Source organism: Neopsephotus bourkii, unplaced genomic scaffold (genome assembly GCF_033783945.1).
Source record: "Neopsephotus bourkii isolate Nb327-2 ecotype Australia unplaced genomic scaffold, CSIRO-AGI_Nbou_v1 NB_1447, whole genome shotgun sequence".
NCBI lineage: Eukaryota > Metazoa > Chordata > Aves > Psittaciformes > Psittacidae > Neopsephotus > Neopsephotus bourkii.
This window is the reverse complement of record NW_026901924.1, coordinates 147,301-391,093: the sequence shown is the minus strand read 5'-3', so window position 1 is coordinate 391,093 and position 243,793 is coordinate 147,301. Positions and strand designations below refer to the sequence as shown.

General features: G+C 41.8%; 2 protein-coding genes across 4 annotated transcripts; one reads left to right on the top strand and one right to left on the bottom strand.

Moving 5' to 3' along the window:
• Positions 1 to 1,573: 1,573 nt before the first annotated feature.
• On the bottom strand, positions 1,574 to 130,066 carry SVEP1 (sushi, von Willebrand factor type A, EGF and pentraxin domain containing 1). 3 transcript variants are annotated; one of them, XM_061368812.1, is made up of 50 exons: positions 129,320 to 130,066; positions 112,602 to 112,857; positions 111,213 to 111,389; positions 84,176 to 84,334; positions 83,737 to 83,916; positions 78,876 to 79,055; positions 73,939 to 74,136; positions 71,150 to 71,268; positions 69,562 to 69,691; positions 68,892 to 68,999; positions 68,531 to 68,662; positions 66,984 to 67,178; positions 64,640 to 64,761; positions 62,517 to 62,625; positions 60,388 to 60,573; positions 59,843 to 60,076; positions 59,173 to 59,334; positions 58,407 to 58,568; positions 57,601 to 57,762; positions 56,901 to 56,995; positions 55,667 to 55,763; positions 54,904 to 55,017; positions 53,925 to 54,038; positions 52,827 to 53,028; positions 51,632 to 51,789; positions 50,283 to 50,484; positions 49,481 to 49,656; positions 48,045 to 48,169; positions 43,564 to 43,687; positions 42,870 to 43,040; positions 41,205 to 41,378; positions 38,136 to 38,255; positions 37,108 to 37,284; positions 36,248 to 36,332; positions 35,749 to 35,940; positions 34,641 to 34,808; positions 32,105 to 32,777; positions 27,941 to 30,720; positions 26,435 to 26,660; positions 25,185 to 25,340; positions 23,885 to 23,948; positions 22,993 to 23,166; positions 20,625 to 20,798; positions 18,581 to 18,754; positions 16,967 to 17,143; positions 15,894 to 16,064; positions 9,053 to 9,148; positions 8,429 to 8,524; positions 6,041 to 6,134; positions 1,574 to 4,156 (listed from the first exon to the last, which is right to left on the bottom strand). In XM_061368812.1, the coding sequence occupies exons 1-50, from the start codon at positions 129,842 to 129,844 to the stop codon at positions 4,126 to 4,128; spliced, it is 11,076 nt and encodes a 3,691-aa protein (XP_061224796.1). In that variant the 5' UTR covers positions 129,845 to 130,066; the 3' UTR covers positions 1,574 to 4,125. The 3 variants fall into 3 exon arrangements, with proteins under 3 accessions (XP_061224796.1, XP_061224793.1, XP_061224794.1); XM_061368809.1 differs by lacking the exons at positions 18,581 to 18,754; positions 71,150 to 71,268; positions 73,939 to 74,136; ... (4 more) ...; positions 112,602 to 112,857; positions 129,320 to 130,066 and having other exon boundaries at positions 69,562 to 70,271; XM_061368810.1 differs by lacking the exons at positions 20,625 to 20,798; positions 71,150 to 71,268; positions 73,939 to 74,136; ... (4 more) ...; positions 112,602 to 112,857; positions 129,320 to 130,066 and having other exon boundaries at positions 69,562 to 70,271.
• A 47,364-nt stretch (positions 130,067 to 177,430) lies between these two features.
• On the top strand, positions 177,431 to 233,643 carry MUSK (muscle associated receptor tyrosine kinase). Its single transcript, XM_061368808.1, has 17 exons — positions 177,431 to 177,521; positions 181,797 to 181,923; positions 185,070 to 185,221; positions 186,683 to 186,810; positions 187,325 to 187,466; positions 203,905 to 204,029; positions 207,157 to 207,316; positions 207,425 to 207,432; positions 211,659 to 211,921; positions 216,562 to 216,737; positions 217,158 to 217,181; positions 219,544 to 219,632; positions 219,975 to 220,134; positions 222,028 to 222,217; positions 222,547 to 222,738; positions 228,150 to 228,298; positions 230,252 to 233,643. Exons 1-17 carry the CDS (start codon positions 177,443 to 177,445, stop codon positions 230,926 to 230,928), a joined length of 2,841 nt encoding a protein of 946 aa, XP_061224792.1. The 5' UTR covers positions 177,431 to 177,442; the 3' UTR covers positions 230,929 to 233,643.
• The last annotated feature ends 10,150 nt before the right edge of the window (positions 233,644 to 243,793 follow it).

Below are 243,793 nucleotides of genomic sequence, written 5' to 3'. Positions count from 1 at the left end.
CAGTGCACCCTAAGATCAGAGCTGACAGACACTTGTAGCCTTCTCACTGTACATCGAAGAGCAGAGGTGTCAGCAGACTCCCTTTAACATTTCCCCTAGTTCAGTATTCATGGCAAAGAGGACAGGACCAGCGAAAGAGCCCCATTCTTGCCACTCTTAAATAAGGCTGTGCTCTGCAATTCTACAGTATGTATAAGATCCAAGCCCATGAGCAGAGGCAGCCCAGCTGTTCCCACTCAGGATTATTAGCAGTATTTGGAAAACTCTGAATTTGAGATGTCAATTTGCATCTTTTCTACCAGATGCACGTCAGATTTCAGTGCATCATGAACTGCACCATCTGTAACCTCACACCACCTTCTGGGATTGTGGCTGAGGGGGAAATTTGGGACATTGACTATTTCTTGCACTTCAAAGTCTCCACTTACACCTACCTATCAAAACATTGAAAGTCTTACTATCATTATCTTCAAAAACCTGACACCCTCCATCTTTTGACTGCTACGCCATATTGTAGGCTTAATTCATAGTTTTAAACTAACAACAGTGTGTGTGGCTTTAAACTAACAGAGTAAATTAGAGCAAACTGTTCTAACGTCCTAATACGCAGAGAGAAAGGAATGTTCGGTTGACAGGGGAAGGAACATTGTGGGACTGATAACAACTAAGGAGACAGTAAATAAGACCAAGGGTACCAGCCTTCAAGATAGCAGGGTGGCGCCCAACATGGAGCGAGACTGGAACAGAAGCAAGGACATACCACTGCTAATTCAGCACTAGAACCCTGTGAGGATGAACAAGCACTGAGGTCATTCGCTAAACAGTGAGGAAAACTACTGGTGATCACTAGAGACCCCCACTCAGCAAGAAAACACGTGTGTAATTGGAATGCAGATGTTATAATTAGTTCCTGGAAATACAATAAATGTAAATAATTCCCTGGAAAACCTGTAAATATGCATGAGCATGCTAAACGTATAGCTGCTGCCGGCAAGTAACGGGTGCAAAATGATTGGTGTGTGCACCCAGTGCTGCAATAAAGAATGCCTGCTTTCTAAAACTGCAGACCAAGTCTTAAGAGTTTCTGACTGACTTGTACGGTAACAACATATGCTCCTTGTTTGGAGGAGTGGTGTTGGGAGTTACAAAGTTATCTTTCTGCTATAGAGCATTTCTATCCTCAGCTGTCTTTGAATATGGGTGTCCAAAGATTTAAGATTTAAAGTACTGGTGCAGAAGAAAACAAACTTTATCTCCATCTGGTGTAAATAGTGAGTAATCAGGTTTTAATTCATCTGATTATGTTAGTGGTACATTTGGTCCATACAGGTTTTAAAATATGCTGTAGCAGCAGAAAGGATTTGAAAAAATAGGTGTTAACTGTATTTTTGTCTGAAGAGCAAACCGGGACTAATCCAGCACATCCTTTTAAGATTACTGGCAATTATTTTGCTTTTTCCCTTGAGTGGAGTTCTGCTTCTCTTTCCTTGGGCTTTGCCAGCAGGTCCTAAAGGGTAAGCTAGTATTTTTGTAGGGAGGCATTAAGGAAAGAGTGCAATGTTGCCTCTATACAGGTACTCAACAGGGTGCATCTTTATTTACAGTGTAAAGTGCATCACACAGAAGTTGTTTAAAACACACAACAAGCTGTGACATAAATGACAATACAGTACCGGGTAGGGAGGGGAAAGTGTTCCAGCAAGTATCAAAACATCATCAACAGCACTAATATAACAGCCTCTAGTTTCAGCTACTCTGTCCTACCACCACATTGCCTTACGAAACATGTTGACTGGGTTGATCCTGGGACTCCATGTACTAGTCACTAGTGTGAAGCTGGAGTGCAAAAAGCCATCCCACAGTCCTAAAATCTCCAGCAATGTTCTGCCAGCTTTAAGCACTGTTCTCATCACTGTCCTGCTCTGCAGATCAGCAGTGCAGAGTCAGGGCACACACCAGAGAAGAACATTGGAAAAAATACCAAAACATGAGAGTGACATTATTTATATAAATAAAGATCTGCTTTTCTCACCCATGCACTCTTTGCCTCAAGAAGTCCTGTGTTGCTCACTGCAGCTTCCATTCTTATGCTGTTAAGGCAGCAAGGAGGTCAAGGGTAAAGTGCCTACAAATGGTGGTGACTACGGGTTGAAATGCAGACATTATTTACTGAACACTAACTTCAGTGAAAGCTGTAAACGTCGATGGCTGTGGCGCTAGGAGACAGAAGACTGTTGCTATGTGCTAGCAGAATCCATTAGAAAAAGAAGGTTGTGAGAGCTGAAACGACAACTCTTCAGCTGGTTGCAGTTCCCACTGGGAAGGAATCTACATTCACATTAATCTGATCCCCTAATGACTCCTTTAACTATCTGGTTTTTTTTTTTTTTAGTTGGCTGAAAGCTCTTACTGGCTCAAAATTTTGCTTGTTTCTTTCTTCCCTGTTGTCTGGTCCTGGGCTAACAGCCATCAGTTATATGTCAGTATTTGCTTGTGCCCTGTAATTGTAACTGCGAGCTCATTTTGGTGTGATACCACTTTCCTGGGTCCATGTTCATGCATTCATAAAAGGAAGGTAAATCTATGAAGGGGGAGAGGGGTGGGGTAGGTTGTGCACACTTCTAATCTGGAGGGTAGCTAAGCAGGAATGCTACAGAAGGTAAAATTTATTTCTCCTTCCTCTTTCCCAGTGCTGACTGCAAGTCACGCTTTCTATTATTACTTGGAAAAATGGAGCTTCTGATCAACGACTTGCAGGTTCTTACTCTAACATCTTTTTACAGATCAGACTTTGTGCTAACTGACAATAACTACCAAACATCTGACCTCAAAAACTGCATGTGATTTCCACCTTGCAATTTCACCACCCTGCTTAACCACAGGTAAATCTTAGCATCTCAATTCATTAGAGCGTGACTTAACGATGGCATTCAGGTGTGTTTTACCCTCCGATGCAACACAATCGGCAGTGTGAGAAAGAAAAATCAGACAGCATGTGTGCTCTCAGTATTTCTCTCAGCCAAGCACTTCTGCCTGTGTGGTGCACTCAAAAGAGGCCTTCTCCAGTGCTCTGAGGGTTCTGCATAACGTAAATAAAACTTTTCTTCAAGCAAATAGCAAAGTTTCACCTGTATACGTAACTGCTGTCTTCTTTCTCCATCTGAGGGGCAGTCAAACTTTGGGACCCAAACCCCATGTATCAAAAGCATTCCCATAGATGACAGCTGCTAGACATGTATTTCATAATTTACACAGGAAAGGAACGGTGGTTACAGGGAGGTGGTAAGCCCCATGGCAAGTGGGCAGCACAAGTTTTAGTGGTCCACCTGCTTCCCACTGCTGGATCCTGGATTATCCAGCTTCAGAGCTAAACCTGAACTGCCTGTGAGCCAAAAAGCCTCAGAGGCTCTTTTAGCTAGGCTTGGTCCATCTTTCTCTGAATGACATGATGTTCTCTCATGTCTTTTTGTATTATTGACCATTTTACTAATAAAATCTTAGGTAAAATTAATGCTGATGCCATTAAGTCACTCTCCAATGACGTTAACATCACATAATATATATTACAGAATCTTCTTATGCCCATTAGAAAATGTGGTTACAACACGGGCTTTATCACGTGCTTCTAATTTACGCCAACATGAGTTCATTAATAGGCCCAATGCAAAATTGAGTGGCTTGATTAGCTTTGCATAACTGTTCTTTACTGTTGAGTTGCTGGACAGCAGTATGCTTTGGCAGATGGTGAGCAGAATTGCCATATTCCGTTTAATCATGGTTGGCAGTATAGTGTGGTTTAATTAGCTCACTGTATGTAAGAAATGGGAGGGACTTCACTTTACACAACCAATTCCTCAGTGGTCAGTAAGAATCTTTACATTTGTATGTGTGTGTATGTATGGTGTGTGTGTAGCAGCATATATTTGATAATACTTTTGTAAATGAAAAATACAGAGGAATTTCTTTAAAAATGGAAAGGTATAGTAAAAATGTATCACAAAATACAAAACAAGGGAGCTGGGGGCGGGGAGGGAAGCAATGGATTTGATTTACAATGCATTAGATTCCAAGCCCTGGTGCCTAAGCTGAAGAAAGGTATCTGAATGTAGAGCTGCTGCTCTGATGTTAAAAAGGATAGAAGCCAGCCTTCCGTTTCCTGCATCAAAAAAACAAGCAAAATAAAATCAGTGTTGTATCGAACATATCAAACAAGATCAACAGTGAGGCACAAGAGGATGGTGTCTGAAAGCATATCAGAGATTAGAGGGCCACAGCTTAAGATGGCGTATTGAGAGGGGAAGAATGTGGGTGTGGGGAATAGAGCTATGTGGCATTTAATGTAACTCACAACTCATCAGTGTTGTTTGGAGCTAATCTTGTTCTGGATGCTGGTAAAAGCTTTGTCCCTTTCAGCTTCACCTTCTAAATCACACCTAATTAACCTGCAACATCAAATCTTTGCTATCATGGCATTTACTCCTGTCTGTATTGTTTTTGAGTCCTCAAAAGAGTATTGTACCCCACAAAGAGCCACCAGGCAGCTGAGACTTAACAAAATACAAAGCAAATTTCAGTCTTTGCTTCTGTCCTCTCCCCTCCCCCAGCCCGTTTTGTGTGGGAAACTTCCAAAAAGCTCTTGAAGGGACCTTTGATTTGTCTCAGAGATAAACTTCATTTTTGGCTGCTAAATCCAGTGGATCTGGGCTTCTCTGCTTCGTGTCCTAAATGGAAATACAATCAGAATCCAGATGTGTAGCTTTCAATATAAAGCTGGATACTGTTTGCTGTCAGCACATTTAAGTTGTTTTACTTAGGCATATTTAATCACTGCTGAAAAATGAAAACTGTTCATTTTGGACAATGTATTTCACAAACAAGCATCTTTTAATTACAAACAGCTTTAAATTAAATAGTGTATCAGAGAGACAGGGGGGAATGTCTGTTACCATCTGTCCAGAAAAAATGTACAATGTCACAGGCTTCCTCAGTATCCCAGAGAAAAATATTAATATTTGGCTGTTATTTATTTAGCTCTCCAGGATAATGACCAATGTGTTCAGTAGGAGCCTGTGTGAACTGAAGTATAAATATTTTTCTAGCATATGTTTCATGGTCCTCAGTAATATTCCATACAGGGAGCAGAACTCATGCTGCATGTTTTGTTATCATATCTGATTCCTGACCGCAATAACATCATTACCATTTCACCTGCCTTCCCTCTTCAGGGTTGTAAATGGCTCATAATGGCAGCATGAAATAAAACTGCTTTCTAAAGAAAAACTGCATCCTGTTCAGACTGCTTTCAAAGCCAAACACTCAAATTTCACACTTTTAAAAAGCAAAGCCACAATCAAGATTTGTAAATGCTTCCTCACATGGCGATGGGGCTTACTGATTTGCGAACCTCATCTTCTATTTGCTCCATTAGACAGGAATCAGCAGTCTAAAATACAAACACTGGTAAAACTCTCTAAAAGACAGCACACATGAACCAGATCTAAGCCCAGTCCCTTGGGGATTTTGATACAGAGATTGCACTCCCACATTATTCGAACTGGGACTTGACTCAGAGGCACTGTGTTGTAACCTTTAAATGATTACAGCACTCAAAAGCCATTATTTATAACATCTGTTGTGTTGCCCTAACCTTGAACCTGGATCCAGATGAGGTACATAGAGTTCAAAATGAACACTTGCACAGGGTAGGCCACTCAAATTTCCTGAAGCACATTTTGCATTACATCACAAAAGCCATATCAATTTATACCACTAAAATTAAGCCAAAAACTTTCAGGTTTGCCTGTCTGCTTCCATATAAGTGTGTAATTTCCTGAGTTTTCTGGAAGTTTGGCAATCATTTTGCAGATTGCTCTTTAAGGCCTTTCCAGATGGCTCAAAAATCATGAGTGATCCAATGACTACTAATTTACTGAATCTAGAGATGCTCAAGATATGCAAAATTAATTGCACATTCTTCATATTTAGCGTTTAGTAGGGTGTGATTCAGCCTGACTATGGGACAGTGCTGCACAACACTTACCTAGAGCAGTCATGTCCAGTCCATGATGAGGGACAATAGCATCGATTCGGTCGTATACACTTCCCACCATTTAAGCAAGGCAATTGGCAAACAGCTGCATACAAATAAACACAGAGTTGCAGTAATGAGCACACCCATATCAAGCTGATTAAGGAACAGGACATTGAAAATCAACCTGCATTATTCTGTGAAGAATGGACTACTCTCAAAACTGTAACATCAAACATCATCTCTGAATCTGTCGTAAAACATGGTCTGCTGTGAAAGGGGAGCCTTACAAACACATCTCTCCTGAACGTATTTTGACTTTATTGCTTTTGCTATATGCTGCAGTGTATAAGTTGTATAATATAGCAAATGTATTATTTCACATTGCCTTAAAAATTTTGTTCTTGCTTCAAGTTGAGGAAAAAAAAAAAAAAAGAAAAAGAATGCAAGTGGAAGCAGCAGGAAGAGCCAGAAGAAAAGAGTCAGAAGAGCAACAGGAGAATAGGCCTTATTTCTGGGAAGAAACTGTGTGTGTTTGTTTGAAAGGCATATGACAGCCAGAACAAGAAGACACCAGATATGGTAAAAAACTATGGAAAGAGGCAGCATAAACAGAGAACATTAAAGGTGAGGAAGCCATTTACAGATCAAGAGCAGCAAGGAATAAGATGAAGACAAGGAAAGGGAGCAGAGAATGACAGTAGGTTCCTGAAAAATACACTGGATAGTCAGAAGAGGTGTGACATAAGAGGTACAGGTCATTTTAATAAGAAAACAAACACCAGCTGCCTGATAGGATCCTGTTGGGCCAGCTGCAAAATGGTTGCTTTTACGCAACAGCCTAACCAAAGGACATCAAGTAATGCAACAACAGTCAAACCTTCAAGCCTTCCAATCAATTTTGAGACTGGAAGGTAAAGTTCCATACAATGTACAGAACAGATTTAGAGATTCAATGAGGTCATTCAAACACAGGCATTTATACTGCAGGAAAGCTGAAATTGTGAGTCTTTTGAGCAGGTGATGCCATATGTAGAGAACAGACCTAAAAATATCAAGGACAAATGCTGGGTAATATTTTTGCAAAGAATATACAATTAAAAAACACTGATTAAAATGGAATTACAGGAAATGGAAATGAGTAATCACAGGAATGTGAAAGGAGATGGAAATATACTATTCAACATCCTCTGGGCCAAACACAAACAGAAAATAGCAGGAGGCTATACAGATGGACCATCCCTGTGCAATTAAGTGTACCAAGTTTGTCATGTCAAAAATGACTTCTGATTCTGGAATGAAGCACATAAATGAAACACATTTAGCTCTCACTTTATCCATATAATTATTCCAGTGAGACTGGCAGTTAATTCAAATATTTCTTATTTCACTTTGCTCTGTCATGGCAAAGGGTCAAGACTAGTAAGTAAAATGAGAAGTGGTTTAATAACTTTGTAAGCTGTGGTTATGAGCTTTTATGAATGGGCTTTGGCACAGATGCCGCTGCTTACTAGAATTTTTAGTTTAGCTACTGAAAAGCAAGTCAGCCTGAGTAGATTTGAATTACTGTTCCAGAAGTGAAGAAGCCATCTATCCTCCTTACCACCTATGTTGTTATAGCTGCAAAATTTGTGTAATATGACAGAAGAGGGCCATGAGGATGATCAGGGGACTGGAGTACCTCCCTTATGAAGACAGGCTGAGAAAGTTTGGGCTGTCAGCCTGGAGAAGAAAGGGCTGCGTGGAGACCTCACATCAGCCTTCCAGTGTCTGAAGGGGGCCTACAAGCGGGCCAGAGAGGGACTCTTCATCGGGGATTGTAGTGATAGGACAAGGGGTAACTTAGGTTAAACTTTGGCTTCTAACTTAAACAGGGGAAATTTAGATTGGATATAAGGAGGAAGTTCTTTACTGTGAGGGTGGTGAGGCACTTGGAATGGGTTGCCAAAGGAAGTTGTGAATGGTCCACCCCTGGCAGTGTTCAAGGCCAGGTTGGATGGAGTCTTGGGTGACATGGTTGAGTGTGAGGCACCCCTGCCCATGGCAGCGGCGGTTGGAACTTGATGATCTGAAGGTCCTTTCCAACCCAAACCATTCTATGAGTCTATGATTTTTAGTTTCTGGATATCCTTTCTCCTCTGCACTGCTTCCTGCAGAGAGCAGCCACGTGAGTGCTGTCTGTCCTTTCTGGAAGCAAACTTTCTGAGAATTTTATAGACTCATCAAGGACTACTGTGAAAATAGTTCGCAGCTGGGGACAGCAAATCCTCCAGGAATGTTACTGCAGGCCTGGGTTTTCCTGTGAGAAGTTTAGTAGTTCTAGACTTTTTAGTGAATGGTGTTAAGTATTTCTAGTAGTCATAAAAAGTGAGAAAATAATGAAGTTGAAAAGAGTTTTACCCATATGGCAGCGTGATCCAGTCCATCCTGGCGGGCAGTCACACTGGTAAGGGGCCACACAGCGACCTCCATTGAGACATGGCAAAATGCATATTGCTAAGGACAGGAGAAGAGATCCAGTGAAAACAATTATCTCCCATGAAAACAAAGAATAAAGTGAGCAAGAAATGAACTTATGTTTATGTATTATTTGAACATGAATTGATCAGGTTCATAATCACAGACTGATAAATGAAGGAAGCCAAGAAACAAATGCAGCAACCAGCAGAACACCCATATTTCTTCTGCTTTAACACCTGTTCTTTCCCCAAAACTATTAAGTATTCCTATTAGTATCAGACTTTGAAGAACTGAAGCAGGCTGTTCTTCAACACTAGTGAAAGAGCACCCAAAAGCAGAATCGCATCAATTGAAAAAGTGCTTATTTTGGTTTGGGGTGGCAAGGGATGGTCATTCATCCATTAAAAAAAAAAAGTTGGTCCTTTCTGTTCTAATTTGGCAAGCAGAAGAACCTAACGTTCTTAATGGGTTTTGCCTTTAATTTTCCCACCTGGTTCACTGCAGTAAATTCACTTGTCTTACCTACAACATCCTTAAAATTACAGTCAGGGATGATATACATACGCTCTTCACAGAGACGACCCATCCAGCCATCTGGACATGAGCAGGCATTTGGTCGCTCACAGACGCCACCATTCTGACATGGGAACCTGCAGACAGCTGGAAACAATGCAACTTCATGACAAACTTAAAAAGGTTAACTAGAAGCTTATTAATTCTGTATTTCACAGTTGTAAAGTTTAGAGTAGAACAAACAAAAATAGTTAAACATGATGACTTTGGTTTGAAAGGCTATATAGTTTTTGGCTTTGTGTGTTGGACCAGGTACTGTAAGCAGGAGTGTTAGAACCATTAAGACAATCAAAAATTGTCCATGGCATGAATGAAAACTTAGGAGTTTTTGTCAGTAAATTTTGGGTAAATTATTTGGGCAACGTTTAAAGGCTGACACTTGCTTCATTTGCTTTTCCTCACTCATTTTTGTAAAACAAACAAACAAAAAAAATGCATTCCAAACAAAAACTACTATACTGCCATCCCCTCCCCTCTTTTTCTGTTTTGATTTTCTCTTCCAAATTAACTCTGAAATAAAACCAAGCTTTCTTTTAACCCTCTTATGAAACACCAACATAGTGCTTTCTGGCATAACATAGGGCTTGTCAAAAGTAAGATTAAATGCTGTGGTAGAACAAGCAATTTTTATTGTACTATCATCCACCATAATGAGATAATGAGGAGTGACCCACAAGGGTGCAGCAGTGGCACAGTGAAGTGTTTACCTGTGGAACCCAAAGTGTGATTATAAACCTCATTTAGCATTCATGCTGAATGGTGCTCCTTGTCTTGCACACCTGTTAATGAGCACCTGACCACAGAAGTGAGGAATTCGAAGTGTACTTTATCATGCTAGCCCAATATGTTGTCTGTACAGGCTTTGGACTTCACCACGTCTCTATGACATTGCGCCGGATCTTGGAAACCAGGACTACTTCACAAAATAAGGTGGCAAGCTACGTACAAACTTGTCAGACTTCAAGATCATTGGAAGAAGTACAATCCTCGTTATGTTGGTTTGCATATTATACACAGAAGATCAAAAATTGTGGCTTTGAGATGATACTACGGAACAAATAAGTAATCAGATTAACTTCTAATTAGTGGTAGTAACCTCAGAAAACTCAGTCTGAACTGTTAATTGTGTTTTATCTTTAATTAGTTACTCTGTGAGCAAAATATGAATTTAGGCTTTGAGTGTTTCAGATCTTGTTCAATGTTAGTATTAAATACCAACAGTGGTTTAGCACATGGAAATATTTTTCAGACCTGAGCTCCACATTGGAAAGAATGCAAATCTTCCCCTGACAGAACCAAACTTGAACCACTCTTGCAGCTAAGCTATGCCCATCTGCAAGCTATAGCTTGGAGTCTCTTGAAATGAGACCAAAGCTTTTGCCATTTTGTTTCTCCATCTCAAGAGCCTTCCCATCAAATGTCAGCTGATAATGAGAATGGGAAGGGACCCAAGGCCCTGGCAGGTTTACAGAAGTTGCAGTATTTTAACAGGTATTTTGAACAGATTTTATTATAATGGTGGTTATGACTACATAGACAGCTTGTCTGGGTGTTGGCTAAAGCAGAACAGTGTGCCAACCAGAATTCTTCTGTGCAATGAAAAATTATGAAAGTTAAATCAAAAACCACTTAAAGCTTTGTGTGATCCACACCACTTAAACAATATCCCATGAATGTATAATAGGATGTGAGGTAAAAGGTTTGTGCATAAATAATATCCCATGTTAAATCAAAGCCCATGAAAAATGGCCTCTGAAATGTATTTTCTCTTTCTGTGTCGATGGAGAAGATGTGGATTATTCGTGAGTTACAGAAATCACTTTGGAATTCCAGCTCACTCAGTGATCCAGGATCTCAGGCAGAAATAGGCTTTTCCTGGATTTCTGCCCAGCCCCTGGTTGTGAAACTGAATGAGACAGTATCATCCCTAGGTGTGCACTTGTTATACACCAATTCAGGCAGACACAGACTCTGTGTCTGTAGCTGTGGGGATTATTCTTCACTTGACAGACAAGACTAGAGAAAGGCTTGGGGCGGGAAGTTAAGCTGGGATCTCATGCTCTTTTTCTGCTATTGTGAAAGCAGTCAGGGCAAATGCAGTCCTGCTGTGCTGGGGAGAGAATGGGAACCATTAATTATGAGCTCAGTTATTGGTAGTAGATCTCACATCCATGGTATCAATCCTATTCTTTGAGATCCCCTTGTTGAGATCCATGCCAGAGAATTATCTCCATGGACACAAAAAGCATTACACCTCTGCAAGACAAAATGTGTAAGAAGGGGAAAATATAATTTCTGTATCTGTTCTCATCTTTGCCAAAAAGCTTTCCTGTGGTTGCAAGCAAACAATTTCCTCCATGTCTCTGTTGCCCTCTCACAATGCTCTTCTACGCTGACAGGGTATGAACTTTTTGGTTGGCAGTTCCACTCTGACCACTCTCACCACTCTGACCACAGCAAGATGTGGGCAGAGGGCAAAGAGACAACACAGATTTTAGATCATTTCAGAGAGAAAAAAAAGGAGTCAGACAAACTGTGCGCATGTGTGCAGCCTGCTGAGTCCTGCAGGTGTTTGTGATTGGTGGACCCAGGATAATACTTCTCACCCTGAAACTCAGATCAGAACCTGGCCTGGAACCCCTAACCAGCAGTGATTCAGGCAAGTGCAGCAGTGGTGAGAGCTCTCCCAAAGAAGCTAACGACGTCTCCTTTTTAATTACAATATTTACATTAACAAACCTGTTCAACTGGGCCAGAACATTTCAAGAAGGTTTAGAACACATTAGCAACCAGCTCACAGAGCCAAAACCCAGAAATGCAGTGTGAGTCATTACACTGAGTGCTTTCATGCCGCTTCTGATGTAGCCCACAAAGGCTTGGATCCTGTACACCTTTTGTTAGGCAAATCCTCAAATGAATTATACAGCAGTTTTGAAAGATTACTTTGACATGTGTCATGAAAACACAGGCCACTCCTCTCAGAAACATTGTTAGTCCTTTTTAGTTCCTCTTTTAGTCCATTTCAGTTCCCCTTTCAGGTGAAAAGAGGGGGTGGATATTGTTCTTCCTCTCCCTTTGTACACCAAAGGGCAGGTTATTCTGCTTTGTTCTCCTGCGCTACACCCTGACAATCTGTCCACCTCATCTCTTAGTTTTTTAAGTAATTTTCCGTAAAACTTATTCCTCTGAACAGTCGCAAGTAGACTCAATAGTGTTGCAAATAGGAAACATGTTTTACAGTGCTTTGCAGATAGTTACTGCTTCCAGGCTGATAGTAACCAGTGGAAAGAACCTCTCTGCAGAAAAATACAGCCCTTGCATAAAATAGGGTTCTGTGTAACTAACAAATATTAAATAAGCATAAAAAGTAAAGCTGGTGATACTAAAGGGGCAGCTGAAGAATCAAAATCATGACAATCTGAAGAGATAATATGCAAATATTTTTTCTAATGAATTCAAGCTTAGGTGGGGTAGCTGTCATGCAGAGATCCCTTTAATTCTGTAGCCATCACAGTTTAGACAGAAATGACACAATACTCGGCAAACTTTTCAGAAAAGGCTCAGTGCTTTGGGAGTATAAATTCAGGACTTTTGATACCTCTTGACACATGAAGTAATTCAGGTGCTTTTACTGTGCATCTCTATTTGGCTACTTGACGGGTGATTCTTCAGGGCAGTGACAAACCATGGGCACATAATCAGGAGAAACCTGTTTTTTCAGGAGCATCTTCTTTTCCTGAAACTCCTGTTCAGGATTGACAAGCCTGGTTCTCTGGTTCTGAGTCTCCTTAAAATCACCTATAGATATGTGATTTTTAGGCAAGACAATTGCAACTATACAGAATTCTGAGTGCCTGCTTTCATACAGCAGGGCAACTAAGCTTGTTTAGGTCTTAGCACTCACAGTATCTTGAAGGCCAAAACTCATTAAAAAGAAAACAAAACAGTGAGGGGACCCTGATTGGTCAGGCTTAGCTCAGTGCAGAATTCTCCCTCTCCAGAGAGTTTCTGACCTAAACAAAAATCACAGAATCATAGCATCAGCTAGGTTGGAAAAGACTGTTAAGGCCATCAAGTCCAACCATAACCCCAGGACTGCCAAGACCACCACTAAACTATGGCACCATACCATGAGGGCCTCATCTTTAGAGTTTTTGAACACTTCCAGGGATGGTGATTCCACCACCGCTCTGGGCAGCCTGTTCCAATGCCTGAGAACCCTCCTTGTAAGGAAATTTTTCATAATATACAATCTAAACCTCTCCTGGAGCAGCTTGAAGCCATTTCCTCTTGTCCTATCACTTGTTACTTGGCAGGAGAGACTGACCCAACCTCACTCCATCCTCCTTTCAGGTAGTTTGTAGAGAGCAATGAGGTCCCCACTGAACCTTCTCCTCTCCAGACTAAACACCCCCAGTTCCCTCAGCCACTTCCCATCAGACTTGTGCTCCAGACCCTTCACCAGCTTCTTTATTGCTGTTCTCTGGACCTGCTCCAGCACCTCGAAGTCTTTCTTGCAGCGAGGGCCCAGAGCTGAATACAGGATTTGAGATGCGGCCTCACCAGTGCCCAGTACAGGGGGATGATCACTGCCCTGGCCCTGCTGGCCACACTATTGCTGATACAGGCCAAGATGCTGCTGGCCTTCTTGGCTGCCTGGTCAGAAGCTAGCTTATTTTCAGCAGCTGTCAGTTGGCAACCCCAGGTCCTTTTACATGAACAGCTTTCCAGCCACTCTTCCCCAAGCCTGGAGCAGTGCATGGGGTTGTTGTGGGCCAAGTGCCTTTTTGACCCTCATACCATTGGCCACAGCCCATCGATCCAGCTTGTCCTGATCCCTCTGCAGAGCCTTTCTACCCTTCAGCAGATCAGTACTCCCACCCAACTTGGTGTGGTCTGGAAATTTACTGAGCATGCACTCAGTCCCTTCATCCAGATCATCAATGAAGATATCAAACAACACTGGCCCAAACACTGAGTCCTGAAGGACACCATTAGGGATGGATCGTCAGCTAAATGTGACACCATTCACCACCACTTTTTGGACTCGGACATCTGGCCAGTTTCCAACCCAGTGAAGAAGACACCTATTCAGGCCATGAGCAGGCAATTTCTCCAGGAGAACACTGTGGGAGACAGTGTCAAATGCTTTACTTAAGTCCAAATAGACAATGTCTACAGCCCTTCCCTCATCAACCAGGCAGGTCACCTTAGCATAGAAGGAGATCAGGTTGGTCAAGCAGGACCTGCCCTTCATGAACCCATGCTGACCGAGCCAGATCCCTCCGCTTTCCCATATGTGCTTTATGGTCACACTCAGGATGATCTACTCCATGACCTTCACTGGCACCGAGATCACTGACGAGCCCGTAGTCTTCTGGGGTCTTCCTTCCTGCCCTTTTTTCAGAGAGGTGTCAAATTGGCAAACCTCAAACCCTCTGGGGCTTGCCCACTAGACAAGGACTGCTGATAAATGATGGAGAGTGGCTTAGCAAGCTCCTCTGCCAGCTCTTTCAGCACTCTTGGGTGGAATCTATTCAGCCCCATAGACTTGTATACATCTAAGTGGAGCAGGAGGTTGCTAACCATTTCTTCCTGAATTAAGGAGACTTCAATCAGCTCCCCATCTCTGGCATCCAGCTCAGGGAACTGAGTACCCTGAGGATGGCTGGTGTCACTATTAAAGACTGAAGCAAATAGCCAAGTAGGGAGGAAGCACTGTTGCTTCTATGGGGAGCTGAGACTTGCAGGAGAAGATGCAGACCTGACAACTTGGATGTGGGCTTTAATGTTCCCAGGTGAGCATTCTGGCACCTTTTCTCTTCTGTTGGAGTTCTTAAGCTAAGGGAATGAGGCTGATAGTGACTGGCTACTGATATGCCCTGAGGTTTTTTTGCTTTTAATACTCACTTTTCTAAGCAAAATACCTAACCATAGTATGGTTGCTGTTACACCACCTGTGATAAGAATTCAGGCTGCAGCTAACTCATTGCTCTATAGCTACCCAGCAGCAGCAAGCTAGTCAAGCTTCTGATGCAAAAATGGCATATGGGAAAGTATTTTTCCATCAAAGCTCTGTGATCCTGAAACCTTTTTGCTATGCCTCATCCTTGGTTTTAAGTTAGTGTTTGAAGAGATTATATTTAACTGTTTAGTTTATCATGTCATCTATGATTTGTATTTATTTCCCCCATTTTCTGTTAAAAATTTTTTATCTGAATCTTCTGCATGAAAGAATGAATTCCGTAATTTAAACAAACCAGAAAGTGACATTTTCCAGCTGGTACGGCAAGGGTGGAAAGGCTAGACTTTGTCTTTGCCATTTGTTAGAATCATGAATTTTTTGCAGTACTTGGTCTGTATTATTTAGTGGGCTGTATCAACCAATCCTTAAGTATTTTATTGCAAAACAATTTTCAGGAGTGGTCATGCTCTAAACACAGTGAGAGGCAAAGCAACCACTCAGTCTCTTTGTTTTTCTGAAGTGCTTCATCTTTGTGAAAACTTACTGGCAGCGCTTATCTGAAACAGCTCAATGTCAGAAAAATGACTGGTTCTGTCACTTTCTCATAGAAGATGTGAGGCGAGCGTATCTTAGGTGCGGGGTACAACATTGTATCAAAGTGAACTAAGATTAGCAAGGACTAAAGAGAATTGTGGACGCCTTGTCTTCCACTTGGAAATAAAGCAACATCCCGCACTTTAAAATGCACTGGGTGAAACTATGACTGTACTGAAACTACCAAAAAATTTCATTTTTGTCTTTATGGGAGCTAGGATGACACGTCTGTGCTTATGGCAAGATATACTGCTGTGCATAAAAAAGACTTACCTTTGCAGATAGGTGGTGTTGTCCATGTTCCATTTTCTAAACAAATGCTCCGCAGGGGCCCCTCCAGCATGTACCCACTGTAGCATGAATAGGTAACCATGTCTCCATACTGATAGAAGCTACCACGAATCAGAGCATTCTCTGTGTGAGCTGGGGGGCCGCAAGATATCTCTAAACAAAAGAAATCACCCAGAGGCTGGTGAGCTGCAATAGTTTTAAATATGATAGTTTCTAACCCTGGACACGGTGCTGTGGACAAAGGACCTGGGAGGTGCCAGAGAGACACCTCTGGTGAGAAACTGGTAAGCAGGACTTCATGGTACACTCACCTCAAGATTCTCAGTGAGAATCTGTATATAGACCCAGTGAGCAGGGAGATGACCAGGAATAGCAGTTTCAGGTAACGCAACAATAGCTATATCCACCATACAAACCAGAAACTTTCAGATGGTCCCAAGGATATATATGAGACTGGGTTTGTAGAGTGAGGTGATGTCATTGTCTGAACTAAACAAAATTGCCTGCAAGAAGCCAAAAAGCTTTCAGACATGCCTGCAAAAGGACACTATGTCTTCTGTCAGTGTCAATAAACACAGTAAAGGGCAGCACCTCTCCCTACAACAGCTGTCTCCACCACCCATAATCTCACAGAAGTAATTCTCAGAATATTTAGGGTATACAACAGCCTAATCCCAGCTCCGGTGCTTGCAAAAGGTAAACTGAGAAGAAAATTACAGTCGGGCCTAGTATATAGTGGGACAAATGCTCATGGGGCATCAACCCACACAGACATATTCTGAATCCTTTTAAAGAAATAGTACTGTTACAAAAAAAAGAGGAAACAGCTCTTCTGGGGAACTTCTTAGGTCACCTTTATATGCCTGAATCTCCTGAAGCAATCCATCTCTTCAAATGGCAGTAACAGACAAAAGTTCTCTTCTCCCAGAATGACTGCACCTAGGTGGAGAGCTCTGCTGACAGGTCCATGCTGTCGCTCTCCTGTGTGACGCAGTTGTGGTTACGAGCCCTCTGGAGAATACCAAGCCCTGTGGAACTGTACCTTATGCACTTACTTTCACACTTAGCTGTGGCTGCAGTCCAAGTCTCATCAGCATTACAGGTGATCACAGACTGTCCTTTCAGTTGGTAGCCTTCTCTGCACTTGATGGATATGTTCTGACCAACATAAAAATCCACTTCGGACAGAATGGCATTCTCAGGGATTATGAAAGGAACAGGACAAGGGTTTGCTGTTCAAAGAAACGGTGCGAGGGAAAAGGAGAAGGGAAGGAAAAGGATATTTTAGAATGGTTTCTGCAAATTTCAAAATCAAATCATATAAAAAGCAATAGAAACGGATTCTGGGCACAAGTCCAATTTGTAAAATAATAGATTTGCAACATAAAATAATAAAAATAGAAGGTTTGATGCTGTGTTGACAGATGGCTTGCTACCATACTCTACTCATGTCAGTAGAAGATATACTAAGGATTTAATAGGGGAATATCCTAATTGTTACAATCAAACCATTCTCCCTTGTTCTTCCTGTTTACCATAACTTTACTACAAAAAAAAGGAACCAGACCCATCCTACTTCTTGTTCTGAGGGGCTGGATCAATCAAGAGCAGCAAAAATACAGGTGTCTGAGCAGAGACTTACAACAACATTCATTAGGGTTTAGAATTTTTGATATTCTTATTTATTGCTGGCTGTAGGCTTGATGAGCTACTTTTGCATGGAATATTGATCTCATTATGAATATGGAAAAGGTTGGACTCTATATACAGCAGAGATTGATGCCAGTTTTCTGAAACTAAAATCCTATGAGTCCTTTGCAATACAAGAATTAAGTGTCTCAATTAACCACCTTAAGACTACAGTGGATCTTAAAATTAGTTACAGACACATACAGCCACAAGGAAAGGTGTGTGTGCACAATGCACATGTGCATAAGGTGCTCCTTCACAGAGTAATTTACACAGCCGTGAAGTCCAACCTCTGCAAAGCAGGGCCAACAAAGAGGTTTCTCTGGGACTTGACCAGGTGAATTTGAATATTGGCAAGGAAATATCAAGTCCTCTCTGGGTCCCTGCTCCTGTGTTTGAATGCTGTGATGGTGTAAAGTTTCTTCAAATACATAACTGGAATTTCTTTTGTTGCAACTTTGCATTCATAGCCTCTCAGCCTATCACTGTGCACCTCTGAGAAGAGTCTGGCTCTTTTTCCTCTGCATTCCCCCAGTAGACAATTGTAGACACAATAAGGTCTCCCTTTTGCCTTCTTCAAACTTCTTTTACTTGTTTCTCATACATTATGTGGTCAGCTACAACTGACTCCATTTTATATCAGCTTTCCAACTAAAGGGAACTACGCAGAACACAGCTTGTTCTTTTACTGTCACAAAAACCCACTCAGACAAGATTAACACGTCTCAGTAACTGCTTCCTTTGTTCCTCTGTAAAAATGTGTTGCATACCAAGAGATCTTCCAACGTAGGCCAAACCAATTATTTAAACTACAAGTGACAAATACTGGCCACTCCAGAAATTACAGAAGAAAATTACAGTACATTTCCACAAAGATCTGCAGAATTTGCTCTCATTTATTGTCGTTTTAAATGAAGAGCAGCCTAGCCTTTTGTGCTTACAAACTGAGAGCACTTTTTCAATATAAAGCAAACACACACGTTTGCAGAGAGGCAAGGGATTACTCCATCTTCCATCTCTTGTGCACTCTGCTGCAGGTTCCCCCTCCAAGCTGTATCCCCTCTCGCAGAAATATGTTATTGTACTTCCAAATGTATTGTTTTCATAAATTGCCTTCCCATTCAGCAAGGAAACTGGAACTTTGCATCTGGTCTCTGCAAAGTAAGAGCTCTTATTAATTCCACTTGATATTAGACCTAAACTTCAACAATTCCTGAATTACATAATATATTTAAAAGTAGAAGCCACAGACTAATAAATCATGAAGAGTATTGATGAGAGTTCAGTAGCCCTGGAAATGAAACGTAGCCAACCTAGGGAAGGAGCTCCACCAAGTGACAGAGAAAAGCCACAGCTGCATATTTTTAAAGTCAGCAAAAAGTGGCAGTGCTGGAGAGGACACATTTTTTAGTTCACACTGGATCAGAACATGGAAATGCTTCCTTTTTGACACTGAGAAATACCCCAGAAACTTTCAGCCCTTTGCACCTTCCTTTTCATCTTACAAGTAATACCAGTGAGATGCAGGATAGGTTTGGTGCAAGCTGCTGACACTGATATTAGTAGTGGCTCCCCTCAGCATTCTCAGCTGTGTTTATCAAGCCAGCAGGCAGAGAGTCCAAACTGAGTTATTACTGCTACACAAGAGACTCTGTTCCGTGTCCCATTTTCCATTCGATTTTCCTAGGTGGTCTGTGTAATGGGATGACTGAAGATTAAACTTTCAGAGAGAGACAAGGCCATCAGGGAAGAGGAAAAGGGGAGCTGGTGAAATAGCTATGCTCAGTGTTGTTCAAGATGGTCTTCTTGATATCTGTTCAGCACTGGTAGTGTGTGACTTTTCTTAGGTGCCTGACTAGGTACTAGAGACCTCCTCTGACATGGATGACCCCTAGCAGCTTTCCAGATTGCTGCTATAAGGAATCTGCAATGCATTAGGCACTGCTGGGCACAATGATCTCTGCATTTTGTGGTTTCCCAACACTGTATCTGATGGTCCCTAGCCCTCACACAGTCTTCATGGCTCTGGTGCCAGGACCCTAACCTTCTGTCTTGAATGGAAGATTGTCATCTTCCATTTGGTCTTACTTTGGTGAAGCTGTCACAGTATGCTAGTCCCCTCTGAATCTGTGTGTAGCTGGGTGTGGAGATATCAACATGTCAGCTCCATGAATGAATGCCAGGAGCAGCCAGAAAAGAAAGCAGGATGCTGGATCTAGCATCTAGTTTGGGAAATCTAAGGTACATGCAACAGGGATAACAGCCTGAAAGGAAGTGTGATGGGCAAGAATCAAACTAGCGTGTTTCTGTGAGGAAAGGAAAAGTGTGAAGCCCAAGCTTAGTATTTTCATGGCAAAGAGGCCAGGAATTGAGAACACTCATACTTAAAAGGTAATGATGCTACAATTTAATAAGCTTCTATATAATTTACATTTTGAACCGAGTCATCCAACAATAGTGGCTATCTGTTCAGACTTGGGATTGTGTTGATAACGTTGTTTCCACCCACTCCACATGACACATACAGGTCTCGCTTGGCACTCATTCTGCTGAGGGAGCACCTCAAAGCAGTCATTTGCAAAATCATACATTCATGGTGTTTATTCATGTGAGGATTGTGGAGATCAAAGGCTGAACTATTGAGACTGTCCTTGGTGCCCAAAGACCAGGAAAAGAATAACAACTTAATAATTGACTACAGAAGGCTGCTGGGAGAAAAGTTACTTGTCCTTGCAGCCTATCACCTTTTGTTAGGGGTTTGATTTTCGGAGATGGCAAGTAACCTCATCTCTCATTTAGCTAGTTAAGTTGCAGATGAAAACACTAGGAAAAATGTCCAAGCTCCTTCTGGCTTGGAAACAGTGTTCCCTGTGACACATTTTGTTTTTCAAGCAACTTTTATGATGCATATTGCAGAACTTTTTCCCCAAACCAGATTTATGATAATATGATATGTGTGCGCAAGAGAGGAGCTACTGCTTATCCCGGATCAGTGTGTACCAGGCCATGAAACTGAACAGTTACCTTCACATGATGGCAATGGCTTACTCCAGCTCCCATTGGCAAGACATGTGATATTCTGGGGCCCGACAAGATGGTATCCAGAGTTGCACACAAAGGTCACGTTACTCCTGTATGTGCTTCCTGTAGAAATGGCCTCTGCTTTTTCTACGGAGGGATGCAGTCCACAAGTAATTCCTATGAGGAAAGAAAACTTTCTGGCTTTATGTAGGCAAGGAAGGCCTTTCTGCCTTATCTGTTATACACTGACAGTTCTGCTCACACACTGAATCAATGGAAAGATGGGAAGAGAGCAGCTGTGAAGTATTATATGGAAAAGGGTTATACAATGCCTTGCCTTTCCTCTCTCCTGGGGTTCAGGCTGCAGGCACCTGAGAGAGAATGTGCCCAAATGTATCTGATGGTATTATAAGCTATGAGGTGTTGTAGGCTTAAATTATAGGTTTAAACTAACAATAGTGTGTGTAGCTTTAAACTAACATAGTAAAGTAGAGCAAACTGTTCTAACTTGCTAACATGTAGGGAGTAAGGAATATCTGTCTGACAGGGGAAGGAACATCAAGGGATAACAACTAAGGAGACAGTAAATATGACCATGGATGCCAGCCTTCAAGACGGCAGAGTGGTGGCCAGTGTGGAGCAAGACTGGAACAGAACAAAAGCAAGGACATACCACTGCTAATTCAGCACTAGGACCTTGTAAGCATGCACTAGCACTGAGGTCATGCAGTAAACACAGTGAGAAAGACTATAAGTGACCGTCAGAGACCCCTACTCAGCAAGAAAGTGCATGTGTAATTCGAATGCAAACATTACAATTAGTTCCCGGAAAATCTCATGTATATGTAAATAATTTCCTGGAAAGCTGTAAACATGCATGAGTGTCCTGGGTTTAGCAGCAGCAGTCATTTTTTCTCCTTCTTGGTAGCTGGTGCAGTGCTGTGTTTTGACTTTTGGGCTGGGAACAAAGCTGATAAAAATGATGTTTTGGTTTGGCCAAGGACTTTGTGAGCCTCATGCTCTGCCAGGGAGGAGGGGAAGCTGGGAGAAAGCAGAGACAGGACACCTGACCCAAACTGCCCAAAGAGGTATTCCATACCACAGCACGTCATGCCCAGGGGGGAACTGGGAGTTACCTGGAAGGACAGGGGGTCTGCCGGGTCGGACCTGTTGTTCTGCAGGTGGTATTGTACTCCTTTCCCTTGCTATTTTCTCTTATCATTGTCGTCGTTGGTGGTAGCGGTGGTGATTTGTATTGTACACTGGTTGCTGGACTGTTCTTATCTCAGCCCGTGGGAGTTGCATTCTTTCGATTCTCCTCCCCATCCCTCTGGGAGCAGGGAAGGGGGGGCAGCCCCTGGGGAGGGGGAGGCTAATGTGGGCCTCGATTGCTTCCAGCCTGGCACCACTCACTGGGAGTGAGTGCACAAGTTGTCTGGCTGGGGTTAAACCATGACAATGAGTATGCTAAATATATAGCTGGCAAGTGATGGGTGAGCTCACCTTTGCAAAACTATTCACATGTGTGCCCAGAGCTGCAATAAAGAATGCCTCCTTTCTAAAACTCCAAATCTAGTCCTAGAGAGTTTATCTGACTGACTTTTACAGTAACAGCATGTTCAGAGTGATCCAGAATATTTCTCCAGAGCAGGCCAGAAGGTGCATTTGAAGTCTCCTTTTTTGCTTTCTGTACAGTGGCAGGCAACCTTCAGATGTGCCCAAGAATAAATGACAGTAGTGAAGAAAGATCTTGCTCCCCTGTCCCACAATTACTGTGGAGACCAGGCAAACTTTTCAAAGGTGGGAGAGAAGAATGCAAGGGGTAGGACTACAACATCACCATGAGAAGGTGGAAAATGATTCATCAGTAGAGACTAAAATCTTGGCATTTCCTTTATAAGCTGTATGAAATAAGTCATAAATCCTTCTTTGCATGCTCCTGCAATTTTCACCTTCTGCATCACAGAGAACCAAGATTTGATCCTAGGGACCAGAGTCCTGACCTCCAGACATACAGAGCGGGCAGGACATATTAGCCTCGGCATAGCAGAGAAGACCCATCCCAGCACATAGTGTTGAAGGCCCTGCACACCACAATGGAGAGCACAACAAATACAGCAGACCACGCTCCTCCCTTACCTACCTGAGCATGACTCCATGCTTGTACCATTTTAATGGGCCAAAAGGAGCTCCCTTCAGATCAGAGAGGAACTGTCACTGAGAACTTCTCTGCTAGCTTTTCCCCTGGCTCCTCTTGTCATAGCCCTCCAGCTGGAGGGGGAGACTGGGAGGAAGCCAGAAAAAGCACTCTCTCGCTTTGTTCTCTGGCTCTCCTGAAAGCTACCACCATGTTGCTGTGCTTGCTACTTACGTATGCATGAAGGGGCAGAGGGGCTCCACTTTTTGTCAACGTGGCAAATCCTTCGGCTTGGTCCCTGTATCTCAAAGCCAGGGTCACAGCTGTAAAATACCTCGCTGCCAAGCAGGAACTCCTCTCCTTGAACAGATCCATTTTCTACCATGTCTGGGAGCCCACATGAAACCCCTGTAACATGAGAAATTTGTTCCAATAAGACATAATGCATATGTTGTATCCAGTTCACAGCTCCTCCACGGGTTTTACTCTGAGAAACAGGGAAAGAAGACAGTTTATCTGAGCATTCCCAGCTATTTGCGCCTGTGTAGAAGAACAATATCATGCTTGGTGCTTCTAGTTCCTGCTAAAAGGCAAAATCCATTGTGACTGTGATGGCAGGAAGCCTCATGAAATTCCACTGTAGCCACTTACAGCCAACAGCTGATGTCCATGTAAGTATTTATGTGGATATCTCCTCTTTTGGCACTGCAGTCACTGGGCATCAGACATCTCACAGAAGTGAAAAACCTTTGGGAGTGAGTATCCACAGAGTTACACTTGAGGACGCTAAATACCTGTGACTCCTGGCAACTAATATATTCAGAGGTCCTCAGTAATCCCAGAAATCATGACTCAAGCATCAGAACTATTCAAATTTGGAAACTGTCTGCACAGCTTACTTAGGGGTACAGGAGCAAGGCAGAAAGGTGTAGTGATTTCCTTCATATTATTGCCTGCACGCCCCAGCAATTCTGCGGCTCTTCCAGGATGTTATCGATGGCACTTACCAAAATTTTTAAGCAAATGCAGACAGTATGAGTAATAAGGGAAAATGAACATTAGTGTTTCCTGTTGTATAATTGTGTAACTTGACCAACAGTAATTTATAAACTTAGGTGAGGCATACTTCTGCAAACCGGCACTGTGCCACTCCAGAGCTTGTCTTCCCGGCAAGTCCGTTCTGTATCACCCTGTGAAACAAAAGAAAATGCTCAAAGAACAGCTTTACTTTGTCAGCTATTCTCTCCCATCAACTCTAGTATCCAGCAAGGCCAGGACGTTTTCCCTCCATGTGCAACCCATGTAAAGAGATAGTTAATTGCTACAGCTCATATCTAGTAACAGAGTTTAGGGTACGACTCCGTCCTGCTTATAAACCAAAAGTTTGTGGGACCTGTTAATCAGTTCTCTTTTACTTCTCCTGAAGCATCAATTTTCTTGTCAGTTTTACCATGCTTGTTCCTATGAATGTATTACAATGACAAACTTTCCCCTTCCATGACTCACAGAAAAATCTAACTAGTGTTTTTTTCAACACCAGTACAAGGTTGTGTTTTATAAATATACCATACTGATTTTGACCATAACCCAGACAACTCATTCTTTGAATTTGCTTATAAATAGTTATTTCTTTCTTAAATATAAGCTTTATAGCCAATCTAATAGCCAAAAATTGATTTCTTATTTTATTCCAAGACATGAAGAACAACATCTAAATTTGTCTCTTGAAGTAATGTGCTTTCATTACAAAGCAAATCCATTGATAAGGGCAGCTATTTGACATGTTGTTTGGCATCACACACAATGGAATTTGCTCCCCAAACGAAAAAAAACAGTACTTCTCTTCAACGGCGGGAAAACAGACTGACACTAGGTGGCGAAGCTGGAGTACAAAGCTCGGGAGGACTTTTGACTGTATGAAAGTACTGGCTTATTACCTCCAAAGATTACTTGCAACAGCAATTCTACCTATCTGACTATGAACCCACCCCTTCATCCCCAGTGGTATTACATACATGACAAATAAAATTCATTGTTATCTAAGCATTCTCTAAACTCTGCTCACTTTCATACTGTGAGACTGAGTGAATTCACTCCTGACTGGGTGAATTGAAGAGAGCACTACATGAGAAAGTAACTCTTCGGTTCTTTGTGGTAACAACTATATATAATGCTGCATCTGTAGAGGGCTGAAACAACCTTCAGCTAAAACAAACAAACAAGCGAACAAACCAAAGCACTGGACTATCCCAGACATACCAGGAGCCTTCCTACAGAACGTAACCACAACAGCAGATAGCCAACTTCTGCGGCAGTTAAGAGAATATATCAGTATGTACCACACACAGTACATTCTCACAGTCATCACGTAAGAACTGAAAATGACAACTAAAGGCTCAGAATGCTGGAGATTTGAGCTTGCTTACTTGTAACTCATAGCCAGAATCACACTTATAAAGAACCACATCTTTGTAATTGTATCTAGTGCCAACCACAAATCCATGGTCTGGAGACTCTGGGGCCCCACAGGACACAGGAATGCAGATATCATCAGAGAACAGTGGCACCCAAATGCCGCTCTCCTGAAAAATAAATGTAATTAGAAGTGAGAAGGCATCAATTTACATGCTTGATTCATATCTAACTCAAAAAGTTAAGAAATCGTAGTAAAAGAATTCAGTGGCGGTGGATATGCAGGCATGGTTGACACAATATTATCTGTACAATCCTTAATAAAACTCAGTAATTTAATTAACACTTTAGAGATGTCAACACAGACTGGAGCACAGCTTTGGTATGGATGTTCATCTTGGACTTAAAAGACAGAAGGAACAAAAAGTACATGGAGAAATACATGTTTGGAAAAACAAGTTCCCTTCTACAAGATCACAGAATAGCTCAGGAAACACATCAGGAGAAGAATGAAAACTCCAGCTGCCTGATTCCATGACTAAGGGCTTCAGCTGCCTTCCCAAGCTCTCCAAGGGAAGTCAGATACCTGAAGAGATACTTATCAAACGGATCTACTCCTACTTCCACAGATATTTGAAACAGCAAAATGAGGGGGAAATCCTTCCTTATGAAGTGCTGATTCTGTGAAAAAATGCATGCTTAGCTCTTCTCCTGTAAGCAGACTTACTGACTTAAAACAGTCGACTTACAAGCTCTAGCCAAGGTTGTCCATAGCTAATATGACAAGAGATTACAAGCAGAACCGATGAGGATGTTTGCTCTTTAACACACAGAGGATTCCAGTTTCTACAGCTGCACAGTGGATTAAAATGCATGCTGCCTGTTGTTATGGAGAAAAAGAGCTCTGCATGCAATCCTCAAAAGACATTAGAAATCTTAGATATATGAAATACATTTGAAATCTTGGACCTAATTTTTTACAGCCTTGGACATGATTTTTTCCCTGAAATTGTAAAAGGAATGCTTTTCTAAAGGACAGCATTAGTTTTTGATGGAAAAATAAATAATTTCTAGTTCTATATATCTACACATGGAAAACTAACAATTGCTCCTTCTGCACAACAAGGAATCGTATTTATTTTGCAGGACATGATCTAAATTTTTATGTCGTACGCAATTAAGGGCCAAAAGGTAACACGGGCAGGAGGCAGATTCTTGAATTCAACAAAGCCAGCAAAATAAAACAGTGCAAGTAACACTATACCTTGCATGTAGATGTGCTTGCTCCCACCAAAGTATAGCCTTCTACACATGACAAAGTGATGTTTGCGTTCAAAGTGAAGTTGTCCCCAAATACTATTACATGGGTGATATTTCCTGGGAGGGGACACTTTCTGGGGCCACAGGAAATACTTTGAGGAGACCACTGTCCATCTTCCTGGCAAATGCGTACATCCACCTCTGTCATCATTGTGTAGCCTTCCAGGCATCTGAAACACAGCATGAAGACCTGACCACAGAGACACAGCTTGGATGAGCTAATCTGTCATCATTGTGTAGCCTTCCAGGCATCTGAAACACAGCATGAAGACCTGACCACAGAGACACAGCTTGGATGAGCTAATCCGTAACTTACAAAGTCAGACTTTTCAGCATTGGTTGTTCATAAGCACACCTTGGGATTTCTCTGTTATAACCAGGTAACCCTGTAAGAAGCATGCCTGGACTGAGTTTATTCTGTTGCAAAAGCTGGAAGCTTCAGACTTCACCTCTGGCTGCTTCATGCTGCTGCAGCACCACAATGGAAAGTGAGTTCATGGCTCTAGTGCTGAACACTTTAGTGCAGTTCTGGCACTTCACCTCAGTTTTGTAAAGAGGGCTTTTGGTTAGGAAAACAGTCTGACAGTGCCAAGCAATTCTAAGAATGATCTCACTTTCTTCCAAGAACAAACCAAGCCTTAGGCTGACCACAGGCAATTTCCTTACACATTTAAGGCTGATTTGTTCTGTTTCAAATGGTGCTTCAGGAAGAGCAACTCAGTGGCTTGCACGGCTGGGTTCACTAGTAGAAAAGCATATGCAAGCACCCCTTTCACCTTGTTGAAGATGCATGGAAATGACTGATAGCGTTAATTCATCAACATGCCATCTCCCAGTTACGTCCCATACTATAATGTGCTTCTACTGCAAACAAGTACCTCCCCTTCTGCTGAAGAATTCCTCACTTTGGAGAAAGAGTTCTCCACTGTGCATACTTTTGCAAATTAAGAACTGCTTTCTCTCATGTCTGACAAAGGAGTAACTTTGCATCAGTAATACTTACTGACAGTGCAGTGTTCTAGTACACAAACTGGGACAAGAGGGAGATCAGCCCTTCTGTATTACAACAGACATCTGAAGCAAGAGGAAGTTGTAGAAGGGGTGTCAAAAGGGGATAAAAATTGCACATCTTGCTGTCTTCTGCTGCAACCTACCTACTAATAAAACCCGAATGTTCAGACCGTGTTCAAGAGAAAAGCAAAAGGGAAATCGGATGTCAGAGGTGGTGAAATGCAGCCCAACAGGCTGAAATACCTTGTCTGAATTTTGACAGTGGTCCAAATAATATTTTATATGTGCATGGGAACATGGGCTTTGTCTATTTCAGCATGTAATAGGGATTCATTTTTCCTTTGATAACTTGCATTAACTGAGAGTGGATAAACCTTCCATTTTCATTCCTTCAGAGATTTTATGGAAAAAGAATGGCAGCAGGCAGCAGCATTCTTACCTGTACTGGACCTTGCTCCCATAGGTGTAAGTGTTCCCAAGAACCTCTGCGTTTGGCACAGAAGGCGGTGGGCCACAGCTTAACAGCTCACAGCTTGGGTATGGCTTCTTCCAGACACCAGTCTCTGCACAAGTCAGTTCTGGACTCCCCTGCATGACAAAACCTGTCAAGCAGGTATAGATGATGGTGTTTTCATCTGTAGAGCTGCTTCCATTGATACATGTGTTAGGGATGATGGGTGGAGAGCCGCAGGAAATCTGCCCACAGCGAGGAAACCCAGAACTCCACTTGCCAGCTGCCTCGCAGGTGACTTCAGAAGGCCCTAGCAGTTTGAAGCCCTCCAGGCACTGAAACTGGGCACTCCTTCCACAGCTGAAATCTGTACCAAGAATGACCCCATTCTGAATCTGTGGTGAAGGACACAGGCAGGGTAGGCAAGATGGAAGCCTTCCACTCCAGGAGCCATTGGATAAACACTGACGTAATGGATTGCCATGTAGCTCATAACCAGCGAAGCACACATACTGGACAAATTCCCCATATGTAAAGCCTGAACCATTTAGAAAGCCGTGGGAGATGTCTTCAGGAGGTCCACAAATGACTGGCTCACAGTGTGGAGCTTCTGAGTCCCAGGTACCATCACTCTGACAGGTAAGTGTAGACACTCCTTGCAGGCTATAACCTTCATTGCAGTGATAGTGCACTTCTTTCTGAAAGCCAAAATCTGAGCCAGTGATTCTCCCATTGAGGAGAGGCAGCAGTGCAGGGCAGGTCACAGCTTTGCAAACTGGAGGGATTCCACTCCAACTTCCATTTGCAAGGCAGACCCTTCTCCTGTCCCCATCTAACAGGAAACCTTCATTGCAGCTGTATTCTGTATGCCTCTGGAACGTGTACTCCTCTCCAGTCACCTGACCGTTCTTCAAAACTGGTGGTGGGCTGCAGGAAACAGGAATGCAAATCGGTTCACTGCCACTCCATTTCTGGTTCTCTTGGCATCTTCTCTCTGTGGGGCCATTTAACTGGTATCCAGGATCACACTCATAGTATACAACACTCCCATATGTGAAGTTTTCCCCTGTTATATTCCCATTCATAAGCTGGGTAGGTGAGTTGCACATTACTGCTTTGCAGTATGGAGCAGCGTTGCTCCACTGCCGACTTGGCAAACACAGTCGTGTGTCGGAGCCAACAAGTGTGAACCCTGGCTTACAGGTGTACTGCACTGCACTGCCAAGTGTGTTCTCAGTGAAGTGTAAAAAACCATTCTCTGGGGGAGATAACAAGGTGCACTCTATTGAAACACAAGCGGGGGCACTGCCATTCCAAGCCCCATCCTCTTGGCAGGATAGAACAGGGTTTCCCAGAAGCTCGTAGCCAGAGTAACATGAGTATAAAATTATAGTTCCAAATAAGAAAGTGGTCAGCTGCATTGCACTGCCCGCCTTCAAAGAACTTTTGAAGTCTTTCAAACTGTCAGCCACTAATGTATGTGAAAGGGTGGGGCTCTCTGTAATGCTCTCCTGGTCAGAACGCCTTTCCCCATGCCTCACTTGCACGTACTCACCAAAGTCAATGTGGGGAGGCAGGCCACAATCTGTTGGGAGACAGGTTGGTGTGGAGCTAGACCAGCCTGATTCTTCACAGGTCTGCATGGCAAGGCCAGACAGCTGGAAGCCTGGCACACAGCTGTAAATGACCATGGCCCCATAGCTATAATCTGCACCCTCCACAAAGCCATTCTCAATGGGCTGAGGGGGCTGGCAATTTATGGCTTTGCAGGAGGGAACCTCTGTGCTCCACTCCCCTGTCTCTAGGCATCTCAGAGTTTCCTCCCCTTGGAGCTGGAAACCTCTGTCACAGGAATACCTTACAGTCTGCCCATAATGGAAGTTTGTGAATGAGTATTTGCCATTGAGGATCTTCTTAGGCCTTGGGCACTGAATAGGTTTGCAAGCTGGTCTTCCTCCAAGCCATTGGCCATCTTCTCCACAGAGGATAGTTGTGTTCCCTACCAGTTCAAAGCCTGGTTTACATGTATAGAGGGCTGTGCTAAGGAAGGTGAGGCCCTGAACATCAACAATTCCATTCTGAATTTCTTCTGGCTGGGGGCACTCCACAGGAATACATTCTGGCACAGGCAAGCTCCACGAGCCATCAGCCTGGCATCTGATGGTAGACTCTCCTTTCAGTAAAAACCCATCCACGCAGATATATTTCACAGTGCTACCAAAATGAAGGGATGAAGTCAAGGGGTCACCAAAGGGGATGTACGGAGGTGCAGAACACTGTACTACCTTGCAAAAGGGAAAGGAATCATTCCATTGTTGGGAGGGCAAGCATTTCAGCACAGAGGAGCCATGCAAAACATAACCCTCCTTGCAGGAGAACTGTACAACACCAACTTGGTAAGTCACTTCCCTCAAGACCAGCTGGTTTTCTGCCAAGGGTGGCTCTGGACATTTTGTTGGCACACACTTTGGGCTTTGAGTTTTGCTCCATTTCCCAGACTTCTGACATGTCCAAGAAACATCTCCAATCAGTTCATAGCCTTCATTACAGAAAAACTCAACTTTGGAGCCCATATCAAAAGTTTCTCCCTTGGAGTAGCCATGATGGATGGGTGGTGGTTTACCGCAGCTGAGAGGAACACAGGAAGGAGGTGATTCACTGTACCACTGCCGATTGGCTTGGCAGGTAAACACTGAGCTCCCAACCATCTGGTAGCCAGACTCACACTGGTAATTTGCCTTATTCTCAAAGAAGTGTCCAGTTGTTTCCTGCAAAACAGATAAGAAAGGGACACGTCTGAAGATGTGTGACTGGGGCAACAGGAAGCTGTTTTAATTTCTTATGTTCTCTTGGTCTAGCTTCTAGCTGAATCCCAGACAGCAGTAAAGGCTATCTGCAAAGGAATGAATGCAAGTAACTGACACAGAATGTCTTGCCTCAAATAATGCACTCTGCTGTCAGGAAATTTGACAGCAGTATCAAACCAGAAAATTCAAGGCTTAAAGGTAAAAGCTGTAGAACAGTTCTCTGCTTTCCCCCTTCCTAGCCCATGAGGTCAAAATATGTGTAGACACGAAGACAGGAAAGAAATGGGCCAGAAGAAGCTGCCATGAAATGGCCTATTGTTGGTATGATTCTTTAGCCTACCGGTGCTTTCAAGGCTGGAGTCCTCAGATGTACTACTACAAGGAGACGTTTATAAATGCCTAGATATGCATCTACAGTGTCTTGAGCAACCAGCTCAGAAGCCCCTCAAAGTTGCAGACTGAGCTGTGACTGTGGTATTAAAAATGTCTCTGACTGGAAGGAATATCTGGAGGGGTGGTCCTACTTAAGGAAGACACACAGAATGATACCTGTTAATTAGGGGATGTATCTGTGTGGCAGTCTCAACAGAAATTGCTGCTACTGCTGCTGGAAGCCCATGCAGGCAATGGGATGCAACATCCCCCAGTTTTTAGCAAATGCAGATTCCCTGGTAGCTAGACGTAAGGAAGGAAGGGGGGATGTTCAGGAAAAAAAAAAAAAAAAGGCACTTTAAAAATGCAAAGGTTTAATCTTTACAACACTGTTTTTGATCTTCCTTATCACAATATTACCCTTGTGCATCAAAGCACAACACGTTAAGTACTTGTTACAGGTCTGGGCTGCCACAAGGAGATTTTTAACTTTAGGCATTGTTGCAATGTAATCTCATAAGAAAAGAGAAGTTCTGACTTCAGTAAAAAAGTGTGCTTGCATCTAAGGTGATTTATCTATTGCAAATTGTATTCTTTTTATAGCAGTGTAAGAGTAAGTATAGAGTAAGGCTGTGTTGGCAACAGTACTTCAAATGTCTCCAGATGGCACTGGAAAGGCACCCATGGGCCAAACAAATGAAGAGTAAGACATTAAGGAAATCAATTAATTGTCACATTGCCTCTTGAGTCTCCTAACAGAAAACCCACTTTAAGACAGGAAATCCCATGGAAGTGTCCATGTTTTTCAGACATGATTCTGGCGCAAATCCACCTGTTTCTCCCTTTGCATATTAAATCCAGCGATGTCTTCAGTTTTAACAGAAGAGCAAAATAGAAAACCCCAGCAGAAGAAATTGTTAAGTCATACTCAGTTTGCTATAGCACCAGGCAGATGAGAAAACTCATTCTGTACCTCAATAAAGCCATTCTCAAGCTGTGGTGGTTCTCCACATGACACCGGGTGGCATGTGGGCAAACTGCCACTCCAGTTGCCAGTGGCCTCACAGGTCCGCTTCTTCTCTCCCTTGATGTAGAACCCTTTGTTGCAGCTGTAAGCCACCACTGCTCCGAAGCTGTAGTTGGCCCCACTGGCATAGCCATTGCTAATGTGGGGAGGCTCTCCACAGCGAACAGGGATGCACTGGATGCTCAAAGGAGAAGGATTCCACTGGCCCCCTCGAAGGCACTCAATCTTGGCTGAAGTGTTCAGAACAAAGCCTTCCATGCACTTGAAACTCACAATGGAGCCAGCTGCAAATCTAGCTTTACTAATGGACTCCAGGATGCTGTATGAGACGGTGGATGGCTTTTCACAGAAATCAGCTATGCAGTGGGGCATCTCTCTGCCCTCTGGAGGCACCCACTTCCCTTCTGCATTGCAAAGCAGCTGAGAGTTATCAGCCAGGCTGTAGCCATCTGAACAGAAGTAGTAAGCTATATCTCCAAAGAGGCGGTGGCCACTCTCTGGTGATGCATTTTCCACATGGGGTGGCTCATCACAGGATACTGCCAGGCACTGCTGGTGACTCACACTCCACTCGCCACTGGCTAAGCACTCGATGGTTGCTGGGCCAACTAGTGTGTAACTGTGGATAAGGAAACCACATAGGAAGTCAAAAAGACAAGCACTGCCAAATGCTACCTACAGCTTCCTGAAGCCCCTCCAGTACAAGCTTGCTTGCTAGTACCCCAGAAGAGTAAAATTCTTTACAAAAGCTATGATCGACTTCAAAAGGAAAATTGTAAGGCCTACTTGACCATGGGTGAGGTATCACAATGAGAGATATCCTAGCACAGCTTGTGTATATTGCTTCCGTCTTGTCTGTTCATCTGATTACCACTCCTCAACTTCCATTTTGGTTGAAACAACTACAACAAACCTAGTATCATACTGTGACAGTCCATAAGTCCTCAAATAAATGATCCCACCAATAAAATCTTCCCCTTGAGCAGAATTGAATGGAGAAGAGATGAAAAGGCCAAAAGGCCTTTGATGCTCTTGGCAGTAATGCACTGGAAATCTTGTAACAACTTTTCCTGAAAAAAAAACCCAAAATACCCCCCAAACCCAAAAAACTCACAGTAAAAATTCTTACAAAAGTCAAGAACTGTAATTAATGCTGAGTATCCACCTGGAGAAATCATTTTCTGCAATGAAATTCTATCACATAATTACTGTCAGTGTAGTTGCATTTCCCTCTGTCTCTGGGATGCAGTGACAAGCATTACTTCTTGCTGCTCATCACCCCACTCAAAACCCTGCTGCTTAAACATGCAACAGTACAGTCACAGTACCTGTGGCTATCTTCTTTTCCAGTTTCGAAATCTCTGTGGTGTGCTGTCACAGATAGCAAAGAAACAATAACTACTGCAAAGTTCCCAGTGACTCTTTCCAGCTGCAGCTGGAAACTGGTTGTTCAGATTTTGATGGCAACATCTGTGAAAGTACTTTGTCTTGTGTGCAGGATTTGTTTTCAAAGCCCCATGACTGGACTCCAGAAAAAGAGCCTATTATGTGCTAATGTTTAATATGACCCACTCTACTGTCACACACAGCTGTGACCCTCTTTAAATTCTGCTATCCTAATCGATTTACAACATTTGCACAGCTTTTAAAATCATAATACAGTCAAAGAAACTGAATAAGGATGCTTTCCTTCAATTATTTTTCAAATAATATTGCAAAGCCAGTTTATAATAAAAATCCTAGTTTATCAATCTTTCTTTTTACATCACAAGCAGAAAGTCCTCCAGTCAATTAGGGCCTGACCTGGCAAAAGCTCTGGATGCCTGCTCTGCCTTATGGATAGACCAGTTTCAAGAAATTCAAGGAGACTGATCTTGCGAGAACCTTTGCACATGCTTATCTTTACAGCCTGTGAGCAGAGTCCAGCATTACATTCATGCTTGATGTCATAAATACAGAGTCTCATCTTTGATGAAATATGGCTTGAAAAGGTCATTACAATGAGTAGATAGAAATCAAAGAAAAATAATGCATCTCAATGAACTAGGAGTCATAGTTTTAAGGAAGCAGAATTTAGAACACCAGAACAGACAGTTGTTAAAACACACCAAACAGCTTTCCTATAGCCTGATGAGACAGGGAATTCTTTATGATCAGGGCCTTGAGTTTACCACAGAAATACTAGCTCTGTAGTAACTTCGAGGCAGAGGGCTTCCTATTGATTTGGTTTATCATTCCCTGTAACTCCTCTCAATTCTCCTTTTTCAGAGTGTATTCAGGTGCTCTAAAACTACTGTAAGAAATGCTTATGTGTCCCATAGTAACGTGGTAGCCCACAAAAGCATCTTCATCACATTTAATTTCCAGAGAATTAAGATAGAAGCGGTAAAAATGAATTAGCGTGCAGCTACAAAAGACTGGTGAAGCAGTGAGTAAGTTTTACTCGTCCTGACTATTGGTCCACTTCTGCTAATCTACATACCCTTCCTTACACGTGTAAGAGACTCTGTTTCCAAAAGTATAGTTATTTCCATTGATGACTGCATCTTTGATGGCAGGAGGTGGTCCACAGGAGACAATGTTGCAAGCTGGAGGTGTACTGTTCCAGTTTCCTGAAGATGCACAGACAAGTATAGAGGGCCCCTGAAGGCTGAGACACAAAAGATCATTATTAAGGCTGCCATTTCAGTTCAGGTGAGGAATGAAGACCTCTGGCCCCAGTGACACCAAGGGGAGTCTCTCCTGACTTCAGTAGAGGCCAGAATCTCACACTCCTGTTCTTGAAAAAGTACTACTGATGCTGTCAAAAAAGCTGATCTTCAGCTATTTTGAAGAGAGAGCAGGTGGAATTCATATGGGGCCTCAATGCACTGTTCAGACACACACACCTAACTTCTGCTGTAGCTTTGCCCACCTCACCTACCTGCCTGCATCTGAACAAAGGGAATGCTTGCAGCAAGAAAATACAGAAAAAATATCAAACCTAAACAGTTCCATAGGAGACTGTTTATGTCAGGATAAATTTACTAGAGGTACAAGCAGATATCAGGACAGGCAGAAACCTGCACTTAAAACCACATCCTTGCATATAGCATTACAACCACATCCTTGCATGTAGCATTATTGTATTAATTTTTAATTGCAGCATGTTAAAAGTGAGTTTCCAATGTAATTGCAACAAACATAAACCAGAATAAAAGCTTAGAACAAACTACTTCCACAAAGATTTCAAAGAGTAAATTAGTAAATTCCAGAAAGTTCTTTCATCAAAGGCATTGTAAAACAATAGCAAAAATTATACTGGGTAGGCACTAAGCTGTAGGGGTACGATAATCTTTAAAGATAAACCAGAACTTTCAAAAATAATGACTATACACATATTTATCAAATCTTGAATGATGTTGATGAACTGGTCCAATTTAAGATGAAATACAGAAAGTACCTTCAAGATATGAAGAAGTATTTTTAAATTCTATTTTAGTATTTTTTCTTTCTTAGCAATGATCCCAGCTTTTGTCTCTTTGAGACATAAGTTAGACCTTCTAGCAACTATACTGCCTGCATTTGGCTCAGAACACTCCTGCATTTACCTGTATCCATTGTCACAGGAGTATGATACAGAGGAAAGGTAGGTTGTTCCAGTGAGTGTGTATTTTCCATTGCTGATATCCTGTGGGCTAGGACAAGTCACCATTTCACAGGAGGGGGGAGGATGATTCCACAAGCCACTAGCAAGGCACAGAATTTCCTTTTCACCCACTAAGTTGTATCCATCATTGCATCTGAGTTAGAAGAAAAGAAGTGCTATCAAACACAGACCCTTTTATACACAGTGCTCATATGCAGCCATCATTTTTTTCACCCACATCTACATACACCATCTTTTTCTGCAGGGCACAGAAAGGTAGTACTGGAGTAAATATTCAGCTCTGCTAGTGAATAGCCACAACTATAACCAAAAGTCTTTGCATTACTGTAGTACCATCTTGCTTCTCTCCTTCAGTTTAACCACTCTCTCAATTCAGCCATACTCTCCTTTGATTCTCAAGCAATTATTAATTTAGTACTTCAAAGATACTGGATTCCTACCTGTACACCACCTTATTCTGGTATGTAAAATTTGAGCCCAAAATGGCACTATTCTCTGGAATAACTGGACCACCACAGGATACAGCTTTAAAAAGACAGGATCACAGGAGAGGTTGATACAACACAAATAAAAAAGAACACACAATAAGAATTTGCTTTTTCTCTTAAAAGGTTTGAAGAGGTTTAAAGCCCTAGATAACACTGAGTTCTTGACTTAGCTATAACTGACATTTAGGGCTCTTTATCTGACTCCACCTTACTGAGAAATTGGACTAACTGGAAATAGGTATTTGGAATTTTTATACAAACCACACACTTGACTGTCAAGAGGACTCAATATTCATCCCTCCTTATGGACAAAATAATAGTGGTTTTGACATTGTCTTTGTCACTCCTTCATTTTACCCTATTGCTTCATCATGTTAGCTCTGGTTTTCTGAAGAAATTTCTTCAGTTATACCATGTACAGGTACATGCACCAGCCTGTCCTCTCTGGTTGCTCTTTATCTACTGAAACACTATTAGCTTTAAGACGTCAAGTTCCCACAAGTTCCTTGAAAATGGGAGGCTGGGTGGAGAAGAAAGACACTTTCAGTGTTTGCATTACAATGAAATAAATCTACACATTTGGCACTTCAGAGAATCTGAGTAGGAGAGAGCCACTATGAATACGGCAACTGCTGGAAAAGCTTAAACTGGTGCTTACATCTCTGAAGACAACAGGGACTTCAACACTGAGACAGAGGTCTGCTAAGACAGGGTTTCATTAGCTGCTGTGGTCTCCAAAGGCTCTAAACTACTACTTTTCCCTTCCATCTAACACCACACATGACAATATACATTCTTCCCAGGAACCACACCTTCACAATATGGTATTGGGTGGCTCCACTCTCCAGACTCCATGCACGTAAGTTTAGCCACTCCTGCCAGCTGAAACCCTTCTTCACAGGAAAATATTACTTCACTGCCAACACCATAAATGTCCCCATGAAAATGGCCATGGTCTGGATTTTTTGGGTTAGGGCACTTTACTGGTTCTGAGGATGAGAAGAGAAATAATTAATAACATAACGATCACATGTTATAAACAAGTTACATCAGATTATTCTTGGGAATTTTCCGAAAGCAGGAAGGCAGAGCACATGGAAACCACTCATTAGCAGTTTACAGCCTTACCAACTTTTCTCTGTTCTAGTATACAAGTGACAGGCACTGAAGACTTGCGCAAGTAAGCTAATCTTGGTATGGAACAGTCCTCTGCAAATGAGTTTGCATTCACTATCAGAAGCAAACACATCTTGCAGTCATTTTTCCTTCTGTGAGGGAAAGCCCATTCCAGCATGTACAGCCCCGAACAGGAAATCAACTAAGCTACCCTTTATCCCCACCTAACATAGAATCAGAGAATGGTTTGGGTTGAAAGGGACCTTACACTTCATCTAGTTCTAAACCCCTTACCTATGCCACTGTCTGGTCTTCTTCATGGAAAGTTACCTTGCTTAATGTTTTCACAGGCAACTCAAGCCCTTGTCAGGTGCCTGCATTCTATTATTTCTTCACTGAACAGCTTGCTCTGAGAAATGACACATTGTGGCCTTCCCAGCTATTCAGTGTATGTGCTCCACATGTAAGAGGATTTTGCATGTGTGTATGTCTCAAAGCAGAATCCCAAATCACAGCTGCGTTTCCAGGGAGAGGTGAGTTCTCAAGAAACAAAAGGAGACACTTCATCACAGCTTCATTCAGGTCAAAGTGACCTGCAGATGAGAGCATGCCTGTCCTGTCCTCCCCAGATACGAGTTATTGTCAACTGTCTTCTACAGTGGAAGGCAGGATACTGGCCTATACAGAACCTTGGAAAGGCCTGCCTCATGTTTCTTTCCCATACCTGCACATTTTTTACCATCTCCTGTGTAAGGAGGGATGCAAGTACAAATGTATGATCCATTTGTGTTGAGACAAGACGCATGCTCATCACAGTCTGATCCAACAGCACATTCATCAACATCTACCAAAAAGAAACACAAAGAAGATGTCTTTAGGGTGCTATTTACAACAAGCATCTGCTTAAAATTTGTCTCACTAACCGTCAAGAGGAATCCCTTTAATAAGTATAATTAAAACTCAATCTTACGTCAATCACATTTTTGATGCACTAGTAAAAATATTTACTATTTAAATGAATATTGATGCTTTCTAAATAATTTACTATATAGTATTGTGAAACATGAGAAAATCAGAGACCAATCCTATTAACCTTCAGTCAACAGTTCCACAGAAGGTATCTAGTTTCCAAGTAGTAAAAGAACAGACATTGTAACTCATGTGCTGCTGCTACCAGTTTGGACAGTCACTAGGAGGGAGGCCTTCTACATTGAACACCTGCTTTGGAAATCCTCTATAGGGCAAACTTTCCACCTGTAAGACAGGAAAACTTAGCCCAGGGAGGAAACACTCTGAACACAAAATATAATTACAGCCCCATCTTTGCTGAAGAGAATTACATTAGACTAGGAATGAGAAGTACCTGCAGTTGCCAGAAAAGTTAAAATGAGTTCAAAATACACTAGTTATTATCATTAGCTGCCTTATAAATGCTGACTGATGATCTATGATCCACGTAACTTGGTACTGCACAGCAAAAACAAACAAAAAAATATTCCTCACTCCAGAATACTTCCTATCAGGCTTTCAAATCCTGACTGTACAGAAGTGTCCTTGGTATGTAAACTATGAATCATAAATTGCAAAGGGTCAATTTCAAGTTATCTAATTGACAAATGCAGGCATCAGGGATTATTCTTCATATAAATCAGAGTGTTAGAGATAGAACAATTCTTCATTTAAAAGCCCGGCTACAGGACAGCTACTGAACTTGGTATAGCATGAAGATGTATACGTGGAGTTCTTTGCCAGGGAGAAAAAAAAAAAAAGGCAACTTGGTTAAAAAAGCTACAAAGTTTACTGAATTAATGTGTTTATTCTTCACTGCTGAGTGAGTCTGTCCAGCATGAAGGGAACCCAACAATGTTCTGAAAAGGAGCTACTTTCTGACACGCAGGATAAAAACTGCACATTAAAATTAAAACAGTTCTCAATTACAAAAGCATCAGGAGAATGCAAAGTGGTACCAGAGCAGAACTGGGATGACTGCTCCTCTCATAACGTCTTGTAAGGCAACAGAAGAGTGGAATGACACAGAGAATCAGATCCATAACAGAGTAAAAGGAATGTTCCAGGGCATAGGTGTACCAGGCTTTGTTAGCATGTGCCTGGAGTATGAATCAGAAAGGTAAAGGGTGGGTCAGGGAGCCAAAGCCACTCTTGTTTTCATTTTCCCCAAAATCTATTCTGCTTTGTGAGAGACAAGGCAAGCTGGAAAGTGGGGCACAGGGTTTTTCCTTCTCAACACCATGCTTCCTACTGCACAGACGTCAAACTATTTGGACAGCCCTGCAGCATCTGCTCTGAGCCTGGGTATAAAGTGCAAAGGGGTAAAGCAAAGAGAGGAACAACATACTGAGTCTGTTTGGAGGCTCTGGAGTCCAGGTAGAAACTGCTATGAAACCAGGTGGATTCTACGCCAAAGTGAATTTTGGCAGAACTAAAAAACTGTTGGCTTTCCTTTTGCTCATCTTGACTGAAAAAAATATATGCCATTCCTACACAAAATTAAGACTCAGATCAAACACAAATCTTGGCAGTTGTTACCCTACAAATCCCATGTTACATATGACTCAGACAGCACCAGTGCAAGTGCAACTAGCTAGTGGGTTCCAGCAGAGATCTGCTGAAAACATGGCCCTAAAAGAACAGCCACACTCAGTCCTCTGTACCCAGTACAATGATGCTCTGTCTGGTACATCTGGTACGTCAGACCCATCTGATCAGGAAGTTATGGTGTGGCAACTATGCCATCTGTGTTCACAGGTGCACTCCCTGCCCTCCAATACTGCTGGGTGACAGATGCATATGACTGAACAATGAACTCTCACAATGGAAGAGGGCTCAGAGGAGATGAGCAAAGGTGATCTGCCCCATGAAGCTCATGGAATAATGCACGATGTGACTGACCACCGCTGTTACAGAGAAGCTGACTCAACACAAGGGGATGGGAAGGTGGTCTTTGTTTTAAGTAAACCGCTATCAACCAGTGTATCAACTGGTGGTGTAAATGCCTCTCCTTGAGTACATTAAAAGAGTGCAAACACCTCCCTGAGTTAGCCACACCAGCACAGGGTGAGGGGGAATTGAATACGTGGCTCAGGTCAGCACAAGGTATAAAAACCAGATAACTAGGAATGGGCTTTCTCTGGCTTTAACCCATTTATTCATTCCTGGCTACTGAGGACACCTAGCGTCACGACAGAGATCATGTTAGGCTGATAATGGAAAACACATTGCTATTGTAACTGAACTGTATATTGCAATTGCTATATTGTGCTAAGTATAATTTGCATTTATTTGTATTGCATTATGCAGTACATGTTTTGTCCCTCTGATAACTCAGAAATCCTGTGTAGCATCAACTGTCTTCAAATAAATAAACTTGATATTAAATATTCCGCCCTCCATGCATGGAATATCTAAAAGTATCTGGTCAGGAAGTATGGGACACTGAGAGTGTGCTGAAGCACAGGGAAATGTACAGGTTAGAAACATAGAATGCAAGAACTCTAGGGCTAAATGAACCTGGGAGGAAAGAGACTGAGAGTCCAATGAAGGCTTATTAAGTACAGGATGTGGGGCACATGAGAGGACTGACACAGAAAGATGCCAGAATGTCGTTTTGATTTAATATAATGCTGAGCACAGTACTTCAGAAAAGTGAATATTTTGCAGTGTGATTTCTGAGACTCTGGTCAGTCTTCACAATTTCAAAATGAAATCCCACCCAAACCCAAGGGCACAGGAGAAGTGCACAGCCCATGGCACCCAAGCGTGTGGGACACCTCACCGAGGCAAGATCGTGAAATGCTGTTCCAGCTCCCATTGTCCAGGCACAGCATCCTGGAGTCACCCAACAAATAGTAGCCACTGTTGCAGTGATAGGTGACGGTACTGCCAGCAAAAAAGTCCTCAGCTGAATAATACCCGTTTTCTAAAGGTGGAGGCACTCCACAGCTGATTCCTGTGACACGAGTGAAAAGAAAGCACAGACATTAGCAGAGCAAGCACAGACCAACTTCAAAGTAATTCCACATGAGATCCATCACTGGAGATTCTCTTCTCTACAACTGTAGAATCCTGTCCACAAGAGGGCCCAGACCTTTCCTGATGCTCACTGATTCTGGATTTTGTGGAGGCACTTGTTTTGTAGTTACTTATCAATCATAGCCTGAGCAGGACTCGCCAGCTCCTACTCGCCTAGCTCTGGAGGAGCCATCCATCATTTGAGATCTGAGCAGATGCCCTTCAGTCACAGCACACTTCCCCTGATAACCACTGATTCTTGGTGAGTTTAAGGAAAAAGGAAAAGTAAGCTTGCCTCCATGGGGGTTCCCGTTATTTCCATTCACTGAAAAATAAGCTCAATGTTACTGTGTTTGAACATTGCAAAACTACCTAACAGATTACCCCTAAGAGGTTACAGTACTGGTCTGAGACCAGGGAGAAACGAACAATGAGAGAAATTGGAACTGACCTCACATACAACCTTGGGCATTACTTTGACTTCGACTGTAATAAATAAGTCCTTCTGATCCCAGCTGTGCCAGCAGAAGGCATCACTATACCTGCCTGCTGAAAGTTGATATTTATCCTATGAGAGCTGATTCTGTGCATCTTCATTTCAATCAAGATGACATGAACTTATTCCAACAGCTATAAAGCTCATCTGTCTAATTACATGGGTTGTAGCAAGTCCTTGCTCCTCAGCTATGTGCACGGATCACACGAAAATATACTGTGAAGTGTTTAGAGCCCATAGTAACTGAAGCCAAGTACTTGCTACAGAGGGATAGAGCTGAAGAACCTGTAACAGACAGGATGTCAGCAGATGGGGACCTGTGGTTTTGGGGATCTTTGGTACAGGAAAAGGATCCTGGTGGGTGAAGGCAATGATGACAATGAGCCTGATTCATCAGTAGAAAAACCTTTTCTGTACCACACCTTCCACTATAAGCCCTGTAGCTCTTTAGGCAGAAAATAGCTATCTTCAACTGCCTTTAATTCGTCAAGTTCTTGTGGAACAGGCTGAGCACTTCTAATTTCTGAACAGAAATACCTGCTGCCTTTAAAGAATTTACTCTGTAACATACTTAAAACCAGACGTTCTAAGTGATGCTTAAAAATCACAGAGATACTGTAGAATTTCCTGGGCATCTTCCACACTCTTGGTGCCACTGCAGAGGAGTGCCTGGAGTATCAGACTGTGAATCCAAATAGACTCATTTCTGCCATGGGCATTAGAAACTGGCTCAAAAAGGTGGCATCATCAGATCATGGTTCGATCATGGTGTAGTTCCTGCTCAGTAACTTTAGCTTTAAGCATGTATGCGTATGCTGTAACGTGGATGGATTCAAGTGTATCACAGCTGCAGGATTATCAGGCCATGAATAATGACAGGGTACAAATAAAACCAGGGTTTATTAACCCTGCCAGACCACTAAGACAACTCACTTTCACAACGGGGAAAAGGCCGTGTCCACTGTCCCAGGTTAAGGCAGTATTGAACAGAGTTTCCTACTATCTGGAAGCCTGGGTCACAGGAAAGGCTCACTTTTGACCCTGGCTTTATATCAGCAGAAGAGGCCCGCAGATGTGGTATGGATCCTTGCAAAGAGGGACAGTCTGTGGACAAAACACATGCACACAGTAAGAGATGTATCTATGTGCTGAAGTGAATAAATTTGTTTTCTAATTTCATCCTGTGTAAGTTTACTTATGAGAAAGCTTTGGGAAGTGTTAATGTATGCTACATTCTGCTCAGGTTCAAAAGGTTTTGAGAATCATCAACATATAACATCAGAAAAGGAGTCTGTAGGACAAGAGGTAAGGAGGCAGGAAGTACTTTAATACCTACTATATTTTTAGAATAATAGACAAGAAAAATTTCTTTCTGGCCCCACACCATCTTCACTCTTTCCCCATCTCAGTTCAGGAAGCAATAAATCTCTGTCAGAGATTCCAAAGAACTTCTGTTACAAAATCCTGGAATTCGAGGAATGAAGGACTGAATGTTCTAACAGTCAAATTATCAAAATGATTTATTTAAGGTTAGTAGGGCAAAGGCTGCAAGCTAGCATATTTGACATCATAAAAGTGTCTTTTAATATTGTTCAGAAAGAAAGGGTTCTGGAAATAAAGTTCTAACCAGCACAAAATATACTCTTGTAATCTATCTTCACTCTTCCAACAACTCCTGGCAGGAAATCTGGCCAGGCTAGTACATTCCCTTTTTGGAGTTCTTCTGGACAGGATGTAGCCAGAGATTTTACCTATGGATTTAAAACAGTTCATTAGGTGCTGTTTAAGGACCATGTGGGAAAAAATTGTAAAAAACATTCCTTCCCCATCTACATGCAATGCTAGAACAAACCACTGAATAAGCGATGTTCATTCCTCCTAGCACACGATGCTTCTGGCTTAACTGCTTGTTATTCTGTACTTACAAGCAGCTAGCTATGGACAGGCATGTGCCAAGGCAACACATGAAGGAATACTTCATACAAGTAATGTGTAACACACAGTTCTTGAAACACAATTGGGTTTGTTAGTGTGAAAGTAAACGTGTGTATTTATGTCACACAAAAGGCAGATATGAGAATGCAACCTGAAGACAAAACTTGAATTGCAGAAAAATGTCAAATAGGAGCCAAGAGGAATTTGACAGTGAAGATCTGCATTCTGCAAACTCTGCTAGGAACAGAAACACAAAAAGGAGCAGTTTAATATATCTGCTGTTTCCAGGATATGAGTTCTGTGAATTCAGTGTACTAGGCTCTTCAAAACACTGCAGGCAAGGCCTACCTACACCAATACTAAGAGCAGTATTGGCATTGCAGGACAGGGCCACAACTAACCATGTACTAAAACAGGAATTATATAGGCAAAATAAAGATAGGAAAAAAAAAAAAGGAACACACTGGAAGATCAACAGCAGATTACTATCTTGAGAGCAGATCTGGTCAGATTTCTTTGATGGAAAAGTTTTCTGTTTAAAACATGAGTTCTTTAATGGCACCACTACGGGTTTCTTTTGCATTCTTACTGCAAGAAACAGAAATACCAATGTGAATCCTCAAGCTATTTCAGTACAATGTTTTAATGTAAAAAAAAGAAAAGTTAATAAAGTGAAAATATTTGTGCTTCTCCATTGTGACTCTGAGTAACATCACTCATAGTAATGTCATCATATTTCTGTCTGGCCACCAACAGAAGGAACCTGGGGACTACAACACCAGATGCAACAATGCTTTTAAGCTATTCAGACACTTGTGTAAACTATGTGCAATGGTAAGAATATGCAGATAGATCCTTAATGATGGGACGCCACATAAATATTCCATAGTGGATCCTTGGAAGGAACTCAGATGTCCTGACACCAGTGTTTGTAAAAAAGAAGGCTGTCTAGTGCCATTGGCTGCTCAGGGAGATTTTGCTACATAACAGTGTTGTAAAACTGCAAATGAAAGACCAGAGCTTTGAATTCACTCAGCACTGCCTTTGTGCACTGTAACTCCAGGAACAGAAAGCAAATGTAGTCCCAGAAGGTGACTGGGATTACGGTGCATTATTGGAACAGTACTGCTCATTACATTTCTCCCTGTCAGAGCAGATGCCATTATATCTCAGCCATGGAACTGCTGAAAAAACCACATGTGCCCTGAGGAGGATAAATGTGCAGTAAAGCGGTAATTAAGGACTTCCTCTTCTTTTAAGATACCAGGGAGGGAAGTGGTTTATGGAAAAAAGATGGTTATTCAATTAAGAAAACACGTAGTAATTAGGCTACTGAGACTACTTCCTACTCTTTGGCTCTTCCATGCTGCAGGAACATTCCAGTAATTCCTTAGCAGGGAGAAAGGAATGTTACCTTTAGCAGTGTGAAAAAATAAATAAAGAGCAAAGATGGGCAGTCCAGTGGGCCGTGTACACCTCAGCACAACCAGCCTATCCATCAGTAGAAGCGGCATGGCTTCAGGGCACAGATAACTGGTTAGAAAGCACAAGAGTGCCCAGTTCATGTCAAACTTTGCAATAGGGTGTCTGGCTTCTGTCAACTCTCCAGTGGACTACCAAGAATGATGTGCTACACTGTCCTTTGTCAGAAAGGAAGGTACGCCATGACCCACGGACTGAATCATTCTCACATTTCCCCTACCCTGAATGCCAGTGAGGTGGATCAGACTGTTCTAGGGTCAGATTAGCTGGAGAAGAAAGCAATCTGCTCTGTTTATTCTGAATCTGTTCCAAAGATTTCACTTCAAAAGTATGTGCTGATGGAAACTGCTTAGGCCAAGGGCTGCGAACAAAATGCTAGGAATTTGCAGGGAAAGTGAGAGAAAGGCAGGTTTGGGAATCAGCCCTTCCAAGCCATATGATAGGGAATGGAGAGTCAGAAAGGACCTCAGAGTCCCACACAGACCACTCATTTTTTCTATTGTGTGCTCAGCAACCAAACAACCAGACTGTTGGACTGCCTATAGAAAATTAATGTGCAAGTGGATGAGCAACTGAAGTACACAAAGAAAAGTTTTAAGAGTAGACTTTGCCTTATGTTATTCTTACTGGACAATATATTCTGTCACCCTGCTTTCCTTCATGGCTGAGAAGAGGAAGGTAAGACTTACTGAACAGTTCCAGCTGGCCACAGCAATCCTGATAAGAGACAATGATAGTTATTTACTATCCTAAGCTCTGAAAAGAATGAGATAATAATTTTATAGGAAGCTTACTTGGCTCAGCTCCCTGTCTGGTCTCACATCTCTCTTTCCAGATGAGTAATAAGGATACCACAAATGAAGGGCAGGATTTTCTTCCTTGTCCTAATTGCACTGCACTTGAAGCAAACAGGAATTTAATCAAGTCTGTCACTTGATTAGACAGGTGACTATTGAGAAAGACTCAGAAAATTGATTGCACTTAATGTCTTCACCAGTGTGGTCTGTAAAACCACATGCATACTTACGAGCTTCAAAACTGCTAGTGAGCAAAACCCTTAAGATTTTGACTTGGCAATGCAACAATTGGTGACCCCCAAAGCCAGGAACAGTAGCAGATTGCTGGACAGTTCTGAACCTAACAGAAAGACAAAGCATCAAAGAAAAGGAGAAAGAGGGAGAGGAGATACTTGGATGCTGGAAGTATCTATTTTCTGTTCTTTATTTATTTGGATCATGGATAGCAAACCACCAAAGAGTGGTAAAACTTTAAAAAGGAGAAGAGCAAAACCTTTCAACCCAAGGACTTTTTCTCCAAGAAATGCCTCTAACTTTGAACATCAGTCCTTGTTATTCTAGTGTTACTAACAGTTTCACCATTTCTGACTTCAGGATTGAAATACTAGTGATCAGGAAGTGGTGATGGAGCACACTGTCATCAGATTTTCAGATAATACCAAACTGGAAAGCCCGGTCAGTATGCTCAAAGGAAGAACTGCATCTACAAGAACTTTGACAAGCCGGAGGAATTGGCCAGCACACACCTCATGAAATTCAACAGGAAAAACCTCTTATTGATACAGGGTGGGGAAAGCCTGGAGACAGAGGAGCTCTGTGGAAAAGGACCTAGGGGCTCTAGCAGGCAGAGATGAATATCAGTCAGCTGTGCACCCTGGCAATAATGAGGATTAACATAATTTTTGGCTTTGCGAATAGGGTCACAACCAGAAAATGCAGGGAGCTCTCTTCCCAGTGCTTATTAGACCATATCTGAAATATCACACTGCATTTTGGGCTCCTCAGACACGAAAGAGACTGACAGAGTGGAGCAAGTTCAGGGGACGGCACCAAAAAGGAGACAGAATGGAGCATTTTCCCTTTAAGGAAAGGCTATGGGACCAAGGCTCCATGTTCAGCCTGGAGCAAAGACATCTAACAGCAGCCCCCAGTACCTATGGGGAGGTAATCAAGTATACAGAGTCGGGCTCTTCGCAGCAGTGCATGGTGGGAGACAGAAACAATGCTCATGAACTAAAATGGGAGATCCCAAATACATGTTAAAAATTATAAAATCACTCTAAGGATAACCGAGAACTGAAGCTTGTCTCCAAGAGAAGCTGAGCAATCACCGCCCTTGCAGACATCTTTTGATCTACACTGATTTCTTAACTCTGTGGAAGTTTATTGACGAACCTTTATTTTTTGGCACCTAAATAAAAACAGTCTAATATTTAGTTATTCTGCCCATTCAGACTTTTCCTGGGGCTATATAGCTCAGATTTTTCACACTGTCTAATGCACTCATAAATTCTGATGCCTCCCCTCTGAAGTTTCACCAGTGCCTTCACACAGCAAGAGGAGGGAATTATAACCTGTAAAACAAGTCCTTTGTTAATTTCATTGGGTTTTCTCCCTATTCTAACAGGAGTGCTAGCTTTTGTGCATGCCTTCACTTCTCTTTCAAAGCTACGTAATACAGAAAGGCTCAGCCAAAATAGAAGATGGCTTAGTGTTGATTTCATCACACCTCTACTTACTGTGCTAAGATTATTACCCTAACCCAGAGCTTCATCTGGTCCCCACTGACTTCTGTGGGAATACAGGTCTATCCAATATGTTAACTTGGAATGCCTTTTCAAATGTTCATCCTAAGCTCAGAGCCCTGTGCTGAAACACTGCAGTAAGGACTTACCTGCTGTGGAGACAGGACATGGTCCCAAATGTTGAGCTGACTGATGGAGCCCACGAAAGATTCAGCTGGATTGAATCCTTCTCCTTTCTGATCTTGTTCTTGACCCAATACAAGTGCACCACCACCTAAGCTCACAGAAAATTAGAATAGGGACAGGAAACAAAGCCTTATGATAAGGATCCACACAGGAAGATTGAAAACTAGCAAACCAGAACTTTTGCTATCCTATCTTACTAAGATTTTGTAGTGCAGGAGATCAGCCACCTTCAATAAATTCTCAGTAAACCTCTGGGAAGCCTTATCATAGGCTGAAGCAGTTACCATAACAATCTGGAAGTAACTCTGAAGTACACATTAATACTAAACTCAGGCTGATGAGAGGCAGACACTTTACATGGGTGCTTCAGGAATGGTATTGGCTCTAAAAGACCATTTTTAGCTCAATTTTTGAAGTGTATTACAGAGAAATGAGCAGGGGGTGCATATTTTATATATTTATATATATATATATATATAATTATATATATTTGACAAAGCTCAGAAAGTCAGAACAAATTTGATCCCAAACCCTCAGAAGCACATTGGTCATTAGACAGTCAACATTCTGACATGCCATACAAGTTAAATTTCCTCTCCTTAACCAGTAGCATAGGTGATACGGACATGCATTTTCTAAGTCACAGGTTGTGAGGACAAGGGCAAAAAGTACTGGACACTGCACAATTCCTCAGGTTTTTTCTCTGGAGATAGCTCCAAAGTAACTGGGAAAGACAGGGGCAAGCATGAGGTATGCAGACTAAAATGGTTCGTACATCTGTATTTTTTATTTTAATATGGGTAATTTTTTAAATTCTCTGTAAATTCTGATGGTAGTAGTATGAAAACAAAATAAATCCCAAATCTCTTTGTAGCAATTTAATGTCAGGCTTTTCACAGCTCTTCAATGCTGAAGGTATTCCTTTTCATGGCTTCTGATCTTACCAGAAAGACCACTCGTCACAGGAAACAGTTGTTAGAAAACATGAAAACAGAACTTTAAAAAGATGTCTAAAAGTAACAGGAGAAGCCTAAGTCAATTACCTCTTAGCATATGTTTGTGAGAGAAACGCCAGTTAAACTTTAGTTTGTAGGGTACAAAACCTATTCTCAAAAAGCCGTTCCAAAATCAGCATAGCACAGGCTCCTTTGTGGACTAAACGATTACCCACAAAACAAGTTACCTAATACTTTGCCCTAGAAATCTGCACTTTGTCTTCAGTGAGGTCAAGAGAACTGTCCTCATAAATAAGAACAGCAAACGCGAGCCCTGAATAAATGCAGATAATGTGGAAACACAGTGAAAACACCAAAATGAGTATTTCCTTGCAGGCATACCAAATTCTGCAATAAAAACAGAAGGAAGGCAACAGGTCTGCTGTAATATAAGTAAAGCATACCAGGGATTTTTGAGCCAACTGAGAGCCCACTGCCTCCATCGGACAGCTTTCCATCGATGTACACTTTCCACGCCCCATCCGTGCATGTCCATGTGACTGCAATGTGATGCCAGTTACCATCATTCACTGAAGGACAGTCTGTAATCCTCTCTTTCCCATTTACATAAAGAACCCAGCTGCATGGAAAGAAGAGGAAGGCATACTCAGATGCATGCAGTAACTTTAAAAGCATAGCCTGTCCCACATGACTCAAATAAATGTTACTTGTCAAATGACATAACCATGTCTACATCATACAACAGATCTCTCTTGACAGATCATCACACAAGATAGCTCTCTCTCAGAGAACTTGGAAGTTATGGTTATTATATATAAAGGATGGTGAAATAAGTAATGAGCTTTTGTACTAAAACATGAAGAGTCAAGTCACAGCTGCAGAGTGGATTCTTAAACTTGACCTCTGGGACCATCTCTGTGTTTGGAATCATACTACAGGTACTCTGAGTGCTTCATTTCATCGAATCATTATATCAATGTGCCATTTAAATATGATGTAAATGTAGTCCAGACACAAAATACCCTGCGTTCTAAACTTGACTGCTTTCTTGCCATTACATTTATATTTGATAAAAAGAGAAGGAAAAAAAGCAAGGAGAAAAAACAAAAGAAAGAGACAACTCCAACTATGGAGTTTGCAAATTCTTCTATCCCAAAATAAGTAAAGCTGATATTCAGACTTCTAGTCTATGCTTTAACAATTCAAGACTTCCGTACACTACAGAAAAGCGGAATTGCAATTTACCCATTGTAATCAGTCAGAAGAAATGCATTATCACTTCCATTCTCCACTGCATAAGAAATGGGAGTCCCATAGTTTGTGGTGTCAGTGGATTTCATCCAGAATGTACAGGTGATGTCACCAAGAGATGGGAGAACACCATCAAGTATGACGTATCCATAGATACCAGAGACTTCAAAATCAAGATTGAAACCAGAGGACTGTTCTGTAACAAAGACAAAGAGTTTTTAGAGCTACATTCCTGGAAACCCAGAAAGAGAATCAAATGAATTCTAAGCAAATAAAATAAAATGGAATGCAACCCATCTACAAATATTACTCACTTTATATTGATCAGAGTTAGAAAGAATGTATAGCAGCCTAACATCAGCCAGTATACAGAGCTTTCCAAGGCAAGAAAACACATAATGTTTGAAGACAAATAACTGGAAAAGAAGCTCACTGTCTACCAAAAACTGAACATGAGCCTTCCTTTTCAGACCTCTATCAATGAAATGAAATATCCCATCTGCCATCCAACAACGTGTGATCAGCTGGTTCTGCTATATTCATGAGAGTTAAGATTAAAAACCAAAATAAAACACAACTCCTCCCCCCCCCCAAAAAAAAAAAACCCACAAGATTTTTCTGTTCTAGACTTATTGAAATACACTGCACTGGTATGGAACAGCACTTCTGTGCTGCTTTTCAATGAAGAATGACATGCTTTACAAGGATACTACATGCAAATATGTCGAGTGGAGCTTCCTTGAAAGCTGAGTGTTACTAAACTCTGGCATAGGGTGGCAGGTCTGAACGATCTGTATGTCCTCTACTGTCTCTTCAGCTTCCATTTAAAGATTCACCAGCTACTAGTATAACACTATAATTTTCATGGAGTTACTGAAAAACAAATGGGTTTGAGCCTCATGATTGTGTGTCCTAACTCCAGCATATTCCAGGAAGATTAAGCAAGTGTGACCCATTTTGCCTAGCCATAGGAAATTTTATGCCTTTAGGACTACCAAATACTAATCTCTAACCCTGAGATGCAAAGTCCTACATGAAATAAAAGAAACAGAAACAACTAATTAACCTAGATACATAGCACAAATACAAACTAAGCTTAATTGACCTATTAGGTAATAAAAAGATAGAACTGTGCCTTAAAAAAAGAGAAATGAAGACAGCAAAGCACACATGCTGTTACTTGTCTGCAATTACACTTATTAACACTGCAGTCACAGACAGCCTCTCAGAGTCCCATGACCCTAGTTGCTTTCTGTGAAGCTGTATGAAATCAGCCCAGCCAGTGCAAATCTTGCCCAGAGACTGAGTCAAGCCACCTTTTTCTGACACTTGGTCCTGTGTACCTGTTTCACACCTGCTGCCTGTAAAGCCAGGGGGACATTTACAAACGTACGAGTTCAAAGCATCCACGCAGGTGGCATGGTTTAAGCAGGGACTGGAGTCGCAGTCATTGATATTCACTTCACAGTTTTGTCCTGTGTACCCTGTCACACACACACACCTATGGAGGAAAAGAGAAGTACACTTCAAAGGTGGCTCCGTCATGACAAAGACTCCTGGCCATGAAGCCATACTCACCAGTGTGAATGGTGTATACTGAAAAAACCAAAATGAAAAAAAATCAGCAGAACAGACACTACAGAATTAATGGAGTTCTATTTTGGTTGTTCCTTTAAGTATGCTTGTACTGTGTTAGCTGCATCATATTTCTTCATAAGAAGGACAATACAGTATTTAAACATAGTGCCTTCATATGAATTTGGGAGAGGCAATCACTGCGTTCTGGTGAGTGAAGCATGCCTTCTAGGTCCACAGAATTACAGATCAGAAGTACTTGACTTTTCAGGCAGATTTGCTTATGTAGAGGGAAAACCAAGGCACTAGATAAGCACCAAAACCTCTGGTACTTGGAAAACCAAGGTGTTTGAAAGGCAGCGAAACTCCTGGGGCTATAGGGAGGGAAAGGCTTATTAAATCCAGACAGTAACAGCTGTTCCATCTCTCTGTCTCTAAAGTGATCTATGATATGACACTGCTATTGGTATTTGTAAATTCTGATCAGCTTAGATATTCTAAAGCATGCAGACACACAAATATTTGGAAGATTACAGTGGTGTATGTGTTTTAATCTTTGTATTCTCATTACATACACCTTTTCCCTGTTTTCTATAACACGTTTTCCGGGTTATAGAAATGTAATATTAACTGGCCATCACCTACTCTTCTAAGAGAAAGCAAGACAAGCCCTTGAAGCTTGAGAAAGTGGATTTTTTTTTTTTTTTAACAATCAGTACTAAAACCATGCTATGCTTATACTTTAAACTGTGCATATTTTCTTTGCTGCCTACCTTGGAATTTATTGAACATGAGGACACTAGAACTTATTTTCTTGACTTTTAAAATCTCCTTTAGCATCCATATGGATATCTTTGATATTAGATGAGGGTATGAAATACCTTGCTGAAATCTAAGAAGGCTAAAGCATCCCAACACATTTGAATTTCCACACTGTATTACTTTAATAACCTATTTTTTCACCTGAAGCTGTTGATACCATCTTTGCATGTGGCTCCATTTCTACAGGGTCTGCTGAGACACTCATCGATGTTTCTTTCACACAAGACACCAGCAAAACCCGGGAGGCATTTGCAGGAGAAACTGCCAACTCGATCTTCACAAATAGCCCTATTAAGACATGGGTTTGAAAGGCATTCATTGACCTCCATTTCACAGCGAGCACCTGAGAAGAAAGGAACAAAATCACAACTCTGCTTTGAATTAACCTAGGAAAAAAAATTACTAACTTATCTCTGTTTTTCAAGGACTGTTGCCAGTCTTCCGGGAAACAACAAACTCCAGGGTTGCCATGAAGGTTTAAGCTTTTATCTGTTAACTAAATTTAAGTGGTCATAGAAGAATTCCAGACACCATCTTTGCAGCTGTAGAAATTAAAACTCAGCACACTGTGGGTAATTCATATGGATACTGCCCATTATGTGAGTAATCTGGACTGAATCAGGAAATCACTTGAGAAACTACTCCAAGCAGCTAATGAAAAGCTGCTACAAAAGAGTTTAGTTGGAACTTTGGATCTAGAGAGAAACATGAAACCCAGGAATATGTAATTCTGGGACTTCTGTTATGAAAGTGGCTCCAATCTACAAGCACTTAAGAATGAAGAAACTACAGGTGATTTTACAGTGGAGCTCTTTGGCAACATGGTATTTGACAGATATGCTTAATTGTTACAGAAATCTATGAAAGCAGTAGGAACCTGAGTATGAGGATGGGAAGGAGTTTTATTATAGATCATCTTGTCTATTATACAATATTTTTCTTTTTAATATAGAATTAAAAGTAACAATTTGCACCCACGTAAATGTCATTATTTCCTCAACATCACACAGTAAGTTAGCCAAATCAGTAACAGACGACAGACCACTTAGTATATCCTGCTGAAGCCATGCTTACACTAAAGGGACACTGATTAGATGGACCTAAAGAATCTAGTACATCTACGTCAACGCATAACATATGCAATATATAGCAATGAGATGAAAATATTTTGGACAGGGTAGGAAGACATCTTTTTTGGTCAGAAAGAGTGAAGGCTGAATTCAACACAAAAAGGTGTACCTGTGAACCCTTTTGCACAAGTGCAGCGGTAACCGTTCTCGCCATCAACACAGTGACCTCCATTCAAACATGGACTGGAGCTACATTCATTTACATCTTCCTCACACAAGAGACCTTCAAACAGCAAGGGTTATAAGGCATGATCAAGACAAGGTCTGCATGCTGCAAGGACTGAATGCAAAGACAGAACAGCACCAAACTGCTTGCATAACGAAAGGCTACTGAGAGCAGCTGATAAAATGACGTTTGACTGCACTACTGCAAACTTCTACAGAGATCGTCTGTGTTATTTAGATATTGTGATCCGAAAGATAAGAAACCCAGTTTGTCTTCACAAAGTTTAATAAACATCCAGTTAAGTGCTACTGTTGATCAATGTATAACCATAAACATGAAGAGTGAGGGAAATAATTTCTGGTAGAAAACATGAGGCTTTTTTTTCATTTTAACCACAAAAAATTATCTCCTCAATAGTTTATTTCAATATTTAGAGATTAGGTGCTGTTGTGGTAACATACTCAAGCATGTCAGTTTCCCATAGATTTCAGTACCCTCAAGGTGAGTAAAGGTGAGAATAAAAAAAAAACGCTAAGAAAAAAGAAAAAGACCATTCACTTACTCATAGGGCTGCAGTAAAGCAACTGCACAAAAGCTTTGCCTAGTCAGGCCATATCCAGTCTCAGAAACATTTTCCCTGAGAGTATTTACTAATTCCCTAAACTTCATTCCTTTTATCTTTTTTCCCTTCAGACCAGAAATGTCACAAAACAGAAGTATGCATGCACATGCATGCACAAAGTGCTTATCCTTTTGTTTCAAAACCTATTTGCAGCAGAACATTTCTCTAACCTGTATTTCAGCTTGCTTTTGTGTTATAATTCCAAGGATGTGGAATTATACAGCCTTTGTGTTTTCTGTTATCTACTCGGCACAGAAACAATGCCAGTCTGAAGAAGAGCTATGAAGTGAAAAAAGCTACCTGAAAAGCCTGGTTGACAATGGCAAATAAAGGTCCCAACGGCATCTTTACACATCCCATTGTTGTGACAAGGAGATGACTTACATTCATCAACTTCTGTTTCACATTTCAAGCCTAGAATGCAAAATGAGGATTGAGAACAGGCAGAGAAAACCTGAAATTGCTCAGAAACGTGTAAGTCATGACTATTAATGTAGAAAAGCATGACTGCGTGCATTACCAGACATGCGGTTTTATTTAGATTCTCTTTAGATCGTGTTTTAACACACACCTGAGACAAAATGTTATTAGAAAGGTATCATGCACATTGGGCAACAGACTGATTAGTTCCAGACAGTGGCACTTAGTATCTACCACAAGTAACAGAGATCACTTCTTGACAGTAGTTGAATAATAAGTCATTTGCTTTGGAGCAACTGGGAAAATAACACTGAAGAGAAGTACAGGCAGATCTGGTGGTAGCTATTTAGACAGCAAATTTGCAGCTTTTGCTAATCATCAGTATTGCCAAGTGATAGGCTTTTCAAATTCACTTAACTCCACCAAAAGAAACACCATTCAAAATCCTTTTCTGCTAAACACTCTATAATTCAGTGACAGCGTGAGGGACAATTTGTTTTCTTAATACTAATGTATGTTAAATCTATGATGGATATTCCAGTTAGGACGTACTCTTGCACTGAGATGTTTTGCTTCTTTATGCTTGCCCATGTCAAGTGCACGGAGACATGTTAGCTCATTCATACGCTTCTCAGTTTATTACCTGTATATCCAAGTGGGCATATGCACATATATCCACTTCCCAATTGTTTGCATGTCCCATTGTTGTGGCAGGGTTCCAGGAAACACTCATGAAAGACCTGTTAAAGGCAAGAATCATACAATTACAGTAAAGGTGGAAATGCAGGTGGAAAAAAATACTCTGACACCCCCTAACAATCACACCCCCTAACAGTCACTTTGGAAAGCTAGAAAAAAAAGTCACTGGCATTAACTTCAATGTCTTCCTCTTTGACTTCCCTCACATCAACCCTTTTTTTTTTTCAGAGAAAAATAATAGAAATGTGAATTCTTATTTTAAAATGACCTTTTACTTAGTCAAATGTGATCACTGCAGTTCCCATATTATGCTATATTTTATATGAGAGTTCTCCATATCCTTTTACACCAGCTATTCCCTTCCTACTGGTCATCAGGCGAGCTAGTAGGGAACTTTACTGTATGATGTTATTTTTTCTAATGTAGCAAACCTGAATTCAGCAAACCCCTTGAATAAATGGGGTTTACTAAACCACAGGAGATCAGCTTGTGCCTGTCCATATGTGATATAATGGATCAAGCTAAATTTATTATCAGCCAACTTTGCTTCTCTTCACACAAGATCCTAACTTCAGATTCAACCAAAGTAGTCAAGAGTTACACACTGGGAGGGAGATGGTGGGTTTAAAGGAGCATCTCTGGCAAACACTGTCACTTGGGTAGTTTCACCTGAGGACCCACCTGTATTTCAAAGGGGGTACTCACAGCAGAAGAAAGCTCTGCTTGCCTCCTCTAACGAGTATCTATGTTTCACTAAGCAAAACAAAGATTTTACAACTGGGACCTGTTGTCTGGTAGCATTTCCTGAAATTCAGCATATGAAAACATCAGATGACTGAGTATGGTCCATCTATGTTTTTTAGAGTGGCTGAATCTCCTCTATGGAGTTTATACTTCTTTTCTAAGCGTGTTAAGTATTTCATACATCAGGTGAAGTTTCAAGTCCAGAACTGAAGATTGCCAATAGTTCATGCAGCCTGCTTTGCTGAGTGAAAGTGCTTCTTTTTTAACGATTACAGAAAGAGTTTGAGTGTTCCCCTCAAGACCATCAACATCATCTCTTCAGGAAATACAGAGAGCATAACAATTACATTTAAAAAGGCCTTAGTCATTTACTGCTGCATAAGGCACTCTTTCTCTCATTTGAGCTAACACTGGAAAATCTATCTTGTCCTTGCCTGACTGCTGACTTTGTACTGCTTGCTGATATTTTCTGGAGAGGCTGGTATCATCATTACACTTTCCTCAGCTGCTGAAAAAGTAGAGCCAAAACCTAAAGAGGAAAGATATGAACATGTTGTTAATAACAATGTAATAACAATGTATGACAAGAGGGCATAATAACTGCATGTTAGTAATGCATCTAAAAATCTGCAGAAACCCCCTGAATTTCTGGGGAAAAAAGCGCAAACTTTACAGTAGCCACATAGTATTTTAACTACGTTTTATACTAGTATGTATTTCTAAGTAGATATATTTGTAAACCTCATATATGTGTGTGTCCATATAAAACATATTTTATGCATACTTATATATGCATATTAATATTCGTGTATATATATATTTAGAGTGTATATATGTAGTATACCTATACAGTATGTGTGTGTGTATACATACACTCACTCTTTTTATATATCTACATATATATATATATATATATATATATATGTTACTGAGCCTTGGTGTGTATCACACAGTCACTTCCACATAACACGAAGGCCCACCAGTAGGCAAAACCACCTGTTAATCTCACTAGTTGAAATGGAAAGTCTTCATTTGTTAGGAGAGTAAGTGGGATGTTTCCTATTGAGACTACTGATGGCCATCCTTTTGATGTGCCCTGTATTCACTTTGTCCAGCAGAGGTAATTTGGCTTACTCGAACAATCTGTGATGGATCTGGCACCAATGACAGTTGTTGTTCCATAAAAGGGACAAGACAAGCAGTAGGACTTTCCTGGGTCTGGTTGATAGTAGTCTCTGGGACAAGGGTAGCATGGTGTCAAACCTGTTCGAGAGAACTCGCCTGCAACACATGGTACTGCAAGAAAAAAAGGATAATTTTCTGAGTGATCACTCGCCTTACCTCCCCCCACCTCTTTCTGACCATTTTCTCTCCTCCCCTCATAGTCCTTCCTCAGACTTAAAGGAATATGATGAAACCTGCCAAGAATTATTCATGACTTTAGGAGATGCTTGTTTAAACTGTGCTGCTAGGTGACATGTGGTTCCCAAGACTACGGAAATACCTGGGAAGTATTTCTGTCTATTCCTTTTGCTATTCTATGGGAAGCTTTCATATGCAACTTCCTTTCCTTAGCACACTGTGTTCAGTATTTTTGTACAGAAGATATGGAAGTTCTTTGGAGATAATAGTGACAAACATCCTATCATTCCTTTTCTCTTCTGTAAAGAAAAAGGTTTTATTTTCTTCTAGGTACCCATCACATATCTTATTTTATTAATCGTTAGATAAGAATCCATCTTAAAAATCAAAAGGAGGGCATTTGAAATAATCAGGGTATCAGGATATTTTGCTGGGAAATGCTGTTTGGTCCCCACTTAACCAAAAGCATAATTCAATCTCAGGCAGATGAACTGGATTACCTTAGCTGATCTTTAAAGAACATTTAGAAGTTTTTAGAATTTAATTAAAAAAAAAACATAGCCCTTCTTGTTACAAACCTCCGCAAGCTGAGACATCCACTGCACCTCTTTTTACTGTTGATGTATTTTCTGGGCAAGAGATACAACTCCTGGATCCAAATGCTGGCTGATACGTGCCAAGTGGACAAGTTTCACAGATCTCAAGGCCATTAGGTGAATATGTTCCCTGCTTGCACTGAGCTATAAGGCAGAATTGATAAAGATTAAGTAATGTCCAACAGGAAACATTGCTCTTGATCCCTAGAAGATGATTCAAAATCACAATACACACCACAGGGGCTTTTATTTCAAGAGTTTACTCTACTCTGAAGCATCTAATTGGTGCAAAGAGCAAAAAAAATTAATTGTGAATCATTGACCAGGTAGTTCTCTTCCAATCAGCTTTACAAATGATTTATTGCAATCCAGTTACTAATTTTTAATCAACAAAATTAATGACAAGACAATAAGCAGGAAACAAAAATAGGAAGTTCTTTTTCAGAACAAGTCACAAAGAGAGAGTGGTGCTGAAGTGCTCAGTGCCCCAGCACTGCAATGTGGGATGCAAGTATTTCATCTTTGATCATGATAGGATGGTGAGGCTTGCAAGGACAAAGTGTGTTAGTCCCTGCAGAATCTCACAGAAAGAAGACAGAAATGAAACAAAGCTTCAAAGGCCATGTTCTTAAAACATCTGCCCAGGCATCCTCTATGCTACAGCAGTGGTGAAAACCTGCTTTTTTTTAATTTATCTGTACAAGTGAGGCGTTCAGAAGTGGCTGCCTGAAGAAAACAAAGTTCTCACCTTTGCATTCAGAGATGCTCCTGGAATGTAGATATTCAGTATAGCTACCAGAGGGACAACTTTTGCATTCCAGCTGCCCTTCCTCATCTTGGTAGGATCCAGTCCAGCAGCTTTCACAGGTGTGATGCTCCAGTGAGTAATAGGTACCCAAAGGGCAGTTTACTGTAACGTTGGAAACATAAGGTTCCCCTCAGCGTGCACAATCACATTCTTGTCTTGCCTCAAGTTCCTATTTAGTCAAACCCTGTTTATCTGAAATGTGACTCTGTTCCTCAGCAAACGGGGTATCTCTGGAAACTGCAAAGATTTCATTATGCACAGGAAATGGAATCCAATTCCCTATCTTAGATACACATCACCCACAAGACTAATAGCACTAAAAGACTGCATACCAAGCACTATCTTCCTCTGTATCACCAAGTGTGGACATGCCTGATTTCCCTATGGGACTGGAATCACGAGTACAAAAGTGTCTTTTTTCCACAGACCTTGGTTACGAACAAAAATACCCTTTGGAAGTCAAACTGCACAAAACATTTTTGCAGTTTATTGTTCTGAGAGACCATAAGCACTGAACTGTGTCAAACCATAACCTTCTGCATACATCCTCTAAAACGTAGCTTTTCAAAATGATTCTGAATGCATGCAAGGAGCAATTCATCTGGCTTACCACACATTCTCCCCCTCAGCACAGAACCAGGCCTGCAGAAAAGAAAGGCTTTCTCAGTCTCCAGAGTGTTGCTGTCAGCTACAATGACTTCGGATGCAAACTGAAAAGAATACATGGGCTCCTTATTGAGAGTCCTATTCAGCCTGTTTGTGATTGTCTCCAGAGTTTTAAGGAGCCGTCGCTGGTTTTCCAGTTCCAATGTATCATTCCTTTCATCAGGCAGTGGCACGCTAGCTGGAATATAAACAGAAAACACAAAAAGCACACAGATTTTACAGTCAGCACTTTCAGTGCACGCTGGAGAATATCAAGAGTGTAACACTCAAGCTTGCCAGTAGCAAATGGAAAGCAGACCATGTGCAAATGCTCTCCATGAATATGAGGCTGCAATCTTTCCACCAAGCAAAAGGCCTACGATAAAATGGGGCTACCAAAACCTGACATCTCCAGCAGGCTTTGTGAACAGAAGGCTATTTTAAATGTATTAAAAACATGTTTTTTAAGGAGAAGGAATAAGAGAAGGACAATATTTTGACTTCTTTCACCTGTGATGTTAAATATTAACTTGATTTTGTGGTCGGTCATTGGAACATTCAGCTTATGCCTTTTGACTCGAGCAGGTGCTGCCTTTACAGAGGCAGAGAGATGCCTGGAGACGTCTTCTTGTGCTACATCAATAAAATCATCATAGGAATAATCCAGCTGGTTTGCTGCCCCCCAACCAGCAGGTCCTGTGAGACAAGAAAGAACAGAAAAGAAGAAACATCATGTGGAAAGTAAGTGCCTATACTTATTTCTAAAATATATCCACAACAGAACAAGGTCCTGAAGATCCAGACAATGTGGGCTGGCTTTGCTTCTGCACAAGTGCCTACTGTACTAGCATTCTGACTAAAGAAAATAGGAAAAAACAGTCCCACTCCTAACTGATATCCTAGAGATCCTGAACCTTGTACAGTTAGACAAAGCTTTAAAGAAATACTGCTATCAAAGTTACAGGTGACAATTCTTTCCCTTCCTGTCTTTCATGCACCTTCTCCTGCCAGCAGCATCTTAAACATTTCCCTATTGCTCTCCCTTCCTCTTCCTGCTCAATGACAGCCAGCATGGCCTATGCCATGTCTCCACTGCATCTTCTTGCAACTCCTGAGTAGTTCTACCATTTTCTGTCCTCTCAGAAAAGCCTGGTATCATCATCACCGTATATATTTATACTCTACATACAGGCATTTCCTATTATACATGGTGAGTCAAATTCACTCCTTCGAAAATGTCCCTCACCTATGACATGCTTTCAAACAGAAACACATTTCTGTACATAATCCACCTTTTCACAATGACTAAATATAAAGATGCATGGTCTATTTCATTGATCTAATTCTATTTTTAAAAACATGAAGATAGAAAAAAGTTCTGCCAATTACCTGTTAGCAGTCACCTAAATTACAGTAAATACAAGCAAATTATACTTAATTTACAGTGGAAACTGGGACAAGTTGACCCCACAGCTTTGTGGTTAATACTGTGCAAGTATTGCACAACTAGTTTTCTAAACTGCTGTCGCTTATGATCCGAGAAGAGTTCTCATCTCCTGCCTTCCCAGCCTATAATCATGTGAAACTCCAGAAAAACTGCAACAGTGTTATTGTAAGAGGTTTACATGAACAAGAAAAGAATAGGACCCTACATCCCACGTCCTCAACACTGTTTCCTCCAAGTGCCTTTACAAGTTAGTTCCAGCTGTCACCAGTATTCATCCCTAGTCTGATGACAGCTGCAAACTGGACACCCAGGCCCCCCATGTCTGATTACAAACAAATGTGCTCTCAAACTCAGTGAAGCATGTCTAGAAGGGGACAGGAAAAAGCAGAAAGATTTTAGTGAGTACCTCCACTATAAACACGTGAAAGAGCCACAGTCCTATGTATGTATTCTGATGTTGATATGCCAAAATGCTTTCTGCCAAGATAGGTAACATAAGTTATCTGTGTTTAGCCTTTCTGCTCTGAACACCCCCAAGGGACTCAGAAATGCCAAGGACAACAGCAGTACAACATGGACACTAACCTGTTTAAAGATGAACTGAAAATGACAAGTCACTTGGCATAAAGCAAAGTGGGAACAAACACTAGGACTGTCAAAGCTTTCACTCTGATACCACTACAGTCATCCTACAAAATCTGCCCTTGCATACCGGAAGTAATTTCACAGCTAATGAGCAAACTTAAGCTTGTATAGCTTTAAGCTGTAAGGCTTCTCTGTTGATTGGACCAAGCATCAAGGATGGTCCTCATTTTCTTAACAATCTCTAGAACCATCTATTTTACTTTTTCAGTATTTTGTTTTGAAACTGTGTGTTTCTAAAAAGTTGCTTTCCTCTAGGCTAACAAAGCAGGTTTGTTGGACAGTGTGTGTGTATGCTTCCCCCCCACTCTCCATCAGGAGGCATCTCAGTACATTTTCCCTCTATGCTATATAGGAAGCAGTACCAAAACTAGACAGCAAAGAGTTCCATAGTATTGTTATAAAACCTATTATGTAATTGCTTACTATCTTAAGAGCCCTATGCTTATTTTCAAAAAGTATCTCACACAACATGTTGCCTACTTCAGAACAAAAGGAACTATGCTGCATTAAACCTGAATGGCTAAGAGTCTATACGATCAATAATTACCAATGGCAAATCCATTTTCGTAATCATAATTATATTCCAAGCAATGTTTCTGTGTCTGATCTTCCAATCTGCAGTCAATATCATCAACATCATTACAGAATGACGGGACCTTCCAACATAAAAAAGAATAATATTAAAAATATAAACCCACAAATCCTCCTCCTGCGACTTATAGAAGCTTCTAGTTACAATGTAAAGCATTGGCTCAGCCAGTGACAGGGGATTTCCCCTTTAATGTCTCTTCTAGCCCTGGCAAGGTCTGCTGAAAGAAGTATGTTCTATTGAGACATCTGAGAAACAAGAGGGCAACCTGCAGGCATGTAAGCTCTTTGTTATACAAGATCTTTCTTATAAAAGAAGACATCCATTCAGTTAACCACTCTTGCATGTGAAATCCCAAAATACAGAACTAAGTTCAGGCTTGTTTCTCCCTGTTGAATGTGACAGATGAGCTCACACATTTGAAAACACCTGTGGTTTTTCCAGCTACATAACTTGTAATTCTGTCAGGTTTACGGCAATGCTGTCACTTTGTTTCTAGCTTTCAAACCATATTTCTTCATCACCATCTCTCCCTACTCATAGAAAGGGGCTAATGCATTCTATCAAGAAGCCTCAGGAGACAGGGCAAATTGTCTCAGAAGGACAGAAACCGTGGAACAGAAAATTCAAAAGAACCCTTCCGGAACTGCTGATTTTCTCTTGTACTACACAAAAGGAGTGGAGATTAAATCAGAACATGCAAATGCATGACTTTTGATAAGATCTGTATTTCTTGCTTTTTCCGGACAGCTTTCAAGTAAGTTGGGCTCTAGGTCATGTTTTGAAATTGCTCTTTTTTTTTTCTGTATCAGTTTTCATTGGAAAGATGGCTCTTTCTTATTCCATCCCCCTTTTCAGATCTCTATTAGAATTTAAAATTCTTGGGAATAGGCATAGGCATATTTAACACAGCCTTTCTGACTGTTCTCACAGATTTGTTGCATTATGATGGAATTGCTTGGTCAGCTCACTAAGCATTTTTCCCTTATTATCTTTTGCTTGCCAGTAGTCATAGTCCAAGCACTGGAACCTGGTGGTAGCTGGCTCTCAGGGGAAAGGAACAAAAATAAAACCAGCTAAGATTTCTCTGCTGGAAGGGAGGCAAGAAGCAAAGCAAAAGGGTAACAGATATTTAGGTCCAAGTGTCAGAGATTGCCTGAAGTAAGTTTTCAGCCATTTGACAAGGGCTACTGACATATATTTAGAAGTTGAAGGAGTTTGTCCATTGACTGTATGTGCTAATACTGCCTTTTAGTTAATAGACAAGCTTTTCCCATATGGGCTTTGTCCCGCGAAGAATCTGTAAATGCCCAGTGTTCTCTTCTGGCACAGTGCTATCACACTAGGCCTGGACATCCACTCCTGAGATCACAGCTCGAAGTCTAGCTGCTTCTACTCTGTAGCTGAGTATATACTCATGGATTAAGAGCGAAGATTGTAATACTGAAGTGGAAAACAAGGGACACGCTAGAGAAGGAACATGCTACCTCTTCAACTTCAGGGACATGCAGTTCTTAATGATAATAGTGAGCACTCAGAAACTCAAGAAACCTGAGCAAATTATTTAAGACACCACTACTGGTCTTCAAGTTCCTGGGCTTAGGCATCAAATGTGGAATTTATCTAGTTGTATAGATGTATATTCATTAAATTATATGGACATGTTATACATATTATATACAAAATACATGTATTTTATAATCACATCCAACTTCCAAACCCCACTGACTGGGGTTTTCAAAACTGCAAAGGTTCTCTTTGGAAGCTTAATAAAAATCTGTGAGTGCCAGGTCCTTAAGTTACTTGGGGATATATAGAATTCTATGAATTTTATTCTATATAACTCCACACTGAAGACTGAACTAAATTACATTAAAATGCCAGAGAACCATCTTTATTTTTAAAGGAGACTTGTCATCTTCTGAAGTAGCACAAATTTCATTACAGTTTTCTGCTGTATTTTCCTTCTATGAAATCAGTTAACTGGCAAAAGCACATTTTTTAAATGGTGTGTTCTTACAGGTACATTTAAAGGTACATGAAAGGAAGGTACGTGAAAGGAAGAGTATTTACTAACCTACCATTTTACCAAGTGCGCTCTGGAATGCATCAGTAAATCTATTTAGAAGACTGTTGTCATCACATCGTGTTGCTTTGTAGAGCATCTCAAAAGATTTGAATCCATGGTTTGCAAAACGATTTACTGAAAAACATTGGAAAAATAAATTTTTACTGCTCAGTGCAGAAGTTTCAGAGCTACAAGGAAAATCATTCAGGCTCAAAACTGGAATACACTAAACTAAGAAGCATTGTCTTTAAATTACTAAAATGAATGGATCACTCATTCCTCAGCCAATGCAGCTGAATATGGCCCTTTGGCAGGAATCAAATTTAATGGGAAAGCTGACAGACATTTCAAAAAAGTTCTGTCATATATCTACTTCAGCATTTTCTTAATGGAAGAAACTTGTGCACTGTTAACTAAACTCTGTACTTACATTTTTGCTGAAGGAGAAGCAATAAATATTAGAAGTCCTACTACTAGTGCTGCTAAATATGAAAAATTCTCATCCAGAATTTAAGCAAATCAAAGTTCCTAAGTGTCCAAGTTATGGACTTCAAGGTGATACATAGTTCTAACCTAAAACAAAACTCTCATTTGTTCACAGGAGGTGTTTGCTGAAACCAAGAAATCCACTCTGAAAGAACTGGATGCAAAGTGGTGCCAAGACTGGCTTCATATGTAGCTCTAATACAGTTATTATTAAAATCATAGAAACATAGAATAGTTAGGGTTGGAAAGGACCTTAAGATCATCAAGTTCCAACCCCCCTGCCACGGGCAGGGACACCTCGCTCTAAACCATATCACCCAAGGCCTCGTCCAACCTAGCCTTGAACACTGCCAGGGATGGAGCATTTACAACTTCCCTGGGCAACCCAGTCCAGTGCCGCACCACCCTAACAGGAAAGAATTTCCTCCTTATATCCAATGTAAACTTCCCCTGTTTAAGTTTTAACACATTACCCCTTGTCCTACCACTACAGTCCCTAATGAAGAGTTCCTCCTCAGCATCCCTATAGGCCCCCTTCAGATACTGGAAGGCTGCTATGAGGTCTCCACGCAGCCTTCTCTTCTCCAGGCTGAACAGCCCCAACTTTCTCAGCCGATCTTCATATGGGAGGTGCTCCAGTCCCCTGATCATCCTCGTGGCCCTCCTCTGGACTTGTTCCAACAGTTCCATGTCCTTTTATGTTGAGGACACCAGAACTGCACACAATACTCCAAGTGAGGTCTCACAAGAGCAGAATAAAGGGGCAGGATCACCTCCTTCGACCTGCTGGTCACACTCCTTTTGATGCAGCCCAGGATATGGTTGGCTTTCTGGCCTGCAAGTGCACACTGCTGGCTCATGTTCATTTTCTCATCGACCAACACCCCTAAGTCCTTCTGCGCAGGGCTGCTCTGAATCTCTTCTCTGCCAAGCCTGTAGCTGTGCCTGGGATTGCTCTGACCCAGGTATAGGACCTTGCACTTGGCATGGTTAAACTTCATGAGGTTGGTATCAGCCCACCTCACAAGCGTGTCAAGGTCCCTCTGGATGGCATTCCTTCCCTCCAGCATATCAACCGAACCACACAGCTTGGTGTCATCTGCAAACTTGCTGAGGGCACACTCAGTCCCACTGTCCATGTCACCAACAAAGATGTTAAACAAGACCGGTCCCAACACTGATCCCTGAGGGACACCACTCGTAACTGGTCTCCAGCCGGACATTGAGCCATTGACCATAACTCATTGTGTGCGGCCATCCAGCCAGTTCTTTGTCCACCGAGTGGTCCATTCATCAAATTGATGTCTCTCCAATTCAGAGACAAGAATGTCGTGTGGGACAGTATCGAACGCTTTACAAAAATCCAGGTAGATGACATCAACTGCTTTACTGCTGTCCATCAGTTCACCAAAATGTCACCAAGGCTGGAATAATTCCCCAGTTTTGCATGTGTCCACCTCAGACAAAATACAAAATTGCTTCTGATTTGGTGATAATTAGATATGTACGTACAGCATGCACTGTGCATTTGGATCAATGAATTGCAAACACTGTTGAAATTCCCTTTGAAAAGACACTGTTAGTGTTTATAAGCAACCTGTTTCAAATACCAATTCAAAATAATGACAAATCTTGCCTACTTCAGCAGTTTTGCTATTTTGTGATTTCCAGGATTCAAATTCACTGCTAATTTTGTGTTTAAAACAGCACATTTAGGGACTTCCAGGAATTCTTTCACAATAATTGTAACAATTTGGAGGCAGAGAATAGAGAAGATTAAACAGAAGTCATAATTTCTAAGATATTTTCATTTACTTCCTCATTAAACATAGCGCTTGACAAGTTGCAGATTTAGCAACAGTAAGACTTACAAGAGCAGCCAGGCCACTCTGGAGAGTAGGGTGGCTTCCAGACACCATCCTCATAGGCACAATAGTAGTTTGCGCTTGATCCTTCTGACAAGCTATAACCCTCTGCACAGTGCAATGTGCAATTAACTCCCACTTCATCTGATGTGCATATAAAATCACCATTCGCAGGCTCAAAGTAGATTTCACAGGGAGAACCTATGAAAAATACAAAGATTTACAAATTGATAAATGAAGTAAGTAAGCAAAGAGGAAAATAGCACTGATAGGATTTCCAGATGTACCTAGTATCAACCTGATCTTGCCTCTGTTGAGTCTGTGGAAGCATTATTTGTTACTTCCATTAAGGCAGGATCAGGCTACTGCTGAACTAATCTCAAACTCTGCCACTAGAATTTAAGATCTAGCATCACAAAGACTTAAAAAATTGGTATGTATCAGAAATGCAAGACCCGAACCTTTCAGTACTTCTTCTGCAAAGGTGCATGCTGAAGCACTTACTTACTAAAATAATACAAAACATTAAATTTTCACATGAACCTTCATACAATGAATTCTAGTGACCTATACTACATCTTGAATTCTGAAACAAAACATTCTGCACTACTGCAACAACACATGGACTTCTCCAAATCACTTTAGGAGGGACTGACTGCAAAATCTCAGTTACGATTCACTTTACAGGCCAGTTATGAAGGAGACTGTTAACGTCTGAAAACATGTCACAAACACTGAACCACAAAAAGCCTGAGGTGGTGTAGAAGATGAAATCATGCCAATTCCAAGCAAGAAGAACACTGGCTTGTTCTTACTAAGATTTACAGCAAATCAGAATTAGCACATCCATTTGCAACTTACCCTTTCTAAAAGCTACTACCAAAGTTCCAGTCTGCATGACTTTAAAATCTCGTTTCACTAAGATTTTTTTATACAGCTGTTCAACTGAGAGATAGGCACTACATGACAGAGATGAAGTAGAATTTTCATCCTTATTCATTCATCTGCCAAATTGTTGTTTGGCCTTTAAAGAAGAAAGTGAATTGTTGGGAAAAGGTGTCTATGCAATAAACACAAATGCACCAGCATATCTATAAGTATGGACAGCTTCTAAAATCTGAAGAATGTTCTAGTATCTGCTACAATATTTGTAGGTAAATACAGAAGAATTTTCATAAAATTTTCCTTTCTAGCTACAGATTTGAAGTAACACATCAGTAACACCTATTAATTAATTTCATACATCTGTCACTGAGAAAAAAAATGGATCGATTACTCTAAGTTTTACTGCTTAATGAATTACAATTCCAGCACTTTTATACCTAATTTGAATTTATAGGACCACATTCACTGCTGTGCTGCTTCAGTCTTCAGACAATTTATTTGCGAGTACTAACAAATATCTTGTCTGTCTTCATTACTCCAAACCAAAACTGGAATAACTAAATGAAAAAGTGGAGGCTAAATGAAAAAGTGAAGCAGCACTGCATCCTTTATGATGCTCAGTTAAAATAATGCTATATGTTCTTGACCAGAAGACTAAGATAACAAACCTTTGATGACAATGTGGATCTCACATGTCCTGTTATTACCAGAGGGATCCACAGCTGTATATTGAACTGTTGTTTCTCCTTTGGGAAAGAGACTTCCAGGTGCATGAGTCCTAGTGACAGTCAGTGGAGCACCTATGAGAGTTGAAAGACAAACCATCAGTAAGTAAAAGAGGATTCCTGACACCCAACCTTGACAATTGGAGAAGGAAATGATAGCTTGCCTTCCAAATTATGTGTTCTTAAACTAAGTGAGTGAAAAAAAGCTCAAAAAATCCTAAATTCCCATGGGATCCAAGGTAAACAGGTTGCAGTTTTCTAGCCTCCCACTGTTGCGTGCATGTTTTTGGGTGCACCACCTCACCTGAATTGTCTGAAAATTGTGGTTCTTCCCATGTTGCTGGGTACTCATCCTCTACTGTTTGCATGGGTGGTGGAGATCTGCATCTGTCAATTACAGGCGGTTCTGCATCTGCAGAATTTGAAGAGATGGTATGACATTAGCTTACTGAACTGTCACCTCACTCAAATGAAATCTACAATCAGAATAATTCAGGTAAACAGCAGTTTTAAGTTCACAACAGAAGATATAACAGTTAGATGCACATATACATATAACAGCTAGAAATGTAAGCTGCTGCTGTTAGTAGATGGTAAGGAAATGGACAAAACTAATTCTGCTGAAATCATGGTTTCTGCATTCTGTTTGCTTTCTACAGAGCAAACCTTGTTTTAAAAGGACTGCTGAACAGCACAGCTGTCTGACAGAAATACCTGAACAATGATTTGCATCAGCAGTGTGTGGGAACCTTGAAAACTTTATTGGAGTCTTTCAAGAAGAAAAGAAAAAAGTATGATGAAGGCAGTAAGTGACAACACAATAAAGATCAGCAAAGCACTTATGGAGATGGTATTACTCCTGGGCTTATGCCTGCACACATAAAGGCCACAGTGACTCACAGCCTCTTTCTGCACAAAGTTAGAGGGCTTCAACCACAGCAGATTCTTTTCCAGTGATTTTTACCAGCACTTACCCATAACCTTGACACTGAATGTACAGCTTGCTTCATTGCCTGACTTATCAGTCGCTGTGTAAGTAATGGCAACTTCACCAATTGGAAGAACAAATGGTGGTATGAAAGCTGGGGTAACATGAACTGAGACCTTTTATAAGAAAATGTTGTTATTTAGAAAAGACAAAGCTGGTTAGTAATCATGGAACTCATATTTCAAGAAATGGCAACAAAATAGTATCCTTTAACATAACACTTGCTCATTCTTAATGTAAATAGTCTCTTCAAGTAATGAGGGCTGACTTCATATCAGAGTGCCCTGCTCCCCTTCTCTAAACTGCCTTCATTATTTATTCGGGATTTACTCAGTAAGTATTTGGACCTGAACTACTGCAATTTACAGCACTGTGCATTCAGAAAACTCTTGTTTGCCTTACTGCACTGAACACACACTATGGCAGATCAGAACCCACTTTGTCAACCCGCTTTGCTCAACTCTCCAGCTGCAAGAGTAGCAGACCTGGAAGATGAGTAGAGCACACAGTTGTGGGCTGTAAGTATTTACATAGTTAGTTTTAATTTTTATATGCTTGTGCATCAATAGCCCACCGATACTTCAAAATATTCTGGCGCAGCAAAGGAACCCTACATTTGGAGTAAATGACACTTGCATGCTCTCTATGTCTCTTTCATATGCATTAAAACTGTCTTAAGGAAGTTCTCTTTGAAGGAACTAGTTTCATGAGAACAAAGCAGTTTATCTGTCAATTATGGCTTTGACAAACCAGCTACAACTAAGAGCTAAGGCACTTGATTTATAATCTGGTGAATAAACCTGTGCCAGCAGAGCTACAGTACATCACTATGGCTATGCTAGAGCAAAAAATGTGTGAACTTAAAACTCTTTTACTGGAATAGCGCACAGTTTCCAAGTGCAAAGAACTCTGATGTTTGCAGCAAATTAAAAGCACACACAGAGCCACTGTTCCTCTGCTGACTCATGATAAAGCACTCAGTTGCTGTAATTTGATCATGTCTGAGCCTGTAGTAGGGAATGTTACTCTCCATGAAACAGCTCTGGAGCAAGTTTTCCTTGTATAACTCCATTTCCGGACCTCTGATACCCATAGTAGCCAAAGGCCCATGTCTGAATCTTGCAGTGGATAGGAAAATAAGATTTTTTTTTCTCACTTAGTAAGCTGAAACAAAATTTTGCTATCACAGTATGTTCTTGTTAGCCTTTTGAATTAATGAACTGGTTTACTTCCTTCTGAGAAGAGTTTATTAAACTTCTTCACATTCTAAGAGCTCATTTTTAAAGCAGCTGTCTACATTTTATAAACAAGGGCACATTCTTTCTTTTGACCACATAAATTAACCATACACTATTTTATGTACTTAAATACCATGCACAATGTCCTGTGACTGCACAACCCTACCCAAGACAAAAAATGCTGAATTCTCAAGGCACAAACTTTTCAGCAGATTTTTCTTGTACTCCTGCTCATCAGAAGAAAGAAAATCTAGTGGAACATAAAATCAGCTTGAAATAGCTAACTAAAGCTATATAAAGACTAACTTCAGTACAAATGTATAGATTTTAGCTTGCCTCATTTCCAGAGTTATCCTCAGCTGTTGGAACCTGCCAGCTGACATTAGCAGAGTTATGATGCTCCAGAGTCTCAGTCTCAATATCTTCTGGACAGTGGATCCGAGGAGCTTCAATATCTGATCCAGAAAAAGACAAACTAGTTTTATATGTGGGATTATAGAAATAAAACATCTATGATAGCTAGACTGTAACTTGTTATAAACACTGTTTTTTGTGCTGCCTAGAATATAAGCCCAAATATTCTTTCAAACTTCCTGTCTCTGCCCCTTTTCAATTCTTGCCTACAGGCTCAATTCTTGCCTACAGGCTCACACGTAAACAATAACTTCTCCTGGGAAAGAGACTAGTTTTTGCTGTATTTTTTCTACATCAATGAGCACAATGAAACTCTGGTTTCTACATGCAACCATAAATCAAGGAATAAGTAAGACAGAATTAATTGGTTTCGTTATTCATCTCTTTATTACATACATATACTCATTAAAAAGGAGTGGCTTCTCTATCCTTTCACTGCCCACACAGCTGGCACGTTTCTGGAAATCTGTGTATTAAAAAGGTATTTGTGACATGATCTATATACTAGGAACTGGACAGTAATCATAGAATCACAGAATAGTTAGGGTTGGAAAGGACCTTCAGATCATCAAGTTCCAATCCCCTGCCACGGGCAGGGACACCTCGCACTAAACCATATCACCCAAGGCTCTGTCCAGCCTGGCCTTGAACACTGCCAGGGATGCAGCATTCACAACCTCCATGGGCAACCCATTCCAGTGCCTCACCACCCTCACAGGAAAGAATTTCCTCCTTATATCCAACCTAAACTTCCCCTGTTTAAGTTTTAACTCTCAATTTCCCTGGTGCACAGTGTGTAACTGGCTTCAAACACAGTGGCAAGATTTCTGTCAGCAGCTGCTGGAAACATTCCTTAATAAAGTGCTGCTACAAGGTGTTATGTAGGACAGAGTCCTCTTGTGACATATGTGACAATGCTTGATGGTTTCAAAGGACTGGTGGTACAATATGGGTAACATCACCATGAACATTTAAGCCTCAAGTCTCTTAGACAAACTTAAGAGTACTTCATTTCCCTGGCACAGGGCCTCCCAAAACATATGTGGTCAGGTTATTTTATTACTGTGGTGTTATTTGATAAATGGTTTCTAGACTCATGAGACAAAGATGCATTCAGCTCTGAACTCATCTATGCCCAGGAGACTTTAAAACAACTCAGAACTGGTATCGCTTATATTTTTATTACCACATAGTTCCAGTAAAGACATAACTCAGGCAATTAAACTCTGTAATTAAGAGTGCAAAGCAATAAATACAAGTGATTTTGCCTTCCTTTGAACTCATTCTGATGAAATTTTTATTAGAAATGCACTCTTTTAAATAACTACCAGTTATGGTTCACACTCCCGTGACCACAGTGCTCAGGCTGGGGCAAATTCCATTGAAAAGTGAAATTCCGTAGAAAGACTAATAAATAACTCAAAAAGAAAATGGTTATTTTGAACTGGCCAAATATGCTGGCAGCAAAATAAAGACAGACAATAACAAGAATGAAAGCAACTGAAATGCAACTATTAATTTTTTATAGAGTAGAATAACCTTCACTGTTTCTTGGTGCCTCTTATTTTAGGGTTTTATGCACTGGCAGTATCAAAAAATCTTGAACCTAAGCCATGATGCTTTATCTTGGTCCAAACACTTCAGCTTGTAGCCTTGTGCTGGGATCCCATTAAATATTAAACACTGTGGTCTGGCACAGGTTTACACAAAAGATTCAGAAAAACAATGTTATACATCACAGAGTAGGAAATAATACGTTTAAATAGAGGTATAAAATCTTCCTGGCCATTAGAGAGAAAAAAGTTCCCAACTTAGTTTCTGCAGTGACCTGGCATGATGACTGCTGTAACTGTTTTCTGTACTGTTCTTTCATTCAGTGGCTGGTAAGGGCCCCAGTTTGGGGTGGCAGCATTAGTTCTAGGAGCACAATAGTTCATGAAGAGGTGAACAGCATATCTGCAGGCAAAACGCACCTTTGCTTCTATCCTCCTATAATCCAAAGACAAACTCCTTCCAACTCAGTGTGTATGTAAGGGGATAAATAACTTTTCTAGAAGAGGTGGGTAAACATGGCAGAACCATACTCAAATGTACATCACCATCTTCTGCCCATCTTTATACCCTGTGCAATTGTGTTAGCCAATTTCGGCCTAAATGCTATTGTACTACTGCTCAGGGCATGTCAACAGCCATAGTCAGTTCAAAGACAACTGAAATGAACCACCCCTTTATAGTCTGTCAGCCAGGATTTACACAGCATTTACAAATTTGCTCCAGCAACAGGACTTATATAAACCTGTGCTAAACCAGTAGCAGTATTATTATAACTGCTGTTTTAGTAGGAGCATGGGTTCCACATTGACTGCCTTAACATAAGCTCTTTCACTTCTACTCTGAAATTTCAAATCTACCTGTACATCATGCCTTTTAGCAGGCAGTTTCCCAACAACAGATTTACGAGATGGATCCCAGGAGAGACAGTTAATGATGAGCACTATAAGACGGTACTTCAGCAACCTATGAATTCCACATTTTTACCCCAGATTACAGGTAAATCTGACAGCCAAGCTATAACAGTATAGGCAACCCTTCTTACAGCCTCTTTAAATCATGGTTTCCACAGTTCAGACCTTTTCTCACTATTATTTGCTGTGTGTTTCCCTTCAATCCTGCACACGTGTAAACAGAAATGATTTTGTGTTGGTCTCTACCTTTGCACAGAGCCTCCTGGATGTTTGCACTCCATCTCCCAAATGAAATGCACCTTAGCTCTTCTCTAGCTCCAGATAAGATGAATCCTTGGGGACAGCTCAGCTGGCACACAGTCCCAGAAATGGCAGGTTCCAGCCCACATCTGGGAGGGAAAACCATTACACCTGCTGGTTTCTGGAGGATAGGGCAACGCTTTTCTACAAGAGACCAATAGAACATGTCTTTTAACTGACATACACAGAGCATACAGTAGAAAAAATCAGCAAATAAAGTCATATGGCAACTCAGAGGGAACAGAAAATAAACAGAGTTTTAAGAGTTTGCAGGCACAATGAGTGTTTCAAAACAGTAAGAACTGTCAAAGCTTTCTACACCAGCACTGACTTAACTAAACAGCATGCAGGAGATCAGGTCTTCTGTATTCTTCCTTGTGCTTTTCACTGGGACAGAAACATGGTATTTTTCATGGACCTCCACTACATCTTACTATCTGTTTAGTTTTTACTAGTGGTTTTTTTTTTCTCTCTCTTTTTTACAGCTTCACCTCTTGTGGTTGCTTTGTAGCTGCATTTCCTTGCCTGCTATGGAAACCAGACCTCCATAGCAGTAAAGAGGTAGTAGTCGTATATCTGTTGCCTTCTACAGCTTTTACACTGTCTCTTGAAACAAGAAGAAGAGAAAAAAAAAACACACCCTGCCATGAGCTCACTGTAAGTTAGGAACACAGTGTGTGATTCTGCCTACCTCATTCCAAACAGAATGAAATTTGGTTTGTTCTTGACTGTGTTCAACCCAGATGCAAGGACTGAGGGTGGCTGAAAAGTGTTTCATTATTTATAACTAATGAGAAGACTTGTAACTCTATTTAGCTAGTCAGTGAAGAAAGCATACATGTAATTATACAAAGGGCAGATAAAAAACAACACAACCCAGCTGCAGAAGGGAAAACTATTTCTTAGCAATGGTTTGATGACACAGAAGTGGTTCACATTCAGAATCCTTCACTTCTCTTTCCTCTCCTTTCCCAAGATACCCAGTAAGTAACTGAAAACTGGTTTTTCTGCATCAAACAAAGTTTAAAGAGTTTAAGTGTTCTAAATATTTCCTGCCTTTAAACTCTCAATACTGGAATTGTGTATGAAATCCAACCAGTTAATAACTGCATTTCATTTCAACAGGATGCAAAGATCAAATATTAACACATTTGTTCACTTCAGGAATACACTGTTTGCTCCAATAGAAAAAAACCCACCCATCTTCAACAGAAAAAGCCTTCAAAACCTAGCTTTTGGTTGCTCACCACAGGAAGGAATTGACAAATAGCAGAAGAATCAGCAACTGGGAAAACAGTATTTGAAAAGATAATCTAAAAGCATTAAAGTGTATACTAGTCAGGGAAGATGTAGCAGAAAGGCTGTGAAAGGTGTAAACATGAAAACGAGAGAAAACTGCCGCTCTCTGGGAAGTAGTAACAGCCCTCCTGGTTGAGATGTTTCCAGCTATACTAGCAAAACACTAGTAGAGCATAATCCTGAAACGTCTGACGAACATTCAGGATAATCTTTGGTATAGCTAGCCTGAAGGAATATTTTAAGTGGGAGAGTTTTTTTGGCAGAAAAAAATAAATAGTGTTTTTAAGCATTTTTATATTCACTTAATTTCAGAGTTTGATTAAACTGACCCAGAAAGACTGGACTTCATGAGTATCAGAGTGATGTCTGTGATATTAGTCATATGGACAGGGAATGAAGAGAGAGGAAAAAAGTACTTCTAAGGAGAGACAACAATCTGCTTTCATCTGCAACTGCCTGTGATGAGCCACAACACTATTATAAGTCTTAACATCAAGAGGAACTTCAATATGGTAACAAATGAAAAGATTACCAAGAACCAGTACAAGCTGGGGGCTGACCTACTACAGAGCAGTTCAGCTGAGAAGGACCTGGCAATATTGGTGGACGATAAGTTGAGTATGAACTCGCAGTACGCTCTTGTGGCCAAGAGGGCCAATAGTATCCTGGAGTCCATTGGGAGGAGTGTGGCCAGCAGGCTGAGGGAGGTCATCGTCCCCCTCTGCTTGATGCTGGTGAGGCCACATCTGGAGTGCTGTGCCCAGTTTTGGGTTCCTCAGTACAAGAAAGACAAAAAGCTACTGCAGAGGGTCCAGTGGAGGCCCACAGGTATGATGAGAGGTCCGGAGCACCTCTTTTAAGAGAAGAGATTGTGGGAACTGGCCTTTTCAGTCTAGAGAAGACTGGGGGGGGGGGGGGGGGGGGGGGTTCATTAATGCATATAAATACCTCAAAAGCAGGCATCAAGAAGATGGTACCAGACTTCTTACAGTGATGTCCAGTGACAGGACAAGAAGCAATTGGCATAAACTAAAACACAAGAAGTTGTGCAACAACATGAGGAAGAACTTTACGTTGAGGGTAGCAGAGCACTGGAACAGGCTGCCCAGGTGAGGTGTAGGGTCTCCCTCTATGAAGACATTTGAAAACTGCCTGGGTTGGAATAGATGATCTCCAGAGGTCCCTTCCAGCCCTAATGTCTCTGTGAAATATGCTTTTTTCCTTCAAGAACCCTTTTGCAAGCACAGTGTTTCAGGCAAAGAATTGGTCACCTGTAATTGGAAGTGTGGAGTAGTAATTCTTTCAACACTAGGTGGCATCAACACTCTGGATGCCATCTGTATTTTCACCTCTCTTCGCTAAACGCTGAATAAAGCAAGAAGAATAGCATCTTGTAAAATTCATTCATTTTAACGTGCTGGATATTAATATTTTGCCAGCGGGGAAGAACATGACTGCAGATTTATTTTTCAAATTGAATAGATGGCAAAGCTTCCCTTTTTAGCAGGTATTTTGTTTGTAAGCCACCTTCAATATATGTAGGCTATTCAAAAGGAACTCGCTCCTAACAGCATCTTGCATGAAAAATATAAAAATTAAAAAAATTTATAACAGCCAAACTTGCATTAACTTCCAGCCCCTTGGAAAAAAAGATGCATATGACAATAGATCTCACAGAAGTGACTGTAAACAATCCAGGTTATGTATGTACAGTGTCAGTTACAGTTACAGCTGGTTGTAGCAGTTTTACTGGGCTAACTTTCAAACACAGTAAACTTCGCACTGATGGGCAGCTGAACTGAAAAGCATTCAGAAAAAGAGCTAGGAGAGTACCCCAAGGTACAAAAAAATCTGTTTCAAGGTAAGAAACTGAACCCAATTCCACTTGGTTTTTCTAACAGAAGGGTAGGAAATGAATAAATTATCAATTTTGAATGCCTAAATACAGCAGAATTTCTGTTCTCTTTTTTGTAGTAAATGATAAATAATAGCTAGCATATATTCAGACTAAAACTAAAGAAAGAATACTCCATGATAATGATGAACATTCAGAAAACTAGAACAAAGGTTAGTTTTTGATTATGACATGCTAGTCCTCTGTTTTGCATCCTTCCCTAAACAAAAGTAAACGCATCTATATTGAACAAGAATCTCAGCAAAATTGTTCTGAGTCACAACAAGAAGCAGCAGAGAGGTTTTCCAGTTAGCACTCTTCCTTCAGTGACAATGAACGGTAACTTTTATACTAGATTTTCAGACTCAGCAAAAATAAGCCATTGCCACGGGTAATCCAGGAATGAAGGTATTATTGCATGATGTGAAAAAAAAACTTCTGGTACAGATTAGAGCTGGATTTTACTAATCAAAATGCTAAGCTAGGAAGGATGACTTCAAATGATGAATACAGTTAATCTTCCAATTATAATCTTCCAACAGGATTTCAGGATCCCTTCCTTTTGAAGTTAATTGAACTTTTTCCACTGACTTCAACAGAATTAAGATTAGGATCTCTTAAGAAACTCTCCAGATAAATTAATATTTTTGGAATATTTCAATAATTTTGGAGAACATATCTACAGTTAGAAATTTATTCTTGTGTCACAAAGTCCACATTTTTAAGCCTGCAGTAAAACAGTAAAAAACAGCCAAAGGTTCAAGCCAAGCCACCCTGGTGGCATCAAATTTACTGGACCCATCTGACATACACTTTACCCTGATTTTAGTAAACACTGGATCAGCTTCTGAATTGCTGGGCTTTAAGCTTGCTTTTTGTTTTTGCAGTCTACATGTGGAAGTGTTTCAACTGTCCCTGGCAGTGTTCAAGGCCAGATTGGATGGGGCTTTGAGCAACCTGATCTAGTGGAAGCTGTCCCTGCCCACAGCAGGGGGTTAGAATTAGACTATCTCTAAGGTCCCTTCCTACCCAAACTATTCAATGATTCAACGATTCATTCCTCTTACTGTTTAAAGTTAATTTAATACCTGACACTAGTCTTAAATTGATACTTGTTAAATTTACAATCCTTTATTTCTGGAACAGCAACATATGCTTACCTATCCCTGCACAGCTGGTGTGACCTCTGAATCCTGACTTAGAAGTGCTGAGTGCCTAACTTGCCTTTTATTTCCTGCTGGGAGTTCAGCAAAAGTGACAACTGCCAGGTCCCTACTTAGCACTCACAGTGCCCGGCTAATGTAACTTAGACCTTGTCTAGAGGTCACCTGTAGCTTTAAGATAATAACTCAAACCCCTGATTGTTCATATTCACTCATTAGTATTCACTTACAACTTGCATGTTTCCTACAACACATTGTGTGACAGTGTCTTAACACCCACCAGATGCAACCACCTTTTAGCTATCAGCATTCTACGATGGACTTCAGTGATATCTGTCCACTTTCTCCATTAATAAATCCCTTTGCCCCTCCCCACCTTCTAAAACCTATGTAAAACATCCACAGACAAATTCTCGTTCCTATTTTAGCTTCACCAGATATTAAAATAGGGAGTTTCTCACTTGTGACAGCATGTCAGAGAAGGTGCCACCCTAATATAAACAGACGGAATGTGACCAGATACATACCCACACACTTTGGCTCCTTTGAGTCCCACTGTGAGGTTCCCTGGCAGATGAGTTTGGCATTTCCTTCTATTTCATAGCCCTCATTGCAGGTCACAAAACATACTGTTTTATAGGAGATGTCAGCTGTTGAACAATTAATGTGTGCATTTTCAGGAGTCCGAAGTCTGGGACACGTTCGAACTGCAAAGGAGAAAAAAAACCCAAACACCAGATCACTCTGAAGCGCCAAGAATCAGTAGAGTTACACTAGTCTGCCTGGATTTCAGGGGTGGGACAGGTAATCGCTTGTACACTGGCTGCAGTAGTTTGTACAGATTTAGGGAACTGGGCTGCAACAGGGCTGAATTTTTCAGTGGCTTGATGCCTTCCTCTTCCTGAAATGGTCTTACACAGCATGTATGAGGTTGGGCACACACCTCTAAGCTCACCTAAATTCTGATGCAAGCCCAGATTAAAAATCTAACTGTGCTTAGAAATGTTCCTAGCCACTGAAGGCATCTGGCACAGTGTGTGGCCTGCGTTAGTAATGTCTATCAGCCTTCAAAAGTGAGCAGCTGCAGGCGAATGGAATCCTGTGGAAAAGTGCATGTCTTTGGAAGTTTCTAATCCCCCAGCCATGCCTCAAAGTTCTTTGGGGGATTTCCAACTGGCTGAGTGCAAAGGGAGGGGAAGAGGCTAAGCACTTATTAACGAGGGAGGTGATTGTGTCCCAGCGCTCAAGAACTCAGGAGCTTTCAGGCACTCTGGAGTGTATTGATGTAGATATGGACATGTGTGTCTCCACAGATCAGAACAGCAGACATTCATCATGGTGGGAGGAAAAAGAGAGAGGAAGGAATACAAGGCATTCATAGACAACTGGACCATGAGAGATGACAAGGAACAAATAAGGCTGTTGCTGAGATAAAAGAGGCCCTTTCAGGTGACTGGCTCCCCATGGAGGCAGTCCTGGCGGCTGCTCAGCACAAAGGCCCTTCTGCCATGTTTCACAAACACTGAAAGCACTGTGATGCCAAGGACAAACCCAGTCCTGTGCATATATGTGCATACAGAAAGGGAAGTGGAGAGCATAGAGGGTGATCCACAGATTATGATTTCGTTACTGAATCCTGATGTTGCAATTTAACAGAAAGCTACACTGTAATTAAGATTGATCCCAAAACAGCTGAATGATAGAAGAAAAAATTAGTAGCACTGGTACGGCTTGGATTTATATTCTTTGTTTCAGTGTCATAGCTTCAGACTCTTCTACTAGGACCTTCCTCTGCACTGCCTCCATCTCTCCTACTCTTAAGTCAGTACCTCATACTTTTGCCTTTGTCCCTTCCCTCCAGACAAGACGTGAACTACATACACATTGCCTGGCCCTTGGCTTCCTAGAACATCTAAGCTGTACACAACTACTGTCTGGCCATGACTATGTGATGATGATAAATGTATAATAACCTGGTGACAGCAAGGCCAAATGTGTAGATGACTGCTGGGGTTGTAGTACACCTTTTCCTTCAATAATTCATGCCTCTCTTTGGTAACCAGCTACTGATTTTCCAAAACCAGTGGAAAAGTCATGTAGTTGAAACCAGTGCTAGCCGAATCCAGCAGATACCACTCAGTATGCTCAACAGGCATAAGGGGAAGCGAAACACACATAGTCAAATAGTGTGACTGCTCAAAAATGTAATCAAGAAGGCTGCAGTTTCCCAAACTCCATTCTCCCTGGACTGCTTTCCACAGCTTCTGTTGACCTCGCTAGCAAGAAGGAAAGCTCTGGTGAGGGTGGCTTTAGAGATCTGCATGACTCCTCCACTGTGGTTTCAGATGCCAATTTTACCAATTAAGCCATCCTGGCTGCTGCTGAGTAGGAGGCAAACCTCAAGCTCCTCTCCAGATGCACTCAAAAGTAAAGCAACTTGGCAACTTGCCTTTTCCCAGTAGTTGTTTACTCTGCACACTGGAGACAGGACATGCCTACAACGGGACACACAGACTGAACAGATCACTCTATGTCCTCAAACTAACAAATGGACAGAGATGCCCTGAGTGCTCCTTCAAATAAAGCCCAGCTGTATAAGTGCCAGTAACTGTGCACCCCTCAAAGCCACAAAAAACACAGGTTAAATAGCATCTCTTTTGAAAAAAGCTATAGTGGCACCAGAGTTGAAAGAACAGTCAATAGCAAACCCTATCTATATTGGATAGGAAAGAAAGAAAGAAAGCAAGCCATTCAGATGCACCCAATATATCTTTGCATTACCACTGCCTCACGTTTACTCTCTGAAAGTACTGTTCCTCTTGTTCTTGTACATACATAGGCATCTCCTGGGAAGTGCCTTTAAGAGTCTAAAAAAGATCCTGAAACTTCTAGAAAAGATCTTGAAAGATCTTGATACTTGAGGCATTCTGAGCTTCAGAGCCGCTTCCTAATATGCTTTATCTTAACTGCAGTAGAGTGAGTAAGAAAGACATTTTTTCCAGCTGAATCACACATGCTTTATACAGAAGATAATAGGATTTCTCTTTTAAGACTTCTATGGGAGCCTTTAATACTCAGTCTGTGGTAAACATTGTGGCATTTTGGAGGAAGTCTGAATGAATTAAGAACATCAAGGAGGCTCTCATCAATGTTAATGTACCTACAGAGGAGGCACTCCCTTCCACTACCTGGTAAGTCTAGCCACCTCTTCTGGAAGGCCTGCATACCTGTAGTGCTCCTGCCTTCACAGCGTTTCAATGTGCAGGCTCATTTAGTATCGCAGTATAGCCTTGGCAGAAGCCTGTAATTGAGCGCATATTATCTCCTGTTATGGTTCCATGCATTAAATGCAAAACCGTCCTTTTGTCAATAATGCATTTTTCATGACCAAGAAATATTTCCGTAAAGCCAGTGAAAACAACAACAGTATAATTCTGCTTGCTCTGGGTTTTCTCCTAATACATTTTTCTGGATTAAATACACTCTCTGTGGTTGTTTATTTCATGAGTCACTGTTAATTGCATGACATGACTTCATTAATCACTTTCCAATAGCACAGCAGATTTTAGCTAGCAGAACAGAGGAGTGTTTAATGTCAAAATCCTAAGCAGTGCAAAGGGTTTTCCTTCACTTTCCTTCCTAATTTAAGTGATAAAACACTCCTGAGATTAACAAGATGGCTATAAACTGTGCCTTTGATCTTGTTCCCTTTCACAGTCTAAGTAAATTGAAACTAGCAGATCCAGCACATGTAAAGGTGGGATTTTTTTTTTTTTTTTAATTTATTGGAAGTCTTCAGTATGATGGAGAATGGCACAAGACAAGCAAAAAATATATAATTTCAGTGCCCTAAATGACATCAACATCAAGACAGTATCTCAAGGCAGAATTTTCTATTCCCTCACCTTCCAGGCAAAATCGTGCATCAACCCCCAGGAAGTGAATATTTTAAAATGCTTCAGAGAGTTTTCCATTTTCTTCCACTTCTCTAGAGAGAGTGAAGACGAAAGATCCTTTCCCTGTGGCTGGCGGCAGCTTTCCCTAGGTTTTTTGCACTGGAGGCTACTGTGTGATAAGCATTTTGACAGGCAGGTGCTCTTTCCCAGTCTCCCAGTCTATCTGAAGTAGGTTGCATCTTCAGTCTATGTTTTAACTACTGGAAAGTCAACAGCTCTAAGTCTAGCTTCTCAATTTATTTTCTATTGAAAGTTTTTCTTTCCTGCCTTCTGTCACTGGAAGCTATACAGGAAGACTAAGTTTTCCAGTATTATCTAAGGAGCCCTAAGCAGACCTGAGTTGCTATATAAGCGTGTCCTGATGAACTAACCTCTAGCTCAGATCCCTTCTTTCAGAACAATGACTTGCTGTTTCTTTAAGCACTGCAGCGTTTGCTATAGTGGCATAAAGTGCTAATGGGTTAGGGTTAGAGTTAAGTATCTATCCAAGGATCTATCCAGCCTCTTTCCCTGAACTCAAGGCCAAGGCGAGATTTACAACAGAGCGGACAGCTTCTTATTTAGTAATCTCCAGTGCTGCACATTAATGCCAACTGCATCCAACTTGAGTTAAATACGTGGCTGTTGAGGAGATAAAGGCTGCTACCTTTTTTTTTTTTAGGCCCTCCTTGGAAGATATACCACAGGACTACATGGGGATGCTGCCCCCTTCTAAATCACCGAGAACCCAACCTCAGGAAGAGATGTGGCAGCAAAGCAAAACTGTGCTCCTATGCACTTGTAAAAGCTCCAGAAATACTGTTTTTCAGGATGCGCTTCTCCATCTCTCCTCCCTTTCACACCTCTGTTTATTTCTTTTCCAGCTGACATTCTCCTGCAGTGAACTTGTAGGATACTGCCAGTTGATCCCTAGGGAAACCCCACTCAAAATTCTTCTGACAATGATGCTCAAAACCCAGGCTTTCCTATTTTTCATGAGAAGAAAGCAAAATGGAATTCTTCCACAGTTAATATCTCCCAGTGCCAATGCTGGTCTATGCCAAGAGCCCGGTGTATATTTTAAAACACCCATGTGGTGTCTTGTTATATATTTGACTGCTTGGTAAACTTGCTGGATTTACATAACATAAATACAGAATTCACAAAAATTAGGTTAAGAGAGAGGTTTAAGGCAGGAGAATACAGATTCACCTGCAAAAGACTGTCTGCCTACTAAATACTGCTCTGCATTTTCAGTTATAAATGCCCTCCTTCCAGTGTGGGAAGGATGAAAATGGAGTGACTGGACTGGGAGTTTACCTTGGGAACATCATTTTATCTAAGAGTTAACAGGATCAGATCTGCACGCTCAACTATGTAGTGAGTGGAGAAAACTATTGTTAAGAACAAACTAACCCAATAGAAAAAGACTTTCCAAACACGACGTCCATACCTCTGCAAGTAGCCTCTGATCCAGACCACTGGCCATTTGGCTGACAAAGCCGGATGCTGCTTCCCACGAGGTCAAATCCTGCTTTGCATCGGATCCCACAGGCAGCATTAAAGTAATTGTTGCAGACATTCTGGACAAAGTAACCATTTTCAGGGGGGTTCAGTTCAGGGCAGTGGACAACTAAATAATAAAACAACAAAGGTAAGATGCTAGCTGGAGTACAACAGGCTACTGAAGGAAAACATTTTTTTTCATTTCCAACTTGACTTGCATCTTAGAACATTTTTGGTTTTTTTTTTTTTTTTTTTGTTTGTTTTGGAACGACACAGAAAATCTTCCATGCAATTTGACATTTCCTTCACAGCGCAAACACATGTAACAAAATTGTCCCGGCACTGCAGGTTCCAGGGGTATTCTGTTCCTGGATGGAATCACTTACCTTCACAGGTTTGTCCAACAGCATGATATCCCTCCCGGCATACACAGTCCTCAATTGAGGTACTTCCTGGTGGAGAAGTATGATTGTCGTCAGGACATGAAATGCAAGTGCTGATTCCACCTGGTGAACCTTCAGGCTTGTATGTTCCTGGTGGACAGGCTGTTTAGCAAAAGAAAACATAACAGGAAGGAGTTCAGGATACCCACCTTTCACAGCTAGCATAATTTTTCAGGTTGCTTTACTTTTTTACATTTTTTTTTCTACCTCATACATCCAGTGTCACTTAGGACAGGGGTATTCAGCACTTAAAGTGCTACAGAGGTCTTAGAGGGGTGAACTAAAGCCCACCAAACTCACTCTCCAGTGACTGCGTGTGCATTGGTATTAAGTCCACGATTAATCTTGAGAAGAAGCCCAGTCCAGGAAGACACACCAGATTTTCATAAATAAAACCTGTGCTTACCTCATGAAGACATTTTTGATTTAGAGGGGTAAAATATTAGTTCAGACATATCTGTGCATTCAAAACTACACCAAAGTTTAATGCATTTGAATTCTTAGCAACAAGCTAACACAAGCTAGCAAAAAAACCCTGCCCTTAACGCAACACGATTATACATGATCTACTCACTATACTTGCTAAAATGTATGAATCACAAACAATGAAGCAATTAATCAGTGCAGCTGCTCCCTCAAGCTTTTGCACTCATATCTCACTTAGGATTTTTAACTTTGCAGTACATGAACAAGCCGTGAACAGATTCAGGAGACATCTTCAGGGGCAGGGAAAATGCATGGGGGAATGGCACCTCTCACCTGAGAACTTCAGTTTGGTTGGGATAGTCTGTTTTACCTCCCTCTGCCTTGAATTCCTTTCTTCGAGAAACCAGAATTATTTATTTCTCAAGGATGATGTGAGAAATGGAGGAATGATTAATCAACAGTGACTACTGATAAATCAAGTACTGATTGATCAGATCACTGCTTAAAACAGAACTCACAGATACTTGTGCTGAAAAACACACTTCCTGATGTAAAGTTCAGGAAATATTTTGAGAAGGCTATGTAACATTAACACTGAAATCCAGCCAAATAACTATCATTTCATTATCCTGTCTACAGATTCTGGCTGTATCAGTCTTTTCTTTGGTAGATAGTGGACCAGCTGTTTGTTCTGTGAGTCAGGTGCTAAGATACTCTGATTCTGGTCTTAATAATGAAAACAACTTCCTGCTTTCTAAGCACTGAAAAAACCCCCAACAAACCCAGACCCAAAACCCACAAACAAACAAACAAATATCAGAAGAAACTCCAGCCTCCTTTTTCCTCACCTGTCATTGGAAAACTGAATTTCATAAGCTATAATTTTAAGGATTTATACCCTAAAAAAAATCAACCCATATAAACAGGAGCATGTTCTTTTGAATAGCTTCCAGACATATTTCCTTTTCAGAAAAAAATGCTGTTTTATTTAAAAGAAGTGGGCTTAAACAGAGGAAGTTCAGGTTAGATACAAGGAAGAAGTTCATTACTGTAAGGGTGGTGAGGCACTGAAACAGGTTGCCCAAAGAAGTGGTGAATCACAGAATCACAGAACAGTTAGGTTGGAAAGGACCTTCATATCACCTAGTTCCAAACCCCCCCTGCCACGGGCAGGGACACCTTACACTAAACCATGTCACCCAAGGCTCAGCCCAACCTGGCCTTGAACACTGCCAGGGATGGAGCATTCACAACTTCCCTGGGCAACCCATTCCAGTGCCTCACCACCCTAACAGGAAAGAACTTCCTCCTTAAATCCAGTCTAAACTTCCCTTGTTTAAGTTTGAACCTGTTACCCCTTGTCCTATCACTACAGTCCCTAATAAAGAGTCCCTCCCCAGCATCCCTGTAGCCCCCGTTCATATATTGGAAGGCTGCTATGAGGCCTCCACGCAGCCTTCTCTTCTCCAGGCTGACAGCCCCAACCTTCTCAGCCTGTCTTCATATGGCAGGTGCTCCAGTTACCTGGTCATCCTCATGGACCTGCTCTGGACTTGTTGCAACAGTTCCATGTCCTTTTTATGTTGAGGATACAAGAACTGCACACAATACTTCAAGTGAGGTCTCACATGAGCAGAGTAGAGGGTCAGGATCACCTCCTTCGACCTGCTGGTCACACTCCTTTTGATGCAGCCCAGGATACAGTTGGCTTTCTAGCCTGCGAGTGCACACTGCCAACTCATGTGAAGTTTCTCATCAGCCAACATCGCCAAGTCCTTCTCTGCAGCATTGCTCTGAATTTCTCCTCCACCCAACCTGTAGCTGTTCCTGGGATTGCTCCAATCCAGGTGTAGGACCTTGCACTTGACTGGTTTGAACTTCATGAGGTTGGCACTGGCCCATCTCACATGCGTACCAAGGTCCCTCTGGATGGCATTCCTTCCCTCCAGCGTATCAATCGAACCACACAGCTTGGTGTCATCAGCAAATCTGCTGAGGGTACACTCAATCCCACTGTCCATGTCGCCAACAAAGATGTTGAATAAGATTCCAACACCGATCCCTGAGGGTCACCACTCGTTACTGGTCTCCAGCTGGACATTGAGCCATTGACCACAACTCTTTGCGTGCGGCCATCCAGCCAATTCCTTATCCACCGAGTGGTCCACCTATCAAATGTCACCCCAATTTAGAGACAAGGACGCCATGTGGGACAGTGTCAAACATTTTGCACAAGTCCAGGTAGATGACATCAACTGCTCTATCCCTGTCCATCAGTTCTCTAGCCCAATCATAGAAGACCACCAAATTGGTCAGGCAGGATTTCCCCTTAGTGAAGCCATGCTGGATGTCACCAAGCACCTCACTGTTTTTCATGTGCCTTAGCATGCCTTCCGGGAGAATCTGGTCCAAGATTTTGCCAGGCACAGAGGTGAGACTGACTGGTCTGTAATTGCCCGGGTCATCCATTTTCCCCTTCTTGAAAATGGGGGTTATATTTCTCTTTTTGCAGTCATTGGGAATTTCACCTGACTGCCATGATTTTTCAAGTATGATGGCCAGCAGCTTAGCAACATCATTTGCCAGCTCTTTCAGGACCTGCAGATGGATTTCAACAGGTCCCATGGACTTGTGCACATTCATGTTCTTAAGATGGTCTCGAACCAGATCCTCTCCTACAGTGGGCCCAAGGTCTTCATTCTCACAGTCCCTGCGTCTGCCTTCCAAGACTTAGGTGGTGTGGTCAGTGAAGACTGAGGCAAAGAAGTCATTCAGAACCTCAGCCTTCTCCAAATCCAGGGTAGCCAGTTCTCCTGAGAACTTCCGGAGGGGGCCTACGTTGTCCCTAGTCTGTCTTTTATTTGCAATGTACCTATAGAATCCCCTCCTGTTATCTTTAACATCCCTAGCAAAATTTAGTTCTAACTGGGCTTTAGCTTTCCTCCCCTGGTCCCTAGCTTCGCGGACAACATCCCTGTATTCTTCCCAGGCTGCCTGTCCTTGCTTCCACCTTTTATAAGCTTTTTTTTCCCCCTCGAAGTTTCCTCAGCAGCTCCTTATCCAGCCAAGGAGGTCTCCTGGCCCTCCTGCTGCACTTGCTTCGAGTTGGGACACAACACTCCTGAGCGTAGCAGGTGATCCTTGAATATCAACCAACAGTCTTGAGCCCCCCTGCCCTCTAGGGCTATACCACACGGACCCTTACTAAGCAGGTTCCTGAAGAGGCCAAAGTCTGCTCTCTTCAAGTCCACGGCATGAGCTTGCCGCATGCTCTTCTCACTGTCCTGAGGATCTCGAATTCGACCATCTCATGATCGCTACAACCAGAGCTGCCCTGGAGAGTCACATTTCCAATCAACCCTTCCCTGTTGGTGAGTACAAGGTCAAGCATGACACCTCTCCTTGTCGGTTCCTCTATTGCAGAAGGAAGTTGCCTTCCACACAGTCAAGGAACCTCCTGGACTGCTTGTGCTGGGCTGTACCATCCCTCCAACAGATATCAGGGTGGTTGAAGTCTCCCATGAGGACAAGGGCCTGCGAGCGTGAGGCTGTTCCTATTTGTCTATAGAGTGCTTCATCCACAGAGTCCTCTTGATCAGACGCTCGACGCTCTATTCTTGGCAGTGTTCAAGGCCAGGTTGGACAGAGCCTTGGACGACATTGTCTAGGGTGAGGTGTCCCTGCCCGTGGCAGGTGATGTGGAACTAGATGATCTTAAGTCCTTTCCAACTCAAACCATTCTATGATTCTATGATTGTACAATTTTAAAGAAAGCAGCCAAGTGCCTATCCGTCAAGAGGCAATTTTGGGTGCTGTAATTTTGTTTCACAAATCTGTATTTTCAACACACTTTTAAAAAGAAAATGGAAATACCTAAGCAGTGAAGGATGTAAGTACAAATCAAAGCATTTCAGGTAGAAAAATCCAATCAGAATTACAGCTGGGAATTTTTCATTTTTGTTTTTGGACTTTATGTCCTGGGTTCAGCAGTAGCAGTCATTTTTCTCCTTTTTAGTAACTGGTGCAGTGCTGTGTTTTTGACTTTCAGCCTGGGAACAGTGCTGATAACACTGATGTTTTTAGTTGCTGCTCAGTAATGCTTAGTCCAATCAAGGACTTTCTGAGTCTCATGTTCTGCTAGGGAGGAGGGGAAGCCGGACAGAAGCAGAGACAGGACACCTGACCCAAACTAACCAAAGGGGTATTCCACACCACAGCATATCATACCCAGTGGAGCTACCTGGAAGGCCCAGATCACCACTTGGGTCGGGCTGGGTATCGGTCAGCGGGTGGTGAGCGGTTGTATTCTCTCCCCTTGTTATTTCCCTTATCATTATTATTATTGGTGGTGGCAGTAGTGGTTTGTGTTGTATCTTAGCTACTGGACTGATCTTATCTCAACTCATGGGAGTTACATTCTTTCAATTCTCCTCCCCATCCCTCTGGGAGCAGGGGGAGTAAAAAGTGGGGGGAGTGAGCAAGCTGCTGTGTGGTTCTGAGTTACTGGCTGGGCTTAAACCATGACACTTTCAGAAAAGCATTTGCAAAAAAGTATCACTTTCCTATAGTTCACCCACTCTTCCCATCCAAGGCATTCCTCTTTTGAGTGTTACACCTTCTTTACTGTATTTTGTGCAAAAATCCCTCTGGAAAGTCTCTCTGAAATGTTCTCTCATGCTTCTGATGATTACCTCCAAACCAGCTATGTATCAGAGGTATTACTCTGAAATCTCTGAAACACTTCCCTTTGGTACTTTGTGGAAGCCTTGTTAAAAATAATCAGCATCCAAACCAGTATTCAGGTAAAAGTGGTGAAGTGCATCCAAAAGGATACAGGAAAGAGAGCAAGTTAAGCATCACATGCGACATACCGTATGACAAAGCTGCCCCCCATGTGTCATCAAACATAAATTAGTCTCTTCTGTTCCATGTGTGGCCTATAAAATGACATCTAAATGGAGCATTTCATTTAAAAAACCCAGCAAAACAACTCTCTCTCTTGCAACTGCACCTTACATTCAGAAGCAGCAGCTTTTTTTTGGTTTTGTTTGAGAACTGTAGGATAAAAATTATCACCCATTCTGTGACATTGGCATTTTTAACAACAAACCCAGTAATTTCCTTAGGGCTTTAATCAGCCTGGCTTTGACAAAACCGGCTCATTCTGAAATGACACTTAAATTTTCTCTTTGCAGTGAAGCGGCAGGAGGCAAGTAACACTGTTAAAATGGTTATTAATGTTTCTACTGGGAAAGACAACTTCCCCAAGTGTCCTGATCCTTTTTGTATGCTTTAAATGCTTCCCAGTACCTTTCTAAAAAGTTGAACGACATTCTGCCTTGCATTTTTATGTAGAATTTTCTCCAAACTTGAGTTCCTGAACTGCTCATTGACCTCTCCCCTAGATGTATTCAGCCATGAAACTCCATGTAAACTATATTGAAAAATTCCACATGGTAACACTTGGTTAAACAGATATTTCAAACTGTGTGAGATCACACAGCCTGTCCTGTGATGCCAAGAGATGGCTTAAGAATGAGCATAAGCATACTGACCCCTGCCTATTTCCATCACAGCTGTAGAGGTCAGTCTCACCACAATTTAGGTTACAAACATTCAAAATCAACTGTTTAAGAGCAGAGCTTTGCCCATCTGTGGTAGACTGGATTTGTCCACACCTCACCCAGCTAGCCTGCAGATGCATCTCCTCCCATTCCAGTCAACACTACAGCACAGCCCATGTCACAAGTGCAGACTTTCATTTCAGAGGGAAGAAATAACTTAAAGGGCAAGCACAGCCGAAGAGCCCATATGGCCCTATCCATGACTGATCATACAGGTGTCTCTCTGGGATCTCTTCTGAGAATCAAGCAGTGCCAGATTTTCAATGCATTCTAGTCACCAGTCTGCACTCACTGACATGCTCCCTATATCCACAGAAACTGACTGCAGGCAGAGATAATCTTCTGCAGCGCTAATCTGTAAAAACAATTTTTTTTTTCCTGCAAGGCTTGCTTCCCCTTGCCATGAATGTGATGGTAGAAAAAGGCTTAAAACAGTGTGTGAATGAACTCCAGTGTAAATAAGCATCAATCTGGCATTGTCAAGAATGACAAAAAAATGTAAGAATTTTAAAATAGGGGAATAATTTTAATAGTATCAGCCTTTAAGCAGAGAGGACACTTACGTGCACATATGCATGTAGGATTTTCTCAGCAGCAGATTTAACTACTGCTTATACATGAACCATACTGCTCTTTGCCCAGAAGCAAGGAGCAAGCAAATGCTCTTTTTTTTATAGTATAATTCTTCTCTTGAGACTAGAACCTGGAATACTGAGTTACACCAGAGGATTACCTCTTTGATACATGAATGAAAGGGCATCTGGAAGCAGGGATTAGTGTGCTAATTCAAAAAAGCACATGCCCCAAACTCCCCAGGCACAGAAAGATGGATCACATTAAAGCTGTCATCAACAACTTGCTTTCACAAGATGGTTCATATGCACCAACAGCTCACATTCAGATTCTGTTGTCCATGATAATGACAGTAAAATAACCATCTGATCAGAAATGGGAATGACATAATACGTTCTTACTTCAGCATGCTTCCTGCAATTTCCTCCTTGGTTATGCTTGCCGGAGGTATACAACTAACTGAAAAAAGTGTGAAAATTCAGAATGTCTCTTCTGTGTTTGAACATGACAGGATTTAATGACTTTTTAGGCCACCAATGTAACACACTTTCTTACTCTTTCATCTATCAAAAAAAAAAAAAAGTTGTGCATGGAAAAGAAATTGCTAAAGAGGAAACATAAAACAAGCCTGCTAGAAACAAAGACCTACAGGGTAGGCATAAAAACATTTCAGTCAGTGCATACGTATTGATAGTATAACCATATGTCAACACATTGCCTGAAGCTGAACGTTGGACATGGAAAGTTAGAAAGGTCCACAGAAAAAAAATCAAACTACCTACTTTCAAATGCAGTAGGAATTCTTCTGCTCTTTCTGCTTACAAATCATGGTAAATCTGCTATTTTAATTTTCAAGCAAGAAGAATTTAACATTGTAAAAGTGACAACATAAACCACGTTGTATGTCAGAGATTCACCAAACACTTAGCACATATTATCCAGTTTGACTTTTTTAATCTAAAAGACTACAAATACTAAAGCCAGTGGCAAAGTTAAGCCAACTGGTATTGCACCCACATGATGGCATAAAGCTCCGTCTGGATTTAAACAGGTAGAGATCATGTGTCAAAGGATTCTACTCTGTGACACCGGATCCACCAATCTTACTCTGACTGTACAAGTACATGCTTTAAGGAGACACAATTCTGCCTTAAAAATTTAAATCTTTTAAAATCCTGGGAGAGCAGGCAAGCTCAATTTCCTCTACAACTACACTAGTGTATCTAGTCACCAAAATGTAATTATTCTTCATTTATCCCAGTGTAAGACAGATGCGAGTCAAACTCCATATATTTCAAAGATTAATTTGAGGGATTTTGTGTTTTCTAAAGATGCATAATTTCTCCCACTAACTACATTTACAAAGTAATCCGTGGCATGAGCTGCTTTTTCCACACTTCATATTAATGAAGGATCCGATTAATGGTTTATCTTTTGAGGGATATGGCATAAATCAGCTCGGCAGTATCTCGCTTCCTCCTGCATCAGCCTGAGCTCTATTCATACATCACTATTGTGATGATTGTAGTCTCTAATTCTCACTTTTCCTCACATGTGTAAAGCCTAAATGAAATTATACCTTGATGCCAATCACAAATGCATAAATATTCTTTATAACTCAATCCCTAACTTCTAAATGTGGAATACCTAGTTTTCCATTTAATCAAACTGGTTCTATGCTACTGTAATTACTTTTTATAACACTAATTAGATAGAAACACATTCAGTGCCGAATCTGTTCCAAAATCAGAATATACCATAAATACCTGTTCTTATTTTGGTTTGCTGGTTTCTACTAAAAATGATGCAACCTGTAAGTCTCTAAACAATGATCAGTGGATGTTTGTATTCAATTCTTTTCCCGCTTCCTCATTTTTTTTGTTACTGAACCTACATGGACAGGAGATTTTTCAGTCATGTGGATCTTTCACCTGACATGTGTGGTCTTGTACTTTTACTAATTTGTTGGAAGCTTTGTGAAAGATCCAGTGTGTGTGCCTAGAATTACTCTGAATTATAGTCAACACCAAAACCTCAAATTCAACTCATAATTATGCCCTTGGAAGAAAACTACAGCCTGAAGATGTGGGGTCTCTCTTCCACTGTTTTACTTCATCTAAGCTTATTGTGTCTTTGCAACAGCAAAAAAACCCAACAAACTATGACATTTAGAAAATATTTCTAATATTAGAAATGTATTATTTCTGACCTTTGTGTGTGTGAATCAAGTGCTGTGGCAGCTGTATTTGCACCAGTAATGTTTTAAATCTGCCACAATGAATGGGCCTCAATGTAAAGCTTATTTGTTTTACTAAACAGAAGCAAAAAACTTCATGAGAAAGGATACACAAAGAAGTTACAGTGCATTATCTTGTGCTGCAACTTTCTACCCTGCCTCTATCCGCATCTCTCACTGTTGTTTAACACCAACCAGCAACTAAAGTACACACATGCTCTCACTTTCCTCCCTGCTCCCTGGTGGAATGGACAATTGTAAAAAGATAAAACCTATGGGCTGAGTTGAAAACAGCTTAATAATAAAAATAAAGTGTTTAAAAAAAATAGTGAAAAGAGGGAGAGGAATAAAACCCAATGGACACAAGTGATGCACTTGTGCATCAAAATACAAATACAATTGCTCACCACCTGCTAAACCATAACCAGCTCAACCCAAGCAGCAATCTTAGCCTTCTGGGTTATTCCCCCCAGTTTATATATGGGGCACAATGTGCTGTGGTATGGAATACCACTTTGGCTAGTTTGGGTCAGGTGTCCTGTCTGCTTCCTCCTGTCTTCTTGTGCACTTCCTCACTGGCAGAGGATGTGCCCCAAGATTCTGTATTATTCAAGTCTGTTCTACTAAACCAAACAATGAACCAGGGTTGTGGGTTTCTGTCCTGTATTTACAAGCCAAAAATTGCTCTAGGCAGCAAAAAAACACCGAACTACCACAGCCGTTGAACTGTACCTCACTGTATCTGCACATGAAGATCTTTAAGCCTGCTTCTCAAAGACTTCCCACACCCTGGATCTCTACTGTAAAGGCTGTCTGCAGAAGTTACAGCTTTTGTTGTCAAATTTAAGTTATCTGGGAAGGTGGTGGTTTGTGGTTTGTTTTTTTTTTTTTAATCTCCTATATGGTAGGTTTGTCAAAAGAGGCACTTTGTGCCTATGAAATGACTTTGGAAAGCTAAGAAGAAAATATCTAAACCTTTGGCATATATCTAAACCTTTGGCAATATCTAAACCTGTAATCCACAATTTTGCAGTCTGCAACATGTATGGTGCCATAAAAAAAACATGAGCTAGGAGCATGTTACGATTACAAAAAATATGCAAGGAAGTGGCTTTATTTCAATATTTGACATGTATGACTCGTACAAAGACTGCAAAGGAAAATCTTGAGCTTGCCTTTAAGTGTAGGGATCAGGGAAGGATTTCTGCTAAGTCTCAGCATGTTCTCCAGCTCTTTAATATCTCCTGTTATCCCCAGGATGTGCACTGCATTAATTTCAGACAGCACTGAACCTGCTCATCCATCTGCTCTTTGTCAGTATTCCTTAAGTATCATTCTCACAGCAACATGATTAGCAGTTTAACAAGCTAGATGTCTTCTCTGTTCCTATTCAATGTCTTTTACTTCAACTCTTTATTAGATTTACAAATTTCCTCTTACTGGGGAAAGCAGGTTGAAACAAGTCAGAAGTTTAGCTATTTCTATACATAGTTATACATGACATGTAGGGAGGGGTCCATTCAAACCTTTAATTGAGTTCACAGACATCAAAACTGCAACATTCCACTACCAAGTAGGCTGAAGCATTTGGAATGACACTCTTAGGTGATCTAGCTCTAGATCTTTGAGCACTTCAAAAATTGTAACAAACCTACAACAGAAATAACTTATCCACAATTAAAATGAGAATTTAAAATACCCTCCCATGGGGCAGAAGAACTGGAAATTTTTCTGGAAGGAGATGCAGTCCATCTCGGGAGACAGTCCATCTCAGTACCTCAAGCATTCACAATGGGCAACAATCTGCCTGGTGAAGAATATAAGCCCAAGAGCTATCACAGCTTGTAAAAGTTACGATGCCTACAAGGACTTTCTTCCACAGGGAGGTCTGGCCATGAGCCACAACTATGCTGAGCATCCTTCGGTAGGCACGGGGCCAGCATATGTAGAAATGATTACTGCAAAGCAATAATTCTGACTGCAAAAATCCTCCTTGGTAATAGCAGCACTGAGAATATAAAGAAAACCCATTTATGCCTAGCTTTAAACCTTTTTTAAAAAAGCAACTATTATACATTAAAAACATGGTGAGTGCCTTACACGGATTCATATACAGAACTTTTAAAAGTACTTTAAATGTTTTACAATCATAAAGACTACTATATATACTTTTACAGAGGACAACTTCTGTCTCAAACCATGTGGCTTAGGAATAAAAAAATGGAAATCCTGATTCCATGTACTGTATAATTCATAGGGTGCCTTTCCACGTTTCATTCAAGTTAAAAATTCACAAGATATATCCTGACAACTTGTGCAATTTGTATACATAGAAATGGCATTGAAATGAAGCTCCTTTGGTTTTTAAGTATCAGCAACATTTTAGATCATGTTTACAGGTTTGCTATTTGCAGAGACATCACATCTATTCTTGGTAATGCATTTGGAAGGCGTGCCCAAAACAAACATAAACATGCCTATTAGCAATGGGTATCAGCTCATGCCAACACTTTTGATTTTTAGAGCTTGAATACTTGTTTATGTTCTCATGCTCCTGCATATTTCTAAAATGTATAGTGCTAGAAGTATACAACAAATTCTGAAACTACTAGAAGGTCTTTCTGGAAAAATAACTTACCTGGATATGTGAAGTTTGCCATGAAAATAGAGACTATTTACTAATTTATTTACATGCAAATGAAGGTCTTCTGTCCAAAACGTCATATGAAATCAGACTCTTACTTAAAAGGGGAAATAAAATCAACTCTGAAAATGCTTGCTCAGAGCAGAACTACTATACAGCAGGCTTCTCTGGACATGGTCTTCACCACAATCACAGACACACATCCTCAGTAAACCCTGATCACTGCTGATGTGACAGCACATGCTACTCTAAATAGCACTGTTCAAAGTGCCCTAGATATCTGCATAGCTTCCTGCTGTTTTAATACATAAATACTGAAAAGGAGCATTACCATCCTGCCCTATTTGACATTTTAATACTAGCTTTTACTAAACTGTAAAAAAATACAGGCAGGCTGATGTAAAGTAATTCCATTAAAAACAACTTCAACTACACTTTTGTGTAGTTTTTGTGCTATACACAGATGAGCAAATACCTGTTTCAAAGATCTAGTACCTGTGTCATCTGCAGGCACTGGAAGCCCAAGTTTTCTCTAGGCTTGGCACAATTATCACACCATGCATGAAATTACTCTTCCTTTCAGCTGACATGAAGGGAAAGGGAGGACTGAGAAAAGAACACATTCGCAGTGTGGGATTCAGATCACATGTTATGAGCAAAGTCACTCCATACTTTTTCATTAGTCCTCATTGCACCAACAAATCCACCAATCCATCACCTCCCTAACTGGATGGACTAACAAGCTGGTATTAGATGCCCAAAGGGCCAAAATTATCCCTAGATCAAATATGAAGTCATGGCAATTAGACACATCATTAGAGTAAAAGAGCTCCATCTGGGCTGCACAGTAACCTGATCAATTAACTTCTTCATGAGTTAGAGGCACAAACCAGAAAGCAAAAAACAGTCCTCCTTTATTCACAACTGGAAAAGGGAACTACTTGGAAAGAGGGAAGTCTAAGCTGGAACTGAGGGAAAAAAATGTTTTCCATAACAAATCCTGATGTGCTACACCCAGAAGAAGCTAGACAGAAACAAGAATCTACTCCACTGCCTGTAACACTTGGGACATGCTGAAATTACCACAGACTGCTCAGCACAGCCTACACCTTCTTTCAGAAGCAGAGCACAAGAGTCTCATTTTACATGGCTAACTCAACAGATCACCTTCCTCAAAGGCACTTTAACCTAAAATAAGGGATTGGGGTATGGAAGTTAACAAAGTTTGTACCCCAACCTTCACAATACTGATAGGTTTATGCAGTGAAAAGCAGACCTGGTGGTTCAAGATACATTTACACTGTGTTCACCTATTCAGCAACTTGAACACAGTTTTGTTTTCAGTGATTGTTGGGATTTAATAAAGTAACTAAAGATGACTTTCTGTTCCAAGTATTCATTTGGAGCAAACTGGCTTTCCTAAGAGAAGAAAGTTGCATGAGGAACCCAGGAGGAGTCAGAAACTGCACATCCTCAGATCTTCTCCTCCTCATTCAGGCAAAAATTGTGAATTTGCTCTCTGGCAAAATATTAACAGAACCTTGAACGGTGTTGAATTATTTAACTCTTCTAATGTGAAATGCTCCCTTTCTGCGGTTGCCTCCAACACCCACTCCCAGCAGCTGCTGGAGCATACGATCACAAAAGAAAAAAAAAAACCCAAAAGAAAGATACCTATTTCGGTCTCCTTTTTCTGCAGATCAGAGTAGTTCCAGTTGCTGAATCACAGATGGGGAATGCAGCAAGTCAGAGCTATTATAAACAGGAAAGTAAAGCCATTTTTGCCAGACCCTCAATAAACTGTCACTACCGCATTAGGTGCCAAACTTGGCCTCTTTTCCACATCCCTTATTTTTATCATTAAGTATACTTTTCAACAACAGTGATTATACTCCTATTAAGCAACATTTCTGAGCACTGAAGATATAGCACATGACTGTGCAGATGGAGAACATATGTCACTATTTCCATGTTTATTTACTTAGCGGCCCAGAGTAGGAGTCAGACAGTTTTTAGTTAAGAGAGCTGAAGCACATGCAGTGGCTAAGGCCAGTAATCAGGCAATAAAAAGTGGTGGTTTTGCCAATTATTTTTTTACATATTGTGAAACTAACTCAGCTATTCCTGTGTAGAGTTCAGTAAAATGTTGTAATCTAGCTGTTACAGTTTCTGCTTCATTCTTGGAATCGCAACCGATACCCATGATTTACTGTGAAAAATGCTATAAATCCCATTTTCTATTCCTCGTGTAAAACCCTTACGGAAGCCGATATGATCTCCTGAATTCTTTTAAAATTATCTAAATATGTAGAGCAAAATAGAGTCTCATCATGGAAAGCAAGAGCACTGAGACAACTATATTACTGTGGTCATTATCAACTGCTGCTTCCCCAAGAAACATCTGGAGAAGTGACTGCTTCTCACTTCATTTCCCTCATTTTCCCTTGTCCTTCTCCCCTCATTTCTTTGCAAAATATAAAGGAAGTCCTTTGGACAGATCTGACTGTTGCTAAAGCAATGTCAGCTGCAAGCAAAAGGGTCATCTTAGATTTGAACTGAATCTAACTGTCAACAAAGTAAACTTTACTACTGCATAAGCGATGGTAAAAAAGATTAAAGGTAAAAAACAAATCTGTTACAGTACCACAAGCAAACACACAGTCTTAGTCCTCAGTCTAGCAAAGCTTCCTTCTGTGAAGAAGCTGCACTGAAACATTTCTGAAGAACACTTTTGCATTCTCCACACAACAGCACTAATGTGTTCTCCATCCCTTAGCCACTCTGTGAAGACCAGTCAGTCAGTAATGCAGGAGTTCTCCCACTAAGTGGGAATCACTTGCTAGTGATTCGTGTTTGAAAGGCCCCTTCTTGCTATCATAATTGAGCAAACATAGGCTAGAGTAGCAACTTATAACATCCAAAGGCTTTACTGAAGGGCAGGTATAGTAAAAGAGAATAAAGCCTGCTGCTGCTGCCAGAAACGGAGCAAGGTAACACCAGAGTTAGATTGTTTCTCAAACTGTCAGGTAGTCAGCCTCTCTGCCCACCAAAGCGAACTGTGCTCTGTGTCCCTCTTCTTTATCCTCTTCTCAGCTTCAAGGAAATTTTTTCGACTTTGACAAAACAGAGTCACTTATTCTTCTCCTAAAGGGCAGCAAAATCCTTTGCATGTTTGGGGAGGAAAAAAGTCTGCCACATTTCTGGGCCTGCCTTCTTGTCTAAATGCATGCCCCTTTTTCTAATCTCTTCTGCCATAAGCATGGGCATCTATACCCGCAGAGATGGAGCATAAGGAGGGAACATTCTTAATTGCAACCTTAAGCAAAATATATATATTATTTTTTTTAAAAAAGTAAGTAGTAATAATGATTACATCACTGCCTAAGGGACCTAAAACTTATGGTTATTAAACCACCGAAATTTAGCTAGAAAATCTATTCCGAAACAGCCCTTGATTACAGTTAGGTTATGGTCACAAGATAATTGATGCTAAGAATATCCCAGTTTTTCCTGAGTTGGAGGCAAATTCTTGCCTGATTTCTTCCACTTTTGCAGACTGTGAACCACTGAGAGATGCAAGTGACAGATGATAAACTACCTCTCTGACACTGGAATGTATGAGGAACTACACTTTCTATTTCAATGTAGGAAGCCTACCAAAACTGACCTTAAAAGTAGTGAGAATCAATCTCTAACATCACTGGGAGTGAAATTTAAGACATTACAGACAACTTTGTGAAGCATCTCATTCACAGACCTTGTACTTCTTAACTTTAATACTTGTCTGTGCTTTTGCCTTGAGCTAAATCCAGACAAGTAACATCTGTAATCCATCACCTGCATCTTGAGGGATAGGTAATTAAAAAGAAGTGTGGAAACAAGAAGAGTAAGGGGCTTCCCAGATGTTTTTGAAGTGCAAGTTGCCTTTCTGCTTGTGACACAGTGAAAAGGGCCCAGACAGCTACTGAAAAGCTGCTGACACCTAGGCTAGGAGAGCTGTTATTATGAATGAGGACTGACAAGGAGCATTGCTCCTAAGTAGTGGAAAAGGTACTCATGAACTCTCAGCTACTGGTACATTAAAGAGATACTGGCAGAGGGTGCCTGTGTGTCTGAGCCTGATCCTTCTCTGTCCAGTTTTTTATGATCGCATTACTTCTGTTCTCATGGGTTTGGACTGTGGGCACAAAGTGAGCTACTGGTCTGCCTAAAAAAGCCATATATGAATACAGCCCTACATGCTGAAAATCAAGTCACTAGTGAAGAGCAAGCATCCCTGCCTCTGTGTACTCCTGTGCCACAACCTAACAACCACTCTTGCACTGCCACTGGGACAGTTCCGTGAAGTGTTTTTGGGTAACCGGGAAAAATACGGGTGTTCACTGAATGCTGTGTTTTAAAAAATTGTGTTGTAATTTGTAAGGTATTGTGTTTTGAATTTCCATTCAGAAATAAAAGAGAGCAAATTTTATATATGTGTGTTACTCATCTACAATTCACAGTGACATAGAAATAGAAAGGATTTCCAACTGACTGCACATTTGATCCTTACTATGTTGCAGCAAAGGCTTAGACTCTGAAAAGTGGGAAATTGGGTATTTGCATTTCAGGTGATATTCTTTGCAAAGCTGATAATAAAATAGGGCTAGAGTATCAGAACATATTTAGGTAACAAGCTAATGTATTTCACAGAGGCACAAACTAATGCCTCTGTGACATACATAATAAGGGAAGTCCAAAAGAAACAGCAGCTTAGCGGGTGTTCTGGTGTATAACCACAAGGTTTGCCAAGTTACTTAAAAGAGTCACTTCTGCAACACTTCATATTCCCGCAGGCAAACTTGTCTTCCATACCTTCTGCCTTGAGAACTATGGCACCTCTGTGCCACAGACGTAAAAAAGATGAAGATTTAAACTAGTTAACTGGAGTACTTCTACACTGGCCTGGACTCAAAAAAGGGAGCATATACATTGTTGCTGCTGTTAGATGCATTGGGCTTGTCTCCTATGATGCTAAAGTTAAAGTAGCAGGATTCAACAGACTGCTGCTCCCAGGCCTATGGAGGCTTCACATGATGCTCTGAGGACAGCAGATGGACAAAGCACGAAATGAGTGACAGGAAAACACAGTAACAGGTCTACATTTTCATTCAAAACTCGGAACAGGCATTAAACACAGAATATAAACATGTCTTTAAATTAATGTGACTTAAGAGTATTCTCAGCCTGTGTAGATGTATTTCTGTGTTTCACAAGAAACCTAATGTTTCCTGTGTCTATGTCTATAATATAGTTTTTAACACCATCTATGTATATGTCCAGATAAGAATTTTTCTGGGGGAACTCAGAACATAGCAAGCACTTTTCTGTCATAAAAGCTGAGCTAAAGGGCAGCCTGACAATAGTAATAGAAATGTTTGTGCTATTTTGCGAAGCCCTAACCAACAAACGGGCTGGAATTAATAGCAGTGATCTGTGAAATCAATGCCAAGCAGCATTAGCAGCCACAATGTAGGAAAGCTCTTGTACTTTATCTTCTGACATCCTTGTTTGGGAAACAAACTCTGTGCTAAAAGAAGATGGAAACTTTGTATGGCTATTTACCACGGCATTCACGAGGGTACATCTTTTAAACTTTTTGGGCCAAAAATCTAATATTTTTTTTTTTTTTAGCTATCACCAGAATGTTTCTTTTGCTCTCACAAAAAAAACAAAACATAAAAAAACCCAAACTACCCAGCAGATTTGCCTCCTGGTCAAAAGAAGGAGCCAGATATTGGGTTCTTGCAATAACGTGCAGCTCTGTGTAAAATCAGTACAGCTGTACACACCTACACAGATGGCTATTTTGCCATTCTTCTATGCTCTACACTAATGAAAAACTGCCACTTAGTGCTTAATTTGTTTCAAACCTGTCATGTCCATACTATAACTAAATGATGTAACTACAATTAGACTATTTGATTAACTACATTACACACTCTTCTATAAAATTAATCTTTCCCAACTCCAACCCCCCTGCTACCCGAGGTCCATTCATTCTTCCCTTTCTCGTGAAGGAAAACACTTCATATTTAATAAATTTCAGACTAGAGAGGAAAATTCAACTCCTGAAACTACCTTCAGATGTCAGCCCTACTAAAACATCTGCATTGGAAATGTGAGTTGCTGGTCTGGCTTTATTTTGCTTGGTAACAAATTAAACCCTACGGTTTTGGCCTGAAGAAGTTACCATTTCTGTGCTGAGTCCTGATTTCTGTTTTCATCAAAACACCAGCAAAACCAGGAGAAACCAATTTCCTGTTTGATGGAACTGATCTGTGGTGTTGCTTTTTCATTCTCAAGGAACGCAGCCACGCTCCACTATGCAGTCAGCACTGTTTCTGGGTGAGAAGGTTGAGCCATCTGCAGTAGGTTTTAGAGAGACAGAAGAAAACAAGACTGCTGACAAGAGAGCAGACCAAACTGCTCCCATCCCTTCTGGCTGTTGAGTACTTGGCAGATAGATTAAGATCATCATAAAATGTCTGCAAACTATTTGCCCTAATTTTACTCCAAGATGAGTGGGCTTTTGCCCCCTTCTTATCATGGTGTTTTTTCCAGCATATTCTTCTTGGTGCTCACTGCCTTTTCTGGAGTGATACTAGAGCCTGAAGTAGCTCTGGATCCCAGTGGCTGAAGAAACAGAGAATGTGCACAGCAGGAGGAATTGAGGAGCACAGCTGCAGAGGACTGAGGGAAAGGGCTTCTTCCCTGGAAGAGATTGCGAAACAATCTGAAGATGATTTTCCAGAGAGCACAGAGAAGTCAGCTGGACAGGACTGAAAAGGAGAGGAACAGAAAATCCATCTCATCCCTTCTCACTACTATCTTTACTCTTTCATGATGGTAGTAGCCAAATGGACAGAAGGTAGCGGAAGGCACATCTGTATTGCTTCTCAGCTAAATGTCCCTTGGAAGACTTTGTTCAGGTCAAAATCTGCAAATGTATGACTTACCTAACTGTATGTTACAACATGATGAGCATTGTGCACCTTTTCAGTAAACCCAAGGCAAATAAGAGATGACCATCTCTGAACACATGCAAAGTGATGCAAGCTCTATTTTATACAAAATACTTGCTTCAGATTGGAAGAGATGTAGATAATTTGTTTAAAATGTTGAAAAGAACAGTACTCATTCTTACAGAGAACACAATCTGCAATATTCACTGGCTTGGGTAGAGTGAATATCACAGCATAAGGATTTTTAAAATAAAATGAAAATATTCCTACACTCTGTTCAACTGGAAACTGATTCTGAGTGCCAAGAGTCAAACTTGTTTGACTAAGTTACAAACACATCATTACAATCCATGAAAACCCAAATGCAGTCACAGTGACTGCCAGATTTAGTCACATTAAGAGCACTATGCTCCAGTCTAGTTAAATGAATCAACTCTGACAATTTGTGGGAGCAATTCAAGGATGCTACGAATCCCGATACCTGCACAACCTCACAGACACAGGCTCTAAGGCTAAACCTGAGTTAATTGTAGCATGAATTACATCCTGGAAATGACTTTCATACTTGAAAGTGATGCTTTGGAGCCTTAAAGAGCCACTAAAGATAAAACAGTTAATTAAGCTCCAAGTCTTTTAACCTCCCTTATAATTTTAGTAATTAAAACTCTTTGCTGAATACTGCCATCTTATCACTGACGCACCCTTTCAAGAATTGTAGTTTTTTTTTTTCTCTAAGACAAAAGCTGCTCACAGGCTCACAAAATGGGAAGATGTCTGTTTTTAATTTGTGAAACTGGCACAAGTTCAGGAATAATAAGTGTGCACATGTGTCCATGAAAACATCCTGCGTTTCTGAAAAGGTAGCAAAGGCAAGATGACACCATGTAATCCACAGGGGTAACCAAAGAATGTTAGAGTAAAAACTGTTTAATTAAGGGATTCAATGGACAGACAATTATTCCAGTAAGTGCCTGGTATGATGAAAGTCCTAATCCTGAAAATTATTCTCAAATCTGCAAGATCAGCCAAAGGCTTATCAAAAGCCCATGCTAAAATGGTATGAGCCTTAACTGCTTAAAAGACTGTGACAACTGGCTGATGAGTGTTTCAGGCAGCTAAGGAAGACATGTTCAGCACAAAGTTTGTAAACTACCACTTCACCTGGGACTGCACAGCTGGAATAGGAATTTTTCAAAGCATAAAAATCTCAATGAACTTAAGACAGCCTGCTTTTTATCCTGTCTAAAGACTCAACGCAAAGCTCAGGCTTAACAGTAAAGGTTTTACAGTCATTTAACTAAAGGCTAAACCTAGCTGGTGCTGTATTTACAGCTGGAAACTTCTTCATTGTGGTGGCTGTATGCAATGGTTATACTGTGGCTAAAGAACAGCTTGGGTGCTCCAGAGAGAGCCTTAGTCTGATCAGCATGGAGAGCTGGATGCTATTCCTATGTCATGTCTATTTTTATTTGGAGCATGGTTTCTGCTTCTCTCAAGCCCTCCAGATGGCTGATATTTCTCCTTGAATTGCACACACAAGTGCTGGCTAGAGGTTTTATTTTCATGACATTCTGAGGTGACCAGGACAAGTCACTTCCAAGACAAGGAAAAAAGGGTAACTTCTGCATCACTTTCCAACTTTTCATCAAATTTATTTCAGAAATAGCTCTATGCTTAATAGAAAAGAGTCTGTTTTGGCATAGAAACTTTTTTCTAAAGACTCCAATGACATCTAGGTGGAAAGGATGAGATGTTTTTCAATACTGCCTGCAGAAATAGAAATACATCTCTGTTTCCTGGTCTGCACATGTAAAACTGAATGTGGGTTTTCACCTTCATTTTATAAGAGTTTCCTAGAAATGGTGCTGATATACACAGCAGACTTCTCTGTTGGTTAGTTTTAGGGTTTCTGGTATACACAGCAAGATTTTCTTTTGGTTAGTTTTAGGGTTTCCTTCCTCTGCTACAGTTCAGTTTTAAATGTAAAGGAAACAAGCTACATGGTACAGAGATAGAAAAAAATATGTACCAAGGAAATGTCATTATCCATATTAGCTATTGTGTTATTTTTTATATTTTTCAACAGAAGATATATGTGACACATAAGGCCTGGAGAACAGAGAAAAATCAGTCACTTACTTTCAAGGACTTGATCCGAACTTATTAATACCACTGAAAATACTCTTATTCACTTCGATATGCTTATAAAAACTATAGCTGTGACTAAAAAAAACACCAGTAGCTTCACACCTCACTCATTTAGGTGAAAAAACTACCAATCAAACAACAAAAGATCCTTATTTGCAACTTCACAAATAAAGACACTGGTCCAATGGTAAAACTTTCACATTACTGTGATGGCTTGGACAGGTCATTGTCTTGACTTTACTGATTTTAAAGTTTTTTGGGCAGGCTGGATCTTTAAGATTTCACTTTGGAAACAATGAGGTTTACATAATCTCAAACAAAACAACAATCCCCTACCAAAACAAAGGAAAACCCCCAAGCAAGTCTGCATGATCTGTACCAGTCTGAGTTGTGAATACTTAGATCTCAAAGTAAAGAAAATAAAATCCCAGGTTCCATAGGGCTTTTTTCCTACTTGTATTTATAAAATGTACACTTAAAAGAAAAAAATGTTTTGCTACTGTTTCCCTTCAAAGGCTTCACATGGGGAAAGCAGATCATAGAGGTTTTACAGTATCATAAGAAACACTTCAGTAATTGACAAAATCTATTATCAGTTCATATGGACTGTGCATTAGGAACCTTTTCGGTATCACTTTTTGGGTAGAAGGCCATAAGGCTTCAAGGAGTAAACTCAGCAAAAAAAATTCCACTGCCAGAAATGCCCCATCTTCATAAAGCAGGTTGTATAGGTGGGAAACAAACTACTTTAGTGTCAGAAGCCATGTGAAAGGCAAGCAAAACCACTGTACTGACACATAAACTAACATTCACCTCTGTCAGACTCATTCCTACAGAAAAAGAAACCCTCCTGACATGAAGATTTTACTGAATTATGCTGAAAATTTATGCTTTTTGATTGCCAAACCAAAGAAATCTATCTCTATTGTTTGCTCCATTTTGAAAAATCTTGCAGCATCCCAGTCCTTTATTCACCCAGCCTTTGCTTTGCTTCCTATAGCAACAGGCAAGAGAATCCCTACCTGAATTTCCAAAAGCAAAGCAGGAAATACTGTGCTTCAGGGGACAAGTTTTTGAGAAAGCAGATTTCAATGTCAAGAAACCTCTGCATACTTCCAGATATATTTTCCACACAAAAGAACTGTAAATGCCTTTTTCTTCACTCTTTATACAAACAGGAATTATGAATGCTTTTGCATTATTTTTTTAAGTCATAAAAAAATTTTTTTTTAAATATAATTAACCTACTAAACTTCCATAGCCTTGTCTGTAGCACTTGCTTCCCATACAAACCTTCCTTATCCACTTGTCTTCCAGTACCCCCAGTGGAAAACTAGATCAATTTACATTTCTCCTCTACTTACTCATCATGTTATGATATCCTCACTAGAAAAACACTAATTTACATTTCTTCTGCACTTAACCATCATGATATTATGCTCAAATTTCATCCGTAACAAATCAAATAAGATTTATAAGAAACAGAAAAAATACACAGAATGACAACAAGGAATGTTTTTGTCAGTATTAATCAGGCATCGATTCACTGCTGCTTAGTCATGGGTATTTTGCATTCTTCCTCTTGCTTTACATCCCTGATTTCTTATTTGCTCTTCTCCTTAGGTGACAGTGAGTCATTTTAACACAGTATACTCATAACAGAACCTTTGCATATTACCACCGACAAAAAGCCACTGAAGAGAGGCTGCACAGAAGAAGCCTTCGCTTAGGAGAAGCATTTTTCAAATAAATTACAAATAAGAAGGGTAAAATATAAAAAGGAATCTCATCCACCAAAAGGGTCACAGAATGGGGCTTATGATTAGAAAGCTGCTAGGCAAAAGAGGAAAATCACTGACAGGACTCTCCAGTCAAGCGCTTTGTCTTAACAATAGGTAAGTCCAACTGCAAGTCTCTCCAAATTGCTCAGGTTTTGTAAGCGTTAATTAAGCATGTACATCCTAACTTCCTTGCTCAATTGTAATCCAAGTTCTTTCAATGCATCCTTGTTTAGAAGTTTTATTTGCTTTCTTCTTTCTGGTAACCGAGACATGAAGGTTTATGTGGCATAAGGTAAGACACTAGTAACCATTCTGCATTTTCCTCAAGGAGATTCTTCAATTGCCAGTTTTCTATAGGCCTCGGGTGAAGACTTCTTTCAGTGATAGGTATGGTAGAATTAAAGAGTATTTTTCTGATTTAGAACTTAAAAACAGAAGACAGAAGAGGAACCAAAACAAACTCCTGTCCAGTTTTAAGAGGTAGATTTAATAGATGAAAACGTGAAATGGCACTGCCAGAACCATTACAAGCACCTGCTGAAGAGTACAGCCTATGTTATGATAAGTGTTGTAAACTCTGGATGTCTTGGGGCTTAGAGGGATCTTGTAAACTTAGTTAAAATTTCTGCGTACGGTACGACAAGTGCAGAATGGTTGGCAGAGCTTCATTAAGCCAGTAACTTGTAAAGGGTAGTTAAAGAAACACCTCTGAAAAGGAATATTAAGAAAAGGTGACTCAGCTTCCAGCATGATAGAAGCTCATATAAAAAGGAAGGGAGGAAAGACACAGGATGGCAGAAGAGATATTTAGCTTTCTTCGACTAAGCCATAGGAATCACAGCTGGAATTAAGGTTCTTCCTGTCTAACTAGAAAGCTATTAAACCCATGAACATCAGGTTTTGTTTTGCATTCTCATACAAACAAAATTGAAAATCTCATGGAAAAAAAAGCTCAGCTGAAAACTGGGTCCAAAATGCAAGAAACCACAAAATGTGAATCTTTCCTGCCTTGCTGGACCCAACATTTCCCCAGAGTTTGAAGTCTTCTCAGTAAATATGTTCTGAATTAAAATTTGTAAAAAAAAAAAAGTAAAAGTTTCACATGATTTCAGTTTTCATTTAGAAGCTCGTTATAGTTCTAATCCATGTGCTGTTCTGCAGGCAAAACTGTTGCTCTAGTGGCTGTGCAGATGATAACTGATATGCTGTATACTCCTAAATCAAAGCATAGGTAATCAACTGAATGCTCCTACATGTGGTGACATTCTACACTTCAATAATTATACCCAAGTAGTGGACCAAAAAGAAACAAAAGAAGGAAGGAGTTAGCATATACTAGAAGTATTTCATTTACTAGCTCTGCTCTGCCAGCTGCCCATCATGGATACCTTGTGCTGCAAAACATAGGGTCCACATGTCAGATAAAAGAAACTAGTGGCTGTAAGACAAGTTTCCTGACGTCAGTAACGGTGGGGCTCCTTGGGAGGTACCCGATGAGATGAACATGGTGGGTATCATCCTTCAGTTGCATCAGCATGAATTGTCATCCAGCCCAAGAGCCTATGGCAGGGGGGTTGGAACTGCATGATTCTTAAGGTCCCTTCCAACCCAAACCACTCTACGTTTATTTTTGCTGGACTCTGTATTTTTGTCTGGTTGTCTTTAGTTTGAAACTTAACATTTGCAATCAAGGAAAGGAAGGAGAAGAAAAAGTGAAATGTTATTGAAAAGGAGGTGTTTATGTAGTTTTAATACTCTTAATACTTGCTCTACCTCTATCTTCCTCTTCCTCCCTTCCCTTCTCACAATTGTCGCAGATGTATCTGGCTGCATGAGGCTCCTAGTATGGGCCAAGAAGCTTTTGTTTGGTTTGCTTTTTAAAGTACAAGAACAGTCAGTCTGTTCTTCCTTCTGTGGCACATCATCAACACTACAAAGAACAGAAGGTGGACACTGAAGCCAATTTCTGCTTTTTGGCACAAAGCTTGTGGCTCCTATTTTGATCTACAGAAGCTTTCTAGGGTGTTTCAGGTAATTAGGAAAGTAAAGAACTGTTACAATTTTTACATAGTTATTCTGATACCTTACATTTAAAACCATAAACAACAGTGAAGTGGTATAATGTGTAGGAACATGAGCATACCAAAAATAACATCAGAAAATAACCAAAATAGTAACAAGAACAGATGTGCTGCAGAAGACTAGTCTCCCATCTTATAGAGAACACTTTAAAAAAGCCTTACTGTATTAAGTAAACATAGGCTAGTAAACTGCAAGTTTAACCAATCAAAAGCTAAAAGGAGTCCAATTAAAATGTAAGTCCTGTCACTGTAAACTTGCCAAAAGTCCTTCTGCACATTATACATCGAAGAAAAGTTAAGATGCATTCCTAAGATTCCTTATGGTTTACAAATCCACAGCTGTGTTCAGCTGGGAAACGTTAAAAAAAAGGTTGGAATCTTTTTCAGCATAAAAGATTCCAAAACATGCTGGTTTTCCTTTAAAGAACACATTGCCTTTTGTTTCTGTCTGTCTTAAAGAAGCATACAATAGCTGAGCTGCAGACATATTTCAAAGAACAAGCTTGAGGTTATTCACATCAACTTCTTCCTGAAATGTATGTATGCATCTTCAGTTATCTTCACATATACACCAGATGGCTGCAATCATCAGCTTATTTGCAGTGTATTTAATAGCAACCCCTTTTATTAGAAGCACCTGCTGATGATGTCAAAATGAAACCTTCCTCTGCATTTGCAAAGTACAATTTAAAAAATGGTACTTTATCCTTATTAGTGATACACGAAAGCTATGCTCACCCCATCAAAAGATCCTTTCACATAGAAAGGGTAACTCTAAAACGATTGCTATCTTTAGGAATAGCTTAAAACAATATTAAATGATACTAAGCTACAGATACAGGCAGAAATGCTGTGTTTAATTTGTTCAATAGCTTACTAGTGTATTGGAGGTGGAATAAATTACTCATGCACTTGAAGGGGAAACAGGTTACTAGTGCACTTGAAGGGAAAGAAATTTACTTCAATTACAAAAGAAAAAATTACTATGAAAATATTGTTTTGTCTGAAACAAATTAGAATTACAACCGAAAATAAGCAAAATAGAAGCAGATCGTCAGAGTTAATTTAGCACGTAAGGAAGCCTCACCCACTCACATAAAACAGAATTTTGATCTAATGTGCTGGCGCTGACATTGACTTCAACTACATTCCCCTACTCATGCTGCACTGAAACGCCAATGAATTCCTGCTTACCTACTTACCTTAATACAAGACAAAAAAACAATGCTCCAGAGGCGCAAGGGGAATTAAAGGTGATAATTGTCAGGAATTGACAGACATGACTTTTCCCTCACCATGTGCTTATCATGTCTGGATACCTCAGTGTATCCTTATAATCCTCCCTGTACAGGCACACAGCCATCACAGTCTCCATTAAACCTTCTCCTGAAGAAGTTCTTCAACTTCTAGTCACAAACCTGCCTGTGTCTGTTCTCTGAACAGAGCTACCAAGTCTTACAATTTACATCAAGAGACTCTCTACATGTAATGAAAATGACGTTTAAGAAAAGCAGTATGGGCCTCACAAACAGCTATACAACCACGGTCTATATATCCACTGCAGTTAGTTCAGGTCTTATGAGGAAAATACTCAAGAGATCTGTTACCTGTAGAATATAACTGAGAATGCACAAATACAAAAGGATGAATATAAATACTGTATTTTCCTTCTCATTGAGAAATACTTGATTTTAAGCACTCCTTTGTCCAGCTCACATAACAAATTTAAGAGTTCAGATACACTCTAACAATTTTGAAACTTCTGTCCTAGAGAAAACAGGGTTGGATAAAACCTGCATACCTTCTCTGACAATAGAGTTGTATATTGTTGCTATTTCAACTGTAGACTTTGAATGCATACTCATAACAGGACACATACAAAAAGCAGTAACAACAACAATCTCAGCAAGATGTGATAACAAGTTTCTGTATAGTGACCCGCAAGTCTTTTTCCTCCGTAGTAACTGAAAGTGAACATGAGAGAATTAAAGAACATTTAGTTTACTGTAAGTTTCTCCAAGGATTTATCCTGCAAAGGTCCACACATTTAGCCCCTGTCCAAACAGGAAAGTTTATGAAAGTTCAAAAAGCGGCCAGCAAAACTCACAAAGGAAAAATTTACTAAGAGCGTTTGAGTGCAAAAACACATTACCTCAGATTCAGTAAACTCTAGTGACAAAACTGTTGGTGAGCTGTGTTTTAGGCTCACAGAGTTTTACTGTGTCAGAACATTTGCCTCTTTCCTGTGCATCTCTTTTGGCTACTGCTGGAGATAAGGTACAAGCCAAGTTTGCCTGCTAGAGCTATCCTATGTCTTCAGTCAGATAAGAGTTTTCCAACAGCCTCAAATGCATTCTTATCCAGGTTCATAGCCACAACCCAAAACAGCTTTTCACTCCCAACTAGATTAGCTATGAAATCAGGCCACAGAGAGAAACCCAAGCACTAAGACATGAGACTCACCTGTGCATTCATGTTGTAGTCCTTTCCCATAGTATCCTTTTTCACAGATGCACTCAAACTGGCCAGTGTGAGTGCCACATTTACAGCTTGCCATGATGTCGCAGCAGTTTTCATTTGCCTCACAGAGATATGAACAGTGCGAGATATCTTCTTGGATATAGCTGCCAGAAGGCAGGTCTGAAACAATTTATTTATCAATTATTTATAATAAATTTATTAACAAAAAATCCAATCGAAAGTCCTCCCACAGCCTCAAATTATGTTTTTAGTGAAACATTTCTTAATCACCTTAAGTTCCAGCTCTAAGCACTAGCAATGGCAACATGAAGCAGAGCCTTACTATATTCAAAATGTAAAGGAAAATTTGGTGTTTCTATTCTGGTAAAATGCTCACTGAAATCCATGGTGCAAAGATCCTTAGGCTTTCTTACCCAGCTTCATTTTAGACTAACACTGCCAGATGCAGTCTTACTCCCAAAAGAAGCTGCTGAGATAGCTTCTCCCAGCTTTGGTCAGTGCCACCTTTGGTACCGGGAAAGCATTTGGTCATGGCATGTATAACCAGTAGGCTATTATTAAAAGCCAAAACACTTTCGTTTGGTACATTCACATTAAACTTTACGTGGAACAAACAGAATGGCAGTAAAGCAACCTACTTATGTAAAAGTCGCATACTTTTAAAAATTACATGTGGCAAATAAATGCTAATGGCTAGTCTGATGCATGTTCTAAGTCTCAATCAAGCAGCACTGGCTTTCAACCAAAGGTCTAGTCATGTGTTTCACTTGCTAATTTAAACTTACTCTAGTTTTCAGGAAGAACTTTTTTTTAGAATCGAGTAGTCTAAAGAAGGATAAAACCATAGTGAAAACTCCTTTTCCACCCCTCTCTCTTTCCAGTTTTATTGAATGTATAAGGTCATAAACTGTATTTATCTTTATACAGACAGATATAAATTGGTTCTGAATAGGCTAGCTTCTGTTGCTCTGTAAAATACCAGGAGCTAGTAAGGCTAATCCTAACGTGCGTATTGGGTGCCTCTTTTTGATGACCATGTATCTGACTACAAGGTTAACCTACTCAAGTGAAAGTTACACTGGGCCAAGATCATAGTCTGCTCTTTGTGGACAAAATGAAGATTTGAATGGAAGTATGTATATACCAATGAGGAGAATTTGGCTCACATTTTGTTGATGATGAGTTAGTCAAGCATACAGTTTATCCTTTTACCTGAGCAATGAACCTTTACCTCTGTTATAAAGTAAGAAGGGGGGGGGAAAATAATAAATAAAATAACACTACATGAAATGCAATTACAAGACAGCACTGGAGATCTTTCTATCCAAACCTCTCTGCTCTCTGTAGACTCCCAAGGTTAGTACATAATACCTTCATGAAGAGCCCTGCGTGCCAGAGCTTCAAACTCAGTAAAACTGTGAAGAAGGTAACAGTGATCTTCTTTCGGATGGGATGCCATGTCATTCAGTTCTCGGATATTCCCCTGCCATATCCCAAAGGTGAAGATCTCCACCCCAAATTCGCGCAACGATGCTGCAATTGGTCTTGGGTCTCCCCCATTGGAATATCCATCAGTAATGAGAAATATCACCTTTGTGGCATTTCCACGGGCATGCCGCAATATTTGCTGGAAAAGAAAATGAAATTACACACCTCAGAAAAGGGTTAGTGCTGTCTGACCTGCACACTACTTCCTCCATGAACGGGCTCTTTTTATTTGAATTATATGGCTACATTCAGTCCTTGCATGATTACTTAGTGTAACAAAGATCAACACTTGCCAGTAGAGCCTATAATCAGATATGGCCAGCCACTGTGACCAACTGAAGTGTGGCTCAGACTGTACAATCACAGGAATCATTATATTATCTGAAATGAGACACTTTTCACACTGACTGCTAAAGTCACTCATGTGTCAGACAGCAATGATCTTGACCACTGCTTTAGCAACTTCCTTCAGACTGCAGTTTAAATAGCTAATATAGACATTGAAAATCTAGTGCAAAACTCATGGGACCAAAGTTCAGATGCTGCCAACTGTCTTAATGCCATGGGAGTGATGTGGATCCTTATCAGCTGCCAGTTCGGTCCATGTTGCTTTTACATTCAGTATATGTATGCCATTTGGTTCCAAACTTGCTTGACCATTCAGGCAGATGAACACATCACCAAATCCCACCATGAAAACACACTGCAAATGGTGGTGCAGCCTCTCTCGTTATCATGGCTTTCAGTGTGTAATCTATGGGCAAATCCTCTATAGTCTGTAAATGGTAACTAAGAACAAAAATAATTTTATTAGGTATTATTTTGCTAGAAAAAGAAGTCACAGATGTATTGGAAAATTTTAGAGACTGACAGATCTATCAGAAAATTTTGGGTGAAGTCAAGACCATAGATACAAATGCTGGAAACAGCTCTCACACACAAATAACAACTTTTTACATGAGGAATTTATGAGTGGCTAAAAGTTCCACTGTGATCATCTGGCCACAGGCCTGCAAATTTTGTAGTTCCACAGGTTTCTTCCCATGATCCCTCTACCACTTCCTTTCTAAAAGTTAAAATCTATTGACTTTCTAGAAAAAAGAGAACAGTGGCTGTGTCATTCTCTTCACATGTAAGGCAGATGGAAAAGAGTTATTTACCCAGTAACACCACAAGAAATCTAATAGTGTATGAATAGACAGAGAACATGCCATAGATCATGTACATACGTGAGCATGGATATGAAGGAAAAGGTAGTGACATGGAATAGATTCTGTCAGGAACAGCAGTCCTCAAAAAAAGCATCTCAGGTACCTGGGGTGCCATGCAAAAATGCCTGATAAGGTTTCCTAAGCCTCTCTCTATGAACAGGCTTTAGAAACTGATGGTTAGTTATGGGATTAGTTATAAACACGGTCCTACTCATTGCCAGGCTAGTAAACTCTAAATAAAAAGCAAAAAAAAAAAAGGGTATATCTCCTATTAAACAAGTTTCAGAACAGTGACCATGCACAAGATGACTTGCTTCCCTAAATGCACCCTCAGCCTGCCTCCTACATTCAGCTGTCGAATCTTTACTACCAGCACAACTGCATCTGGAAACTGGAAACTGCAGCTGGAACCTGGAAAAATAAGAAGTACTCAAAATGGTAATTTTATGCATAGAAAACAAACCCCAAAGCTTAACAACAATCATTAGCACCTCCTATGGCATCATGCATTCAAGGACTGAATGTCAAGTCAGACACAACAGTCATGAAGTTTAACCAGGTAATCAGTTGAAGAAAGAGAAATAAGTGACTAAAAGAACACTCTGTTGTCTATTGTGTGCAAACTGCTTGCTCCGAAGAGGTTAAAATCCTTCTATCTTTATCTCCCACCATGGCAACTGCTGTTCTGTTGGTGATACATCTTTGTATTTCTTGCACATCTGAGATAACAAACATGATCTAACATATTTTAATGTCATCTTACATTTTGATCCACTAAATTATAAGGCCCACTTTTGATTTATTGCTAAACTTCTCCTAACAATCATTGAGATTGTTATTATTTTAACCCCAGCATAGTATTCCCCATTTATCCCCATGGAATTGTGCTCTTCTCCCTTCCAAAAGTTTGCAAAGATCCTTTTAGCTTGTTCGTCATGGCCTCAAAAACTGCCTGTGGTTCCCTTCACCCTGCTGCCATCTACAGATTTCATAAGGATCATTCGTTCCAATACTTCACACAAAACATCTGTGATTCAGTAGTGCCCAAGTGAGGACATGCCCACAGGTTCCCACCCACTTCATCCTTCCAATTTGACAGTGCTCCTGTGCTAATTACTCTCTGAACATGTTTGGTTTTGGACACAAGCAGAGCACCGGCAAAAATGCACTGTTAAGATGCTGTGAACAAAACCTTTAAGGAAGACTTATTGAGTAAAATTGACTTTCAGCTCGATCAAAAGCTTACAAGAGCACAAATATCCAGCAGAGATTTTACAGCCCTTCTCTGCGAGCCAGACCATATTTCGGGACAATTTGATTTTGATTTGGCATTCACTGATTTCAGGTAGATACTAAACAAAAATAAGCATACACACCATAAATCCAAGAACAGACAATTGACATCATGGTCTGAAAGCCTGACAAGCAATGTTTTGCTGTTGGGCTTGATTTTATTACTACTTGTACGCAAAACTCAAAGGGAGTGAAACCAAATTCCCTTGCAGACACAAATACCCTTTACAAAACAAACCTATTTTGCCTCATATTGCTTAAGTGGAAATCCAGAATAAAGTGAAAAACCACAATGAGCAGAAAACTCAAGTGAAAAGAATCAGGAAGATGAAGACAAGGCAAAAGATAACATGAAGACAAATAGGAGGAAAAAAATACAAATGCTTCACTTGTAAATGCATCCTGAAAGGGATGTTCTAAGACAAGTACCATTGCAGGCAGAGAATGTAGTGCTATTTATAATTAACAGATATAATTAATGTATTTAGCATTAACTGCTCTTTTAAAACAGAATGTAAGCAACTTATACGCCTGTGTAACTTCTTAAGTATTCAGGCTGAAATGCTCCATTCAGGATATTTGTCTTAAGCTGTTTCAGTGAAAATGCCTTTTATTTCAAAAAGCAAGATGAGGAAAAACATATGTTCCATCCATACTTACTTGGTTTTGGCAACTGTAGCATCTCTGAGCTTTGCAGAAGGAACTTCCAAACTGCAAATCACATTTATAACAAAGGTGGAAAAATAGGCCCCTAATATATGCAAATTGTGGAACTTGTGTAACTGAGAAAGAAATCACAACTTGCACAGGATTGAGAGTCATAATGGAGATTATCAGTGCAACTCTCTTAAGATCCCACCTATGTTCAGCTTGCTGTAGCAGAAGATGATTTCAACTCATAATTATGTTGTAACACATACAGAAGGCAGAACAAAGCTTAATTTTTGGCAGGCCGTGGCTTTGCAGTTTCAGGAATATCCTTTCAGCACTGTTTCCCTCTATGCACTACACAAAGCTGCACAAGCTGCTGATGAAGGTAGTGGACAGCATTACACATTTCCCTAGTTTTTCAGCAAGTAATACTCATATTAGTCAGCAATCAAACTTCTGTATTTCCCCTAAATGCAGGGACGTGCCTGCATGGCCACTGAACAAACTAGCTTGAGCCCCAGTAGTCTAGCCAGGACAACACCAATCTTAGAAAGGACTATTTAATTCTAATTAGTAATTTACCAGGGATCTCTGCTTTACAGAAGTAGACTGCCACCAATGCCCTCTGAAACTGCTGTGGTGAGTACAGAAACTCTCCATGTCTTTATGTGCGACTGAGAAAGGTTCCCTGGAAATAGATCTCAGAAACAGTAGCTTACCAAGTCCTCCTAAAAAATGCAGGTCATCAGATTAAGTGGGAAGCACCATAAAAAGAGCATTTTTGAGTAGCAAACACCCTTAGCTACATGACCTTGAGATAAAGCAAGCAGCCAAGAACTTTTCTGTCTGCATCTCAAAGGACAGACTCTCTGGGGCAGCACTTCTGTCACGCACAGGCACAAACTGAGTAACAGGTGAGAGTACATAAAGCTGTCTTCCAGCTATCTGAGGACTCAAATATTTGGGTACCAGTGGACCAAGTAGAGAAAAGACTGACGAACAGGCAGGATTGCTACATATTGCCCCTAGGAATCAAAACAAAGCCACTGAACAGCTTGGCCCTCATGTCTTGTAGCTGTTAACTCAAACACAGAATCTCTGTTGTATAAATCAAAGGAAAAGAATAAGGAAAGAAAGAATTCATTCAGTATTTGGGAGGGGAAAAAGTAAGACACAAGTCTACTTTTAAATCACCTGTATATGCCTGGCGTTCCACTCAATGTTTTGTTTCCTTCTGTGAAAGCACAGTGACGTAAGAGACAGGAGACCATTCAGAGCTGCCAACAGCCCAAGTAACTGCCTGCACTGCTCTGCCTCTTCTCTCCAGTATTTGTGCGGCATTTCACATCATTTTTGTTTCCTTTAACCCCAACTCACATTCCTGTATTCCAAGACACAGCTCTCCTACCTTCTCCAGAAAGTCATTTTGAATGCCATTGGTTTCCCAACAGAAATTTCACATATTTAAAATGTCTTTTCACTTAACCCCTAAGTTTATAAGCACAGAGATGGTTTCATATATTTAACCAGTACCCATCAACTTCATGGGCTGCATCTGCATAAAGATGAGGCTCTTCCATGACAGGGTTCTGCAGCTCTTTCATAAATAGTCAGGTTCTTCAACAAACAAAGCTTAAACGCCTACTAAACAGTACTCAGAGGGATCCTGAGGATCTGTTTCTTTGGTATAAATATCCACATCTGCTTCCAATTTTACCACCAAATGAAACTTAGCAGCAGCCATAACTCAAAATAAGGTGCTAAATGACTTGTTTAATTGAAAAAAAACAGCTCATTTGGTCCCTACTGTAAAGTAATAATAAAGGGTAACTACAAACAAAAAAAAAATTAATGCTATTGATGATTGTGAAGACATGCATGAGCCACTAGAAACTCCTTGTCTTTTGACTGGTTTAGTACTCATTTTCTTGTTGACATTTCTTTCACAGGACTGATAGGTCGATTTCAGTAATCCTTCGAGATCTTAAATAAAACATTCTTTTCACATTAGCAAAAACTTATTGCCATCTGTATTCAGCCTCTGTTTAGTGTGTACAAATACCTGGCAGGCTTGCCATTTTCTCTGTGCCAATAACAATCCTTAGAATTAAAAAAATGAAGTCTTGTGCAACAAAAAAGTTGTCCTACAAAATCCTCCTCTAGAAATTCACTACGGTAAGGCAAACCAAAATCCTATCAGTACAGTCACAAAACCAGCTAAACACCTATCTTCTGTGGTTTTAATACAGCATTTGTAATACAAAATCAGGGGATGACCACCCAAGACCAAAGAATTCTTCAACCTTTTGACAGCCACAGCAATGATGTCATCAAAGTTCTCTGTTACTGCCTCAATTACATGTTCTGTATCTAATCTGTAAACATTTGGTCTTGGGCCTGACCTCTGTCCTCACCCAGTGTTTTGCTATTAAGGAAGATTTCTGCTATAGGGAACTGGCAATTAATACATTTGTCTAAAGGGAAATAAACTGTGATGTGTTAATCTGTCTCAGTTTACAAACTAAGCCTTAGATAACATGAGACAGAGCCAGGATTCTTGCCAGGAGGAACCTGCCTTGAAAGGTTTAAATTGGAGCCTAGCTTTCAAAATAACATTATCCAAGCTTTCTTCACAAAAATTACACTGCTCCTTGTATACCTTGTAGGGAATACACTACCTAAATAAAGATTACAAAGGGAATGTTATTTGTTATAGCTCACTGCACCTCATAAGTGAAACAGAAAGCCCTCCATTAAAGAGCCATTCAGCTCTGCTATAATAGTAGATCACTTAAGACTAAATTTGTTTTCATCCTAGGCATTACATAAAACCTACATGCCACAGAATGAGTGGTCAGGATCACCTCCTTCGACCTGCTGGTCACACTCCTTTTGATGCAGCCCAGGATACAGTTGGCTTTCTGGCCTGCGAGTGCACACTGCCAGCTCATGTTAAGTTTCTCATCAACCAGTATCGCCAAGTCCTTCTCTGCAGCGTTGCTCTGAATTTCTCCTCCACCCAACCTGTAGCTGTGCCTGGGATTGCCCTGACCCAGGTGTAGGACCTTGCACTTGGATTGTTTGAACTTCATGAGGTTGGCACTGGCCCATCTCACATGCGTACCAAGGTCCCTCTGGATGGCATTCCTTCCCTCCAGCGTATCAACCGAACCACACAGTTTTGTGTCATCAGCAAAGTTGCTGAGGGCGCACTCAATCCCACTGTCCATGTCGCCAACGAAGATGTTGAATAAGATCCCAACACTGATCCTGAGGGACACCACTCGTTACTGATCTCCAGCTGGACATTGAGCCATTGACCACAACTCTTTGGTGCAACCATCCAGCCAGTTCTTTATCCACTGAGTGTTCCACCTATCAAATTGATGTCTCTCCAATTTAGAGACAAGGATGCCATGCGGGACAGTGTCAGATGCTTTGCACAAGTCCAGGTAGATGACATCAACTGCTCTGCCCCCTATCCATCAGTTCTGTAGCACCACCATAGAAGGCCACTAAATTGGTCAGGTAGGATTTCCCCTTAGCAAAGCCATGCTGGCTGTCACAAATCACCTTGTTGTTTTTCATGTGCCTTAGCATGCCTTCCGGGAGAATCTGGTCCAAGATTTTGCCAGGTACAGAGGTGAGACTGACTGGTCTGTAGTTCCGTGGGTCATCCATTTTCGCCTTCTTGAAAATGGGGGTTATATAGTTATATTACAGAATATAACTATATATAACATAATTATTACTAACCTTATATTAAAATGAATAAATTATACCTCATTAGAATCACAGAATCAACTAGCTTGCAAAAGACCTTTAAGATCAAGTCCAACCACTACCCCAGGACTGCCAAGACCATAATTGTCTAAATCACATTACCAAAGGTCTCATCTACATGATTTTTGAACACTTATTAAAAAAACCCTGATGTCTAAAAAAAACCCCAAACTACTGAGAAATGAGAAATTAATGAAAAATTAATAAAATTTGTTATTAATAAGAGATTTTGAAATTCATTCTCAATTATGCAAAAACCACACAAAGTTAGGATGAAAGAAATGAGAAGCTAATGAGAAATTAATCCCTCAATTTCTCATGGACAGCTTCAGAAGTGGATCTGCAAGTCCCACAGAGAAATGACAATGTAAATCCTTTTGCAAAGTTCCTTTGCTTTCTTCCTTCCTGCAGGTAAAAAATTCCAAATCTGGAAGGAAATTTTGTGTAAATAGATATTCTGTAAAGAAAAAAAAAAAAAAATTGGTACTGGGATCAATAGTAGTTTTTGGTGGAGATGAGGCATCTTATCACTGAATCCTGACCAATCCTAAGGAAGCTGGTCCTCTCACAAGACTAACACAAAGTTAGGGGATGACAAATACTGTTCCCCTTAATCATGACACAAATGTTGTTATATAAAAGACCTGGATATACCTTCTGTGCACTCTCTCTAAAACAGCAAAGCTCTGATTTCACAGCCTTTTCTTTTGGTCACTGAACACTGCTACTTTCACTGCTCTGCTCAAGTAAATCTTATCCTCTCTTCAGGTTTTGTGACCCCTTTCAGGAGAGCAACTAAGAAATATTCCACAGTTAGAGGTTTTGGTTTCCAATTGTTACCTTTCACCACTCTCTTCTACACTGTTACACAGCTCTAGAGAACCAGCTGTTACCTACATAGATGAAATTAACTAATATAAAAGCTTTCCTTGACTACTCCCCTAGCAGGAACTGCACTTGTAATTCAGGAAAAACATGTACCTATAGAATCAATCCAGATATTTAAATAGTACTACATGTAATAGGCTGTTGAAGACAACAAGAAGTTAAAAAAAATGTTATTAAAACACACCTATTTCATGTTAGGCTGGTATTACAATGATCTTCAGTTAAATAATGTACTAGCTCTACCAGTTATATTCTCATGATTAATTTATTAAACAATTGGTGGGTAATCAAAATAATTTCTGTAATCTATGCATGTATCTTTTAATCTTTCCTATCCTTCTCATCCCCTCTATCTTCAACCTTCATCTCCTCCTTCACAGTGTCACCCTCTCAGCATGTAGTTACCTTCCACTCGTCTTTTATCCTTTTCTAACTTTCTGTGTGTTTTTTGCATAATTGAGAATGAACTTCCCAATCTCTTGTCAATAACAAAGTGCAAGAATGCTAGTACATTTTTGTGGTTTTTCTCAGCCACAACACTTACCTTCTAAGCATCTCTAAGTGGATGCTCACTAGGTATGACCCGAATTAAGTCTCACAGCTGAGTCAAACATCCTCACTCTACAAATCAAAGCACAGAGGTATAAACACCAGACATGCTTATGGCCAGGAAACAGGGACATTTCATCTGGGGAAAGGCTGACAGATCTTGTCTTGTTCAACCTGAAAAAAGGTGGCTTGAGGTCCTCTTATCCATGACATAAACACTTAACGGGGAGGAAAGTAAAGAAGACAGATCCAGTTTCTTCTGATTAGTAGCGAGAGGGAAGAGGCACAAACTGAAATACCGTAAATGCCACTCAAACAGAAGAAACAAGGGTGATAACTGCTGAAACTAGGTTTCCTGGAGATGCTGTGGTATCTCTGTTATCAACCACTGAACCTAGGTTTCCTGGGGATGCTGTGGTACCTCCATACCTGGAGATAGATACTCATATCGCAACTGCACACAGTACTCAGCAATCTGATCATTCAGGTCCACTTTGAGCAGAGGGGTTGGACCAGATGGTCTCCGGAGGTGTCTTTCACAGATTCTATATTTTTGTGATATGGGAGGCATGTATTTGACTTCTGCTTCTTAGTATTTATTATTAACCTAACTTGTTTGCCCCTTTCTGCAAATCAATCAGCATAGATACTGCTTGTACTTCCTGTACTACATTTTCAATTCTTTAAGTACTGTTGCACAGTTGAAAAGTGCCATTTCATGCACTTTGTATGTTTGAAAAATAAGTAAACCATTCTCACCTCAGAGACCAAGGCTGTACACTCCAAGTCTAAGAAAATCATCTTCACTTACACAAAGACTGTTTCTTCCCCCCACCATCAAGAAAAAACCTAACACAACCCAAAATCATTGCGTTTGCGATGACAGGAGCTACTACACAGAACTTTGACCTACACAGTTGTTTCACGCAAGTGCCAGGAATGCTGGATCTAATGGCTTGAAATTAGGTGGCATGAAGTTTTGAGCTCTAAACTGGAACAAACAGAATGCACCTTGTTTCCACGAAACAACTATCATGCCTATCTTTCCATTTATATATTTATATTTATACATATATTCATGACCTTCTGGTACTCGGAGGTCTTCTAAACAGGACATTAAAAGACAAGGTATGCTATGTACATAGCCACTTCCTCAGTTCTTAGTGCTGTACAACCTTTTAACAAGTTCATTAGCACTTTGAAAAGTTGCTGGAAGCCTCATATGCTGCTACGCTCTGTGTTGTTTTCAAAATATCTCTTGCGAATATATCTCAGTTTGATTTCAAAAATTAAAAATTCTAGTTTTCTTTGTGTGTAATCAATTCCCATCATTAATATAACCAAGATGTTACTTGAGTTCTCTAGTACTGCTCTGGTCTTCTGATAATAATAAAAAAAGGACTCAAAAATATTTTACTGAATACGTAATTAATCTTCATGCATTTTCAGACAGAGCACTCACACTACTATTTATTACTGCATCTGCCAAATAGTTGTTTCTTTTGTGTTTGTTTTAAACATTCATTACTTTAAAAAAGCAGGGAAAAAAGCTGAACAGAGTAATTAATTCCAGAAGGACAAACACAATTCATGACCTGGCCCATCTACTTCCAGCTCTCACTGCTCAATTATCTTCTGAATATCTTCTTTTGCTCCAGGACTGCTAGAATTGAGCAACATGGGCACAGAGCTATCACTGATAAGCGTTGTCCCAGACCAGCTGGGTTGGGGGGGAGCGTTTGGGAGAGAAACAGAACAGACAATTGGACTCACTGCTTCACTATTTACACTGCATAGGCTCATCAGAGCGCCACAGCTCTATATGTTAAAGCTTTGATTCAAGGAGGTTCTTCATCTTCCTGCCTGAGATTACCAGAAAGACCTGAACCAGAGGCAACATCATAGCAATAACAGGAGTTTTCATTTTGGATTGTGGTAACATTATAGAGAACTAAGTAGCTCAAAGACTTGAACAGGGTCCTGGTCATCTGAAGAGCCAACTGTTGGTAAAGAAAATGGTACTTTTAATTTCTGCACCTAGAACAGTCAGAAAATTCTGAGCATCACAAACATTCTGTCTTGCCTGTAAAATCTAACTTTCAAATTCCAATAAAAAAGTGGAACTGGATGACGAGGCATAAAAATGTGTCAGAGAACATGCAAAATATAATGCATACAGAATATTAATGCTGAAGTTCATGTCAGGGAATACTGCTAAATATGATGTATTGTGCTGGAAAGTTCCTCCTGCTGTCTAAAACCACATACATCTTCGAATTCTGCTGATCAAACTCACAGTAGTGCAACAAGCAATAAATATGCATCTCAAAAACTGAAGAACAAAAAAGAGAGCTGTAAGTTCTTTTGTGGGCTGATTTGCCATTCTTAGAGCCACCAAGTTGCATGAGCAAACTCCTTGGCCAGGAGTTGTGCAAGAGTGTAAGTAGAGTAACTTGAATGCCTTTGAGCCAGGTTTTAGTAAGCCATAAACTTTGCATTAAAATATTGTACACCATTCCATCTGATAACAATTCTTTTTATACAACATTCTGCACTGCTGCTACTTATCCCTACTGCTAGTATGAACATATTGTTGGAGTATATTCAAGGTATAAAAACCGTGGTTTGGGAGGGCACACAGTCCAAAGTGTTAAAAAGTACTGACAAGTGACTTTTTCAAGCCATGAAAAACAATTCTTTAAAAAGCAATGAAGAACAGAACACTCAGTAGCACATTCTGCCTTTTTTTGATTGGAGCTATCATGTTCATTGCTTTTAGGGATACTGGAGAAGGAAGAACACGGAGAATAAACGAGAGGAAGCAGGTTTTTAATTCAGGGTCTAGTGTCAGGCAGCATATCTATGCACCTGCAGCTTCCTACATATTCAACAGAGGGGGAAACACTGGAGTAAAGGGTTTCAGCACACCTAAATCAGAACTGCCCTACAGAGGCACTGCACATGGGGACAACCCTACTAATGGTCTCTACTGGGATACAGGCTTCCAGAATGAGGCTCTTCAGCTTGTGCCTGAAGCCAGGCTGTTGCTCTTTTGTACCTCGCACTCATGAACTCAGTTTGTCCTGTTGAACTGATGAGGCAGAAGGACAGGTGGCAGTATCCTGCAGTGCTTCTTGCAAGACATGCATTTTAGCATTCAAAAACCAAATTATGCTTAAGTTAAAGGGAAGATAATAAATGAGTAATCTGCTAAATACCAGACCTCCAAATCACACAATTCAACTTAGAGCAAAAATGCAGGACAGAAGTTCTGGAGCACAAACAGACAAATTTCCAAAGAATAAGTTTTTAACCAAAGAAAACATTATCCCTGCTTACCCCAAGTATGATGCTACACGGAACACTTTCTGCCTGTCCTGGCCAAAAAGCCATATAAAAACTAAACTACTTAATAACTTCTTAAAGTAGCCCCATTTCAGGCTAGGCCTAAAGACAATGAACAATGTGCAGATGTGTATCTTGCCTCTGACCCTACTGTATTAGTCTTTTGAGCAAATCCTATGCAGGACTGCAATATGTAGGACAACTACTTGTCACAAACACTACACTGATTGAAAGTGGTGATTTACAGCTGACACTAATGATGGCTGACAGGAACTCCGCTCTCAATTTGCTCTGTAATCATCAGCTACCAGGTCTGCAATTTGAAAGGTGACCACAGAGGTAAACCAGGTTGACTTCAGCTTTTTTCACTGTAATCTCTCATACAGACTCCAAGGCCATATCAGAACTTAGGCACACTGATGTCAACTAGTCAGCTAGCTCTAACCAACCTAAGCCATGACCAGATATTTAGAGCACAATGCCAGAGACAGGCCAGAATCTGCTGCTCTCTCATTACTAGCTGCTGATTTTGCAGAAGTCATAGAAATAAAAATCCATACACACATTCTGGATAAACAGACAACATACATGACTTTAAATGCTCATCTTGTCAATAACAGGATAGTACTTCCCTCAAATAAAAAATTTAAACCACCCATGTGTTAAGAAAAGGATTTTCAATTTCCATTGCTTCAACTACTTTTTGTTTTAATTTCAAAATGAGATTCTGAATCTGAAAATGCATTGAAATCAAAAGCCAATTATCCTAGGGGGTAAAAATGCTGCATCTTATACTTTCTGGTTTTTTTACATAAAGAAGAAACATAGCCAACATTACTTACTTAAACAAGCATTAAATAAGCATTAGAACTGTTTATCCTAAACTGATATGTGCTTACATTCTTTTGAGGGCATTTTTTTTTTCATGTTTGTTAACTGGATGACAACAGAACACTGAATTTGACATGCTGACTGGCCATTCCTCATGCTACCTAAAGATCATATTAGATACAAAACCACAGATTGTTCATGAAATGCATCACCTGATTGTGTAGGTGATGTGACAGACCTCACACTTACATACACCACTGACTTCAGTGAAGATGTATTACAAAAGCAAAATGCCCAGCTTTTTAATTATTAATTTAATATTAAATTTAATTATCCATTTTTTATTTATATTTAATTATTAATTTAATAATTAAGCAACAATAATTACCAAAACACAGAGCAAGTCTACTCAGCTACTTCTTTGCCAAGCTATTCAGATCAATGGATTTGTCTCTTTAAGGATAGATGTACACCACCTCTGACTTCAGCTCAACAGCAGTGCACACCTACAACTTCCAAGTTAGTTCTTAAAAGAAATACTTCCCATTTTACTTCCAATGGAAGACAGAAATAAGCCTGTCTTAGAGGCAAGGCTATGATTATTTTGTCAAGAGGCTGCCACAATAAGTAGTTTAAATAATTTCTGTTTTCATCTTTTCTAGCCACAACAATCAGTGCAGCTATAGGATGTTTAAACTGTCCATCAATAAAGATGGCACATCAGTGGTGGCACACATGTAACTGTGACTCTTGGATGCTAAGACAAGAACACACCATTAAACTTCCACCACTGTATGACAATCCATCTTCTCTATTTCACGATGGATGTGGCAACAAATGCACATCCCTCCCACAAGGCCCAGTTGGTGCTGTTAGCGGTGATTATCTCTCAGGATCAGGAGTTCCAATCCAGATGCCTACAGCAGAGAAATTCAGCACTTCACACTACTGAGCTCTTTGGGCTTTAGATGCTTCATTAATCAATCAGCAGCAGAAACATTGGCTCAGACCTGTTTGTACTTTCTTCAATTCTGCTTCAGTTCTTCCTCACTGTCACAACAGCTCTGCACCATTCCATAATGCAATGAGCAACCTGCCTAACGTGAACTGCATGTAGTCTGTGCTGTCCCACCAACTCACTGAGAAAAACATGAAGCCAAAGAGTTTTGAGTGAGTGAGCTTAGCTCTCTTCCCCTTTCTTAGACTGCATTCGTGTGCCTTAAAAGAAAGACATAAGCTCTTGCTAGCTCAAGTGTGGCAAGAAATCCTAAGCAGGGTCACAAACCTGAACACTGATAGCAGTTCAGCCTTCCTCATCAAGGTGCTGCAAGTTGCCATTGTCTCTTATTATCCTTAATATTTCTGTGCACATCACAGAATTTGTCTTTAATCTCCTGGATAGGAATGTCACAGTGTGGTCCATGGGGCAAAGGTAAGCATGGAACATTGTGGCAAAACACAGAAACTGCAATAAACCTCTCTGAGAAGCACCTCTGGAGAGGGTGCAAGACTACACTGCCAAGGAGAACTCCCTTGCTTTTTGGAAGATGGACACTACATGGATGTGCACCATCTTGTCAAACTGAGTAGCTCTGTCTTTAGGGTGGTGCTAAATGAATGGCTTTGCTGTCACAGGTTCTGAGACAATAACTGCTAAGTAAATCTTGCTCCTGTTCACTGATGTTCCCAGGTCAGCCACTGACTGGCCTGATGACCCTGCAGAATTCACTTATCTCTCTGTTGCTGTAATTTCCATAGAACTGTCACAGAGTTGAATTAATCACTTTGAGACCTACCAATGAAGAGTGCTGCATGACAACTGAAGTGCTGGGATTATTCTAACAATGCACTTTCCTTCATTTTCTGTTACTACAACACATAACTGATACTGTTTTGTAGAGTTTGTCATGCTTTGCAGATACTTTTGGTTTTAGAAAAGAAGTAGAATGCTGGTTAGAAGCAGAAAAAAAGCACATTGAAGTGTAATAAGAAAAAAAAAAAAAGAGAAATTTCAGGAAAGTACAAGATAAAATAAATACAGTTGTACCAAAAGAGAGTTGAAAAAAAAAGACAGCAGTGTAAGAGTCCAGAGGGAACAACAATTTTGTTATCCAATAGTAGTATTTTAAACTTAAACCAGTCATTTTCTAGTGTCTAGAAATAAAAGTATCCCCTGAAGCTGTAACTTGTCTAACATGAAGACATACTGAACTAAGCCACAGTCGTGTTTTTAACCAAGAACCAGCAAACACCCTGAAATTTAACCTTGTCATTCTATCTCAGTTCTCTCTGCCACCATGCAAATATTCTTTTTCCCACATGCTTAGAGACCACAGTGTAAAACGGCAGTGATGCTGTTGTAGCCACAAGGTTTAACTGGGTTCATAAAACTTCAATCGTAGGTTTCTGAAGGGAATTTATTCCATTTCAAAGATATGATTAGTCAAGACTCCGTATCAAGAAAACAGTAAATATTTCTTTTGTCAGTAATGGTTATTTTTAACTCCTATCATTAACTTTTTCACACAGCACCCCTGGGATGGATCTATATTAAAACCTGACTTCACAGTGGAACATCTAATCCAGGGATGTGTTTTGCTAAAGCAGGTTTTTTTATGGGTAACTGAGCACATGAGGCAATGGCCTTGTTTTTCCTTGTCAAATGTAAGTGAATAACCTTTGCCAGTTTCATATGCCCAGCACTGATACACGGCTTGCAGTCTCACTCATCAACTCCAAGTGAGAGAATATAAGATGTTTCGAGAGACGTACACCCAATGGTCAGCTACAGGACACTACCTGAAATTAAACATAACAGAAATCTGCTTTGGGAATGCTCCTGAAGGCCAAATGGCAAGGGGCAGCCCGGTTCAGCCTCATAAGAAAAACATCCAGAGTAGACTGGCTGTCCACAAGCCATCTATTGGGAAACCGCCCCAGCATGCTTAAATGCCAACACATGCCCAGGAGCTGCTGAGCCCAAATTTGTGCCATAGGATGGTATAACAACACTACAGATACTTGCCTTCCAGTTTCTGGAAACATTAATTGGTATTGTGCACAAAGCTTAAGAGCCCTTTTGTCAGTCATCAGCAATTAAAATAGTCACCTGGCATCAGTGTGTAGATGTGTCTGATTGCTGACAGCTATCAGGCACTCAAGTCCCGCTGCCAAGAAACAAGGCAGACATTTCAGATGCCAGACCTGACTCATATATATCACTTCTGAAATCGGGACATTGGCTCCATGCCCCTTCCAAGAGTGAATTTCACACATTTATTCTCAAGGGCAGCAGAAAACATGGGAGACACAGGCGAAGACGGCACAGCAAGACGGTGACTAGTTGCCTTGACCAGACTATTCTACGTCCCACACCACACCATTCCACATTCCACCATACACCCCTTGACACTGACCACCCTCGCACAGCATGCAGAGCCACACTCCCATCCCACACCTGCACGTCACACTGTGCACCAAGCCACTATGCCTCCCAACCCCATGCACCACATACCGTGCTGTGCCTCCCCTCACCGCTCAGAGATGGGCACCACGCACCTTGCACCTCACTGCACTGCACCACACCACCAGCCCCTCACCTCACCTCAGCACACACCTCACCCAGCACACAGCTCCCTGCTCCACCAGCCTCTCACCTCACCTCAGCACACACCTCCACCAGCCCCTCACACCTCACCCAGCACACACCTCCCTGTTCCACCAGCCCCTCACACCTCACCTCAGCACACACCTCCACCAGCTCCTCACACCTCACCCAGCACACACCTCACTGCTCCACCAGCCCCTCACACCTCACCCAGCACACACCTCACTGCTCCACCAGCCCCTCACACCTCACCCAGCACACACCTCCACCAGCCCCTCACACCTCACCCAGCACACACCTCACTGCTCCACCAGCCCCTCACACCTCACCCAGCACACACCTCCACCAGCCCCTCACACCTCACCCAGCACACACCTCACTGCTCCACCAGCACCCCTAGCCTGACGCCCCCCCCGCCCGCCCGCCCGAGGCGCGGGACTCACCGCCGCCTGCTGGAAGGCGCCCTTGGTGTAGGTGCCGCCGCCGCGGTAGGCGATGGCGGGGATCTCGCGCCCCAACAGAGCGCACTTGTGCTGCTGCGGCCGCCGCCGCGAGATGTAGTCCACGCGGGGCACCACGTTGCTGCGCGAGGAGAAGGTGACGATGGCGACGCGCGTGGCCGCGGGCACCACGGGGAAGTCGGAGAGCAGCTTCTTGACGAAGCGCAGCTCGCTGAGGAAGTTGGCAGGCCCCACGCTCGACGACTCGTCCACCAGGAACACCAGCTCCAGCCGCCCGCTGCGCGCCCGCAGCCGCCGCACCTGGCGCTTGAAGGCGCGGCCCAGCTTCTCCACTTTGCTCTCCGTCGTGTCGGGCAGCGGCGGCCCCGCCAGAGCGGGAGAGGCGAGGCTGGGGGCGCGGGAGAGGGCGCCCGCAGGGCCGCCTGCCCGGCCCTGCTGCGCGGACGGCGACAACGACAGCGAAAGCGACAGCCCCCCCAAGCAGCACAGAGCCACCAGGGGCCACATCGCGGGGCGGCGGGCGCGAGGACACGCCGGCAGCAGCGGGAGCAGAGCGGCTAGTCCCCCTCTGACGCCCCACCTCCTCTCCACTCTCCTCGGAGGGGCGGCCTGCCTCCCGCCAGCCTCCGCAGGTACCCGCGTCCTTTAATCCCCACGCGGGCCTCCCCCAAGGCTGAGGCGCTGCCCCTCGCACGCCCCTCTCCCAGCTGCCCCCCCTCGGCCCCTCGCCTTTCGGTAACAAGTCCCCCCTCCGCTCCTTCCCCGCCTCCCCGTCCCGCCCCAGCGGGTCCCGCACGGCTGGCGGGGCACAGTCCGTCCCCCGGGGGAGGGTGGAGGGGGGGTGGCGGTCACTGGAAACGCTCCTAGCCGGAGCGGTGTCGGGCTTCGGATAAGGAAGAAAGGCAGGACACCCCCCCCCCCCCCCCAAAAAAAAAAAAAAGCGAGAAGAACCTTTTCCGCTCCCCCGCCGCGGAGCTGGAGCTGCTGCTCGCAGGGACGGAGCGAGGGCTTGCGCTGACACGTGCTGCTGCGTTAGTCGTGGTGAATTCAGAGCTTTGTTTTGCGGGGAGGATGCGCTTTCGGCTGGGTGGTGTGCTCTGGTCCCGCGCTGTCACGGTCTTCCTGTCTTGTTCAAGGGGACACTTCATCCGCCTGTGGACTCAGTTTATCAGCTCTGAAGATGTAGTAGTACTTCACTGATGTGCGGTCTCACTAAGCGATGTCGAGGTGTCTGGGTACATGGGGTGAGTGTGCACAAGGGGCTGTGTGTGAAAGGCAGGGACAGCACCTGCATGCATACATCTATATGGGCATGTACATGTAAACATATATGCATGGATGTACCGCCAGTGACAATAATCTTCTGTGCTTGTCATGAAGTATTCCCGGTAGCCAAGTGTGAGATGGCAAACCGTTGTTTGGAAGGGTTCCCATGGTTTCTTGCTGTCTGTGGATCATGTTGGGAGAAACTCCCGAAGAGACCTGCTGCCCAAATTCAGAACCCACTCTCCCTTCAACCAGTCTCTATAAAGATTTAATTCTCCAGACTGTTATGAAGCAGTAACTTGGGTTAATTTTGCCACTGGTTTAGTATTATACAATTCTCAAGCTAATCAACTCCATTTCCATGAGTAACTCAGAAAAACCCGTTTGGGAATGTAAACCTGTTTATTGCAGGTTTTGCCTTGCATTGGCACTTTTCCTTCCTTTCTTAATTTTCTAGTTCGCATCTCTGCTTTAGTTTACTTTTGTTGACACTTCAGAGTGCCATGGAGTACACAGGTATATTGGTGCATTTGCAAGTCAAACCCCACATTTACATTTAATCGAATTATTTACCCCTTTTTCACTGGGGTGTCACCTGATGGAAAATTGATCCAATACCATCCCTTTGACTTTCCAGCAATACTCAAATTCCAGTGCAAATGACAAGAGACTAAATGACAGAAGATACTATTTACTTAGGGAAATGTTGCATTTAGTGTATGTTTCTAATGTGTTTTTACTTGTATGTAGTAGTTTCAGTGCTTCATAAAAGTCTGTTTCTTAGGTATACATTTGCCACTTAGTGCTTGTAGAGAATATAGCAATCAGACACGGAGGCATATGTGAAGAGTAGTTTTGGTACTGAAGGATGTGCAGCTGATGAGGGGAGTCAGTTAAACAGTTTTATGTTCATGCAACAGTGAAATAAGGCTTCAGCATCCCTCTTGGGTTAATCTACAGGCTTTCTGTCTTGAAAAGGGTAACTGAAAGTTGCTACAACCTCCAAAATCTTCAGCAAGTTGATTTGTGCTGTTGGTCTTTGGAGGATTAAGCAAATAATGCTGCAATTGCATTGACTGTGGTCTTGGTCACATGCCACTAGCATACCTCAGAGTGCTCTTCGCTTGCCTTATATTAGGCTAGAAATTATGTCAGTCTTTGCACAGACCAGAATGAAAGAGTGGAAAACTATAAAGAAGAGGAGGTGGAAGTGGCAGAAATGTCTGGTTTCTGCAAGGCACTCCTAAGTGAGGGGGATCATTGCAGGTACATTGTGCTACTGTTACTCCTTAGTGTTGAGGTAATTGAAAGTATTCTTCTGTTGGTTTAGTTTACTTGAAAGCTACTGTCAGTTCCCTTGGTTGCCCCATATTTTCCTTAGACCAGATTTAGGTTTATAAATGCCACACATTTTAGGGCTCAGAAGCAAAGGAAAGGAGGATGAACTGAAAGCATTTTTATCAAAGGAATAACAATTCATGTCAATAGCCAGTTTTCGTAGGTACCTCCTGCATTAGAACCATAGAATCATAGAATAGTTAGGGTTGGAAAGGACTTCAAGATCATCAAGTTCCAATCCTCCTGCCATGGACAGGGATACCTCACACTAAACCATGTTACCCAAGGCTCTGTCCAACCTGGCCTTGAACACTGCCAGGGATGGAGCATTCACAACTTCCCTGGGCAACCCATTCCAGTGCCTCACCACCCTTACAGCAGAGAATTTCTTCCTTATATACAGTCTAAACTTACCCTGTTTAAGTTTGAACCTGTTACCCCTTGTCCTATCACTACAGTTCCTAACAAAGGGTCCCTCCCCAGCATCCCTGTAGCCCCCCTTCAGATACTGGAAGGCTGCTATGAGGTTTCCATGCAGCATTCTCTTCTCCAGGCTGAACAGCTCTAACTTTCTCAGCCTGTGTTCATATGGAAGGTGCTCCAGTTACATGGTCATCCTCGTGGCCCTCCTCTGAACTTGTTCCAACAGTTTCATGTCCTTTTTATGTTGAGGACACCAGAACTGCACACAGTACTCCAAGTGAGGTCTCACGAGAGCAGAGTAGAGGGGCAGGATCACCTCCTTCAACATGCTGGTCATGCTCCTTTTGATGCAGCCCAGGATATGGTTGGCTTTCTGGGCTGCAAGCGCACACTGAAGCTGGCTCATGTTCATTTTCTCATAGACCAACACCCCTGAGTCCTTCTCTGCAGGGCTGCTCTGAATCTCTTCTCTGCCCAGCCTGTTGTTCTGACCCAGGTGTAGGACCTTGCACTTGGCATGGTTAAACTTCATCAGGTTGGCACTGGCCCACCGCACAAGCGTGTCAAGGTCCCTCTGGATGGCATTCCTTACCTCCAAAAAAAGGGGCCAGTGTGGCATTGCCAGTGTGATGAACCACAGTCAGGTATGACTGTGAGAACACAGCAATTAATTTCAGTCTTGGCAATTCAGAATTGAGAATGTAAAAAATAACAGGACAATTATATTTTTTTTCATTGATGCATGTGCAATTTTTGAAAATGTGTATTCTCCTAGGTCGTGCTGGCCCTGCAGTCCTGCTGCACAGCAGCTCGTGTAGGTTCAACTGTATTTGTGTAAGGGCAGCAGAGTGAAGTCAACAATTCAAGTTGTAAATATATTTATCATACAGGGAATTCACAGTAGAAAAGGACTAAATAGGCGAACATCTAAGCTGTGACCATGGAGGCAAGACAGAGATCCAAGCATGGTACTGATGGGAAGCAAAATCAAGGAACATTGGAAGTGGAAAGGGAAAATTTCCTTTCAGTCTTTGCATAGTTAGCATATAAAAGACTTAAAAAAGAATTGGTGACCTGTGAGTAGTGAGTAACTCTCCTCATGTATTCTTCGTTGTGTATAACACAGGTTACTCTCTTCAAAATCACTGGCATTCAAACTACTTGTGCAGAGAAGAGACACGAAGTAAAGTGTTACAAGAAATTATGAGAGTTAGCACCAGCATCTGTAATAAACACAGTCTAATGGTATGAGGGAGTGTGAGCATCCAAAGTATTCCAGTGTGTTCCCAACATGATTTGGGAAAAATACTGAATAATTTCTGGAATAAACCAAAACTGAAAAAGTGTGAATTTAGCCTGTGAAGTCTTGAGGAAGGTATTTTATCCATGGGGTTGTGCTTGCAAAAGTCATGTTGCTGATAGTGGAGCTCGTGTGTGCGTGTGTAAGCAGCAAGCTTTGTCTTCACTGTATGTTCACTAAGCCTTTCCAAAAGTACCATTTCCAGGGGAAATCTCCATTGTAATGAAATTGCCTTCTACAAGCCTGCCTGCCAGCTCTTTACAAATCCTTTCCATGTTGATGTGCTTAAGCCCTCTGCTTTTGATGGTCTTTTCCCTGCTGTATTCATGCATATTATTTGTGCTTTGGTTCATACTGATCTGTAGCAGATGGGGAAGTGGAGAGCAGAAGGAGTCTTTCCCACTTTAAGCATCCCTGAAGGTCAAAACACCTCCCTTGGGTTTCACTACTTGAGCAGAATATGCAGGTTTTGTGTGGTTTCTGGTGACAATGTGCACAAGAAGGTGGTGCTGGATTGTGACTCTATTCCATTACAAAACAGCAGGTAACAAAAAGCACTAGGTCTTGTGAATAAACTGTGTTTGCCTTGTGACAGAAGAGGGCTGACTGGTCCTGAAAAGGAAAGCTTAAGAGCAGCACTCAACTGCTTTTACAATCACATTGCTTTATCTCTTTAATTGTCTTATTAAAATCCACAGACTTGGTGAATTCCAACAATTCTTTACTGTCTCCCCACAAGATGATATGGTCATTTAACACTACCCTGCTTACTAAACAAAAGGGAAATTTTTAACCCTGGTTAAAATCCCTTCTGCAAACAAGCAGTCTGGGGATTGCTGTCCTTTAGCCAAATAGTTTTTTGGTTGGATTACTCAATGAAACATGGCCAAGCATCTTTCCAAATATGGAGAAGAAAAGTATTATATTCCCTCCCTTCATGTACCCCCAAATACAGCTGGACAGAATACATCCTTGTACACAACCCACACAGCATTTCTGCCTGCAGAGACAATGCCGCAGTATTACATACCCTACAATTTTTGGAGGAATGCAGGTCACTTTTGTTTTTGCAGTAAAGATGTTCTGTTAGCAGCTTTGTGCCACAGTGGAAATACAGCTGCAACTGAAATGTTAAAAGTCTTCTGCAGGAATCTTGTGGCATTCCACATTTTATCTAAATGAGAGATAAAATGACAGCTTAACAACAGAAATCGGGACCTGATGTTACTTAAGCTTGTTCTAAGGCTATCTTTCTGCTCAAGCACACAGCCTTTATCTGGGGACACCTCACACAATATGAAGCAAACAGAGCCAGACTTCTTTCTTCCGTTTCATCCATTGGCATGGTAGAGGATTGCTCTCTGCTGTCTTTGCAGATGTCAGGCTGTATTTCAGCCAGGGGTGTTAAGACTCTGTATGAGGAGCAAAGCTTGCAGGAATAGTATTTGTAGAGTGGGAGGAGAAATACTTCTGTTCTCAGAAAATGACCTCTGAAAGTTGCCAGCAGGGAGCCACTGATGTGGTACTGGGGAGAAGTGCCAGTTCCTGGTAGGTGGCAAAGTCTTCATGGTTTAAATGGAAGGAGCAGATCTATTCTGGGAGAGGGAGGGGGAAGAGAAAAAACTTTGGGAAGTTACTTCTTCCTCTTTCCTCCTGCACCTTTTGGGAGGAACTGCAGAGAGAGCAGGTCCAGCTCCTGAGTCCAGGAAGTGAGTTCTCACCCCTGAGAACCTTCACCTCCGAGTGCTGGCAGTGCCTTATATGCATACAGCTCTAGCCATGCTTTTCATTCACTGCACCCAAAACCATGACAAAGACCAGATTCTGCTGCAGAGCAGAATCTGTCCTTGAGAGCTCCCTACAGTAGGATGTGTTGCTGTAACACACTGTCTCAGCAGTTTCTGACTGCTGAATATTTTTATTTAGTGGCAGTAGTGAAAGAAGCATGAAAGAGACATCAGGATGTATTTTACATTCAGTACTGAGGTACCAAATCTAGGCAATCAACATCTTTGTCATAAAAACTGAGTGGTTGGTTTGGTTTGTTTTTGGTCTGGTTGTTTTTTTTTCAATTTTGGGCCTCAGCCTTTGGCTTAAGTAGAACATGAAGCAACATGCAGGGAGGAAATAAAGAATTTTCTGTGGGGAAAAGAAAAGATATTAATCTCTTAAATTATCACCTTTTAATCATTAAAAACTAAGATACTTCACAATCCTTTCAAATAGCAACAATTCACTGACTTTAATTATTTTAAGATAAATTGTTCAGTGCTAGAAACATGAAATTCAGACTTCCTACATAAATCGTTTAAACACACTCAAATAGAGGGCAGTCAGCTTTGATTTATATATGCAAATCCTGTTGACACCTCTGGGAGTTCTGACACAGACTGAAGAGAGTACACAGCTCTTAAATGAGAGCAAAATGTCTGTCCACATGACTTTGGAAAAAAATTATTATGTAGGAGGAGAAGAGTCAGTTTGGAGAAAGTTTCTTCTTTCAGGCAGAGGTCTGGGTGTTTTAGTCTTCAGCAGAGCAAGCAAGCATTTGAGTGATCCAAGCTATGGGTTATTAGTTCAAGCTATAAAAAAGAAAAACAAGATTCATATTGCTCCACATTATTCAGACAATGTAGTCATAGGAATTTCATCTTCACTTGTGGACAAGCCTAGTGCACACTAAGAATATCACATGGCTAGCTTCCAAGATTAAGAAAAAAAAAGGTAGGCAAAATCAAAACATCTGCTAGTCTCCGTCTGAACAGCAGATGTTGATTGTACTTTTAAGTTAAGCTCGTGAGAGTTCATGAAACTTACTCTGTCCATAAGCACAAAGTCTGTCTGTCATTGGCCTAGTACATTCATGCTAAAGTGAGTATATTTTGCCATATTCTACACCACAAAGTATGTCCTGTTTTATTTTTGAGAAGACCTAAGTGGACACTGAACATGAGAAAACCATGGTAGGCATTTTTGATCATAAAAGGCAGATTTAAATGCAGATAAACTGGAGACTGAAAGCTCTCATATGGCAGGACAGAAGATAGAGCCAAATCTGTAGGATGCAGTCTATTTATGGCATTTTTTTATGCATGAATAGGCTGACACAATTAAAAAACAGGTTTGGTAAACAGGCTATTACAGGTTGCATTTTCAAAACTTTCTGTATACAGTAGCCCTGAAACACCAAAGCACTGGCAGTCTTCGACTGCTAGTTGTGAATACAGAGTGTTGTGCAGTAAACCAGCAAAGTACGACAGTGCTCTGGAAGAATGAGAGTACATTTCTAAACTCTCTTTGCTGTATCAAGAAAGCCCCAGAGAACCTAAAAAATTTTGAAAAGTATGTTTGGAAAGTGCTTTTCTGAGTGAGGACTTTAGTTGTGTTATTTCCAGAGGTAACAGAGTAAGGAGTCAAGGAGAGAAGGCACGGGGTAGGTGGAGCAGTTCTTCTGGATTGCAATTGAAACTCACAAGCAGGAAAAATATGACTTCTCTCTGTGGATAAGAAAGGAGTCCAGACTCCAGGGATATAGCTTCTTCATTAAAATTCACACAACTTTTAGTATTGCCTGTGAATAGATATGAAGTTAGGGTACTGTGATGAAAATACCACTCTCAGACAAGATAGTATCTTCAGCCTGGAGAAGAGATAACTGAAAAGAGATTTGATTGATTGGCAAAATAATATGACAGATAGTAAGTCATGAGGAAAAACGGAGGCAATGAATAGGGTCCATTTTTGCTATTGCTGCCAATGTAAAGATTACATGGCATTAAATGGAAATGGCAGGGACCTCTTTCAAAAGGAGGTATGTGTACCTAAGCAACTGAACACCAATCCACATAATAATGCAGTATGTGTGCAAAACCACTGTGGAATAAAAATCCATTCAGTGCTTTAACACAGTACAAAGGTGTCATCTCTTCCATCTCTGAAAACTTGGAGGTGTGTATCCCAGATTTTGTGAGAATATTAACTACATTTGCCTAGCTTTAAACTGTTCCCTAAAATGTGTGAGTTAAAAGAAGATTCAGTCATAGACAGATCTTTAGTCTAATTTGGTTTGGCTTATATTACCTTTGTAGAACCTCACTCTCCCTTTGAATGAGAGTTCAATATGCATGTTACTCAAAATGTTATTTTGAAATTATGCCAGCCCAGGACTGAAGACATGAGAAAAAGAAATGCTTTCAGAATCACTATGGTACACATCCAGGACAAAGAGCTCTTAAAACCACAGTGCCAAGAAAAATAAAATATACAAGGTTGGAGAGAGAACATGCTCTCTTTTCTCCTACAGAAAAAAGTATGAGTTCTTCAGTAACTTCAGGGTCAGCAGGAATATTTGACACTGATCTCAGCATATTAAAAATTGATCAGGAAAAAACTGAAAGGAGAGCTGAAGCAGTACGAAGGTCCTACCTCATCTTTTGCACATTATCATTGGACATCATTGGGACATCCCAGGCAACGGTCATCACAATACTGGGACAGCTGGAAGAGCATCAACCTCAATCCTCGTCTTTTCTGGACATCTGCTGTGTCTTTTCTACCCCAGGTACACTCAGCACCTCAGGAGCTTACAGACCCTTGTTTGAAGTAATGCGGACAACCCTGCCATGTCTACTTCATCAGTCTATCAGAAGTTAAGGAGGATGTGCTGTGTTTTGTTTTGGCTTTCTCACCCACTTGAAATCACACTAAAGGCATATGTGTTTGTATCAGTTAACTCAAAAAAGTGAAGAACACTTGGTACTTCTTTTAGCGATTTGATGCATTTAGTTCATTTGACACTGTTTCTGGTTGAAATGGCATTCAGGTTATATCCTCTTATTGTTAGCAGTCCAAAGAGTCCCCTTTCCTGTCTGGTTAATGAAAGCTAGATAATACCAAAATTTCAGAAAACAGAAATAAACATCAGTGAACTCAAACTGAGACTGAATATTCTGGGCCTAATCCTTCCAACCATATACAAGCATAATTCCTGTTTATTACTGATGGAAATTTTGTCAGAGTAAGGGCTAGGAAATATGACAAAATTTGGACAAACTCTAGGAATCAGTGAAACCAATGGAGCCGCAGCAATTGACACCATTTCAGAATCCCAGATTTTAGTCTGAAACAAATCATCTAAGTGTTATACCTGTATTCTGATGCATAGAAGAAAGAATTTTTATTCTGGCTTCACATACACAGGCTCATGTAAGTAATGGCCCTAAGCCTGTCCACCTGCTACATGAAGATACATCGGCACCATGATGAACTGTATGATCTCTGTGCTTCCCTCTCCTGTTTTCTGGACTCTGTACAGTAAGAATGTCTGTCCTTACATTTTGCTATTTACCTTTCCTATGGTCTTGTGTTTTATCTACTTGTCGCAAAGATTTGCTTGCATATGCGTCAGCAGATCAGTACTGCATGTCATTAAGGAAGAGGGAATTAGATGAACCTAGTTCAGTCAACATATGCTGTCACTTATATTGCTGTTGATGTTTGCCATTAGATTAATTTTTGCAAGTGAAGCATGACCCTCTACTGACATAGAAGAAGCCAACCACTTTTAAATTTGTTTTCCCTGTTTTTATATTCTGTTACAAATACCTGGACATCTGCATTTTATTGCCAGGTCCTTCTTCATGAACTCTTTTCTAATTCAGAAGTTTATTTTTAAGATTGTATTACTTTTACAGTTTAATAAAAGGATAAGGGGAAAGCATCTTCTAAAGGGTTGCTCAGTGACTTTCTTACATGTTGCCTGTATGCACGACCTTCAGATTAGTATGTTAATGAATTTTATGATAGGTAAACCTGCCTATTTCATGATTCTAACTTTTCCTAATTTGAGATCTAGACTTCATCCTTTCTCATTATAGGGAATGAAGCAGGAATAATAAGAAGCAAACAATGAATTGAATTACTATCTCTTTAAGGAGTGTGTGGCAGAAAATGAGTTGTACAGTTTTTGTCAATGGACAGCTTGTACTGAAAGCTCACATACCACTTTGAAAAAATTGCTGCATGCTTCAGCAGTTCCACTTGTCATAGACAAATCTTGGAAAAAGGATTAATAGAATAGATACAGAATAAATTTGGTGGGTATATTTTACTGTATCTTGTACAAAGCCTATTTTTGTCATAAACAGGAACTTTTTTTTTTTTTCTCACTGAGAGTAGTAGCCATGTGGAAGAAGTAAGTCATGTTGGAGAGTTACGTCTACTCAACTCAGTGCTAGTACTCTTCCATTTTATAAAGCTGTATTAGTTATGTGTGCCTTGGTGCCTTGTTCCTGTTTTAACAATTAATTGAAGCTACATTTGTTTCAAAGAAATTATGATTTCATTTTGGCCTTCAGTCCTGTCTTCACTGAAGCTTATGTGACTTCAGCCACTGATTTGCATTAGGTACCAGGCTTTGGATAGATTTGGATCTATCTAACCAGGATAGATTTGGTCTAAGGATCTCCATTCTCTTGCTGTGATGCAGTCTTTGTCATTCGTGAAGACAAGGGCCTTCTCTCTACCAAGTGCTGTGGGGAAAGAGATGCTTAGGGAGGGAAGAGCTTTGGTTGAGGATAGCCAGCAGAGCAAATTCATTCTGCTTCAGCAGTGTCTCAGACGTTCCAGGTTACAGAGCTGTTATCAGGACCATGTGTGAGATACCATCGCACAACCAAGCTCAGCATTAAGTAGAATCAACTGCTGTTGCAGTTTTGTCATCTTCATCATCACAGATGTTGCAGCCCCATTTTGTAGATGACTAATAATAGCCTGGTGAATCCTGATAAAAGTCTTATGGCTCATGGACATCTAAGAAATCAATCAACTTAAAGTTGTCTTAGATCAAGCTTCTTAAAATCATAGGAGTGAGGATTTAAGCATATATTTTTACCAGAAATGTGGGATGGAATCACTTGCTACAGTATAGAGAAGTTGTTTACATCCAACAAGGCATAAATAGTTTTTATAGATACCTACTCACATGTTGGAAGGGAAACACCAGGGCTTGTTAGTAGCTGTTAGGTAGGAACTGAAGGTTCAGGATCATGCACTGGTACTTTGGCTCTCTTCTGTATATTCTTTCCTGTCCATTGGTGGTTTTCAGTTCTTATTCCGAGCATAATGTTTGCATTTTTCCTCCTCATCATTTGTATGTACACACTAAATGTATGCTTATGATTTTTCTCCTTCTTTTAAATATTTCAGTGCAATATCCTGGTATCAGTATTCAATAACCAGGTTGTATTGTGATCTCTCAAAGAGCAACTTCAGGTCTTCAGATAATATGAGATGGCGCCTTTACGAGCTTCTACTCAGAGTAGGCCCAGACTATTCTCGTATATAGACTAGGCAAATGGGAACAATTTCTGTTCCTATCTTTAAGACACCATTATTCATAGAAGGAGCCAATGAAATGACAGAATTCCTTGTTAGGTACAATCCCTAAATTGTCTTCCTTGACATCAGCAGAAGTGTCATATTTTGAAGGGAATTGGTTTGAAACCTCTCCGTGAATGAAAACAATGGCTTATTTCACCCCAACTTAAACTGACTTTTGTGCCCAAAGCTTCTTGTTTATAAACCCTGTTTGCTTATTTATTTATTTTTAATTGCACATACTTGCAAAATTATTCCACAAGGAACACATTTTTTTTTTTTTCTCCAGAAGTACAAGAATTGCTTCCCTTTTCATTCCTACAGTGTTTTGTTTGTGTGTGTGCAAGTGTTAGCCCATGGGTCACTCTTGTTTGATGCAGCTGGTTAAGGTATTTACAGGTTCTATCACATCACAACGTTTGAAAAGGAAAGAGAGATTTTTAGAAACATTTTATTACTTAATGAGAGTAATGGGGGGCACACACAGTCTTCAATGTCATTATCTTCAAGAATGGACAGACTCACAGTAGTGACCATCCATGCCCTTTCAAATTAATACAGTATGTGTAAACTCTTCAAAGATAATTGACAGAGTTGGTACCCATAGCAGCTAGACATTTCTGTAAACTAATCACCTTAAAGCACACTACCTGCACTAGGACTCAACCATAAAATGGTGCTAATTGCTGACCATAAAATAACTTTTTTCCTCAGCTTGTATATGCTAGAGCCGTGCTAGCAGAAGTTTGCTTTCTTCCTGTTTCCCTCTGTTGTCACTGTTGATGAGAATTCTAACTTCCAAGAAGGCATGGTTATTTGGATAAAGAGGTTCAGAGCAAAGCTTACTTATTTAAAATTAGAGGAACAAATAGCACTTGGTCACAAACATATTCCCAGACCTCTTACTTCAATCACTGAAAAAAAAAAAAAAAATCTATCTTTCCCTGTGATTTCTTCTCATTAGGCATTCAAGAACTATAAAAAGTCAAAATATTTTGTTCTTTCTAAGAATTTTCCAGTTTACATAACCTGGAACTTTTGCAGGTTCTGTGTTCCATTTGTTGATTACCAGTGTACTGTTACTGTATTTAAATAAATATAAGAAAAAGGAATACAATATATTGCAGATCTACATTACTTACGACAGCTTGGAAAAGTGTTAATGTTAAAAATGAAGCATAAAGTACATTCACGTGGGTTTTTTTTATAAAGTTCCCTGAATTTATCAAACACTGAAAAAAAAAGGCTATAGAGACAAGAAGGAAGAGGAAGGATAGTGCTACGTGAAAGTGAGTTTTACTGCTCTGGTGTCCTTAAAAGAGTAATTAGACATGGCACTACACATGATTCTTAAAGTAACAGATTTATGAACACAAAAAGAATCAATTTCTCTTCCTTCCTTTGTTCTGTTCTACGCAATCTTGAGTTTGCAGCTGCAAGAGTTGCCAGCATGCCTGCAGGAACTAATGAAGAAACGGATATGGATACATGCATTAAATGCTGCAGTTCAGGTATGTAACCCTGATCAGAAAGGCATGTATAATAAAAAGCTCAAAATCAAAGCCAAGTTCAGCGATAGCTCAAATTCACTGAAGTCGTTAGATAGTTGGATTTAGAAAAAGAGTAGAAAGTTTCAACTCCCAAAGTTTTCAGAACTGAAGGGGAGTTAGTACTGGAATATGCAATTTGTTCTTATTGAAAGGGAAAAGGAGTACAAAAATTTTCCTTTCCACAAAACAGTCGTGTGAGGTTTAAAACTTGTTAACTTAATGAACTAAATTTTATTAATTTATTACCAGCTGCATACTTTGCAGACCAGCAAGAACCTTTTAAAATAGCTATGACCTAGCTGAGCATTGGTTCTCTCTCCTTTCCCCCCTAAATAGAAAGAATAAAGTATCTTTTCTTCTTTGTTTCATACCTTCACCTTCATTATTTACTTCTGCTGCTTTCTCCTGAGAGCATATTTTAAAGTTTGCGTTAAGGGAACATTTTTCTGGAGTGTTGGAAAACTTAGGGGGAAAAAAACTCCACAAGCAACTGCTCAGAAGGATCCTGAGCAGAAGGATGATTAATACTTGTAAAGCTGTGAGTGGCAAGGAAAACACTTGCCCTTGGTGTAGAGGCTAGCTTTCTTACTCCAGGTGATAGGGAAGAAGGGAGAGTGCTTTTACAATTGTAAAGGCTAGAGCCAATCACCCTTTTGACTGTTGAATGTACCATTAGATATGGGAAGAAGGGAGAGTGCTTTTCCAATTCTAAAAGCTAGAGCCAATCACCCTTTTGATTGTTGAATATACCATTAGATATGGATATGATTCCTACTCATGAGATATCCCATAGAAAGCTGTGGGCCTGGAGGTACTTTCTAATGCAAATACTGGAAAGGAAGAACATGACCTGAAGTATCTGTTACAAAAATAAATACCTTATCATTTCATCATGTTCCTGTGGCGGCCTGCCTGAGGCCATCTCCCCAGTGTACAGCTGGAGTGAAGTGGACAGTCCATTGCTATATCTATGAGGGAAGTGTGGCATTTCCCTGCCATCTAACCATTGCCTCACCTTATAACCTAAGGGTGGAGAAGAGCCTGTTGGTGGCTGTTCGGGTTGTTGCTTCTTAAAGCTGGCCAAATACAGAGGCCTGTAAGGTCACAAACAAAGGTTAAGATAAAGAGGATGAGGGCAGCTGGAAAACAGAAGGGGCTAAGAATTCCTTTTTTTTTTTTTTTTCAGTGATGGAAACCAAATCATGGAGGTTACAGAGGCAAAAAAACGCAACCCCTTACACTAAGCTTAAGCAAAGCCAGATCAATTGCAAGTAAAGGCAGGAACTTTATCTGAACAGAACAAGGGAGGGATTTGAAGCTTATCTAGATAAATGGGGTTTTGATGATAGAGCATGGCTTTTCTCATGGGCATAATTTATTTTAATTATCCTATGCATGGAAAAAAGTATACTTTGGGCAGAATGAATTTTGCTCAGACATCTTGACCTAATTAAGAGTGCATTGACATTTTATATCTGAATTCCGTCACCAACATGCACATGACCTTGGAAAGTCACATTGGTTATTGTTTCATAAAACAATCTTGAACAGTCACATGGAGCAAAATGGGAAAGCTCATTTATTTTTCTGGGCTTTGAATATAGAAAGATTTGACCACTTGCACATTAAAATGCTCAGATAGCTGCAAAGTATGTCTAGAAACTTTAACTTCCTTGGCCTGGGTTGTTAAATACTCTGCATAGTTGTGGCAGAAGGTTAAATGGCAAGATGCTTAGTTCACCAGTAAAGATTCTGGCATATCATGGATGAGCATACACGACATACAAAACGCATGTGTTATTCACTGCTCTCCTACACTTCAAGAACAAAAGCAACATGAAGAGCACATGTCTTTCTGGAAAGCTTATGGCTCTTCTCTTCTGACATGATTTTTCTACATGCTCTCCTCATCACAGGATTTGTTTGTTTGGTTGATTTTTTTGGCAAGAGATACAGGAGGAATTTCATTCAGGCAATAAACGTAGGACTAATAAAGTAACATAACAATAAAATCCATTGCATAGAAAAATTAACTGTTTCTACTGTCAGCTTGGCCTTTTGGTCAGGGCTTTTGTGATGAAACATTCAGCTTCTGTCAGATCCACAAGGTGACACTTAGTCTAGAGCTGATAGACCCTGTAGGTTTACCCATAGGCTTTCAAAATAAGAAAATACTGTCCTTATCTAACAAAACAAAATTTTTAATAAAGTCTTACATACAATTTGAGAGGATTCTTGAACTGAACACGATAGGTTGTCTGTTAGAGGTGGCAAATGTGTGCCCTGGGCTTCTGTGTCTCAGGAGACCCATTTTGTCACAACTTTGCTTCCTGAAAGTATTGGAAGAGCTTTGTTTTTCCTCTAGCACACATTGAAAACAAGTTTTGAAACCTTGAGCGCTATTGTGAAGCAATCATTCTCTGGCAAGCTCTGCTACTTTTCCCTTCCAAATATTTTAAAACTTGCATTGTTTCTAGCACACCATTTTTTCCAGAGAGCCAAAGGAAACATGCAGTCTCTGTCTACTAGCTTAATCCCATATATAAGACCACTTGAGAAGTTTGAGGCATACATTCAGGTTGCAAAAGTGATTACTCTGAAGCTGGGGAATAACACAGCTAGGAAGTCTTTTTGACCTTTTGGACACAACTGCTTGCACTGTGCAAGACAGCAGGAACATGAATAGAGAGTGCTGACGTAATTAGTCTTTCTCGATACATGCACACACCTGGATGAGTCTGACTGAAGGCTGTGACTCTCACATGGACAGCTACACCATACAAATATTGCTGGATGAATGGATCAGGAACTGTTCTTAGTAGCTTACCAAACACTGAACAAGCGTATGTATCTGTTGATACAAACAGGATCAAGGGTCTTGCAGGTCTATTGACTTGATGCTGTTGTTCTGACTTCATTTATAAACTTACACATAGTGAAGATTCAACATTATATGAATGTCCAGAGTCCTTTAAAGGCAGCTTAAGCTGAAAATCAGGTTTACTGTCTTATACCCAAATACCAAACATGCTGTAAGAGAGCATTTATCACTAATTTAAAAAAGCATCAGACTGCAGCTTCAAATTGGAGAAGGGATCAGTGTTTTTTGTCATGTAATTGTTTTGAAAAGAAAATCCAACAGGACTATAAGAGACATAGGGAGGAAGCAAATCCATGAATTTTGCAATAATTAGTGCAAACAGGTGCATATGTAATATTATATGCTACTCAGATGAGCTTCATCACTCAAAGTAGCGCACCCACTGCTGCAGCTCTCTCTGCCTTCACTAGAAAGGTGACATTAGTCAACACTTGAGAACATGGCCCCCACTTCCATATATTTATGTCAAATAACACTCTGGTGTGCACCTGAAAAGTAGGTTTTCATAAAGTGTTGTCCACAACTTATTTACAGAAGAAATCCTAATGCTGGGGCTGAAGAAGAAATGCTACTTCTGAGCATGATCTGAACTCATGTTTATCAGACTTCCTGGGCTGCTTTTTCCTGGTAATCTCAATTTTGATTGCAGATTGAAAAGGTGAAATAACACTCACTGGAGATGACACAGCTCTTGCAGAGTGTTTGTTTTATGGCAGTACCTCTTTTTTTTGGCTGAGATGGTTGTCTTTTCCCTGCTCACTTAGGAGCCCCATAAGCCCACTGACTCCAAAGAGACAATGCAGGAAATTGCATGCATCAGTTTATTATTCTGAGCTGTTTGTTTAGTTATGTGGGGCTTTTGCTATCTCTGGCATTCCAGAGCAGCCTTACTTTGAGGCCTGTGCTGATGCTAGCTAGCAAATAGGTGAATTAAGTTGTCTGTTCTGCTCTCTCTGTTGCCTGGAATACATCTGGAAGAATCAAGACAACCTGAAGCAGTTGTATGCCAGGTTAAAAGCCCAGCAGCCATTCATTAAAGCTGAGTTTCAAAGGTAATGAACCAGGAAGTTTATGACATCTTAATTAATAAGGTGCAGTCAGTTTACTAGAATGGATGTAGAATTGGACTGACTGCAGTGTATGTTACTGACAGCATTCCAGAGTAAAGAAATGAGCCTGAGCTGCAGAAGAAGAAAATCCAGAACTGCCCCCAGATTTGTACTTCTACTTCAATCATAATTTCCACCTGCCTTCTGCTGTTGTGGTCTGGAAGGAAATCCAATCCAAATGAAGGAAAACCAGTAAAACAGAGCCCACTATGCATTATGTTGTGATGGTGTTCTTGAACTTCATTAATTTTGAGTCCCTGTATATGTTGGGGGCGGGGGGCAAGCATGCTTTCGGCTTCCTCTTATAGATACAGACAGAGAACAGAATAAAGAACATTGCAGCCCTATATACCCTGTCATGTAACCACATCAGTATTATTATATGCCTGTTTTCTTGCCTCATCTTAAAGTCAAACTAAAGAAAAGAATAGCAAAATCATCAAATGTGTGAAATAACTCTTGATCCTGGGAACATGATGATTGTGAATACAACTATACAAAGTGCAGGGGGTTGAGAGCTGCTGTTGTTAATAATTCAATAGCTAAAGGCAACAGACTTGAAATGTAAAGCAGCCAATTTAAACTAACAAAAATAAGTTCTTTCCCCTTCTTTTGGCTTCTTCTTCACTATACTCACTACACAAATTAGACTCTGAAACTCACCTAGGATGGAATACTAGTGATATGACAATTGTATGAATAGATTAATACAGGTTCAGTAAAGCAAGAGAATTGTGTATGGCTTTCAGTTCAGTACTTGAATCTAAACTCAAGTATTGAATTCAATACTTCAAATCTAAGCTCAGTAGCTGCCATGCCAGAAAGTTCTTACACTGTTAGACACTGGAAGCTGAGACATTTTACAGAAGAAGAAGAAGAAAAAGAGGTTTTAACTTGTCCTGTTGTAGGGTTGTCATTAGTGACCACTGCTGGAAAGGAACACTGCTGAAAGCATCATTTGGAATCGTCCATCATGACAGCTTTTACATCCTTTGGAAATGCATTTTAGAGGTGGTCATTCAATGTCTTTTCAGAATCTTTTGCTGGCTTTTACAAGAATGCATTAAACCCTCTTGTTTCAGTGGCCAGCAGCCTGTGGTTCTAAAGAAATGGATTTATGTGTGTGTAGGCAGCAGAGGGAACAGTGCATACACAAGTTAAGTTATGGGCAAAGCTAAAGCCAGCTTACCCTAGGAATGCAGAGGGAAAAAAGTATTTCTCTTCTGTTTACGTAACTGGAATGCTTCCCCATTGTAAGCAGGCCAATATTTTTATCATGGCTGCTCAACAGTTCTGAGGTGGTAAATCTTGTTTCCTTCAGGTACCTCAGAGTAGCTTTACAGTTTATCAGAGAACAACCCACTTAATAATGCAGTAGGACATGTTCTGTTGTAAGCCATACCTAGCTTGTCACTGTGTGAATTGTGTTCTTGGGTGTGTTTGTGCATCCTGCTAACCTGGACAGAGTCAGCAAGAGCAGATCACAGTGCATATCTGAGAGCTGAAAGCGTTTCCCACCCATCTTAAAGACAGGCAGAGAGGGAAATCTCACTCCCGGAGGCGTTGTTTAAACATTAACAGTTGTTAGGTCAGAGCCTTGGAATAGCAGTTAGACATAAAGATACCACCCAAGAGATGGGATAGTTTGAGAGCCCTGTACAGAGACCAGAAGAGATTTGGAAACATCAGACAGTGGAGGAACCCCACCCAGCTTCCAAAAATAATACAGAACAAGCCTCACTATGTGAGCTTACAAAAGGTTTGTACAGACTGCATGCAAGTTCATGGTAATTTGAAACTGTTGTTCATATTTGCACGAGCATTTCTTAATCTGCTTCCCTTTACTCCCACTTCCTTGGTTGCAAAAAATTCCTTAAAGAAGCTTTCTGTTAAAGATGAGAAGTAATGAAAAGAGGATATTCAACATCCATTTTGAAGAGAAAAATTCTTATACCCAGAGAACATTTCTGCTATGATGGCTCTTAGTTATGCTAGTGCTTGCATCTGATAAGATAGTGCATGTGTTTAGGGTGCACATTCATACTGAAGGCTTGGCTGGATCAAAGCCATGATGCGTGGCTTAGAGATTTTGGGATGCCAGAGAACAAACAGATTTTCACCATACTAGTGACAGTTAAATCATAAAGTGTCTTTGCAAAGAATTAACTTCCTGTCAAACCGAGAAGGATTTTGTAGACAGGCATTAGCAGCACTTAAGGCAGAGGATGGCTGTGCAAAATCCTCTAGATTTCTAAGACTGTGATGTAGTTAATCCCCATGTTGAGAATGAAGGGCTGCTGTACTGCAGTCTGTCTTGTAGGAATTCCTTTTTGACCAAATACTCAGAACCGTTTTTACAGGTGTGCATGGTCTTTGTGACTGTAAGGACAAATCTGATGGAAAAGCAACTTTTCTGGCTTAGCATGTTGGTTTATGAAGTTACCTTGTTCCTTTCCCTTCAAGAAAGTAGTCAGGCAGGTAATGAAGGAACAGTACAGAGGCAGTACTATCCCATCCACCCCCTATAGGGGTAAGTGGAGAAAAGCTGATGCAGAGCTCTTGTCTCTCGGCATTCATCCAGCCATTGATCTCTGTCATGCAGAAAGCACATGAGGGCACAAAAAAAGTGATGGTGGTTGACTAGGGGATGCATAAGCCACAGGAGAGACCAAGGACTTCCTGAGCACTGCTTTGGCTGTTCATGTGGAAACATCTGGGATCACTTGAATATTCTAATCTCCTCCTGTTACACTCACAGTTTAAAAATGCTATTTCTCCTTCCCATCTGTCAACAATGGGTAGCTCAAAGAAATTGGGTCCCTTTCACTTGAGTTCGTCAGTTTTTGCAGCTGCATGAATTAGAGCATCGACAGGTCACTCCAGTCCGGGTCGAAAGAGTTTGTATGTCATCAAAGATGGTCAGCCAAGGTTTTCACAGATGTTAAGACCCTGAAAGTTACAGTACTTACCGTGTGACTTGGCAAAATATACTCCCTGTGAAGTACCTGGAAGGCCAAGGACAAATCAGACATCCTAACTGTTGTGTAAACACATTTGTCTTAGTCTCAGATGTCCTGAGGAAAGAAGAGGAAGCGAGTGCCAAAGACTATGTTGCAGAGAGCAGTTATATTTTGTGATGTAAGTGTGGTAAGAATTCCTTAATTAATCTGTAAAGGCAGAAAAAATACCACCAATATGTACTGAACAAATCACTGTACAAAAAGGAAGTGATAACAGGATGAGAAATTGAGGACTGCTTTTACAACAGTCCATTTACCCTGTGAATACACTGCATTAAAGCCTGTAACAGATTTTGTGATGCTGGAAAAGAATACAAATAATTTAGTCTGGTGCACCACCCTCTAACATTTTTCTAGTCCACCAGTCTGGCTTCATGCACCCTCCCAGATTCATGTCATTGCCACCCAGTTTTGATTTCTCTCTGTCCTAAGGTGAATGTGGCCAGTGTGGGCTGGAGGATGATTCTTGCCTTATTTCTCTTTTGAGCCTGCTGGCAGTGCAAGACCAGCTCCCCAGATGAGAATTCTGTAGAGCAAAGTCTTCCCCATGCCATGGCCATATAGCTGCACCTATGTGAGGACTATAGGAGAGACCATGGGCTAAGATGGAGACTTGGCAAGGTATCTGTTGTTTTTCAGATGTTGTAGTGAAGCAGGCTGCCTGATGGAGCCATTGGCAGGCGGTTTCTCACAGTTGGTGTGTGTGTCACTTAGCAAGCAGAGGAGAACACGTCTCACTTTCAAGTCGAGTTGCTTGTGATTAATTCAGACAGATCTGACAGAGAAAAGTAAACAGCATTTGGCAGAAGTCACTCTTAATGAGAGTGTCATTAGAAAAGTCACTCCTCAGAGGACGTGTGCACAACTTCCCTCCTTCTCATTTTTCTTCCACTACAACATGGAAGATGACAGTTTGCATTTGTGTTCCTAAAATTATGATCCCCATTGCTACCACATCATGGATTTACCAGAAGAGTCATTTCAGCTTCCAGCTAAATGAGGCAGGAATTTTGGGCATCTGCCCTGCTTGGCTGCTGCAGACATATGCTAGAAATAGACCACCAAGCTCTATGTTAGGATACCCTAGATAATGTCCCATGCAGAAGTAAGGAGGAAGATAGAAGAGAGCTGGAACTGCAGGCTAGCACTGGAAGTCTGCTGCCACCCAGGCTTCATTATCCTCAGTGTTAAGTAGCTGGGTGGTCATCTGGGCTGAAATCTCTCTTGTCATACATGCAAAATACCTCGCTTAGAGTACCCTGAGGATAAGATCAAAGAACAGGGGTTGGGTGTGAGCTGACGACCAGAATCAGTGTTTCAGCTCAAGTCGTAGTTAAAGAACATATACCCCCCCCCCCCCCCACGCCCTTCTAACAGCAACAAGCTCTGTTCCTTGGAGAGGCTACAGCATCATCTAGCGAAACTGACCAAAACCTATTCTTGTTGTGGTTGTATAATCCAGCTAACAAACATCAATTCGTGCCCCCCCCAGTTCTTGCATGGAGTAGAAAATATTATCCCCTTTCCTCCAGGGAGGAGAGGTTACCTAGGAAGAGCAGCAGGACTAAGAATTTGGTCCAGCCAAGCCTGGTGTGGTAGCTGCTAGATGAGCTAAATGTCTCCACGAAGGCTGGTCCTCTCCTTCTGCAGCATTGTTCCCAAATTAAGTCCTCAAAGGCAGCAGTGAAGAAAACTATGCCTGTGCACTTACAAACACTGCAGCTCTCTATCTCCATGCCATTGTGTGGAAAGCATTCTATGTACACTGAAGGGGGGACATATGTGACTATATTTTGATATTTTGCTCACTTTCATACCCTCTTGTAAAGATCCACTTTTGGTCATAGCTGGGAAGCATCCAAAGCCCATCAATGCCAAGAAGAAACAAGGGTGCAGTGTTGTGTAGAAGCATGCATCTTGGGTCCTGCTCACAACTAGGCAGTGACTGTACAAAGCTATGACAAACTGCATCCTGGAAGCCAGCATTCTGGCACCTGCTTTCCATAGCGGGAACTGTTTCAGGGGTTTTGCCCTTGAAGCTAGAAGGTCGGAGAACTGTAACTTCTATCGGTAGTGTGTAGCAATAAAGTTACTGTTAGAGTAACAGTCTAGTCCTCTCAATAAACCTGCGCAACATTGCACAACTGCTGTGCGAGAGCGCCAGACAACGAAGGCTCTCCTGATGGGGATTTCAGTCCCAATTTTTCGTGCTGTCTTCCGAAAGATTACATAAATAACACGTGCCGTTTCAGGAAAATAACGTCTCGTGTGGACCAAAAGGACAGAGGCAGGGCAGGCGGGATCTGTACAAACCCGGTACGGCAAAAGCTTCATCAACCCCCAGGAGCGAAGGTTCTGCTAAGCGTCCTGCTACCCTCTGGTGGTGCTTTGATGGAACTGCAGGCAGCTCCAAGCTGCAGCAGAGTCTTGGCCAGCCCCAAACACAATGGCTCTCCTAAAGTGCTTGCAGTTAGTGGTGAAGATTGATGCAAACTAGGGAATAAGTCAGAGCATGACTTTGCAATATACCTGGGGGAAAAAAGCCACAAGTATTTTTAAGATATTGCTTCACGCTGCATTATGCTTTTGCATATCCAGGACTCAAGGTGTGGAGATCGATACAAGAAAGGCTGAAAATTATGCAAGCTACAAATACTCACAAACTATAGACCTAATAACACTTGAAGCTGCACTAGTGCCGAATGGCTCTGAGCAGAATATGAGCACCCACCAGTTACTGAGATTTTCAAGCATTTTTATTCCCCCCAATAGTGCTTTGAAGTAAGTAGTACAAATGAGGAAAAGGAAGTCAGTAAACTGAGCAGCCAGTCACTTCTGGCTGCAGGCATAATCTCATGCGTCCTCATCATTTGGGAGGCAGGGAAAAGCTCTGCACTGCAGAGCAGGCAGTAATAAGTAGCAGTTTCTCAACAGAGTATTTTCCAGAAAGTTTAGTCTGAGCCTGCAAGAGAATAGATGTTTTAAAACAACTTCCTCCAAAATGTGTGTTGTTTTCAATGTCAAACTGTGCCATTTCAACACTTTCAAAGTTATATTTATCCGAAGGGAATCTGACTGTCATAAATGCTCAGTTTCATTTAAACATCAGTAAGATTTTCTGCTTCATCTCAATACTGCTGTTTCGGAGATCTTTTCCTGTCCATCTCAGGGTGGTAGAGGAATAAATGGTCTTGTCAGTGAAAAAGACAGGAAAATAATATTTTGTCTCTCTCTTTTCTCATCCCCTGTTCTGTCTGCCTGGTTGCAGCATCTGGGGTGACTTGAACCACAACAGAGCCACAACTATGGCCATGGTAGATGCACAGTCAGGGATATCCATCAGAAAAGCTGGTTTCGAAACCTCTTAGGTGAAGGAACAAGAATGATGTTGAAAGCAATGAGGCAAAAATCTAGTTATGAATGGCTTTGAAGGACTGATCCCAAAATCCATTGAAGCAGCTCTTTTCTTAGTCCCAATTTTGAGTTCTATTTGCTGCTTGTGTTTTCCCCTTGTCAAGGACTTTATGAGTTGAACTGATGTTTTATAGTAATATTACCCGGATCCCTTCCTTCCTCAGGCCTTTGGAATTGCCTAGGGAAGGGTAGGAAACTGCATTATAGAGCTGGGAAGAACACTTCAGTGACCCAGGAGAGGCCAAGCCTCCAGGGCAGACTTTCCACCAGGATACGCACTCCACTCTCCACAGGGCTTTAACTGTGGCCAGAGCTGACAGCTTGACATGTGCATGTTGTTCCCTCTGTCACAGTCTGTGCTGCCATCCAGACCAAAGCAGCCCACACAGAGCAACCTTTGCTGTGGGTGGCCATGCTGCCTGCCAGAGCCCCTCCTGCGTGGGCACCATTAAGGTGCAGTCAAGTTGGGAAGGAAAGCCAGGAGGAGGGGCTGGCGTGGATTGGATTTTATGACATGTTATAAATGCAGACTGTAAACAGTGAAGTCTGACTTGTTTCTGAGGGAAGTCTCCCTGTCCTCTGAAGGCTACTAATGTCTCTCCACGCCTGCAAGTTCTTATGCTCTTAGGGAAACCTGTCACTGCATAATAGGCACAGGCCTTGCTGAGGACTGGAGAATGGGCCTTCCTTGGAGTGAAACACCCTTCACGACTTCTGAAAGGCTGAAGATCAACACTCCCTAAGCATTACAGAGAAGACGTCCAGCCTGTCCCTCTGGGATAAATATTTTGAGCTTCCCAGCCATAAATATTTGATTTTAACAATGGCCAGTTGAACTACACTTTTCTGGGGAGGCAGGCAAAGTCCTGTAGCCAATGAGTCATAACTAACCATTCAACGCAGTATCATCTGTGAGCTCATGTGAACACTGGAGTAGTCTTCCACACTTTTTGTGTGTGTGTTTTGTGTTGGTTTTATCAGGAGGCACTGAAGGGAGCAGGCAACAGTTCTTCCGCTGTTGTACCACACCGTACAACCACTCTGCTCATGCAGTTTGCCTCCTACTCCATGTCTCCTACAGTAACAAGGGCCTGCCTGAGGGAATTTAAATTGCAATATAACAGGCATCAGCTTGAGCTCCAGACTTATCCTCACCCCTAGCTATCTGCAAAGGCTAGCTTGGCTATAGGCAAGACATTCCTGCATGTTTTGATGAACAGGAATGAATATGGGGCCTGCTCCCCAGCATGACTGGCCCCGGTGCCTCCAGGTTACCTTCCTCCTGTCTCAAGCAGAGGGAGGGATTAGAAACACTGGCCCATCACTAGATGGGCACTTCCTAGCCTTCCCTGGTTTGAATCCTGCTTCCCTGGGACTAGTGATAGAGGCCAGCCAGGGAAAGGGCAGGGCAGCTGCCTGTGTAGCAGTCTGCTGGTGAGCGTGGCCCATGGGGAAGGTACTGTGCCCCATGGTGAGTGGCTGTGGGCTCCCTGGGCTTGGCCTTAAGTGCTGCTGTCCAGCTACAAGCTTGTCCATACATGGACACAGCAGCTGTTGTATGATGTTGTGTGACTATTCCGTGAACACCTGATCCACTTTTCACTGCTTGGCAGAGCTAGAAATTGGTCACATAGTCTTCACTTGTGTTAAGAGAATCCTTGTTTCTTGTTTCTCCCACTCCTTGTGAGTACCACACTTATGGGGAAAAAAGACCTTTTACATGAAGCCCGCAAGAGACAACTTACATAGCTGAGCTGGCATAGCTCCATGAGAAATCAATAGCATCTGTGAGCAATCTCCACAGCCAAGCACTGTACCTGCTGGCCTTCCTTTCCACATCCATCCCTATTCCCTTTCACGAGAGCTCTCAGTGCTGTGTTGCCTCTACCTATCGGCATGGGAGACCATCTACTGCCAAGGGGTGAGTGAAGGGAAGCACGGTGTCTTTGGGGACTCCTCCCTAGGGTCACTGCTTGGTGGGAATGCCCCTTTCATTGCTAGGTATAGAAGAGGGTCAGTGCTAACACAGAGTGGGTCATCTCCCAGGCTTGCTTCTTGCAGATCCTCTTAGCCAGGCCTTCATTTCAGGTTTTGGTGAAGGGTCCTGGACTGAACTGCCTGTTCAGCATCTGTACAGCATCAGAATCACTTCACCACCTTCCCCACCCCTCTGCAGAGCCCCAGACCTCTTATTCCTGCCTTTGTGGAGGGAACAGATATGCCCATCTTGGTCTTCCCTCATTCTGAACAAGCCTCCAGCAGCACTGGGACCCTAAGAGGGACAACACGCACTCCTCACACACAGAGGAGGTGGTCAGAGGCCAGCTCCAAGGGTTAAATTTGCTTGAAACAAATTAATTAACAGAAATTAAGCACAAGAATATTTTCCATAGTGCCCTTCCCCAGACAGGTGGTGAATATGCTTTGGTGAGCTCAGACTAGGCTTTTTATATCTTATACAGAATGGGTGGGAAACAATACATGAATGTGTCTTGCCCCTGTATGCAGAGAACTGTTTGGTTTTATTGTGATTTTTTTTTTCCTTGATGACATTTCTCACTTTCTTCTCACTTCCAGTGTAATTGTTGCATAGCAGAATTTCATTGACTAGAATAGCAGAATATTCAGCCAAATCAGGCATAGTTATAAGGTTTAGCCATAAGCAATGATTTACTAAGAAGCTGAGTGTAATAACAAATCAAATAGATCAATGTAACGAAGTAGCTGAAAAGCCTGGACATTTTTCCTATCAAAATAGCAGTGAAAGATCAGTAAAGCTCTACTGTGAAATATGCAGAAAGAAAAGGAAGGACAAAAAGTCAAACTGTCTGCTGCCAGCATTCTTGAGTAAAATATTTAAGATGTTCACACTCAGGAGTTTTGCTGTAGCTTGGAACATCCTGGAACCAAAACCACAATAAAATTATATCTACATACCAAACACAGACTTTGTTAAAGCTCCTTGTCAGGAGAAGTTAAGATTTTTATGGAGAAAATATAAGATTTTTATTTTAGAAGGTTGGGGCTGTTCAGCCTGGAGAAGAGAAGGCTGCTTGGAGACCTCATAGCAGCCTTCCGGTATCTGAAGGGGGCCTACAAGGATGCTGGAGAGGGGCTCTTCATCAGGGGCTGTAGTGACAGGACAAAGGGTAATGGGTTCAAACTTAAACAGGGGAAGTTCAGGTCTTCATAAGAAAGAAGCTCTTTACTGTGAGGGTGGTGAGGCACTGGAAAAGGTTGCCTAAAGCAGTGGTAAATGTTCTTGCCCAAAGGGGTGGTAAATGTTCCATCCCTAACAGTGTTCAAGGCGACATTGGACAGAGTCTTGGGTGACATGGTCTGATGTGAGGCATCCCTGCCCATGTCAGGGGGGTTGGAACTAGATGATCTTAAGATCCTTCCCAACCCTAATCATTCTGTGGTTCTATGAAAAGGGATAATTCATGTCCTGAACTTCACATGTCTCTTATCTGCCCTTTCTCTTGATTTACCCAACTTTTTGGAAATGCTGTCTGGTGTGAACAGAACTGGCCTTGTAGTCAAGCACGATCCCACCAGTGGTATGGGTCACTGCATGTGTAAGTGTCACTGCATGCGTAAATGCCCCTGCAGGCGTCTGGAGAGAAGGACAAGGCTGGGTCACACTGAGTCAGCATCCTCCAGACAAATCGCTTCACCCATCTCCATCTGAAGACAATGCAGTGAATGGTGGAAACAGATCTGAGTCTCGCCATTGGTGGCTCTGCTGGGAGCTGTGAACCCCTGGACTGAAGTGTTCCAGCTTGAGAGCTTGTTAAGACAGTTTGGAAACAGATAGCTTAAAAAATCCCCCAACTCCTGCTTTTCAAGTTCCACATCTGACTTCTTTCCCTATCAGTCGTAGATCTTTCTAAAATCAGTCGAAACAATGCAATTACTGTAAAAAAAAATATATAATCCGTTGCAGAAGCTAATTTTTGTACATGAGCTGGTCACAGTTTCACATGCTACCACGAGATGTCAGTATACTCCCAAAAAACAAACGTCTGGCGGTGGTCTTGAGCAGCGCAGAAGACACTGAGGAACAGAGGCTTAGTTTCTCTTGAGAAGTTAATATTTGGATGTCATCTTTTATGTATAATATGTCTTAGAAGAATAATTCTTTCTGGAATATTAAAAGTGTTCAAAATTTGCATGGGAAAGCTACTTAGGGTGATTGCACCTGTATTTTGTTCATGGACAAGGTGAGGCAGCGGACATCCTATTTCTAAAATCTGAAAGTTTGCTCCCCTCTACAGTCCATACTTCATGAAAAGGCTGAAAGTAAAGAGAAGCTAGAAGAAGACCTGGAAATCAGAGCTGGCCTTTAGTGAAAATGCTCATGAACTCTAGGATGTTGGCTTACACTTATATCATATTTTATTGGTTAGATACTGTTTCCATTTCACAAGTGTTTCGTGCCTTTGATTTAATGATCTCCATGGAATTGCTCATGAACAGACATCCTCCATCTCATAAATCAGCACTGCTAACAACACACAAAGCAAGTATGTATAAGAAATCAAGAAGCGATGGTCACAAAGAACAAGCTGCTCACTTACAGGCAGGTTCGGTAAGTAACAGGGACAATCACAGACCTTATTTATGTCTTAAGCAGTCCTCTCATTCATGTTATTCTTTTTATAAGTTGATAAGATTGAAAGTGACAGATACGACTTAGTTATTTGCCTGGTCAAACTTTCATAGAACCATAGAATCAAATAGGTTGGAAAAGGCCTTTAAGATTATTAAGTCCAACCGTTACCCCCACACTGCCAAGTCCACCACTAAACCTTGTCACTGAAGGCATCATGTACATGGATTTGAATACTTCCAGGGACAGTGATTCCACCACTGCCCTGGGCAGCCTGTTCCAATGCCTGAGCACACTTTTGCTGAAGAAATTTTTCCTAATATACAATCAAAAAGAGATTTAGGATGTATCTCGGGCTGCACGTACTCAGCTTTACTGCTTAGGTCTGCAAGAGTGGCTAAACCTCTTTATAGTTGAAGGAAGAAAGATTATGTATTCCTGAATAATCTATTAGGAAATAGATTATTATTAGGAGCTCAAATCTTGTTTGGTTTAAAGCTCTTTGTTGCAGTCCATGCCAAGTCAACAGGAATACTCTGTGATCTACACGAAGAATCCAGGTTTTATCATTTTATTTAGTTTGCAAATATTAATATGTTCATGAAGGGACATTGTTGGCTTCCATCGGCACTGATACATAGCTTTTGATTTGTGATGAGTCAGGATGCTAAAATGCAACATCTACTGAAATAAACTTGTATCTTTCCTCCACTTCTGCTGTGTATTGATTTGTCAGACAATAAGATCCATCCATTTAGGAAAAGATATGCAGGTGTATGCTGTGAAAATTATAGGCCAGGAGCCCGAAGGTTTGAGAGATTCAGGAAGAGACAGGAAACAGCCAGGTTATGATGTTGTTTCAAGTTTGCTACCTACTGATTGACATCTTGTTCAGTCCATCTGAGAAAATGCCCTTCAGGTCTTAAATTTGTGAGTGCTGTGAAAGCTGTTGATAACATTGACATTGTGGTCATGCTTTTCTCAGGCAGTGGTTAGAGAAAATCTGTGCAGTTTTGGGAACAAACCCCCAGGCCCAAACATCATCTGGTAGAACTGAGTTAAATGAACCTGCTACTGGGATAGGAAGAAGTCATGCCAACGTCTTATAAACCCCATGATGAGCAGCAGTGTTTGGGATGTTTTACTCCGTCTTCCCCTCCTCAGGTCCTTCTCTGATAACACAGTTCTGCCTGATACAAGAGAGAGCCTTGTTGTTGACCAATATACGACACTGACTGTCAATGTTCTATTTCTTCTTAAGTCTAAAATATGCATCTGTATTGCTTCAGTGTCAAAAAAACAGACACCTATGGTGAAATGAAGAAAATGGTGTAGTTTACCCGTGTCACAAGGGGGTATTGTGCTGCTTAAGAACTTATGGAATATACATCAGGCTCACAGAAAGCCCTTTGGAAGAACTTTCACAATAGGATCTGGTTTCAAGAGCTGAAATTTCACTTGAAAAATTGAGTTTGCAGATGGAAGGCCGACTGTTATTTCTTCTGCGAATTGTCAAAGCACATCCTGGGATAATGAAACATTTCAGTGTTAAGCTACATGTCTGAAGCAATGAGAAGTCTGACATTTCCTCCGTCCACAGTTCCTTTCATGGGTGGATGCTTATGCCCTACTTGCAAGCTGCTGGGAGAGTGTAGCGTGATGCTGAAAGTAAACTATTGTCTTCCCAAAGATTCTCAGGCTGTGGAGCAGTGCACCAACCTGGGTGAAGGGAGCAGATGGAGGTGTGTGGTGGACTCAGGTCTCACCCCTGAAGTACAAGGCAGGAAAGGTGTTGGCTATGATTATTACTGGTCACAGAAATCAGACGTACATTTCCAGGGTAAAGCTGGATTTCTGCACATGTGGATAGAGCCTCAGGCTTCCTCAGACCTCACCGCTGGAGTCTGTTTTCAAAAAAAGTTGTTTTTCATCGTAAGTCTAATTTCTTCCAGCTTTTCTGCCTGTGTCATTTTCAGACCTTAAAACATCACAACCCCCCCAGAAGTATGCTCCTCCAGCTTATAACAAATTTTAGTTTCAGTAAAGGCTAAATCTAATATAAAAAATAAAACCACCTGACAACAAAGAAAGGTTTCTTTAAGCTCTGAAAACGAGAAAAAGCTCCTCAGTAGAATTAGCACTCATACATACTTACTGTTCAGAAACAGAGTTTGGAAGCAGATCTGCAGGGTTCCAGATGAAATCAGATAAGTTTGCAGCTGGCTCAAAAACAATCCACACTGGGAAATGTGGGTTATGCCACTGGCTAAAGACTGAAAAGGCTGCAGAAGTCTGGCTGTATTGCAGAAAGGGCTAAACATATCCACAGATAATGGCAAAGTGGATGCAGAAACACAACAAATCCCGGTTTCAACAAGCAAAGAAAAAGCAAAGAAGAATTTCCTCTTCAAATATTTTTGTCTAGGAAGCTACCTATTTTCTCCTAGTGGATTTTTTTTTTTTTTTTTTTTTTTTTTGGTAAAAAACCCTAATACAGAAAGCTGGTCAAAGACTTCATTTGAAACACTGAGTTTGCTAAATCTAAGGAAGAGAAGCTAAACAGGGGTCAGGAGACATTCTTCAGACAATGAAACAAAAACCCAAACATTCCAAAGCCTTTATTAACTCATGGAAGAGCTAAGGTGGGAAGGAACCTCTGGCTGTGCAACCCGCTGCATGGAGCAGGCCCTGTTAGATCAGGTTGCTGGGTGCAAGTTCAGCTCCAAGGCTGGAGATGCTGTAACATCTCCAAGCACCCTCTTTCAGTGACTGATCACCCTCATGGCAAAAATAAGTAAACCAGAATGACCCTTTTTTTCAGACTGTGTCTTCTTGCCTCTTACGCACCACAGAATGGCTGGACATAAGGTCTGTTCTCCTTTCCTCTTCTCCAGGTTGAATCATGCCAGGACCCTCTGCCTTCCCTCATATGTCTTATGTTCCAGACCCAGCCAGACCACAGGATGTCCTGTGGTCACCAAGTAGAATGTGCGTCTTCTTGCTTCCTGCTTATTCTTTTTATAGGCTCACTCTGCTTTTGCTTATTACCCAGAAGACTTCGAACTGCAAGAAGGTGGCATCCTGGAAAGAATGTGAATGAATGAAGAACTGCTGTTGGTCCCTAAAGGGACCACACAGGCTCCATCCACCACCATGCTGGTAGGTGATTTTGGGCAGAGGACACCTAGCTTTGTTGTAAATTGACGGAAAATAAGTTCCAGTTTTGTGGAGGCACAATTTATATACCACAATGTCCTAAGAAGCAAATTTTTTTTAGCAAAGAATGGAAAAATACACCTTTACGAAGGCTGAATGAGTCCAGAGCCTTTCCATGAGTTTCAGAGGTGCCTTCTCCGGGGCCTCAGTTTTCATACGACTGTTCCATTACCTAAGCAAAATGACATTTAAAATGCCTTGGCCAAGGAGAAGGCAGCGCATACAAGGACGTTCAAACATGTTTTTGGTTTATTAGTTCTATTACAGACACTCAAGCAGATGAATGTAAGAGGAGAAACTGGCTTTATAGTAAAGAAAGAGACCTACAGCAGTGACAAATTAATTTCCATCCTGTCATGACTCATGAGACAGCGCTACAGTAACATTAACAAAACGTCAGTTACAGTGGTAGTAATTATTTCCATTGCTAATACTGACTCTGGCTTAACTTTTACAGGCTTTGTTACACTGTCATAAAATAAACAGTAATATAGAAACAAACCAGATTCCCCACTTCTGAAAGAATGGACTTTTCTCCCATCTGTGCTCATGACAGAATCATGCCTTGTGATGGAAATCCTAGATGGAGACATGAAAGTACCTAATGAAAAATCCGGTAAGGGCTTGTGCAAGTTTTTCAGCAGCATGATATTCAGTGTCAGGAAGGCCATGGTCTTGTTTTGCCAGACACACTGCAGATGGAGGCTGCAGGAATAGACCCAGTCAAAGTCCCATCCAGTCCAAGTCAGCGTGGCAGAGTTTCCCTGTGTGTTGTTACAATGGCAGACTTGGAGGAACTGGTGCCCCAGCAGTCATAATTTTACTTATTCTGTTAGACTTGTTGAGCTGTGTGCTATCAGTGCCTCTACAGTCTTCATCCATAAGGAACAGCACTCTGCTGCAGTCTGTAGATGGATTTGCTTGTGGTTTCATACCAGATTATTCAGGATGATCCAGCAGGAAATTGCACAGAACATGCCCTAGCGAAGAAATTGTTGTAGGAAAATAATCTTCTGCATGAAATTTCATAATAATGACCAATTCTGAGGCAAAAAAGCCCCAGACTGATTATCTTAATAGTTTTGATTTAATCCTTGTATTGCGGACACCCAATATTATCCAGTTGCAGGATACTCGTTTCTGGGACCAAGGAGGGTCTTAAGAACTGTGATCCTCAACACGGTAAGAATGTTATCAAGTCTGGGTGTTTCTTATGAAATATCTTCAACCAGCTAAAACTTGACTCTTTAGAAAATGAGTATCTTGCTCTCTGGGACTTATCAAATAACATCCAAATAACAAATATCAAATAGCATCCGAAGCCTATTCCTGTCCTTTTAGTGGAAGATGTGTACAAAGGAAGCAGATTATTCTGCATCTGTGTCTATAGCTAACACAAGGGCACAGGAGGAAACTCACACAGGAATGACTCTTTTTGGATAAGAAGAGAGAATTTTCCTTCCAAAATGACCTTATTGCACAGTTGAATTTCTTACCTGCTTTTGACTTGGTGGTAACCTCCTAGGCTCATCCTCAATGTTTCCTAAATGGTTTTTAGTTCAATAACTTGAACATCCCCATTATACTTCTCTTATGAGCCTCTGTCCCTGGAAATTCAGATACTTTGAACCGTGGAAGTTTCTTGTTGAAAGAGCAAGCTCACTGGAGGTAAGTAAGGTGCACAGTTTCAAATATGTGCCTGAAGCGCTGACTCATTGTGGTGCACAGAGCAAGTCACTTCAGTCTTTGCACTTGCAAAACCAAGCCACAAGGGATGTTGCATTTTGTACCAAGTGAGAATATTGTTCTTATCAACAAGCGGACACTGCATCACAGAATCCCTTTTGAGTTGCCTTTCCTCAAAACTGAACCCACCTGCAGATGTTTTAGTAGTCCAGTCAGTAAGATTCAAGCTACCATGAATCAGAGAGTAATTAAATCAGAGGATAATCCAAGGCCTATGCCTCTGAATTATCAGTACTTTGAACCTGTTAGAGGCTTTGTATGGCAAAAATCTTCTGGAGATTAGCCCCAGACTGCATTTTTCTTTTTAAAGCCTCACTTATTTTTCCTAGTGTTTGGGAGAGTTTAACTTGGCAACGTTCAATGATCCCCATTAACTGACTTGAATAAAGTAATAGCTGTTTGATAAAATTGGATACTTCACACAGTATTAGAAAATGATTGTCTGAAGATTGGTAAGAATGCAGCTAAAATCCAGAGACTTTCCTTGCATTTTCATTCATTGCCAATACGTTATATAGGACCAACATTTACTGCACACAAAAACTTATGTAGGAAAAGCTTCTTTAAATGACTTTCCAGTTATAATGCAAAGCTTTAGAAATTAATGCATGTCTCTGCAAAAGAAGTGGAACAAATCTTTGTAATTCACTTCTGAACAACAACATATCTTTTTTATTAGAGGTGTTTCTTAGCATTTTTAGAATCATAGAATGGTTTAGGTTGGGAGCGACCTTAAAGCTCATCTAGTTCCAACCCCCCTGCCACGGGCAGGGACACCTTCCACTAGATCAGGTTGCCCAAAGCCTCATGAATAAAGACATCAAATTTAAGGTGCATCACTAGAAAATGTTTTTTTTGCACCTTTGCAGCCCTTTCAGGACTATTCCTTCGTCCAGATGTCACGGTTTGCTCACTAGGATTGTTTTGTATGTGTGTAGATCTCCCATGCTGGGTAGCACTGCAGGGATTCCTACCCTTATGACCACACTGCTGGCAGGAAGCGTGTCCCCTGAAAAGTTCTACTAGGGCACAAGCCACTCATGCTGGCTCCCAGGTCACCAGTTATCTCCGACGGGGTTAAAATCTACTGGACCTGTTCACTGCTGCTCTATCCTCCCACCCAACATTTCATGAGCTTTGTGTGATGGGTACTGTCTGTGCCCCCTGTTTTTGCTCTCTCATGGTGCTAGATATTGCTAGGGAAATGCTCTCATGCCTTGGGCCACAACAGTCAGGGATTTTCTGGCTAGGTTTCTTATTCCATGCTCTCTGTAGTACTAAAATGGCTGCTCGCAACGTAACTAACAGGATAGTAGCTAGTAAGTGGAGAAGCTGTTATTCTGGTACGATTTAATCACTGCCTTTAATTGCCACTGGTTTCACAGTCACAGCTTCATACCCACAGCTGCTGGTGCCCAGTGGGTGATACGGATATTTGCAGGCCATTGCCTCCATACTGGAGTAAGGGTTTAAAAAGCATTACTAAGCCAGCAGGCTGGCAGCAGACTCAGATTGCCCGCACAAGGATGGTGAGAAAGGTGCAAGGTGTATTGTAGCTTGTGCTCTAAAAGACTTTCTACTGACTACAAGCACTCTTGACTAGTCCCTTGTTTCTCAGTTTGAGGTCTACAGGTTATGCTTTTTAGCTCATGTGCAGCAAACAAGGGAAGTCTCTCCACCTCCCTCAGAACTTTTGTTAAGAAGAAATTAAGCTGCTCTTATTGTGGTGGTATTCAGTGTGAATTTCTGACCTCTCCCCGTGTAGGCATCATTAGAAATATGCAGGCACTTGGTAGGAAAGTCTAGGTGAGCCTGCCTACACTGGGGGGAAGCCATTTGAAACAGAGCAGGCAGATTGCATGTGCTGGTGCAGTCAGGGTAATCACACTGAATCTCATTAAGCTAGACACCGCTGAGCACAATCCTCGTTGGTCTGTGAGGCCTGCTTCCAGCCCACCAAGTGCCTTCATCTCTCAAGGCCAGCCTCTGCTTCTTCCCACACCACTCACCAACTCCACATTTTTTAAGATCCATTTAAGATCCATTCCCCTTTCTTGCCTGCTGTAGCTGGGCCTGTTTCTCACATGCTTTCTATAGACTGTGCTAACTCTGACTTTGCCATGTATAACTTGTGCAATGCCACTTATAGTAGCAGTTGCTACTGTAATACCTAACTCCATTTCTGGCTACATGTCCCTGTTCCTTTGCCCCAGCACTGATGCTGAGGTCAATTGGTTGCAGGATGGATGAAAAGGTGTGTTTCCCGTGACATCTGGCCATCAGTGAAGGCTGGGCATTGTCACAGACAGGTACTGCAACCTCAGAGAGAACAGCAGGCTCATTGCCACAATACAGCAGGTCTCCATTAGCCCTTGCACCAACTTCTCTTACCTAACTGAATGTGGAATACTGTACCTGACAGCCTAAATCCTGCTATGCCTGAAGACAGCATTGGTGGATCTAAGCTCTTGGTGGTGCACTGGAAGGGCCACAGATATTTTAGCAAGCTTTGTAGGAGCTTGGACTGGACAAAGCCTGTGTTTGTGATGCCTCTGAGCTCATGTAAAGAGAGGAGAGTCTAGACATTCACACAGTTGCTCAAGTACCAGCTGCACAGAAAGAATTGTGTAATTTTTGTGCTTCTGACAGGCAGGGAGCAGCAGGTGGGGATGGCTTCAGCACAGAGTGCTACACTGGCAGCACCTTTGCTTTTAAGGGCAAAGTCTGAGGAGGAAGAGCCAAGTCCCTTTTCTTAGCAAATGCATATGGTGCTGTGTCTTGTAACAGAGCCATGGCAAGATGCAGATTCACTTGGCAAAAAAATTGTCATGAAGTGCACTTGCTGGAAATTTTTGATACACGCTTTATGAAAAACATGCTGTATGTTTGGTCCCTCTGTGATGCATGGTAACAAACCAAGGGTGGGTGGATCAGAGGGGGTGAGTTAAAGGTCTGTCAGAGGATTATAGTCACCTGTGTTCCAGAAAAAAATCCCCTCTTTTAGCATCTGATGTTCAGGGTAAATCTGTGCTTCTGGAATGGTTTTTAGACATGGAATTGTCCCCAGTCAAACATGGAAGTTGCTTCTCCCTGTGTAAAGTGCATGGTGACATCCTTAAAGACTGGGATCATATCCTAGGTCCATCCTCAGTGTGCTCACTGCTCCCAGGCCATCTCCTAGCATGAGGGACTTGTTGATGGGAAGAACACTGATCTGTGCTAGAAGATGCCAGGTATCTGCAAAAGCTTGTGGAAGTGTCAGAAAATGAGATGTTTTCCTGCTTTTGAATCAAATTTTGGGTCCTCTTAAAAACCGAGTTGTTAGGAAATAAATAATGTCTTTATAATATACATAATAATACAAATATATTGTATTTTAGCCACATGTCATGCTACACGTGAATGTCACCATAATGTGATACACTGGGGACAAATTTTAGAGGAACCCGATGCATCTGTTGAAATACTGTGGGTCTCATTCTCCCCAAGCAAAACCCTTAAAACCTCTGAAGGTCCTTTGAAACTCTACACTTTGTTGTTCTGCTTAATTTGCCACTGCAGAAGTCTGTCTCAGGGGCTTTTCTTTTCTCCTATTCAGAAAGATTTTTTCCACTGACTGGAACAGGACGGTCGTGTCATTTCTGACAGCCAGTATCCAAGAGCTGCAGCCTGGAAAAAGTGTGGCTGTGAATCATTTCAACAGAGCACACTACTCCTGTGTATGTGGGCTCTTGAAACAGGTCCCAGTCCTATTGCCAGGGCTGCACAAGTTAATTTTGCTCCAGCATTTTGAACTGTTGGGATTGTATCACATTATCTGATGTTGTGCTTAATGCCTCAGCCCCTAGGGCTATATGATTATTTAAGAATCTCTGCCTTATGAAATAAAGTTCTTTTTCTATTTTTTTTTTTCCGGAAGGACTTAGAAATGTGACCCTTAATAGTGCAGGCAACGTGAGGTTACTCACCCCCTACTGTTAACGTTTAAGTGAACTATGATTTTTTTAGGACCTGACTAAGAGTTTTTGAATGCCTGAGGGATACTAGTGTATTTTCAAAAATACAACTACTGTTCAGCTTTTCAGCTTGATTTCTTATTTCCTCAGCCTGGCAGCATTGCCTAATTCAGGGATTTTGTATCTCTGAATGTTTTGAATGCTCTAGCTCTGTAGTGCATTTCTGACATTCCAAAAACAACCCCCCAGGAGCCTCTGTCATGCATCTATTGTTGGAGATGCCTTAACAAATATCCTACTGCACGTTTACAGTTTTAAAATCATGCTTGTCCACAAAAAATGGCTGCTAGATATATAATTTTTGGCACCGTCTCCATGATGAAACTTTCTTTGGAATACAAATTCTGTTGTGGATAGCAGGGATCTTCTTTTTCCAGCGCCTGAAAGTATAGAGATGGCTGGTTTGAACTACCCATGTGTGTACCTTGGCTCTTATATGCACCTATCTCACACGTCTGTGACATTACAGGTTGTCCTGAGTTCAGCAGTAGCAGTCGTTTTTTTTCTTCTTCGTAGCTGGTGCAGGGCTGTGCTTTTGACTTTCAGTGCTGTTCCCAGTTCAACAGCTCAACTGATTCCTCCTTTTGCTGACCCAGTATCTGGGAAGATGAGTTGTCTATTGCTCCAGGACCTTGTCTTTCCCACCTTTAGGTGGCCACTGGAAGAAAAAGCATCCACTGTTGTCTAACCTGAAGATGCTGATGGGTGGTATTGCCGCTTGCAACTACTGATGGATTGTGCAATGCTTTTCCCTGCTTACAGGAGTAAAGAAGAGAACTGTGTGGGAAGAAGACAATGCCTTCTTCGAAGTGGGACACTATGAATTACTGTGGTACAGCTCTTGGCTAAAGGGAATAGGTGGCAGTGATTGGGAAGGGTTTACTGGGACAAACACATAGCAAGGGACAAGCACTGCCAGCTGGCATTGATGACAACAGCCCCAGAGCTAGGGCTAGGCTCTCTGCAGAGCTGTAGACAGTTGCCTAATAGCTGTCCAGCTTAGCTGGGTGTAGAAAGAAAAGTGAATGTCGTTTGCAAAAGGCTGTCCAGATTGCTTCTGCTGGTGTGAAGACCACACTGGCATGAGTGAGGAGACTAGCTCTGGGGTTCACCTGTGTCGGGGAAAATCCAAACACCCAGAGAACCCAAAGACTTTTGTTTTGTTTTGTTTCTGAATTAAAATGCTAGCCTCTCCTTGCTGCACTAAAATGGGAGGCCTGACTTTGGTTGAGAATTGCAGCCCTGTGTATACCTACAGAGGGCACAGCAATGGGAAACACTTCTAGTGCTGGAAGCTCAAGGCACCTGCTCTGGCAGTGTGCAAGCACTTTGGCACAGCCATGTTAAAACAACTCTTAGGGGTGATTTTGGTTTAGGTCAGGCTCTTGCCAGAAGGCAGCTGGGAGGCTGTCCACCTTGGGTAGTTGAGGAGCATGGGTGCAGGCTGGTGGGTGGTGGTTGCTGTTACAGACAGAACCTTCTCACTTCTTCTAGGCTTTTCTCTCTAGAGAAACTGCATTTTGCCTCACATATGGGATTATTCTCTCATAAAAATTCAGACTTTTAACAGAAACTTCATGCTCAAAGTGCAGAATCTGGCTTCTAGTATAACTTGGTTAAAGTAGGAAGATACCTCCACTGAAGTTGTAATTTAGGGGCTACACAGAGTTTTAATATAAAATGTCTCCATGGGCAGAATACTTCTTCAGCTAGAGATAAATACAGGAAAGCAGAGTGATTTACAGAGCATAGCAGCTCCACAGGGAACCTCTGATGTGCAGATAAGACAAAAAACTGACTGAAGTCTAAACTGACGCTAATCAAATATGAAGTACAGGCCCAGTTCTACAGAAGGACAAACTGGCATAGCTCCACTATTGCCAAGGGAACAATAACAATTTATTTACATCAGGTGAAAGTCTGCAGACAGTCTGTGGAAATTCAAGTCCATCCTGCTTTTTCTGTCTTGCACCTTCAACTGTCTTATCAACACCAGTAGGAACTGGGTGTTAGCAAAAGTGGGATTTCCATGACCTGCTGAGACAGGAGCAGGTCTTTGCACAGCCTTTATGGACCATCTTCCATGTCTTCAAATGGCTGGGGAAGAGTTATGGATTGGGGATGTGATGATATGTCTACTTGGTGTAGAGCAGGGAGGGCCACAGGGCACAGCTGATGTCACCTCAGGGACCTGCGTGGCTTGTCCGAAGGCGTGTGGACAGCACTGCAGTTCAGTAGACCCAGTCTGCACCAAGCCATGGAAAAGCCCGTGCCTGCTCCAGGTGTGCCAACAGGCACTGATTGGCAACTGTGGTGCATTAAATGCAGTGTTGGGAGGGCAAAATCCAGCCCTGAAGCACACCTTGCTGTGGCAGTCAAAGGTGACACCTCAGAGATCGTTTCTGAAGCAAACAGTGCCGTGGCTATGGTCCCACACAGCTGTGCAGGGGCTCATCATCCATGGGGAGCTGTGCACTGCTAGCAACATGCTCCTGAGGCTTGGGTCTTTGGTTCTGCTCACATTTCCTGCCTTATGTCAGTCATCCAGGTGCACATCATCATGACAGTGTTTGCAGTTAAATATGCTGAATGTGTTGGATGCCTCTTTTGGCTAAAGACCCACCATTTGACAAAAGAGACATACCCATACATACTGCTGCACTTATTGTGGTGCTTCCAAATAATAGGCAGCAGTGTTCAAATAGAAGCCAATGAGACTGCTGTAGCAGGTAGCTATTGGGATTGTTCAAAACACTATAGCCAAGAATGCTGCTTCGAGTGAAGTTCACACCAGGACCTGATCTCTGCAATGCAAGCCTCTCTCCCATAGAAATGACTGGGTTGTCACCAAGGATTATGACTTCAGATGGGCAGCAGGTGAACTCTAAGAAATAAAGATCACAGGCAACCTCCTGCTCTCAGTTACACTCCATTGACGTCAGTGGGGTTGCCTGGGGTTAACTTAGAGTGGAATTTAGTTCCTTGTTTTTAATGCATATAGCTGAAGCCCCCCCAGATGTTTTTCAGCATATGGTACAGTGTCTAAAAATGTCACCAGTTACTCCTGGGCTACACATGCTATGAAGTTCTTCTTGCTATCACAGCAGTAGGAAAACCATCTCACCCAGAAGAAGCTCATGGAGCTGTTTCACATGTTGCAGCATGCTGTGCACTATTCAGTAAAATTAAAGGGTATAGGATGCCCCTGGGACTTGTGTGTTGCACACCTCCTGCAACTGGCTGTGGCAACCTGCCATCAGCTGTCAGAACACAGCAGCTCCATTTCAGGTGTCCTGTTCCATTGGAAAACATTCTATTGCATGGGTGCAGGTACTTCTGAAACTTGAGTGTTTCCTCATATCACACCCATATGTAACACCTCCCAGTTCCAGTTTGACTCCAGAGAGACACTGCAACATTTCAGAGATGCCATAGTGGTGGGTGAGAAAGGTATTTACAGGCCTATGAATACATATCACTTAGGAAAGCTAATTTCTATGCTGTAAAGGGCCAGTTTTCCAATCAAAGCCAGTTTTGCTAGAGGCTGTAGGTTTGAAACTAAATGGGTTGTTTGCTTTGTGGCACATCTCTAAACTGCTTCTTGGCTTTTGCTCTTCCACGCTCTGAAATAGCAATCAAGGACAACAAATAGTGAGAGCCAAAACTTACAAATCAGACATTTTTCAATCTGACATGAGGCATGACAGTACATAGATTTATTTCATAGTGCTTTTCCTTGGTTCTAGTTTTGATTGCTTTAGATATTTGTTGACAATAATGAAAACATTTTTTACAGGAATTCTGATAGAACATAGCCGCATTCTATTGCATAGTGTCTGCATTTATGCAGTTTGCTAATATTACCATCAGATCAAGCTGAGGTTGAATGTAATTCTTGGTGAGAGTGAGATTTTTATAAGATGCAGTATTCTGGGTTTGAACTAAATGGGATATGTTATATCCCTAATGTATTCTTGTCCTGAAGCACCTCCTCATTTCTGCTAGAAGGAATTTGGCAGGGAGATATTCCCTTTCGCGTGGTCCTCATGGCTGAGTCCCTCCTTCTCCTGCTTCCTTGCAGTTTGACTCAGGGCTCCTCTACAACTGCTTTATTATAAATGCAGGTCTTGTTTTTTGCTGGGTTGGGGTAGCGTGTACTAGAGAGCAGGTTTTGTCGGTCGACAGCCACCCTGGCCCTCCAGACTGCACTCTGCTGGTGGCAGCCAAAGGATGAAGGCTGGGGAACGAGGGCTGTGCTTGTCTGTGGCATCCCTGTTCGGTGAAACATGGGCAACTCTGACTCTCCCCTCTCAGCTCAGGGACAGCATTATGTTTACAAGGAGGAAAGGGTTATCGAGCGTCTGAGCTTTCCCTGTTATGCTGTGGGGCTGGCTGCTGTGGGTAGGGAGGTTAAATAGGGGCCAGGTCTCCCAGCAGAGAAATTGTTTTCCTGATTATGAAAAACTTGCATTCAGCTCGCCCTCTGTGCTATACACAGCAGTATATAATATATATATATCCAGTGCACAGTTAGCTTGCTGCATGACAAGAGATCTTCCTCTTTCATTACAGTATTTACACTGTTTCACTGCAGTAATTACACCTCATAACATACATTATTTTGCCTGACCACAAAACACAGGACAGCAGATTAGATTGGCCCTAGTCAGTACTGTTACAGAATCACAGAGAATCACAGAATCCCAAGGGTTGGAAGGGACCTCGAGAGATCATCTGGTCCAACCCCCCTGCAAGAGCAGGGTAACCTAGAGTACATCACACAGGAACTTGTCCGGGCGGGCCTTGAATATCTCCAATGTGGGAGACTCCACAACCCCCCTGGGCAACCTGTTCCAGTGCTCTGTCACTCTCACAGTAAAGAAGTTCTTCCTGATGTTAACGTGGAACCTCCTATGCTCCAGTTTACACCCATTGCCCCTTGTCCTATCACTGGATATCACTGAAAAAAGCCTAGCTCCATCATCCTGACACCCACCCGTTACATATTTGTAAACACTGATGAGGTCACCCCTCAGTCTCCTCCAAGCTGAAGAGACCCAGCTCCTTCAGCCTCTCCTCATAAGGGAGGTGTTCCACTCCCTTAATCATCTTTGTGGCTCTGTGCTGGACTCTTTCAAGCAGTTCCCTGTCCTTCTTGAACTGAGGGGCCCAGAACTGGACGCAATATTCCAGATGTGGCCTAACCAAGGCAGAATAGAGGGGGAGGAGAACCTCTCTTGACCTACTAACCACACCCTTTCTAATGCACCCCAGGATGCCATTTGCCTTCTTGGCCACAAGGGCACATTGCTGGCTCATGTTCATCCTCCTATCCACCAGGACCCCCAAGTCCCTTTCCCCTTCGCTACTTTCCATCAGGTCAGTCCCCAACCTATACTGGAACCTGGGGTTGTTCTTCCCCAGATGCAAGACTCTACACTTGCCCTTGTTGGATTTCATCAAATTTCTCCCTGCCCAACTCTCCAGCCTGTCCAGGTCTCGCTGGATGGCAACACAGCCTTCTGGTGTGTCAGCCACTCCTCCCAGTTTAGCGTCATCAGCAAACTTGCTGAGAGTACACTCGGCTCCCTCATCCAGGTCGTTGATGAAAATATTAAACAGCACTGGTCCCAGCACCGACCCCTGAGGCACTCCACTAGTCACAGACCTCCAGCTAGATTCTGCACCACTGACCATAACTCTCTGCCTTCTTCCTTCCAACCAGTTCTTAATCCACCTCACTACCTGATCATCAAGCCTACACTTCCTTAGCTTATCTATGAGAATGCTGTGGGAGACAGTATCAAATGCCTTACTGAAATCAAGAAAACCCACATCTACCGCTCTACCATCATCCCTCCACCTAGTCACTTCCTCATAGAAGGCTATAAGGTTGGTCAAACATGACTTCCCCCTCATAAAACCATGTTGGCTGTTCTTAATAACCCCCTCATCCTCGATATGCCTAGAAATGGAGTCAAGAATAAGTTGTTCCATCACCTTTCCAGGGACGGAGGTAAGGCTGACCGGTCTATAATTACCCGGGTCCTCCTTCTTGCCCTTCTTATAGACTGGTGTGACATTTGCCATCCTCCAATCCTCAGGCACCTCTCCCGTTTCCCACGACTTACCAAAGATGATGGAGAGTGGCCTAGCAATGACCTCCGCCAGCTCCCTCAGCACCTGTGGGATCCTCTCAGATCAAAAACTACAGGAAAGTTTATAACAATAAGATATCAAGAAATTAATGCAAACCTTAGGTTTGTCAATACCCACAAATGAAGGTAAGGGGACTATTTTAGATTCAGGCATCAGAGCTCAGTCAGTGTTGAAATATCAGTAGAAGGTGAGAGTTTGGTCCAGACAGCTGAGGGCAGAGGCCAAGCCAAATGCACCTGAAACCCTGCAACTTAAAGACAGTAAGTGGGTCTTTGGTATGGGTCTGTATTTAGAGAATAGCCTTAATTAATTTTGACAATTAAAAAAAATCACACCCCAAACAAAAAAAAAAAAAAAAAACCAAAAAAAAAAAAAAAAAACAAAACCACCAAATCCACAACCTACAAGTGCAGAGTAAAGAGTCACAGCAGCATAGCTTATTCCCTCACTGGTTACACTGAATACATCATTTGCTATTACTGAAACAAGGAACAGTAACTTACTAGTCATATATGCATAGCAGGTTAGGTTAAATCCCTTGGAGCTGGTGGCTGGAAGCTGCTTCCACTCAGGATCACTGTAAAGGAGCAAGTTGTAATGTGAAACAACAGAGCTAAACCACTATTTACCTCCTGCCCAAATGTTGACATGCATTGTCAGAGATGACCTTTCCCTGCCATACACCCAGGACCGTGTGTGTGCTGCATTTAGATACAGCTGACAATGTGGGCAGGGTGGACCTGGGAGGACTGGTGAGCCCATAACCCTGTGGCTATGTGACCTTGATTCACTTCTGTGCAGGACCAGATCATCAGGTGGGTTTCACTGTCAAATGTTTTGTGAAGATGTCTGTATCTGAGAGTGCAAAAGCTGTGATGAGGCAAGCGACAATGGAGCACCCGGCACAGGGTAGTACATGCACAGATGTGTATGCATAAATCTCAGGGAAAGATGATACAATATATGTCCTTCTGTACTCCGTGCTGGCTGGAAGAAGCTTGAAGCCATGACGTGGGAGCTTGGAGTCTGAAGATCACTTGTGTTTTGGTCTGTACTTCTCTGTTACCTTGCCAGGTTAGGGCTTGCTCTTCTGGCTTGATTGTACATATACAAATTGAGCTCAATAGTAGTGACCTAGTCATTTTTGCAGATTCTTGTTGCTGCTGAAAAGCAAATAAAAATAGCCTGGCCTGTTGTGTAAGGCCTCAGATATGATCTTAGGCTTCAAAGGCTATATCTATGTTGCATTCAGAAGTGTGACTGCAGGGCTGGCAGCACCATAGCTGAAGACCAGTGGCTGATGTGTTTACTCAGGTAGGCTGCCAGCACCGACAATGATGACACTGCATTAAAATGCACACTGGTCAGGCTGGGTTAGTGCTGACTTGGATATTCCTGTGTGAACCACCTGCATGACTGGGCCATTGTGAAAGCAACTTCACTGGGTGCCTCTGTAGAAGGAGTTTGTTCTGTAGCTGGACACTTTCTGCCGGAAATACCTGCTTTAGGCTGTCCACTTGGATGAACATCTGGTACTATCTAGGGAGAAGACATCTCAGATGCTGATATGGGGAAAAATGCAATTTTCGAAGTATCCATTGATCAAATCATGTTGCATTAGCCTGTAAAACTGTCAGCCTCCAGCAGAGCATTTGGGAGAAGGAGGTAGAGAAGAGATGTACAGACAATTAATCAACTGGAAGACGGTTACCTGAACTATTCAGCAAACTATTAGAAATTGGACTTTCTTTGTAGTTATGCTTTTATTGAAAAATACTGTATGTATTAACTCTGTAAACAGTTTGCAAAGGGAAAAAATTTAGCCAGATGAAGGAATGGTACAGCACACTTTGTCTTTGTGCACTGAACTTCATGAACTGACTTCGTCCACTGAAGTTCATGAACTGCCTACAGTGCCTGAAAGATCTGGACTGCTTCTTGTTACTTGTGTAGGCTGCTGGGACCTCATCTCAGCAGAGTGCTTGGGTCATGACAGCAAATAACAAAAGCTGTAAACAATAATTAGCTATAAATCAACAAACAGAAAACTCATAAATACTGGGAGTGAAAATTAAAGGAGTATATAAAATAAAATAAATATTGCTTTCATAAGGTAAGCCAGAATAATGCTTGGAATCAAAGAAAATTTGGTGTCACTGGTATTTGATTTCACTGATTTCACTCTATGCAGAAACATGTCTCCATCATGGACACAGAGGATCAAACAGCTTCCTGTATATATTGTTTTTAGCTGTATGGCATGTGTAGCTGGAGAACAAAATAACTCCACCTTGTGCCTGTGTATGCTCTCTGCTTCCACTTAAAATGTAAATTTGCATCCTTTTAGTTTAGAGCAGTGGAGCTCACTGTAGTCCTTAATAAAACAGAGGAACTGAGAGGCTAGGGATACTTTGGTAATCTTAAAAATGCAAAGGTATTATTAACATTCAACAGGTATCACTGTCAGTATCATTTCAAAATGCTGTAACTGGCAAGTAAAAGAGAAAGATTAAGTTTTGTGCTTGTCTGGATCAGTTTCAAAGTCCTCTTAGCACAGCCCCGACAGAAATCTAGTGATGTAGAAGTCTTTGGTAAAGTCTTTCCATTGAGACAACCTTACTCTAAAGGACCAAGTTGCATTTCTATGGAGCAGATTAATTGGATGAGATTGGTCTGATCAAACCAAAGATCTATTTATAAGTTCCTCCATAAGTCAGGATTTCTCTGTTTCCTCCTAGGATTACTGTTGGTTTATTGTTGTATTTTTTTGCTTTGTTGTTTTTGCTAGACCCAGAATTCCTGGCAGATCTTTAACACACATTCGGCAAGTGCTTCTGTCTTTATTCATCTTCAGAGGAGCACTTGTCTGAGGATCTTTGCTCCTAATGAGTTGTTGCATGTCCTCAAAGTAACATTGGCATTAACACAGCATGCCAAACCACTGGGATTCACACATGCATAGCTCTGGCCAGCTTTAATCCATTTGCTCCTTAGAGGAAGCATTGCTGAACTATGTATATTCATTGCAGAACTAACTGTAAAAAAGTGGTTGAAACTGAGAGGTTCAGCAAATGAAAGAAATTCCAGAGATCTCAAAGTATCTTTTACTGTAATATGTTATGACTGCATATTCCTTTTCCTCAACCTATGTCTTTTGGTACAAAGCTCACATCTGCTCTACTGATAACATGATGTAAAGTAACTGGAGTCATGTTCCCAGGACATCATCAGAAATTAGATTCTCCTCAGCCTGATCAGTCATCTTTTACTCTTGTACTCACGCAGATGTTTCTCCCACATCAGCCTCTCCGCAGCAGTAAGATGGATTGCAAATATTCTTCATACAAATATCTACACTGAAAAAACAGGGAGTACAAATGACTTGACATTTTTGAAAAGGATAATGTCAGGTAGACCACTGTGCTCTGCTAGGACAAGATGGATTTAGTAAGGAGATTGCCTAAAGTCTGACATCTCTCTAAAGCTTCCTAGAAAACAAGCTCAGATTCTCAGTATTTCACTTTAGGCAGAGACCTGCTGGCTAATGAGCTATTTTTGAGGAATTAATAATGTAGTACCTAAAAGTCATATTTCCCCGTACAGCAATGCCTCTACCTGGGCCCAAATCCCCTAGGCTGCTGCTGATGTTGAAATCACAGAATCATTGAATATTTAGGGTTGGAGAGGGCTTTAAAATCATCTAGTTCCAACTCCCCTGCCACGGGCAGGGACACCTCCGCTAAACCATGACACCCAAATTATTTTTTTTTTTGCCTCTCTTTTGAAGGATTTGGTTCCAGGTCTTCTTTAGCTATGAGAGGTGTTACATGTGGCTCCATTCAACCCCATCCTCATTAATGCTACATCACTGAATGAATTAATGCTGTTCCTGACATCACAGCAAGCAGTAATGATGTAGGAAACAGAGAGCTATGACCTTTTGAAATGCTCCTTTGAAATGAAATGCTCATTTTCTCCCAGGGTGTAAATGTTGGTCCCACTGTGGATTTTCATTTTTTTGTGTCTGTCTCCAGGGCAAGGCTCTGCTTTTTCAGTGTTTTGTGATGGCCCTTGAACACCACCAACCACTTTAGCAAAGAAGGGCATTTTCAGCCCTCAATATCAACATCTTGTGCTCCAGCAAATACATCTGTTAAGAAAAGAAATGCTATCAGCAGGGCAACAGGTGGCATATTGCAGCCAATCATGAAAGGTTATAATAAGACAGAGGGAGTACATGTGAGAGAGAGGATAAAAAATAAGAAAGAGGAGGACCAAGATGAAGGGAAATCCAGTGGCAAGCATTTTTTTCCACAAGTGCACTTACACAGTGCTGACATAAAGGCCTGGTGACTTTGCAGTGCTAGTGTAGGGTACTTCCCTGGAAATGCATTTGCCTATTGTACTCCTCTCTGTTTGCTTAGAAGGAATTCAGAAGGGATTTGCTTTCTCTTGTTTCACAAGCCCCACTCTTTCACACTGACCGAAGTGGATACGCAGCAGCTGGCCATGTCTGTCACCACTGCCGGGTGGGAGAATTCCTGATTATACTTAGATCCCACAGACCCTGCTCTGTCATTAGCAGAGAAGCTCTGCTTGTGCACCGCAGTCTGAAATGCAGCCATCCGGGAATGCTGAACACCTTGCTTGAAGGAGCCAGGTTCCTTCTGGATCAAACATGAATGACCTGCTGAAGGTGCCCCTGGTGCACGTCCTCACGCTGGCAGCCCTCAGCTTGGCCGAAACACTCCTGAAAGGTTTGCTTGGAGGGGTTTTGCCCTGCTCTGCTTCTGCCACTTGCTGAAGGAGGTTTTGAAAAGGGGAAGGCATCTCTGGTAACGGTTGGCTGGGTGGCACAGGAGCGTGCCTGAAAAGGACAGAAATGTGCTGCTTTTGCTGGTCATTTCACTGCTTTTAGAAGGATAGCAGTGAAAATGATCTTGTACTTGTGTCTGGGATGAGAGGTTCTTTTCTAGGAAGAGCACATAGTTGTGTTAGAATGGGAAGGGGAGGCCTTTGGGTTCAGCATGGGTGTGATGGACATTTCTTATGTCAGATGAAGCTTACAGGTTTTAATGGCTGGTAGCACCCATTGCTGCAGAACCTAAGATTTGTGGCATTCTGAATGCCTGTGTATGCTTATAAATATATAAAGCTCAAAGGAGAAGTAAATAGCTATAATGTTTTTACAGAGTGTATATATATAAATACAAATATGCAGGTTTGTACTGCATACACCATAAAAGTTATGATTCCTTCTTCCTCTCTTGTGCTTACATACACAGACACGTGCACATACTTTTAGCCAACTCAAGAACTGAGAAAGTTTGCTTACAAAAGTCTTTGAGGTACAAAGCGCAACAGTGTTCTGCTGGACATAGTGTCTGGTACCCCTGTGGACAAATGGCTTTGCTGCATGGCGGTTGTCAGGAGCCATTTGAAGCATACTGGAAACTTTGTAGCTTCAGCAAAACAAAGAAAGACCTTCAAGGACATGTTAGGCCAACAGGGCGGCTCCTGCAGGCCTGTGCTCTTACAATTGTTAGTAAGGTTAGTCAGGTTGGCCTCAAAACGTAAAAAAAGAAAAAAAAAAGAAGTCTCCTTTATAAAAGCATTTGAAATATATATATATATATATTTTTCTTTTTTTTTTTCTAAAGCACTAAAATAAGTTGGTGAACCTTGGTCTTTTTGAAATCAGTGGTAAAATGGGATGGGAGAGACAAGAAAAAGAGGAAAGGGACTGATTTTTTCTGCTGGAACAGTGCAATGAAGAGATAGGCATCCTTTCCTGAAGCATCGCGGGTAGCCAAATTGGCTTGTTATCTGAGAGAGGCTGAAACGTGGCTGCAACCCAGCAGTGCTCTGTAAGGGTTCTGAGGCATTAGCTGGAAACACTGTTAGCAGTTTTTGACCAGAGGAACAGCAACATCTCCTGGTGCCTGCAGCAGTGCAGGGGAGACTCTCTGTTTTCCTCTTTGCTTTGCTTGCTCACCTTGTCTTGTTTCAAAAGTGTAGACCCAACCAATTTGGAAGATTCTGGTGGGCTGGGAGTAGAAGGGGCATTTCTGGTAGGCCCGGTGACCAGCTTGGGTCATTTTGCTATCTTGGGAAACTACAGCTGACATCCAGAAAAATGGCACCTGTGTGGCTTTACAGATACATAAGCTAATTGATTTTCAATGTTACTTAAAGCCACAGAACTACCTAAAATGTTTCAGAGACTGCCAGTGGATGTGTACGGAGCTGCCTGGGGCCATTTCTATATGCTGAGAGATATGACTGTGCATTGTTTGGCTTTTATTTTCCCACGTTAAAATCTGGCAATGAAGGCACCATAAGTTTTCACTGCTTTCCTGAGTAAACACAGACTGACACCAACACCTGAGCTTTCTTGGATGGTTTTTAGAAGCAAGCACCACCACAGCCATTTTGGGGCTCTCTCATCGCCTCATGACAAAATGGCGTCACGCTCCCCTGCTCACTGTCCCCTGCAGACACACCATGTGTCCTCTGGCCTTGTGTCGTCTGTCCTCACACTGGCAGCAGGAGCCTGCCTTCACCTCCCTGCTGGCCCAGCACTCCTGTGTAATATCAGGAAGGCAAAACAGAGCATACGTTCCTGTGTAACCTGCTCTAGGTGTCCCTGCCTTGGCAGAGGGGTTGGACTAGATGACCTCCAGGGCTCCTTTTCAGCCCTCACCATTCTGTGTGATTCTCTGATGTGGAATTTGGAAAGGCAGCTTTAAAAAAAGTTCTCTTTCTATTTTTTACCGTAAGTAAAGTGCTGTTGGTTCAGACAGTATTTTCTGTTAGTATGGGGTTTGATTCTGCTGTAAGAACTGTGTGCCAGGTCAGACCCGGTGTAGGCACTACTGCTAAGGACAATTCTGTCATCCACTGAATTAAAGAGATAGCTATCATAAAAGTACTTAACTGTTGTTAAAGAATTTATTTTATATATAAAACTAAGAGCCCTTGTCTGCCCCAAAAATAATGTCATTCTGCATACCAGATGTTGGTACAAATCTAAACTTTATTCTTTGTTCTACGCTTATCGTGACAACACAGTTGTAAAACTGGTTGCTTGGAATTTTGGTGACTGTAAAAATTCACATTTCTCAGGGTTAAAAAAGCATCCTTCCAAAGATCAAGGCATGTGGAAAACTGCAATAAAGTTTACCATATAAAATTAGATTGTAAAACTCCTGGCTTAACGCCCTCAAAACCCTATAAACTCTGTTACGAAACAGCAATGTCCTCTTTGAAGCAGACAAGATAGCCATCAGTGGAGGTTATTCTCCTAAGACAACCTTCAGCAGCATGGAAATTTAGGCTTTATGAAAATCTGCTACTTGCTTCCATTAGCATGGGTTTCACTTCGGGTGTAATATGGATAATGACTTCTATCTGATGTTACCCAAAATGACCCAATAAATTGAAGGGTGATAGAGTCTGAGGCAGTGATCTTAAATGATGAATCTGACACAGATGTGTTTTAAGTAATGTTAAGTTAATATAATCTTTAGTGTAACCTTAGCTGTAGTTTTAAGATCGTTTTATATATGTGTAGCCATTACTAGTTATGCAATCTGAAGCATATCATCTAGAAATATTATTGAAGCAGATTCGTTCTAAAGAAATTTCAAAAGCGTTAGGCCTTTTACATAAACCTGATAGTGGAAGATGATCCTTTCTTCCTCTAGCTGCATTCCAGCTCAATGACATTGTAATTTTTACTCCTATGTAAATTGAAAAAGCATTAAGGTAAAGACTTTCTATCATTCTCAGTCACTTAAATTGGAACATCTTGCTTTTTTTTGGGGGGGGAGGGAGGGGTAAGATTGATGTAATTTATTTTTTGCCTAGTTTTAAATCTTACTTTACTGTGGAGGGCCAGCAGATACATTTCAGGCAGGATTTTGCTGTGAAAAGACACGCAGCATGCCAGATACTGCTACAGTCAGAGAGGAACAGGAAGATTCCTGCATCTGCTGTACATGCTCAAGGTGGTGTGTCAGGAACATGGTATGAAACTAGTTCATCTCAGCACAGCTGTCGATGAAATCCAGTCCAACAAATACTGGATGTATGTCCCTTGCAACCACAGATTAAAAGTCATTCAAGTGTCTTTGGAGGCAATGGCTGCAATGCATACCATAGGCAGGGAGAGTGATTCACTAGGCATAGCCTTTGATCCCTTCCAGCAGTGCTTCAAGACTTCTACTAAGGCAATGGAAAATGTTTCAAATAATGCATAACAGCAGGTCTGTGATAATGAGCATCAGACACAGCTACTAGACTTCTAAACCTAGTGCTACTTGGTTAGAAAATGTAAGAAAAAGAGAATGTTTGCTACCTGTGCCACAAATCAAGAAGACGTGGCTTTTTACAAGCCTGGCTTTGAAAAATATAGTGCTATATAACATGTTTGATTTGTTTGATTGGTTTTTGTGAGGTTTTTTTTTTTGTTTGCTTGTGGTTTTTTTTAGAGAAATTTGAGTTGTTTGGAGCAAATACCATATTAGTGGCAAAACCCAGATCTCATACGTTACGAGTCAGTAATGATGCAGTGTGCCAACTGCAGGGACAGGTCAGCTTGGCTTTTATTTGTGTGCTGTTCCTTGCACTTTCAGCCCATGCAGTGCCACCCCTGGAGCAGGGGGACAACCTCACCTGTGTCCTCTAGGTACGCTATCCAGTGTTGTGCATCTTAGGGGAGAGGGGGGTTAGAAACCAAGGACACGCTGGGCTTGTTGGAGCTGCCCCATGCTCTGTTTTGCACCCTGTAGAGAGAGCAAAGGGTAAATGCAAAACCTGCAGCAAACAACAGAAGGCTGCAGCCACAAATGTGGAGGGACCTGTTTTACAGCAAATATGTAGAGGATGTGTGAAGCACCTCTGTGGTGTGGAAAAAGCCATCGAATGACCCTGCGAGGACATGGGTGCCTCCACCAAAGAGTTCTGGCAGGTCTCGTGCCTCTCTCTGGGAGGCACTGGGAAGTTTTCTCATTTTCTCTTTGTTCACACAGCTCCATTGATCAGCACTCCTCTGGAAACTGTGGATGCTCTGGTAGAGGAAGTCACTAAGTTTGTCTGTGTAGTGGAGTCATATCCTGAGCCAGAAATTACGTGGACACGCAACGGCATTCCCATCAGGTAGGGAACAGCCCTAAATCCCTCTAGAATCTCCTGCCAAAACAGTCTGTTTTTCTTCATGATAAAGGAGATATCTGGAAACTTCAGAATGAGCCTGTGGTGGGGAAAATGGCGAGTGGCTGTAATTATACAGGCATCTGTGCTCCTTAGGGAGTGACAGCAGCACCTAGGGGGTGCTCTTGCAGCTTCACACACTTGAGATTGGAGACAGTTGATTTCTGCGTCAAGAAATGAGTTTGCTCTTCAGCTTCAGACAATGAAATCTGCTCTGTTCCTCAGTTTATGCATTTATGAAGGAGAAGGGTGCTGTATAGTATTTAAAAGGAGCATTGCCAGACTTGTTGCCTGAGTATCAGCAATGTGCTTGGAAAGGCTGCATTGGAAGGGGGGGTGTATCATTGTATTCTGGTTTGCTTCTAGTTCTGGATCATAGGAAACTGGCTTCTTATTGCTACTAGACACTGTCAGATATTAACCATCAGTCATCAAAGTATTGCTGAAGAACAAAGCCTTGGAAATGTGTTATGGAAGTGCTACCAATGTCTTAGCCTTGTTGCTGTATACAGGCTATTGCAAAGTAAACTGTACTTTATCTTCCAACTCTGAAATTACATCATGCCTTCTACATGGTTTCACATCAGTTTCTTATTCTAGATTGCTGTCAGTGACTCCATCTGTAAGGGAAAATTATGGAACAATAGCCATGTAACACAGTTAAGGCCCATTCTCCACAAAAGATTCCCACGTAAAGCAGATGGTCACCTGCAGCACGGTTCCTGCTATTGCAGTCAGGCATCCAAACAGCCCTTGAACCATTGCCTCAGGAGACTCCAAGCAAGTTAGCATCAGCAGAAGGATTCTGCATTCAGAAGTCTGTTTTTCATTCCCTTCAACAGAAACTCAGCAAAACCCTGGCCCTAACCCTCTGATCCCAGCCTTGTTGGAGATTGGGGGTCTGAATTTCCATGGATGTTATTCACAAATCAGGTCACCTTTCTCCTAAGTCCTTCCCAGTCACTGGTACCATGCCTGAAAATCAAAGGTGGGAGAGAAGTCATTCATGCAGGACCATGGACATTACATGCTTTTCTCTCTCCATGCATGGTCTTCAAAATTTCACTCTCTATTCTAAGATCATATGAAAAACAAATACTTTCTAACACCCATCCCCACATCCAGAAGCCCAACTTATCTTCGTAGAAGCCATCCTGCTCTCTCTGAGACAGTGCCTTTTTCACATATTTACTAAAAAGGGAAATACTGACCAAAATGGTTCTGCTGGCCAGGCCAGAGAACGCAGGTGCTTTGTTCCCTTACTGGGACTTCTGAAGCAATATTAACAGCATCTTTCACTTTGTCAAAGCTGTGTTGGCATTAATAGTGCTGCTGATACAAAAGCTCAGACTAAAGACAGAGAAACAGATAAGCTGAAAATATCTGTTGCTTTCCAAGAACATGTATGAAAATATTTTCATGATGAAAAAGGGTCTGATCAGTGGATTTTTTATTTTTTTTCCCATGAAAAAACTGTATGTTTATGTGCATCTGTGTGTATGTGTCAAACATCAAAGGGGATGGTTATTGCAAGCAATAAATATCCGTTATTTTAGTCACAAAATTTTCTTCTCTTGCCAAGAGAAGGTCCCAGCACTCTGAACAGACAGCTAAGCTAACCTTCAAAACAAACCAGTATGTAACCATGCAGCTTCAATGGGAATAGTGCCAGGATAGAGGCTCTTGTCGACACTAGGATTCTGGAAGCACCTTTCCTTAGCTGTGAAAACGTGTGCAGGACTGGCAGGTGGCCTGTGCTAAGTGAAACGGTTACGTGGGCCATCTCCCAGAACACAGTGAGCCTTCCTCGGGGAAAGAAGGGAATGGAGCCCACACTTCTTTTACATGATGGATGAGTTAACTGAGTACTCTTTCTGCCTAGGGTAAAAAAGAGGAGGGAGATATAGGCTGAAAGGAGAAAGGCTGTTGAAAGGAAATGTGTGCCTGTAACACGATAGATGGCACATCCATATTACTCGGTGACTGCTGTGCATTATTAAAGGTAAAAGACAAATAGGGCATATTGACATGTCAGGCATTTGTGACAGCTTGGTAGAAAATCCTCAAATCAGATCCTTTTTGCTGCCATTTGCCAGAGCTGAAGGACAATTTTATGAAAGTGCTTACAAAAAGCATCAACAGAAGTGTAGAAATCAAACATGGAGGAACTTATGAAATGTTATGCAAATCTTGTTACACTGAAGCTTTATTATACTCTTCCAGTTTTACAATGAAAATCAGAGATTAGCCCTCTGCTTTCTCTCTTTCCCTGGCTTTCACACACATGCATACACACACAACCCCCATGTTCATATATAGAATTGATTTTTGCTCTGCTGACTTTTTTACAATATCCCCAACTTTTGTTGCACCAATTTCAGGGCTTTTCTTGACTTCCCAAGTCAAAGCCTGCTGTCACTGAACTACAGCTATCCTTGCATCCCCTCATCTTTGGATGACTTCTTTTTTTCAGCACATTGCTTTGCCTTTTTTTATTAAAAAAACACCACCCTACAGATCAAACCACTTCTGGATGCAGGCATGAATCTACTTGTTGTTTTTTTTGTTGATTTGAGTCTTCTTTTTTTTTTTTTTTCCACAATGTTAGAAATGTGTCCATAACATTATCTGTTTAATAAAAAAAAAAATTATTTTTTTTATTCTGAAGAATGTTTCTTTAAAAAAAACCTCAGGTTTTTAAAGTCAGTTCCAGTTCCTGTATACGCAGTCTTTTTCTTTCACTGAGTCATGATACCTAAAACAGAACCAAACTGGATTAGATTACTTGCACTCATGGCTGTCCTTGGTCAGGCAGAAAGTCAACTACTAACTTTACCAATACATGGCTGGAGGAAGAATTGCCACCATGTTCGTGGCAGACAAGAACTGCATGGTCTAGTGGGGACGAAACCAAATATTAAGGCTTAGCTCGATATTTTCAATGCTTTATATTCTTTTTTTCTGATTGAAATTAAGGAGTAAAACAAATTGCCATTTGTAATACCATCAGTGGTCTGCAGACATAAGTGCAATTTTCCCTCTCCGTCCCTGGCTTTCCCCCTACCCCTGACAATTTGTTCTGTGCCCTGCAGGCTGTTTGACACCCGGTATAGCATACAGAGGAACGGGCAGCTTCTGACCATTTTGAGTGTGGAGGACAGTGATGATGGAGTGTACTGCTGCACAGCAGATAATGGGGTTGGAGCAGCTGCGCAGAGCTGTGGAGCTCTCCAAGTGAAAATGCGTAAGTGGGAGTGCAATTACTTTCTGTCATCATGTGGGTATGTAATTGAGAGCCTGAGCAAGCTCCCAGGTATGGCTCCTGTGGGACCATGCTCAGGGCAGATCCTTGTTGCTTTGGGGCTGGGTAGAGTCCTTTGAGGTGGAGACATGGCATATTTGCTCATATCTTAACTAGAAGCAGTTATGATTATTCAGTTTGATTATTCAGTTATGATTATTCAGTTTGAATAACATGCACTTGTGCTGGGATCAGAGGAACACAGGATATAAAATCGTGCTTTGAAGAACACCCTTTGTACAGAACTTTGTAAAAGCAGCACAATTTGATAGATTAAACCTCTGTGTCAGTACTGCATAAATCCCTTATGAATTTTAAACATAAGATTTCACTAATCAGATTTATGCCTGAAGATAGCAAAAGCAAGTAAGTGCTGTTTAGATGTTCTTAATAGCAGTCTTGACAGGTCTGGAGCACCGTGGTGTAAACTCATCATCCCACAGGGATGGGAGAGAACTGGTTCTCGCAAAGGACTATATATATGCTGAACTTGGTGAAGCTGAACTCACATGGCCACAGTTATTTATACAAACACTTAAAAGGGTAGCTGAGATATTACCAACTAAAGTGTCTGGTTTGTAGGTAAAGATTTGTTTGTGCTAATGAGAGTGACCCTTCAGGCCTGGTAATCCTGGGGCTCTCCAGAACTCCAGTAGCCTGCAGGTGGGGTCTAGGTGTTGATGCTTTCTGAAGGTAATTTCTCTGCTAGTTTGGTATTGTACAAGGGAGGGAAAACTTCCCACCCCCCAAAACGTTAAGATGAAGATTTTCTTTACTCCCAGCTCAGAGTAAGCTAAGCCATGGTTTTGTTTGGCTAAAATGATTTTATTTTTTTCCCATATTAACTTTAAAGGAGCTTGGTTGTTTTTTCTTTAAGGATGCTTTCTCTTCTTGACTAGCACAGCTATAAACTCTTCAGTGAGGGACATGAGTTGCATTTACATGCCCTTCTTGTGAAGCTAGAGACAAGCCTCGCTTCAAACTGTTTCAAAACTGATTCACTCCGGATCTGAACTTTCACACATGACACTGTTTATGCAGTGAAGAATGTCAAAACCTGGAATGCAAATGTTCTTCAATATTGGAATACTCTTATCTGGATTTGAATTTTAGCTCAGGCCCTAATTCAAGTGGCTGTCAATCTCCATTTGTGAAAACAAAAAACCATGAAAGTTAGTTGCATTTGTGCCCATAAACTGAAACACTGAACACTGTGCTTAAGAAAGTTTTTTCTTTCCAAGACAGCTCATGCTCAGGCTAAGGCGTCTTAGTCTACTATTTTTAGCAATGCAAATTAAAAAGCAGCAGAGATTTTGTTGTAATTTCTGGTCTTGTCTTGTTCTTGTATCTCTTAGCTTCAGTTTGACTCCACTTTTTCTTTTTTATTAACTTTTAAATTTTTAGGACCCAAAATAACCCGACCACCTGTAAATGTAGAAATAATAGAAGGGTTAAAGGCTGTTCTTCCTTGTACTACAATGGGGAATCCAAAACCTTCTGTTTCATGGATCAAAGGAGAAACAGCTGTAAAGGTGAGTACAGAATGAAATTTAAGTAATGGTAACTGTTCAGTAATGGTACTGTGTTAAAATATTAGCATCGATTACAGCATTTGTAAATTCTCGTTGCTGAGAAGCAAGCATTTGGAGAATCCAGGGTTCATCTCATAAATGTCTGCATCCGCAATAGTCCTACCTATAAACCAAACATTCTCTGTGAATCTATATTTTATATGACATGTGTTTATTACTACTAAGCGTGGCCAAATGCTGCTAAATTTGTGAGTATTCTCTTAAATGAGAGCTACTGAGGCGCTTAGCAAAGATTCAGGCTCTTTGGAAGATGTAATTCAGTGATCTGCAAAATGAGGATGGGTGAGTGTGTCATTACACAGCTGAGCAGGAAGAACTTGCTCCAGATCCTTCAGATGTAGGACAACACAAATGATTTTCATGAGTGTAAGCACAGTCTGTCAGCGGATATTTGGTGCTGCTTGCGTACAGCCTGCATGTAGAGTCCTACCTTGATCGCTCCTGCCTCCAACAGGAGAATGCTCGCATTGCTGTCCTTGATTCGGGGAGTTTAAGGATCCACAACATTCAAAGAGAAGATGCAGGACAATATCGATGTGTAGCCAAGAACAGCCTGGGCACAGCTTATTCAAAACCTGCAACGGTGGTAGTGGAAGGTGAGTAATCCTTGCACCAGGCTCCAGCTCCATGTGCCAGCTCCTTGTGTGTGTCCTGTTAACATGAATTAACCTGAAGTTTCACACTGATGTCAACAAAAATATCCTAAGGTGACCCAAAAGGCAGAAAAGACAGGAAAAGAAAGCATAGTGAGAAATAAGGAAAATTTGTACACAAATCTCCCAGTGCTGGCTGATAGTGAAAGAAATTATCTGTGGAGGTTCCTTGTCCACGGCTGCTGTGGCTCTGGTGGGGTATTTGTCTAAGTAAGGACTCCCAAATATGTTTTTATTTCTGACTGATGGTTTCTAAGTTGCCACCCTGCGTCTTGTGTGAAAAGTCTCGCCAGACTTGTGGTTGTTCATAGCTGGTGGAGATGGACAAGTAGAAAGCTGGTGGCCCCAGAAACTTGCTGCAGAGAGCCTGATCAGAGAGAGCTGCAGCTACGAACAGTGAAGCATTTTGCAACACTAAGTGTATGTCCTCCCTTTCCTCTGATTTTCCATATGAATTGGTTGATTATTCTGGTAAATAGACCTTTTCTCTTTGAAGACTTGAACATTTTCTGCCTGCTAAACCGAACACCAGATTCATTTTTCAGTTTCTGGCCTTTATGTGCTCAGTGTCTGTCTCTTATTTGCAGAAGGTGTTTGTTTTGTGGTATAAATGATCACCAGTTTCAGAGTGCTGAGACCAGTGGACCGCAGGGGAACTCATATGTAGGCAATGAGACATTCAATGATCCTGAATACTGTAAGAAAAGTTGGGTTATGCAAGGTTTTGCAAAGTGGAACAAGGGATGACTGACTCACTGGATGAACTTATTTCTTATTCAGAATGACTGTACTGTAGAAAGTGGAGAAGGGTCTCCATTTGCCTAGTAAGCTTCAAAAGATGGCTGTAGGTTACATTTAGCTTAGAACTATCACAGGTTACTCCGGGCGCAATCCCATTTCTAAGAGGACCGTTGACTTTTTTTTTCTGGGAGCAGTATTTAGATATTAGATCCAAGTACAGATTACTGTAGGTCTGTTGCTTCCCTAAAAATGCATTAATTTTCATTTCTTTTATTTTCTTTTTCTTTTTTCTTTTTCTTTTTTTTCTTTTTCTTTTCCTTTTCCTTTTTCTTTTTTTTTTTTTTTTTATATTTACACTTGCACACTTCAAGTATGCTAGGAATTCCTTAAATAGCATTTAAACAGAAAAGCAGCTATTCCTAATCTAGCTGTACTTCTCCCAAGCTAAAAGCAATGGGGTAAAATGAAGACACTTTGATTTGGTTGGGAGCAGCTTGGGTCCTGTGTTTTGGTTTGGGCCCATCACTGAGACAGTGGCCGAATTAACTGTGAATGGCAAATACTTGGTGCTTTGCATACAAGTCCCCCCTCCATGCTGAAGGGCCTCAGGAACCGGGCTTTTATTGCTTGAGATCTATCTGCATGAGCCAGTTAGAGAACCTAAAAGTGAGGTGGAACCGTACCAAAATCCAGGCTGCTACAGCTGTTACCTTGTTTTGTCACTGTTTCCAGAATTATGCAGCTTCCTGTTAATTCAAGGAATGGCAAAATAATCCACAAATACCCTACTTGCAAAGAGGAGCTTGTGTGTGTTCTTTTTAAAATGAGGAATATTAGTTCTTGATTAATCAATAGGATATCAGTGCTCCCACACAACCTTTTTTGCTTGTGTTCCATTCATATGTTGGATGAACAAACAATGCTGTTCTCCAGGCTTGCCTTGGCTTCTCTGCTGGGGCACCCGTATGATATACCTTGTTTTAGATGGACACACAAACTAGACCAATGCATGTTTGGTTCACTTTGGTTCCAAAATCCAAAGGTAATAATATCATGGCTGCAGCTTGTTGTGTATACAGATCCCTTCCCTGCCCAGTATTTTAGATTAATCCTTATGGATACTTAGCATATGTACATATGTGTATAAAGTATACATACCTGTGTATGCATGCATACATGTATGTATCCCCCTCACACACCTCTTTTGTTATTGTTTTCAGTATCCCTCCTACCTCTCATACCCCCTTAGTATCAGCACTTAAAAATAACCCCAAGTAAATAATAATCTAAAATTACTTGATGCAGGAAAATCACAGTTCAATCAGTCTTCTTTGAGCAATCGTTGTATTCAGAAAACTTATGAGAATATGCTGCTTATTGCTTCTCTGTAATAACAGTATAATACTTTTCCTTAAATCCGATTGGTACTGTTCACTTGAGTTACTCTCCTGCATTGTGGGGCTTAATATTAAAATAAAATAACTAAGCATGGCTGGTTAACTACAAATATTTAGTTGCAAAGTAAATGCCTATTCAAAGAGCAGTGCAACAAACATTTATGCCTAGCTAAATCTAGATCACACAGGTCCTGGTTTCTGAAAGACATTTCTAGTTTTCTATTGTCAGCTGGCATTTTAATGGGTTCAGTGCTAGTTCTGCAATTAGTTGCAGGCATTGTTCAAAGTGCAGGAGTTTCTAACTCCTTGAAAGACTGACTCTGCCTCTTGCATGCAGTCAGGCTCCTCAATGCACATATAGTCAGACACAGGCTTATATAACTTGCTGAAGTGGGGCCCAGAAACTATGGCAAATCTCAGATATGTAAAATTACCTATGCAGGATCCACCCATTCAAAATGATGATAATCTTGGCCCAAGCCTTTAGGCCACTGAGATCTCTTACGGTCCTATTTCTTGTCTGGTGTCAGCAGTCCAGGGTGCAACAGTTTGAAAAATCCTGCTATTTTGATTTTCCAAATATTTTTATTCCATTCCTTGTTGACTTTCCTCAACATTTATAGTACTGGCCTCTGTTAGTTTTAAAGCACAGCTTTAATATTTTAAAAGGTTTATTATTTTAAAAGCAAAGTTAAAATCAGTTGAGCAATGATTTCAGATGAAAATTCAGGCACAGTTCTTGTCAGGAAAAATAAAGCAACAAAGGCATCTCTTAGTGGAACTGCTTTTTCAGTTATTCCTGATTTTCACTAGTGAATGGGGGGGAAGGAGATAAGGATCCTCTGGGTGCTGCCGCCTGCATAGACTAGTCGCCAGCGAGTCCAGACTGCTTCCTCTTCTGGGACATGTTTCAGGCACCAGAGTTCAGGTGATAAACTCTAGTCAGTTATTGAGCTGGGATAGGATTTTATTTAAATGGGTTGAAGAAAAGCTTGTCCTTTGGACTGTGTTTTTCTTCAAGTTCAGGACAAATCCATGTGAATTTGGACGAGTCATGATGAAATAGATTTTCTCCTTACAGTGCATAACCCATGAGTGGTGGAAACATGATTATAATGGATCTGACTGCTGGGTGTGTGGGAAGATCTAGGGTCTTCACTGGGAAGCGTGCTGAGCCCATGGACAGCACTGCTCTCACCAGAAGGCTGCCTTGGGTGCCCAGAAGGTGTTAGGAGGAGAAGAAGCAGAACACAAGGCATCCCCTTGATTTGACGTCAGGAAGCAGGTGCAAGACATGAGGGATGTGAAAGGAACACAAGAGATAAGTGTTGGGCCAAGAGACCAAAGTGAGCAACCATGCAAGGTACGCAGCCCTCTTACTAAAGGAAGATTACACACTATTTTTATGATCTTGGTGTGTTCTCTAGCAATTAAATGACACACACAAAATTCTGGTTTAACTCTGAAGGGACACCTCTGAGAAGCATGGTAGATTCTTTCTGACATGCTAGGGTCTTTGTGAAATGGCCCTCCAACAGTGCAGAGGCTGTGTGGAAGCTGCATTGGTGTATTGGGTCAACTTTACCTGTTTGGTTTTGGTTCCTTTATCAAATTACTTGCAGTCATACAACTTATGGAGAAAGGTCTAGTAGAAGTACTGGTGTGAGGCAGAAGCGCATTGCACAGAAACAAGCCTTCTCCTCACCACCACGCAAAGCAAAGTAAATGAACACTGATCAGTTTGATGATCATGTTAAAATTAGTTTGTGAAGGTGACTTCCTGTTGCTCATATATGTCCAGAGATGGCTACAGAGGGTAATACGTGCATTGAGATAAAGGAACAATATTATAATCTTGACGGTTTGACAATAAATGTGTTTTTTAATTTCCTGGAAACAACATTTCTGACCTGCAGTTTTGTATTCATTTTCTATCATCATAAGCATTTTCTTAATTACCTGTTTAATTTCTGTATTATCAGTCTTGATAATGAACAGTTCTGCTAATGATAGAAAAACATTTACATACTCAGTAAATCCTTACTTGCCAATGGATTTATACAAATTTCCTGTTGATTGCTGGACTGATGCCCAAAGTAAATGTGTGGCTGAAAGGTTGCTGAATGAATCCAAGATTCAGGACAGTGGTAGAATAGAAGCATTTGCTTGCTTACCTGATCTGTAGTTCACACAGATGTCTGAAGGCTGAGGTTTATTGTTGCCTGAGATGGCTAAGATGGTCCATCTAGCTTTACCTGGAGAGCACTCGCTTGGTAATAAATAAGAGAGCATCTATTGCCTTCAGTTGTTGAGTGTTGTCCTCAGTGCAGAAATTCCCATTGATGTCAGTGAAAATCGAGGGCAGGGTATAGGCTTGTAGGATGTGCCAAGAATGCATTTCTTGGTCTTTGTCTGAGCATTTTAAATCTGTAGGTTTTGTATGAAAGGCAGCATTAGTGAGACATTCAACTGTTTTTTTCCTTCATACATTGGACAGCTTTTTATGTAACATAGGCTGTAGAACAGGAAGAATTTAAATTTTCATTGCTATTTGCAAGTGACATTGATCTAGTCCATTAATAGGAGCAATCTAGCAAAAGCTATGCAAGAGCTCATCAGGTTCAGCTTCTGCATCTGCTGCTTAAGGCTGTATGTCCTTTGTGGTCCCCATGGCTTGACATGTGTAACAATTATATTCTCCATACCCATGATGTATAAATTGTATGATCTCTTGCTTGGTAATAGGCATGGGAATATTCCTATTATAAACATGCCGACCACTCAGACACACACAGAAGCTGCCTAGTAGATTTTGATTTTTATATAATATGCAAAATAAATTCTGCTGGACACTGTTGCTTTAATCTCATCCCGTGTTTTTCAGATGTGGTGCTTATAGCCAATATTCACAGTGTACACAATTACTGTATCAAATAAGAAGCATCTAATGCAAAACAGCAGTAAACCAATACATTTTGTAATGGTTTACAGGCTTGATTGCCTCACCTGGGCCCTCTGTTCTGGCAGAATTTTGTGCTGGAGAAGGTATTTTTCTCTCCCTTGGGAAGGAAAGTGCCACTTTATGAATTGGTAGAATAGGCTCATGTCCTTTATGTTTTCACCCTTCAAACCAAAAAAGCCACAAAAGAAATTGAAAAGTTGGTTATGAATTGCTTACAACTTAAAAGTAACAGCTGTTTATAGATGAGGCATAAACCTATAAATCATGTTTCTCTATCAGCCTAATTTTTACCTTTAACTATGGCAAAAAAACATTTTCTGGAAACAAGTGGAGTTACTACCATTAAAACGTGCAAAGGGTTATGGTGGATTAGCTCTAACACAACTGAAGGTGGAATTTTCTTATGAGAGGTGTCCTTCCATTCCAAAAGAAGCATATACGTGGAAGTCTTTTGCTACAGGAAGACAGTCTGAATTGTTTACCGTGCTTTTTAGCCTTGCATACTGGGACTTCTTGTGCAGAAATCCTGAAATAATGGCTTTCCTTCACCTGAGGATGAAGAACAAGCTTTCTGTTGTGCTTTTCTAGGTGTTGAACTCAGTAAAACCTCTGATTTTCCCAGTTTGCCCAGTGATGCATTTTTAATGTTGAACAAGAAAGAAGGATATAAATACATTAACCATAATGTGAAAAGAAGAGTACACAGATGGTCCTGTTGGTTGTGTGCTGAGTTAGATGCACCTCCATCTTGTGATTTACATGATGTTGAACTCCATCTCCAGCCTGTGGCACCAGAGAGTTGTGGAATTCAGAGTTTTGGAATACACTTGCAATGATGCTTAGTTTTGAAATCACCACTGTACAAAGGGATGTCTAGAAATTAACAATCACCTGTCAGGAAACAAACAAAAAAAACCCAACTTGGGCGAATGCTGGAAGATCCAGTCTGCTCATCAAGAAACTAACTGGATTCTCCATGGATTTAATGACATTTTTGTGTCACATCTTCTCTGCAGTTTTCAACTGGCTGAGTGGGCACTGGCTGAGGGTGACTGATCTTTTTTTTACCCAGGCAATTTCATTCATCCCTCTGTCGAGTGTTGCTGCTCTGCTTCCTCCCGTGCTACTAAGTGACAACATGCAAAACAAATAAATCAAAATAAGGGTAGAAGCAGTACTCCTTATGCTCCCTTAACTTAGATGTTGTTTGGTTTTGCATTCCAACCCTGGTAGATAGAAGTATTTTCGTGCCCACACTTTATTGCTTATTACTAGCTACTATAATAATACCCTTCCACAGGCCACAAAAATGTTCCCCTATAAGCCACTTGTGAGAACCGCCTTAGCCTTAAAAATAGGAAAGTTTTCCTTGGAGAATCATTTCTTCAAAGGGAAGGTTCTGCCAGGACATGGGCAGATTCGGTCTAGTATTTTTTTTTCTTTATTTATTATTTTGACTAATTCTTGGAGGCAGTGATGGGACAGCAGACCAGATAACAACAGAAAGCAGTGCCTTGGCTATTTAGTTAACAGACTATGCCCACTGAGTGTAAAGCACTAGCTTCCTTCAGCTGTTTTGTGGACCTCAGGAAAAATCTGCATCTCACGTAAATCAAAAGACATGAAAGTCACACCATAATTCAAGAAACAATATTGAAAGTAAGTATTTAGTCCAACTAATCTATCAGTTTGGATGTACCACATTCCAGAGATGGGCCCTATTTCAAATGAAAACTGGCTCCAGATGTGCCATCCAGAAAGTTTTCTACAGTTGTGTGTCAACATGTCTGTACTTGGCATAGATGAAATAAGAAAGGGAGATATTGAGAAAACACCAAAGCAGCCAGTCAGCATGTTATCCTGACTCTTCCGATGTTGCCCGTACTTCAGCTATCGATGTGAAATCTGGAGTTTTATCTGTGCCATCTTCTGAGGTAGGATGTTTTGGGTGAGATGGATTGCCAAATAGCAGACTGACAGGCAAGTCTGCAGTTTTGCATTTAAATGCTGGTTGAAAATTCCTCAGAGGAATTCTGATACCAACACTGAGGAAGAGTAGCTCTGCCATAAGGAGAAGCAGAAACCCTGGGAAAGAATTTCCTTCCCTGTCTTCAGTGATGCTGCTGTACGCACATGCACGCAATGTTCTATAGCAGTGAGTGGTGAATGCTGCAGTTTGTTATTAAATATGGGGAAAGGAGCATTACAGGGATAATAAATAGTACTGGCCTGGCTGTAATTACACCAAAGTAATTATCTGGCCTCAGCAGGGTGGCATGGCATTACTGAAAGCCCAGGATATCTTATTAAATCTCCTCCTGCTTATGCATTCACCATAGTCACCCCAAGGTTCTGCAGATATGACCACAGCCCTAATTACAGGGTAACAGGGCAAGCCACAGGACAAAAGAACTAGCCTCAGACCTTCAGCATATCAACAAACAAGCGTGAGCCATCCACTTTATTCCAGAGCCCTGCTTTATTATGACAGAGACATGAGATGCATGCTACCTTAGAGGAATTGTTGCAGGGTGGCCTCCTGCAACTGAGAAGCTACAAAGCAAGTTTCCTGGGACCATGAGGTTTCTGACAAGGCATATATGAGCGATTCTTTAATAGGCATTTGAGCCTTTCATTTCCCTTTTGCCAAGCCTCTTTTCCTCAACAAAATTTTGGAAGGGCACTTAAAATATATGTGAATTCCTCACACTGTTGCATGAATCGTGGTTGTAAGAAAAAATAGTTACTTTAGACAAAATCCTTCTGGCTTGTAAACTGTCTTGCTTAGCTAGGAAGGATGTGCTTCCTGAACAACAAGGAAAGCAGAGGATAGACAATACTCACAACAATCAGGTAAAGGGGGGCAGAACTAACTGAGACAACTATCTTGAAATGGCTGCCTTTTCACACCAAGAAACCAAGATAGAACTGGGGCTGCAGACAGAGAAAGGAGGGTTCTGAAGACAACCTGGAAATCTTATATAGAATCTTTTAAAAAGCCCACTTCTGGTAAGTTTAACATGGACCAATACCATATTTTTCTGAGGCTGATGCCTTCTGTTTCCAAGGTCCTTTACATCTTTCTCATTCAGGTAGCCTTGGTGGAGGTGAAAGCCCTCTCTTGACTCTTCCAAACTGTACAACTCTAGATTTTGCGTGCAGCAGTAACGTTAGTTCTAGTGTCGCACAATATTTCTAGTATGTGTGCCTATACTGTGGAACAGAAAGTGTCCGCTGTAGTGCTGCTCTGTGTAGGAATGGTCCCCTTACATCCCTGAAATTGAACGCAGTCCCAGGCAGAGCCTCACAAAATGGGCATCTCAAAATAGGAGTTTAGAACAGGGAATGAAGATAGATATCTGTGTAAAGAGGGAATAAGAGAATTTCCAGCATTGAAAACCAAGCACATATGATTGATAAGGTGAGCAGGGGACAGACTACATGCTATCACCTCAAAATAAGAAACATCCTAGCAGCTACTGCTAGCAACACTTTAAAACAGATGAAAAGAAGTACTTTTCACATGGCATGTAATTAAATTTATGGCACTGCTGTCACCCATTGGTGACGACCACATGTCAGGATGCTGCAGAGTTCATCTCAGTTTTGGGTATCCCAGTGATTTCCGTAAGTGCCTGCTCTGTTCCTAAGAGTAGGAGAGATGGACACTTGTGTGCAGCTGTGAAGATCTGAGTATGTGCAGGCAGAGTGGTAGCCTTGGAGTGATCATGGTGGGTTTTGTCAAGCGTGGAACAAGCAAAAAGTTGTTTTTTTGACTCAGGAGAGTGGGAATTTCTTTTCCAGTTTCACATGCAGTAATGGGTAATGGCAGAGTTAAATGCACATAGTGTGTCTCTGTTCTGTAGAAAAGCCAGAGCATGGAGAAGTTTAGAAGGGTCTTTCCTTCAAAGAAACCAAACACATATATAAGACCAGTACTGACACGACAAGTATTTCCTCATTCATTTCCTTGGGAAGTAATTTGAACACATTATCCTCGCTTGTCCTTGAATCTGGTGTTTGCTCAGTCTATAGAAATGAACACTTGTACAGAATGGGTTTTATATAGTTACACAGGATATAAGCTATCTATTTACATTTTTCTCCTGGTTATTATAGCTTTGTGTATTTGCAGGGTCTGATTTTAAGATTCCAGGGACATCTACATGCTGTGCAAAGTCTTTCACAGCTGAGAGCTTACTGTGCTGGCTGGTGCATTTAACAACTTATGAGTACTTCTGCTGATGCAAATTGTCCTACCATCCATAAATCTTGGAGCTCATCCTAAAATAAGGTTACCTTGAAAATCTATTGCCTTGCTAAGAAAAAAACTTGCTTTGATATTAGATAACATAGCTTAGAATCTGAAGGGATATACTTCAGGATGGAGATGTTGCAGGTTCCTCCATCTCCTTTCCACACAGAACTTGAACTGTCTTCGCTGTCTGTCTCACAGTCTCAGGCTCCAGGCTGTGCGTCCATGTATTGTCAGGCTGTCTGGCCTGTCCTGCATGAGGTGTTAGAACTACTACAAGAACAAAAGCTCCCAAAATGTGTGTCAGGAGCCAGAAGAGCTTTGAGATTTTGAGATTTTGTACAAAACACTGATATTTCAATTGCATTGAGGGGTTCTGCTCCCACCTTACCATAATAACCAGGTGAGTGGTCAGAGAATGATCAAGTACTGGTTGCTTACAGCGCTTTTGAAGCTTGTTCTTCTGAGGCCCATACCTAATGGGGCTGTTCCTAGAGAAATAATACAGTGGCTGTGTGCATTTCCTATTGCATTTGTACAATCTTTTCATTTGATAATATGCATACAAGTGATTCTCTGGCAATAATCATGTTTGGACAGGGATTACAAAAAAATAGGTAAGCGATTTGATAGAGATAATTGAAAGTGTCTCATATCGGCTTTGCCTGTGGCATTTTACTCCTCTTTGAGGTTACTGGGTAGGCTTCCAAAAAAAGAAAGGCTGCAGTTTTGGTAAGAAATATTCAGAGATCAAAGCAAAAGTGACCTTGCAGTTATCTTGGGATTTAATTATTAATCCAGCAATTTTGGAAGGGAGTGGGAGGGTGACAGCAGGCTTTGAGCAGTGGCTAAGGTACAGTGTGAACTGCTCCCATATGGAGTCATGTGGTGAGCCATGTGCAGAGCCTGTCACTGCCACTGCAAGAGAAGTTGCTGACCATGCTTACAGAAGGATTTGTTTGTTTCCTGTGCTGGGATTTGGTTCTGTCATATCAGCTGTGGACACTGTGCCTCGCTCCTTCAGCCCTGGCTCTTGGCATGCAATTAACTGCTGCACACAGCTCGGTGTTGTCTCCACAACCGCTGATCCGTGAGCATGATCCATGGCCTGTTCTCAGCCTTGGTATTTCAAGAATTGTTGGGATTTTACATGGGTTAATTTGAAATGTCAGAAAACACAAATGCTGGGGATTTCTGTGTGTATATAAAATGTATTTGTCAGACCTCCCCTCATCTCTCACAGGTGGGAATGAAATTGTATCCCCTGTGCTTCCTTGACTGCCTGGTTTAGACTTGTCAGGAAGAGTGAATGGATGCGGAATGAATGAGTCTGAATGGGGATTTAGACAGACTTCTCACTGGCAAAAGACTGTGAACACATTGGCACAAGCTTATGGTTCTTCAGAGCATATAGGTGGCAAGCATAAATGATTTTTTATGGCTTAGTAAGCAAGGCTCAAGGCGGAGAGCTCCTCGTTAGAGGAGTCATTTCAATCTGTCATGCTTCAGCTAGAGAAGAGCTATGTGAACACTGGTGAATGCAAACAAAGAAATGCTTGCAGTTTAGCTACAAAATACTTACCCATGAATAGTCCGCAGTGCAAAGTCTTTGCTAGGGTGTATATGTCACTAAAGTTTCTGAGGCAATGTGTGCCTTACCAATCTCCCCAGCAGTGCAGACACACTGGTCCTTAGCACAGCACCAGCTGTACCAAAGGAAAACACTTTTTCCACATAGCAGTTGCTTTTACTTGCTGTGTTTTATAGCACAGCTGAAAAAAAATTGGCATAAGGCCTGACCATACTTACCCAAAAAGTCATTTTTCATGACAAAAACAAAACAGTATGGGAAACTGGAGCATGTTGATGTATCAGATCTAGCAGTATGGACATGCGAGGTCTGGCTCACATTTTAGGCCAGGCATAGACTGTGGTGGTAAGGGAGCATGTACCCACAATTGCCAGAGAGTTGCTAACACAAGTTTAGCTTTTGGTAGCCTTGCATCAATTTGGACTATCAGATGTCCTTTAGTGTTTGCCAGGACTAGCAACAAACTTAAATATGACTACACATGGATGTTGACAGGCTGGGTTAATTCATGTACTTTGGCAAACGTTGCACATATTCTCTGAAAGTTAAGGTTCACTGAAGCCAGAAGAGGCTCTGGAAACCACCCCCACCCCACAGCCTATTACTTTACTGGGTCTGCTGCATCAAAGCCAGCATTAAGGTTTATGAAACCCTGGCTAGATGGGGCATCTTCCTGCAGTGGGGCTGTGTACATGAGGGTTTCTGAAAGGCATCCCTTTGCCCTTTCCTGAAAGCAGCAGCATGGCCCCAGGCCACCCAAGCTGCTGCCTTGATGTGATTGGCCCACTCCAGCCTGCTTTAGGAGAAAAATGGGCCTTACCCAGTTAGAGGGCAGGCATATGCTAGGAATGCAGGATCAGGCCCCAAACTGTGGAAATGAAACACAGCTCAGTCAAAGGCAACAGGAAAACAAAGTCACCTGGAAAAAGTTAGCTGTTAAAACTGGGGGCTGGGCAGGGGCCCTGCTTTCATCTTTTTATAGTATAAAAATTTTGTGACTGAAATAAAGCCAGACTGTTTGGACTGGATGATGTTACCTAATTCTCAGAAACGAGAGCAGCTGGCCATGGTGCAGATACCTCCTAGCAAGCCCTGCAGTGCACAGCACATCATTTAGCAAGGCTGTAAAGAAAGAACATTTATTAAGGGGCTTAGGAGTGAAACTGAACTTGCTGGCTTGGCTCTTAGCTGGTGGGCTTCATTTCCAGCTCCTCTGTTTTGTTTTCCACTTGAATAAATTAATCAATGAAGCCCTCCTCGTTTGCCTTTCCTAACTGCTTTTTTGGCATGCCCTTGGGTAAACCCTGCGCTGAGATCCTGGGTGTCTTGATATGAATGTTGTTAACCTTGTGGATGTAGCTAAACAAGCAAAGGTCCTGGCAAAATCCACTTTCATAAGGATCTGGAAATGAGGTGTTAAAAATCACCTGTTTTGGGGGAATTTTCATTCTGAGGCAAAATGAAAACAAAGCAATCTCCTGAGCCCACCAAATAACATGAACTTTGCAAACACTTACTGCAATTTCCTGTTCTTACTCTTCCTGTCTTTTCACCTGTCTCTCCCAGCTGGTTGCTTAGGTTGGCAACATCAGGGTTGATCTTTTTTCCTCAGTTTTGCCTCTTTTCTTTGTGTAATATAGTGTCGGAAAAGAAAGTCACCGTTTTGGGAGCTGGGTTCCTCCATTTACCTATAGCACAGATTTCCTTGCTGTTGTAGTCACTAAAATGGACCCCAAGCTCACCCTGGTAGTCTTACCCAGCTTTGCACTGGTACAAGGTGACACTGGCTGCTGTCGTGCAGCCTATCCTGGCTTTCCCACAGCAGCTGAGTCTGCCAGCAGCAGCAGTGTGGCTATCATCCACCCATAGATGATGGGACTGAGAAATATCTGATTTTTTTTTTCTTTTTTTTTTTTTTTTTTTTAAACAATGTTTCCCAAGCAATTTCTCTTTTGGAGAATATGTCCCTGGGTGTGCTGGTCAGTGTTGGCCCAAAGCATGCCTGGAACTGCAGAGTTTTGTCTTAGGGAATGTCTCACTTAAAAATAAAGTAAAAAAGACCCCAGGTTGTTCAATTCACAGTATCTAGAGCTAAGTACTTCAGTTAAATAGCTAAACTTTACTTTAAAAAAACATGAAAGTGTAAGCACTTGAAATGTTGGAGTATTACATCTGCAACTTCAACTTTGGAAACTCCTAGAAATACACACAGTAGCATTAGAGATAGCAGGAACTTCCATTCTTCGACACTTTGGAAATACAGCTTATTTCCTGAAGGTTCCACTTTTTTTTTTTTTTTTTCCTGTGCTGGGTAATACACCTGCAATATTTTCCACAAGGAAAAGTAACATGTGAATACTTAGTAGCTGTTGATGGATATTTTTACAGAATCACAGAATAGTTAGGGTTGGAAAGGACCTCAGGATCATCCAGTTCCAACCCCCCTGCATGGGCAGGGACACCTCGCTCTAAACCATATCACCCAAGGCTCTGTCCAACCTGGCCTTGAGCACTGCCAGGGATGGAGCATTCACAGCCTCCCTGGACAACCTATTCCAGTGCTTCACCACCCTAACAGGAAAGAATTTCCTCATATCCAATCTAAACTTCCCCTGTTTAAGTTTTAACCCATTATCCCTTGTCCTACCACTACAGTCACTAATGAAGAGTCCATCCCCAGAATCCCTATAGGCCCCCTTCAGATACTGGAAGGCTGCTATGAGGTCTCCACGCAGCCTTCTCTTCTTCAGGCTGAACAGCCCCAACTTTCTCAGCCTGTCTTCATACAGGAGGTGCTCCAGTTCCCTGATCATCCTCATGGCCCTCCTCTGGACTTGTTCCAAGAGCTCCATGTCCTTTTTATGTTGAGGACACCAGAACTGCACACAATACTCCAGGTGAGGTCTCACGAGAGCAGAATAGAGGGGCAGGATCACCTCCTTCGACCTGCTGGTCACGCTCCTTTTGATGCAGCCCAGGATATGGTTGGCTTTCTGAAACTGCACACAGTCCCTGTATTTGGTGTTTTAAGTGTGAATGGCCTGACCATTTGCTTTCCCTAGGCTGGTAAATGAGCACTCATACCAGCAGTGTGGTGAGATACTAAAGCTAGTGCATGATTAATACTGGCAGGAAGACCCCGGGAAGTGGGATGCAGCTTTCTTGTGCATGAGCTGGATTAGCTGCCATGATCCCTGTAGCTTTGGTCCCTGCTTGTGCAACTGCCATCATTTTCAAAACATGCCTTTTTTATTCCTGGCTGAAAGTTCCTTACAGATTTTGAGAGAGCAGCCGGTACAGAGGAGGGTGTACGCGCCTGTGTCTGGCACCTGTTAACAGGGTGCTGTTAGAGGACTTTGCTCAGTGTTAATGAAGCTGGGCAAGATGTGAGCAGGAGGGTTGTCAGGCAGGCAGGGTCCCAGCAGTACACTAAGAAACCAGCAGCAGCGTGAGAAAAGCACTAAGGGACATATTCTGGCTCTGGGAGCTAACATGCTGGCTTCAGTGGGAGCCATATGCACATCAAGGCTGCCAGGAGACAGGCACAGAAGTTTAGTGTTTCTCTGACTGAAATATAAAAGTAATTATGAGCTTGGCCCAAAGCACTCAGGGCTGAATTCATAACCATCTGGTGTTAATGGCCTGAAGTGAAACTTCAGGCAAAGCTTTCATTTCACTTATTATTTGTGATGAAACTTCCTGGCCAGTGGCTGCAGCTTTCCTTGTTAGTGGTGGAGCTTTGTACTTGTTGTCTTGCTGAGGGGCAGGGGGTTTCAGCAGGCCCCAAAGCAGCTCCGCTTTGATTTTAAGCAAGTGGCACCAAGCACTGACAGTGAGAGACTGCTTGAAGACAGTGGAGCAATTTAGAAGCTGAATATAATACGTAACTTCCCACTCTTTTCACTTCACTGACTTTAATCTTCCTAAAAACCCCTTCCCAGGACCCCCTTGAGTGGCTGTGCTCCTAAGTCAAAACAGTTTCTACACTGAAATGTACTCTTAGTGTCTATCTATGAACAAAAGCTAGTTTTAGGCTTTTTTTAACATGAATCTCAGCCCCTTCCCAGGCCAGGATTGCGTGGAAGGACTATGTGGAAAACAGATAATTTTTTTATTCCAACTGAAAGTTTGCAGATAAAGCCTTTCCATCATCCCAAATAATGGGTACAGATACTCATTTTTTGAAGGGACACTTATTGGTCTTCTAATCACTCTGCATTGGAGATCTCCACCTGAGAGAAACCAGTGGCCAGTGCCAAGAGGTGCTCTGAGTAGACACAGATGACCTTGACATTATCAGATATGTTGGTAAGGGGAACCATACAGATAGTAAATGTGGTTAAAAAGATAATCAGGCTTGTTGAGAACTCCAAGAGAAACTACCCTGCATAATAAAATTTCTGATGGAGATTTCTAGTTACTACTGTGCAGCCCAGAAAGAAGAGAGCAAGTGTTAACTCACTAAGCAGGTGAAATTGGAGTAAGAAATCGCACAGAGCTATTTGGCCTGCTTCTGCACAGACATTCAGGTATCTCCATTAAAAAGTTTGGGTCAAAACTCAAATGTTCCACTTGAAAAATATTCCTCTTGTCTGCTTTCCTCTGTGTAGTCCAAGCACAGCAGCTGAAATACAGCTTGTGAAGGCCATCAGAGTTGTGTTTCTGCACTGAAATAAGTTTTCAGCAAAAATACTTCAGTTCTTCTTTTCACAAATCCCACCCCCTTCCCCAGAAAAAAAAAAATATTAAAAATCAGGGCCAGGGGGTGATTATCTTCAAACTGTCCACAAAGGAAGCAAGTGCTGTAGAAATGGAAAGCCACCTTAAAAACCTATTTCCTTCTGCAATCGTATCTTCCTAAAGTCATTGCCAGCCCCATAACCCAGTGCTGGACTCTCTCCCCTTAGGGTAGGTTGTTGTGGCATGGAAGATGTTGGGGTTTGCAGCTCTCCATGGTAACTTCTAATCACTGTGGTCACACTGAAGAGCTTATCTGACCCTTAAACTTCATGGTGTGTGACATGCCCATGGTCCCCCTTGATGATTTTGAACAAGTTTTGCGTGAAGTGACCCTTGGCAGGACAGCATGGTAGCTTGCTGTGTATTTGCTGTAAGCTGTCCCATCTGCATACTGCCAATGACTTTGCCCTTGAGTTTTTTGCACATTGCATCCTCTGAGGCATCGAACTCAGATGATGTAAAAACCTCCAGAGGTAAAATTTTGGTCTGTAAGGTGCAGAACAAGCCCATGCCAATCACTTTCTCTCTCCTCCTCATCAGTCTCCAAAACCTGTCACTCACCGGGAAGCCTGTGCTATGCTCTGCTTTTATTCATGGGGCTTATTTCAAGGCCTGCTGGGGAAGGAGCATCCCCATGCCAGCACAGCTTCAGCTCTACAGTGTTGTTCAACTAGCACATTTGCCTTCTCCTGCAGTTTTTGCCAGAATCCTGAAGGCTCCTGAATCCCAAAATATCACCTTTGGGTCTGTGGTGACGTTGCGGTGTTCGGCGACCGGCCTTCCAGTCCCCTCTGTCACCTGGCTGGAAAATGGGAAAGCTGTAAGTTCTTTTTTTTTCATGCATTTTGCCCTGGAGGGCTGCTAGTGGCAGGAAGCACAGCCCAGCGATTGAAACATGTGTGGTTTCTATTCCTGCCTTATTTAGCGCCTTGCTGTGCAATAAAGCTGAGCCCACCTCCCCTCCCTGCTACAGTTTTTTCCTCTGTAAAGCTCTCCCCCTTCTCCAGAGTGTTGCATGGGTTAGTGTTATGGTCTGGGAAGCCTGAGATGAAGAATGGTTTAGATGCCTGCAGCCTTCCCCTGAGACAGGGTTCGTAGGACTTCATTGTGCATTTAAGTATTTCTGCAGCCACCTTTCTGTGCATTTAAGTATTTCTGCAGCCACCTTTCTTCTCTAATGCAGTAACAATAACGTGGCAAAATTGTTTATTTGACAAAATATGCAAACTGAGGTAGTTAGGTGGTACGAACTGCCTTGAGGCAAAATACCTGTGAGGCAGTGTATATGCACAGCATATTTTGCAGATGAATAGATCTGAAATTTTCTGGACTGACCTAGGTGACACACTGAAGCATGCCACCGATTTATTCCTGGCTAGAAGCCCATCCTCAAGAAAGGTACACTCTCTTCAGTGGCAGGCACCAAGAGATGCAAATCCACTGCTTCTCACAGGAAATTGCTCTGTGGTCTAATGTTCCTGGCCATTCTAAATAGGTGCCTGCTTTGAACTCGTCTGGCTTTCATGTCGATGGGTAGGCTATTGCAATGCCTTCTCTTCAGCTGAACTGAAGAGCCTCTTGACACCTGATACTGCCTCCCTGGGAGTAAGTGATGCACCACAGTCGCAGCAGCTCTGCAGCCTGAGCCTGCCAGAGGTTTCCTCTAGTCTTCATATGGTTATGGTGGATATGTTTTATACTCTTTGTGGTCTTTTAACAGCTTTTCTAAGGATAACCCCCAGGACATAATGTTGTGGAGGTAGGTGAAGCAGCCACTGCATGCAGGCTGGCAATTTGCCTCTGTTCTTTCTCACTGACCTTCCATCAGCTCCAAGTCCTTCTGGCCATGGTCATTCCTGTTAATTTTCTTGTCCAGCAACACCAATAAATCCTCTTGTTCAAATTCCTTCCCAGGAAAGATGTCTGTGTCCCCTCCTTCCATATGTTTAAAATACATTAGTAAGGAGCCTGGGCTACTCTGCCAGCTCTCTTGCCTTCATATCACCTCTAAGCCTTACAGTGTAATCCAGTCTGATTAGGCCTAATTTTCTATATTCCTTCAAGGGTTCTAGGGAGAACAGCAAAAAGATCAGATCAGCTCCCACAGAACCCCATAAATCCTTGGTAGTTTCTGGTGATAATTATTTTGAGACAACTGCAATTGCTCATTCAGGACTTCTTTCCTATTGAGAAAAAATCTTCGGGGAGTCTGGTGATACTGGCAAGGGCAGAGTATTTCTGAAGCACAGACCCCTGCTTTACCTATCTCCCACCACTGCACTAGTCCCAGAGAGTGGTGTGTGGAACGATGCTCAGTCCCTGCCCAGGGCCACTGCCTGGCTGATCAGATCTGATGTGCCCCATTCCTGTCTGCAAATCAAAGCCCAGTCAGAGGTGGTGCTCAAGACTGCCTCATTTTAAATATGGCAAGGAGATCTTAATGGTGCTTGTCTCTGGGTAAGTCAGGTCAGAACGCAAGTGGGCTGGAGCATGTATTTGAGGGCTGGCTCACAAGCAAACAACAGTGAGTCGTTAAAAGGTGTATCTGCAACATTATGGTTGCTGAACACTGACCTGTAATTGTCCTTTAATCTGTTTAAAAAGAGGTAATCAGCTGAGGTTATTGAACTGTCTTTGAAGAGGAGGATGCAAACTCCTTTGCGGGAGCAGCAGCCTTGCCCACCTAAAAAGAATTATAGAGTCATAGAATGGTTAGGTTGGAAAGGACATAAGGCCATGTCCTTGCACTTGCGCAGTAACCCGCCCATCCCTGATGCAATACTTGGAAACTGTGCTGGCCTGGTTATATAGTGTTTTCTTCACAATCACATTTCCTCACCAGAACTCCAAGCTGATCTTGACTGAGGCAAAACAAATACATTATTTTCAACATTTTCTTCTCAGAGAGAAACCTGCTTATTCAAGATGTGATACCCTTCATGCTTTTTTAGTTATTACTGTTAATACCTTTGGAAACAAACACGTATCACATTGAAATAATGTTTCTATTAACCTCCAGACACATCAAATTGATCTCTCTGGCCTCTCAGATAGTTGTGTAAGTAGACTGCTTTGTTAGGATGATCCAAGGAAACAACTCTTGCTGTTCTTAGGGCCAGGTTGCACTGGTGGGATGCACTGGTGGGATGCACTGGTAACCACACCTTGCTGGAATTACGCTTAATGCCTTCTATCAGGATGAAGGGTAGAACAGGCAATATTGCCCCTTCCTATTGCCTTTGCAAGGTAGACTCTTGGTGTACCACGTCCTCCTACTTTAGTGAATACCATGTGAGCAGAGCAGGCTTCAGGATAAAATTAAGACCAACTGGCCAAAATCAGCAGATTCCAAGATAATTTACCTCGGAATTTCTGACCTGGAAAAATCGCCAAGATCACCACATCTGCAGCTGCTTCCATACTTGCAGGTGTGAGATAAGAAAATCTATCGTGTACCTGCAAAGTGCTGGAGACAGAGTGCTTGCTTTGGAACTGTGTCAGTGGCTATGTTAATCCAGAACTGACAACTTTCAAACTATTTTCTTTTCTCCCTCTGTATAGCCAGGGTCCACAAAGTTACCTTGTGCCCTTCCTTGCTAAGGAGTGAATAGGCAAACAGTCTTCTAGAAAAGGCCCTGGAGCAATTATCCAGCTCAATTACATGACCAAAACTAAGACTACAGCCTTCTGGAACAGAAAATTAATTGCAAAATTATTGCTGACTTGTGAAATAGGAGAGGTCCTTAACATTTGCTTTTGTATGTGAAGTCAGCTGCTATGAAAGCACCAAAATAAAGCCAGCAGCTTTAGCTCTCTGCCACTTCTATCCACTTGATACGTGTTTCTCTACCAATTTAAATGACTTGGGCTGGGTCTCAGATTTTCCCTCAGTTTGTTTGTTTGCCTTTGTTGGAAATATCACCGCCTTGGGCTTTTTGGTCTCTTAGGTTTCTGCAGGATCTATAGCAGAGAATGTCAAGGACAGAGTGGTTGACTCCAGATTGCAGGTGTACGTCACCCGACCCGGCCTGTTCACTTGCCTTGCCATGAACAAACACAGCAAAACATTTGGAGCTGCCAAAGCTGCAGCAACCATCAGTGTTTCAGGTATGCTGGGAAAGAAGGGGTCACTATTGTTTTACCCTTGCAGTCGCTTCCCTGCTGTGGAGAGCAAGGGGTGTGAAGTACTTGGGAGGAGGAGGGAAAGCCTCGGAGATTGGATAGTGTGCAGGGGGCTAAATTTAAGTACAAGTGCTTCCCCAGCCCAGGCTATTTCCTCATACATTCTTACACTTTGGAGACTGGCACAGCTGTCATTTCCTGAATGCTTGATGCCATCTTGTACTTTGTGTTCCAGAAGCACATTTGGTAAGCTCATCCATATTGAGGAAGTCATGGCCACAACCCAGGCTTGGTATCACCTATCAGCAAGGTGAAAATAGTTTCTGTGAGAAGTTTGACTTCTTCAGGGCTTTGCATTCAGAAAGCAGGAAGCTTGCTGTCAGAGCAGTACCTCACCGTGTTTGGGGTAACCTCTACTCCCAGGGACATCTCCCAGATGGGGACAGGATGATCCAAAGAGGAGAAATACCAATAGTCTGTGCTAGCTGATAGCATTTGTCACACCAAGTGTAGCAGCTTGTGCTTTCTCTCTTGGGACAGGCAGGGGTGTTTCGTTAGAGGAAAGAGAAATCATCCAGGTCTCCAGACATGGGGTGGTAGCCCTGGTCCTGCCCCTCTCCTTATGCCTCATCTCCTGCTCTGTTGATAAAATAACCATGACCTTTTTTACACTGGGCATTGAAACCTAGCAGCAAGCTCTGCCCCTTAACAGACTCAGTGCTTGATACTATATTTCACATCCCTGCTTCTGCTTTTAGCCAAGCCAAGTGTTTTCCCCATGAAGCAGAGCTGCAAATGCAGTCGGGAAGAAGTGTTTTAGGTTGGTTGGAGAAGCTGCGCTTATCTCCTTCGGACTGCATGTGCTCAGCAAGAGAGGAGCAGCACCCCTAGACCTGAACAGGAGCATTTCCCAGCTCCCAGGGGTCCTAGGGCAGAGGTGTCTCAGTCCTAGGCAGATGCTTAGCACCACCTTTCCATGCCAGTGTAGCCCATCTCCTGCAGCCCTGGTGTCTTCCTCCTGATCCATCTGCTGCCTGCAGTACTGGGTGCATAAGTGAAGGCTGCTACCTGCCAGTTAAGCGGGACTCAAAGTATAAGGATAAAAGTATGAGTTTAAGGTGCAACAGTCCACCTCAGCAAGAAATGCAGTTAGCAATCCTTTTCCTTCACCTCATTCCCTCTCCCTGCACAGCATCCAGTGTTGCCCAACTATTCCTCACAAGCAAGTACGAAATAAGGACAGATTTTAGCTGCATCTTTTCTAGACAGTTTAATTGTCTGAAAATCTTATATGGAAATCTTAATCCTCACATCTCAGAGGGGGCAATGAAATGTCATTTATATCTTCTCAATTTCTTTTTTCTCCTGGCTCATCACTCCTGGATCCGGTGCATCTTGTCAGAGTGGAGGTAAGAATTACTTTCTCTGGCTTTCTGGGGATTTTCTCTGGGCCAGGGAGGAGAATAATGACTGCAGTGATAGGACAAGGGGTAATGGGTTTAAACTTAAACAGGGGAAGTTCAGGTTAGCTATAAGGAAGAAATTCTTTACTGTGAGGGTGGTGAGGCAGTGGAATGGGTTGCCCAGGGAAGTTGTGAATGCTCCATCCCTGGCAGTGCTCAAGGCCAGGTTGGACAGAGCCTTGGGTGACATGGTTTAGTGTGAGGTGTCCCTGCCCATGGCAAGGGGATTAGAAATAGATGGTCTTAAGGTCCTTTCCAACCCAAACCATTCAATGGTTTTATAACCCAGGGGATTTGATTAATTAGGGCTTCTGGATGCCAAGCAAACAGCTGTGGTTCACCTGAAGGGAAGACCAGGCTTCTTTATAGAGGCATAACTGGGGACTGGGCCCAGGTAGGGAGGGATGTTTTTGTATCAAGAAAGTGGTGGATCACACATCAGTAAGGGTGTTTAAAGTACAGCAGTAGTCAGACTATTCTGGAGTAAATTCCTTTCACTGTTGCATACCCACAACTTCACCGGCCTTATAAATATAGAAGCAAAAACCTAACTGCAAGTTAAACTACTGTCTGTATGCAGACAAAAATGTATTTTGATTTGATGAGCACCAGATTAGGGCAAGAGGTGTTTAGATAGTTGTTTCAAGCAGAGTTATTGATGAGTAAAGCCACTTGCATGTGATCAGACATATACTTTTGCTTAGTATTTTTTGGAGTACTGAACAATTCGGCTGGCTTTTTTCTTTTTAGAGTCCTAGCATATTTCTACATGCTGCACTGACAGGCCAGTCTCGAGGGAAAATGAGAGGTTTAGCCTGAAGGAGGGCTGGAAACTACTGGCCCTTAGAGAAAAGAGCAGAGCCTGAGAAAATCTGAGCAAAATGGCTTTGCTGCTCTGCTGACACAAGCTCCTTGCTAAGGTGCTTGCTTTCCCCACAGGGGCTTACAAGATTGATTCAGGAAGTTTGCAAATGATTTAGTGACCACCTGATTGTAATGGCAGACATGCCTTACACCTGCACCTGTGTAGTTGTGACAGACATGGGAACAGTGATCAAATGCTCAGCCCTTCTGTGCTGCAGTTGTTCTCAACCTTTGCTGCATGAACTTCCCACTCTGTGGCAAGGCATTGTGAGAAACACGTTGCTGTTGCTTCTCCACTGCAGTCTGGTCCATATCTCTGTACAGGTTTTTAAAAAGTGAGGAAATACAATATTAGCACTGGTGATTCTTACCAGGCTGCTTCTGCATCTCACTGAATTCAGCAGCACAGGTGCTCGAGGCATGCCTGTGCCATCTTTTACTTCTTGGAACACAGGAAGGACTCACCTGTCAGATTAAACACAACAGCATCATCAGGAAAACATCAATGATATGATGCCACCACACAGGGTGCTGGGGGCAGCAGAGTGCTGTGGGGAAGCCTGCTCTGTGCTAGGGAGGTGTCATGCAGGATGCTGGGGGTGCCTATGTCACATGAAGGGGTGTCCCTTAAGCACAGGGTGATGCAGGTGACACAGCATCACTGCTGTTTTAGTGCCAGCTGAAGGAATCAGTGCCTTCCTGTATTTTTTAGCCAATGTGACATGTAGGAAAAAATCATAGTTAACAAAAATAAATTACATGAAGCCCAAAGTAGGGCAACTAAACCAGGGCCAGAGAGCACCATCTCCAGAGAGAAGCATCTAAAAAGCAGGAATCTGGGCATCCTGTATAATCCTGTATCCGTCCAAGGAAAACAACAAGAGCCACCAGGGCTGACAATGGACAATTATTTGGCCAAGGGAAAGGGGGAAAGGGGGCTGCACCCAGCCCCCCCTCCCCGCCCCCCCCCCCCGCCGATTTGGCTTCTGCCACACTCACAGGGGAGGCTGTTTTCCAGGTTCCACCCCATACCAAGGGCATTGCACCCCACAGGCTGCCCAAGTGGAGAGCACATCCGCACCCACAGGCTTTGCTGCCATGGGGCAGTCGTGGGAGCTGCTAGGAGAGCAGCTGACCTGTTCATGCCATCATGCTGCTGCACCCTTCCGATGGCTGTGGGGAAGAAAGGAAGGATGAGATCTGCCTCCTTTTAGATGCAAAAAATGTGGTAAAGATAAATAAATAGCCCATGAAGGAGCCAATCCTATTGTGCTTTTTATTGCTCTGCCATAGTTTTGTCTCCATGCTTTGTGTCAGGAGACGTGAAAAAAGGAGAGGATGTACCTTATACGGAAGCACCAGAAGGAAAAGTGCAGAGGCCTATGCCGTATGTCTCCCACCTAAATGTGAATGGAAAAGAGGCAGGGACAGGAGGGGTGGAGGAACTGAGACAGGCAAGCAGGAGCTTGGCTGGTCTCATCTTGTGAAGAATTCCCTGGCATGTGTTGGGTGGGACTCACCTGGCTCCTGTTCATTGAGACCATCCAAAATTAAACTGTTGCCAGCCAGCAGAGCAGGAAATCCTGAGTTATCAGAGGTGTACAGCAAGTAGCAGCTGATCCCTACTGCCAGGAAGCAGGAAAACAGAATTTTTCCCCATTAGGGCCAAGGGCAAGGTAAAAGGCCATGCTAGGTCATGGCTGTGCACAAGAGCTCAGTCTTTTTGCCCAGTTTAACTGCTAGCAACTGTTGACCAGAACCTCAGCCCTGGAGCTTACCAGGGGGGCCCTGCACTCACACAGGGCCCTGTTCCTTGCAGAAGTGTCATTTTTCAATGGTATTAGCTGGTTTTAGTGATTATAAACATCTACCCTCTCCTCTGCCCTCTGCAAGCCTTATGGATGCCACTTCATTCAAAAACAGAGCCTAGGCATCCTATTTTGCATGTGTTTAGGCCTGTGAGCTTACTTTGTGTATATGGTCTTGTCTCTTACAGCAAGCTGTACAAGGGTGATGGAGGCTACTGCAGTGTGTACAGAGGTGAGGTGTGTAGTGGTATCTTGGCAAAGGATGCTCTTGTTTTCTTCAACTCCTCCTATGTTGACCCAGAGGAGACCCAAGAACTGCTTGTGCACACTGCCTGGACTGAATTGAAAATGGTGAGTTCATTCTGCCAACCGGCTGCTGAGTCTCTGCTGTGTAACTACATATTCCAGGAGTGCAACCCCTCAGGAGATGGGCCAGCTCCAAAACCAATGTGCAGGTAAATAAATAAGAAAAGAAAAAAAAAAAAGCTCATTTTCACTTTATTTCTTGGGGATGTGTAGGCAGGAGGGGAGTGGTGAGGGTCTGTCCAGTCTTGGAGTAGCACTGAGTGAAACTGGGCCCTCTAGGTTTGCTTGAGTTTTCCCTTTGCTCTCTCCTCTGTATACACAGAGATGACCTGATGCAGCTGTCTCTGTGTTCACTGCTAGGGTACTGACTGACTTTCAGGCCCAGATGTCTGTGTTATATCAGGCTTTTAGCAGACAGTGTTGAAAAGAAATATCCATTTGAATGACATAATTGATTAAAATTATTAACATATTGCTATTGATTAAATCTTACTAGGTCAGTATGTGCTCATTATTATTATCAAAAGTAATTGCTTGTTTAGAATTTTGACTAGATATAGTCAGAGTGTGTGCAACAAAACTGTCCAAGGCAATAAACTAATCATCCAGCATTTCCCATAACAATGAAGATGAAACATAAAAAGACGATACCAGAGACACTGCCAGTGTAATTGTACCTGCTAAACCAAACCTCCCATCTGGCTCTTGTATCCTCCCATATGCAGAAAATGTGCTTTGAAACACGGCTGTCAGGAACTCCAAGGAGTCCAGAGCATCTCCCACTACAACTAATATACTGCTGACAGGTGTCTGTGTGATAGGTCCCAGTGAGACAGACGCTGAGACACTGCTCCCTCGCAATACAACCTCTTGAGCAACCCTCCCCTTATTGCTACTTGTCCTCCCACCATGGCCAGATGGTGGAATGAGTTTCCTCCCTCCTACTTTGCAGTGAAATTTTAATCTTCTCCAACTTGTCAGATTAGAATAAAGCAGGTTTTTCCAAGCTCTGCTCACAACTTTTGCTTTTCTGGCCTCTGAAGCTTCTGCTCCTCATCTTTCCTTAAGCACTAAATATATATAGCCCAGGTTCTGTTAGTTTGAACTATAACAGAACCATGATTGCTTGGTGTACTTTGCAGAGGACAGTTCATATATGATGTCTCAGAGTGAAGCTTTCTGTTTCCTAACATAACTGATCCATTTTCAGCCCCTGGAAGAATGTTGTCTGGTCATTACCCATTTCACATTTGTGCAACTGACACCTCTGCATAAGTGCAGTACTTTGCTCTGGTCTCCCTTGAACTGCATCTTAAAACAGATTATTCAGATCTGTGTTCAGTGGGAGAGTCCCACTACAGTGTCTCAACTAAATCACAAATCTGCTCTGCAAACATGGCAAGCATGCCACCAGCTGGACTTGGGGAAGATGTAGTTTACCAGCAATTACTTTTCCAGTTATGTAGGGGCTTTTTAGAACAATCAGCAGCATGTTGTCTTTTAGTCGACAACCTTTTTGATTGCACCTGCATTGATATCTCTAAAGCAAAGGCACAGAGGAAAATCCCAGTGCAAAGTTTGACAATACACTGTATTCTGTATTTGGTTTCTATCCAGTTCAGTATTCCTCCGCCAGCACAGTGGTGGCAAATGTCCTGCGAAAGAAGAGTGACTGCAAGATAATCATGCAGCCACGCACTGCTTTTCACTAGCAGACTCTTCCCTGCCACCTTGTTGTTCTGGTCGTTGTCACTGTGCCCTGTAGTACATGAGCTCTCTGTCTTTTTTCAAAATGTGTGACAGTATTTATATTTGAGCCACACATGCACAGTACATTTGTCAGCTAAAGATTTTGCACAGTACTCCAAAAGGCATTTCAGTGGGATCTGGGTCTGGCTTCATCTACCCCTGCTCCTGAGTGGCCTTGCAGGACCAGAGCTTATAGTGATTTGACTAAAGGCCTGTACTTCTGGGGCACTTCTGAAGTCAGAGTGATATAAATCAGCATAAATCTGCACTTAATCTCATGCTAACAGGCACAGCATTTGCAAATGTCTAAATCTTAATGGGCTTGCCTGGCATCATCTTTCTTCAAATCCACAAGTCAATGTCATGATTTTCCACTTTAATGATTTCCCTGTGTGATTTTAATGTAGATTTAAATGCGTCTTTCTTCATGACAAGAGCTCTGGAATAGCATCCTTCCTGTTTCCTGTTTCCAGAGCACATCAGCTGGACAACAGGTCTTCCAAAGCCATAATCCAATACTTGCTTTTATAATTCAGATATCTAATAGGTTCTTGTGAACAGCTGAGACCTCTGGGGGCTCTTGAAAACATTTCAGATGATCTTGGTTACTTTCCAATTGTATTATCTGCTTTTTACTGACAACTTTATACTTCTCTGCAGAAACTGGCCAGACTATGCCAGTTTTCAGCTGAAATGCTTCATGAGTAAGAATTTATCTCAGAGGCAGGAGGATTCTCCCAGTTTTTAAACTACATATTCACCTTAACATATTTCTGTGTGTTTTTTTTCATCTTGTTTTTTATTCTCTGCACTATTTTTTATCTCCCTATATAGTTTTTAATGTTCATATTGGTTTGGAAACTAGCTAACAAGAATACCAACTGATAGACTGAGTAAAGCTTTTATAAAAATAATCAGGGAGTTGAACAAGATGAAGTCAAGCAGAAGAAAAAGCATGGAAGAATTTTCACTTTATGTAAATCAGGATGCAGTCTGATTAAAATTAGTGTTTTCTTAGTTTTAAGGGAAAATGATGTCTCATCTTATAGTTCTTGATTATATCTGCCTTTTACCGTTTGCAACTTATGTGAAAAGAAGCTGTGAAAGAAAGAAAAACTCTCCATTTCTGTTTCAATCTTTGCTGATATGAAGCGACTAGGCTGCAGAGAGCAGTCTCATGTTGGGGAATGTCTCACTTTGGTCAGGTCTGTGTGTCCCCACCTCTTCTTAAACAGTCCTTTATGGGTCCTAAAATGCTACTGGCCCATTTGTCGTCTTCTGCTGCCACTGTTCTTTGTTCATCTGTCACTTACATGACATAAAATTTCTAATAATAGTCTGAAGTAATCTTTGCACATGATCTCATCAAGCTCTTGCTGCTCAGGATTAAGTGTTATAACAATGGTATGAATACAGCTCAAAGAGACTGACCATCCCTCCCTCCAGCTGCCTCACAATGCTCCCCAGATGGGTTTGTGGGTGAAGGTAACCTGCCTGCAGCATTAGAGGGGCAGGATTGCAGAGGAATGGTCCTTTGCACTTTGCAGTTACATACCAAATAAAGGACGTGTTTAAGGATACTAAGGCTTCAGGAGTGAAGGAAGCTACTGCAATTCAGATCTCCCATGTTGGCCAGTGTTTCATATGCAAGATGTTCTCATTTCTCTAACTAAACATTTATTTATTCACTTCAGAAATTAATTCCCTTTCTATGTGTTTAACATTAAAAAGGTAAATTACACTGTTTGTCTGCATTCTGGCTTTCATGGACATGAGGAAGAATTAAACCAGCTCTGGCTGAAACAAAGCACAGTGCAGCTGGGGTTTGATGGCTTCAGCCTGCAGACTTGAAGGGTATCCATTACTGTTGCCATCGTAGAATTCCCAATGGCCTCCATCCTTTTAGGGGTTTTGCATCCTAATGGCTTTAGGGGTTTTGCAGTATTGTTAGTCATCATTGAAACTCATGGCCATCTATTCTTCCCCAAACCTTTGTATAAGAGACTGCATCAGCCGATCAGGTGATGAGTTTGGTTAAAATCTTCACCATGAACCCCCCAAGATACCTGTCTTCATTGGTGTGTGGTGGTTGGAAAGAATGTGGATCAGCAAAGGGCTTCAGCTGAGCTCAGTGAAAGCAATCTCTGCACATAATCTCAAAGCTGGTTTTGCAACTGAGGTTATCAAGAATGAGTACATAAAGAAGTAAATCACTGATAGATTGAGTAATGCAGCAAATCCTCAAACTTACCAGTTTGGTACAGTTGTTGTGGTTTTTTGTTTTTTGTATTTTTTTTAGTGTTGGTTGGTTTTTTTTTTTTTTTTTATAAAGCACATTTTTCTGACTTAGCCTTCTTTACTAGCAGTTTCTGATCTAAGGACCAGTTAATCAAAAAACCCCACTTCTTGTCAATGAATGTTTCACACTGCTATGGAGGTAATACATTAGGTAGGAGATAGTTAGGTCTCTTGTTTTAGCTGGTACTGTAAAGGTTTTGCTGCAGACAGCTGACAGATGAAAAAGGAACTAAAAGTTTTCTGTGGAGAAAAAAAGACAATTAGATGGATGATTCTGTGAGATTAAAAACACAGGCAAATAGTTTAAGGAGATGAAGAACTGCATCGCACCTGTTGTCTTTATGAGATGACCCTTTAGGGCACAATTTACAGAAGACAGGTGAGATTTTCAAAATGTACTAAAAAATGCTAAGATAAATTCTGGGCATGATGTTTATTAGTAGAAGATGTTAATATATCTGGAGGAAAAGATGGGAATGACCTCCTCTCAGACTTGAATATGTGTTGTGAGCATGACCCTGCTTCATGAAAAATGTAGTTTTGTAGGTTTCCTATAGGAAGCTGCTGCATTTTATACAGTTTTCTTTATGGTTTATGAGCCAGACAGACTGGCTTAAAGTCGTAACCCTGTTAATGGATTTCTGTCAGCCTGGATAACCCCTGCACACATAACTGCTAAGTGCAACCATTGTTATCAAGCCATTGACTGCTGTATTTCACTGTTTTTTGCAAAATAATGTAGAGAGAATTGCCTTGCTGTAAAGGATCTCTACTGCTTTAAGGAATGGCTCTCAATGGAGGAAAACTCTCAGAAGGGGATTTACAAGCCAGGGCTGATGTTGCTAACTCTTCCTGAATGCAACAGGCTGCCCAGCCTGCACCAGGACCCCAGCGCCTGCACCCGCATCCCTTTCTTTGGTAAGGTGGCACATACTGCCCATTGTTTGGAGAATTGTGCTCTTGGTGAGGGAAGGGGGAAAGATCTGATCCATAACTTACAACTAAAGGAAAGGCTGATTGTGGCTATACTCCTGTCAGTGCCTGTGGATGGAACTGTGACAGCTTCGTTGACTGATTGCCTATCTCATCCAACCACTGTGTTGAAAAAATCCCTTAAGTAAATAAAGCCTAGCTCTTTATTGAGAAGGTCATAACAATCTCATTGCCAAAATCAGTCTTAATGATGGCAAAATTGCCATTCAGGTGCCACTGCAAAGAAGCAAGCTGCTTAAGCACTGCTGGGAGGGAACTTTTTCCCATAGCATGCTCCTGAGATAGCACCCAGTTATGTCATATCCTGGACAACCCCTCCTTACGTCATGTATTGTCTTTTTGCAGATTTTAAGAAGGAGAATATAACCAGTAAGTAAACTGCTCCAGGCTGTATGTTTCTAGAGATGGGCATGATGTTCTTTGTTGAGGATGCAGCTTGCACAGCATTTTTATGTTTTGTTCTGGTCCTAGCTGGATGGATTCAGGTTATTACCAGGGAATGCCTGAGTTTCCACATCGAAGGTATGGGGAAACACATTCCCAGCTCTTCTTAGCCTAGCAAGAACGTAGAATGGTAACTGTTGAAGTCTATTAGAGAGGCATGGTGCTTTTAGGTGGTACCCTCCCTTCCAGCTGTTTCTCCTTCCTTCTACCCATTCATTCTAGGTTTGTTTTACCCATATTTAGTATTTTTGATACATCCCAGCCTTCTGTGCTGTTACTGATATTGACATGGTTGCCTACATCAAGCTGGCCTTGCCTTTGCTCCAATCAGCTCTGAAGTCTGTCTGTTTCTCATATTACCCTCAAAGACCAGTGATGAGATCCAGCCACTCCCCACAGTGCTGCAATCCAGCTACCCCTCACAGTGCTTCTATGACTTCAGTCAGCCTCCTGCCCTGCTGCTGGTCCTGGTTGAAACATGCACATCCAGCTTTTCCAACTGACATGCAACTGCAGTTTTAAAACTCAGCCACTGAACTTGTCCGATTAAAGAAGGAAAAACCTTCTTCCTGCCATGCTTCTTGTGAGGCGAGGTCTGCAAATTTGGCATGGCAGGCACCTTCTGCATGGAGGGAGAAAGTGAAACTCAGGGTTTCATGGAATTTACTTTCCTGGGAAGGACTTGGCTCTACCTGGCCACCCAAGGCACCAAGTGTTATATACCTGGAGACAAGTTCTTTAGTGCCCAGTGGGCATTCAAGCATCATGCCTAATGCTTACAGCCCACAGTGGCAGCCATCCCCTCCCTGGGGAAAGGAACATGAGGGACAAATGCCAGCAAATGAGTGGTGCAGCCATTGGCTGGTTTCAGCCTGTTGGTTTGCAAGTTCAGGACATGGTCTTTCTCTCCTTTGTAAATGTGTCACCTTTTTGTCAGCTTTTACAGTATTTTCCCAGAGTGACATTGCACAGGTGTACCCTATTGGGTCATAAATCAGAAGATGTAACAATAACATTTTTGTGTTCCCCCTCTTTTTTACTTTGGATGCACTGTTATGTGCACAAAGATTTGGGAGCATAAAAGGAACCATTTTCTAGCTTGTCCATCAAAGTTATTCATTAAAACCAGTTGAATGACCTTTATTATTCCCTCTGTCCTCATTGTAACAAAACTATGTACAACAGCACCTGCATTTTCCAAGGACTCGGGGATTCTTCTTGAATGTTGCTGCTCTCCCTAAACCTCTCCACATTGCTCCTTGAAGGTGTTACAATGAAGTTTATTTCAGATCTGTGCAAAATTTTTTTTCATATTGGATACTAGCTGAGTCATGAGGCAGGTTTCAGGGACTGCTTTCTTTGCCTTTGAATGTGAGACATTTAAAAATTATGGGCTCAGAAAAACAGCTGTGTACTAGGGCAGCTTAACAAGATTTTACCCCCAGAAGAGGGTATAGGTGCTGGCCATGTGGGGGTCGTTAGCTTGTTGCAGATGTGAGGCATAACATGATAATTTACATGTCTTTACAGATATGTAAATACATATCTTTAATTTACATAGAGGAGTCCAAGTCTGAACATTTTACTTTGCCTTTGTGATAGGTTAAGTGTGCTCATGAAATTAATGGTCACTCCTTTACTGAGGTGTTTGGATGCCCTGGGTCATGGGAACACATGCTGGAAACCATAGGCTTTTTCCAAACATTTAATCTAAGAAGACAAACAAGAGGCAGGGAGGCGGTATACCAGTATGGGAATTTACGAATCTCAGCCCTCTGTTATTGTCCCAGGAATATGGATGTCTTCCTGCTAGGGCCCCTGTAAGAGTACAGGCTGGAAATCATGCAATTGTTGCTGCAATTTGCTTTCTGTCTTGGCATAGCATGGATGGCTTCACTGTGGTTGTGCTCTGCACTTCCAGTGTGGAAGGGCATGGATGGCTTCACTGTGGTTGTGCTCTGCACTTCCAGTGTGGAAGGGCTGTGAACTGGGTAAATGCAGCACAACCATCACAGGTGCATGGCCTGTTTCCTCAATCTGAAAGAGCTACAGTTTGTTCTTTGGAGTTTTACCAGATTTGATCTTATGTATTGATCTCAAAATCTATTTGTGTGCCAACAGGAGGCTAAGCAGTTCCCTGCCTGCAGTTGTCTGGTCCATATATGCACTTCAGATATGTTGCTGATTGCCATGTGCTCTTGTGTGATGACATGAAGTATATTTCTGTGAGTCCCTGCTGCCGACATCGTCTGAGATGCTTGACCCCCATATTTGTTTTTTTCCCCAGGGACTTGCTACACTGGCAATGGACAGTTTTACCAGGGCTGGGCCAACATCACTGTCTCTGGCATTCCCTGCCAGAAGTGGAGCGACCAGGTGCGCACCAGTGTGAGACCTACCAAATGGACCCATGCTTGAGATCTGCTTCTCCTAAGACTTTCCCAGAGCTGGGCAGCCCAGTTCCAGTGGAACGGCTGAGCAGGGGACAAGTTGCTTTCATTCTTGATTTCACTGGTGCTTCACACCCTCTTCATATTTCAGTCTGCAAGTTCCCTTTTCTGTGGCAGAATGTGTTCTCTGTCATTCCGGCAGGCCACTGAAAGGCTGTTTTACCTCAGCCTTTCTTTGCTCCTTTGTTTTGTTTGGTTTTGTTTTGCTAATACCAGCAGGAAAAAAAATTATACTGAAACAATAATCCAATTCGTTTCCTCCCTCAAGGCTCCCCATTTGCACAGGAGGACTCCTCAGGTTTTCCCTGAGCTGTCAGATGCTGAGAATTACTGCCGCAATCCAGGAGGTGAGAACGAACGTCCCTGGTGCTATACAAAAGACCCATCTGTGACCTGGGAATATTGCAACGTGTCTCCCTGTGGAGATGGTAGGCAACTACAATTTATGATTTCTGTCACTGTTGTCTGGGGCCATGCAGAGTGTTTGCATCATGACCACACAAGTCTGTCCCGTGTTCAGGATTCAGTCAGTCCTGTTTCTTCTCATAGATTCACTCAGCACCTTTAATCAGAAGATGTAACATGCACCTTAAATGACTATAAAGATAGGCAAATTGAGCTCCTTACCCCATATTATTTTAAAGCCAAGTGATAAAATCAAATTTCCTGTGGTATTGTGAAAAACAGATTTGCCACACTGTGTTTTGAGGAAAAGGTAGGGTTTGGGGCTATTTTCAAAGGTTGTTTTTCTTCTGGCAATTTTTTCAATAACAAAAAACAAACCTAACTAAAAACAAATCTGGAAAAGATATCTTTGCTCTGTGATGTTGGAATTAAGTCTTTCTGTTATTTATTTTTCAAGGAATAGAGTAATTTTTGCAAAGTATTTAATCCAAGATGCACAGTTTCTAGACAGCAGTGATTGGGAGCAAGACAATAATGCTTGCAGAGAGCAGGGCTGTTGTGGACTTAAGGCAACACAAGTCAGAATCAGGTTAGCTGGCCTTAAAAAGAATGATTTCAATTTCTTTCTGTTCTCAGTCATTGCATGTGCAGATTAGATATTCTGCAGTGTCTCAGAAAGTATCCAGCAGGTGTCTACATTAATATTATTATTTTTTAATTATGCAGCTGAATGTATTTTACACTAATTTACCATATTTGCCCCATAAGGTCACCAAGATGCAAATTGCTGGAGGCAAGGGGATATTTCAGGAAAGTATCACTGTGTACTTACTTGGTATTACACTCCTCACTGAAGATTCCTTTCAGGACACATGATACATTGTGGTCCACGTTGCAGACCATTGATCTTTCCCACTGCAGACATTACTATATTTGAATACTCTTGAGACCATCAGATGTGAGTTCCTATATCTGTATCTTGCAAACATTCCTTACCAGCTCAATGGGAACTGTGTCTTGGTCTTTACCAGATCCTGAGTTTTCATATTTGGTAAGCAAAACCAGGTTTTACTTCCTGCAAATCAGGCTTCACTAAGTATGGTCCACTCGTGCAATCATCTGGTTGTATCTGTAATGTCAATAATTCTTAGGACATCATAGAACCATGGAATCAGTTAGGCTGGAAAAGACCCCTAAGATCATCAGGTCTAACCTTTACCCCAGGACTGCCAAGTCCATCTCTAAACCATGTCACTGAGGGCCTCATCTACAAGTTTTTTCAATGCTTCCTGGGATGGTGATTCCACCACCTCCCTGGGCAGCCTGTTCCAATGCTTTGGAACCTTTCAGTGAAGAATTTTTTTCTAATATCTAATTTGAACCTTTCCTGTCACAGCTCAAGGCTATTTCCTCTTGTCCTATCACTTGTTACTTTAGAGAAGAGACTGACCATTTCCTCTCTCCATCCTCCCTTCAGGTAGCTGTAGAGAGTGATAAGGTCCTACCTGAGCCTTCCCTTCTCCAGACCAAACAACCCAGTTTCTTCAGCTGCTCCTCATCAGACTTGTGCTGCAGACGCTTCACCACCCTCATTACCCTTGTCTGGGCCCTCTTCAGCAGCTCAATGTCTCTCTTGTAGTGAGGGGCTCAGAGCTGAACACAGGATTTGAGATGCGGCCTCACCAGTGCCAAGTGCAGGGGGATGATCACTGCCCTGGCCCTGCTGGCCACACTATTGCTGATACAGACCAGGATGCTGTTGGCCTTCTTGCCTGCCTGGGCACAAGCTGGCTCATGTTCAGCCAGATGTCAGTCAGCACTCCCAGCTCTCTTATTAGCTTGACTTCATGAATACCTCTAAAAAAAGCCCTATAAACTAGCAGAAGCATAACCTTTTGGTTTTGTTTGCATTACAGTGTCGTTAGCACTAGGAACAAGAAAACCAAATGGAGAGACTCCAAATCTGCCACCTCTTCTTCCATTTTCCCCTACGTACTCCATGACTGTTATTATCTCAATCATCTCCAGCTTTGCCTTGGTCGTGATCCTCAGCATTGCGATCTTGGTTTGCTGCCGCCAGCGAAAGCAGTGGAAAAACAAAAAAAGGTAAACTTCAGGACTTAATTTGAGGCAACAAATACTGATTTGAAAGAGGGCTTGTCTATTTCTGAGAGCATAGTCCCATTAATGCCTGTTAGGTGGGAGCAGTCCTCCCTTTGCCTCTGGCAGCCCAGTGCAAGCTCTGGTGAGTTCCTGTGGCCAAGTGGCTATTTTTGGGACATGGCATGATATCTTACTGCAAGACTTTCAACAGCCCTGCTGCACCTCCCTTTTCCATGCTGGAAGAAACCAGCCTGGAGAAGATGCAGATAGCTAGGTTATCTCCTGGTTGAGGGCTATGCGCATACTGACTGGAAACTTCTCCATCATTTCAGAGAGTCAGAGACACCAACGCTCACGACTCTGCCCTCTGAACTCCTCCTGGACCGGCTGCATCCCAACCCGATGTACCAAAGGATGCCCCTTCTCCTCAATCCAAAATTGCTCAGCCTGGAATACCCCAGGAATAATATTGAATATGTGAGAGATATTGGAGAAGGAGCATTTGGGAGAGTCTTCCAAGCAAGGTAAGTGAATTGTGTGTGAGTCTCCATCTGGAGGTACCAGGGAAGAATTTGCAGTCAGGCAACTGCTTTATCTGGGCACTGGAAATGATTCATTCTTTCATTCTCTCAAACCAAGATCAAACACATGTGTACCAAATCATATACTCAAGCTTAAGGTACTGTTTCTGTTGTTCATTGCTTTGTGTTATTTGTTAAACTTTTGTCACAAATGACTCTTTTGTTCTCTCTAGTAGGTATAATGTTCTACTTGCGTACCGAAGTCTGGTGTAAAAACTTGGCTAAATTTATCATCACTCTTTTTGCCAAAAGTATTGCTTCTGACATGTGATTTATTGTGAAATCCTTGCATTTCCCAGTTACTGTGTTGTGTCCTCTGTTACAAAGCCACCACTGGCCAGTAACTACCACAGAGGGCAATGTGTCATGCTACAGTTAGGTCCTGACCCAGTTTCAATTTGATTCAGTGGCAAAACCAAACCAAACTAAAAATCTCCTAAAAACCCAACCCACTTAGGCCAATTTTTCATGTGTGTGTGAGTGTTCCCTTTTAGTTACTCATTATTCTTGGAATTTGCATCCTGTTGTTGCCTGCTTTAAATTTAAGGTATTAGATGAGATCCCAATTCTGTTAAATCTCATGGGAGGTGAGATCATGGACTTCTGCAAATGCAAAAAATATTAAATTGAAAAACCCAGCAATGAACCTAGTCCTGCCTGGACTGAGGTCGTTGGAGGATGTCTTGTTAACCTGGGCAGTGTCCGTAATTTCTGCAGAACAGTTTTTGGTCAGTACTAGGGTCCTTGGAAAATTCCATCCCCAAATTCCTGAAAGTGGTCAGACTGTCCAGTTCTGTGTTTATTTAGGACAGTTTTCTTTGTCTTGTACTGTTAAAAAATCTGGGATGTGGCTGATTTTGTAGCGTATTTCGAGTTGTGTATGATGACCTCAAAAGAACAGGGGAGTGTCAGAGTCCCACCACAGGCCAAGACCTGCCTGGTGGAACTGCTCTCATTGACTTCAAAGTCAAAGTACTGTCCTTGAAAAAAGCAGTCATAATTACAGGTACTTTTAATGTTATGATTATGCTGTTGATGTATCTGCTAGGAAATGAGCTATGCTCGTGTTAAATGAATTAAAGCACAGGGAAAGAATTTTAATGGCTGGGATGGATTTTTTTTCTTATGAAGGGATGCACTTTTTCTAATGGAATAAATGCAGGCATGCTTTTCTTTAACACAGAAGAATAACACACTAAAAAAGTTGGAAGGGAGTGCAGAGGAAAAATCACAGAAGCTTAGCCTGTAATTGATTGCTTGCCTGGATGGCAAAGATGAACATGCCTCATCTTGAAAAGAGAGCAAAGCTGTAGCAATCACTTCACAGCTGAGCTTGGGTCACTGCCTGTGAGCTGGCAGAGGGGTACAGGGCAGCCCTCATCCCAGCCTCAGCATAACACTCAGGATGCTGTGTAGTGTCACCTTTGCACTGGCATGGCTGGGGTCCTCACCACACTGTGGGTGCACAAGCGGTGTTTTTGCCAAGTGCTGCTTCAGCTCTGTGCTGGGAACTTCAGGATAATTAAGTGTTGCACAGACCTTTCTGAGCTTGAAATGATTCTCACATTGAGCAGGACCTCTCAAAGGGTGTTCAAATGTCACTAAAGCTGGGTTAAGCAAGTGCTGAAGTGGTGTAAACACCTTTGATGTGGATTTCATCCACTCCAGTGCTGCAATCTCTTTTAATTAAACTTTTTAGCTATTGACAGTGGAACCCCTGTCAATAGCAGGGAAGAGAAGGGAATAAAAAATAAGCAGCACATCTTCCTAGCTAGCATTTGCAAAGCGGATTGTACCATACTACCATGCCCTAAAAAACCCTTGCTCTCTGCAGCTCAGGAAAGGAGACACAGAAAGATTTCTTCTGAGGGGCTGCCTTATTCATATCTCTAATAAAAGTCCCTCCAAGGCCTTATATTTCCAGGGAACAGTTAGGCCACTGGCATTTCTGTGCAGCACTAGCACATCAGTGCAGACTGCTCGTCCAGTAGCACCAGCTGTGCATCCCTGCAGGTTAGTGAAGTTATCACAACTCAAATTGATTGCCTTCCCATCTCAGATGGATAAAATGTACTTGTCTACATGTGTTAAATGGACATCTTGAGCTAAGTTTAGCAGCCCTTTTACTTCTCCTGTTCTCATGTTTCTCCCTCTCCTGTAAATGCAGGTCTCTGCATGGTGCCAACGACGTCTTTGCCAGTTGGCTTGCTGTGAGTCCTGATTCAGTGTTTACTCACTCTTGGGTCAAGCAACATGTTAGGACAGGAAGTGTCGGGCTATCGTTTACTAGCTTCTCCTGAAAATCTGCTGTCTTCACTGGAGGCAACATCACACTGAAAGGATGAGGAAGTAACCAGATATCCTTCAAATAAGATTTAGGATCCAGATCAGGTCTGCTCTGACTGACACATGATGGCCAACTCAGGATCATCTGCTTCAGGGAGGACCATGCTGGTGCCACATACTACCAGAGCACCAGCCCTGTACAGTTCAACTCAGACCAATGTGCAAATTTTCTCCCAGAGATGGAGTTGCATGGTCCAGGCTAAGATTGTCAAAAAGCCTTGACATGGGGTCTTTGCTAACAGGCCAGTAGACCCCCACTGCAAAGGCACAGCTCATCATCTCTGCAAAAGTCAAGGCTGTCCTTAAGGTCAGAGGTTCTCTGACAAGAGTCTCCTTGTGTTCTTTCCAAGTGCAAAGGGTGTTTCTTTGACCTGCTTTCTCAAATATAGCTGAAAAACAGTGTGGATGTTAATCCAAAATACTGTCAACAAAAGGAGTCCTTGCTAATTAAGAACACTCTCCTGACCACATATTAATTTCTCCAAAGAACAGGGTAAAGACAGGTCTGCATCAGCCCCAGTAAATGTTGTTTGCATCATTTACTTATCTAACAGAAGCTACCCAGCTGTGATACTGATGAAGATGTGGGACAGGACACAATCTCAAGTACAGGTTCAAGCTGCTCTTGTTTTTTTTACTGCTCTTGAAAGAAAACCTGATTGAAACTTAAAGTCAGGCACCCTCTGAAAGTAGGCTCGGAGTGAAATCCCTGGCTGCACTTCTGCTTAGTTCTTTGAATGGCAGGTACCTAAAAGCCAAATGGTGCCAGTGTTGCACAAATCATTGATGGTGAAGGTGAGGACAGCTGCTGTCTGTCCTGTGCACCGTGGATATTTCTTCTAAGCATTTAGATAATAATGAGAGAGGAAACCCAAGGTAATTTATTTTAATGCTGCCCAGTTTTGTGAGAAATTTACCTATTTTGTAGAAAGCACTCCATGTTCCACCCTGCTGCCAGAATTCTCCTGATTAATTTCAGAAGCAGTGGTTTCCTCTTGTTCCCTTGCAGATGTGCCCCTGTCTGTTTTTCAAACACTGTATTTTGGGCACCAAAGAGGTCAGGTTCAACAGCTCTCTGCAAAAACTGCAGAGTTTGTCCTTGTTCCAGGTCAGTGTGAATTTCCCAGGTCTGGTAAGAACTGGGCTGAATCAGCACACATTACCGAGGGTGAAATTACTTGCTGTTGCCTAAAGGCCTGTTAAAAGGTGTGGAGCAGCTTAGTCTCACTTAAGTTACATTTAAGTTAGCTTGCATTACAGGATTTCAATGCAGGGTAGATGGATGGGTGTCCTTCAGGCTTTAGCCTGGAGTGAGTTTCTCTCTCCAAAGCAGGGAAGGTGGAGCTGTGCCTGCTTTTGCACTTTGTTGCACTGTGCTGGATCTGCTAGCCGGTGATGAGTAGTAATCTACAATGAGGCTGTTAGGAGGAGATAAAGGCCCTTCTATTTTTACTTTTAAATACTTTACTGTTTTCTTTAGGCTGTTGCTGCTGATTTTCTCCAGTACTGATATTAGACAGCAGCTGGTAGGTGCTAGTACTTCTTCCCTCCTCCTGGACTGGAAACTTGCTGCCAGCACTGAGGGAAAAAACTCAAGACATTTTGCTATAACGGAGGCAGTAGCACACAAGTGTGGAGCCTGCTCCTCTGCTCCAGCACACCAGACCTCCTCACCCTAGTGTCTCAACTGTGATCTGGCCACCTGTGAAATTCCTTTCTGGATGGGCACCCCGCCATCTTCTGACATTTGACATTTACAACATCCAAGTGCAACTGTTGCAACTGCCATATGTCTCAAGTAGATGACAAGGAAACTGGAAGTTTGCTTTGGAAATCGGAACCTCGTCTTGGGGCTACTGAGCAGTAAAATAACCTGGCATTTGAGCAATGGTAGGGCAGTCGGGCTGGCGTAGTAACATGACACCTAAATGGGCACAACTCTCCATGGATCTGGCTAGATGCATGTAAGGAATGTGTTCTAACTGCAGGACTCTTAGGAAGAATTTGCATGGGCAACAAAATGCATGTCTGAAGTTTGATGCATGTTTGAAGAGTGGGAAGTTCCTCTTCTTTGGCAACAGCTACGTCTAAATCTTTGGCAAGCCCATGTAGTTAAACTTTTGAGGGTGCCTTGACCTTTGGATAAGAAACCAAAATGGGTCTGTAATTGCTCTAAGTCAGGAAGCTGTGTTTCCTACAGATTTGCCTCTCTAAGCTCTAGCTGAATATTCAATCGTGTCTTATTCAGGCATTACCTTGTTCTTTAGACAGGGCACATGTATGCTTTGTCCCTTCTGGCCTGTCACCTGTTTCCACAAGACTTCCAGAAACATAACTATTTCCTGTACCTCAGCTCCACCATATTAAATTCAGCTGAAATTAGCTGATGGTTTATAATGTTGAATTACAGGCACACATACAAACAGAACAATGGCAAAAGGCTATTTTCCTTGCAAACCCAGGGAAACATATTTACTGTAATTGTTATTTCCACTCTAATAGTAGTCAAGAGACTACAGACATGAGACTGTGGTGCCAGGTATGGGACAAGACACAGTGAAGAGACTTTTTCAGCATTTTCATATAAACCAGGTTTATTTTTAAATCTGGCATTACATCATTATTATGACTGAATTATTTGGAATAATGAGTCCATCCTGCCTTCCATGAAGTTTCCAACCCAGGAAGAGGCTATTGCTTACCAGCCTGTTGGTTACTTAACTCTTTACTAGACATGATAAAGAGCCTGTAAGCAGAAAGAGCAGTGATAAAAAGGATCTGTACTGGATTTAGTCTCCCCTGAACTAAACTAAATGTCTCTGTACTATGCAATGCAGGTATACTCAAGAGGTGAAGATTGTCTTTCACATGTCTTCAGTCAGTGTTGGGGCCTTCCAGCCTTTTTTTCTTTTTCTCTTCTATCATCCTACCCTTTCGCACCAGAAGTAGAGCCTACATTTAGTGTGCATGCATCCATTACTGATGCTTTCCTTTCTGTCTTCTTGCAGGGCACCAGGGCTGCTGCCGTATGAGCCTTTCACAATGGTGGCAGTGAAAATGCTGAAGGAAGAAGCATCTGCAGACATGCAGGCTGACTTTCAGAGGGAGGCAGCCCTAATGGCAGAGTTTGACAATCCAAATATCGTCAAGCTTTTAGGTATCTGGATAAGGCACCTATATCCAGTGTACCACCTTCTGCTAATCTGTTATGGGGTTGTTGGGGGTGCAGGGATGAACATGCGTTCAGCACTGGTGCGCTTTTCTATGTGCCACTGCATGCTCTGCTAACATTTCCACCAGAACAAGTCTCAAAATGTAGGTCTGATGCTGTTGCCTTAACAGGATAGTGCATTGTAATAAAACCTCCTTGTCCTGCACTGAATATATTGTTGATCATCTTGTTGCCTAGCTCTGCTTCCAGTTTTTTAACACTGGCACACGTCTTCAGGGAAAGCACAAGCTGTGATTTATTTTATGGGTGCTTAAAAAAAGCCAGGCACAACTCTAGTTAGTTTTATGGGTCCCACTTACTATACTTACTATACTGTCTAAACAGTCACCAGCATTGAAAAAAACCCAAAATGAAACAAATAAACAAGAAAAGCCAACTGCAAAAATGGTCTCTTCCTTCCCTCCCCTCTCCAGTTGAAAGGAAACCTTGGTTTACTGGGTTTTTTAGAAAGTCTCCATGCTGCAGCTTGGCTAATAGTGCATTGGTCTCTGAAGAAAGCTGCTTACCAAATTTTAATTCAGTAAATTTTCAGGTTTTGCGACAAATAGATGTTGCTAGCCACCTTTACCTGACAATCCTGCTCTAAGTTATTGTATGTAGACCTGATCCCTGCAAACAGAAAGCTGAGATCCGAATTTATTTCAATAGGAAGCTGCAGAAAATTTGGAAATAGATAAATTCCAGGTTTGGGAAAGCTGGGTCGATACAAGTGATTTAGCTACATAAATGAAAAGCAGGAAATACCCCAAACTGAAATAAACATTGTATTTATTGTCAATACACTTTAGGTCAGGAAAGGGTGAAAGTACAGGAGCAAACTAGCTTCAGATCATGGAGATGTGGAGAAAAGTCGTGTTGTTGAAGGCAGCTTAGACGATAAAGCTCTCGCATACACTCCTCATGCTTGTCAGATCTTTATTTTATCACACTGGGAACAGACATCTGTTTCCTGAAAGATTCAAGTGTTAGGTCATCAATGAGAATTTCAGAGTTCACAGATTCAGCATTTGCTAAATGATGGCCCTAAGAATGCAAAACACGTACATTTTAAATGCTGGGTATTGCTTGTTGGCAACTTAATAATAGGCATGCAAAAATTTTTGCCATGTCATTGCATGCTCAATAGAAACAGTGTCAGTGGGTCCTGTATTGATACTGGCCCCCAGTAAAGCTGGTGTAGGTCCAAGCATGTGCCCTTCAGGAGGACTAAACTCTGCATGTATCAGATGTGGCAAATCTCTCCTTTGTGATGTCTGTTTTAAATTTGTCTTTCTTTCATTTTTGAGTATTTGTCATGACAAAAGGCATTTCTAGAACCAGTATTTTTTGCATGAGCTTATGAGCAGAAGAAGTTGTAGTGGGACTGTCTTTGCATTTCAAGTATCCCGATGAACCCTTGAGCATGCCCGTTCTGCTTACTCCTGAAGTCTTCCTGCATATGTGTATCCCCTAGAAGCATATAAGTACAGTAATTACAATAAATAAAAGAATTTTAAAAAATACCTTAATCAGAACTACAAAAGTTATTTCCTGAAAGTTTTTCCTTCCAGTTGCACCTGGGAAGAGGCAACATTTCTGTTAAACAGGACTGGCTCTTAACTGAATATAGCTCCAAACGAGTATCTTTTCTGGGATTCCAGAAAAATCAGGCAACTGCATGTCTTGTTAGCATCTCCCATGGAGCTCAGCATTAGATACCTGGTGAAGGAGCTTCAGAGACTCAAAGGGATGCATGCATTCTTGGTGGTATTTGCTTGCTTCTCTCTCTGCCCCTTCCTGCATTGTTGAAAGTCTCCCTTTTCTGTAAGTATTTCTGTATTTTTTTGTTTTGCACAACAGAACCCAAATGACCTCTGTGGTGCATCTATCTTCTTCCAGGTGTTTGTGCTGTTGGGAAACCGATGTGCCTGCTGTTTGAGTACATGGCCTATGGGGATCTAAATGAGTACCTGCGTGATCGCTCACCCCGCAACCTCTGCAACCTGGTGCATGGGAGCCTGGATGAGCGGATCTGCCTCCCAAACCCCCTGGCATTGTGCTGCACCAGCCAGCTCTGCATTGCCAAGCAGGTGGCTGCTGGCATGGCGTACCTCTCTGAGCGCAAGTTTGTCCACCGGGATTTGGCTACCAGGAACTGCCTGGTGGGGGAGAACATGGTTGTAAAAATAGCCGATTTTGGTCTCTCAAGGAACATGTATTCAGCTGACTATTACAAGGCAAATGAGAATGATGCCATCCCCATCCGCTGGATGCCCCCTGAATCCATTTTCTACAACCGCTATACCACAGAGTCTGATGTGTGGGCCTATGGGGTGGTGCTGTGGGAGATCTTCTCCTATGGCATGCAGCCCTACTACGGGATGGCTCATGAGGAGGTAATCTACTACGTGAGGGATGGGAATGTCCTCTCTTGCCCAGATAATTGTCCCCTGGAGCTCTACAACCTGATGCGCCTCTGCTGGAGCAAGCTACCTTCTGACCGGCCAGGCTTTGCCAGCATCCACCGCATCTTGGACCGCATGTACGAGAAGGCTGTGGAAACCTTGTCGATCTGAGGGATGTGCCCTGTGTCCACCCATCCAGACTGACTCAGACCGGCCCACGGGCTTGAGATTGGTAGCTCGACACAAAACTGCAGTTCAGGGGGAGGAGAAACAGCTCGTTCCTCTGCCAAGCAGGAAGTGTGGACTGCATTCTCCTGCAGGGGGCCATACTTCCCTGGGTGGGACTGTCCCCTCCAAGTGACAGGACTGATCCCTGGCCATCAAGCTTGGACTCGGTGTTGATGAGGTGCTGGCCATGCTAACTCAGTATCTATATTAGGCATTCCCAGCAGCGCAGAATTCCCCAGGGAAAGCAAATCAATGTTTTGCTGGTGGCACCTCTCTGCCTAACAGGTCCCTTCAAGTCCTTCTGTGTTTAAGCTCTTGGCTTTTACATTTTTCTTTCCTTTCTCATATGTTTTCATATTATTTAACGAAAAACAAAAAAGAGAAAAACAAGGAAAGACTGCGGGGTGCAATCTTTTTGGGGATACCATTTATTTTATTTTATTTTGGGGATACTATTTTATTTTTGCATACTCACTTCTTTTTGTAGAAAAAGGATGTTTCTGAAACCATAGGATACTTTCCTTTTCCTTATAACTTCCACCTCCTTTTGACACTCATAACATTGGCAGAGTCAAAACAGGAACCTGCAGGACCACTGTCAGCCATCAGCATCTCATGTTACATGGCTAGGCAAAATCCTGTCAAGCATGGAGCCTTACATTTTCAAAAGTGAAAAATCCACAGTGAGGTTCATTTGATGTTAAGATCTCACACAAAATCTTGCCTCAAGCATTGCCGCCCATCTTTTCTGCCTTCCTCTGCAACAAAGCCATTTGGTGCTAAGGGAGAGATTCATCCCAAGGGCCTGGTCCTGTACCTGGTAATTTTCTGAGGTGCATATATTTGCCTCTGCCTGCAGTATGATCCCCAGCGAGCTGGAAGCAGGGAGAAACGAAGCCCTTCTTGCAGAAATGTGGCAGGTTATGTTGTTCTCTCCGTTTCCTTTCCAATCTTTCCCTCAGGTTTCTGGTTTTCCTTTCCTGACATCAGCCTCTAACCCCTGTAAGCCCCACTGCAATGTTTTCTGGCCACCTCACAGTCTTCAGCATTAAATTCTGTTAGGTTTTGTCAGCCACCTGGCTGTTTATCCTGCCGTACCGTGGCAGGGATGAGATGGCCGGTCTGGAGTGATGGGAGATGAGCTGGATCTCCAGCTGAGCAAAGGTGCCTGCAACCTCTGCTGAGCTGAGCCGCAGTGCACAGCCTAGCAGCAGCTCCATCTCTTTAAGAGGGTGCCTGTTCAAAAGCCTTGCGGTGCTAGCAGCAGCAGGGGTTTTATAACTCTCTTTAGAGAGGGCAGATTCAGACCTTGTATGTTGGTATTAGTGTGGGTCCAGGTACCCAGCATGTACCCAGCATCTCCTCCTAACCTGAGAAGTATCTCACACCAAGCAAAGATGCAAGAACACATTGTTCACCATGTGAACAAACACACCCATTTACAGTCCAAAGGACAGTCTGCCTTCTAGGATCTTGGCACTGGCTCCAGTGATTCACTCTCCATTTCTCCCAGCTAGACTACTTTGAAGCCACAATCATGGTTTTCTTCTTGTTTTCATGTGGGGTGAAGTTAGATGCCTGTAATGTCACATGAAATAAAATTTCTCCCACTTCATTTGTGAAAGGACTCCCACAAACTCAGAAGAGTAGATCTTTTCATTGCACTGTCCTAGAACACACCTTTCTCTTGGAGACCCCATATTCACATCAACATGGACCTGCAGTTATAATAGAGTGGAAAATTCAGTTTCCCTTTTGCAGCATTTCAGTCTTTTCATTATAAGCATGTACTGAAATGTGTGGTAGTGAGTGACTGCAGGCCAGGATAGAAAATGAGTTGTAAGAGGAAAGAGATCATTTGAAGATTGACTGACAGAGAAGCTCTCTGCAGCTTGCTCTCCAAGGATGATAATCACTTCTGCGTTGTGATCCAGCAGGAGGGCTTAGCACCTAAATAGTCATGTCCTTTGAGAATTAAATGGTAGATAGCCCTTCTGCTGCCTTAGCATGTAGTTAGATTTTACCCTCAGAGTTTCTTCCTGTTGTACAATTTTCGGCTTGCTAAAAGATGAAAGTTTAAATGTTTTTGGGATTTGCCTTCTTTCACAGATTTCTTTTTTTTTTTTTTTTTGAGACTTCTACTTTCTTTAATGTATGTTACACAGTGTGCTACTACAGAGACTTTTAGACTTTCTGTGTAGCTATCACATAACTCAGATTATTTTGAATGGGAGCAAATGGAGAGCTTGTGAGAGAGTAGAAGAGAAAGAAAAAATATTTATCAAAAAATTGTTTGGAAACAAAAATATTTATTAGTCTCTAATTTGAATTTATAATTCATGAAGAAATAGGATCAACTAAAAAAGAGCACTTCTAGTGCTTCAGTGGTAGTGGTTTCCACTGATGAAGGCAGAGGGAGCCTTGCAGTCAGTGGCACTGGATGAGAACCCTGAGAAGAAGAGGATATTTAGCACATTTGATGTACCCATTGTCTCTGGTGCTCTGCCTAGAGCATTTGCAGTACACACACAGCTTTATCTTGTATGACATATTGTGAAATCTGATCAGCCAAGCAGCACAGGAATCCTTCATGTTTCTCCTATGAATCTATTTAAGCAGTTTAAGTTAAAATGCATGTTAAAAGCATAAATCCCATAATTGATCGGGCACTGTCTGCACCGTGATCAAATTTGGTCTAGAGAAATTTACTCTCAAACACATTGTGACTGAACTTAACTGTCTGGTCTCATTTTTCCAGGGGTATATACTAACAATTATTCTGTGATTATTTGTTATACAATTCACAAATGATGTCTTTGAAAGCCAACCCAAGCAGAGATGTCCATTTCTTATTATCCCAACCTGTGTAAGTCCTTGTGTGCAATATTTTATAAATAAAGAGATATCAGGAAAGGATAATATTAATTCTGATCTCTCCCTGTTCTCTTCCTTGTTTAGCACTGGATTTGTTTCTGAAAATGGATGCATTTCATTTTATTAAATCAGCCTTATTACAGTTTTAATATCTGAATGGCTATACTGTAGGCAATTGCTGTTTAAAGTTAGCCTATTGAGTGTGCTTAAAGGCATGTTGTTTTGATGACTTAAACTGGGTGCTATAGGAACACATTAAGAGACTACAGACAGAATGAGGCACTTCAGAAGAAGCAGCTGGTCAGATTCCTCTGGACGAGGCTATTTTGCAGGATGGTGTCCAGGTCAGAGTGGGAGAACACTGTGCTCTCAGCAGGACAGGTCCTGTCCTGACACTAAAGATGCGAGGAGCAGTGAAAGTAGGGTGTTTTTGCAGCAGCTTGGGTAGGAGTCCCTTAACCACTTTCCCACTTGCTGTGAAAGATGCCTCACATGAGAATGATTATGACATTTGCCTCCCTCCTAATTTCTGCTGGCATTTGTGACTGGATCCTAATCTCACTTGTCGGTATGCTGGAAATTAAAGTGTGGTATAGAATCAAAAGGGAATTGAGTTAGCTGTCTGAAGAACACAGCCAAGAAAATCTTGCCACTGGTTGGTTTATCTAAAAAGTCATAACTCCTCTTTCTGCACGTGTTTCTTGAGCATGAACTCATTCATTAAGTCTAGGAATTTTAACTATTTAAAAATTCATTGCAAATATTTGACAATCAGAACTGGGTAGTAAAACCAAACTTCATGACTGAAACATGGAGGCAAACCATGAAGCATATTCTTTGGTTTTTGTTTTGGGATGGTGGTTTTTTTTTTTGTTTGTTTGTTTTTGTTGTTGTTTTTTTTTTTTAATCTTTGTGTCCAAATACAATGTAAAATATTTTCTGCAAATAGTCTTGCTTGGAATCTTAGAAAAAAATAAGTGCTTTGTAGGTGTTGTCCTCACTGAGCAAGTCAATCATGAACTAGGAAAAGAGTTACTTCTTGTCCTTAAATCATATTAAAAAATTTGGCTGTTACATGCCAAGTTTTTTGAAGGTGAAAGGGGATGTGGGACCCTCATTCCTATCACAAAACCAAGTGGTTTTTAGATCTTTAGAGAGACGGTTTTTAGCTTGATCTAAAAGGTTGAACCAAGGACAGAGCCTGTTGTCTTCAGCAGTGCGATCAACACCAGGGTCCCCTCCCTCCAAACTTTTTTCTGAGATCGCCTGCACTGGCCAGCACAAGCTGATGTCCTCAGCACCGGGAGTTACCCTCAGTACTTTGGGTAGCTCAGCAGTAACGATGGACACCCTGAGTGAAACAGTGAGAGTAACATGTGGCTGGGGACAGCAGCAGCATGTAATGGGTTATTTCATTTTCCTTGGCTTTCTCATTCTTGCGAGTGCATAAATGCCTGTGGGATGTTTTGTGTGTGAATGGAAATGGAGCAGGGTGAGGAAGCTCACTGGGTGTGGGGAGAAAGAGGTTTCAGTCAGCTTTCTGCAAATTTCTTGTTGTGTCTTTCAAAACCTTCTCTTTACTCATTTCCATTCTGTTTAAAACTTCTCATCTTCAGCTGGATATAGTAACATCTCTCCTCCTCAGCCAAAACCTGAGGTCTTAAGATGCCTTTGCAAAGTCTCTGACATGGCAATGACATGGGAGCTGCTGCCCCTCTCTGCTGCTGGTGTGGAGCTCTGAAGTGAATCTGAAACTGCTTTTTCACATTTCATAAAAAACTGAAAGCAGCCAGTTGTACTCAAATGCAGGACTAGGATCTTTTTCTTCTAACCAACAAAGGAAAAAGGGGGGGGGGAGGGGGGAATTCTGTCAGTTTACCAATTCCACTGAAGATATGGAACCTGCTGTAATAATGTCATTGACGACTTAAAATTTCTTAACCTTAAGAGAAAGCTCACACTCATTCAATTGCAAATCACTAGAAACTCATTTTTTTTATATATTCTTAATGTATGTAGCTGAGAGCATTTCTGAGAGGCAGCTCTCTGTGCTAGGGTACAGTGGCCAGCTATTAACTATATAAAGTGTAATATCTGAGGACATCAAAGCTGCCCCTAAAACTAGTACCTACAATTTTCTTCAGTGAGGCAGTAGCCTGCAGTGAAGGTTGTACTTTATACCACTGACATATTTCTGTGCTAATACAGCATCTTCTAATGTCCCACAAATTCAGGATTAAGTAAACAGGAGTTTCATCAGCACCTGATAGGATGTTTTATGACAGATTTGGACTATCATACAATCAATTAATTAATTGATTACATTTATTAAAGAAATGTTGTGGGTTTTTTTTTTTTTTTTTTGTCTGCCAGGATGTTTGATATCATGTGCCATTTACAGGCTGGTGTGTTTACTCTGACTCTGAGATAACCACACTATCTGCTAGGCATGAGTTCACATATTGAAGCACTTGAGTGTTTATCTGCCCTCCCCCATGGATCTTATGTAAAAAAGATGTTATATCTTGGGAGTTTATGTAGACCAGCAAACTCTAATGTAAATGAACAACTTAATGGAAGAGGGGATCAGTGCAGAAATGAGGAGTGTCAGATGTATGAATGAATGGGGGTTATTCACTCTGGATGTTGAGTTCATGCTGTGCTAAATTTAACTTCTTATTTAAAGTGGTGCTAACTTCACAGCAGTGACACAGGAGAACAGGAGGGCTTTGGTTATGGTGAAGATGGGGAACTTCCTGTGGGTAGCTGGGAGCAGGCAGGATGACTCAGGATCTCTGCATGGAAAGGGCAGCAGGGAATGGGGCGGTCCTCACTGGAGGAGCATGCTATTTTCCCAAGGGATGCAATACCACGCATACTTGCTGCCGTGGTATTGCCGTGCTGAATTTACTTGGATCTGACTGGTATTTACTCCCAGTGCCTTTGCTATCATTTCTCCTGTTCTGAAGCACAGTGATCTGTCTTGGTGCTCCAGGACCCTGAACTTCCCACACCTTGCACTCTTCTGAAGGAAAGCAGTGGGAAGTCCCTGCTTCCTCTCCTACCCTTTCATCTGAGAGCAGGCCCTAGGCAGGTGCATGTCTGCAGAGCAGGGCAATGCCAGCAAACAAGGTGCATGTTTTCATGACTCCTGTGGTGACAAAGAGCTGTTGGATGTGTGGCCCCTACTCAGGTCGGCAGTGCCCTTGCCCCAGGCAAGTCCTGCAAGTGTGATACAGCCACAAGTCTCCAGGGGCTGGGAGGCTGTGCCATGCTTAGAAAGAGGACTGTACGAAATGTTCAGATCAAGACCTCCAGCAATGCGAAGATGCTTGGGTTTGAGTGTCATTACTCGCCCTGAGGAGTTTTGCTAAGGGGATCTGCAAGCTGTTAGGCTGCTGCTCGGCTCCATTTCAAGAAAAACTGGCCAGATTTATAGCTTGGCATTGGTAGTACATCGTGGTCCAACAGCTGGCAACTGGCAGGGGAATGGACAAGATGACTTGGTATCGGTATGTCTTGTATGTGAGATCTTCAAGTCAAGAGCAAAGCATGCTAATGATCTGTCCTCTCATCAATCTAGGATGTGACAAATTGCGAAACACTCTCTGGGCACCAGGTGGCACCTGCCTAGGCAAAGCAATAAAGGTTTTGGCCGATCTGTTTTGCTGTGTAATACTGCGCATGCAGACATGACCCTAAGATAATTTAACACTGTGCTGAACAGGGCTGCTGTCTCTTTTGCAGACGAGGAGCGCTATTTCCCTGGGTGTGCAGGGCAGCAGAGTATTGGATTTGGCTTGCATGAGATAAATCCTGTCAATGAAAAGGACACACTGCCTATTTGGAAACATACCCTGACTCAGCAAGACTTACCCAAATATTTTTCTTGGCCAGCTACCATACAGTCAAGTAGCTGCTACTACACATTTGCCCTTTTATACCACTCCAGACAAAGGATTATCTGTTAGCAAGAAGATCTTAAAAATAACTTGAGCTAAAATGTTAGATTAAAATCTTACATATGAGATAAAAGTATCTCTGTCTACAATAAGAAATATGCACAGTTCATCCTTTTGGGACTCTGAGATCTTCTGGCTTCTCTGGCAATTGTTTTAACTATACTCAGAGTTTAGTGGGACTGATAATTATTCACTGCTTCTGCCAACACAGGAATGAAGGGGCCTCCAGTGAACTTAACAACAAGGAAGCAGAAAGTCTTTCACAGGACACAGTTATATTCACAGGAGGCTACAGATGCCAAAAGTATAAAAAAAATAAATACAAATAAAGGGATTGCACAAATTCACAAAGGGACAGGGAGGCTCCCAATTTTCATTAAATTTGATGTTTTAAATGCCTTGACAGTGCTGTTTTCCGGAAGCTTTTAGAGGACCACTGAGCAAAACCTTACTTTATGGATATAAGTGTGACCTCATCTGTTCCTTTTCTTAAAATATCTTCTGGCTACAGCTGGAGTCAGGACATCAAATGACTGATCGTCTGATGCCTGATTTACTGCTTCTATTGTGAGATTCACCGCAAAAGCGCCTGGGTTGTAAAATCTGGGCTCAGATCACAGACGTCTCCTACCTGAAGGATATTTGGTTTGTCCAAACTTGACATAAGGCATGTAACTGGACAAAACAAAAGTTAACATTCTGTTTCTGTGTGCAGTGTTTTAGTGTCTCTTGGATAATGCTATAACAACTTCTGAACCAACATCTGTGCATCATTCAATGGGCAAACACCTCTGCAGGGCGAAAGGGATCTGAAACACTCTTCCTGGTGTAACTTGAATTGTTGTCACCCACTGACTTCTGTCAATGACTTTGGAAGCCTTCACTGTGTTTTCCAGCAGACAAAGACACAGCAGTATTAAAAACTGAAAGGAAATAACAGGGAGGCATAACAAAATATAGACTAGGCGATACAGAGCAAGGAGCCAAGCTCATCCTGCAGAGGCAACTGCTAGAGGCCAGGGCTAAAGTGTAGTGCCTGCACTGAAATGGCAGACTCCTGCGTTGTGGTCCCACTGTGCCACCTGGGATCACAAACAGCCTTTTTCTAAATTAAAATCAAGAAAACTTGCTTTTGGAACCCTCACCTATGAGATAGCCTTAGGAAAAAGCTGAATGCTCATCCCACTGGTTTCTGGAGCCCAGCTGTGTCCCTAAGGCTAGCCATGCGTTGAATTGATTTGGTACGCCAGCATCTCAGGGTCAAATAATTTTCTTCCTACAGATTTGGCAATGCCATTACTTATAAAACCCCAACACATCATTGGCACTAGCATTTCTTAGCAAGTGCTCTTTCTATTCAGTCACTACCAGCTATAAGTCCCCCAGCTTCAAATGATTGCGGCCAAATGCTGTTCTTTCGGTTCCAAACCCTGAAACCATCAACCTAAGCAGCTGGCTGCCTCGTCTCCCCTGGGCAGGCCTTTTTCCGAAGAAATCCATGATTCATCTGCAGATGGCTCCCTGGATCAGCAGGCAGCTCCACCCACAGCCAAGGAAACTGGCAATCCCAGTGCTTGCTGCCCTGGCAAGGACATGAGCCCCAGCGCCAGGACAGATGTTGCATTTCAAGAAGCCTCTTCTCTTTTGTTTTGGACTAAATGCTTGGCTGAGTGGTAGGAAGAAGAATGGCTTGTGGGCACACCATTCTTATGGTGAAACCAGTCTGCTGCAAATCCACCTTGCAGACACTGTGATGCTGCAGGATGATATCCATAAGGCACCCCAGCACGGGTGTGACTACTTTTGGGATGGCTTTTCTGTCCTCCTGAAGAACACAGTTTGTCTTGGACAAGCAGCAGCAAGTTGCGTTGATGCTGTTACCACGTAACAGGCATGGTGGGATACAGTGGGGATGATTTCCTGATCTGCTCCATTTCCTGGGGAAGGAAGTGGGGCAGCAGTGTGAGCCTCATCCTTCACCCTTTCCCTGCATAGTCAGTGCTGCTAGCTGTCCGTTGAAGTCCAACTTCTCTTGATTTTGGAGCCAGCAGGAGAAGTTGGCTTGCTCAGACCATGCTTGAAAATGCCACTGTCGTGGCTGACAGTGAGGTTTTTGTAATGTCGGTGATTATGTAAGGCAAAGATTTATATCCTCTATGGTGATGTGAATCCAGACAGTTTTGATCATGCAACGCAGCTTTTGAGTTGCTGCATGCTCATGTTAGAATTATATGGATAACCTGCACCTGACCTCCCCTGGCAGCCTCCAGCATGTAAGTAGAGATCTCCTGGTGACAAATTTATGCTCAGATCCAAGCAATTTAGCAAATTTCAGTTATAGAAATTTTTGGCAAGTTGAGAATCCAAATAGCCCAATGTTGCCTCTGAAATATCTTCCTGGGGGATGCACACTTTTCATTGCAGATGGACAATGAAAACTTCTTCTTTCCCTTTTGACAGAGACAAAATGACAGGAGGGCATTGAATGTCCCCTGCCTCCCCAGTGCTTGTGACACAGTGCTTACCACCACAGCAGAAGGAGACATAAACCACCTTGATAGGTCAGGTACTCATTACCTAAACTTGCAGTGGTGGGAAGGGGACACTGTAGCCCATGGATCTAATCAGGCAAACTGTCAGCCCCAGGACTTAATCAAAGGTTGGTCCTAGGAGAACTAGAAGTATAGTACCAGCCTCATGGGAGACCCAGCAGAGAAAGGGTGCTGGGCTATTGAGACACTTCACCCTTAGTTTCACCTAGCACAGGTCTAACCCGAACAAGCTATTGGGTGGCCTTAGGGCCCGCGACGTTCAGTGAAACATGGATTTGTCTAAACCCCATTTTCCTAATTCTGTCCAAACAGAGGCATCAAACATACACCCATAGTAGCATGATGGAAATTTTTTGAGACCCACCACATCCAACTCATTGTTTGAGGCTCATACAAAATGGGATAGTCTGTCTGCTGGTGAGCAAAGAGAAGCTCTCTACTGCTATTGTTAATGGGTCAGGTTCAAGCTAGTAATTAATCCCTCTTGTGTATTTTGTGTGAGCTGCTGAGAACTGCTCCTGTGGAGCCAATAGGTGAAAACACTTAACAGAGCTTGCCATAGGGGTGTGTGCCGTTTATCCCTTCCTGAGCACAGAAGTTCAGTGTTTGACACAGAGACTTGCCCCTGAACATCTGACTAGGAACCAAAAATTCATTACCAAACAAACAGGATAGCTCTCTGAAATATGCTCAGCCGTGGTCTTCACCCTGCTCCTGCTTTTTATTTTTCTTCCCTCTATCTTGGGTAAAATACAAACAAAAAATAGGGCACTTGCCATTAAAACTATCTATTATACTTAGCATAATGGGGTCTGATCCAGCTTTCATTTAAGTCACTTGAACAATTCCCACTGACCTCACTTTGGAGATGGCTACAATCCACAGTGAACTGTAGTTAAGTTTAACACAAAACCAACCATTCAGAAAGCAACGAGGAGTGCCACAGTGGCTGTTTTTCCCTGGGGTTGTCATCCTTGAGGATGTGAGACAATAAGTGTGCCTGAAGTTTTCTGGGAGAAGGTATTTCACAAGGAAACAGAGGGTTTATGGGGTCTCTCTTCCAGGCATGAACCAGTTTCTTCCACAGAAGTACTATATTAAATCAGTTAAGAGTGAATGTGTGCTAAAAGAGTATTTGGGAAGCTGTCTTGTAGGCAGAAGGTGAAGACCCCTGTTGCTTTCTTTCATTTCTATGTATATCACTTTAATGCCTGTTGGAACTGGCTGTTCCCTGGCTTTCTCTGACAAAGCAGTGACAAATTTCTGCAGGTGTCCCTGGGGCACAAAGCTGTTTGAAGAATAGGGGACAAAATTAATACTGTTGGAGACTTGGAAGCGATTTGGACCACACAGGTTGCAACATCACTAAGAGTGCCCCTGACGGGGCAGCTTTGTGCGACCTCCAATTCAGTGTTATTTCTTTGAAGGGAAGAGAAGAGGGGTCAGGGGGATCAACTCATCAGCTTTCACACTGACTGTCCAAACTTTTCACAGTCCTGGCTAATGGAGACCTCGTCCCCTCTCCTCCCTAAAATCCTGAGAAAACAAGGCAATAACTCTTCTGACTCAATGCCTCCTCAGGCTGCTTTGCTCTCCTCCCTCCAATTATTGCAAATTATGGACAAGATAAGTCTAAGCATTGCACTCATTAGCATTGAGGTCTGTGGAGGCTAAAACATGCGCAGTCACTCTTCGCTGCATATAAAGCTACAGGTTGCATTGTTTATCAGATGGAAATGCAGAAAGTTAGAAACTCATGGAGGGGCAAATGATCCAAACGGAAATCACCTGTGGCACCCCATATGCAATTAAGAAATGGCAGGAAGAAATAAGTTTCTCTAAAGAAAACCCCAAAACTCCAAACAAACACACACAAACAAACCAAACACAGCTGGCTTGTGCAGGGGAGTGAGCAGGGTGTCACATAAGAGAGCCACACAGGTGTAGGGAGTAAAGGGATGGGAAAATGACAACAGGTTTGTGGAAGTCAGATGCCTTGCAGAGGAGTGTGTCTATTCTTTAAGGGATGTTGCTCTGACAGGGTATGATGCACAGTCAAGTTGCAGCTGCAGACTATCCTGCCACGAGGGAAAAGACAGTGCAGCACATTTTTCTGGGAGGAGAATGAAATCAGAAGAGCCAGAAAAGCAAATGTCATGGGGTAGGAGCTGACAGAATGTCATTTACCAGTTCCAGTTCAGCTGTCCTTGCGCACCCTGTGAGAGAGACAAAACTAACTCTCGGTTAGATGATATTGTTTCCAGGAGGGGAACTGTAAAGGTTTACAGCTTTCATTTCGTGCTTTGTTTCTGGACCACAGTTTTCTTTTCCAGCCACACATTCTGCGTGCCTGTGTGTGTGCTCGCAATCTTGAAGCAATGTCTGCCAACTAGAGCAGACTCGGGCCACACGCAGCATCTGTGGGCTCGTACAAATAACAGCCGTTGCTTTTTGGGGCAGGGAATTAGCTCATAAATATTTACAAGACTGTCAGTTACTGGGATGGATGGCTCCTGGCAAGACAGTTCTGATCAGAACATGAGCGAGGGGGCCTCAGCGTGCCTGACTATAATCTACTCTGGTAATTGCCCAGCAAAATCATTTAGGAGCACAAGGAAAGCAGTTTCTCTGTTTCATGAATGAAGCAACAACATACATTGAAGGAGGGCTGCAAAATGCAGCACTGCTCAAAATGTGACCCTTGAGAACGCATTTTTCAATCCATACTTAAGCATGCCTCTCTTTTATAGGGCCTAAATAGCTTCTCCCCACACCCTCATGTGTTGTAGGAAATGAATCAGCTTAATCATTACCCTGTCATGTCATACAGCCTTGGCCCCACTCTGGCCAGAGCCCATGGGAGAGACCCAAAGGTCAGCCTGGTGTCCTGGCTCATTGCCTGCTTCCTAGCAAGGAGACGTGGCCATGCTGGGCACCTCCTGCAGGGACAATTGCTGCTCTTGGCCTCCTCTTGGTAGGGTGCTCCAGGGACTTAACAGCAAGATACTCTTGTCTCTGGGTAAGGGCTTGCTCCTGATCTTGCTTGGAGCTACTGTCTGTGGCTGGGCCACATCTGCAGGCGCTCAATCAAGCCTCTAAAATCTATGGAGACCTTTGCAAAACCAGAAATTCACTGCTGCAAGTTTGTTGTTGTGCTTGTCTGAAGGAACCAACTTGCACACTGGAAGGACAGGCCCTTGGAAAAAGTAATGCTTGCCTCAAAATTTGAAGTATTTTTTTGTTGTTTCTAAGGATCATGGATTTTTTTTAGCATAAGCTTAGTATTAAAAATTAGGAAGTTCTATATTTATTTTTTCTTAATGATGTTGTGTATAGTAACTCCAAGCGTGGCACAGTGTTTCCAACAATAGTACTCCAGTAATCCAAGGGGTGGAAAGGAAAAGATGAACCACAGTAGTT

What these genes read in the sequence shown, in the direction of transcription:
- SVEP1 (XM_061368812.1), bottom strand. Translation starts at nt 129,844, where the DNA reads ATGTGGCCCCTGGTGGCTCTGTGCTGCTTGGGGGGGCTGTCGCTTTCG. An exon ending in AGGCAGCAGGTGTGAAACAG is followed by an intron (nt 50,485 to 51,631) that starts GTACACAGGACC and finishes TCTTTGTTACAG; the next exon opens with AACAGTCCTCTGGTTTCAAT. An exon ending in CTTCTGACTGATTACAATGG is followed by an intron (nt 49,657 to 50,282) that starts GTAAATTGCAAT and finishes CTTTCCATGCAG; the next exon opens with CTGGGTTCTTTATGTAAATG.
- MUSK (XM_061368808.1), top strand. Translation starts at nt 177,443, where the DNA reads ATGAATGACCTGCTGAAGGTGCCCCTGGTGCACGTCCTCACGCTGGCA. An exon ending in AAGGAGAAACAGCTGTAAAG is followed by an intron (nt 186,811 to 187,324) that starts GTGAGTACAGAA and finishes TGCCTCCAACAG; the next exon opens with GAGAATGCTCGCATTGCTGT. An exon ending in AAATATCGTCAAGCTTTTAG is followed by an intron (nt 228,299 to 230,251) that starts GTATCTGGATAA and finishes ATCTTCTTCCAG; the next exon opens with GTGTTTGTGCTGTTGGGAAA.